At 42.8% G+C, this 267934-nt stretch overlaps 3 protein-coding genes across 4 annotated transcripts; 2 read left to right on the top strand and 1 right to left on the bottom strand.

Annotated features, from left to right (window-relative positions):
• The first annotated feature begins 16324 nt into the window (after positions 1-16324).
• On the top strand, positions 16325-213425 carry TBXAS1 (thromboxane A synthase 1). Of its 2 annotated transcripts, XM_033161799.1 has the most exons (13): positions 16325-16419; positions 48635-48728; positions 68355-68407; positions 92872-92968; positions 126371-126487; positions 142836-142924; positions 144608-144756; positions 148162-148292; positions 161906-162223; positions 208434-208522; positions 210005-210142; positions 211980-212142; positions 212953-213425. In XM_033161799.1, exons 1-13 carry the CDS (start codon positions 16331-16333, stop codon positions 213025-213027), a joined length of 1602 nt encoding a protein of 533 aa, XP_033017690.1. In that variant the 5' UTR covers positions 16325-16330; the 3' UTR covers positions 213028-213425. The 2 variants fall into 2 exon arrangements, with proteins under 2 accessions (XP_033017690.1, XP_033017688.1); XM_033161797.1 differs by lacking the exons at positions 16325-16419; positions 48635-48728 and adding an exon at positions 68252-68272 and having other exon boundaries at positions 212953-213424.
• A 4425-nt stretch (positions 213426-217850) lies between these two features.
• Positions 217851-239108, bottom strand: LOC117054188 (protein mono-ADP-ribosyltransferase PARP12-like). The gene is made up of 12 exons (XM_033162735.1): positions 238695-239108; positions 236860-236995; positions 230873-231140; positions 228999-229100; positions 228184-228307; positions 226834-227029; positions 225994-226114; positions 222040-222136; positions 221010-221091; positions 219870-220000; positions 218642-218793; positions 217851-218237 (listed from the first exon to the last, which is right to left on the bottom strand). The coding sequence occupies exons 1-12, from the start codon at positions 239054-239056 to the stop codon at positions 217978-217980; spliced, it is 2031 nt and encodes a 676-aa protein (XP_033018626.1). The 5' UTR covers positions 239057-239108; the 3' UTR covers positions 217851-217977.
• Positions 239109-248303: 9195 nt separating this feature from the next.
• SPIC (Spi-C transcription factor) lies at positions 248304-255472 on the top strand. The gene is made up of 5 exons (XM_033162378.1): positions 248304-248620; positions 250632-250725; positions 252516-252622; positions 253411-253519; positions 254363-255472. Exons 1-5 carry the CDS (start codon positions 248618-248620, stop codon positions 254815-254817), a joined length of 768 nt encoding a protein of 255 aa, XP_033018269.1. The 5' UTR covers positions 248304-248617; the 3' UTR covers positions 254818-255472.
• Positions 255473-267934: the final 12462 nt, after the last annotated feature.

The raw sequence follows: 267934 nt of genomic DNA on the forward strand, positions 1-267934 counted from the left end.
AAAAGCCTTATTTGAGTAGTTCTCCTATTAATATTTCCCCTTTACGCGCCTGTTCTTTGGTTAGGGTGAAATAACATCTGCCGTCTGCACATAATCAAGATGAAAAGCTTTCATCACAATGTAAAAATATAAATCAATTCCAGTGTGTTATTTCAACCAGTCACTTGGAATTTGCACACTTTCCCAACTCTCAGCCTTTGCATTTAAAGGCATCAACCTCTTACTAGTATTACTGCAAAACCTATTAACATTCTTCATTGGAAAATAAAGATCAGTGAGATCTTGTGTTGCACTATATTCTCTCTCTCTCCTTGTTGCTAATCTTTGCTAACATTTCAGTTTCTCCATAAATCTGTGCAGGCAGACATTCAGTCCAGGCATGTCCAAGAAGTTGTTCAACAAATAGTTGCAAGGATAGTTTAATATATACAGTGCTTTTTTTCCTGGGGGGACGCAGGGGGACGCATACCCTTAAACATTTTGTGAATCTTTGTACTTTTGTGCATTTACTGCATTTATTTTCCCCGACTTGAACTATAAAATGGTGATTTTCTTGAGTCAAAATGAGAGTACCCATAAACATTTTTTAAAGGAAAAAAAAAGCACTGAATATATATAATCACTCCCTGCGCTGAGTTGTTTATAAATCTGTATCCTTTTCCTTTCACCAGAAGGGCAAGCGTAAGCTGCAGTTCAAGAGATATCAGGTGGGTGGTTCTCTTTCCTTGCCCCCCCCCCATCCTCCGCCCCACTAGGATGTTAAAGCACAACATAGTTTACGTTTGAGAAATAAATATTTAAATAGGAATACAACAGAAATTGAAACAAAGAATCTCTCTTTTTCACACGCTCATGAATCAATTAGTCTTCTGTGGTCCTATGCATGCAGATGTCGCCTCGGTTCAAACCCTTTAATATTTTACTCCATTCCATGAGAAAACCTGCCGGCGCTAGTTTTTTAATACTCCATTAAAAAAAACAACTATAAACAATGCCATCACTTATTGTCTACTCAGCAGCTGGGGTTGGGGGGTAATGTCAGGATTTGCAGAGTGTGGGGTGAGTTACAGGCTTTTTCTTAGTTGTTATTCCAGTAATCTGCTGCTAAAACTGTATGTACCGTACATTCATTTTGCAGGCACTTCCTGTTGGTTGTAGATCTTACGTTTAAGGTTGCCCGCCTCACCACCTGCATGAACCAATATGATTTCCGATTTTCCAAATAAAATTGAGTAAAAGGACACCCGAGGAACAGCTAAATCAATATGCAAGGATGGTTAGCTGCGTTTTGTCCTCAGACGCATGGACTATTATGAAGCAAATGAGAGACACTAGTGCAATTTTCCATTTCCATTTCAAAAGCCTTCATTCACCATAACCAGGCCATAACATAGGGCAAGACCTTAATTGAAAATGGTTGAGATCAGAATGGGTAAAACACAAAACAGCTGCTTTTATTTATTCATTTAATTTTAAAGCGGGGAAAGGGGAGGGAAGAGAAAAGCACTATAATTCCCACCGTTAGTGAGTTCATCATGGCACTAAGATTTGTGGCAGGGTAACAATACACATTTATGGGACAGGAAACAAGCTGCAGAGGATCCAATTGTATAAAGGGGTTCCCACCCAAAAGTCATGGTGACAAAGTATGAATATCAAAATAACCATTAATGTGTGCTCCTATATGATGAGCAGCAGGCAGCCAGGTTGGGGAGCCATGTTAATTTCACTGTGGGACACTGTAGAAATTAAAATGGTGTAGAATCTTAAAAGGTGAACAAACTGATTATGCCGTAAGCTTTTTTTTTTTTTTTTTTGGACTTGAGGTCACTTCCTCAGACGCACAAAATGAGATCTTAGTTGGCAGCTGTATAAAAGAGAAAATGGTGAGGTAGGAGTTGAATGGCAATGAGATGTAAGCATTAGTCAGTGATAACTGGAGCTTAAATATATGTGTAATAATGCACTCTGTGTGAGGCTGTCTTTGAAGGTGACTTGGAAACTACAACTAATACAGATTGCGGCATCTAGACTGGAGCACCCACTGAGACCGCATAACCAGTCCTGAAAGACCTACATTGGCTCCCAGTATGTTTCTGAGCACCATTCAAAGTGCTGGTGCTGACCTTAAAAGCCCTAAATGGCCTCAGCCCAGTATACCTGAAGGAGCGTCTCCACCCCCATTGTTCTGCCCGGACACTCAGGTCTAGCTCTGAGGGCCTTCTGGCAGTTCCCTCCCTGCGAGAAGTGAGGTTACAGAGAACCAGGCAGAGGGCCTTCTCGGTAGTGGCACCCACCCTGTGGAACACCCTCCCATCAGATGTCAAGGAGATTAGTAATTACCGGTATATAACCTTTAGGAGGCATCTGAAGGCAGCCCTGTATAAGGAAGCTTTTTAAGGTTTAATGTTTTACTATGTTTTTATATTATGCCGGAAGCTGCCCAGAGTGGCTGGGGCAAACCAGTCAGATGGGTGGGGTACAAATAATAAGCACCCATTTCATCTTTTACAGTAGTAAATCAGTGATCATTGCTGAGATCATTGGTGGGGGCAGGGGACCTTTAAAGACAGTCATAGGTAGCACTGACATCCTGGCATCGATAAGCTGGTTAGCACAAACAATAAAGGCCCTGCCTTCGGGCTTACAATCTATAAAGACAGGACACACACACACACACACAGAGAGAGAGAGAGAGAGAGAGAGAGAGAGAGAGAATGAGAATGGATGGGGAGGGAGGAGAAAACAAGCAAACTTAGGCATATATTAACATAAAACATTTTTTTAAACTTAAGCCAACCAACCTTTATGGGTAGCCCGACAGCCAAGACAATATTAGTAAAAACACTGGAACAATGCATATGTGAAGAGACTCAAATCCCGCTTAATCAATACATTGTGTACTGTGCAGCAGCAATCTTTTCCACAGTGGCTTGTGACTCTGAAGGTCCATTTAGAGTGTTATTCCTGTTGATGCTACTTCGGGGTTAACATTGTGGCTGCAGATCCAGCTTTCTGGCACATTCTGGGAACTGCCTGAAGTTGCCATGGACCTGGCTTTGCTAAATATCTAGTAGGCCTTGAGAACAGCTTTGCGTAGTAACTCATTATTCTCCCGAGTACATATAAAGGAGCAATATATTAATCACAAAAATCAGATTAGAGAGAGTGGGATGGGTGTTAACTATCAGTATTAAATAACTGGAAGATGAAATATCTAATTATGCAGTTATGTCTAAATTGACTGATTATACTAGCACAGAAGACGGGAGGCAAAGCCAAACTACATTCCTGTTTGAATGGAAACCTTACCTTGAGTATTGGCAGAATAAGGTGCCAGCAGAGCAACCCTATGTTGGATGGAGGAGGGGGTAGGGAAGTGATGTGGCAGATTGTCCATGACTTCTACGGCCCTCTTGCCTTGCGTTGGCCAGGCAGGAGGTGAGGGGCTAACACCTGGCATGAGGGAGGAAGGCACAGTATACAGAGTTAGACCATTGATCCACCAAGCTCTGTATTGCTTACACTGACTGGCAGCATCACTCATTTTTTTTTTTTTATTCAGGCAGGGTCTTTCAGGGTCTCTCATCTACCTGAAGATGCTGGGGATTGACCCTGGGACCATTTGCAGGCAAAGCGTGGGCTCTGCCGCTGAGCTACAATTCTTGTCTTTCTCCGTTTTCTAAAAAGCCTGCCAATGCTGGGAATTAAACAGCTAGGTCCAAGATAGTGTAGTTGAGAGGTCTGGTCCTGGGGCATCCTGGAAGAGCAGAGGGGCTTGGGATACAAGGGATGCCCCCATTTCACCATCCCCCCCCCTTCATTGCCCCATTTCAGGATCCAGTACAAGCTACTGCTGGTGCAGATGCTGCCCATGGTAGATCCATGCCTGCAATTTTTTCAACAGGCACGGTCAGGGATTTTGTGGTGGACATACCCCCCTACTCCAAATCAAGTTCCTTTCCACCAATGGAGGGGAGCCTGTGCCCCATCCTCACCACTTCCAGCTAGCAGATCTAGGGAGTGAGGATGCACTCACAACTTGTTTTCATTCTTATATTAGAAAAGCATTTCTTTCTTTTCAGATTTAAGACCTCCGGGAGACCAAGGTTCAAATCCCCACTCAGCTACAAAGCTCACTGTTTCTCAACCTAGCCTACATGACAGGGTTGTTGTGAGGGTTAAATAAGGGAAGAGAACCACCTCAGCCGCCTTGAGCTCCTTGGAGGAAATGATATAAATGGGGTAAACTAAAATAGTTAAAATTAGTTTCATAACAATAAAACACAAATTAAAAATCAATATTTTTTTTTAAAAAATGTAGAAAGGTCCTGAAAGTGAATTGCGCCATCACCAAAGCCGAGAACTGTATTGAAAAGGTACGTCAGTCTTTATAAAACGCCAAAACAATGGAGATATCTTTTCTTACTGTAAAAGAACACGTGAAACAGAAAGACAATCTCCCTTATTCATGCAAGGATGGATTTTTGTATTTACATATCTCCCCACCTTCCCACCCGCCTAGCAAAAGTCCTAGACACAACGTAGAAAATATTAGAACTACAGCTCCCACAATCCATTGTGCCCTGTGGTGGCGGAAGAACAGAATGCTGGGAATAGTAGTTCCAGCGTTTCCTTGCTCCTGGCTTTAAGTTAGGATTTCGAAACACCTGTACCTCATCTGGGGAAGTCCACCCCCCAAAAATAAATACCAGCCCATAGCCTTCGCCCCGCCTTCAAAGCATGCAACTACAGTAATGCATTTCCTACTTGAGAGTCAGCCAGCCAGAAGAAACTTGTAGGCAAAGCATGTTCCAACTGTAAAGGTAAGGAGCTTTTAGCGTTTTTGTTGAATGAATCGTGCATTGGAGAGAGAGGTTGCTGCCTTAGTACCTGAGCTCATTCCATTGGTTATAAAGTTAATGATATTTTAAGGGAGCTGGGCGGTTGAATGCCTGTTTTCTTATGTAAACACGTGGAAGAGGTTCTCTAGAGATTCAGCATTCCTAGGAACTGGGGGAAGTATCTGTTCTCCCCGCAATTTCTAAATGAATCAAGAAACCTCATTTGCGATTTTAGCCTTTTGACCCCGAGAATGAATGAAGCTGACTTCTGGCTGCAGCTGTACGGTATAGTTTTTGTTATGCCTCTAAAATTGCTTTTGCTCCCCTTGCGGTTCATTTGCTGGGCTTCCAAATGAGGAAACCGACGACACGTGTGTGGTACCTGTGTGTTCCTTCCTAGCTGGTTGTTGTATTACTGTCGTTTTAAGAGCAGCATGATGAGAGATATTTGGAAAACGGGCTAAGAAAGGTGCTGTGCCCTTTTCTGTTCCACTGGGTTTAATGTGACCTTGTGCATGCACAGCCTGGTTTTTTTTGGGGGGGGGGCAACTTCTCAAGTTAATTATGGGGGCAGTGAGGAGCAGTGAGAAATCTTTTCCAGTCCACCTTCTGAGGGTGGGGTGGGGGCACATGCCAGTGGTGAGCAGGGTCAAAGGCAAAAGTAGGTAGGGTAATAAATTTTAATTTTTGTCTTCGTACTGTAGGCTAGTTTCTACATGTTTGCACATATCTCTCTGTCCTGCATCCAGGTAAGCAAAAAGCGTTATTCGTTTGTGGCAACATTCCAGCCAGGCAAAAATACTCGAGCTGGGCTTGTGAGGGGTGTAGTCTGGGGGGAGGCTGTGGGCCTGAAAGAGCAGCTTGAGGGGCAGCCTTTGAGGGTTGAACTAGGACCTCAATACCTTGGTCCAAGTCTTCACTCATACACGCATCTTAGGAAGAGCAACCTTGACCTCAGGTCATTTGCTGTCTCTCAGACAAGATGACAGCGCAATTTTTATGAAACTGCGTCAGGCAAAAATAGCTATTTTTTTAATTAATGCTCTTGTTTTCTGGAGGAGTGGTGTTGGCATGAGGATGGGCTCCTGCCAAGCAGTGCTCGACTTTTCCTCAGGCCATCTTTGGCTCTGTGGTGGCTTCCATGCTGGGGTGATAACAAGAGAAGAGCAGCTCACAGGGGTGAGCTGGTGGTCATGAGGTTAAAGCTTTGCTTGCAGGGAAGCTGAAACCGGAAGTTCAGAAGGTCTGCTTCTGGCCTTCAGTTCCTCCTGTGCTTGCATCTCAAGTTGCCTTTCAGGGGAAAGCGGTCCACCACCACCCCACCCCCGGAAGACTGTAAATGTGGCCAGGCCAGCCTCCGCTTCCCGGAATGGAAGAGTCTTTGCTCACTTGTAGAGGTCGTGCTTTGCATCTCCAGGCAGAGCTAGGAAAGATCCCTATCTGAAACCTTGGAGACCCATAGCCAATCATTGTAAACAATACTGAGCTTATAAACCACCAAGGCAGCTGTCTGTTACCTGCATGGGCTGATGGAGGATCAGGTAGGCTATGGCGCGTCATGGATCTCAACTGTTAAGCACTTCCTCCAGGATTAAAAAAATTACCGGTAGCTGTCTGCACAGGTCTGTCTGAGGCTAGCTGATCATTTCGGTTTGTGTCACAGGTATGTTTCCAAACCAAACACGCAAATGAAAGGAAGCCAGGAAGCTGCCTTAGTCCAAACGGAGCCATTTGTCAGTTCAGTATTGCCTAGATTTGACTGGAAGCCTCTTTTCAGGATTTCTGGCAGGAGCATTTGTTAGCAAATTCACTTCAATGATGCACTGAATTCACGTTGCTTTGGAGCAGGGTTCCCCAAGTTTAGAGGGTCTGCAGCTGGTTTGGACCACAACTCCCATCATCCCTAGCTAGCAGGACCAGTGGTCAGGGATGATGAGAACTGTCATCCAAAACCAGATGGAGATCTAAGTTGGGGAAACCCTGCTTTAGAGCATCCTTCCCGTCATAATGCCCTCCACATGTTTTGGACAAGGACTCCTATCAGTCTCAAGCAACATGGCTGTGCCGGCTGTCGCTGATGGGAGTTGAAGTTCTAAACATCTGGAGGGCGCTAGGTTGGGGAAGGTTGTTTTGCAGTAAGGCTGACTGGCCAGTTGACCTACAGGACACAAGTGCAGAGTTAATACATAAATGAGGAAAAATACCAGCTGCAGCAACATAGCAAGCATTCGTCTTGAGGTTAGAGAGCGAGACACGTTTTAAACCGATGTCAGTGAATAATGTGGGATCACTTTTGCTTGTTTGGTGGAAAGCAATCTATGAGATCTGAAACCAAAGCAGCAATGCTTAAAATAATAGGTGTGGTGCTTATGTTAAAAAAATGTGTCTTAATAGATTTGACTGATCTGATAACTTAATTGTAATTGTTAATTAAAACGCCAGAGGGCCATAAAATAATATTTGTGTGGGAAGTTGGCAAAACCGGCCTTAAGTGCCTCAGATATCCTAAAGTATTAGTGCTAAGGCGGCAGCAGCAGTAGCATAATAATAAAAACAAAAACAATAGAATCACAGTTCTGTAGAGTTAGGAGGGAAACCCAAGGGTCATCTAGTCGAACCTCCCACCCCCGCAAGGCAGGAATTACAGCTAAATAATATGGGAAACATTTGCATTTTCAAACATAAACATGTGTTAGTTTGATCCATGTGCGAAAGAAAGAACGAACAGAAAAGAAAAAGGCATACATTGGATGCTAGGCCATTTCTTTGCTGAAAGGAGTCCTGTTAAATACAGTGACCCCACAACTTAGTCACTTTACATACATAATTGCAATCTTATGATGGTGGGGGAATAAATAAGTAAATGGAGAGTGATAGCTACGCGTTGCTCCCTGCTTTCCATTTATTTATCCCCCCCCCCCGCATTTATACACACAACCTACCTGTGCACCCAGTGTGTTTTCCTTGCTTAGCAGGATCTGACAAAGAAGCATGAGGGCTCTGTGACGCTCAGGGGGTTCCTGACTTTGCATGATTTTGCCTTTGCATGCAGACCCCCGGAACTGAACTTTCACGTAAGTGGCAGACCGACCCAGCTGTAATGGCAAAAAGAGGACCAACTGCAGTGAAGTCAAAGTGCACTTTGGTGCCTGAAGAGAACTCTGGCACGCTGCATAATGATTAAGGTGCCGTGCCATAGTGCTCCCCTGCAGTGTTGTTACATGTGGAAATCTGCTTATTAAAGTTATTCCACATATGCCAGATCAGGGTTTCACCAGGCTTTTTGGAGTGGTGTGCACATTTGCGTCATAACTCTCTTTCTAGCTTTTTTATTTTTTTATTTTTTATGAAAGCTAAGATGCTGGTTCACCAATGAAGGCCTTCATGGGTCCCCTGTACCAGCAGTTAGAATTCTGGACACTATCATTTCAGGCTGCAAGTGAAGAGTGTGATATTTTCCGAATGCATTTCCTTCATGTGATAAAACTAGCACTTCAGGGAGACAGGCCTGTTAAACCTCTCTTCTAGAGTACCAAGACAGAAATATATATATGACATAATTAAAGAATAGGACCCAAACTATGGTGGTTAGAATTAGTCTGGAGGGGAGGAAAGCCCAAGTTCAGATCCCCACATGGCCGTGATCATTTCTGGGTGCCCTTGGGCTGATCACTTGCTCTTAGCCTAAACTACCTCAAAGGGTTGTTGTAAGGATAAAATGGGGGCATGGGATGAATCCGGCATGATGCCTTGAGAAAGAGGGGATATAAATGCAATAATTGCATTCTAGACACCATGTGTAAAGTGTAGCTTTCTGAGTCTGCAAAGGTCACCATTTCCATGATACCTCGATGTGTTCAGACTTGGTGCTCCAAGTTTTATGGTGGCAGTAAACCTGCTGATTCACTTTGTCCTCGCTGCCACACCTTTAAATGGACAAAGGCGAACCTACCGTAAACTGTGCGTCAGATGCTGATCCCAGTGCCATTTCCCCCCCCCCCCAGCGGAATTTGCAGGGTTTTTGGATGCAACCGGGGACAGTGACATTTACCGTATACCTGTGAAATAAATGCAGGGTTTGTTCTTTTAAGTCAGTACCCTGGGTAATATCTCCTGCACCTGGTGAATGGATTTGTCACTTCTCCCTGCAGCTTCATTCATGTATGGAACACCCTCCCGGCCCCTTATTGAAAGGGAACATATGGGGGACAAACCCTGATTACCAGCTGGAGCTTGTCCACACTTGCTCTTTTGTTGACTGCAGGGGATTCTCATTGTATACACTTACGGCAGCTCTGTGGCCCTGATCATACCCCTCGAGGTGTGATGGAAACAGTAAATGTTTTATTAGCGAAGAACTACATTGCAATTTAATATCTGAAACATAAAGAGTGCAGCAGCTAGAGTGATGGGGCCTAACTACTTGTTACATTAATTGTGCAGCTTGCGGGAGTTTTAATCTGAGGTGTATGGGGGCAGATTTTCGCTGTCACTGCGGTGAAGCGAGGTTTAACTCCTCCTTTACTAGGGAGGGAACATGTGGAGAGGGGAAGGTCTGGGCACCCTTTCTCTTGTCTTTCTCCTGCCCACTCCCCAAAATACGCCTGGAGCCAGGGGCCTGAAACCTTCCCCCCGCCCACCGCAACCCTCAAACAACCCAGCCTCAATCTTATTTATTTGGGGCACCTCCAAAATGGTAGCTGATGCTGGGAGGGGAGGCCCCGGCTTGTCTCCATGTCACATGTATGATGTTGTATGTGTGTAAACCCCCCCCCCCCCCCGCAATCTGTGGCACAGCTCAGTTAACGTCCTGTATTGGAACCTGGCTGAAGAGAAAGTTCTCCCTATTTTGTGTCATTCATTGCTGGTGTACAATTAATTGGGGTGGTCTTTATTTTGTTGGATTAAAAAAAACCAACGTTTTCAAGCAGCAATTTCGAATAACAAAAATTTGGTGGGCGTGCTCTCTGCAAAATGCTTTTTAATTTTGTCTTGCTGAAGCTTTTGTTGTCAAGATCCGCTTTGACTGACAGTTTGGGGTGTAGGCCGGAGAGTTGGCTTTTGCAACCCTGCCTTGAACTTTAGGGCGTTTTATTGTAAAATGAATAGTTTAAAGTAAACATTTGTCCATGGATCCATGCTGGTAGCATGGGAAGAAGACAACACAGAACTTCTGGCTTTCGGTTGATTGTATAGAAATAGATCATTATAATGCAAACAGTTTTGACATTTACTAGCGCACTGCTGTCTATTTGCCAGGATTGTTATTTCCAGCAACACAAAAACAAGATCTTACTTCTCCCTCTGCCCCTCTCTTTCTCTTTTTGAGCCCTTTCCTTCCGCCTTTGAAACAGGCTGATAAGACTACATTCCTCTGGTGGGAAGGAAAATGTAAGACCTCTGTACGTTGGAAGTGTGGAAGCTGATATATGTCGTTCATGTATTGTAAATGCATATGCTGGGAAAGTGAAGCGGAGTTTATGGCAACATCTTTTCTCCCAGGGCTGCTATAGTTAAAGGTGCGTTGGTGTTTTAGCTCCATTCTAAACCTGTGTTCTCCAAGGTTTACAATCCTCTTTAAGTGTCGGCGTGCTAGTCTTGATTTGTAATATGTTACGGGGGTTTGGTGGGCAATTCACATGCAGGCTTATTCCAATTGATGTCGAGGCAAAGGAGGCGAGTTGGTGCCAGTGTTGCTTTAACAGCGCGGCAGCCAGCGGTGTAATCTCAGCGCACACCTATTTTTCAAACAGATTTAATTGGAGTTATGGAGCTTATCTAGGGGAGCACATTGATGCAGCCATTCCTTTTTACCTTCAGTCCCCTTCTTCAAACTCTTTTGAGCCCAGCACACGAAGGTGGGTGCTGAATGGCTCTGTTCGGTGGGAAGATTGTTTGCTTGAAATAAGTAAACAACTTTATTATTTTCTTGCATGCAAACAGATCCCCTCGTGGATATGAGGGGGTACGGTCTCAGTATGAGGATTTTGCATCCTCAGAAATATGTCGACCAACAGTGGCGTGCGGTGACATTTTTCACAGGGGAACAGTTAAGGCCAGAGGCGCCAGCTTGTGAAGGCGATTGGGGAGGGGGGCACAATGCTCATGCGCGGGACGTTATGCGCATGAACATCACATCACCCTCCCTAAGCTGGGCAGAAGCTTCCCAAGCTTTGGCAGGGAGGTGCTAGGGGAACATTTATGGTATACTAGTCTAGTTCCCCTAGTCCACTGACCGCTTACTACTGTCTGCCAACCAGGCTTTAGTCATGGCTACCCGTGAATGAATGATTATTTCTGAATAATAATAATAATTTTATTATTTATACCTCTCCCATCTGGCTGGGTTTCCCCAGCCACACATCCATATCTTACTGCCTTTCCTCCAAGGCATGCATTGAGCTGCCGTAGGGCCAAACTAGGAAACCCCTGGCTCTTTTGGCAGTGGAAGAAAATCCTACATTGGCTCCACTGAGCTCACCTCCACACCATACATTTAAAGCACTATTATATCACTTTTAACAGTCATGGCTTCCCCCAAAGAATCCTGGGATCTGTAGTTTCCCCATCACAAAGCTACAGTTCCCAGGATTCTTTGCAGGAAGCCATGCACTTTAAAGGTGCTTTAACAGTATGGTGCTGAGGTGACCTAAGTGATTCCCCACACCCTGCACCCCAACAAGTACTGGCTTGCTTATGCATTAATCAGTTTATCCACAAGGATAAAAGCATGGTTTCTGAATACCGCCCCCCCACAAAATACACATTGTACCCTGAGATATTTGAATGCCTTCTGTTACAATTTTTAATGAACATTATTATTATTATTATTATTTTGTATACAGCTTAATGCTGAAATAGGTTTCTAAGTGGTTTACAAAATATAAAAACATCTTATGCAGACATTAAAATACAAAATAAAATTATCCCGTGAACACATAAAAATATAAACATTTATAATTTTAAACAACCAGAGTTAGTGTTCACATGAATGGCTCTGGATCATAAAATGACTACTTCTGCATAGTAAAAAAAGAGGGTTTACAGATTTGCATACACTTTTCACAAGCTAATTCATATGTATAGAAGCAAATTTAGAAATACTTCATAGAATCATAGAGTTGGAAGGGACCATGAGGATCATCTAGTCCAACCCCCTGCAATGCAGGAATATGAACCCTCAACCTTGGCATTATAAGCACCGCACTCTAACCAACTGAGCTATCCATCTTATTCCTACTAAAACACTCCATCTCGCCATAGTGAAGAAGACTGTGACCTGGTGGCCTATGTGCTTGCTCAGTCTGGGGCTCAGATGCTGACTGTTGAGAGCTCAAGGCTCCTGCTCACCTTTCTTAGCAACCGCACATTGCTATGCAAGATCATAGGATGCTGCCATTGGTCCATCTGGCTCTGTGAATGTAAAGACTGAAGGAAAAGGGATAGTCTGCTGTAGTTTCCCTGTCTAAGAGTTTAATGCAGTTGCTTTCTGGACAGTGGCAGAGCATGTATTGATCCAGAGTGACTAGCATCTGGAAGCCCCTGGCATTATTAATACAATAAAGTAAAGCTGGGGAACTGGTTAACCCTTTTAGTAGTCTCTAGAGAACGCTGGGGTGGCATTCACTTGGTGACACAGCTCAGGGAGCATAACATGATTTGGTTATAGCAGGGCCAAAGTCACCTTAGAAATAAACATTGTTAGCAATTTTATTTTTACAATAAGAGTAGAAAATGTCAGATACTAGAGAAGCCTTGAATGTTAAATCAAAGCTGTTCCCTTGGGAGAAACTATATATTCTGTTCTTTTATAGTTCTGGGAATTCAGGCTGTTGAGTGCCCATTTCTCAGAGCTGCTCGAGGAAAACACAGACACCTAATTCTCAAGAAATAGGGCCAAACTGCGAAAAACTTTGTGTTTGTGTGTTTAATTCTTTTTAAAAAGCTAGACTTGGGCTTGTTCCAGAGGCTGGATATCTAGTTTGACGTTCTAGCTTTCAAGCAGCCTGTGACAACTAGTAGGATTTTGCTGAAACTATGTGCTATGTTGGAAGAAGGTTACAGTACTGGTGAATTCGTATGGTGACTAGATGTCTCTCCTCAGATCTGGAATGGGTTGCAGGTATTACTGCAACTAGTTTGTCTTGCACAACAAACCCACTTCTCCCCTTGTCTCATCAGATTTCTTGGCAGAAGCAAAGTGATGGGGAAATGCAGTGGAAAGTGGATGCCACTGTGGATGTAGGGGAAGCAGAATTGAGGCTGTAGAAGGTGGTGGGGTTGCTCAGCCCTGGGGAAAGATCATATCCCCACTCCCCATAGCTGCTGTTTTCCCCTGAGAGAGAATTTTCTGTTGGCACCTAGGGAAGCTTTCCTGTCAAGACGGGTAGCAGTTTGGAGAAGGTGGGAGTGAATTTTATCATGACCATAGCAGCGGAGGGGAAGGGGTTAAGCCTGTTTCCCTATGTGCCACAGTCCTGATTCTGCTCACCTATGCAGCTGCTATTTACATTTCAAAATGGAAATTAAGTTGCTTCCCGACAACGATCAACACTTATAGTTTGGCCCCTGTATTGATTTTTAAATAGTGTTTAAATAATGTTTAAACTGCAGCCCTTCATTTTTAAGATATAGATAGATATCTACCCTATCTATCTATCTTAGGGTGAAGTGCTGGAAAACATCAGAACAAAAATCCATCGAACCCTCAAATTTACAGTACATTCCAAAAATAAGGACGCCGCAAACTCAACCATCCACAGTACAGTACCATAAACAAGTCAGTAAAAACCACCACTCACAATAGCTGAGTAATAAAAGATAAGAAAATGGTTTGGGTGAACAGGTAGGTCTTTCAAAGGAATCAGGAAGGTGTTGCAATGAAGAGGGAATTTCAGCTGGCTGTTACTTTCACCCTGGATGTAAGATACCAGTAACTTGGATCCCCTCCTGCCTGAGGGGGGATAGAGATCAAAAGTGACCGCAGTTGCAGACATAACTAGAACATTTGGGAAAGTTTTATGGAGTTGGGAGTCAGGTGTGGCTCACTACCAGTCCTGATCTGTCTCTCTATCTCACACACACATTCCTTCATACATTCAGGCTGTGTCTGATGGGAGCTATAGTCCAAAACATCCCAAGGGTATCAAGTTGGGGAAAGTCTGGTCTTTACCATCTGTGATTGAAAACTCGATGATTGGAGGGAGTGTCACTTGGTGATAGAGCACAAACTTTGCAGGCCAAAAGTCCTAGGCCTAGTCTCCCGTGAAAAAATTCTTGGGGAGGGCATTTTTGGGGGGGCAGAACTTGGTTAGGGGGGGCATGACTTTTGTTGGGGGAAGAACCGATGTGATTGGTCAGTTAGTTAAGTATTTATATCGTTTTACTTGATCCATGGGGGGCAGATGCCCCCCATCCTCCCTTGGCTACATCCATGGGGGAGGGCCTTGCTGGCAGAGACCTTCTGGCAGTCAAAGTAGGCAGCACTGACTTTGATGGATCAACCGTCTTACAGTGTATACAGGTGAAAGAATATTGTGGAAAAGTTCATTTATTTCAGGAATTCAACTTAGAAGGTGAAACTAACATATGAGATAGACTCATGACATGCAAAGCGAGAGATGTCAAGCCTTTATTTGTCATAATTGTGATGATTGTGGCGTACAGCTGATGAAAACCCCAAATTCACAATCTCAGAAAATTAGAATATTGTGAAAAGGTGCAGTAGCTACTCAATCCATAACACCTGCAAAGGGTTCCTGAGCCTTTAAATGGTCTCCCAGTCTGGGTCAGTAGGAATCACAATCATGGGGAAGCTGCTGACCTGACAGCTGTGCAGAAAACCATAATTGAAACCCTCCATAAGGAGGGAAAGCCTCAAAAGGTAATTGCGGAAGAAGTTGGATGTTCCCAAAGTGCTTTATCAAAGCACATTAATGGAACGTTATGCGGAAGGGGAAAATGTGGAAGAAAAAGGTGCACAAGCAGCAGGGATGACCGGAGCCTGGAGAGGATTGTCCAGGGTCAACGCAGCCATCTACCTGGAGATTTTGGAGCATTTCGTGCTTCCTTCCGCAGATGAGCTTTATGGGGATGCTGACTTCATTTTCCAGCAGGACTTGGCACCCGCCCACACTGCCAAAAGTACCAAAACCTGGTTCAATGCCCATGGGATTACTGTACTTGATTGGCCAGCAAACTCGCCTGACCTGAACCCCATAGAGAATCTATGGGGCATTGTCAAGAGAAGGATGAGAGATATGAGACCGAGCAATGCAGAAGAGCTGAAGGCCGCTATTGAAGCATCCTGGTCTTCCATAACACCTCAGCAGTGCCACAGCCTGATAGCATCCATGCCACGCCGCATTGTGGCAGTAATTGATGCAAAAGGGGCCCAAACCAAGTAATGAGTACATATGCATGCTTCTACTTTTCAGAGGTCCACTGTTGTTCTATTTGCAATCCTTGTTTTGATGATTTCATTTAATAATCTGATTTTATGAGATTGTGAATTTGGAGTTTTCATCAGCTGTACGCCACAATCATCACAATTATGACAAATAAAGGCTTGACATTTCTCGCTTTGCATGTCATGAGTCTATCTCATATGTTAGTTTCACCTTTTAAGTTGAATTCCTGAAATAAATGAACTTTTCCACAATATTCTAATTTTTTTAGTATCACCTGTATTTATAAGAAGAGCCTGCTGGATCAGGCCTAGTCTAGTGCAGCATCCTGTTCTCAGTGGCCAACCAAATGTCTATGGGACTTAATGTAAGGCCCCCTCATATCTTCACTGGGCTCCCAATCAAATGCTAAGGATTGCATTGCCATGGAGACTGATTCTCCCTTTCCTTCCAGAGATGAACCTTACTAACACATATTAGCAGTTCTGCGAAGAAGGAAACTTGCCCTCCCACTGCCTGACTGAGTCTTAATCTTTGAGTAGCACATTTCCAGAGCTGTCTGTCGAACATCATTCCTATTAATCAGCAGAGCCATCCCAAAATCTCCGTATTGTCTAGGATATTTTCTATTAAAAAGTGATAAAGAAGTTTCATCGATTTCCCCCTCCCCACCTACTGCCCCCTGGGCTTTTAAATCTATAGGTCACAAGAGAGGCGAGCTCGTTCTTATCTTTTATTCATCCCTTGCTGCAAAACCTGTGGGCCAGCTCTGATATCTCAGGCAGCAACTATGTAAATATTTATTGATGCTGCAGTCATTAAAAGGGGTGGGGGGAAAGGAGTTGCTTGGGCCTATTGATGCAGGAAACTCTCAATTCTGCATCTGTTAGGCAGCAAGAACAGGAAAAGTTGGCGTTTTTGGTTTGGAGTTAGACTGCGTCAAACTGACGTTCTTGGTTCCTCTTTTGTTGCAGATTACCATCTGTATAAGAGTTGGCCGCCTCTTATCACCTAAACTGAGACTTCCCTTCTTTTGCCTGCTCAACCAGTCTACTGCTGCTGTAGATGAACATGGGACTAATGGCTGTCTCTGGCCTCGGCATTGTGGAAATGAATGGTACAGCACTGTCGGTGACCTTACTGGCAATTCTCTTGATCCTCTTGGGCTGGTAAGTGGGTACATTAAATGCTCAGTGGAAGTCCGGTATGCATACATTTTTAGGCAGTGTGAGTTCAGTATTCAGCCGTTTCTGGATTAAAGTTGCAGTTCTGAAGACCAGTTTTGTTTGGGAGTTTGAACGGTCTTCGGTGGGACTTAGCACATGCATAACTGAGCCAGACCGTAGCCAGAATTTTCCTTTCTTCGAAGATGGCAATTCCTGCAGTAAATGTATGGTTGCAAGAATTAATTGGCAAAATTGATTGATTCCTTGTTTTAAAAATTTACTGTTGCATTTTAACAGGGCTCCCCTTCTGTAATCCCCTGATGTTGTACACCATCTGTATATCTGTTGAGTAAAGTTTCACTAAGAGCATTTCCATAAGGTGTTATGTGTTACTCACTGAAACTGTTAGTGTAATTAAATACCTTGATGTGCTGTAATATTGACATCAATTAATAGATTCATAACAAGAAGCCTAAGCGATTTAAATGTTCAATTAGCTGACAGCTCTAAAAAATGTATTGGAAACACACACTGTAGCTAACACAGAACAAAGCTCCAAATATTTGTTTAAATTGGGTAATTAAAACACCTTTTAATTAAAGGCTATAGATCGGTTTTTCTTCCCCTAAAGAATTTCCATAGAAGTTTATTATATTTTGTTTTGTTCCTGGATAAAATTGTAATGAGACTCTTATAGGTATGGATGTGTTCCCGGACTAGAATCCCCTTGGCAGTAAAGAGTTACCCAGGACAAACTTTCCATAAGGGTGTATGGGAAATAATATGCTGAAACAAAGGCAGACTCTCTGTAGATTTAGCCATGGGGGAGAAATTTGATTTGAGTTTACATTTAAAGGTGAAATTGCCTAATTCTTACTTTCTGAAATAATACCAGAACTGAAACACAGCAGTCCTTTGAAATTTGCCCTTCTCCAAATATTGTTGTTGTTGTTGTTCAGTCGTTCAGTCGTGTCCGACTCTTCGTGACCCCATGGACCAGAGTACGCCAGGCACGCCTATCCTTCACTGCCTCTCGCAGTTTGGCCAAACTCATGTTAGTAGCTTCAAGAACACTGTCCAACCATCTCATCCTCTGTCGTCCCCTTCTCCTTGTGCCCTCCATCTTTCCCAACATCAGGGTCTTTTCTAGGGATTCTTCTCTTCTCATGAGGTGGCCAAAGTACTGGAGCCTCAACTTCAGGATCTGTCCTTCTAGTGAGTACTCAGGGCTGATTTCTTTGAGAATGGATAGGTTTGATCTTCTTGCAGTCCACGGGACTCTCAAGAGTCTCCTCCAGCACCATAATTCAAAAGCATCAATTCTACGGCGATCAGCCTTCTTTATGGTCCAGCTCTCACTTCCGTACATTACTACTGGGAAAACCATAGCTTTAACTATACGGACTTTTGTCGGCAAGGTGATGTCTTTGCTTTTTAAGATGTTGTCTAGGTTTGTCATTGCTTTTCTCCCAAGAAGCAGGCGTCTTCTGATTTCGTGACTGCTGTCACCATCTGCAGTGATCATGGAACCCAAGAAAGTGAAATCTCTCACTGCCTCCATTTCTTCCCCTTCTATTTGCCAGGAGGTGATGGGACCAGTGGCCATGATCTTAGTTTTTTTGATGTTGAGCTTCAGACCATATTTTGCGCTCTCTTCTTTCACCCTCATTAAAAGGTTCTTCAATTCTTCCTCACTTTCTGCCATCAAGGTAGTATCATCAGCATATCTGAGGTTGTTGATATTTTTTCCGGCAATCTTAATTCCAGTTGGGGATTCATCCAGTCCAGCCTTTCGCATGATGTATTCTGCATATAAGTTAAATAAGCAGGGAGACAATATACAGCCTTGTCGTACTCCTTTCCCAATTTTGAACCAATCAGTTGTTCCATATCCAGTTCTAACTGTAGCTTCTTGTCCCACATAGAGATTTCTCAGGAGGCAAATGAGGTGATCCGGCACTCCCATTTCTTTAAGAACTTGCCATAGTTTGCTGTGGTCGACACAGTCAAATGCTTTTGCATAATCAATGAAGCAGAAGTAGATGTTTTTCTGGAACTCTCTGGCTTTCTCCATAATCCAGCGCATGTTTGCAATTTGGTCTCTGGTTCCTCTGCCCCTTCGAAATCCAGCTTGCACTTCTGGGAGTTCTCGGTCCACATACTGCTTAAGCCTGCCTTGTAGAATTTTAAGCATAACCTTGCTAGCGTGTGAAATGAGTGCAATTGTGCGGTAGTTGGAGCATTCTTTGGCACTGCCCTTCTTTGGGATTGGGATGTAGACTGATCTTCTCCAATCCTCTGGCCACTGCTGAGTTTTCCAAACTTGCTGGCATATTGAGTGCAGCACCTTAACAGCATCCTCTTTTAAAATTTTAAATAGTTCAGCTGGAATATCATCACTTCCACTGGCCTTGTTGTTAGCAAGGCTTTCTAAGGCCCATTTGACTTCACTCTCCAGGATGTCTGGCTCAAGGTCAGCAACCACATTTCCTGGGGTGTATGAGACCTCCATATCTTTCTGGTATAATTCCTCTGTGTATTCTTGCCACCTCTTCTTGATGTCTTCTGCTTCTGTTAGGTCCTTTCCACTTTTGTCCTTAATTGTGGTAATCTTTGTACGAAATGTTCCTTTCATATCTCCAATTTTCTTGAATAAATCTCTGGTTTTTCCCATTCTGTTATTTTCCTCTATTTCTTTGCATTGCTCGTTTAGAAAGGCCCTCTTGTCTCTCCTTGCTATTCTTTGGAAATCTGCATTCAATTTCCTGTATCTTTCACGATCTCCTTCGCATTTTGCTTGTCTTCTCTCCCCCGCTATTTGTAAGGCCTCATTGGTCAGCCACTTTGCTTTCTTGCATTTCTTTTTCATTGGGATAGTTTTCGTTGCTGTCTCCTGTATAATGTTACGAGCCTCCATCCACAGTTCTTCAGGTACTCTATCCACCAAATCTAAATCCTTGAACCTGTTCTTCACTTCAACTGTGTATTCATAAGGAATTTGATTTAGATTGAAACTTACTGGCCCAGTGGTTTTTCCTACTTTCTTCAGTTTAAGCTGGAATTTTGCTATAAGAAGCTGATGATCTGAGCCACAGTCAGCTCCAGGTCTTGTTTTTGCTGAGTGTATAGAGCTTCTCCATCTTTGGCTGCAGAGAATATAGTCAATCTGATTTCGATGTTGCCCATCTGGTGATGTCCATGTGTAGAGTCGTCTCTTGTGTTGTTGGAAAAGAGTGTTTGTGATGACCAGCTTGTTCTCTTGACAGAACTCTATTAGCCTTTGCCCTGCTTCATTTTGATCTCCAAGGCCAAACTTGCCAGTTGTTCCTTTTATCTCTTGACTTCCTACTTTAGCATTCCAATCCCCTATAATGAGAAGAACATCCTTCTTTGGTGTCATTTCTATAAGGTGTTGTAAGTCTTCATAGAATTGATCAATTTCGGTTTCTTCAGCACTGGTAGTTGGTGCATAAACTTGGATTACTGTGATGTTAAAAGGACTGCCTTGGATTCGTATCGAGATCATTCTATCATTTTTGAAGTTGCATCCCAGTACAGCTTTCACCACTCTTTTGTTGACTATGAGGGCCACTCCATTTCTTTTACGGGATTCCTGCCCACAGTAGTAGATATGATAGTCATCCGAACTGAATTCGCCCATTCCTGTCCATTTTAGTTCACTGATGCCTAGGATGTCAATGTTTATTCTTGCCATCTCATTTTTTACCACATCCAGCTTACCAAGGTTCATGGTTCTTACATTCCAGGTTCCTATGCAATACTTTTCTTTACAGCATTGGACTTTCCTTTCGCTTCCAAATATAGCAATGCAGTTTTCCGGCCAAGTAACACATATAAAAGCGCATGTGCTGGAGTAAAGTGTTCATAACAATGCATGCATTGGTAATGTAGCGTACAGAAATGCTAGGGAAAATTGCTTTGCAAAAATGTGTGTGTGTGTGTGTGTGTGTGTGTGTATAGATATACAGTATATATATATAGTTAAAATTGTATACATTTGGAGAAACACAACTTAAATTGCTGGTGAATTTTCTGAAGGGCTTTAAAGTAAAATAAAATCTCAAACTGATGTGGAAATATGCAGAACTGAATTTAAGATTAAGAAAGAGAAGAAATTGAAATTGACCGATTTGCCCATCCCTATATATGGGTGTGATCATGGTGCTGCTATGTGCACTGTGTCAGACGCAGTAATCCTTGGTTTATCCTACACAATGTAGTCTCCTTTAATGAGTATTTTCTAGTATGAGATGGTTCACCCTATGGAAGTGTTTATCAAAGGCCTGGTTGCAAATTCAGGATCTGTGATCTGAATCTCCCATGGTTTTTATCGAAGACGAAATTGGATTGTGCCCATGGTAGTAAATTAAAAACTCACACACCCCAGCTGTTATTTATCCTGTAGGTGAAAACATGCAGGTACCATAAGCACATAAGGAGGAGAACGCTGCTTGGTCAGAGCACAGCCTATCTTTTCCACCATTTTGTTTTCCACCATGGCCAACCAGAAGACCACAAGCAAGACATGAACATAGATTCTATATGACCAAAATTGACTTCGCCAGTGTATGATTATGTACTACTTCCAGTATCAAAGGAACTACAGTAGGCTTCTGTATACTGTTTGCTAGGGTTCATGAGTGGAAGAGTGCTATTGCATTCATATCTTATTTCTGGGCATCTGATTGGCCACTGTGAGAATGGAATGCTGGACTAGATGGGCTTTTGGGTCTGATTCATCAGGGCTCTTCTTATGTCTAGTAACCATTGATAGCCTTATTCTCTGTGAATTTGTCCAATACCCTGTCTAGGTTGGTGGCTAACTCAAATCGGTACCTGTGAATAACCACTGTGGAGCAAGTGTCTTTGGTGGAGGGTATATGTAGTGTATTTGGTGGAGGGTATATGTAGCAACCTTGATGGCAGAAAGTGAGGAGGAATTAAAGAACCTTTTAATGAGGGTGAAAGAAGAGAGCGCAAAATATGGTCTGAAGCTCAACATCTAAAAACTAAGATCGTGGCCACTGGTCCCATCACCTCCTGGCAAATAGAAGGGGAAGAAATGGAGGCAGTGAGATATTTTACTTTCTTGGGCTCCATGATCACTGCAGATGGTGACAGCAGTCACGAAATTAGAAGACGCCTGCTTCTTGGGAAAAAAGCAATGACAAACCTAGACAGCATCTTAAAAAGCAGAGACATCACCTTGCCGACAAAGGTCCGTATAGTTAAAGCTATGGTTTTCCCAGTAGTAATGTATGGAAGTGAGAGCTGGACCATAAAGAAGGCTGATCGCTGAAGAATTGATGCTTTTGAATTATGGTGCTGGAGGAGACTCTTGAGAGTCCCATGGACTGCAAAAAGATCAAACATATCCATCCTTAAAGAAATCAGCCCTGAGTGCTCACTGGAAGGGCAGATCCTGAAGTTGAGGCTCCAGTACTTTGGCCACTTCATGAGAAGAGAAGACTCCCTGGAAAAGACCCTGATGTTGGGAAAGATGGAGGGCACAAGGAGAAGGGGACGACAGAGGATGAGATGGTTGGACAGTATTCTCGAAGCTACTAACATGAGTTTGGCCAAACTGCGGGAGGCAGTGGAGGATAGGCGTGCCTGGAGTACTCTGGTCCATGGGGTCACGAAGAGTCGGACACGACTGAACGACTGAGCAACAACAACATATGTAGCAAGGTTAATCTGGGCAGGGGAGAAATAGTATGAAGGAAAGGATTAACCATGTTACTCCACCACCATGGCTGCAAACATGGATTTTGAGGATTTCTTACATTGTGATTCCAAAATCAAAGTGGAATGCAGGAAACTCCCTTATACTAAGTCAGATCCCTCTAGTTTTGCATTGTCTACCCTGATTGGCAGTGGCTCTCCATAGTTTTCAGGTCTTTTCTTAGCTCTACCTGGAAATGCCAGAAATTGAACCTGGGACATTCTGCATGCAGAAGAGATGCTTTTCCATTGGGCTGCAGCCCTTCATCTATTGCTGTTTGAAGAGGGTTGCAAAGAAAGACATGTATACACCCGCATAAAGGAAAGATAGAATGAAATAGGTCTGCACATCACTACCATATGTCAAAAAGAAGGAGGGGAAAAATAATCCAGTGGAATAAAGGACTATGCTTATTGCTAGTGCACAAAAAAATGCAAAAGTACTGGAATGGCTGCTTCAGGTGGTTATCAGGAGAAAACCTGAGGCATTCTAAAATTATTATTCTGGCAATTAAACAATGAACATCATCATGTGTGGGTGTTTTGATATCGTAATGGCCATTGGTTACAAACAATAAAAAATTGACTGAGTATCAATATTGCCACATTTAAGCAAATGTTCCTGAGGACATTTGTATGCTGGGTTTTAAGAAAGGACAATAAAATTGGTCCTTTGCATTCCTGGGTGATCTCCTCACCTTTATTTTGCATTTAGTTTGTTTCGTAACAGATTGGTGTCAGCTGAAGTTACAACCCAGTCATGGCTCTTCTTGGTTTGTAGATATACATCTGCAAAAACTCTGTCCAAGCTCTGGTCATCTCTTGTTTAGACCGCTGCAGTGTTCTCTTGGCTGACTGATTGGTTCAAATTATAAGCCCATCCTTCACGTGTAGACCTAGTAGAATCAAATTAAAACAGCAATAATATAAACAACTTTAAATAACCCATTATTAAAACAAGAGTTCTAGCAATAATATACAAAACAACTCCTCATACGTTCGACTTCAGTAAGGAGGTTGGACCAGATAACTGAGGGTTGCTTCCAACTCTAGAATTCTATCTAAAACAGAATCAGGGTAACTAACCTGTTATGTAACTAGCATATCCTTAACAGAGGTCTTCTGGTCTCAATCTGGGTTCTTTCATGGCTGTCTACCAGTCTGCTGCCAAAGTCATTCACCTCACTATTCCTTAAGTCCCTCCTTCCTGTTCATTCCTGGATCCAGCACAAGCTCCTAGGGCTGGAATTCAAGGCAAATCTCTACTTGGCTGTCAAAGTCACTGGTTGACCTTGAGCCAGTCACCTTCTCTCTCGGCTTAATTTACAGGGTTCTTATGAGGCTAGAACTGGTGCCTGGGTGAGAACAATGTGTGCCACTCTGAGCGCATTGGAGGAAGGGCGATATAATTATTAATTATTAATCAATTCAATAAATATGGTGCTTCAGAGGTACATTTTTAGAACTTGTAATGTTGCAAAGGGTTCTGGAGCATCTTCTCAGCTGCTCCAGCCTCCAGCAACACCAGCCTCCAGCAACACAGCATGGAAGGCAACAGGTTCATCACCCACTCTGATGTTGCAGAGGATTCTGGGATGCATCTGCAGGCTTGCACTTAATTTTGCCACTAGAGAAATGTGACGCCCCACAGATAGTGGTTCACTTCAGGATTAAGGTCACCCAGATGTTGATGTTGCTCAGCAAGGTTTTAATATCTGTTCTTGGATATTATTCAAGGTTAAAACTGCAAAAGAAAACCTCGATATCTTTAAAAGTGCTTGTTGCTTACTTTTTATTCCTCATGATGATTTATAGTCATGAAATCCCACGTGGTTTCAGCTATGGAGTCAGAGGTGGGGGGCGGCTGCAAGACCCTTCTTAAATGGTACTTTTGCCCACAGAACTGCTTGGGAGGTTTTGACTCTGATCTGGGAGTTGCGTAAGAATTTTATTTTATGAGGTATGAGTAGGGATCCTACAACAGTGCTTGAAGATGCATACCTCGCCTTCTGAACCCAAGCAGTGATAGATCAGACAAGTTAAAGTGATTTTAAAGATTTATTAAGTTATATCTATAACACAATAGACCAGATCCTTCTTGCTTCTTTCCTGCACTTAGTTAGGCCTAGAATGGAGGGACTAACATAACCTTCTTTCTATGCTTGTCTTTTTTGACGATAGCTTTTAATCCCCTTCCCCCCTCTCCATCCAACTTGAGGCATCTTTTTCTGATTGGCTCCAAAGATCTTTGTCTGCTCCTTGGCGATAACATCTCGCCCACTTCCTTATCTTGCAGTTCCAGCTGATCAGCAAATTTTGTCCTCTTACACCATCTCCCGTCCTTTGATTCCTTATTTAGATATTTGTCACACTGCCCTTACCCAAAAAACCTTGTGTTCATCAACTTTATCTCTTGCTCAAGCATACTCCATGCATGCACCTTGCTTTGCTTCTAAGTTCCGATCTGCTTTTAGCTATGATAAGCTGCTAGTCTCATGATTCCATGTCCTCATAATGCTGAAGCGTCATACCTGTATGAAATATGTGCATGTTATTTTAGCCCTACTATTATACCCAGCACTAGCACATGTGCCTACTTTAGTGCCCTTGGACAGATGCTTTTCGTCATTGGTTCCCTTTTGCTAAATTCAGATCATGATGATTCTTTATTGAGAAACCTGCCTGCTTGGTGAATTATGGAGAGGGACAAATTGTCTGGCCTTGTTGTGGTTTTAGAGAAATGTGAAGCACCAACTAATACATCTCTACCCATCAAGGAGCAAATGCTTCCAAGTTTCTCAAATTTAGACCAGAGCTGATTTCACTTTTATCCCCTAAAGGGTAAGCTAATTGGAGGTGGTTTGGTGATCCATCTTCCAACTGGAATGCAGGGATAATGGTTGTATCCAGTGAGATGGTTTGTGGCTTTAATGAGGCTTTAAAGAGAGAGTAAGTGTGGGGTTTGCAAAACTTAGTATCTTTGGATGGCAGATGCTGTGGTTCATCATGCAAAGTATTATTATAATAAAAATTTTTTTTATCTCTAGTTGCATATTTTGTCGAGTCTTCCATGCCTGGCTATGGATGTGCATATTCCTTTTGTGGCTTTCCTTTTTGCTGTCTGTGAAAGTGTTGATAAAATGAATGTAGGAACTTAACCATCTTTTAGAAGTTTAATGTACCAGAAGCCTGGCATTATGAAGAAGCTGTCAAGCTTTCAGACATCTTTGCTCAAAGTGGATCTTCACTGCCTTGTCTAAACAAACCTGAGTGTTGGAAATGTGGAAATGGAGGGGTAGGTGTCTGTATATAAATGTGGGGGACACACTTCAAACTGTGTCGTTTCAGAATTCTGAAACAGGCACTTAGAAGCTTGGCTGGAGTTGTTGTTATCTCACAGTCATCTTTGGGGTATAGCTACCCTCATCATTTTCGACCCTTCTTTTAAGTCCACATACTGACTCTGGCCTCATAATTCATGGCAAAGGTAGGATCAGACTCCATTCTCTTATCTGATCCTTTCTTTCCCCACCCCAAAACCTTTATTTGGAGATAATAAGTCCAGAATGTAGACATCACGCAGGGCACTTGACCTAAACTCCCTAAACTTCCCAGTGTTGTTGAAAAACAAACATTGGGCAGTGGTGAGATTTCTCTCCATACTTGTCTTTTTGGGGGGATTAGCACAAATGGAGGGGGGCTTTCAATGGTTCCTTTGTTGGGGAATGACGCAGCTCCCTTGATGTTCCAAGGACTTGCAAAACCAAAAAAAACAAAGTTTACTAGCTTGGGCTAATGCAGGTAACAAAACATTTTGGATCACTGCATAGATAACATTCCACCCTGCACTATGAGCAGCATGCTGTGCTATCATGTCTGAGCTGTTTGCGTACAGAACTGAGGGTTCCCTCCCCCCCCCAACCTCTCCCTTTTATAAAAAGGAAGTTTATAGTCCTCCTGCATGTTGTTGTTCAGTCGTTCAGTCGTGTCCGACTCTTCGTGACCCCATGGACCAGAGCATGCCAGGCACTGCTGTCTTGCACTGCCTCCCGCAGTTTGGCCAAACTCATGTTAGTAGCTTCGAGAACACTGTCCAACCATCTCATCCTCTGTCGTCCCCTTCTCCTTGTGCCCTCCATCTTTCCCAACATCAGGGTCTTTTCCAGGGAGTCTTCTATTCTCATGAGGTGGCCAAAGTACTGGAGCCTCAACTTCAGGATCTGTCCTTCTAGTGAGCACTCAGGGCTGATTTCTTTAAGAATGGATAGGTTTGATCTTCTTGCAGTCCATGGGACTCTCAAGAGTCTCCTCCAGCACCATAATTCAAAAGCATCAATTCTTCGGCATAGAAAGATAGAATATGTGCGGTCAATTGCCAATTTTCATAGGAGCACAGGGCTGGAGGAGAGGGCTGGGGGAAAACAAAAGGGGCTTTTCTCTGTTTTTGCAAAAGGCAATAAACAACACCCACCTTATCACCAGTCTTCTCACAACATTGAATGACTGGAGGGAAGGACCATAGATCAGGGGTAGAGCAAATGCTTTGCAAACAGAATGCCCCAGGTGCAGTCTTTGGAGCCTGTAGTTAAAAGGACCAAAAATCAGAATGTGGGAAACACCTTTGCCTAAGACTCTGGGTTAGATTAGACAAGGGCTGCCCAACCAGGAGTACATTTAGAATTCTGAATCAGTTGATCACCAGCAGTGGCGGAGTAAGCTTGCATGGGCTCCCGGAGCGGGGGGCCATGCAGTACATCGGGGGGGGGCATGATCTGCCACACAGGTGGTGGGACAATCCTTGACGCGCTGTGGTGTGATCCTCCACTCACGACTGCAGCTGTGGCGGCGCGATGGCAGCAGCTTGCGCCACCATGCCTGGGGGTGGCAGCGCGAGCCCCCCCGCAGGGTGCCTTTTTGTCACTCCCCTCAGAGATGGCACCTAGGGCGGACCACCCCCTTCCTCTGCCAGTGATCACCAGGCCTTTCAAAGCCCCGCGCTCAGTGCCTCACAAAGACTCAACTACCAGAGGATTTTTTGATGATTTTTGCAAATTGTGCCTTTCCCCACATGTGGCTTTAAACCATGCCAGCAAAGAAGAAGAAAAGTTGCCTGATGCCAGTTGACTGACAGGTGGGCAGCTCTGCCCACTTGTCAAACTTGGCCCATGATGGATATGGAAGATAATGATCTTACCTACTGGCCAGATCCTCTTCACCACATCTGGCTCTGTTGTATTGTGAGCCCTGGTCAAAACAACGGCTAACCTAGTCCGAGGCTTTACAGATCATTCTGTGGTTTGGATCCCAATCAGCAGTTAGTGCTTGCTATGTAGGGGACAAGCAGCTACTTCAAGCTAGGAATACCTGTTTCATTATACTCCTCTCTTTTGCTTGCATCAAAGCTGTGGATCTGAAGCTGTTACAGAACTATTGGCACTGAAAGAAACTGGACTCCTCCTTTTCAGTGCTTGTTAATAGGTTGCTTTCTTTATAACAGGGGTAGGAAACCTGTTTGCCTTTGATACTGCATTGGGTGGGCATTCAAGGGCTGCGTAGCTGGTGCTGGGCGCAGTGAGGAACACACATCCAGTACAAAGATGTATTTGTTCAAGCACACACACACACACACACACGGGCTGCATCTGGATTGCTGTCTCTCTCTGTGTGTGCCTTAGCCTTCCCTCCCAGCAAATCCCAAGCTGCCAAAGATCGCTGCCCCTTTGCTGCTATCAGCGGTGCGGAGACAGTGATCTGGGATGTATCATTACTGCAGGATGGGGGATGCTTTAATAGCAGCGGCAGAAGAATTATCTTCTGCCGCTGCCCAGCTGATGACTGAACCGATCAGTTGGGGAAGTGGGCAGAGCTCCCCAGGGCACGGTGGGCTCCACATGCCTTGCCCCTCCTGCAATTCATAAAGACCCCTGTTTTCCTAAACCCCACTCGGCCTATCTTTTCACTTTGTGTGTGTCCATGTGCACGAAATAGTCGTCTTCTCTTCCCTTTACACCTTGCTCCTGTCTACCGACTGCTTCTCAGCCTCAGTATCCATAAGCAGAGAGCCCTGCGGCATGGCAACATTTTAATACTTTGAATAGTGGTATCTTTTTGTGATTTTTTTTTTAAATCTTATTCCATCTATAAACAAATCAACAAGCGAGGCCCTTGAGAGCTATTTCTCTGTAGCCATATTCTTCCAGCTGCTTTCTCTTCTATACAGCTTGTACCGCAAGTGTGTTTATATATAAAAAATATAGGCCAGTCTACCTGCTTGGGTGTGCGGAGCATTTGTTTCCCCGAGACAGCAGCACTGTCATAAACACTGTGGTTTTTACAATGTGAGTAATAATAAGATTACTAATAGCACTGGGATGTTTGCTTATTTAATAGACTATCATTTAGCAAGTGGGAAAACGTCTTGCTGTCGCAGCTGCTGACACTTTGCTGGGAATAATCTCTGTTGTTATATGTTGTTTTTTGGGGGGGGGAGTGGGAGGAACACAGGAGGCATGTATTTTAAGGAATAATTATCATATTGCAAAGGCTGGGAGGGAAAGTAAAACGTACCTCTTTGCCCAAAAGCCAGGGGTGAGGGTGGGGGTGGGGATGGCTGGAACTAAGCTTAGCTAAAGTGGTGTTTCAGGTTAAGAACAGTTTCAGGTTAAGTACGGACCTTCGGAACGAATTAAATACGTAACCAGAGGTACCACTGTATTTGTAACCCAGCAAATGTGCAAGCCCTTGTTTCCCTTTGTTGGATCTGGTTGTTTCTCTAGTATCACTTGGGATGCTGTGGGCAACCAAGCCTCTTCCAGCCTTGGTAATGCAGGGATTAGGGACACAGCTCCACCTTGCCTGGCTACTGGCTCTATAATTCTCCAGTTCTCTCCTGGAGGAACATCATTTCAGAAGAAAGCAGCTTGTGTTTCTATTATAAAAAGTAACCCTGGTAGGATCTAGATTTGGGTTTCTTTTAAATGGCAGCCTAGTGATAGGAAGAATTAGCAAGCCGGAATAAAGCAAAGCAAGATAAAATGTTTCTTATTTATAAAAGGGCTCTGTGTGTATTTTGGGTGTTTGAGGCCTTTCCATATCTGGCCTCAGGCATGCAAAATATTTTAAAACCTGACATTCAGAGAGATTTGTCATTGAGGCTTTGCTGGTGTCGGGTGACATATCCACAGGATGGAATAAAACAAGTCCGGCTCTGGTTTAGCTCTCTAAAAGTCATCAGTGGCCAGGTGTTATTTTGGATCAGTGTGTTTAGATGAGAAGTAAGACAAGGGCTGCTTTATGTCTGGGGAGCTTTGAATTTTGTAGTGACCCTAATTTTTTTTTTAATGTCAAACAATCCCCCCCCTCATTCCCCACTCAAAAATGTTGCTAACCATAACGTGTTACTATGATATGAGGCAAGTTAACAATATTTCCTTTTTGGAAAAAAGGAAAGAAAACAGTTTCTTGGAAGCTATTTGCAACAGTTCTATAAAAATCAGAGTCTGCGAACGTCCTTTAACAGATGTGGATAGTTGCAGTATCAACATTCCCCCACATACAATGGCTGAGATTTGGCTTGTATCCTGCTTTCCAAAGACTGGTTAAAATAAAATAAAACGGATCTAGAACTTACTGATGTAGTTCACCATTTGATTCTATATACATGGTATTTTTAAGGTCTCCCCCCCCCAAAAAAAAACAGGGAAAGGAATTTCCGAGGTGAGTTGATGAAGAAGGGTTCTATATTTTGTTTTTACTGAATGCAGCTGCCCTTATTTCTTATTCCTACATTTCATTCAAATAGTACTGATTGTGAAAGAAATTATGTAGCACAGCCAGGTATATGTAGTGCTTTACGGAGTAACTCAAGGGAAAAATGTGGATTCCTGTCCCGAACAGCTTCTAGTTTAAATGTTTAAAACAAGTTTGGTTGCCAGGTCAGAAGCATGCCAGGCCCTGAGATTTCAGGGCCCAAACCTGAGACCCACAGGTAGGGCCTGGTGAAGTCACAGGGGTGGGGCCTGGTGAAATCATTTTGCATTAACCACAGTTGCTGAGAACGTGCCATTGTTTAAAAAGTATACTAAACGAGCGAATATGTTATTGGTAGGAAATTAAGGTAGAAGCCTTCACTAAAGGGGGTATTCCCAGGTCCAGCAGAGGTGAGGGAATTGTTCCTTTTTCACCTGGATGGAACATTTGGGGAGAAAACTTTGGGGACTGTGGAGAATGCCTGGTAGCTTCCGATGGAACTCACTGAGGGGTTTGGAAACGCCTGTAATGTGCCCATTAACATACAGGTGTTGTGTCCTTCTGGCCATATTATGGGGGAAATGGATGCATTTATGTTGCATAGCTTTCTAAATTATGATGGCATCCATCTGGAGGGGAAGGAACTATCTATAAATGCAATACTGCGCTAATTTAAACATTGGCCGACTTGTGAAGAACAGGATGAGTTATTTGTGTCATTTCTCTGAGAATGACCAAAAAAATGACAAGAACTTCTACTAAAAGGGTAATGGGCTGGAATTTTATCTTTCTCCCGTGTGTGTGTGTTTAACTGCACACATATTTTTAAAATGCTATTCTTAAGACAATTGTGAGCAAAAAATAAAATTATAAGACTTCCTTTCTTGGCAGCAAAAAGCTGCTTCTTGTGTGAAAAGTATAAACAGTGAAAAAGGCTATATCTAGTTGCAGAGGCGATCCAAAGGCAACAAAGAACTGAAGGTCAAACAATAATAAAATGAAGGAGGTGAAATTATAGCCTTTCTTCCTTTTTCTGTTTTGTGATGTGCTCCTTGGCAGCTGTGAAGGTTCTGCGCATAAAAGAATTTGTCACATGACTATTTGTGATTTGTACTTTAAGGAAAGCGAGGAAGCATGAAACACATGTATGGTGGTGGCAGCAGCTGACAGAGGCATCTTTGCAGTGGTCTTGGGTTCCTGTTCCAAACAAAGGCCTTTAAGACATAGCCAAATATTGATAATAATTTATTATTTTAATAAATTATTACCTTAAGGTATTATTAAGGTATAATACCTGGAGGAGCACCCCCTCCCCCATCGTTCAGCCTGGACAATTAGGTCCAGCTCTGACATCTCTCTGGTGGTTCCCTCACTGAGAGCTTACAGGGAACTAGGCAGAGGGCCTTTTCGGTAGTGGCACCCTCCCTGTGGAACTCCCTCCCATCAGATGTTAAGAAATAAGCAACTATCTTACTTTTAGAAGACATCTGAAGGCAGCCCTGTTTAGGGAAGATTTTAATGTTCGATCTCTTATTGTGTTTTTAATGTTTTTAATATACTGTTGGGAGCTGCCCAGAGTGGCTGGGGAAGCCCAACCAGATAAATAAATAAATTAATAATAATAATAATAATTAATAAATGTGTGTATGCATGGAGAATACCAGCTGTATTTTTATCACTCCTTCTATTGCTGATTTTCAGGTTGTGCACGCAGCTAAAACAGTACCACCCATGCACAAGAGGGATGTACTGTACAGTGTTTGGAGTTGAAGCAGATCCACAACAGCTTAACTAAGTGTGCTAAGTAGCCAATGAATGCTGGCTGACTGTCGGGTGTGTGTGTGTGTGTGTGTGTGTGGGAGGGGGGTGGAATTGAATGGAGGGGTTGGAATCTTGAATATAAGAAGAGCCCTGCTGGATGGTGTCAAAGGCCCATCTAGTCCATCCTTATGTTCTCACAGTGGTCAGCCAGTGGAAGGAGCTACCTCGGAAGGTGGTGAGCTTTCCTTCACTGGAGGTTTTTATACAGAGGTTGGATAGCCATCTGTCGGAGATTCTCTAGCTATGAATCCTGCATTGTAAGGGGTTGGACTAGGTGATACCTGGGCTCCTGACGTTGGTTCCGGTCCCCGCGCCCACGGGCCATAGTTTGAGGACCCCTCTATTAAAACCTTCTCTACACCATACATATGTGTGATATTTTAATGTATTTGATTTTTGTTGGAAGCCGCCCAGAGTGGCTGGAGAAATCCAGCCAGATGGGCGGGGTACAAATAATAAATATTATTATTATTATTATTACATAATTTTATGCATTTCTATTATGTTCTCACTCGCTCACCGTTTCTCCCAACTAAAAAACTCCAAATTTTGTAAACTTTCCTCAAAGGGGAGTAGCTCCATCCCCTGGATTGTTTTAATTGCTCTTTTTTTCTAAACTTCTCCCAGCTCTACAAAGAGCAGCCTGCGCTGCAGCATTTTGTTGCATTTCTTTCGCCCCAAAATTGCATATGCACAGTTAAATTACAGACCTGCCTTCAAAGGGTGTTGCCAGTTTATGGCTGTGCAAATCTTAAAAACATGAGCATTGCTGTGTTCAGTTCAGGGACAGCCTGTGTCCATCTAGGCACCTTATCTATCTATCTATCTGTCTATCTATCCTCTAACTTAAACCAGCTTGACATTTGCATGGCGCTGTTTTGCAAACAAAGTTGTATTGTTTGAAAATCTGGTTAACCACAGATTACTTCTGCATTGTACTGCAGCTAAAGCCTAGAAGCCTAAGTCACGCAACCGGATGAAATGACAGGGTACATTCCCTCAACTGGGTGGTTTTCTCTCTCTCTCCCAGCTATCACTGTATTTATTGAAATATTTCTGTCCCAGAAATTTCATAGAAATGTAACAAGGCAGTGTATAACATAAGGCATTTCTACACACCAGAATCACCCACCCACAAAGCTTCCCCTTTTCCAGGAGTCAAGCTCACTTGACAATAACCCCCCCCCCCCAGGAACCATAAGCAAAGGTCTGATAATATGCTTTCAAAGGGAGAATTAATCTGAATGCTAGCAAGTTGCTTTTTAAGGCTTGTTGAAGTTGCTGGTTTCCTTTTAATTTGTTTTTAATGAACTTTTATTATGGAGATTGGGGAGAACTGTTTCAGGATTCTGTAGTGCCTAAGAACCCAAAGGGGAATCATACTTCTTTTGTAAAGTGCAGTGACTTTGTCACGAGAAACGACTGGATTCAAAACATCCTGTTTTCTCCCCCTACAAATGTGTTCAGTGATAATAAGGGTGGGGGAAGGGGGGTTGGAAGGAACATTCTAATCTATACCAATTAGGGTGTGTCAGTCAAAGTGGCTTATTTTACACAGTCTTCCTGTAAATGCAGATATATATCTGTGCATGCATGTTTACTCGGAAGAAAGCCCCTCTAAATTCAGGGGCGCTTATTCTCCAGTAAAAAGTTCATAGGACTGTAGCCAGAAGGAAACGGTAGTAGGATGAGAAATTCATCTCCACAATTTCCCCTTGCAATTAATGGGAACATAAAGACTGGAGGCCGTTTTATGGGTTCCCTTTTATTGCAGAAATTTAAAAATGAAGCGAAAAACTACACACAAGTTCCCGCCAATATTGAGATACTGCTGCAGAGGAAATAGAGTACAAAGGCTTTTAAAGAGTGTCAGCCCCCCCTTCTTTTCTTGTTTTTGTGGCGGTGGTAGTGGTATAAAATTGGTGGGGGTGTGATTTGTTCAAAATTAATAAAGATTTTTTTAAAAAAAGAAAAAAGAGCAACAGTGAAACCACCAAGCTTGCCCTGGGAATTTTCCACCTGAGATTTTAATCTGAGATGGAGAATAATTTGGAGCCTTATATAGCTCATGTCTTCTTATGGAAAGTGGTAACTTGGTTGTCAAACATAATCTGTTCCAGGAGTCGATTCGACTCCCGGAACGGTTCGAAAACCAAGACGTGGCTTCCGATTGGCTGCAAGAGCTTCCTGCACTCAATCGGAAGCTTCGTTGGACGTTCGGCTTCCAAAAAACATTCGCAAACCGGAACACTCACTTGCGGCGTTCGGGAGCCAAAACAGAGTACCTAAATAAATAAATAAATAAATAAATAAATAAATAGTAGAACTGAAGTATGCCCACCTCTGGGATAAATAAAAGAAAATCTTAGAAGGACCATAGTCTGAATTTTTGTCTTGGAGCGCAATATCCTCCTCATCAAAATAAGTGCACTGGTGTATTCCACTGATTCTATCACCTTTTGTGAAACATGTTTACATGCCCCAAACAATAGAGCAATCAGTGTTTTGTTACTTGGCTATGCTGCAATGTGGGGCTTCTTTTGCCAGGCAGGAATAAGCAATGGCTTACGTAGTGGATTAAATAATATTACACATGCTTATGCTTCTCTCCGTCACCTCCTGCTCAGAGTTCTACATTGCAAACAACTTTATTCTGGCAAAGTAGCATTGGTAAAACTACCCTTACTTGGCCGTGGGTGGCCTCTACCGGATCACCAAAAAGGAGGCCACTGACATCTCATATGTATCACGGAAGATTGTCACCAGGTGACCTATGGGTATCTTCAGTCTGCTGTCCAGGTACAAATTGCTTGCTTGTCTTAGGGTTCTTTATCTTTAAAATAGACTGAACAGGCCTGTCCTGTGGATAAAAAAGGGATACATGGCCACCCTAATTTGCCATGGCCTGTAGGATGAGTGGGTGTGTAAGGAACATGCATTTTAAAATAGTAGTCATATTCATACTTTAAATTTTAGGAGATTACGTGTTTTAGGTGTGCACACTTTTGAATCTGCGTTGCGTTTTATGTTTATGGTCCTCTATATCTTACACTTTCTTTACTTTAATTGCTGTGTTTTTTCCGTTTTTGTTTAGATTCCTCCATCTAATTTTAATCTTTCTAATTCTTTATGATCATGCATTCATCTTGAGATGAGATGTGCTATAAATGGCACATCAGTATGGATAAATCTTAAAGAACAATTTAAATTACCAAAGACTTGCATTCTTCCGCTTCCCCACCTTAATATTATTTTCTAAACTTTTTTTCAATTTTGTTTTTGCCTTTTTGGGGAAATAGTTAAAACTTGTCATATCAACCAAAATAGCTATTTGGAACCTGCCCTGAATATATGTGTGCTGTTTGCAGCAGTAGCTGGATGTGAAGACATGCTATAGACCACTGGAAGATGTCTTTCATGATGGCCAATTCCGTTGATCCCTGCAGATCCTCTGCCTCGCCCCTCACTTCTCCACCCTCTGCAGATGGTAGTATTGAGGCCACTTTTTCCTTCTTAACTGCTTATTTACAGATCAGATTCCAAGAAGCAAAATACTGGCCAAATGTCCTGTTCTTCTTCATTCTTTTTTTTCTTTCTTAAAAAGTGTTCATTTGCACATTCCTTTACAGCCTAGGAATTGTTGGGCAAATGCTGTACATTGCAGCATAGCCCAGGCTGCTGGATATGAGACCTGCTCTTTTCACTCAAGAAACTACTGTATTTGTCTCTGAGCATCCAGAAGTAAACCCCAATACTAGCATAAGCTGATAGGGTTGTATGTTGGGAAAAGTCAGAAAAGAAAATGAAATGTTCCAGAGATTTACAAATACATGTTGGAAGGGTGGAGAATGAGAACCAGATGAGCACTTTTTGTAATTTTCCTTTAAAGAATTGCATCAAAGGGTGCATCTTCTTCCCTTCCATGGCACGGTGACAGAAGGAACTGCACCTGGTGGAAATTCTCACTTTGACACAACAAATAAGCTTAGCTTTGGTTTTAAAGCCTTCTGTTCTGGAAATTAGCCAGACCCAGGATTACGGAATTTTGGTTGTGTTGGCAACCCTACCAGCTTCTTATAACCACCTGGAAAAACTGAGGTTTGGCTTATTGCCTTGGTAGAGCATGCAATCCCCATCTGCCACTATTCCAGATGCTTTTAAGCAGCCACTAAGCCGTATGTTGACAGCACTTTCTATCCTTTGTCTCAAGTACCTGTTTGTGAGAATATGCCGCGAACTGGTAATTCCCAAGCTGCGTGCCGTATATGGCCTGAGCGTAAGAAAAGCCCAGCTGGTTCATCTGGTCCAACGTCATGTTTACCTCCGTTGCCAAACAAACACCTTCAGTAAGCCCATAAGCAGGGTTGGAAAAGCAATAGCCTGCTCCTGCTGTGGCTCAGCGCTAGGAATTCTGTGATACAGCTGCCTCTGGACACTGATATTTTGTCGGGGTTTGGGTGCTGGAGCTCCTCGTGCACAAACTTGGACTGCTCATGCACGAGGTACCAGTAGCGGGGAAAGCGGCCAGCGTTCCGCGTGCTTTTGAGCACGGGCGCCGGCCAGGTCTCACAATCTGAAGGTTGAGTAAGCCGGGTGATGACTCCGAAGGTGCATGAGTTCTTAATTGCCTTTTAAAGAAGAATGTTGCCTCGAGAAATAGAATATGCCCTGACTCTGAATAGATAGACCAACTTAAGGAAATTAAAATTTTTACTCTAAACCTTTTACTCCCTCTTTTACCCCAAAGAAAGACAGACACCGGTTATATCTTTAGTGGCCTTGGCAGAACCCGCGTAGGCTCGTCCCCTAAGCTAAGTTCTCCTAAGCTCAAAGTCCCTGCGCGCCCAATCTTCCGCGAGGCTAACTAAATAAACTAAAACCGAAATATCTTCCGCAAGCCTAGCCCTAGGCTAAACCTAAAGAAACCTAACTAAAGCTAAACCGAATGATCTTCCGCGATCTAACTCTAACTAAAGGAAAAACCCATCCAACCCATCCAGCCCGCTCCTAATCCCTTAAACTAAACTTGACTTCAACTAAAACCCAACTAAAGCAAAACGGAAAGAACGAACGACTAACCCAAACTGAACGTGCCTAAGCGGGGAGCCTCAGCCTTTTATTTAGGAACAAACGTGACATCATGATCAATGCCTCAACCAATAAAATCACTGTTGCTGCCCTCCAAAAAGGCGGGAAGCAAGTTTAACGCTCATTAATAACTTTGAACATGACCGGAACTATGAAATAAAGGCGGATTAATCTCATTGGTGAACCAAACCATTCATTCTTACTTTCGCTTTCGCTTTTGCGCGTAGTAATACCAAAAGTAGTTCCCGAAAACTATATTAAACAATTAAATAAATGTGGATCCTATAGCGGATCCGTGTAGTGTATTCCGACAATATTTCATGTTGCCATCACAACTAGTTAGTAATTAGCTAGATCCATTATTATGTCCACATAGAGCTTCCCATTCAGAAGCAGCGTACTCCCTGAATGCTAGTTCCTGGTGGGGCAGACAAGGCATCTTGGTTAGCCACAGAAGGAAACAGCATGCTGGACTTGTTGAGATCTCCTGTGGCATGCAGCTTGTGGATTACAGCCTTAAAGCTACTGGCTGTTGCATACTGTGGCAATGACTGAATTGCATGCTGCTATTTGTGTCTGTCATAAATAGGCTGCCAAACAGTTTCACTGGGTGTGCCATGGGGGGTGGGGGAACCAACGAACAGAAAGGCCCTATGAGCCCAGAGTGTCATCCATGGTTGCTGCCTCTCTGTATGATTGACCGTTCTGGACATGCCTCCCTTCCACAAGAGGTCAGCAGTTCTTTTGTGTTTCTGTATTGGGGAGGGCTAAATGCACAGATCCATCCCATCAGAATAGAGTTGCTGTTTGGCCCAAAACTAAAAGCATGGCCTCTTCCTGTATCTTTTAACAGCAGCTTGGTAGGAAGGAGGAATCCTCTCGTGAAGCATTTCACAGCATTCTGAGCTGCTAAGCTAAACTGCTGTTAAAGGTACAGGGAATAAATTGATAATAAAGCAAACCTACCTCCAATCAGGAACTGCTTGTCGCATTTCTGAATGAGTTCGTGTTCGTGGCTTGCCTCATTTCAGTCAAGAGCCATATCCAGAACAGCGACAACTTCAGAAAAGTAGGTGTGTGCATATTGCTCTGAGGGCCAGCAGTTCTTGCTCTCGCACAAGCTACAAGGAAACCTTTTGGCATAAAAGGCTGGAGTATGACTCAAATATTATTAATATGGGGCAGGATTGGGAACACTATCTAACTGCCCATAGTGAAAAGTTCCAGAAGGATAGCGAGTTTGCCTGTTACATCAAACAAAGAATTGTGTAGCATCCTTAAAAGTCTAATAATTGCCCTGCTTTTTTGGCATAAGCTTTTATGGGCTGGAGTCTAGCACCTTGGCCAGCATCTTGTTTTCACAGTGGCCAACCAGATGCCCATGCGAAGGTTACAAACAGAATCTGAGCACAGCAGCACTCTCCCTGAGCACAATATCACAAACACTTATGCCGTAATAATTTTTTTTAAGGTACTACAAGATTATTTGTTGTTTAAACTGTCACAAGTACATGGAATTAAAGATAAATCCATGGGCTTCATAGCAAGTGTGTAGGGAAGCCCTAGGTTTGATCTAGCAGGGAGCTCTTCCTATCTTCTTTCCAAATGCTCTTTTGAACAGGCTTTAAAATGTGTTTTGAACTACAAAAGTTTGGCTTCCCCTCCTCTTTTCTCTCCATCCCTGTTTTGTCACTTGTAGTGGCTTGTAAAAAGTCTGTTTGTGCAACAGGTCTTGCCTTTACAGTTTATGTCGGCAAACTTAGTGCTGAAAACATCCAGAAATGTTTTGAGATAACACTATCTGCTTTTGTTCTCTGTGTGTTGTGTGTTGTATTTTGAATTGTTCGTTTTAATGCTGCGATTTTACTTTTTTATCTTTGGCAAATATGTTATTTTTTTATTTCCAGCTAAAACTCATTGGTTATGTTAGCGTTCATGGTTTTAAAAATAGCCTCCTTGGACTTTTCCTGGTGGTCACTTTTCAAGACATATTGGCTGTGCCTGGAGTGCTGGATCTGTGCCATATTTATTACACATGTACTGTTATACACAGCGGCACCTGTGAGTTACATAAAAGGCCTCATTCATATGGAAGTCTTGTGTTTGTGCTCCTCGTGGAGGCCAAGAACAAGTTCAAACTGTGTAAAGGAGAAAAATATTGAACCAGCAGTAAGGAAGAGAGTGATTTCTGAACACCAGCAAGATTCTGTCTCCCTCAAGTACAAAGTTGTTGCTTTCCTTCTGATACTTGGTGCATGAAACGTTTGGGTGCGTGTTCATTCTTCCTTTTGATTCCTTACTTAGAACCACCAGCACCATACTTTAAAGCACTATTATTTCACTTTGAATAGTCATGGCTTCCCCCGAAGAATCCTGGGTACTTAAGGGTGCCGAATTCTTAAAAAGGTAAAGGGACCCCTAACCATTAGGTCCAGTCGCGGACGACTCTGGGGTTGCAGCGCTCATCTCGCTTTACTGGCTGAGGGAGCCGGTGTACAGCTTCCAGGTCATGTGGCCAGCATGACTAAGCCGCTTCTGGCGAAACCAGAGCAGCGCACAGAAACACCATTTACCTTCCCGCTGGAGCGGTACCTATTTATCTACTTGCACTTTGACGTGCTTTCGAATTGTTAGGTTGGCAGGAGCAGGGACCGAGCAATGGGAGCTCACCCGTTGCTTGGTCCCTGCAATGGGAGCAGGGATTTGAACCGCCGACCTTCTGATTGGCAAGCCCTAGACTCTGTGGTTTAGACCACAGCTCCAAATTCTTAGGAGACCCCTATTTCCCTCACAGAACTAAATTTCCCAGAGTTCCCTGTAAGAAATAACCGATTGATAGCACTCTAGATGATAATTTCATTTCATTTATTGCTTGCATCTTGTTTTTCCTTCCCGAAGAAAGCCCAAAGAGGGTAACTGAAAGCTGAAAGCAATTAATTGAACACAAAAATCCGAATACTATAGCAAAGTGTAGCATATATCAGAATTATAGTGACTAGAGCTGCCTCCCTGTGGAAAGAGCTCATAGCACTAAGGAGTGCATTTGAACATTCCCCTAAAGTCTATAGAGTGGTACCTCGGGTTACGGTTCGCACCCCGAAAAGTCCGTAACCCGAGCGGTGATATCGCACATGTGCGAAAGCGTGATATTGTGCTTCTGAACAGGTGCGAACTGCGCAGAACGCTTCTGCGCATGCTCGCCAGGCGAAACCCGGATGTAAACACATCCGGGTTTGCCATGTTCGGAACCCGAAAAAACGCAACCTGAACCACAAGTAACCCGAGGTATGACTGTACCCTCCTGCATTACCTTGCAGCATTTTGCTGAAAAGAGAGAGGAGATGTATCATCAAAAAGGGCAAAAAGAGACAGTGATCTGCAAATTTATGTGTTGATGCAAACTGAGAAATACAGTACAGCTCACCATAGCATTGAAAGACAGTAGCTAATGACTTGTGTGCCTGTTTTGTGGTTTCACGGCCCATTCTTTATCTTTGAACCAGACTTGGACTGGACAGCCCTTCAGACAGAGGACTCTTTTAAAAGATGACTGTCTATAAAAATAGGATACACAGCCACCCCTTATTTAGTTGTTATAGTTGTTATTACAATGAATTTAGTCACGAAATTAAAAGACGCCTGCTTCTTGGGAAAAAAACAAATGACAAACCTAGACAGCATCTCAAAAAGCAGAGACATCACCTTGCCGACAAAGGTCCGTATAGTTAAAGCTATGGTTTTCCCAGTAGTGATGTATGGAATTGAGAGCTGGACCATAAAGAAGGTTGATCGCCAAAGAATTGATGCTTTTGAATTATGGTGCTGGCGGAGACTCTTGAGAGTCCCATGGACTGCAGGAAGATCAAACCTATCCATTCTTAAGGAAATCAGCCCTGAGTGTTCACTGTAATGACAGGTCCTGAAGCTGAGGCTCCAATACTTTGGCCACCTCATGAGAAGAGAAGACTTCCTGGAAAAGACCCTGATGTTGGGAAAGATGGAGGGCACAAGGAGAAGGGGACGACAGAGGACGAGATGGTTGGACGGTGTTCTCAAGGCTACCAACATGAGTCTGACCAAACTGCGGGAAGCAGTGGAAGACAGGAGTGCCTGCCATGCTTTGGTCCATGGGGTCATGAAGAGTCGGACACAACTAAACGACTAAACAACAACAATTCAAAACATTTTGAAAACACAAAAAGTACATTTAAAGCGAGACTAAAACTAGTCTTGGTAAAAGGGGACACCCCTGGTAAAGACCCATTTTGCCCTTTGTTATGCAGACCTTGAATCCTGACCCCTGTTTATAGACCCCCCCAAAATGTTATGAGCTCTGGGGAGTTTTTAAGGAAGCATGGAAGTTGGCTCTCTGTATACCTACTTTCCAGAAAAAAGGGGCATTTGACTAATTACACAACAGTGAAGGGCCCCAACTGACCACAGCATCCACTTCTATTAATTTGACCCTAGAACTGAACGCTGAGGTATTTCTGTTTATTATTCAAGATCACAAGGATTGTTATAAAAAGAAAACTGCACAAAGGGCGCTGGGACAGCTTTGGAGTAATTTAAATGTACGTGGTATTTAAACTTGAAGAATGGACATTGTTCTAGGGGCACAAGAATGTAAAACGAGAGTGAAGAAAGAAGTAACCCTGGTTACCTGTTGAGATTCCCCTCCATGCACCTGTAATTCTCACTTGAAAAACCTGGACCTTCTCAAATGTCGGGAGGGGCTACTTTTAATCCGAGCATGAAAGCATCAAGTCAGCACTGCATAACCAGGTGCTTGTTTAAACTACGGTACCCTGTGGATCTGAAAGATTTAAGAGGTAGTAGCTGTACTGCTGACTTGTTAGCCTGAAGGGTTTTGTTCTTAACCCTGGATAAATATAGACCGTGCAAATCTTCTCTGGAGATTAGCTGCAACTGCTTTATCTACAGGGTGAAGCTTCTGCACTGTTTTATGTTAAGCAGCCTGTTGCGTTATATGTTGTGACTGTTCTTCAGATTCATGGAGCCTGAGAATAGTCTGCAAAGTTACTGCTCCACAACCCACATGCATAGGTTGGCTCTAAAGAATATGGATTCCAGGTCATCTATGGCGTCTTTACCTCCTTCCCTGGTTTTATAAATTAACCAGTGGTCTTTTGCTGGGTGGCACTCATGCCGCCCTGAGCAGTGGTTGCTTATTAATATTTTGGTTGGTCAGAGCAGAGTTATTTATATGGTCATAAACCCACTGTAAGATGTAACTGGAGTAACAGACCTCAGACAACAGGGAATGTTTACATATCGCATGAAATGTAATGCAGCATGATTGTGTCTTATGCACATTTAAGTAGCACGATTCCAACCATAAACAATTGAAGATAGGCTGGTTCAAATGCACGAGATAAATCTAGGCAAGGTGAGTTACATGTTGGTCTGCTGTAGTCAAAACAAAATTAAAAATTAAAAAAATCCTTCCAGTAGCACCTTAGAGACCAACTAAGTTTGTTCTTGGTATGAGCTTTCGTGTTCATGCACACTTCAAGGTGGAGAGCTTAAAAGCTCTTTTTGCAGCAGGTCTACTTGGGATATAAAGTATGTAAATATAACTAAACTAAATAGTATCTTGGCTTCAGCTAGGGGGTACCATTTTGGATATTCCTGGTGGGCTAGTTTTGTGCCTGCAGGGAGTCTTGTATAGGGAGGGACAAGTTATAAATATAATCAACAGTGGCTGTTAAGAGTAGGAAATCTTGACATTGCAACTGCCCATTATCCTTTGCCAGTTCAGTGGCCTGCCAGAATATATTTTATCTCCCAACACTGGTAATCTAACAGAGCTATACCCAATTACCCTTTTGTCCTGGTTTATCATCGCCAGCTGCAGCCTGCTAAGAAAACAATGGGAACAACAGCAACTTCAGATGACGAATGTGTGTGTTTCATAAGTGCTACTGAGTCATCTCTCCTGTTTGTTGTTCTCTTTCATAAACCAGGTGTGCATAAGTGAGAGATGGCTCACCCTGCACTTGCCAATATGCCAGCAGCCACAACTGAAAACGAAAACCTCTTTTTATCAGCCCTTTAGGAGGAAAGCGCTTCAGTGAACACTATCTTGGATGTTTCCCTCCTCAGTGAAAATTCCTGTTTTCCATTATGAGGAAAAGGTTTGGGATAGTGGGGAAAGGGTAACATTCTGATGTGTGTGTCTTCATTTTTCCTGCTTGGTATCTTTAAAAATAAAAATAAACGTCCCTCTCCCCATACATGAGGCGATAGTGAAGTCATTGACTCTGATAGGGCTTCAGGTGCTGTTTCAAATCCTTTACTTAAATAGACCCTGTGATAAATTCGTATGAATAGCAAAGAACAGAATTGGTTTACAACTGGTCAAAGCAACTTCTCAAATCATGTTTAAATAAACACCATTTTATTTACAGCCTCCAATGTACAACCCCCCCACCCAAATAATTATAACCACAAAAACCATTAACAGTTTCCTGCTTAGCTATTTATGAAGCGCATCCTGTCCTATATTATCCAAAATTGCTCTTCCCTCTGGCATGCGGACCCAGATAATGGTACTATTATGAAACATAGTAAGTCAAAATTGGAATCTTATACAGTACTGTGAAACAGAAGTTTAAAATCTAAGATCTCTACACTTTCTCAATATAGCAGAAGAAATATTGGACAAGATTTTAATCTAGTGTTTTGACCCTGTACACATATACACATAATTAAGTTTTGTGGTGTTCTGTGCATAGGATTGTAACTAATCAACAATTGTTTCTTGCAGTTATGCCACTGTCAAAAGCTCTTTGGATAATATATTTCAGCCTGTTATCATAACTTTTATCTAGGCATAGCTAATGTCTCAGAAGATAGAATCGGGATTCAAAATGACCGTAACAGATTGGAGGACTGAGCCCAAGCTAACAAAATGAATTTCAGTAGGGACAAAAGTTGCACAAATACAAGACAGGGGACAACTGGCTTGCCGGTAGCATATGTGAAAAGGACCTAGGGGTCTTAGTAAACCATAAGCTTAACACGAGTCAAGAGTGTGATGCAGCAGCAAAAAAAGCTATGCTATTCTAGGCTACATCAACAGAAGTATAGTGTCCAGATCAAGGGGAGTGTCTTCTCTCTTGGCCAGACCACACCTGGAGTACAATTCTGGGCGCCACAATTCAAGAAGAGAATGGTTACTGTTTTGTTTAAAGGTGTTTTAGAAATAAGTGTTTTCCCCCCTCGACCCTGCCCCTCCCCCAACATCGTGCCCCTTTCGGCATTGAGTGTGGCTGCCTGGAAAGGGTCAGCTATATCTAATGTGACAGATGTTGGTGCCAGGACTGACTGCATCATGTGGTGGAGTCCGGAGGCACAGCCTCACTCCACCCTCTTTGCATTACCACTACACCTTGAGGGCACACCAGAAGAGGCATGTCGTGCCTTTTTGTTTGTACCCATGCACGCCTGTACACTAGAGTCAACAAGCAGCTGCCCATTGCTCAGATGCTGAACTTCTAGAGACTCAGGGGCAGTCATGGCAAGAATGGCAGTGCCCGTGTGCACTGTACACACTACCAGATTTTTTTTTTTTAAAAAAACCCAAATAAATAAATATAGGGACAGTTGAAGCATGTGGAGGGGTCAGATTTTTAAATCCCAGCAGATTCTCTGATCTTCAGGCCCTGGTGTCCTTCCTGGAAATGCACCACATCTTTCAAAAGCAGCGTGAAAAACAGATTAATGGCGAGAGTGATGGAGGACTAGGCTATCAGCATTCTTTCACTGTCAGGTTGATGTAAAGCATACTGAGCTCTGTGCTCCAAAAATGAGGAAACCAAAAGCAATAGACATTCTCCATCATGTTTTAGATAAAGGGTTCACATGCCTTGTTCTATCAGTTTAGTATGAGAGGGAACAGGGCTGCAGCAGTTTCATTCAAAGTAACACTTTTCTGAGAAGAGGAGAATCTTGCTTGGGGGTACTATGGGTCATACAGCGATGTTGTTATGAGAGAGGATAACGGAGTAAGGCTAATCCAATAACTATTGGGAAAATGGAGGTCCGCTTCCATGATGTTGCATGAGGTTTTTCAAAAAGCTGTAAGATATTTTAAATGAGTAGATGAGTAGTTCCTATGCAAGAGGGGAATAGCGTGAACAGATGTGTAGGGAAGTTTATGCTTGTGTTATATGTTATCAATAGAGTCTGGTTCATCAGGGTAAAAGAGGCATTGCTCTATCAGCTATAGCCTGCACGCAGCCAGTCCTTGTGAACTTGCCTTTCTGCTTACCTCAGGCATAGGAAAACTCCCATCATCCCTAGCTAACAGGACCAGTGGCCAGGGATGATGGAGTTGTAGTCCCAAAACATCGGGAGGGCCGAGTTTGCCTATGCCTGGCTTACCTTCAGTTCAACGGGAGGCAATGCCAGCCAGCTCCCTCTTCCTCAATTTCAGTGTTGCCCTTGTAGAACTCAGTGGGCAGGAGGGTGGGGAAGAAACTAGAATTAGGCTTGAATTTTTGCAAAGGCCTTTGGCTGTGAGCAATGAGAGGAGCCTTCAGTGCAGGAAAGGAGGCTGATAAAGTTTTTAAAGGAGTTAAAGAAGCATAGTATACATGTGTATATATAAAAGCTCTGTTGCGCACGCGTATGCCGACTTGCAAATGCATTAGTGAGTCTGCATGTGTGCCTGAGTTTATGTGTGTGAGCAAGAGGGAACGTATAAATGATATCTTAATATGGCTCCTTGAGCAGTTTAATATTTGCTGTTGGGACTGCACTGAGATCACAACCTGTTCCTTATCCAGGTGTGTGAAGTGGGATATGCCTTTGCCAAGTGTAAGGGATGGAAGAGTGCAGCCCGCTCTAATCATTAAGATGCAAATAATAATAATACTACTGTAGGGGCAGGTGCTTCCTTCCATTTCTATGTGCATCTTTATATATTCAGATCAGAATGTATTCATCCTATTGACATGTAGGAAAATGGCTGAAGATCCATCTATCTGCATTTGCAAAGGGGATCGCAATGTGCGCATATGAACTTGCATAATAATTAGGATGTCTAATTAAGCTGAAACATCATGTCCTTTTAATTATGCAATTAAGATGTCAAATTACATAATTAAGGCATGTAATTACATGATGAAAAAATGTTATGAAATTTTATACTGCTTGGTGAAATTGCATTTTAAGCTTAAAAAAAAAAAGAACCGCACCACCTCTCTCGATACATAACAACTTTCATCTGTTCCTTACTAAAGCAAAGGCATGTGCAGCAAAACAAATAACACACCCAAAAATTATAAGGTGGAAAACGAACATTTAAACGTTTTAGCTATTAAACTGGGATTCTGGGAGGTAGAGGCTATCTGGCTGGTTTTTGCCATAGATTCTTAGTCAGTCACTTAAACTTTATATTTGCATAGCCTACAATGGCTGTGCAAGAGCTGTACTGTGGCCTTAACTCATTGGTGTTACTTCATCTCTGTTTCCCTCCTTCTTCCTCATTATGTCCGGTTTAAACAAATAGCACATGTGACAAACAGCAAAGGCACCATCACCCTGCACGCGCTTCATCTCACTGGGTGTCAGCCACAGGGCAAGACAGTGTATGGCACAATGGCGTCGTGTCACCAGTGGAGGCACAGTGACCTAAATGTTACGTGGAAGAAGGGGCTGAGAGACACATTACAGCAGCATCTGTGTATCTCTCATAACATCTGCTTAAGCTCTTTCTGTACTGGTTATGAGCAGGTATCAGATCTGGCCATATTCACACCGTACATTTAAAGTACTATGATGTCCACTTTGAACATTCTTGGCTTCCCCCAAAGAATCCCGGGAGCTGTAGTTTATTAAGGGTGATGAAAGTTCTTAGGAGAGTCCTATTTCTCTCAGCTACAGTTCTCAGAGTGGTTTAACAGTCGATCCTTCTTCCCAGGGAACTCCAGGAATTGTATCTCTATAAGGGGTCTCCTAACAGCACCCTTAATAAACTGCAGCTCCCAGAATTACTTGGGGGAAGCCACCATTATTGTTTAAAGGGGTATTGTGGTGCTTTAAATGTATGACATGAATGTGGCCCTTGTTTCTAATATGGAAGATTTCCTCTGTAAAGTACAGCAAGAACCAACATCCATTGTGTTTTGGCATCTGTTAAATACCGGTACTTACGCATTTAACCAAGCATTTGCTGATCTTAATAATGAGCTTTTAGTGAAATGATAACTTCTACTGTGGCTTTGTTTGCATTTATTGATTTTGATATATTGTTGTTTTATTATGTTCTGTAAACTGCTCTGGAATACGATAATGAAAGGGCAGTTTTAAATTAAATAAGAAATCGTACTGATTTGCCTGGCACAAGACTGTATAATACTTGAGAACAGAAGCCTCCGACTTTTCTAGTGCACACAACATTTTTAACATTCCTGAAGTTCCTTTGAATATTTGAAGAATAAGATCTGTTTCATTAAAAATAAGCAGAAGTTTAAAAGTCTTAACTTCAGATGTGGTTTCTACATTGTGCAAGTAAGGTGTAGGTAAATGTTAACAGACTGCAAATTCCTGGGCGGGGGGTTGTCACCAGCTCCTTTTGCTTTGCTCACCCACCACACTGCTTATTGCTTCACCGTTCCACTTAATATATACAGCAAGTGCACTGTACCTGTTTTCCTCTGTCAAAGACTGGAAGATGTGCGAAAATCTATTTCTGGACTTTATTATTTAGCACCTAGTACATTTCTGGCGCAATATAAAATGAATAAATAATACTTACATTTTTAACATCCCCTGTCACAAGGGCTCCCGTGGTTGACAATACATTAATTAAAACACACACAAAATAGGTTAGTTTAGAAGAAGGAAGACTTCGTGAATGTTGACCTCCTTGTCTCTGACCTCCTGAAAAGAAGTAATGGTATCAGTAGTGTGTACGTGTGTTGTGTATATCCTTATTTCTGAAGGTTTTGGCATGAGATCTAGCCTACGAATTGCCAAATCACCATTGCTGTCTGGTGGCTATTGGTTTTCTTGAGACAAAAAATTATGGTTTCAGTTTAGGTTTCTACTAGGCCTATAAATCTGAAATAATTGTGGCTAATGCAATGATAAACTTTCTGCTAATTGGAAACTGTGAGGGAGGAAAGGGGGTATTCTTGTTGTAAAATAGGAGAATATTTTCTAACTAGTTTGATTTTCTAAACTCATGATGTCTGAGTATAATCAATAAAATGATGGTTCTGGATTCCGTGCCTATAGGGGACAGTACAGGAGACCATCATTGCTTTCTGATATCTCCCTGCTAGGAATAGACTGACCCTTTGCAGAGCAGTTCTCTTAATAATTACCAGATCCTGCAGTTAAGTTGCAGATGGCTCATGAACACAATCAAAGGCAGTGGAATGATATAATAGAATCAATAATCCTATCCTCCCCTCCCAATTGATCACGGTGTGTAAATCATTAATCAAAGCCACAAACAGGGTCTGAGTGGTCTCTAAGATTGCTAGAGGCGTGGGAATCTGATTTTATCAGGTGTACTGTATCTGCAACCTGAGTGCCTTGCCTGTATTTGGTCACCAGCCGCCTTTTCTTGATATTCCATGACTGGGAATCAGAATCCAGTAAGGTCCCCAAGGGGTGCCTGTCCAGTCTCATACTGCAAATATCCAAGGGAAGGAGATTTTACACTCTGGCTATGCTCCTTAGGTTCTAGGGCTATCTGCCTTTTAGTCATGAGACTTTTCATCCATTAAATCTTAAAACAAGGCTTGGTGCAAACCTCATTACTTTCCTTGTTTTGCAGGTATTCCACCTCCGGCTTCTCCAGGCTGGAGAAAGTGGGCATCCGCCACCCTCCACCTTTGCCTTTCATTGGAAACCTTTTATATTTTCGAGAGGTAAGACACACTCTCTGGATCCAGTGCCTCTTTCTGGATTTCTGTTTCTACCGGCTTCCTGCCATTTTTCTTTTTGCATTTCACAGTTGAATGCAACGTAAATCCATGAGCGTGAGGGGTTCTGTGTTTTTAAGTTCACAGTAACCTTGCTTGTTGAAGCAAAATCTGGTGAAAACCATAAAAATCCCAGAAATTAATTTCCTTTGGAGAATTTAACTATTCTCCACTATAGTTGCACAAAGATGGGTGAGTCTGCAAGCTGTATGTTCCCAGTGTTCCAAATCAAATTGGTTCCCTCTGGACAGGGCTTACAATGGTAAGAAGCCCAATTTCTACAATCCCACACAGGTCATCATTACTACTACTATCTTAGCCTCAAGTAACATGTAAAAGGTAAAGGTAAAGGACCCCTGACAGTTAATTCCACTCGCAGATGACTCTGGGGTTGCGGTGCTCATCTCACTTTACACTGAGGGAGCCGGCGTTTGTCCACAGACAGTTTTCCCGGGTCACGTGGCCAGCATGACTCAGCTGCTTCTGGCGCAGTGGAACACCGAAACCAGAGCAGCGCACGGAAACGCTGTTTACCTTCCCGCCAGAGCAGTACCTATTTATCTACTTGCACTTTTTTGGCATTGCAGGGATTTGAACCGCCGACCTTCTGATTGGCAAGCCATGAGGCTCAGTGGTTTAGACCACAGCGCCACCCGCGTCCTAAGTAATGTGTACACATTACTAATTATTCCACCTCCAGTGCACTTCCATCACTGGTGCTTGAAGGTGAGCATACATGGCGTTAGCAGCAATCTGTATGCATCCATTGTATAAGTCTCCTATGTTCTCTGTAGCTGAGTGGATGAGATGTTGGATTTAAACTGGGGAGGCTTAGGTTCAGTCTTCCACGGGGTAACCAGTTCAACCTACCTCACAGGGCTGTTGCGTTCTTTAGAGCAGGAAGGGCATGTGTATCATCATCATCATCAATAATAATAATAATAATATTTATACCCTGCTCATCTGGCTGGGTATCCCCAGCCACTCTGGGCGGCTTACAGCAGATCTAAAAACATACGGTAATTAAAAACATTAAAAGCCTCCTGATAAAGGGCTGCCTTCAGATGTCTTCTAAAAGTTGTGTACTTCTTTCTCTCCTTGACATCTGAAGGGAGGGCTTTCCATAGGGAGGGCACCACTACTGAGAAGGCCCTCCTGAGCTTCTTAGAGGAGGAGGGGGAAATGCAAACCTTAATGAGAATTGTTTGCATTTGCCCTTTGTTCCTTTTCACTTAAGGAGGAAAACCTTAAAACTGTGAAGTGCCTGGCTCTTGTGGCTCTATCTGCACCTGCACCTTACCCAATGTTTTCCTTCATTCTCCACTGCAAACTTTCCCCCTCCCCCTCGCCTTTTTATTTCATTTTATTAGCTAGGCTGCTGACAGGCTGCGTGCCGCTTCCCTGCCTTGAATTTTAATGGAGACATCACTCTTTCTTCAGCCTCTCTCGGAGTGGACAGGATATTCTTTGTTTGCGCTGTTTATTCTCGTCTGGCCTACTTGTAGCTCCTGGGCTGCTGCCTCCGAGTGGCCCACTTCTGCTGAATGGAAAATGGGGGCTGCGTTGGAGGGAGGGGTGGAAGAGCGGGGAGCTTTGTCTCAATTTAGATTTTGGTCTGGCCGGGTTGAACTGTTCTATAGTCGTTGGGAGGGTGGAGGCGGCAAAGTGGCAGTGGGTGGGTAAGACACAGAAAAGGCGACTCATTCCTCACCCCGCATCTGCCAACCCCACCCCCACCCCCACCCCCCACCCTTTGATAAGCAAGCAAAGGAAAACAAACTGCCAAGTGCATGGAGTGGCTTGAAATCAAGCGTGGTGTAATTTTGGAACTAGAACTCTGATTCTCCCAGGTTTGAGAGACAGGAGCTGTAGAAACTGGAAACCATAAACTGAATAGGTCTGTGAAGAGACAAATGATGAGCTGAAGGTATATTGTCTGCGGCCCTAGTTTTAATTTCGACTTTCAGAGATAGTAAAAATGCTTGCGTTGTGGTGTTGTGTTGCTTTTGGAGAGACTAACAGAATGGAAATTGAGGGGAGAGTACTTAACATGGCCCTCGTCTGGTATTTACACAGACTGAACAAAAGGGAAGCCTAGCTCAGTTAAAAGCAACAAATCCCTTCCCATTGGTTCCCCCATTTGGACAAGGGCCTGTACAAAAGGCTCATACTGAAACCTTTGCAAAATTGTGTGAACCATCAGCTGCACTAGGCAAGCCATTCTCGCCTCGTTGTCATATGTATTCATAATATAAAAAATACTGTTTCTAATTGATGCATAGGGTAGGATAATGTATCTCAGTTCTAACAGTATTCTTGGCCGGCTTGGTTGGAAAACAAGTGTGGAAAATGTGTTTCAAGAGTTAATCTGCTGTCTCTACATTTTAGCAATATGTAGAGAAATCTGAATGCCCCACCACTGGTTTCACAGTGGAGATCCATTTGGATCCATTTGCGAAAACAAATTCAACCAGGGGATGCAACCCTGCAAAAGACCCATTTCTAATTGTCTTGGAAATGAGGGTGCTTCACAATTAAAAACCCCAAATTCTTTGCGGGGGGGGGACGACGACTGTGAGAATGGGAAAACAGGCAACAACTCCTATCAGGCAGTATAATTTCATAAAGTAAAGTGCAATTACCCATATTATGTTTCTTCCCAACTGACTTGTGAGGCTGATACTGTCACATGCAAATCCATTTTCTTATAGAGACACAGATTTCAAAAAAGCTCCATGTATGTGTGTGTGTTCAACATTATGCATTCTCAAGCTAAGATTATGAAATTGTGTCAGAACCATAGCATTGTAGAATTGGAAGGGACCACGAGGATCATCTAGTCCGTCCAACCACCTGCAATGCAGGAATCTTTCTGCCCGATGTGGGGCTCGAACCCACGACCCTAAGAGTAAGAGTCTCATGCTCTACCAACTGAGCTCTTGTTCTCAGCCCATACTTTGAAAGTAATATTTCTCAAAGCCCTCTTCATGCATTGCTCAGTCAAAGAGGGAAGTTGAGGCGGGTTGGGGGAAGAAGAAGAAGAAGAAGAGTTTGGATTTGATACCCCGCTTTTCACTGCCCGAAGGAGTCTCAAAGCGGCTATCATTCTTCTTTCCCTTCCTCCCCCACAACAAACACTCTGTGAGGTGAGTGGGGCTGAGAGACTTCAAAGAAGTGTGACTAGCCCAAGGTCACCCAGCAGCTGCATGTGGAGGAGTGGAGACACGAACCCGGTTCCCCAGATTACAAGTCTACCGCTCTTAACCACTACACCACACTGGCTCTCACCACACTGGGGGGAGGTGGCAGCAATCCTGTGCTTTTAGCCTTGCCCCTTGGCTTCCCCCCAGCCCTACCATATGCTGGTGGGGTTGACTGAGATGGGGAATCCTTCATGCATTTACACATTTACCTCTTTGTGCAGAGGCTTCCCCAGTTCTGAAGCCCCGGTTGTGCAAGGTTCCAGAATCAAAGAAGTCCACAAAAGTTTCTCCACCATCTCCAATGGCCATGCTAACACACTAAGGCATGAACAGTGGGAACAGGGTTGGGGGGCGGAAAGCTGCGTGCAAGGTGGGTGGTGCCCGAAGCGTCTACTCACTTCCTCTCTTTTTGTGCATAATGCACAGAAAGGGCTCTGTACTGTCAGTTTTCATGATGGCCAAACAACAGCAGCACTCGTCATCAGGAGGTTAATGAAGCGTGCACCATAAATGCATTTCCAAAAGATGACTAAACACCTGCACCAAATTGCCCTGACTGTACTTGTGAAACTTGCTAGGTAGGTCAGGAACACATTTTTAAAAAATTGGATACTTAAAAAGAAGAAGAAGCTGCTGCAGCACTAAAATTACTGTCAGTTTTGGTTTGCTGTAGAGAACAGTCTTTATCTGGACGCCAGCAAATTTAGCTGAGACTTAACTTTGTTAGCGATGTCTAACCGCATTAACCATATGCTCCTCGGCATATGGGTAAATACGTATCAATTTATTTTCATTAGGATTTTATTGCAAGAAGTGCTGCTAAGCTGGGTGCTCCCAGTTTTACTCAAGTTGCTGCCACTAGCTTTGAGGGACAGGAGACTGAGCACCACTTCCCACTAGAATAAGAAGACCGTTGTGTGGAAACACGTTGGAACTGCCTCTGTGTGCTGCAGCAAGACATTTTGTGCATACTGGCTAACTGTATGTGTCATAGGGAGCTGCCTTGCGCCATTGTCTATTCTGGCTGGCAGTGGCTTTCTGGGGTCTCTGGTATTAAGTCTTTCCCATCAGCTGCAGCCTTCTCCCTTAAAACATGTGCTCAACTTGCAAAACGCAGAATAATGCGATACATGCAGCTCCCCATTTACTCAGGTACCTGTTATGTTCTGAGGCACTGCGTGTTTAAGTGAAATTGCGTCAGGGATGCCAACTTGAATAAAGTGGGCGGTGGCAGCAGGTAAGCCCCACCATGCATAATTGATCACAAGACGTGGTGCACAGACACCATTTGAATGGCAATGCTCATCAGTCTTGGGAAGGGGCTCAAATATTTTATTCCAGGGGCTGAAGGGACCTGGGCCCCTAGGAGTCAGCTCCTGTGAATCGCATATATTGGGAACACTATTGAAAAAGCCTGCAAACATCCTCTAAACCTCTGGAAACCCTTGAAAACCCCTTAAATAAACCCCAGCAGCACTTACAAGATCTGCCAAACTCCACCAAAATTGCTCCCTCCAAAGCTCCTTGCTTCAAGCTCCCAACTCTCCACAGGACTCAATGGTCTGTGCCAGGGCTCTTAGGATTACACTTGCCAAGGCTTGTGGGATTGCTAGGCGCTGTTTTCATGCCATTTTGCTGCATTTGTGCCACTTCTGGGTTTGCGGTGATATGTGTGTGGGTGTGGTCGCGCATGCCTTGAATGTGCACAAATGGAGAGTTGCCTGCAGGGTCAAGTCTGATCTTGCGTAGTTGTGGTGGAATATCTGCAACCCTCCGCATGTTGCTGGACACCAGCTCCCAGCATCCATGACTTTTGCCACACTGGCTTTGGTTGATGGGAGATGGAGTCCAGCCAGCATATGGGATGCCACTGTTTCCCCATCCTGTTTTATATAACAGGTAAGAAATCCCAAGTCTTAGAAGACCTGTAGCCCACAAATGCATACACTTTTTTGACATATAAATACCAGACTTGCTTTCCTTGCTGTTATACCAATACCAGTCTGTTACCGTATTTTTCCCGTGTATAAGACGCCCCCATGTATAAGACGACCACTATATTTTAAAACCCAAAATTAAGTTGTTTAGCTTTTTTGGGGGGTGGGGGAGGTCACTTCCACCAATCGCTCATCCATCTGCTCGCCACTGCCAATCGCTTGCCACATCCAATGTCGATCTCACACTTCGCTGCAAATGCCAATAGCCTGCCCTATTGTTGCAGCCACAGCCAATCGTCAGCAGGCCTTGCTGTAGCCACCAATCACCCGCCCAATCACTGCTGTCAATCTCTTGCTTGCTGCTCCACATCCCCCCTCTGCATTCACTATCCCTGTGTAAGACAACACCCAATTTTTGTCTAATTTTCTTTTAGCAAAAAACATCGTTTTATACACACAAAAATACGGTAATTGTTTCTCAAATATAGCAGGCACACTAGAGCAGCATGTGTGGCAGTAGGCAAGGGGAGAGCTGCGCAGGAAGAATATCTTTGTAGCAAAGGAAACGGGAGGGTACTTCATAATGGAGGAACTACAGGTAGAGTGACCTTTCTGCCAGAGGCCACCCCTTTAATAAAGAGCTCATGGTCAGAGTAAATTAAGGCATAGCTAGATTCTCGTATTTGGATTTATTTACATTTTTCATCACTCCTCCTTATGCTCCTTGTTTGCACCTTCCTGACCTCTATAAATATGAAGCCTTGCTTTTATGACACTTCATTTCTGGAAGAAGGTATAAAACAGGGAGAGACCAGAATGCCCAATTACACTGACCCTGTGAATGGAGGTGGCAAAATTGGCTTTGCCACAGAGCCACAATCTGGGAAGTACATGTGCTGCTGCTGCAGAGTTAGTGCGTGCTAGCCTAATTAAGAATGCGATGCACTTTGGTCCAAATTATTTGATTAGTGCATGTTTTCCGTTTCCACTTCATTTCTCTTCATGCCCCATTTGCATGCATATCCCTGTCAACCAAGTCCCTAATGTGTCTTCTTGCTGAAGTCTCTAAATGCAGGTCTAATATGTGTCAAGCCACGTTGCCTGTCAAAGGCTGCCCAGAGCCTGTCATGTATATGCATGCTTAGGGGGAAGGACCATAGCTCAGTGGTAGAGCAAACGCTTTGCATGCCGGAGGTCCCAAGTTCAATCCTCGGCATTTCCAGATGGGACTAGAAAAGTCTGAAACCCCGAAGAGCCACTGTCAGTCTGAGCTAAATGAACCAGTGTTTTCCGACTCAGCATAAAGCATCTTCCTGTGTTCCTTTCAGGCATCACAAAATCAGCTGAGATCATCTTGTGGCTGAATTTGTGGTATCTTTTTTTTAATGTGGGGTGGGGAAATTAGGTAGCTGTTCTAAATACTGGTGAGCCTAGCAGGTCTGTAACAGTGTTCAAAACGTCTCATTAACATCTGCGCAGGATCTGCCAGATGAAGAAGAGGGAGGAGAGATGCTAGGAGCAGCTCCATGCTTGCAAGTGTGCAACTTCCATGACAGAGGGAGTGGAAGGAGTGTTGTGTGTTTAGCCGGCTCTACAGCGCAGGCTTTAGGCTGAGCTGATTGCGTGGAGCAGAACAGGTCAAGGGGCACTCACCATTTCAGAAGACCATTTGCTGGTCCAGGCTCTGCTGCTGATTCTGGCATGAACTGGCAACTCATGTGAACAGAGTATGCTCCCAAAATCTTCTGTGAGCAAGGGGGATCATGGGGCAGTTGTTTAATTAACCTGATGCACCTAGAGGCGAAACGTTTTTGATGCTACAAAATGGGCATCTGGGACTTCCATTTTTTTAAATTTTTTAATATGCCCACTCTGTTTATAGCTCAAATAGAGCCCTCTTGAAGGCCCAGGGTGAAGGGAAATATTACCACAACGTTTAGAACACAAATAATTCTCACATATTAATAATAATTGAACCTTGTGTTTTTTTAATTTAAAAAATCATTTATTTGCTTGGTTTTAATTACATTCTCACAACTGGCGTTCTCAAACCATGAGGTAGGAGTTCCTGAACGTTTTGCTAGGAAAGGTATGAGCTCCTCTTGAACTCATCACCCTCAGGCCAGCTGCTCTGTATCACCACTGTTCCACAAGAAAATACGGCAAGCCTTCTCTTCTCTGAACCATCTCTGGGCCAAATGCTAAACACACAGCCTTTTGGCACGATAGCAATGAATTGACCCTCCCAATAGAGCTCTGTCAGAGAGAAGGCTGGAACCTTCACTTGACATGAGTATTGATAAGAAGAGCAGCTGATCTCTCCCATTAATGAGAACCGTATGAAATTAGGCTCATTAGAGGAGGCAACTAACCATTGCTTTGGACAGCAGGTTGAAAAAGCTGACTCTCGCAAGTCTGTAATCAAAATGGATGTGGGAGGTGCAGCAACAGCAGCGATGACAGCTCCATGAAATCCATCATGGTGAAGCTGCCACATGTAGCTGTCTGAAAGATAGTGATAAATCCATTTCAGTGTTTGAAATGCCAGCTCCTTGGAGTCGCCCCTTCCCCTCACCAAAGCAGGCGTGTTCCTATTTGTTTGAAGAAAGACAGTCCCTATTTTCTGGCAAAATTACAGACCCTGGTTCGTCTGCATTTTTGCATTGTTAAAATTGTTAATGGCAGCTGCTAGACTTCCCATTGGGACGCGGGTTTCGCTGTGGGTTAAACCACAGAGCCTAGGGCTTGCCGATCAGAAGGTCGGCAGTTTGAATCCCCGTGACGGGGTGAGCTCCCGTTGCTCGGTCCCTGCTCCTGCCAACCTAGCAGTTGGAAAGCACGTGAAAGTGCAAGTAGATAAATAGGTACCGCTCCGGTGGGAAGGTAAATGGCGTTTCTGTGTGCTGCTCTGGTTCGCCAGAAGTGGCTTAAGTCATGCTGGCCACATCACCTGGAAGCTGTACACCGGCTCCCTTGGCCAGTAAAGCGAGATGAGCACTGCAACCCCAGAGTCATCCGCGACTGGGTCCCTTTACCTTTACCTTTAGACTTCCCATTCTTTCTGGCTCAATTTCCCTCCTACCACCACCCACCTCAGGTCTCTGGAAAGTGGAGGTAAAAGCATCCTTTTTGCTTGGTAGTATAGTGGATGTCTTTAGTCAAAGAACAAGATGGCCTCGCCCAGAAGCTGACTGGACAGGCAGTTCAGTCTTAACTTTCCACAGGCAAGCTTAAGGGCAGGGCAGGGCAGGACACATGCAACACACAGCCCGGTCCTGACTGCCACTCCTCAGCATCTTCTGCCTGAGGAAGCTATCTCACCCTGCCAAATGGTAGGACTGGCTCTGTGCACCACATTGCACCTCTGATTCTTTTCCTGTGATATATGCAAGGTAGCATGTAATATCTGGACTATTCGTTATTTTGGGGACAGTCCTCTCCCAATTTCTCCTCCTGGTTTAAATCATCTGTACAACTGAATATGAGGTATTGTTACATGACGGAAGAATCTAGGTATGTTAATTTTTTGTTTCCCTTTTTAAAAACAACAATACTATTTAAATTTAAAAGATTTCAAATTACAAGAAAGGAGATTCTGACTAAACATCAGAAAGAACTTTCTGGCAGTAAGAGCTGTTTGGCCGCGGAAGAGACACCCATGGGAGGTGGCGGACTCTCCTTCCTTGGAGTATTTTTAAGCAGAGGTTGGATGACCACCTGCCATGTATGACCTAGTTGAGATTCCTGCATTGCAGGGGGCTGGACTGGATGACCCTTGGGGATCCCTTCCAATTCTACAATTCTATGAAAAGAGATAAAAACAAAACAAAGTATTTGACATGATCCCGAAATAACCTGCTAAATTGCCAAAAGACCATTGGCCCTTTAAAGTTATCCTAAAATAGCCTGCTTAAATGTTTTATTGAGAGCGCAATTATCCATAAAGACATGTGCACACACAGTACTGATGCAGTGTTTTTTGATAATTAAAGTCAAGGAAGCAACATTATTGCATCACATGTTGTGGAAAGACCACAGTGTTGGAATTATTCCGAAAGGTTTCCCACAAAGCATAGCTATTTATGCAAACATTATTCCAGTATTGATTGTTACTCTGCAAATGATAGAATCAGTGCATAGTTGCCAAATTGATGCTTGGGGACAGATGGACCCATATCTCTAACAGTATCCAATATAGAGCAAGATTAACCAAAGGCATTAAGAGGTTTTTAGTTGATGCATGGCAAAATCTTGAGGTATTAGGTTACAACCAATTCTGTCTGTTTTTATTTCATCGTGACCCGGCACACAGTGGCGTTGCAGTTGGGGGGCAGTGGGGGCGGTGCACTCCCAGTGGCACATCTCTGGGGTGACAAGGCGGCGCCCCGCCATGGCGGCACGAGCTGCCATCGTGCTGCTGCAGCCGCATGCAGAGGATCCCGCTCTTCCCAGCCTCCCTCCAACCCTGACTCAATGTAAGCGGCTCTTGCTTTGCTGCTTTACATCAAGCCGGGGAGGGAGGGAGGGGGACTGATGGGAGCCATGGCTCCCAAGAGGGCGCAGCTTTGCCAGCGCCCCGGCAAAGCGGCGTGGGGGGTGGTGACAAAAAAAATTCTGCACTGGGTACCACCTGGGCTTGCTGCGCCTCTGCCGGCAAATTAAAATCTTTGCTGCGAAATCAACTTTTAATTGAAGCAAATAATTAAAAATGCCCCGTATTGGGGGGGGGGAGGAATTCTTTTACATAATTGTTTGAGCTTATATGCACTTCTTTAACTTTGGACTTAAGAGAGATGGAGTGTAGTCAGACAGAAATCTATTGTCAGTAGATTAACTAATCTCACTCTAGTTCCTTTTGTGTGTGAATCACAGGAAGGGGAACAGCACCTAGAATGCGGCTGGTTTTGCCCCTGATACCTGTGTGTTAGTTATGGATGTCTATAAGGGAGAAGCCTACATGCATAGAAGGTGGGGCCATAAGAGAAGCCCACTGTATGAATGATTCCTCTTCATGTATGGAGGCACCTGAGAAAGGGTTGTTCAGGCTTCTACCCTGGGACCTGTTTTCATTATAGGAAATTGGACCTTTCCATGTGGCAGAACCTACACTTTGACTCTCCCTGTCTATTGACATCAGGCAGGCACCTTCACTGTACCCAGCTTAAAACATTTTGGTTTACGCAAGCCTATCCAGACACTTGGTGTGCTATTTCCTTTTAGCTGCTGTTGATTTTAATAGTCTTCTGAATATTTTTAGAAACCTACATGTCTTTATAGTGATAAGTCTAATGTTTCGTTTTGTATTTCTGCAAACTGCCTAGAAGTTTTCTTGCAAACAAGTGGCATTTTATTTATTTTCTAAAATAAAATGACGTAACGCCCAAGACTAAGCTAGGAACAAGAGTGGGCTGAACAATTAGCCTGACATTAGGCGGTGCCTTCTGTTTTTTGTGCATTATTTTATTCCATGGATGTTCTTTTTATGAAATTAACTACTGTGGGCAACAGCTTCTCTTGCCAGATGTAATCAGAACGCATGTGTGATCTTGCAGCAAGAGGGTGCATTAATAACTCTCTATTTAACTACGTTTTGCCTCGTAAAATATCACACACATTGATGGTTGAATTCCCATCAAAGGGAAGCCCTCAGGATTTGTTTCTATGAGTAATACTTTTGACCAGTGTTCTCAAACCAAAGCTTAAAGCTAGCGGTTCCCCGCTCTCCCCCGGTGCAGCAACAAAGCAGAAGGCGGCAGATATTTATTGAGTTACTGTTAGATCTCTGAAAAAGAGGAAATTCCTTAATTCCAGGGGAGGCACTGAAATGCTTCACGTTCTTTCCTTTTTCTTGGCTACAATCCTGTGCCACTTAATTGGGGAAAGGCTTGTTGCAATCAATGGGACTTAGTTCTGAGTAGACATGGGTTTATTATGTTTGTTTATATAATTGATACACTGTGGTATCCATGGCCATGGAGCTGGACAAGATCTCCCATCACATTTCAGTCAGAAGCAGTTGTGGGTGTAAGAACCATGGTGTTGGTGAAGTGAATCTGACCCCTTCAATGCACTGTTTCTACTCTCCCCCATCTCCCTGCTTTTTTAACCTTTGGGGAATGCATGTTTGTAACTAATGGGACAAATAGCAGCTGGTGGGGGGCTGGTTTGCTGCAGGAGCATGGCAAAGAGGAATGAGTTAAACCCTAGCCAATTTCTCTCTATGCCCAGCTGTTTTTAAAAGAAAAAAGACTCCAATCAATGGGTGGATATTGTAGGGAAGTGGATCTTGACTAAGCTTCAGAAGAAACTTCTTAATAAGACTAAGAAGAACTGTTTTAGAGTGCAGCAGATGGCCTTGGGAGATAGTAGGGACGGGAGAGAGATTTGTTTCAGTTTGCATTTAAAGGCAAAGTTACGTAATTTGCTATTCCCAAAACAATATGCGTAAAATTCAAACTTCCCCTCGAAATTGACTGTGCTCCAAATTTTGCAATGCAGTTCTTCAGGGATGTGTATAGCAGTATATGAATGAAAACAACCTACAAAAAGTTCTTACATTAGGAGAAATGGCTTGCAAAAGTACATATATTGGGAGAATTTTGCATTAAGATGCTGATGATTTTTTATGATATTTTTTTTAATTGCACAGTGATGTGGAAATCTGGCGGATTCACCTATCCCTAGATGGCTTTCCTTCTCTGGAGTCATTTAAGCAGAGGCTGCAAAGGCCACATCTCAGGGATGGCTGCTGTTGTATCCTGCATTGCAAATCCTTCATTGGGAAGGATATGGCCTCCCAGTTCCCTTCCACATTCTGTAGGATAGACATCTATTCACAGGTCTCCAAGGTGTGCTGGCCCTGGGGGGGCCTGGCCTTGAGGACTCCGGGTGGGATAACCAGAAACTCACCCGGGGCCAAATGGGGCGCGGTCAGCAGTCCAACAGGGGGTCAGGAAGCAGGGCAAGGTACAGGTTGGGATCAGGTACGAGGACACAGGCAGGCACACGGTAGCAACTGTGTTGCTCATGCAACTTGGGGCTGGGGCTGGCTGGCTTTTATCTGCCCCGAGGCATAGGGCAGCCCTGATCCTCTGGTGACTCGCCTCTCCTTCTGGCCTGGAGGCGAGCACTCCTGCAGGAACTTAGTTCCCTTCGCCTCTCTGCCCTGAGCCTCTGCAGCTCAGGAGAGGCTGGTCGGTTACTGGAGCCAGGGGCAACCTCAGCTTCCTCTGACGGGGCTGGGAGTGGAGCACCTGCAGGCAATGGGTCCTCCATCCCATCAGGGGCCAGAGCAGACTCAGCAGATGCCCTGCACCTGAGGACCCAGCACAGGTGAGGACCCTTCAGGCTCACGCCCTAGCCCTGGCTCTGCTGGTTCTGGAGGCGGAGAATCCTGTGCAGGCTGGGATCCCTCAGGTTCAGCATCCGAGTCTGAATCCCAGGCCATCACATCGGGTCTCTTCAGGGCAGGGTATATAACATTACCAAAATATTCCTGGATTTGGGGAATAGGGCTGCAGAAGTGTTCAATGATACGGATGCATACAGTACTCCTGGAGAGTAGTGAGGTGAAACAGTCAGAGATATAAAGCAACTGTTAGTGGCAAGAGATGGGGTCGGATACAGAGGGATACCTGTATTTAAATACCAGGTATTTTAAAGGCTACTCAATTTTGATGTGATCTACTGGGCTACTCTGTTTGATTTTTGGAAGAAATAAAAAGCAACCAACCCTAAGATCTTCCAACCCTTGGGAGTTCCACAGGAGGAAAGATTAAAAGTGTGAAGAGCCTCTTTTCAGCAACGTAATTTGCATTCACCCTCCAGACTATTGAGACAGCACTTCTGCCAGGCTCCTCATAGATCAACCTGCTCCTGGCAGTTCCTTCTCAAACTGCTGCTGAACTACTCTGGCTGATTTTCATTCGCTACCTATGAATCCTCCATTGTTAGGATAGCGGTCTGCATTCATTTCTTCAGAAATCTCTCTCAACAGTGTGGAACCAATCTGTGCCATATGATGTGGCTGGAGAATTTGTTATTTTTTATTTAGTAATTGTCACCCCTTCCTTTCCTTTCCATTGCTATTCTTTCTCTCTCCTGTTTCCCTTTCCCCCAAAGTTATAAGCATTCCGTTGCACTTCTTACGGGGGGGGGGGACTCTCGCCAAGGGAATTAACAAAACCTAGATACTCAACTCCCCTAATTTGTTTGCAGAGGATTTAGTCCTAGTTTATAAACAAGTGCAAAGGATCATCAAAAGAGCACTGCTGGATCAGACTAAGGGCCCATCTTGTTCAGGACCCTGTTTTTAATATTGACGAGGCAGATGCCCTTGTACTTACCTGGGGGCTTCCCAGAAGCAAGAGCCCTCCTCTGTGGTTTGCTCAACAATTGGTATTCTGGTGGCTACTACAGTACCTGTCCTTCAGAAATTTGTCTAATTCTGTTTTTATGTATAGCAGGGAGAGGAAACTCAGGCCCGGGGATCAAATGCAGCCCTCCAGGTCTCTCAGACTGACCCTCTTCCCAGGCCATATTCCCTCTCCCCAGACCACATTCCTCACTGACCATGTTCCATACCCTTGTCCATTTCCTTTGCCTGCCTGTAAATTGTTGTTGAGCTGTTAATAATGCTTGCCTGGCTGGAAAAAAAATGTATGCACAGAAACCACTCACATTTGTGTGGCTGGACAACAGTCTACTGTATAACAGTTGCCCCACCCACCACTGGCCCCCGGAAAGTTCACTCTTGGGGGAATGTGGCCCTCGGGCTGAGAAAGGATCCTCACTTGTAGATTTATAGCACTCCCACAGTGGCCAACCAGATGCAAGAGCACTGGTGGTCAATGGGTGAAGGTGTGGTGTTGTGTAAAAGCTGTGAGAACATACTGCCTGGTTTGTTGAGTTGAGGATGGTGAAGTATCTAGGTAAGCCTTCCCCAGGTTGATGTATTGCAGATGTTTTAGATTACAAAACTTGCTGGCCGGGACTGATGGGAACTGTACTCTAAAACATCTGGAGGATTCTAGATTTGTGAAGGCTGGTCCTAGACCAGGCAATGTAGCCCAGATGTTGTTGGACTACAACTCCCATCATCCATCTCTATTGGCCATGCTGGCTGCAGCTGATGGGACTCGTTGGAGTCCAGCAACATTTGGAGGGTCATAGGTTCCCAATCTCTGTCCTAGACTGTTGATTATTGAAGAATGACTGAAATTTGAAACGTGACCAATATGCTAAAAGAATATTTGGATGTTTCTGCATCTGTCCTGGGATTACTACCTGTACAGTTTGAAGAAATTCTGACTGGTTTTGTTGGTGATTGTTGTTTAGTATTACCCTAAAACTTGCATACATTTACAATGCAATTCTATATGTGCCTGCTCAAAGGTAAGTCCCATTGAATTTAATGGAGCTTACTCCCTGGTAAGTGGGTATATGTTTTGTAGCCTTGGATGAATTAATATAGGAAAAAGCCATTTATTTGCATCGTTGGTTCATGAGATGAGGCAAATGGCTAATCAAGTGTATAAACACAACATTGCATCAAAATATTCCTTTTCCTTTTCTCCCAAAAATTCTTTAAAAGGTACAAAATAATTTACAGTTTGCTGAATTTTAGTCAGGGTAATTTTTTAAAATTGTCTAATGAGAACACATTGTGCTAATTGTCATATGCAGATTCAATTAGCATTTAGTTAATTAGCCTTTACAAATGAGGATTAACTTAATTACATAACACTAACCTCTCAATAACTCTAAAGGGTAGGAAGGCTGCTTTCATTAAATTCAGAAGGCCTGTGTGTGTGTGCGTGTGAGAAAAAATCTGAAATGGCACACACATAAATTAAAGAATATTACCCACGGAGGACAACTATTAGAGATGATGATCAAAGGAAACAAGTTGTGTACATGACTTGGTGTTTTGTTTTTTTAAGGCTTGGATAAAAATTCTGCTGGCTTCTAGAGCAATTTCAGCTTTGTGATAGGTTTACTGAATTGACTCCATGTGTGCACATGTGTACAGTGTGAAGACAGCATGTACTATTTATTGTGTCTGGTACATATTGTTGAGATGCCACATATTTAGGGATGACAGGCCTACAACTGGTCCACTCAACAACATGTTGCATTGTGGAGTCTTCCTGTCCCGTGTTCCAGCCAACCATGAGACAGGAGGGATAGCTCGGTTGGTAGATTATGAGACTATTAATCTCAACATCGTGGGTTCAAGGCCCACATTGGCCAAAAGATTCCTGCATTGCAGAAGGTTGGACAAGATGACCCTCTTGGTTGCTTCCAACTCTATGATTATATGCCCTGCTCTAGGGCATACCATTACGTCCCCCACACCCTGAGACACAGTCTGAGCTGGTTTCTGAGAATGCTTTGGCTACATAGCCACCATAAGTCAGCATCTGAATAGATTTAATATAATAAAATTCTAACAGCCGTTGCATGTGCAGAGACGACAGCTTCCTTGAATAGGAGTTCAGGGGCTGGGCTGCAGTCCTAGGGAACCAAATTAGTTGATGTGCATCAGGTGATGCCCAAATGCTACACTGCATTTTAAACATTTTAATATTTAGACTTCCATTTGCTAGATCCAACTGTTTTGTGTTGCACCCCGTAGATGTGCGGCTAGGGAGCCTTGTTCTGCTGAGTCACTTCCACTGTGACTGCCAGACAGAGAAGGCGGCTTGATGCGTACTTTGCCCATAATGCTGATAACAAGCAACCACTTTTATTGCTAAAAATTTTATGGCCATGATCGCTAAGCTGGTTTCCCTGTACGTGTGTCTTAAAGATGTCAGTGCAGAGGTAGATGAAAAATGGCTGAATATGCAAAGCCTTTGCACTTCTCAAAGGTGGTGCTTAGATATCTTTTGAGCTCCTCTCACACATTATTTATGTGAACGTGTGATCCACCTTGTAGGAGAATGTAAAACAGAAGAGAAGCGCTTGTAACCCGATTGCACATTTTGACCAGTGTAAGTTTCAGGTCAGCCAATTCTGACATTGTGAAAACTCCTGTCCCTTGGCTATTATTCCCCTAGTTCTGAAGTTGCATCTTTAAGGGTGGCATTCCTTTTTAAGTATAGAAACATTTAGGTATAGATACATTTCCCCATTATAGGGGGACGGGTGGCGCTGTGGTCTAAACCACTGAGCCTAGGGCTTGCCAATTAGAAGGTTGGCAGTTCGAATCCCCGCAACGGGGTGAGCTCCCGTTGCTCGGTCCCTGCTCCTGCCCACCTAGCAGTTCAAAAGCATGCCAAAAGTGCAAGTAGATAAATAGGTACTGCTCCGGCGGGAAGGTAAACGGCGTTTCTGTGTGCTGCTCTGGATCGCCAGAAGCGGCTGAGTCATGCTGGCCACATGACCCGGAAGCTGTCTATGGACAAACACTGGCTCCCTCGGCCTATAGAGCAAGATGAGCACTCAAACCCAGAGTCGTCCACAACTGGACCTAATGGTCAGGGGTACATTTACCTTTACCTTTACATTTCCCCATTAAATGGAGAAACTTTATTGCATTAGGCTGCTAGTGGCCGAAGCCTTCTTTTTAGTATATTATTGCAACTTACTATTTTACACTTAATATTAGTGCTGTGCTGAAATCCCACCCTAGCCTCTACCAGTGCCGGATATATGTATAAGCTAAACAAGCTATGGTTTAGGGCCCCACTCTCTTGGGGCCCCCAAATAATTTAAAGGGAAAAAAAACCCTGGATGTACATTTCCAAAATATAAGATAAAAAACAAATAAAATAAAACCTGCATACAGCAACAGTGTTTTGTGTTGTGTATGGATCCATAAATTACCATATAGTATATATTCGACACAAAAAACAGTGACAATTTGTTGTTGACAGAGGACAGCTGGACATATAAAGGGCCCCACTACCTTCAGTAGCTTAGGGACTAATCAAACCTAAATCCAGCCCTGGCCCCAGCTATTCTCCATTAATTAAGAAGAAAAGATATGGCTATTGTTGTTTGCAACTAATTGTCCATTTCAGTGTTATTAGAACTTATTTAGACATTTTTTTTAATCCTGCTTTTCTTGAAGAATCCCAAAGGCTTACAATGAATAATGCACCACACCGCAAGTAAAGCATTCATTTGATTAAAAAAGAAAGTAGAAGAAATGCTTTGAAATCCGTCATTCAGTGAATCTTCCTAGCGCATTATTTTTCCTCATGAAACGCTGCTGCCAGCTTTATTAGCTGCTGTTTCACTGTCTCCAGAGATTCAAATTCTGGCCTTGATAATGTGATCTGAATATCTTGTGTTTTATTGGAAATCACAAATACCACAAGGAACTTCATTGTTTTCAGTATGTGGTTTTTTTTGGGGGGGGGGGGCGCAAGGCAGTAAATGAATGAAATACATTGCTGGTACTAAAGCTTTGTTATAATAAAGGACTCTGCTTGCTCTTTTAGCCATTGCAGTTTCTTACCTCATGAAAGTTGTTGTTGTTGGGGGGGGGGAGGATACTTGAAAGGTCTCTTCCTTGATTGTTTCCCGCTCTGCAGCCTGCTTCTTTCCATTTGGCTCTATTCATCATCCCTGTACTCTTTGACAGTTCCAACACTTCTTTTGCTGAAGGGTCAAGTGACTTTCCAGTTTAGGCTACAACCCTAACCCCATTTACTTGGGCGTAAGTCCCATTGATTTCATCTCTGAGTAGATATGGTTACAATTGCGCTACAAATTCTTAAAATTTATGCAGAAAAGTGGCTTGACTCTTTGGCCTGGAGTCGAAATGCTTTAACATTCTCCAACCTTACTTTGATTATATATAGGGCTGAAACTCAGAAACTGGCCCAAAATGCATCAGCCAGATTTCTGGTTGTATTCCCTTTAGAGACCATATGCCCCCTGTTTTAAAACAGCTGAATTGCTGTTGCCAGTTCATTTCCGGGCTCAATTCAAGGTGCTCACGTTAGAAGACAAAGGCTTAAACAGCCCAGGCTCCAAATATCTTAAAGATTCCTTCTTTACAGACTCTTTCAGTTGTTAAAACCATCAGCGGGGAACCTATTGCTTGTTCCCCTGCCCCCAGAAGAAAAATGTATTGTGGGTGGTTTCACTGGATTATTTAGATCAAACCTTTCAAGGTTTTGGCCCTCTGGTTAGGGCTGACTCCAGAAAAGGCGGCTCAGGACTAAACTGAGAGTTTAAAAGAACACAGGATCCGAAGAGAGGTTATTCTGACATTGCAACTTAAGTCATGACAAGCACATCCAAGAAACTGGCACAAAAGACTGTAATTCAAACACCAATAAATATGATTCTGAAACAGATCATATCTCTGCACCGTAAAAGAAGCCAGATCTTAAAAACCAGCCAAGTTAAAGTAATACTCTATAAAATTCACTCACTGTAAGAATATAGTATAAAAAGAAAAAACAGCTTCGCCTCCAAGCGAAGTGTTTAACCCTTCTTAATTTAACTTTTATCTATGCATTCTCTGCCCCTTCAAAATGGATAGATAGCCCATAACCATTTCGGCATACGCTTATCCATTTATGGCATCCTGACATCTGATATACCGGTATTTGAAGCTGGGTTTCCTAACAATGCAAGAGCATAGCAGGACAAGGCTATGGGTCAGCACAGCCCTACTTACGGAGCAGCTACTGACTGCTTCCATTCTTGCTTGCTAGAGTGCACAGAGAAGGTATGTCCCAGTCCGCTCTGGATTGAAGAAGCTGGATGCCTGCAGATTGTGGTATCATCAATGGACAAACAAGCCTTAAAAACTGCTTGGGACATCTGTATTCTTGGGAGCACAAATGAAGGAGTGTGCTGTCTGTGAGGTGCACCCCACAGTATGCTTTGCAGTGTCTCTGGGGTACAATTGTTAGCGGATCATGCAGTGCAGCTGTTTTTGGGTGGTGCGGTGTCTAAAGGAAAGAGTTGCCTGCAGAGGCCACACAAGGAAGTATATATGAGAGAGATGTTTGGCTATAGAAAGATTCCCATCTTTCTGCTCGGAGCAAACTTTATGAAACTATGCATGGCATGGAGAGAGCAGATTGAGAAATGTTTTTCTCCCTTTCTCATAATGGACATCCAGTGAAGTGGGAATATTCAGGACTTGGGTTGCTTTGAAAGAAGGTTAGACAGAGGATAAAGCTATCTATGGCTGCTAACCATGATGGCTATGTTCTACCACCATAGTTGGAGGCAGTAATTCTTCTGAATCCCAGAGAGGAGAGGAGAGGAGTCCTGCTTGAAGTTTTCCACAGGGATCTGGATGGCCCCTGAGAGAATTGGATGCTTGGCTAGAGGGGCCATTGGCTCTTCTTGCGTTCTCAGATTCGATTTCTGGATGAAGGTTGGTGAAGTAGCAGGAAGTTCAGAAAGAATGGTGCAAAGAATTGGTGATAACACTGCAATGTTTCTTTATGTCCATACAGGGCTTTTGGGAAGAACACAGGAAACTGATAAATGAATATGGACCTGCTTGTGGGTAAGGAGCTCTTGATTTCATTTGCTGTTGTTGTTTCCCTGTTCCCAGCACAATCCTACCCAAGTCTATTCAGAAGTTAAGTCCTATTGAATTCCATGGGGTTTGCTTCCAGATAAGGTAAGTAGGGCTAGGATTGCAGCCTGTGAGTTGGTTTAGCTGTCAATTCTGGCATGTTCTAAGATTTTCAGCAAGATAGAATAACATAGGAACCAGGGATTATTATCAAATGTTGCCCAGAAGTAAGTGGATCTTCCCAGCCCTGGTTCAACACTTGGACCACTACAACTCCGTCTCTAGACTTGACCTTCTACTTCTGGTGGGCTTTCAGTCTTCTTTTACTTAAAAAAAAGAGCACTGTAGGAACATCTTTCTGTTTGTCCACCCAGTTGTTACCATTTTAAAAATGATGGGTTTTTTTTTTACTAGCTCTTAGTACCTGTGTTTCATACTCACATTTCAAAGGTGATGGGGGTTGTGTGACTTTTTTGATAAAACTGAGGAAAAAGCAAATGCAAGAATAATAGGTGAGGTGGCGGGGGAGAGCATATTATTGTCAGCTCCAATATGGCTGGGAAGCAAAGTTGAGGGCTCTTGAGTGCACTCATAATGAACAGTTTACTCATGCCTACGTTTTGTTTTGTTTTCTGGTGTCCTCTATTCTGGGTTAGGGAGGGTACTATGCACAGGAAGGTGATGGCTGGCTGGTGAAGAACCCTGTGTGAGAAGCAGGGAAGGGAAGATACCCCAGGGTGGGAGGCTGGGAGAAGAAAGGGAAGTTCCCAGGTGAGAGCTGGGAGGGTCTATCCGCTTTTGTGTGAGATCTATCTCTGATAGAGGGCTTTGCATTTTTCTTTCTTCCCTCTTCTTTCTCTATTTTGTTTTCTATATTATTTTTATTTAGATTAGTTTTTTTATTGTATTGTATGTTGAAAAGTTTCAGTAATAAATAATAATAATAATAATAATAATAATAATAATAATAATAATAATAATAATATTTTAAAAAAGAGCAGCTGCAGGTTGAGGATGGGGAAAGTTGGCTGCAAGGCAAGTCAGTTATCAAGGATTGAAATTTGCACTTTTTGCTCTGATTCTCATGGCCACTGAATTTGCATGTGGATTTCGGAAAATCGCAGCATATTTTAATTTTGAAGATAATATTTCAATTCTGAATAACTTTTCAATGAGCTTCTGCATGCCAGTGCTAGGTGCAGCTTGCGTTTTTAAGACAGTTTTTTTTTTACAAAATAAAACATTCAAATGTCATATTTCTGTGATGTTAAATACCAAACATCCCCAAGAGGTATATGTGTAATCATTTTAAGCCCTTTCTGATGAAGAAGAGAGACATGTTAATTATTTTAAGTGCTGTTTTCTTGGTACTGCAATATTTTAATTAGCACTGAAATGTTGGGAAGGAAATTCTTACTCAGTTTAATAGGCTGTCTTTCTGTTATCACAGAATATTATAACATTATGATATGATAAGGATATCATAGAAATGTAATAAAAACTATTAACTACTACATTTGTTCAAAATTTAGGAACTTGCCATTCACTTCAGTGTTTTACACATGTTCACGTGATTTTTTTGCAGAACTTTTAAAGAAAAGTTCCCGTTGCCCAAATCCTAAAGATCATGCACCTTTTCTGTTCTCAATCCTTACCTTCTTTCTTTTTCCATTAGAACTTGGATTGTTAGCTCTCATGTGGCTTTTAAACACTCCAGTGGACCATTCCCTCTGTTTTTGAAGTATGGTAGCCAAAATGGACAAGATAGAAATACTAATGGGATTTGAGAAATCCCCAAGTTTGCAGAAGGACAGTCACTCTTCAGAGGGAGCCTTCAAAACAAGCCAGTGAGGATTGAACAGGCTCAGGAGCCACACAATGCTGGCTGACTGTTGCAGGGGGAATAAAAAAACTGGGGGGGGGGGGGGAGAAATGCAGTGGAGTATTTTGAAAAGTTTCAGTATTATTATTAATTATTATTATTATTATATTACTGATCTTATTAACCTATTGCTTCTCTACGCTTGCCAGAGCTACATGGAAGGCTTAACACCTGCTTTGCACCTGTGTTGTTGTTGAATTTATACTGTTACCAATAAAAAATAAATAAAATGATGGAAATCATCAGTTACGAGTGCAAATTGCAATAAAATGTCCCATGTCCAGCTGACTGGAATAGTGAACAAGAACATGTTTTACAACTGCAACATTCTATTGCAAGTTGCACTCGTAACTGATGGTTTTCATCATTTTTTGTTTTTTATTGATAACAGTGTAAATTCAACAACAACACAGGTGCAAAGCAGGTGTTAAGCCTACCATGTAGCTCTGGCAAGCGCGGAGAAACAATACGTTAATAAGATCGGTCAAAATATTAGATAAAGGGGGAAGAGGTGACAATAGAGATGAGAGTGTGGTGGAAGAAAAGCACTGATCAAGGGGCAAACAATATAAATCCCAAAGTTCCTCCGAATAAAATCATATTTAGATGGGTCACCCAATTCGTAAATGTCACAAAAGGCCACCAATCCGCAGCAAAGTCCTTTGGGACAGGAGCACCTCTTGTCACTTTAGGTTTGTGACTCAGCCTTCTCTGAAACAACAATATACAAAGCTCCCACATAGATTATTTTCAACACATTAATGTCACAGCTCTCATTCCGTGAATATTTCCAACATTTGGCTGTGCTTACACAGAAAAGATTCAGAAACTCTTCAGACACCCCGTTTTCAGCTTCTTTTAATTTAAATATGTAAAGTTGGAATAAGAAAAAGAGGAAGAAAGAGGAACCTGCCTTATATTTGTCAATCTCGTTTACCTGTTGTCTACTCTGACTGGCAGCAGCTCTCCAGAGTCTCAGGAAGAGGTCTTGCACGTTGTTTGATCTCCTCTGTTGCCTTTTTACATTATTCACAAAATTGAGTTTGAAAATTTAATATTTCTCAGCAATACAGAAATGTGCTACTTGGTAAAAAGTTCATGCTCCTTTCCAGTACAGTTTCTGTTGGCAGATATTGTCCCTAAAGAAATAATCTCTCTTTACTGTCACTCTTAATTCGCTAGAACACTGAACTTGGATGAGACTGGGAGGGTACTTTCTTTACCGTATATTGCTGCTTTAGTCCATTGAAAACTACAACCCACCAAGTTGCTTTTAAGGTTTGGTTGTTGTTCAGCATGAAACAATGGAATGAGTCTCAAAATGTTGTTTAAAAACAATGGAAGAATTACAAACATGAATTAGGGGACTGTATATGGTCTGAAGCTCAACATCAAAAAAACTAAGATCATGGCCACTGGTCCCCTCACCTCCTGGCAAATAGAAGGGGAAGAAATGGAGGCAGTGAGAGATTTTACTTTCTTGGGCTCCATGATCACTGCAGATGGTGACAGCAGTCACGAAATTAAAAGACGCCTGCTTCTTGGGAGGAAAGCAATGACAACCTAGACAGCATCTTAAAAAGCAGAGACATCACCTTGCTGACAAAGGTCTGTATAGTTAAAGCTATGGTTCTCCCAGTAGTAATGTATGGAATTGAGAGCTGGACCATGAAGAAGACTGATCGCCAAAGAATTGATGCTTTTGAATTATGGTGCTGGAGGAGACTCTTGAGAGTCCCATGGACTGCAAAAACATCAAACTCATCCATCCTTAAAGAAATCAGCCCTGAGTGCTCACTGGAAGGGCAGATCCTGAAGTTGAGGCTCCAGTACTTTGGCCACCTCATGAGAAGAGAAGACTCCCTGGAAAAGACCCTGATGTTGGGAAAGATGGAGGGCACAAGGAGAAGGGGACAACAGAGGATGAGATGGTTGGACAGTGTTCTTGAAGCGACTGGCATGAGTTTGGTCAAACTGCGGGAGGCAGTGGAGGATAGGGGTTCCTGGCGTGGTCTGGTCCATGGGGTCACGAAGAGTCGGACACGACTGAACAACAACAACAACAACATATAGTAAGGACAAAAACAGTGGTTAGAAAATGTTGCTTTCGCCTTGCCTTGCTGACATATATACCCCATTTTGTTGTTGCAGCATTAGACTTGTAATTAGGGCCATACCGTGATTGAAGAAATTTTAATCAAAGCGTTGCAATCTCATGTATGTCTAGCTACTCAGAAGCATATTCCATTCACTTCAGTAGGTCTTACTCCCGTTTCAGTGCTTGTTGGATTGTAGCATAAATGTGCATATCATAAAACTTTACTTCTGAATAAAGGGAAAATAATGTTTTCATGCATAAATGCCACAGCAGGTGCCATGTTAAAAAAGTTATTGTCTCCTGGGTGAAAGTAAAGGGGAAATACCTTTGTCTTGTATTCAGTTTTTGTAAGTATTTTATCTTAAATACATGTTTAAATAACATGTATTTCCTGATTGCTCAGAATGCCTTCTTTGTTAATTTAATAAATTTCAATCAATTATTCTTACTGATTAGTTGATTAAATTTTGCACTCTTGCAATGATTTTGGGGAGGTGTGTTTGCATAGTATTCCAAATGGCACCAGGTTTGATAACCACACTTACTCAAAGTTCTCCTCTATCCCTAATGACAGAGTTCATGCTTTGCTTGCAACAAACTACTATGTTCAATCCCAGCATCTCCATATAAGTCTGGAAAAGACTCCTGGAGAACAGCCGCCTGGGCAGCTTTGAATGCTGGACATACCTGTCCGATTTATTTTAAAGCAGCATCCAATGTTCCTATCCGATTTCGCTCTCCTGTTGTGCAAATGAGGCAGCTACTTGGTGAAGTGCCACTCAGAAAACATTAAAGAACCGCAAACCTTTACATGTGCAACTTTCGAAAGTTGGCCAGTGGTCTTTTACTTTGAGGTGCTGAGTCCATTAAATATCCTGTTCTGACCATCACTAGCAATATCTGCATATTAGTCTGAGCAAGTATGGCAGGCATTCTAGAGAAGTGCTGCTGTCAAAATCTAGACAGATGGACAAGTTCCCATGATGAATATTTGGTGAGGGAAAATTAGTACTTTTAATACGAATTTTAATGCTACCTGTGCATATTCCCCGAAACCATTACTAAAGTTGGCTTTTTAATTTTATAAATGCATTTGCAAAACTATCCTGTGGTCTGGCAAATGCAGAACAGCTTATAAAATCTCCAGCTGTCAATAAGAGTGTAGCAAGGCGTTGCCCTTTTAGCCTGTATCAAAGCCTTCCTCCTTTCCAGGGTTAAGTATTGTCTTCTGGAAGCTGCCCAGGGAATGCCCAAATAGTTCTTTTTGGAAATGGATCAGTGAGTGTATGCTTAGATAGGCCTTGGATTCTATCCATTTTTAAATACCCGATCGTTCACAGCCCTTTGAACATGTGTCTGGCTTGGCAAACTCCTGCAGCCCTGCCTTTGATCCATATGCTCATATGGTCCTGACGCCATGGCAAAATCCAGAGGTCAAGACAAAGAGCAGAGGCACTTTCTGGAAGCATTGGATTGAGAATAATCTGTTGTTCTTGTCCCAGTTGATTGAGGAGGATAACAGCTTCAAACAAACTGAGTTTAACCTTCTGGTCACGGCAAGCTGGCAATATATTCAGTTTGAAATGTTGCTTATTAGCTAAGTTTGGCCTAGAGGCTTGTAAGGCGTCTGAGGCTCCCCCCTCTTTTTCTTTGAAACACTTCTGAGGCATGCTGTCGTAATCTACACTTTTTTTTTTTACAAAAAAAAGAGAAAGAATCAAACCTAATTTAGATAACATTTGCCACTGCTTGAATTAACCACTCTAATTTTAAAACTTCATTGTGACATGCTAGGCCCACATCTTAATAAAAAGGCATTTTCAGTGCCAGGTTAAAGATTCCTCGTTTCCTGGATGTTGGAGTGGGTTATCATGTCATATATATACTGCTGTTGTTTTGACATTGTTGTTGATGTGATTCTTCCAGTTGTTGCTTTGTTAATGTATTAATGTTTTTAACTCTGTTTTTTTATTCTGTTCTGTAAGTAGTGTAGACACATGCCAGCAACAATAGCCATGTGTTTCCATTGGCACCCCACTGCCTTTATCCATCCTGAAATTAGTAAATGTGCCAACTGTTGGTGCTGTTATGATTCCAGTGTTTAATTTTTAGATATATTGTGGGAATACTCCCAGGTGTGGCACAATTTCGGCATGATAAAAGAGCTAGGATTACCGGTAACCTTCCTTTGTCTGCTTTCTTGAAATGTTCAATAGGCATTTTAAACCTAGGCCATACACCTTATTTCATAGCACTATTTGAACATCATGTGTTCAGGATCCACAGAACTGTACTGAAAACTAAAAAGGATGACTACAGCAGAGATGATTGCAATTAAGTGGTACATAAATTGTCAAAATCAATAAATATTAATAATACAGTTGGACGGTGCAAACTCACTATGGGGGTACAGATTCCTGCAGTAGGTATAGCATATATTTCGAAAAGCATCAAAAAATGTCCGGGATGTATGGCAGCCTATATCGGAAGAGTTGAGATTTTGCCCAAAAAAGCTCAACAATTTTTTTGTCTGGATTTTCACTTCTTGCAACATGGCAACCCTAACATACAATGTAACATACTGGTACAATGTAACCTATTGACATGTAAACAAAGGCATTTAAATTTTATTATTGGACTACTGGTGGTGGCTGTTTTTGTAGAGTGCACATACATCTATGTGCGCATGCAGTATATGCCTGAAAAACGGCTGAGCATCATCCGCCATCCTCTCCTACTCTCTTCTCCAGGCTCTCAGTTCTTATGAATGCAAGTATGTGGAGCATTGTATGTATAGTTTGACCTGACAGTCTTGGAGGAGATACAGTGCTTTACACATTCCCGATTGAAAATGACTTCCAAATGAATATGGAGAGCAAATACCCTTATTCCCACCCCCATCCCCAGGATGAATATAGATATTTGAAACTGGAGCCTGTATTATTATTTCCTAAGGTCACTTGAATCATTTGACTGATACAATCACAATTGTTTTCTTTTTGTGTGGACTGGTTTCCTTGACAGCAGGATGTCAAAGCAACTTTTCAGCTTCATTCACGTCAAAACAATATATGCCTTCTATTCTGAAAGCCCTCAGGTCTTGAGAGGATTATTTCAATCACGGTTTTGTAGGTCACAATAGCAGGCCCCCCCTTTTCGGAAATGAACACAGACCCCTTCAGTTCTCAGGGTGTGCTTGAAAATCATATATGGAAGGTCTCAGTAGAAAGTGGGGGGAGATATTCACTGTTCAACTCATGTAATTGCATATGGTGAGGGAACATAGCTCAGTGGTCGAGCACATGCCTTGGGTGCAGGTTCAGTCCCTGGCATCTCCTGTTAAAAGGAGATTAGGAGACAGGTGATGTGATCTGGGTCCTTGGAGTGTGACTGCCAGAGTAGTCAGTACTGATGTACAAATGGTCTAATCTGAGGCATTTTCCTGTGTGTGATACTGTCTGTTTTGTGTGTGTGTTGTTGGATGACTATAAAATATAGCTTGATGGGTCAGAAGCAGTGGTCCAGCTAATGGAAGATTTATCTTCCTCAAAGATCTGCTAGATAACTCCTGGCTGACATTATGCTCTATTTATGTACAGTGGTACCTCGGGTTACAGACGCTTCAGGTTACAGACTCCGCTAACCCAGAAATAGTACCTTGGGTTAAGAACTTTGCTTCAGGATGAGAACAGACATTGTGGCGCGGCAGCAGCGGGAGGCCCCATTAGCTTAAGTGGTACCTCAGGTTAAGAACAGTTTCAGGTTAAGAATGGATCTCCAGAACGAATTAAGTTCTTAACCTGAGGTACTACTGTACCTAATACCCAAACTTTACATTACTGCACTCATTTCAATAAGGTGAAAGTGGTAATAGGTGGTAACTTAAATCTTGTATTTATTATTTTGATAAAAGCAGAACGTCTCACCTACCACACACTCCATGCACGCCACCTTCTTTTAAAACATCCTTCTACAACATTTTACAACACATTTACTTTGATGCTTGCTGCATAGGCAGTCCAGAACTAAGAAACTGTATACATATGTCAGCAAGGAATAAAAATTATGTCAGATTGGATTTATTAATCATAGAATGTCTGATTAATCAGGTTAACAACTTAGAGAATGGTCTTCTTAATATATTGGACAGTGCCTCTTATCACCAGAATACAACGGGGAGTACCACAAATCTAAATCTTAATTGGAAATTAGTCCCCTGGATTATTATTAATATTTTTTTTACTACAGAGAGTCTCCTGATTTTTGTTAAAGATTTATGACGACTTCAGTGGTTTGGAACATGTCTAAAGCTGTGATCTGCAGCATACGTATGAGTGAAAGAAGCAGAATTTTAAAAAAGAGAAACAAAAGGTAAATGCAAGTCTAATTCAGAAATATAATATCTTGAAACTAGACAGAAATGCATGCAAAGAAATTTATGGGAGGCATGGTGGGAGGAGGAGAGAAAATTCTAACGCACGGGCAGAAATCCTTGAGCAAGTGACTTGGCACCATTTTGGATAGAGGCCCAGGTAGCTCCCAGGAGACACAGGGCCTTTTCAGGTGTAAACCTGGCATTGTGGAACACCCTCCTGCCAAAGGTTTCTGGAGTTCCCACTCTGCTATCCTTTTCCGAGCAGGTTAAGACCTCCCTTTTGCTTGCTAATATGCGTGTCTTTGCTGCTATGTTCATGGTGTTGATGGCTTTTGCTTTTTTATTGCATTTCCGTTCTTAATTGTTTTAGGATACTTCTGCTCTCTCATGATTTGATTGTTACGGGGCTTTTTTAATATTGTACACTGCTTCGGAAATTTTGTATTGAAACTGATACAAAAACCTCGTAACAACTCCCTGCCATGTGGGAAATTAAAGTTAAGAGAATAGGATCTAAGAATCCCCCTCCAAATAATCAGCTGCTGACCTTTTGAAAAGAGGATCACTCAGCTTTCGTACTGAAATGAACAGTGCATGTTATCTCCAAAAGGAGATCACCCACAACTAATTACATCTCACAAGGCAACAGGGGCAGTTCTTCATGTTTAATGTTTTCTTGCTATGGGGGGTGGGGAATGGCTCCTTTAACATCTGTTGTGGATTGGGGGTTCATTATTATATTTTTAGAAAGCATATCTTCATTGTAATACCCACATTGTGCTGAGCTGAATACAATAATTTCAACTGACTTTTTAGAAATAACATTCCATTTTTTATGTATGTCAATAAATTCTTCATTACTACTTTATAGGGTTGTTTCCTGCTTATATAGGTTTTAGATTTCACTCCCCCCCCGCCCAAATCTTATTGGTCCCAGAATCAATTTCGTGCAGCTGCATTGTATTAGTTAAACGAAGAAATATCCCTTCACCTTTTCCTCTCTCTTTGCTGGGAGAGGGAGGATTAAATCATCTTTTAGGGTTGTGTAATATTAGCCTGATGCTATGAGCACTGTCCTTTGTGTGTTTGGTAGGTCTGAGCCTTAGCTTTAGCACAGTAGCATCCATTAATGTGCTTTCACTTCGCTTGGCTACAAGTACATTTGAGGTCCAATGATACAGAAAAGGCAACGGACACATGCAGAGAGTTGGGATGTGAAACATGAATGCAGTGGTAATGTATATAGCCCTAAATGGTCTGGGTCCAGCACTGCCTCTGGGAACATAGTAAGATGCTTTATACTGAGTCAGACACCGGTCATCTAGCTCAGTATTGTCTACACTATACTCCCAGCCCTACCTGGGACATGCTGGGCTTTGAACAAGGGACCTTGTCCCACTGAAGCACAACCCTTCCTCAAATCCCCAAGTTTTATTTATTTAGAAGACTTGAAAACTGCTTGATAGAAAAATCTGTACAATAAAATTGAAGGTAATAAACGATGTTAAAATTCACAGTTGAAAGCAAATATATACATAAAACCATATATATATATATATATATATATATATATATATATATATATATTATATATATCTATCCATCCATCATTATTAAAAACAAATCAGTAAACCTTTTAAACAGATAATTCCTGCACCTGCTCTTCAAACAAGCAGGCCTTATGCTATATTTCTGTCTACTTTTGAAAATCCACTAGTTTAAAAACTGGGTTTGCTGTGTATTATTCAGGAAACAAGATGGTCAAAATCACTCATTTGCTTGTAGAACCTAGGACCAAACTAATGTGATCAGCTGTCTTTTATTTAGTTATCCTTCAGAGCAGCTGAATGCCCCCTCCAGATGGAAATTGCCCCCCCCCCCCACACACACTCAGCTGTTCGGGAAAAATAAGATACCTGTTTAACCTGTATTTCTCTCTCTCCCATAGCTATTAAAGCTGCAAAGTTAAATGTGTGTAAGATAAAGGCAAGGATTGACTTTTGGGGAATGAGGGAAAGAATTAACTCCCTCTCCCCCATTGCCAGTGTGAAGGGTCTCCTCAGTGCAACTGTTTTAAGTACGGTATAAGTTGTAACAAACAAACAAAAATCTAATTGGGTCTCTCCTACAATCATGTCAAGGTGGCCAAGAAATCTGCACTTAGTTTGCAGATCTCAGACTTAACCTGTACAGTGCCACAGGTCTCTTAGGTCTTGGAACTACTAACTGAGTTTCAGGCAGAGACTTGTGTACGGTTCCCAGAAGACTGGAGCTGTAATCCCTTCATCTTCTACTTTATGTCCACCCTGCAGATGACCTTAATAACGTAGCTTTAGAGAGGGTTTTTAAATACAGTGGTGCCTCGCAAGACAAAATTAATTCGTTCTGCGAGTGCTGTTGTCTAGGCGAAAATTTCGTCTTGCGAAGCACAGACGGGAAAAAAGCGAAAATTTCTCATCTTGTGAGTCGCGCCCATAGGGAATTTCGTTAGCGAATGCCTTTCGTCTAGCGAGTTTTCGTCTAGCGAGGCATTCGTCTTGCGAGGTACCACTGGTGTGTGTGTGTGTGTGTGTGTGTGTGTATAATATATATATTATATATATGTATTAGTTTTATGGAATCTCTGCACAGAGGCAGCATACTCTGAAATACCAGATGCCAGGGACAAACAGGGGGTTGTTCAACTTTATGGCCTGCCTATGACCTCTCAGAGATGTCTGGCAAGTTGCTGTTGGAAGCAGAATCCTTGACTAGATGGTCTTGGGTTTGAGCCAGCAATTCTTCCATCCTCGATTTTTCTGCTTATTCATTGCCTTGGGTTTTCTTTCTTGATATAGCAGCATTGTTGCACGCACCCCAGTCTCCAAGCAGTGAAAATTGCAGGGATCCAATGCTTAACCTACAGCAGATCCAGGATCTGGGTCCAACAGTTATTCCTGACTTGTGATAACCAGCAACCGATCCTCAAAAGTGCATATAAACAAAACTAACCATAACCCCCTCCCACAAACACACTAAAAACCACAGAATGTTTATCAATAGTAATAATATTGATAGAATGAGAGGGACAATGTCCCACTGTACTTAGCAGGACAGGGAGCTTTGACCAAGTTAGGGCGAACAACTTCTGATTTTCAAACCCACCCACCCTGGCTTCCTTGGATTGTGGGCTGTGAGGGCAGGGACAGGCCAAATGGAACCAGGATGGTCCACGAGGGTTTGGGGTGCCATAGGACAGATTCGGAGCTGGCTGGCTTTAGAGATCCCAGTATCTGCCCCTCAACTCCAGCACAATTTGACCAGTAATATTCAGGCTGGTTTAGCACTTCCGATAACAAGGGGCTGACAGTTGTTTGAAGCAGAAGCGACAAATGTTCAACCAACGTAAGAGAAAACAAATAATCACTTTATGAGAGCAATGGGGAAAAAAACTGAAAATTCATAGAACAGTGGTCTCTTGATCGCTCCCACTCTGGCCTTCTTCATTTGTCTTGGGATCAGATATATAATAGTGTTTTCTTCCAGAAAACAGTAAGAGAGTTTGTATAATTTAGAATTATGTGGTAAACAGGCTAAGCATGAGAGAGACTGTGTCAACTGAGTGAGCACATGCCCTAGGGGATGTGTTGGACACCAGCAGGGTCAATGTAATCTATTTTGCATGGTTTTTTTTTTGCATGTGGCTGGAGATATTCAGGAAGAACACCAAACTCTCGTTAAAGTTCTGACTGCATCAGCAAAACAAAACAAATCTGCAATTGGCTAAGAGATTAAATAAAAGGCCATGCACACAAATGTTAGTTGGCAACCTAATGGACAAGCTATGAGCCCAGCTGGAAGTGGTGCAGGAAGAGAAGCTGTGTAGGGAAAATAGGGGGGGGTGAGGAGAGGAGAGATGGGACAGGAGAAGTAGTTGTCCTCATGTAGCATGGAAGCACAAAAACTGAATGCTGAGAATGTTCATGTTCAGTGTCACTTTTCTAGAAAGAGGTGCCAGAACTCATCATGATTGCCTCCCTTGTTTTCTTATACAGTGGTACCTCTGATTACGTACTTAATTCATTCCGGAGGTCCGTTCTTAACCTGAAACTGTTCTTAACCTGAAGCACCACTTTAGCTAATGGGACCTGCACCACTTTAGCTAATGGGACCTCTAGCTGCTGCTGCGCCGCCAGAGCATGATTTCTGTTCTTATCCTGAAGCAAAGTTCTTAACCTGAGGCATTATTTCTGGTTACAGGTGGGTAGCCGTGTTGGTCTGCCATAGTCGAAACAAAATAGAAAATTCTTTCCAGTAGCACCTTAGAGACCAACTGAGTTTGTTCTTGGTATGAGCTTTCGTGTGTATCTGAAGAAGTGTGCATGCACACGAAATCTCATACCAAGAACAAACTCAGTTGGTCTCTAAGGTGCTACTGGAAAGAATTTTCTATTTTGTTTCTATTATTTCTGGGTTAGCGGAGTATGTAACCTGAAGCGTATGTAACCCGAGGTACCACTGTAATGGCAATGGTGCCCACTCAAGAGGTTTGGCAAGTTCCAGCTGAAAACCCCCCTCTATCTTGATTCTATTCATTGATCATTGTACATGTGTACTGTAGACTGTGTGTGCCCTTACACAAAAGGTGTGAACAGTGTTTCCTTCTGCAGAAATAAAATGTCCAATATTGTCCTGATCCCCTGGCCTACCTGGCAGATAGGTTGCCAAGACGAAGTTCCAAGTCCAGAATCCAATCCATGCGGTCCAAGTAAGCCAAAGTAGTAGTTCAGCAGCCAATCTCAAAACCCAAGGAAAATCCCAGGTGAGGTCCCTCAACATGGGCAATTGAGCAGACATAGTATCTCAGCTCTGCCGCTAATGGGACCTCTGCCGCTGCCTTATAACTGTGACTGCTGATTGCAGCATCTGGGCTTGATGAGGCAGGTGACCCTCACCTGCTCTCAGCTTGCCCCAGCTGAGGAGTCACATGCCTCCTTCCCCACCTGGCCAGCTATTGAACCAGGCTGCAGGCCCTGGCCTGCCTCTGCTTGGGAGTGCTCTGCTCACTGTTCCCTATGCCTTAGGACTTTCCGTGTTCATGGGATGGGGGCCTCTCTGGTGAGGGGTCCCGCTGCTCGGCTTCCTGTGCCCTAGCCCCTGCCCCGTCATCCTCCTCTGTCATCCTGTGAGTATTGTCTACAAAAACCTCTCAGTAATAGAGGGGAGGTTTCATTTTATAAATACTGTGTGTTTTGAGGTTCTACATCCCTAACTCTGAGACAATGAATGCCTTGCTCTGTTTAGCCCCATCATTATCAAATCCTCCGGGGGGAAACTCATTCTTTCAAAGAAATTTCATCCATGCAGAAATGTAAGTTACTGTTATATAGTTGACCCTAGTTAAGTTTTTCTAAGAGTGGAGAATTCACAGAGAAGATTTTGTAACTGTAAAAGGAGATGCATCAGATGAAGTGGACTGTAGCCTAGGAAAGCTTACCCCATGATAAATGTGTTAGTCTTTAAGGTGCCACAGGGCTCTTTGCCATGTTTTCTGCAATAGACAAGGCTGCCCCTCTGGAAATGTTAGAAGGGGAGTGCAGCTTCATAGCAGCTTGAAAAAACATGGCTCTGTATTCCCAGTTCCACTGAGAAGCTGATAATAGTAATGGGCTGAACCACTCAAGGAATGTCAGCCACGACATCACAGAGAGGTCAGTCAGGCATACACTATGTTTTAAAAAATGCAGACAAAACAAACTCCGGTTCAACTGAGTGAAAATGTCACCGCCGAAGCATGGGTAATAAAATGTGGGCAAATACAATAGCAACTTGGTGGGAAAAGCATTTAGAAACCCTCTGCTTGCCAGTGTTTGCCAAGATAAAGTACTGCAGACAGTTTCATTCTCTCCCAAGCAGGGGAGCTGACCTTGTATCTTATTAGGATCACATTCCTGTCCAAATGGAGTAGTAAAGAAGCACAATCCTATTAACAGCTTTCATGGCGTATTAATGAAATGAAATACTGCTTCAGCTAATCATCACCAGCCATATATGACAAATACTCACATGTAATCATGTCAACTTGTTAGGCTGAAAAGAAGCCAATATATATATCCTTGGGATCCTAAGGCCGCACATCCTCTGAACCTGTCATTGATAGCGGTGTATTTCATAGTCTTATCCCAATAAATGTTTTTCAACTGTGTTGTAGAGGTTAGCTCTTTGACAGTCCCCCAGACACAATTCACAAAATCAAACTGGGGTGTTAAAGAATATTGGCCAATTCACACGTGGTTCTGGTACTATGTATATTGTAGAGGAAAGTTCTGGTTTCTCAAAAACTCGCACGTCACGGATAGAAACTTGAATGTGAAAATGGGTGGAAGAGTATGGGCTTTTGCATAGATTTTATGTGCGGAGTGTTTGAGTAATAGGAACACAGGAAAGTGCTGTTGGACTTTTTGTCCAATGTACCTCATATTGGCTACTCTGACTGGCAGTGCCTTTCCAGGCTGCTTGTCAGAGATATGTATTTTGCACCACATGATGCCTTAACTGGAGATATGAGGGATTGAAACTGGGGATTTCTGCATGTGCAGCGTATGCTTTACAAGTAATACACAATTTGCTACTATTAATTCACTACTTGTATACTACTTGATTTATAACTCTTGGCTCAACAACCCAGTATGCACACTGAGGAAAGCTATATATTATTTTGTAATTTAATGTAATAACCTCTATTAATATAGCCCCTATTATTGTTAAATAAATAAAATAACAATAATGGCCTTCTTCAACATGCATGCTGGGTTTGTAAAACCGCTTTGGGGTTATTTAACCACTTTGAGGTTTTTTTTTACAGTCAAGTATATAAATTTCATGAAATAAAAACAAATAACATAAAGGATCCCCAAGTGGCTTGTGGATAAACAACAACAGCAACACAGAGAAAATACAACATAAAATTAGCAGAAAAACAAATTGAAAGCAGCATCATTAAAAGAATTGCATATTTAAAAATAAAATAAAAGCAGCCCCATGGTTCAAAAGATTTTCCTGAGTTTTTTTCCACTGCCTTCCCAAAGGCCAGGCAGGTTTCCCTCTGTTGCTCACCATATTCTGCTTCTAAAAGCATGGAACATGAAGTGGGGGGGGGTATGCATACCCCTAAACATTTTGTGAATCTTAGTTTGGCCTAATTGAGTGGCAGCATTTCAATATGAATACAGTGGTAAAATGAGAGAACCCCTAAACCTTTTGTAAAATTTATTTTTAGAAAAAAAGCACTGGAAGCACTTGTGTTGTGGATGTATGAGTCGAAATGACCAAGTGTAAAACTTACAGCCCAGTGTGGCTTACATAAAATTTTTTTTTAAATATTTACGCAATAGCATTAAAAAAAGCATTCTAGTGCAAATTTTAAAAGTGATTTTACAAACCCAAAACACATTGTTAAAATGGCACGTTTCGGTGCAATTTTGCTTTCGTGCCCACACAGCTACTTGTAACATATGGGATATACACATTAAAAAAAAAAACACTTAACCCACCAAAGAGTGGAAAGTCAGTTGTATTTCTGCATGAAGCTTACAGAGGAGTAACAATTAAAGTCCTCTGTGCATTAGCGTCCTTGAATTACCAGCTCTTACTGACCCTTAAGAGAAGCAGGTGTTGTTGTTTTTTTAAGGCTCTTTTGGGAAAACTGTTTTTGGAGAAACTGTAAATGTAGCATTTATTGAGGATTTGCTTTAGCAATGCCCTGTACTTAAACTCCTTAAACCTCTCTTTTTTTCTCAATGCTTTTTATACAGCTCACGATAAGAATGTTTTTTGTACAGTATGGGAATGTGGGATGGCATAGAGACTTAACTTTTTCCTTTTTTTACAGTAGAGTAGACAGCACTTTCAAGGCTAGGGTTTATGGAGGAAATGATGTAGTGAAAAGTTTGGTGATGCATATAGTGTATGGAACACTTGAGTGTGACATTTACAGCAGAGAGTTAAAAAGAATAGCTGCCTGTGTGCATTCTCATGTAAAACTGTTGTTGCAGCCTTGTCTGATTTCATTACCAGGAAGGAAAAGAACAGGAGAAAGGACTGGATAAATGGGATTATTTTTCCCCAGACTTCCCCCGGTCGTTACTGTTTCTATATAGTATGTCCAAATCTAACATATGAACACTATTAATCCGACATGGTTAAACCTGGGAAGCTCATCTGGTCCTAAATACCCATACATTCAGTTTTATGCATTCTTACTTTGGAGTAAGCCCTCTTGATCTCAGTGGGACTTACGCATGCATAGTATCAAGCTGCATGGGCATCATACTGCAGAAAAAAGGCTTCCATAAGACTGCCACTTTTTGTTCATTACAAAATGAGGGGCAAGGGTATGTATGTCCTAAATAGTTTGCTGCATGCCATTTGCCGTTTCTCAATTTGCAATCTGGCCATTTTAATATGCTTCAAATGCTAAGCTCTGGCTCCCGAGATATCAAATGCATTCAGGATTGCAGCAGCAGCTAACACAACAAATGAGTAGGAAGGTCTGGAGGAGGTACTAAAACCTCTTTAAAAAGTAAATACTCCTGATGCGAAAGAGGGTTCCTGCATCTTTGACAGCTGTATAGAAGAGGCAGGAACTCTGTTCTCCTTTGCATCTGCCAAAGGTTGGCTTCTCTGGACAGGTAAACTGCCCAAGCATACAACGGCCTTGCATGGAAATTCATACTTTAACGTGCTATTACATGGCAGAGCTTTCTTCGGTTGTTGTTTTTCGTAATAGATCTGGCAGACATGGAGCTCATTGGTCCCTGAAATGCCAGAAAGTATGATGACATCATCCAAATAAATGATAACAGATTGATGTAGCAAACCTTGAAATGAATCCCAGAGGAAATGCTGGAAGGTTTATGTAGAGTTTCCAATTCCAAGGAGTATGACGTAAGGCGTGATTAAAACATGGCGCCCCAGTTGTCCATATCTATGTCGCACACAGGTGCTAGGATGCCATCTTGTTGACAAGGTGACAAGCACCTATATTTTCTGGCCGGCTTAGTGTTTCTACACACCAAAGACCAAACTAGATGTGACAGGGCAGCTGTTAATGTGTTGACCCTTTTGTATATAAAGTAGGATTGAAGCGGTGTATTTTTTATGCGCAAAGGGTGTATGGAAGGTGAGGTGTGCCCCCTTCTCTGCCATGTCCTACTGCAATCTGTTCCTTTAAGCCCCCCCCCCCAAAATCTGGCTCTAATACTGGAAGCAAGATGGGGGGAGAAGATTGCTTAAAGCCCTAGAGTCAGGCAAGGCAGGGGTAGGGGGTGACTTGCACTCCCTACCCCCCCCTCAATTCTTACTTTATGTAAAGACTGGATCCCTCTTCATCCCTGTTTTAGATACAAACAAGACAGAAATGTGATAAACCAGGTGAGCTAGACCAACCCACATGTATTTTACACTGAGTTAACTATCATTACGAACAATTGGATGACACTAGGTGTTAGATAGACATACCAAAGATACAATGCACTTCACTTTAAAAAAAGGAAGCGACCAGCTTTTGTTGCTTTATGTTGCTATATTTATTAAGAGCTACTAAAATAATAGCGAGCGCCCTTAAAATACACTTCCCCATGCAGTCTAATTTGAATGTATCCAAGAATGGCCCTTTATCCTTTGCTAAAAGAAAACCTTTCTGCCCCCAACCCCACCTTCTGAATTCTGAAATGGAGTCTTTGTCTATGTAATAATCTTGGAAACCTACTGGAGAATGCAAATACTGTACTGACATAAAAATAAGCATGCAACTGTGCTGTTCTTTTTAAGATGCACACAAACACCTCAGGTTCAGAACCGCTGTTTTTGTAAAAACTGCATCTGGGCTCTGCGTCACACACCACTTTTGTGCCAAAGAGTCAACATTATGCATTGCAAGGGGACCCGGGGCTTTATTTGCAGCAGGTCATTTTGCTGACCCCTGAAATAATTAAGCAAGTGGTGATGGCCTGGTGTCTATTTTTAAATTGAGTAAACATTTGTGCTTTACTTTCTCTGTGTTGTTGTTTTTACCTACCTGCTGTCAATGAACGTATCTAAAAATAGGGAACAGAATGGCTTAGGTTGTTCCTCTGTTTTCTTTAGAAATGAATGACACTTAAGAAAGTAGCATTTTCCTTCGGCATGTTTATATCCCGCAGTCTTTTAATAGACACCCACCCTTGCTTTTCTCAGTGTAGTTTCCTTCTCTCTTAGCCAGATAAAAGATAATATCATTTTCCATTGCATTTGGATTTTCAGATGATCTCTGGTTGGCTTTACCAGGCATCTAGTAAAGAAATAAAGCAAAGCCTTGTTTCCAATCCCCCTCTGCATCCCCCCTCCCATTTTCTTTCCATTATGATCCAAGCAATGTGTTTGAATTCGGCATAGAGCTGATAACAGATAGGCAGATCAAAGCCGTCTGCAAGTTGATGGACCGGCTGTAAATGGAGTGAATGGGGCACAGGTGTTTTCCCACACAGATGCCATATTGAACAAAAACAGCCCTTTATGTAGTACTTGTCCTGTGAAGCAAAGCAAAATCTGAAAGGAGACCATCCTACTGTGTTAATGCACATTGTCTCAAGCTTTGGCCTTTAATGGTGTGTTGATGAATGACAGGAGATGTTAGAAAGGCCATTGCTTGCAAGTTTTGGACCTAGCACAGGTGAGTCACAATCTAATGCAAAAGGGAGATGGTTGTTTAAAAAGTGATTGCTTGCTTGCAAAATGGTCCATGCCCTTTATGCGCACCAGAGGCAGGGAAATATCCAAAACATTACACAATATGCAAAGGAGACTTTGTGTAGTAGTGCAATGAGAGGCTAACCTGTGGATAAGGAAGCACCCAATTCATATTTTACCACATTCCCAATAAGTGGCCTTTGGCAATGCATTGCGTCCCAATGTCTACCCCTCACTTGCTAAAACAATTTGCATATAGCGTTTTAAACACCCTATATACAAATGCTAATTGTTACTATGATTATTATTAGCATAATCAAATCCATTGGATTGTGCAACTGTGGAACAACACAGAAAAAGATAATCCAGAGTAGTCCCTTTGTAGCCCAGACTAGTCTATGCAAGGAAATTATGGTTTGCATTGGAAAATGATGAATGATAACTAGTTGGATGAATGCTTATTTAAACCCTGTGTATTTTGTAAAAGCACAATACATCACTGAGGAGATGGGCAGTGTTTTGGCCCTTGAAGTCTTATTAGATAAATTTACTGGAGAATGACAACTGATTAGCAGACATGTAATCTAAAATATATAACTATTTTCATCAATACGATGGGTGTTGGGCTAGATTTGGTGGGTGTGCTGCCCTTACACTGTGGTGCAATCTGCACTGAAGCCCTTTTCATTTGTGAGTCACAATTGTATGCAATTTCATGGAACACAGCACTGTTATCTCCCCTGTTTATAACACCACTGCATGCTACATGCTACTGCGAAGTGTTATAAAAAGTGGGAGGGTCTTAATGTGTACTGTAACATGCTTCTTTATCGCACAGCATGGGAAGCAGATGGTGCTTGAAGAGTCCATTTCTTTAAAAATCACCTTCATACCGTGCAACTGCACACCTATGTAGACAGTAGATGCAAGTCAATGGAGAGAGCAGTCTCTCCATCATAGCTGTCAACCTTTTCCTTTTTTTGCGGGAAATTCCCTTATTCCAGCCATAGCTGGAATAGGGGGAAGGTTGACAGACTCCCCAGAAGGGAAGGCAAAAAAGAGGGAGGGTTGACAGCTATGCTCTCCATCAGCTTGCAATAAAGGGAGAGAGAGAAAAAGGCAGGAACTCCAGCAGGGGTGGGACATTCGGTTCTGACCCCTGAGGCATCCACCCCCAGCTCCAGCCCACCAAAGCCTCCTAAAAGCGAAGGTTTGGGAAAAGAGCTTTTGAATTGAGCACAAACTGGGAAAGGCCGAACTGTAGCAAATATCACTGCTGCATGAAAACAGCAACTGATTTTCTAGAATAAAAGAACTAAATGGAAAATCTTAATAAAATTTTATTAAAATGAGATTTCCTTACTTATCCAGTGATCCTGTGTAATACGTTGCCTGAAGCCTCTGGGCTACCTTTGAAACATTATTGAAAACATTAAAACATACAATTTTTTTTTTTTGCAATAATAACATTCCCTCTAATATTTCACAGATGATAGTAGGGACATACACTTTAACGTCCTAGTTCTCATACCAAACCTCCCCAACCCCACCCCACCCCTCACGTCACACACATTTCTAAAGATCTTCTGTGTCTTTTGTATCATGTACAACAGCTTTTGCGAGCCTGGTGCTTTCCAGATGTGGTTAGACCACAACTCTTGTCAACCCTAGCCATCGCTGGAGCTGATGGGATTTGTAGTCCAACGACATCTGGGGGGCACCAGGTTGACCTAGGCTGCTGTACTCATGAAGTCTGCTCCTGGCTACCTGCCTCCAATTTTAAAGCATCGGAGGCTGCTTTAACTTTTGTTTAAAGATATATTAGGAAAAACACAATTGCCTTAAAATAGGTTATTTGACTGTTCAAAATATGCCACCTGTGTGAGGCCTGGCAGGCTGTGCCTGGCATTGGAGTGTTCAATCACACGCGCTGGCATCGGAACACAAGGTGTAAGCCCTCCTTATGCGGAGGTTTTAGCTTCAAGGCGACCCTGAGGAGGGAACTTTGGCCTTCAGGAATGACCGCTGGAGCAAGCTGCACTAAATATTGAGAAGGATCGCCAAATGGCAAAAATATGCATAGTGGTCACCCAGGGAGGGACAGGTATAAGGATATGGGGGGGGGGGGAAGGAGCCTCAGAGCACCTGTTTGGTACTCGCCCTGGTAACTAGAGACAGTTGGGAGTTTGTATGATAAAGCTGCATCTATTTGAGGCCCTCGAACAGTTCACCTGCTTTACCCACAAGAAAGCTACTGTATCCCAGCAATCTGGTTTATGGGAACAAAATCTCTTTGGCTCCCTCTAGAGCCGAAGAGAAAGAACTGACGAGCTCATAGGCCCCTCTGGCTTTTTAGGCTTAAAGGTCTGTATAACACTGTTGCTTTTATATATTGCAACAGTTTTGGGCTATTGCCCTAAATTAGAACAATTTCGGCATCCTCCTTGTACCACCATTTAATTTGATGCATGTATACAGGGTGAGTCCTTTAAAAGAGGCCCCGTGGATACAGAGTACACATGTTCCACGGGGCCTCTTTTAAAAGACTCACCCTGTATATGTGTTGTTGTTGTTTTAACTGAATGGTCTTTCAGAGATCTCAGCCACAGCAGTGCAGATCTCAATGGCCTTGCATCTTCTACCACCAAGAATTCCAGGTGTCCAAACCAGCCATTCCCTCCTATGTTTCACACTATACTTTATGTGTTTATACCTCAGATAAATCTCTTCGCTGGCCGATTGGCTGGTTCTGTATGTGGAATGACAATGTGAGATCACTGGGTGCTGAAATAGATGGGCCACTGGCCTGATACTGCAGGCTCTTTCTATGCTTTTATGGTTAGGATGAGCGAGAGAGAGAGAGATATGGAGAGATGGAGGTTCCCGAAATATTCCCTTAGCCGTGAAACATGCTGTGTGTCCTTTTTATTTGTTTGTTTTTGCATTCTTAGATAAGATTTTATTAAGGCCTTTCACAATCAGAGCTGTAGCTAGGTGACCTTGTGCCCCTGGCAGAACTGTCCAGATTGCACCCCCTAGCCACTGACAAATTAGCTCTTCTTTCTGCCTCTCCTCCCACCCCCCAATTCAATTCACCCTCTATTTAAAACCTTTTCTTATGAGGCAATAATCAATATTTTATTTACAGACATATTTATGGACATAATTTTAGCCGATTTTGCGCCCCCCCCTTGCCTGCGCACCTGGCAGGGGCCCACCCCCTGATGATGATGATGATGATGAATAAAAGTCAACCATAGTCTTCTTCCAGTCCAACATCATTAAGAAACATTCTGTCCTTATTCCCTAAGAGCTTCTTCACTGTGATTATGTATTAAGTCATTGATCCAGAATTACTTACTTATTGTATAGTCATTAATTCACACTCAAATCCATATCTTCCAATCCTACAGAAACATGGTGTGTTTCCTAAAGGCAGTACTGGTAGTATAGGTGGGGAGGGGCAGGGGGAGAAAGAATCAGTATATATGAGCTCCTTGAAGAGCAGGATATAAATAAATAAAACTTATTACCGGTAATTGCAGCAGAAGTATGTTGTGCTCTTTTAAAAAAATAATTTCCCCACTTTTTTGGGGGGGGGATTACTAAAGAATAAATAAATTGAATACTACTTTGCAACAAATTGGTTTGGAATGACACTTATTTGAATATATATATATATATATATATATATATATGAGAGAGAGAATGAATGAATGAACACCTGGAGTTGGATCCAGTGGTGTGGCTTAGTTGACAGTAAGGGGAGGGAAGCATTTCCCAGCAATCCCCCCTCTCTTCAGAGGCTCCCTCCCCTTGTCCTACTGCTAAATCTGCAGGAGGGTCCCAGAACCTTCTGAAACAAATTTGGGGGGGGTGGGGAAATGCAGAGGGGAGTGGGGAATCACAAAAAAACACTCTCCAAAAATGTCAAGGTCATGATGACTCTGCCTGGATTCCCCCCCCAAAAAAAAACGCTATCTACATCTCAGGGAAGGGAAAATGTAAATGCACATAACAGAGAAATTGGAGAAGCAGTCATCGTTGGAGGTGAAAAAGAGTGCTTGGTACCTTATGTTTTTGGATTCCCACCAATACATCTTTCCTCAAATGAAGATCAAACCTTGCATGAAAGCAATTTCACTGGTTTTACCTGTATTTTTTTTAATTCATTTGTGCTTCAGTGGGTTTTCTGTTTTCATCCTTATCCCCCCCTCCCTCCCACAAACTCAGCACCTTCCTGTTAAATAACTGAATTCATCATGATGACACTGGAAGATCCTATGACTCAAGTACAACAGAATAGCTTTTAACTTCATTGTAGGCTGTCACCGTCCTCAGAAAGATCTATTACGGGCGATGAGTGGAAATGTGCAACCAATTTGCTAGTTCCAATACATTTTGATCCAAATAAACATAATGTGATTCAGGTTTTCATAAAGAGTTTCATTTTATGTTGTCCGTTAAAGTTAATTTCATCCCTCTGAAATGCTGCTAAGGGAGCATCTGTGGCAGATTAATATTTCCACCCACTGACTACAGTGTGAGAGTGTATTGGGTGCAAATTATTGCTGAATTTCCTCATGTAGCCTTAATTTTAATCTTGCTAGAATTTGGGAGTGGGTGTTGTATTGTGTTGATGCCTTGTTTATTTGGTGTGTTTGTCTATGTCATGAGTTGGTATACTGTTCAATCCTCACTCTGTTGTTTTTGTTTAGTCGTGTCCGACTCTTCGTGACCCCATGGACCAAAGGACGCCAGGCACTCCTGTCTTCCACTGCCTCCTGCAGTTTGGTCAAACTCATGTTGGTAGCCTTGAGAACACTGTCCAACCATCTCGTCCTGCCATCCCCTTCTCCTTGTGCCCTCAATCTTTCCCAACATCAGGGTCTTTTCCAGGGAGTCTTCTCTTCTCATGAGGTGGCCAAAGCATTGGAGCCTCAGCTTCAGGATCAGTCCTTCCAGTGAACACTCAGGGCTGATTTCCTTCAGAATGGATAGGTTTTATCCTCACTCTAAAAACCAGCATCTCTGCATCTCCAGGTAGAACAAGGAGAAAACCCTACTTGAAACCTTGGAGAGCTGCTGCCAGTCAGTGTAGGAAATACTGATATAGATGGACCTGTGGTCTGGCCCAGTAGCTTCCTATGTTCCTAAAAGAGAACCCCTTGTGGATGATTGAAAACAGGACAACTATTGATGAAATAGAGTAATATTTGTATAATTGACTGACTGAGAGCCCTGCAGTTGAGTAAGGCAGATTAAGAATCCATCTGAAAGCCTATGTTACCAGTTAGGAGGGTGGACCTGTCTGAAATGGTAGCTTTTCTAAACAGATAGCCAAGCACAATTCTGTTCATTATTAATGCAATTCTCCATTTCGTGTGCAGGTATTACATGGGTCGTCGTATGTACATTGTGGTATCTGAGCCAGATATGATCAAGCATATCTTGAAGGATGATTTCGAAAACTTTACTAACAGAATGGTAAGTAGCTCTTCTTACAAATGTAAGGTTTGTTGTTCTTCTGGAAAGAACAAGAAAGGCCCCCCCCCCAAGTACATTGGATTGCATTTCAGAGTATGAGGCAGTTCCTATGCAGTACTGTGTGAGGAGGACTGCTCTGCCACTGACCCACTGCTATTTGGGCCAGGGCAGGAGACACTCCACAGCTGGTACCATGCAATGGCTAAGAAGTCAGAGCAATGCTCATGAGCAATGAACATTTGTGCCTCAGCCACAACTGCACTGGGTTGCTTCAGGGCCAAACTAGACAAGACACCATTTATACATTTACGGGGTGGTTTGTGTGTGATACTGATCAAGACCCTGGTGGGGCTTCTACTGAGCCTTGAGGCCCATGGCAGATGCCAAGCCATGCCAACCCATGATACTGGTTCTGATTAGCGTTTGCTTTTTCCCAGTCAATACTAGACATCAGGTTGCATGGCCTCATCCACACTTCCATTTGCCCCTAGTTTAGAAAGCACGAGGCTGAGAGGTTTTCTGTTTGTTCTGTGCTTTCTAGGCCCAGGCCTGTTGGCCATGCTGCTTTCCCCAGGAATTCGTGCTCTTTACTGCTGAATCAGAGTGAACATCAATCTGCGGGAAACCCAATTGATGGGTTTTTTTTATTCAGTGGTAAAGAGCAGGTTTCCTCAGGAGAAAAGAGTGAGACAAGCAGAAGTGTGGGCGAGCCCTCACTTTCAGCAGACTTGGCTTGGAGGGGAGTGGGGTGAATCCTACATTTGTTTCCACCCTCTTTGTTTCTCGAAGATGCAATATAGTTCTGCTCCTGCCATTTAACTTCGATTCAGCTGCCCTGGTATTTTGTCGGGACAGGAACTATGTTGTGTGCCACAGAGTCAGTTTGCCGCATTCTTTGCTCTGAAGGAGTTGTGTGTTTGAAGGGGTGTAGCCTTTTGTTGAGTCAGCAGCAGAAAGTGTCTCTGCCTGTAACTCTTGAGCCTTTGACTGCCTTCCTGCCTGAGCAATAAATAATGTCTAAAACTGCCTTGACATTGACACGGAATCGCTGTCACCGTCACCTAACTCAACCTCCCTCCCTATGGCAATCCAGTCCATACCCAAATGCCCGGAATTTGCCTGGAAATAGCAGTTCTGGTACTGAGAGCTCTCTCTGTGGTTTCTCTATCTCACTCCATTGTGTGCAGTGGAGATGTCCCTTCATCTATGAAGCAGAAAGATGGAGGGAGGGACCAGAATATAGTTTAAATTTAGAAGGGCCTACATGAGAAATAAGTTGCATAATAGCATGCCTGGTCTCTCACATTTAATATTACTGCTTGGCCCAAAATGACAACGTTAGAGAACATCACACCCCCATCCAATTGCTTTGTATAATAAAAGCAAAGTCTACAAATCGTAACTGTGTGTGGCAGAGAATGACATGGAGGGAGAGCAAGCGCACGCTGGCTATTAAGTAGAAGTATTTCTATGTGGCTTTTAATAAATGTGAATCTAAAGCTTTGAAAATTACTCTGAGCAAGCGTTTCTCTGCTTTTATTTAGAAATTCTGGTTGCAAGTGTACAATATACTGTGTGAAAAATTAAAAAACCACTGCTCTATCATGTCCTTCCCCCCCCTCCCGCCACCCCTAATGCTATGCTGATGAAATGGAGAGAATAAAGCGTTCGGCTTTTCAGAATAAATGCTGACCACAAAGCTATGATAATACAGCTCATTCCTGAGCTGGAACATCCCTGCTGCTCTTACGCCAGGACTTTTTCTAAAAGAGATTGAGGGCAGCTGCTGTTTTTACAATTAAAGCAGCAGTCACAAAATTGTCGATCTGATGTTTAGCTCATGCTTCCATAAATGAACTTCAGGGGGGCATTCTTAGGGGTGCAGTGACAGTAGGAATTTAGGGGGAACATATTTAGGGGTGCATTGGCAGCAGCTTCCAACTCTGGAAGGAACTATTGCTGGCCATAAGAGGAGTGGGATAGAAAACTTTCCACTACATTTATACTTATACTTATACTTATACTTACTTTACTTATACTATTACTTATACTTATACTTATTATGTTATTATTAATTATTATTATTATACCGCCCTGTACCTGGAAGTCTCAGGGCAGTTCACAGAATAAAAAATATATATATAAACCGCAAAATACATGGTTTTCATTTAGAAATATACCGTTTCATAGAATTTATTTATTAATTTGTTTGTTGTTTGTTTGTTTGTTGTTGTTGTTATATTTTCTTAAACTTATTCATTGCTCTCCCCCCTGAAAATGTAAGTCAAAGCAACTTATGATGTAACAAAAGTTGGCCTCTCTGCCAAGCTGTAGCTAGATTCCAGGAGGGTCCAGGTGCTCTCCCAGGGTCTGTGATCCTTTGGAGAATTGACGACATGGCAGAAGTTATATTTTCTTCTTTTTTAAAAAAGCCTGTCAATAATTTTAACTAAGGTATAGTAAAACACCTCTATCCCAGGTGAGGCACTGGCTTGGAAAGGAAGCTTAGCCTGTATTTTTCCACTGGCTTGCAATCTTCCTTTCAGTACTACAAACAAGTCCTATCATTTATTAATTTATAGGGTTTAGGGGGGGGTCCTCCCCCAATCTATAGCAATAACACATACTTTAAAACCAGCATAAAACTAAAACAGAATAAAATCTAAAACTCAGGACTTTTTTTTGAAGAGGCAGGTCTAAAACATCCCAGCCACCGAACCAAGTTCTAGAAAACCTGTTACTTATTGCTCAAGGCTCCACTCTGCTAGTGCTGCAGTCAGGCCAGGCCTTTGGGGCAGAAGTCCTGGGCCCCACATAACAGGGGGGTCCCCCACAGGAGGTATGCAGACCTAGCATACCACATTTCAAAGTAAAATTGCTTAGCTGCATCACAGTACTCTGCCTGTTGTATCCATTCATTCCTGAATAGCCCTGCCTCCCACTACTTTACAGTGATATGCTAAGGTAAAGGTAAAGGGACCCCTGATCATCAGGTCCAGTCGTGTCCGACTCTGGGGTTGTGGCGCTCACCTCACTCTATAGCTCAAGGGAGCCGCGTTTGTCCGCAGACAGCTTCTGGGTCATGTGGCCAGCATGACATAGCCGCTTCTGGCAAACCAGAGCAGCGCACGGAAACGCCGTTTACCTTCCCACCGGAGCGGTACCTATTTATCTACTTGCACTTTGACGTGCTTTCGAACTGCTAGGTGGGCAGGAGCTGGGACCGAGCAACGGGAGCTCACCCCGTGGCAGGGATTCAAACCGCCGACCTTCTGATCAGCAAGCCCTAGGCTCTGTGGTTTAACCCACAGCGCCACCTGGGTCCCAGTGATATGCTAGAAAAATATAATTGTCCTAAAATAGGCTTGCAAAAGCTCAAAACATGCCTCAGCAGCTGCAGCCTGTGAAATGACTGGCTGTGCACTGTGTTGTTGTTGTTGTTGTTGTTGTTGTTGTTGTGCACTGTTTGTTGTTGTTGTTGTTGTTACTATTTATTCGCTTTACTCATTGAAGTAAAAGCGACTTACAAACCTCATTGACGTAATAAGACCAATTGCAATAAACACAATTGATGAAAACCTAAAAAACAAACACTCATCCATGTAAATAAATGACAGGTCTAACAGATCCTGACCCACCAAAGAAGAGGCCACAAATACTTAAAAACCTGTCATACTAAGGACAAAAACCATGGAGCTTTAGTGCTCACATATGTGCATATAGACCAGGTGCATTAGTGTGTACATGCCACACAACACACACACACAGACAGACACACACACACACAACACACACACACACACACACACAAACCCCCTTGACTTCTAGAGACCCTGGGGGAAATGAGTATACTAAGCACTAAGACAACACTAACAAGGTATCTCCAAAAGGCAAAATAAGGATAGGACCCATCTTTGCTTATGGGGACAGTTGGAGGTGATTTGTGTGTGAGGGTGAGGGGATCTAGGATGTGCTGGGTGAAGGGATATGGGATTGGGGTGGCTCAAAGGAGCCAGGATATTAAAAGTAAAGAATACCCTTAATGGAACTCTTTGACCCTTTCCTTGCTTAGAAAAATTCCATGGCATTTAGCAAATATATTTTGAACAAAGATATTTGGTTGTTGTTTGTTTTTAAAGTTCTTTTCTATGAGATTTCTGCTTACTAGTCAGTTCATAGATACAGTGAACCTCTCTAAAATGTTTGTTTTAAATTATTATTTTTTATCAAAGCTGTTTGTAATTGGGAGTCAGGCCTTGGTGTGTTCATGAGAAGAATGACCTTAATCTGATAAAATGTGCACTCGCCAGAATACCTTGTTTGCTGGAAGGTTATTCAGAAGAAATCAGTTTAGTTTAATCGGATGGTCGAGTTCTCGGAAGACTCTGATTGGTTTACTACCTAAAAGAGCAATTTGGTGGTTAGGAAGGAAAAGGGAAGAGCAGATTCCATGTGGAGCAAAGTTGTGGAGCTTAGCCAGGATTTGCCAGGAAGAACTTTCTATTTCTTGGCAACAAAGGAGGGCTGCAGCTCAGTGGTGGAACATCTCAGTTGCAGAGCAAGTTCAATCCCTGGCATCTCTAGGTAAGACTGGGAGAGAGCTCTGCCTGTCATTGCAGACAATCGTGAAGAATTAAATACAATGCAGTTTCCTATGTTCCTATGAATAACAAAGATTTTTATTTTTAAAACACCTTATAGAGCATTTAAATGTTTGAATAGTCAGCCAAGGAGAGCTAGGAATGATAGCAAGAGTCACTGGGTTTTATTTATAGCTGTCAACTTTCCCCCTTTTAAAGGGAAATTCCCTTATTCTGAATAGGATTCCTTGCAAGAAAATGGAAAAGTTGACAGCTATGTTTATTTGCCATGATGGCTATGCTCTGACTCCATGGTCAAAGGCAGTAATGCTTCTAAATACCTGTTACCGGAAACTGCAGGAGAGGAGAGTGCTTTTTGTGCTCGAATCCTGCCTGTGGGCTTCCCATAGGCACCTGTGAGGACAGGATGCTAGACTGGATGAACCATTGGCCTGCCAGCAGGCTCATCTTGCGTTCTTATTTATGCATTTAAAAAAATAAAGTTATACAGTTAAAATATAATTATAAAATAATAGTAGAGAGTAGGAGATAGAAAGAAGACCAAACTAATCAGACGAACTTAAAAATGTGCTCTGGAACAAGGAAGCACTGAACATATGTCAGAGAGCATGGGATCCAATCTCCCCAGTGCAGGATTCCACAAATTGGACGTTACGACAGAGAAGGCGCCTTCCTGCATTCCTGTGAAGGTAAAGGTGGCATACAGAGGAGGGCCTCCTTAGCCTGTCCTCGGTGATGGACAGTTTTACAAAAGTATATATGGTCCTTCAGGAATCTTTGGCACAAGCCATTTGGGGCTGATGCATAATGTCGTAGGGGAATCGGCAACTTCTACAAGCAATAGGTGGATGAGGTAGGTTCAGTTCTAGGGCAGTAGATCGAAGGAATGGGCTTGCCCAGTTTGTCACTCACGTGACTAAGAATACTGCAGCATTCCGTATGAGAATTTTCCCTGAATGTCATACTTCCTACAGGCAACGTTATCTTTGCTGTTTTTGCTGTCTGTTGTAGTGAACTCTAATGCAGATTTGTAGTGGTAAATTTCATACTTTTCTGCTTTCTGGAAATCTACCAAAAGTGTGGTGCTCATTTCCATGTTGAAATACCTTTGCGATCCCGTTAACCTGGAACATGGATCAGGCCATGTGATGAAATCTGGGGTGGTATTTTGCGATACAGTTGTTTCCTAGGTGAATAGTGGTTTTTTTTGGGGGGGGGACAAAAGCACAAATGAGCATAAAGGTTGGCAACATGTCCAATGAAACTTGCTGGTGTCCACTGGTGTGAACGAAATTTAGCTTGACATGGTGGTATATTGACGAAAAAGCCACAGTTCCATTATCCAACAGGCCATGATGTATACAAGGAACATTGGAAATGAGGAGCATTATAACCAGGAAATCTAATGCAGCAATCCCCAGCTCTGAATAAACCCTTAGACTAGCCTCCCACCCACATATAAACGTGTGTGTGTGTGTGTGTTTTTATTTGGTGGGGGCTACTGTAATATATATACTCTGTATACAATTTGAGTGGGAAGGCAGTCTAGTGTGGTAAGAGTTAAGCTTTAAGTTGCACCCATCTCCCCTCCCTCCTTCATCGGGAATGAACGAAACTGTCTAGTTGTGCTTTGACTATGCCAGATTTTCAAGGAAATCTCTTTTGAACGTTCTTCAAAAGAGTGTTTTAGGCTTTCCTCCCACTCTAATGATTTTTTGGAGCCGCTTATTAATAATTCTTTGTGCTGTGTTTGCAGCAAGAATGTGAGGTGGTTTTGGATCCAAACTGCAATGAGGTTCCCTGCTGGCGTATCCACTTTATAAAGGCGAACAAATATAGCAAAACCAGTGTTAATTTCCTGCAGGGCTAAATATATTTCATTTTTACCCATGTAATCACTAGGTAGGCAGTAATGACCTCATATTTTTCCACTTAATATACACTTGGCTAAACTGAATGCTGGACCCATATTTTTATTTTATGTTAATTAATGTAGAGTTGAACCTTGAAACACATCCAGTTCTTGGGGACAAAGTAAGAATTAGTGCATAGACCTCATTCCAACAAAGCAAGGCATTGATTTTAATTTAGATTAACACAAACATTTGCTGTGAATCATAGCTGTCTATTCAAGCCTCGGTCACCTGTTAGTAGTTTGTGTTCTGTGTGGCTCGGAGCGTTTTAGTTGCTTAGTGCATTGAATTTCCTGTGTGTGTTGTGTGTGTGTGTGTGTTTAGTTACCAGAGACTGTTTCATTTATAACTCCTGCTCCTTTCAAGAATCCATATGATTAGGTTGAACACTTAGGCAGCTCTAAAAAAGGGGTGCAGATTTGCACATTTTCCCCATATATGTATTGATGCTATTGCTATATATAATACATCTCACCATCATGGGGAAGACTGTGGCCAGGTGGCCTAAATGCCTGCTCAGTATCCAGAAACTCACTGTTGACAGGCAACTTCAAGACCTCTTCTGCTCTTTCACCTTATGGCTCTTTAAGATTAAACTGGACCTGGACCGGACAGCCCTTCAAATAAAGGACTGTCCCCTGTAAAGCAGCACACATGACCACATTATGTATTGTGTGAAAGATGACAACACTAAACAGTTAGCACTGCTTCCCCCTTTAGTTCTCCCTTCCAAGTCATGAACTATTCCAAACCAGTTTTCTAAAGGCCAGGTATAGTTATCATAGCCACTGTTAGCTTCTGGAGCTCTTGAAGATAATGGTACCGATAACTAAATAACTCAAGCAGAGGTGGATTTAGAGCAGTGCGACTGGTTTCCCTGCACTGGGCATCAAACCCAGGGGGCATTAAAGCCTTCCTAGAAATCGGTAAAGGAACGTGTCAGAAAGATAACATAAACTTGTTTCCCAAAGCTCCCTCCACCCCTGGCAGGCTGCTGAGATTTCCCAAGGGCAACTGGGCTCCAAGAGTTGCAACCACATCAGCCTTTGGCCTCAAATCGTGGCCCTGCCTATTTCTGCCGCCTCTGGTTCAGAGATGGATCTGCAGTGCTTCTCTCTCTCTCTCTCTCTCTCTTCCTCCACTGCCATCCCATTCTGCTCCACTTGCACCAGCCTGGCCTGGCAGTGCCAGCGGCTGCTTCAACTGCTCCTCCTCCTCCTCCTCCTCCTTCTCTGCACATCTCTCTCTCTATGTGTGACTGTCAAATTTTGTTGGAACTGTAATGTTGGAGGGAGAGGATTTACCCTTTCGCCTAAACTGCTTCATCCTTTATTTCCCCATGTGCAATTTTCCACATGGGGTCAAACTTTTATATCTGACTGGCAGACTGTGTGTGTTGTAACTGGGGAAACGTGTTCCCTCAGCACCATAGTCCTATTTTGTGCATATTCTCTCTCATTCACACACATACACACTGCTGCTACTAAATTACCGGTAACACCAAAAAATGATGGTAGATCCTCGTCATAGAACGCCTCCCCTCACATCTAATTTGGCCATCAGAAATACATCCATTGTTTGTGGAAGCGGGGATGCTTTAAGCTTGTGCTTAGGTCTCCTGTCGAAATCATCAAGCACAATCTAACGAAAATCATTATCATCATAATTTTATTTGTATGCCACCTTTTCATAGTTAAAACAATGCTCAAGGCGGCTCACAACATGACAAGATTTACATAATTAAATGGAAGGAGGCAGGCAAGGCCCTTCAGGCCCTCAGCAGCAGGTGCGTCCCTTGCCTGTTGGACTCCAAGATCCTGTTAGACTCCAAGTCCCATCTGTCCCAGGCAGTATGTTCAATGGTGAGGGATGATGGGACATCCAGATAATACAGTGGAACCTCTAGTTACAAACTTAATTCGTTCCGGAAGTCCGTTCTTCACCTGAAACTGTTCTTAACTAGAGGCGTGCTTTCGCTAATGGGGCCTCTTGCTGCCGCTGTGCCGCCAGCACACAATTTCCGTTCTCCTCCTGGGGAAAAGTTCTCAATTCGAGGTAACTCTTCCAGGTTAGCGAAGTTTGTAACCTGAAATGTTTGTAACCTGAGGCGTTTGTAACTCGAGGTACCACTGTCCCTGTTGGCCACCCCCTCTCCTATGTGGGGCTTCTCGTTGAGCCACCTGCTAGGAAAGCATCATACAATGATTCTGTTTATTCAGAAATCTTCATTAACATATTGGGAGATTCCTAGGTCACCTGAGGGGCCTGTGCCCCTAGTTTTCACCACCAAGAACAGTACATGTTATCAAATCCCCCTACACAATGAGTTGTGACTAAGTCTGACTGAAAACAATGGGATGAGCTACACCTCCCAATCCTGTGTACCGGTATGTTTCCTTGGATGCAAGTCTCACAGTGGGTCTTACTCCAAGATTGTTACCATACTGTTTCACTATGAATCCTGTTGCTTTCGGTTGGGCCTAGTCATTGCTCAGTTTTGCCCAATGGTGCTCCCTTAACGCTGGCTGGATCATGCCCCCTGTTACGCGCAAAGTTACACTACGCTTTTAGGACAACATGTAAATGCCACTGAGCAAGGCAAAACTGAGCAACTCTTGTCCTAATTGCAAGCATCCTTAACTCTATGGGGTGGCAGGAGGTCGTAAAGAGAACATTCCCATAAACTATTCATTAATTGGACACCATCATTAAATTTCAGAAATGATTAAATCATAGTTTTACAGTACCTGATATATCTTCAGCCCTGCTGTCCCCAGAATATTAATTGGACGGATGTTAAGCAGAATAAAAATACATCTTTACAACCAAATAGTGATTCAAGGCATATAGTATAAAACAAATCTTTTTAAGAAAGCAAACCAGCCTTTACAGGTTTCGAGGTTTTCCCCTCTAAGGCTCAAGCTTCCCAGACATTTTTGAGAAGTTTTTGCCGTCATCTTCGCCCTGCACCCCTGCCGCTTAAGATTAATTTTCTGATTAGACTTTAGAATATGAGAAGGTCTGTGGCTGAGTGAGAGAATGCATGTTTTAGCATGCAGAAGCTCCCTGGTTCAACCTGCCATTTCCCATTTAAATAGGATCAGATAGCTGGCGATGGGAAAGGGTTCTTTTTTGGACCCTGGAGAGCAGCCGCCAGTCAAAGCAGACAGTGCTGGGTTAAGGGGTGTTGCACAATCACAATATGAGTGCAGGAATTGCAGCCGACTTGGAAACTTTGAGGAGAAGTGCCCTGAACACAAATGCTATGAATAATCAATAGACCACATGGTATATGGAATGTATTGAATGGGTGCCCTCCAAATGCTTGCTGCTGTTTTTTCTGCTCTCTGTGAGGGGGCAGGAAAAAAGGGTGCCTCTTTTGCAGGGAGGCAAGACCTCTGCAAAAGTGGATAGCAGGATTCAACATTGTACTAATTCGAAGGGTCTTAGGAGCCCCATGTTGGGTAAAAGATTCCTGTGCTGCAGGGGGTTGGACTAGATGATCCTCAGGGTCCCTTACAACTCTACAATTCTGTGATTTTGAGTGGCTGTTACAGAGGCACACCCAGAGATGAGTCCCTGAAGCAAGATACCAGTACAGGCTGCTATGAGTGCAGGTGTTCCATCAGGTACCCTGTTGGGTTTTAAATATTTACAAAAGTAATACTTCTTTTAAAAAAATACAATACATTAAAATAATTATGCGTTTCCTGGAATTTGAGCATATGGAACTGGGTATGAATTAAAGGATATACATTAAGGTGGCAGGGGGGAATATGGAATATTGTTTCAATATGTGACCATAGTGGAGAAATGTAGGATGGAAGAACCTACTGTTAACCAATGCAGAGGAATGCTGATGGGAACTAACAGAGGTAAAGCTAATGATTAATAATAACAACAATTTGGCATTCCCCCTTGGACTTCTCGTGGGAAGAAGAAATGAATGACACAGTGACTAAAAAGAAAATAGTTTAACAGAAAGTAGAGAACATGGGTTGAATGATGTAAATAATCATTTTGTAATGTAATTGGCAGATGGAAAATCAGACCCCTCCCGTTTATCTTTAATATTTCTTATCACTCTGTTTTCTCTTTCTTTCTTCTTTCTTTCTTCTTTCTTTCTTTCTTTCTTTCTTGTTCCCTTTCTCTCCTTCCTTTTTCTTGTCTTTTTATTTCACTGCGAGAGGCAGTGAAAGATAGGCGTGCTCTGGTCCATGGGGTCACGAAGAGTTGGACGACGACTGAACAACAACAGATATTATTTTACTATATTATGAAAATCATTAAAAAAAAATTGAATACACATTTCCCTATTTCCTGTGGCATTAGAAATCCACCTCCACCCATTTGAGATATCATATTTTTCCTGCCCCATGCAGGGTTGTGTCAGGGAAATGGATCCAGCAGATCCAAAATCTTCCTGGATCCACACAGAATCTGTCCCTTTTACCCTCCTACCACCATAGGACCACCAGCGTCAGAAGTGGGACAGCTGCTGAGCTTTCTGCAGCTGCAGCCAGTAAGCCTCCATGGACAGACTTCCCTTCTTGTCCATGGATCTCTCTGTCTGTCTGCAAAGGGGGGAATTTCAGAATCCTATCACCCTGGGACGCCCTCCCAGAGACTATAGGATTGTGCTGATACGGATTTATTGTGACAGCTACTTTTGTGTACCAGGAGCTCATTCTTCAGATGCATCTAGTCCACAAAAGCATTTGGCACAATAAATCTGTTGGGTATTCTAAGTGCCACAAGACTTTTGTTTAAAGAATCTGGCTGTCTAATTGAGCATAAATTTAAATGTATTAAGAATAGGCAAAAGATCTATATGGTGGTTAGGTAGAATGCAATTCAAATTGTAAATTGAGCCCAATGTTCTGCCATCTAAACTAATCAGAAGGAACACAGATCGGTGAGTTGATGCCCTCAGGCAAGGGTAAATACTATTTAATCTATGTTAATCTGACCACTGGAATGAAGTTTCAGAAAGGATTACTTGTGTAAGCAAATAGCCACACTGTAGACAGAGCTCCATCCAGAACCTCAGGTTGGAATCTGTCCAAAAGTGGAGGAGAAGAATTAAATTCATGAACTCAAGAGATATGTTCACAAATGCTTTAGTCCTGGGTTACAGCTATAAAGCTTTGTTAATAACTTGAGAAATAGCTTGAAAAACAAAAACAACTCTTTGTCTACTCATTTTCAGCCCAGAGTTTGCTTGCTTGAACAGCGAACAGCGATTCAGCCAACCTGTACGTGGTTGTGTTCAGAGGTTCATATGAACCAGCAGGTGATCCCAACCACAGTTTATTTATTTAAATAATCTACACACTGTCCACAGTTAAAAATACCGTATATCCAGATGTGTACAAAGCAGAAATGAAAACAAAAGAACAAGGCTAAAACAACAAAATTAAATTAAATCCGTCTGAAAAACCAACAGGAACAACATCCAACAATGCTATCCTGAAATGACCTGGTTGAATGAAAACGTCTTAAGGTGTTGCCTAAAAAACTGTGTTCCAAAAATGCAGGCTGAGATTCTTCCTTGCCCTCTGTTATCTATTATATTTGGGGTTATGACTACAGAGATATTGGGGGTGAGATCCTACCACCCACACAAACCCAGCAAAAAAAAAACAGTAACAATAAATTGAAAGCAAACTAAGATATTAACTAAAAATAGCATTTAAAACAGCAACATCAAGCAGCAGCAAGATCTCAAATTACACATTAAAACCCTGTAAAAATAAAATAAAAATATTTTGAGTTGCTAATGCAAAAGAGAGGGCCTGGTGAATCTTGATCGAGAAATATTCCAGAGCCATGGCACCACCACAGGAAAGGCCCCGATTCTATAGAATCATAGAATTGTAGAGTTGGAAGGGACCCTGAGGATCATCTAGCCCAACCCCCTGCAACCTTGGCATTATCAGCACCATGCCCTAACCAAACAAAGCGATAGGATATGCCTCTGCTTCTTTGCTTGCACTTTTTATTTTATTTATTGAGCTTGACCTTTGTCACTGGGCTGAGAGTGGGGGCCAGCTTCCCCTGTGAGTCATCGGCATCCAGATCTGGCTCATACAGCCAGACTCATACATTCCCAGGGAGCTGCTGTTGCAACAGCGTAAAGTATCCCTTCCTTGAACAACCAGTGACTTGGAGCTGTATGTGAGAAAACGGACACACACCAGATGGCAGGGTTTTTGAAACAGTAGTCCAAAGCAGGTAATCTATATTGAAAAGCAGGGTAATCTAATATTTGAAATATGATTCAGATGAGTAAACCTCTACAGTTAAGAGCGAAACAAAATTGTTGCCCAGGTTGCTTAGGAATCCTCTTGCTTTTGCAGAAACCCTCTTACAGGTGAGGTGCTTGGGTGAAGTCAAGTAACAATAGCGTTACCTAAGCTGTTTTGCTGGAAACACTCTTAACATTTCACCGTCTTTAAGGGGGAGCCAAGGGGATGTGAATGACATTCGTAAATGGTTTGTAGCAGGGCCGGATTTATGGTAGGTTTGATGAGGCCCTAAGTTACTGAAGGTAATGGGCCCCTTTATATGTCCAGCTGTCCTTTGTCAACAACAAATCGTCGCTGGTTTTTTGTGTTGAATATATGCTATATGGTAATTTATGGACCTAATGGGTATCTAAAGCCATTTGCACAAGTTGCCATGCAACCAATCCATGCAGAATGTAGGCACCTTATACAGTATAGAAATGAGCAAACCAGTGATATTTTAGGAGCAGACTAGCAGGCGGGGCCCATTACTTACATCACAGGAGCCTACACAACACAAAACACTGTTGTGGTGTGTAGGTTTTATTTTATTTGTTTTTTATCTTATATTTTGGAAATGTACATCAAGGTTTTTTTCCTTTAAATTTTTTTGGGCCCAAGAGAGTAGGGCCCTAACCTATAGCTTATTTAGCTTATACATAAATCCGGCACTGGTTTGTAGTCACCTTGAGGTGCTTGAGGAGAAAACGCAGCTCCCCATTTGCTATAGGGGCTGCTTTTGTTCCTCGTGCACATCGTTTCCTCGAGCAAGCTGGGTAGCTCTTACATCTCAGATGCAGGCAGCAGTACTATGTTGATTATCTGGAATTATTGCAGTTCGCAAACACTGTTGCAAACATGGCTACTAGCCATTGTGGCTATGTTCTGCCTCCACGGCTGGAGGCGGTAATGCTTCTGAAAGCCAGTTGCTGGAAATTACAGGAGGGGAGAGTGCTCTTGCGTGGTGTAGTGGTTAAGAGCGGTGGACTTGTAATCTGGTGAACCAGGTTCACTTCCTCGCTCCTCCACATGCAGCTGCTGGGTGACCTTGGGCTAGTCACACTTCTCTGAAGTCTCTCAGCCTCACTCGCCTCACAGAGTGTTTGTTGTGGGGGAGGAAGGGAAAGGAGATTGTTAGCTGCTTTGAGACTCCTTAAGGGGAGTGAAAGGTGGGAATCAAGTCCAAACTCCTCCTCCTCCTCCCCCCCTCCCCCTCTTTGGTCCTGCTTGAGGGTTTTCCCCAGGCATCCTAGGAACAGGATGTTGTTCTAGATGGGCCATTGGCCTGGTCCAGCAGCCTCTTCTTAGGTGCTTACTGTTGCAGATGTTAGGAAGGGGTGCTGCTCCAATCCATGGCGGAGCATCTATCTTGCATGCGGAAGGTCCTAGGTTCAAACTTTGGTAGGTAGGACTGGGAACATTCCCTGTCTGAAACTGGAGACCTGCCGCCAATCAGACGATACTGATCTGGAGAGACCAATGGCCTGACTCAATCTAAGGCAGCTTCCTGTGTCCACTTGTGCCATAAGCATGTACTGAAAGGGTGGGTAGGAATCATAGAATCATAGAGTTGGAAGAGACCACAAGGGCCATCCAGTCCAACCCCCTGCCAAGCAGGAAACACCATCAAAGCATTCCTGACAGATGGCTGTCAAGCCTCCGCTTAAAGACCTCCAAAGGAGACTCCACCACATTCCTTGGCAGCAAATTCCACTGTCAAACAGCTCTTACTGTCAGGAAGTTCTTCCTGATGTTTAGGTGGAATCTTCTTTCTTGTAGTTTGAATCCATTGCCCCGTGTCCGCTTCTCTGGAGCAGCAGAAAACAACCTTTCACCCTCCTCTATATGACATCCTTTTATATATTTGAACATGGCTAACATACCACCCCTTAACCTTCTCTTCTCCAGGCTAATCATACCCAGCTCCCTAAGCCGTTCCTCATAAGGCATCATTTCCAGGCCTGTGACCATTTTGGTTGCCCTCCTCTGGACACGTTCCAGCTTGTCAGTATCCTTCTTGAATTGTGGTGCCCAGAACTGGACACAGTATTCCAGGGTAGGAATCCAGCCCTTGAACCGTTCTTTAACCACTTAGATTGTGAGTACCTCTGGGTATACAAAAAGGGCTTAATAACTCCACAGAGGCCACACTGCTGATGCAACTCATAAGCATACCTCAAACAAATATGACCTTTCTTCCTGCAAAATCCTCCTCGACTCCCATTTTTGAATGCAATGGGACTGAGTTCTGAGTAAGCATGCATAGGAGTGCAGCCAATGCATTAGTAGCAGAAAGCCCTGTGCTCAGTGGGATTCACTCCTAAGTAAGTAGGCATAGGATTCTAGCCTTAACTTACCCTACCCTACTGTAATTGAGTCTAAACAAGCGTGGCTGAAATCAAGGCATATTTTTCCATTATTTCCATTTCCTTCTCCTTCCTCTCTTGTCTTCCCCATGTCAAATTCCATAGATGCAAAGTTAGAAATAATTACTTTAATAATATGCATCTCTCCTTAATGGGGAAGACTGTAAGCAGGTGACCTGTGTGCCTGCTCCACCATCTACCGTTCAGGTGCTCCCTGTTGATGGGCAGCTTCAGAGCCCTCATCTGATCTCCCCTTTTATAGTTCTTTGAATTGGACTTGGACCAGTCAAGCCTCTGCAAAGCAGGACACATGGCCACCCTAAGCAATGCACAATACAAGCAGTAATCAAAACAGTACATCTGTTAAAACAAGAACAGTGTTTACACTCAGTAATAAAATGCCTGTTTGAGATAGAGCTCGACTCAGATACCCATCTGCACTATTTTCAACATGGATCAGAGTGGTCTGTGTGTCCTTCGCAGGATAGTGGGCTCCGGGGGGGTGGGGGCACAATCCAGCAAGTCCTACTATTTGCCCTCAAAGTCCTAATTTCAGCAAACGTGCTACTGATCCGAAGGCATAATTAGGGATGGCATGCTATTTCTGTCAACCTTCCTAACCCGTCATGTGTTCACAATAACACCCGGAATATTTCCTGTACAATGCTGAATGTTATTTTTTGAGTGATTAAAAATACTTGGCTATAATATTTGGCTGTAGTTTGGGATTGCATTATATGAAAGTTGTGGCAGAAGAAGCAGTATCATCATGGAGCAGGCATATCCTGGGAGCCAGCTGGCCTCCCCGCTCTCAAGAAGAGAAAGAAATGCCTTGATGTTAAATTTTTTTGGCTGCACCACACTCTTTACTAGGAGAATGTCAGCAAGTTATTCAAACAAAGGCTTATAAGCAGACTTCTGAGGGGAAGCCCTCGTTAGAAAAGCACTTTAATTATGTGCTTAAGTTCCATTAGTTTCAGTAGGGCATGGAGATTTGTTTAAAGCGAAGCATGTACAGTTCAACTTCATTTGCCTGAATGGCCTGGAGGACACCCAAAACATCTGGGTAATCAGAGGTATGGGAGTGATGTTTACATTGCCTTATGGTCTCAAGAGAGACATCTAGTGAACTTGAACAAGAACTTTCCGGTTTGGATTTTGGAGTTTCTACGCATTGCTTATATGGCTGTATTTACTTCTGTTAGTAAATTAGGATTTCATATTTATCTAGTGCCGTCAGTGTTCTGGGTACTGTCCAGGCGTTGGGACATGGTCCATACCCAGAGAACAACAACTATTATTAGGTGGACAAAGCAAAGATTCACATATTCATTGTGCTGAAAAATTCATACATGTCCAATTTCAAATTAGAACCAAAAGCGTTTTGCTAGCCTTGGAAGGAACAGCAATAATTTGTCTCCCTTAGACTTTGGTTAATGGAAATATGATCCATATAAGTCAAGGGAACATACAGCTAGTCTATTTCAGAGGTGGACACAAAGTAGACTGATAGATTCCTGGGTGATGTGGAATAGATTAGCAAGGGTTTCTAAATCCCCCCAAAATTCACATTTTATTTGGGTTGTGATATGTCCTCTTTTTCCAGGATACATCCTGTTTTTCATGGGTAGAGTCATCATAATGATCCATAGTTAAAAGTAGAAGTCAGCAATTGCGCCCTCTTATTTATTTTATTCCTTAAATAGGGCTGCTGAAACAAAGGAAACTTAGGGTAACCAGGAGACTTTTATCCCAGCTAGTCTTCATGTACATTGGACCAAAAACAACAATTTGCCCATCTGACATGGGTTGCCCCAGCTACTCTGGCTGGCTTCCAACAAATTATAAAACCACAGTAAAACATCAAATATTAAAAACTTCCATATAGGGGGCTGCCTATCTGTCTTCTAAAAGTCAGATACTTGTTTATCTTTGACATCTGATGGGAGGGCGTTCCACAGGGTGGGTGCGACTTCCGAGGAGGCCCTCTGCCTGGCTTCCTGTAACTTTACTTCGTGCAATGAGGGAACTGCCAGAAGACCCTAGATCTCAGTGTCTCAGCTGAACGATAGGGGTGGAGATGCTTCTTTAGGTATACAGGGCCAAAACGCTCCCCCCTCCCTCCCCTTCCCTGTATTATATCTCTCTCTGGTGTTGTCATTGTTAATCGTTTCAATATGTTTCATGGGAAACTGTTATGTATTGAAGTTCTCACCCTGGCCACCAGGGGTTTTGTGTATATAGTTTTCACTCAGGTCCACATGAGTTAATTTAGGTGGGAAACCCTGGGCTGTTGTTGTGTTACAATGTTGGCAGCCGGCTGCCTATAAAAACAGGCCAGCTGAGCTGTTTGTTGTTCAGTTCCAGCTTACTTATAAAGAGCTACTTGGAGAAATCTCTGTGTCGTCCACCCACTACTTAATAGAAACGATAAACGATACTAATTTAAAAGTACATTCATCCATTTATTTTACTGCATTTTCCTCTCCCCTTCCTCCAAGGCGTTTAGGGCTGCATGCCTGGATATCCTGCCCAACCCCATTTTATCCTTTCAACCAGCCTGGGTGCAGATAGTGAGTGACCTCACTATCTACATGCCTAAGTGAGGTTCTCAGCTTGGTCCTCTGTTTTCCTAGTCTGACAAATTCAGCCACTCTACCACTCTGGTATATATGAATCCACTAACATTCGCCCCTTTTAAAAAATAAGGTTTGTTTTAGAATCAATAATATCATTGTATTCTTTTACAATATATGCTACTGGCGCCATTTAAAATCAATGCTACTGATTTCACTTTCTAGCCTTACTTGGCTGTTTACAGTGGATAGACTCATTAATCCTTCCTTTCAAGGCAAATAGAGATTGGCCAAATACAAAAAGTTGGCTGGATGCAGTTAGAAATCTGTTGGTATTTTTCTGCATGAGAAAATAGCCTAGTCAGTGGGGGAGCGTTGGAAGGGTTCCCCGATTCAAAGCGGAAACCTTTATCTGACATTTAGCTTCTATTGTGTGTTGGCTGTTTGCCTTGCTTTCTCAAAAGTGTTTGCTCTGCAGGTGGGTTGAGATCTTTAAAGTCTCATCTGGGGTGCATTAACTGAAGAGGCCACCCGATAAGTTTATTGATTGTTATGGCAGCTAAGAGCTATGGAGCGGGCTGTTTGAGAACAACATCCGGATAGCCTCTGCAAAGGTCCACAACTTACAAAACCTACTCTGTTGAAAGCAGTTTGCCCGTTGAGCTGGCAGGTTGGGGGGGATTGCAGGAATGCTAAAGATTCTCGGAGCTTAAGCCTATGGGGTGCCCTGTTGTTGTTGTTGTTGTTTAACAAAAACACATATACCGCAGTTTCGTTAAAAACAACAACAATCAAACCAGTGTACAACAAATAATATAGAAAACGAAAACCACATAAAATCGGAAATCACAGATTACTGTAACAGGGTTCCCCCCCCCTTGAATTGTCTCTGTAAGCCTGGCAACATAGAAAAGTTTAAAAATTAATACTGAAGATGCCTACTGAATCTCTGTTGGAGAAGCATTCCACAAAAGTGGACTGATAACCACTGAAGGCTTGGTTTTGTGTCAAGTGAGCCAATGTGTTTACCTGCCTTTCACCCCAAGGTCCCAGGGAGGGTTACAAAAAATAAAACACAATTGTAGAACAGTTTAAAGCAACTTAACAATCACAGAAATAAGATGGGTCCCAAAAAATATATCTTTTAAGTGTCACAAGCCAGGGTACAGAGGTGTGTCTTCAGCATTTGCTTAAAGCTATACAATGAGGGTGCCAGATACAACTCTGTGAGGAGGGAGTACCACAACTTTCAGGGATGTGGGTGACGCTGTGGTCTAAACCACTGAGCCTCTTGGGCTTGCCAATCAGAAGGTTAGGGGTTCGAATCCCCGCGACGGGGTGAGCTCCTGTTGCTCTGTCCCAGCTCCTGCCAACCTAGCAGTTCAAAAGCATGCCAGTGCAAGTAGATGAATAGGTACCACTGCAGCGGGAAGGTAAACAGCATTTCCATGCGCTCTGGCTTCCATCATGGTGTCCTGTTGCACCAGAAGTGGTTTAGTCATGCTGGTCCCATGACCTGGAAAAATGTCTGTGGACAAATCTCCACACCATAGTCACCATCTGGGGTCCTTTACCTTTTTTTACCACAACTTGGAGCCTGCTTCAAAGAATGCAACCTTGTGGGCCACTACCCAAGAAGGGAATGAGGAGCTATTTCAGGTATTTGGGGCATGAGTTGTTTAAAGCCCTAAGCAACCCTAACATGAGCATCTTAAATTGGGTCTGGAAACGAACTGTGAAGTAGTGCAGCTGTTTTAAAACAGGGATTATGTGAGATACAAATGGAACCCCAGCCAATGTTGGACTAAGTAAAGCAAAACTGAGAACTCAATAAAGAATGTAAAAAATAGCATTGAGATTTTCCTCGCTGAGGTAAATCACCTTTTCTGTCCTAACCACAAGCAGTGTGAGGTTGATGCCTGCTAATAACTGGACCTAAGAACATCAGATGGATTAGATACTGAATGGTGCTAATAATAGTGGCTGGCAGTGTGTGCAAAGCTCCCTTTCAGTGGCAAGTCAGATCAAGTACAAGTTAGATCAGAAATACTTGGGATGCAGCTGCACAAAATTATACTGCCTTTTGAAACTGAGCAAGCCTGTGAAACATCAGCTCCTAGGAAGTGATCAAAATTAGTCAGTGACAAAACAAAGCAAAGCAGATTTGTTTGGAGAGGAGGGTTGAATTGCAAATACGACACTGGCTGGCATAGTCCAGCCTCAAGGCCGTCAGACAAAACATACCCCAGAAACAAGAACAGTCTGAATATAGAGTGCACAATCAATGTTCAAAGTCTTTTCGCCACTGGACCCACAACATCCTTTTAGGGTGGGTTGGAAGGAGTTTGGTTAGGAGCAGGAATTCAGAACAGTCCGTACTGAAGTCTAGGACAGTGTTTTTCAACCACTGTTCCGCGGCACACTAGTGTGCCGCGAGATGTTGCCTGGTGTGCCATGGGAAAAATTGAAAAATTACTTTATATATAGTCAATATAGGCACAGAGTTAATTTTTAAACATGTTCTAATGGTGGTGTGCCTCGTGATTTTTTTTCATGAAACAAGTGTGCCTTTGCCCAAAAAAGGTTGAAAAACACTGGTCTAGGAACCCAGAACAAGTTGATGGCACATCCACGCTGGGGCATTCCACAAAGTGTTGCCGTTCGGCTTCTCCTCCCAGGAGCAGGGAAGACGCCTCCCTCTTGCCGGCACCAGCGGAAACAGTGGGATGGGCAGAGCACCACCTCATGAACTTCTACTGCCTGAGGTGGGCTCTTCATCTCATAAATGAGCCAGCTCTGATTCAAACACATTCTGCTGAGCATATGAGGACCTTTTTTCATCATGTATAAGCCTGGAGTAAGGTCATATCCAAACCATATTTTTAAAGCACATTTAATGTGCATGGCTTCCTTCAAAGAATCCTAGGAACTGCAGTTCATCCTCACAGAGCTACAATGCCCATCACCCTTTACAAACTACAGTTCCCAGGATTCCTTGAGGAAAGTCATGTGCTTTAGATGTGCATTGAATTTACTCTAATAGTATGGTGTGGATGTGAGTTAAGTTGCTGCATAAAAGCTCTAGAACAGCCTGCTACCCTCATATGATCACCGCTGTTTCAGGGGAGAGAGGAATCTGTAAGGAAAAGGTGGAGAGACATGCTTATGATAGGATTCTTTTTTTGTGCTCCTTCAGGGGAAGTGGATGGCAGATATTTTAGAGAAAGACACTGAGCAACTGCCTAGTCAATAAATCACCCTGACATACTAAGCCATTACTCTTTGAAGCAGGATTGTTACTTTCCTTCTGTGGTAGCTCATGCAGTTTCCTCTTCAGTGTGACATTTCTACAGTACATATCCCCCTCCCGACCCTCGTAAATATTACACAAAAGTGTGCACTGTTATTATTGTCTAGCATCAGCTGGTGTTGACCATTAGAAAGGATCGGGAGACTGCTTGATGGACAAGTGCAAGGCTTGGCAATGTGTTTTGGGCCTGCAGGCAAATTTGCAAATGGGACCAACAGTTGTGGGCACCATGCATGGACTACAAACAAACACACACACACACACACACACACACACACACACACACACACACACACTTCTCTTAACCCTCTCCCAGCAATTAGGCTTGGGTGAGCTTTCTGGAGAATACAGCTAGGAAGACCAATAGAAGCCTTTTTTCAAGCCTAATTGCAGCAGGAGTGGGACAGTTTTGGAGGGTTTGCAGCTTGGCAGGGGGAAGCCTAGAACAGTAGGAGGCTTCTTTCAAACCTCATTTCAGCAGCAGAACGGGCAGGAAGATGGGGCCGTGCAGGTGCCAGGCAGCATCTCTGCTGGTGTGCCTGAGGGCACCATACTGGCATCCCATGCACTAGTGTAACATTGGCACCACTAAAAAAACATCCTTTGACAAGGAGACGGGGCATAAATCTTTCCAGCATTTGCAGCCTGGATTATAATGATGAGAAACAATGCATTTCACTGAAGCACTGTGAATTACTTCTTCCTGTCGGGGAAGGAATATGGAAGAAGGAACACTGTCTCTATTTATAAAACTTCCAAGCTTGGGATCTGGAGTGTCAGGTTGATGTATTTCAGAATAGATGAAGACCTGAGAGTTGAGTGACTGAGAATATTTGCAAGACAAGCTGCTGATCATGAGCTGCACAAAGTTAACATCATTACTGCAGCATTACAGGGGAACGTGCTGGCTGACAAACTAGGCTGCCTGAATGAGGCCAAGTGTACTTTTTATAGGCACAGGAACAGTGCTGATGAGCATTGCAAATGCTGTGTGTAGGCCTTCTGGGCAGCAACATATACTTATGAAACATTGAAACTCCAGTGGAAGTACTTGGGAAGGTTACCCCACTCCATTTATCAGTTGTTGGAGGCCCTGTTGTAACTCTCGTCTCTTAAAGGCAGAGACCAGGTTTTCAGTGCCCTGCCTAGCATATTTGAGTATATGCCATCAATGAAAAGGAGTTTATTTTTATATTGAATACATGAGGAGGACTAGCCACAAGTAATGGGCTGCCATGTTTGTTAGCTATCATGGCATGGGCCTAGTCATCAAGAATGACCAGACCTCTAGGCATTTTCCATGGTGACACCAACACAATGGAATATATTGCAATCAGAAGTTTGCCTGGACATTTGGTGCTTTACTTTAACTTTTACTTAAAAGCCATAGTCATGTGTCATGGTGTGCTTACCCTAACTCCAGACAAAACTCCTCTAAGCTGAGGTAGTGAATATTTAGGTTTTGTCTTATCTGTAATGACTGTTGACTTGTACCATACAGAAGGTTACAACAGGCCTTATTGACTTGCCTTAGATGCTTATATCCTTTTCACACCTGTTGAGGAGGGAGCTGGAAGGTCTTCATTGAACTTCATTTTAAACCAAAACTTTTTTGAATCATTAGACTTTGCTAATTAAGTACTGTGACTCCCATTAAATTTAATTCATCTGAAACATGGACACCTTTTGTGAATTCCTAAGTATGAATTAAAAAGGTTAGGTGCTCTTCTTTGAAAATCTTGACATTAATGTATAATTCTCTACTCAGCTTTTCTACTCTATTAGTATCCGTATTTTACACAGCCTGGCATAGCTCCTTTAATTTTTCAGTTATTTTTTAGAATTACTTCATATATTTTATGAAACTTGCAACCGTTATTAGCAACCTGCAAGTTCAATGAAACAAGTTTTACAGTCCTCAAAAAAATACATCTTTGTGTCAAAACTAAGTCTATCGTAAGCAGGAAAATGTGATAATCTTTTGACCTGGTTAAATCTATCCATTACAATAATACCAGTTATTTTTAAGCTTTGTTTGATGATTTGCTTTCATAGGGATTATCACATTATTTTGTTTTGGGCTCGACCATTTAATTATTCTATTTTTGTAGTTCTGTAGCATAGGTCTTCACATACTGTGAGACTTCAAGAAAGGTTTTGTTGTGAAATACTTAATGCAGTGCACTGCATATAAATAATGTTAATATAAATATTAATTATAATACACTGCTTTTGATTCTGCTAGCTAAAGGGCAGTAATGGACACCAGTTCCGACACCCCAAAATGATGTGTTCTGTGGAAAATAAAATAGAAAATCCCAAAAACCTATAGAAGAAGAAGAAAAAAACCAGATTAACTAAAATATTTCTTTTTGTATTTTGTTCTTCCATCCATATGTTCTGGGAATACACTCCGTGGGTGTCTTTGCACCCGCGATTATTTGTATCTGGTTAATGTCAATAATATGCACTACTTAACGTATTCTTCCGAGTAAAAGCGAAAGTGAAAGCAGGACTCAGTAGGCGTCTTGCCACTGAGATCCCTCCGCTTAGACTTTTTGGCTCCAAAGGTTTAAACTTGTTAATGGTCAGTTAATCTGCTTCCCGCCCTTTTCAAGGGCAGCAACAGTGTTCTGATTGGTAAAAGTATTGATCATGACGTTGCTTGTTCGTTGTCAATAAAAGGCTGCGGCTCCCCGTTTTGGATAGATAGTCAGGATTCATCAGGGACTTCCGGCGGCGACGCCATTCCGGGTGGTCGTGGGCTGCTTCAGCTGCGAAGCGCCCAGTCCATCCCGGGGGTTGGAGCCCCGCTACCGCAAAGCGGGGCTCTGATGGGGTGCGGGAAGAGCGTCCCGCACCCTGGGCTCCCCGGCTGTGCCCGTTGTGGCTCCGAACCCTTCCCTCGCTTCCCCTGTAAAGGGGGAGTGGGGGTGAAGGGACTACGGAGCCGGGCTATAGGGGACATGCCCCAACCGGGATGTAAATGCGGCGACAAATCCCGAAATGAGCGTTGAAGTTCTACCTGTGATGCATGGATTTGAAGAACCCGGTGGTTGTGAGTACTGATTGGACTAGTTATTATGCTTTTTAGACGACCCGGGGTAAGGAGAAAGGCAGCCTGCCTCTCTTCGGATGAAAAAAGCTAACCAGTCTGAGTGACTGCTGCTACAGAACTGGTTATAAAGTATCTGAACTTTGATGAGTGAGACTGTTACAATTTCCCTTTGGGGAGTAAATTTGCGAAAGATATCTCCGTTTGAAGTGTCGGTCTTTGCACTCTGGCCTCAAGAAAAATGGCGATGAAAAGTTTAAACCGAGGCGAAAAACAACTCTCACAAAAGGAAGAACATAGAGACAGGAACTGCAATTTGACACCCCTCCCTCCCCCTCCTCCACTATGTTGAACTTTGTCTTCGAACTTGTCTGAATTCTGGATTAATGGATGAACAAAGGCTCACTGAGCTGAGACTGGAACTTCTTTATCAGAAAGTGAAAGTCTTGTGTGGGGATTTGAAAAGAAATATACTACCCACAGAGGAGGCTTTTAAAAGTTTTGACATTTGGAAGGAAACCTTGGCAAGGAGCTGAGAGGGTTGCTTGAAGGATGGAGAGAAATGACAGGGCGACTCCGGGAAAGGATTTCGTTTTTTGGGGGTGGCAGCCCCAAGACGATGACAAGATTTGTTATATCCAGACCCCGAGGTGTGAGCTCGGGGGCAAGGGACAAAGAATTAAGATATGTACAAGAAGAAGAAGAAGAATGGTTCAAAGAAACGGAGCAGCCGAAAGAAGATGAGTTGGATACCCTGAAGCTCGTGCAGAGAGTGTTCTGAACTGTGCCTGGATCTGTGGTTATTTGGGAAAAGACGGTATGGGAATCTGGCTCTGGGGTCACTAGGAGAAAGACAATGGACAGAGGGGGAGTGGGGTGAAGTATTAAGTAAAATTTAAATGGTTTGCTATGGTATTCTGAATCAGAGGGTGAAGACCGTTAGTTCTATTTAGCTTTTTTGTTTTTTAAATAAGAAAGGAGATATTTAAAGTTTTATGTTATTAGCAGCAGGTTAAAGGATAGAGGAGTAAGTATAGAATTTGATAAGAATAATTCATGAAGATTTATGATGATGTATTATGATGATGATGTATTACTAGCAAAACTAGTATAAGATGAAATATAGACTAAGTTGAGTAAGATGATTGCTGTATTTATATATATAACTGTGTTAACTTTTAGAAGAAGTGGTTAAAAAATAGATTAAGGATATAAAACCGAAGGTGAAAAGGCAGGGGAAGTCAATGGTCAAGATTTAGAAATAGAAATTTTTTTATAGGAAAGATTTAAATAAGAAAACTTGGCAATGTTTGTATTTGTTTTATGAGTGTATTGTTTTGTATTTGTATAAATGTAGGTGTGGGTGTGGGTATATGTGTTATAAGAAAAACGTCAATAAATTCTTATTAAAAAAAAAAGGATTCATCAGTCGTTCAGGTAGTCGGGGTTTTGGGGGAACGGGTTGGTTGGGGTGGTTGGCTTGGAAGCGCGTGCAGGAGGTAGAGAGGTTAGCTTGCGGAAGAATTGGCGGTAAAGGTTTAGCTAGCTTTAGCATTAGCATAGGTTAGTATTGCGGAAGAATTGGCGGTAAAGATTTAGCTAGCTTAGAGATTGCGGAAGAATTGGCGGGTTACACGGTCGGCTAGTTTAGGTAAGCTTAGAACAGTCGAGGCATAGAGAAAAGTAGAAGCCCACACGGGTTAGCCAAAGCCATCAAAGAAACAATGGTTGTCTGTCTTTATTTCGTCTTAATTTACATTTTTCATAGCTTACTAGCTCTCTTGCTTGCCGTAGTTTTGGCCACCTTTTATTTGGGTATGTTACTCAAGGGAACAACTTAGGAGGTCGCAAGTGCTTGCAGGTACATTTATGAGGCAACTTTTCATCTGAACTACTCATGCACCCTTCAGATTCAGCCTGGCGGACAACGGCGCGGTGTGAGTCAAACTCCGGAATTACTGGCCGTTCCCGTTCGCAGGCTTGGCCGGCGCCCGTGCAAGGACGCACGTGAGGCGCTGGCCGCAGATCCCCAGCAACTGGTATCCCGTGTGCCAGTTGACCTTATCCTGCACACGGGAGGCTCCAGCAAAGAATCCCCGCAATAGGTACCATATTTGTTTCTTTGTTACCAAATTACATTTTATGGAGTAAGGCTGCAAAACATGTTCCTGGAGTAAGTCCCACTGAGCTCAATGGGGCTTACCTCTGAGTAGTAGGGGATTGTACTGACAAGCCTGAATCCGAGTTACTTATAACACTCTAAGGCAGCATTCTCCGGCTTTGATGGCCTCCATATGTTTTATACCATAATATCTATCACTGACGATTCACCCTGCTGGTGGGACCCATTGACCTTGTAGTTCAAAACATCTGGAAGACACTAGGTTTGGAAAGACTTCAGGGATGCTTCCGCCCAATTATACTGCAGTTACTCCAGAGTAACTCCAGGACTGTGTTCTTGCCCCAACTCTCTTTGGCATATTCTTTTCTCTGTTGCCATTATATGCCTTCAGCTCGATTGAAGACGGTGTGTACATCCATTCAAGGAGCGACGAGGGTCTGTCAACCTAGCACATTTCCACACCAAGACAAAAGTGTGGTGGGTCCTTATCTGAGAGACGTTGTTTGCAGATGATACAGCCTTGACAGCACACTCCAAGGAACTCTACAGAGACTCATCCGTACTGCCCAAGCTTGCAGGGAGTTTAGCTTTACCACCAGCCTGATGAAGACCAACTTCTTGGGTCAGGACATTGCCAGCACTCCACAATATGTCTCCCTGGGCTCCACCATAACCAACAACCTTTCCATTGATGCTGAGCTGGACAAGCATATTGCCAAGGCAGCTATGACGATGGCTTATCTGTCTGAAATGGTATAGGAGAATGTGATGCTAATGACCAATACCAAGATGAAGGTCTACCAGGCTCATGTGTTGAGCACACTGCTTTATGGTAGTGAGACATAGGCAGCTTACACCTACCAGGAGTAACACCTCAATGGGCATCACATGAAAGGACAGAGTCTCAAACCAAGATGTGCCCTCCCACCCCACGCCCACATTCCAAGCATGTTTGCACTCCTGTCTCAGTGTGCATGCCCTGTCTCAGTGATGTCTGTGTTGGTTTAGCCATGTCCATGGAATGAAAGATGGCAGGATCCCCAAGGACGTGCTCAACAGGGGGCTGGCTTCTTGCATCTGGCCCATTGGTAGGCCAACTCTACATTACAAATATGTCTGCCAACATGACATGAAGGCTGGCAACATTACCCTGCCATGTGGGAATCCCTTGAGATGACCGCAGCACCTAGAGACAGTCAGTCAAGTTGTGTGTCCATAGCAGTGACCAGAGAGGAATGACTGCTGGGAGGAGTGTAGAAAGAAGAAACGCCATGGTACATCTGCATCAGCACAACCAGACACCTTCATCTACCCCAGCTGCAACAAAGCATGTCTCCCCAGTATAGTTTATACAGCCACATCAGGCGTTGTAATTCTCCAATAGTTTGACTTTACCCCAAAGGTGCGCTCTTCCAGTGTCTCCCAAGACAGATGGATGGCAACCAACCAGTACTCCAGCGTCATATCCTACTTTTCAGTTTATGTCTGCGTTGAATAGCTAACTGTAGGGATGGGTGGATAGTTATGTGTTTGGTGTACTACTTATAGGTAGCTCTTTTAGAGCTATATCATCTTTATAATTTAATATTCAGAGTCTTAAGCAACACACCCTTCCCCTCCAAGAAACTTTGATGGGGTGTGTTGTGAAGATTTAGCTGCTGATGGAATTCAACAGAAATTAGTGAGGCAAGGGTTAGTATTACCTTTTTTTGCCTCAGCTAATACAAAGTTCTATCCTTGTTGGAAATGAATAAACTTTTTTTTGTAAATCGGGTATCTTCTATTATGTTGGTTGGTATTACTTTGGGAAGGAAAGAGGAAAGAAACTTCAGCTGCTTGAAGAAAGATTTATTTCAGGCTGGATGTGTTTTGAAATAATTCTTCTTTGGGGGCACATTTTGTATAGCAATTTCTATCAAGTAAATAAACCGCGATAGCAACGCCAATTGATTATTCCAAATTGCCTAGGGCCTGATATAAATCTTTGTTCAAGCACCTGATTTTTTTTTATCTGCTTCCCCTGTGTTTCCACAGTTTTGTGATGATTCTTTGTGTGTATGTGTATTACTTTGGACATCTGTCCTAAATGTATATGTAAACTATTTCAGCTAAAACATTAACTGAACCAAGCACACCTCCATTCCATCTCTTTATCACAAACACCACTGTATCCTAGCTGTTGAGCTCCAGCCCCGCTTTGCTCCAGTGACAGTATATACATACCTTCCAAACGTTTTCAGACCCCAAACCAGGATGCACCTCTTCTGGTCTCCACTCCCAGGTGAGTCATGTGATCCAACGCCTCGCTCTCGGGCCCCCCCCCAACAGTTTCTTTGGGGGGGGGAGATCTCACGCAGCACTGAAGATTGTGGCCCTGGAAGAAGCAGCGTGAGAGCACAGCAGCCAAAATGGCCGGCACGATTTTGTGCAAAGAAAGGGATGTCACATTTTTTCTAGGGTGGGAGGACTACACTCTTCATCCACAATCAATGAGTGGCAACTGAAGAGGATAGGATGGGATTGATTGCATATCAAGGATTGCTGTTTGATGGCAGGTGTGGTTGGAGGTTGAACTGGACTGTCTAATGCACCTGTCTCATGGTGCACCTGCAGTGTGTTCATTGGCAACTAAGACTGGCACAAACTGACGACATAATGGGTTTATGTGAGCTTCAGGGATCACTGAGCAATTAGACCACAATGTCTGCCCTTTGGGTCTGGCCTTACCCTGCCTTATGGTTGTTAAGTAGTGGTGTCAGCATATGGGATGTGGGTGGCACTGTGGTCTAAACCACTGAGCCTAGGGCTTGCCAATCGGAAGGTCAGCGGTTCGAATCCCCGTGACGGGGCGAGCTCCCATTGCTCGGTCCCAGCTCCTGCCCACCTAGCAATTCGAAAGCATGTCAAAGTGCAAGTAGATAAATAGGTACCGCTCCGGCAGGAAGGTAAACGGCGTTTCCGCGCACTGCTCTGGTTTGCCAGAAGCAGCTTAGTAATGCTGGCCACATGACCTGGAAGCTGTACGCCGGCTCCCTTGGCCAGTAAAGCGAGATGAGTGTCGCAACCCCAGAGTCGTCCGTGACTGGCCTCCAGGGATGGTGGAGAAATCTGTTTCGGATCACAAATTATATCTAGCAAATTCCCAGTCTTCGAATTGATGACATCCTTTGAAATTGGCCAAATTTTGCAATGCAGTTCTCCAAAAAACCAGTGTTTACAAAAATATCATTATTATTAGGTTAAAATATGCATGAAAATAAGTACATTGTAGTGAAGATAGCATTACTACTGGGAAAACCATAGCTTTTCCCAGTATTAATGTACAGAAGTGAGAGCTGGACCATCAAGAAGGCTAATCGCTGAAGAATTGACTCCCTAGAAAAGACCCTGATGTTGGGAAAGATGGAGGGCACAAGGAGAAGGGGACGACAGAGGATGAGATGGTTGGACAGTGTTCTCGAAGCGACTGGCATGAGTTTGGCCAAACTGCGAGAGGCAGTGAAGGATAGGCGTGCCTGGCGTGCTCTGGTCCATGGGGTCACGAAGAGTCGGACACGACTGAACAACAACAACAGTGAAGATAGCATACAAAAGGAGATACTGCTTGCAAAAATATGTGCATTAGTCAGAACTGCATACCAAATTGTGCTTATTAGGATAAATTCACATTGAAATGCTAAAGAGCTTTCATGAGGATTTAAAACAAGCCTCAAATTGCTGTAGAAATGTGGAAAACTGACCTGACCTGGTGGTCTCATGTGCCCTGAGATGACTTCTTTCCCCCCCAGAGCAGCGGTTTTAGGTTTCTCTGGCTCATGTCCAACAATACCCACCACTCAATTGATGAAGTATGCTATTGTATTTTGTAAAACTTGGTTTGCGTCTTTGGTTTTGCAAAACTAGTGTGGGGAACAAATACAGATAATGAACTCTTGCATTCTGTCCAGCCCTCTGGTTCATTGTAGTAGCAAATGCTCTTAATTCTTCTTTTCAACGGTCTCTTATAAACCTTATTTACTGCTGGACTCTTGCCTCTTGTAGCATTATTATATTGTATAGACATAAGGGCTCATTTTGGTGGGACATGAAAATAACTTAATTATCACTCCCTTGGTAATGATGGGACATTGAATGCTGGTTGGAAAAGAAAAATGGAAAATTAGGGGAATGCAATAGAGGGCACCCTAGAAAAGGGTGTGGCTGACTGGAACCCTGAAAAGGTTCACTCCTGTTAGGAAGGAGCATTTTGTTAGACGTTTCACTTATTAATTTTTTGTTGTTACTGCTATAGCACCTTTAGTCTTTCTTTCAAGGAACTCACAATCTTACATTTGACAGAGGGGAGGCAACAGTGGAAGGGGAACGAGATGGAGACAGAGATAAACAGGAGAAAAATATGTGTTTATTTTCAATAAACATCCTTTGAATTACTTACAGTAGGATATGGAGACTTAGGACTTTTTCCTAAAGCCTTCACAGAAAAGATGGGCTTTGATGAGGGATTTGATGGGAATGAGCAGTTATAGAATATTCAGCTGATAAATCAGAATAATCACCTGACTGCAGGTGACTTGAAAGAAGTGGGGAGAGAAAGAAGTGGCGGAGCACCGAGACCGATAATTTGTAGTTGCTTTCATGTGTTCAGAAATGCTCACTTAAAGCATTTTATATTTCTCTCTCTCCTCTGTGGAAGAGAAGACACTGCAATTCATCCTGCACTGAGGCACTTATCCCTGCACTGAGCTCAGTTTTGTCCTGGCCTGTGTGAAGCAATAACACACATTATGCAATGAACAGCAAAAGTGTTTGTGGTGAGATAAGGAAAGCTTGACAAATGCAGTATTCAGTGTGGTATCAGGTCTATGGGCTCTTCAAAGAAGCCTGGTTCAGGGCTAGCCTGGCTAAGATGTCAAGTTATTTGAGGGGTGGCACTGCAACCACTGGGTGGTATAAAAGGCACATCCCAGGATCCATTACAATCCAGGCATCTTACTCCCCCCCCACTCTTATGTGTGTTCTACTTGCACATGACTGGACATGGTGCTGGGAAATTTATAAACAAATAGAATCATACCAGGAAATGGTGGGAGAGAGCTGGAGGTGTTGGGTTGTCCAGGGGCAAGAACGACCCCCAGGCATAATGCTGGAACGATTCCAGCCCGTCTCTCCCATCAGTGTCCAGCATGCAGCTCTAGTGAGTTCTGACAGCCCTTCCTGACGTGTAATAATGTCTTATGTCTTGGAGACACTGAGCACATAATTCACAGTCCAGCAAAGATAAAACGCAGATGGACTAAGGCTGAGGCTGTGTGCACTAAAACTACTTTATTAAGCATAAGGCAGAACAAAGGAAAACATGTCTCCTCTCGCTGAGAGAAGTCCGAAGAAGAAGTGAACAACAAACGGAAACTGAATACGGTAAATTGTTAGGATATTGGTACAGACCGAGCTGCAAAAGCAGCAGCGAGGCTGGTATGACTTGTGTTTTTTCCCATGAGAAAGACAGGTGTTTTGTCTTTCTCAACCATGTGATGTTATTGTATATCTTTACTTTCACTTTCAGTTCTGGCTCAAGAGAGAGAGAGATGCTAGATGCATTATGCACAGCTCTGACTTACTGAGCTGGCAAGCAGAGACAAACTCTGCATCTTATCTACAATAAAATAGTTTAGCCTTAATGGCTTGTGTGTGTTGTTCTTCACGCTGGGGAACAATTGCATATCAATGTGCCACTGGACTTGAGTAGCCAGGAGTGCACCCAGGCTTCATCCCTACCTGGGGGGTCAGTCTCACAACTTGCCCCAGCGGGACGTTTGCTAACATAAACATCCGCTCCTGTGATTCCAACAATCTTTTCTGGAATGCATAACACAGACCTGTGATCTGCACAGTGAGAGGAATAGAAAACCCAACAGGAGGGACCTCGTGGCTCACGAGGAGACCCTCTCCAGAGCCCGAAGAGAAGGGCAGTGAGGGCAGAGGAAACCCCGAAGAGACTTGAGGCACAGTGGGGCTTTGTTTAGGCTATTAACAGCTGATGCGCAGGGTAGAGCTGCCACTTTCTCACGTGTCCTCCAGCCTGCAGCCAGTTTTGGTTTGGATTGAAGAAAGAGCAGGAGAGCAGGGGGAAATAGGCATTTAGAAACGTTTTATAGGGTGCTCCCAACTTCACACAATTTCACTTACACACACAGGGGCTGGAATGTGCCTCCCATGTAAGTACTCCTATAGTGCAAAGGATGCTCAGGTGAAGCTACTGGATCACATGTGGGCATGACTTGAGATCGGTACCCTAGCATTCTCTCTATAGCATTGCAAAGGATTCTGGGTGGACCTCTTAGATCGGGATGGGGATTCTCAGGCTGTGGGTCAGATGTGGCCCTTTGGGCCCCCCTCTATCTGGGCCCTTCTCCAAGCTGCACCCTTCCCCAGCCACACATTCTCACCTAGCCGGCCCAGTTGTGCTGCCACACACTGCCCTTCCCCCTGGGCTGCTGCACTGTCAGCAGGTGAGCAGCTGTGCAACTTTTGAATGGGAGAAGAAATACTGTGTGGCCACATTAGGAGTTGACAAGTGTGATTTCGGAGGACATCCATGCCACTGTTCCGGTGGCTCCCTGAAGTGTTACACCAGTTGGTTGTAGAGCGCACTTTTGTTCCACAGGCACTTGGAGCGTTCTTGGATGTTCACCCAATGTGCACCAGACCTCTGCAGATACAATGAGTCTAATCTGAGCTAATTTCTTGACCAGCTGCATGTAGCTCATTTGTTACAGCACGAGACTCTTAATCTCAGGGTTGTGGGTTCAAGCTCCACAAAAGATTCCTGCATTGCAGAGGGTTGGACCAGATGGCCCTCGTGGTCACTTCCAACCCTATGGTGAGGGGTGGAAACTTCCTGGCTGGCTTTCAGGTGTACTGGAGTGTCCCTGGGAAAGATACACCTGTCTTTCTGTGGTGCCTTTTCCAGCAACATGCAACATACTGAACTGAGAGTTTTGCAGAGAATGCCATGTTGACACTCTCTTAAGAGTGCTGGAATATGAACGTTATCTTAGTTTTTCACTATTTAACTGCTTTTGTCTTTTCCAGTGATAATTAGTTCAATTTCTATTAAAAAGAGATGGATTTTTTGTTTTTAAATGTACTTTTCTGTCTCTTCCTTCAATTAGACTCCAGTCTTGGCTTCTAAGCCTGTTGCAGACAGCCTTCTCATGCTGCGTGACAAGAGGTGGAAAGATGTCCGAAGCCTGTTGACCCCAGCCTTTGGTGCTGCAAAGACGAAAGAGGTAAGATGCAGGAGGCAGGTGCTGTGATTCCATGCACAAGAAGCTTTTCTTTTTCTTCTTGCTGGATGTTTCCCAAGTGTGTGATGTTTAGATGACTGCGTAATTAATGGCTGTCAGTCATCCACTGACAAACTGTTTAACGCCTCGCTGCTTTGCCTGTGTAAAGTCATTGCTCCTTTTGGGCTGAAGGGTTTTTGTTTTGTTTTGTTTATCAGGCTGTTTATCAGAGAACCAAGTGTGAGTTTTCTTTTGTGAATTCTTTGTCCCATTTGTCTATGCTCTTCGAGAACCCAGCAAACTTTGGCTCCTGACATCTCTACAGATTGCAAAGGAGCAAATTCTGTGACATCGGAAACTCCCGAGGGTACAAGAGCTAGAAAGCTAGGACAGTTTGCAACCAGAGAGCAAGTTACGTAAAATAAAATTACCCTGCATGGTTGGGATAGCAATATTTGGTTAGTATTCTCGGATTGTTTTGGTTAGAACTTGATGGAGAGATGTCTCTCATTGCCTGCATTTTTGTGGGTCTGTCGTTTGTTTTTATATGACCGTTCAAGAATGCAATTGTGTGAGAGCAGGCAGCGGTGACTGGTTTGGGAGGTACTTCATTTAATGTAGTTTAGCATACCACGTCAATAGCATGTGTGGGAGGTCAAAGAACAATTATTTGGCATTATGAATGAAAGTCCATCTCCTCCAGATTGGTCTACTTTAGATTGACAGCTGCTTTAGGGCCTCAGGCAGAGGGGGTTCTTTCCAGTAGTGGGTGGGGCAGGGGTGCTTACCTGTTGTTGTACACCATCCCTATCTCTGAACAGTGCAAGATTCCAGGGGTTCCAGCTGTGTTTCCTCTTGGAAATGAGGCACAACAGAGACAGTGGAGGAGGAGGGAGGGGTCCTATCCATTTGCTGTATCACACAGAGTTCCTTTGATCCATTGGCTTTCCTAACGGCTCATCACCCCAGGCTATATCCTAGACATAGGAAATTTTGCCTAGCTTGGTTAGCTCTTCACACATGTTTTTCCCAGAGGATTTAGAAGTGTCTAGTACACAACCTAATGCACAGGGTCTGGCTTAACAACATACTTGTCTGTCAACCCAGTTTTCATACTCCAAGCATTGATTAAATTCTAACACATGCTGGACCCAGAAGTTTAGGGTGACTCGCACCCACAAACTCGTTACACTAATATTACTATTATAACCATGATATATTATAGAAGTTGTTTATTTTAAAGTCATTGTGATTTTTTTAAAAAATATTGGATCAGATTGTTTAATGTTTGATGTTTTATTATGTATTGGAAGCCACCCAGAATGACTGGGGAAACTCAGCCAGATGGGTGGGGTATAAATAAATAAATATATTATTATTATTTTATTATTATTATTATTAAACACTAATATTACTACAGGCTTGTTGTAAGGATGGCAACTAGACAGCCCCTATATTATTGTGCTCCTCATGCTACTTTTAAAACTAATATGTGCACTTTCTCATTAATTGTCTTGTGTCTCATCATGTATGCCAGTGTGTACTTCTATCTCATGAGTGCAGTACTCATGAGATATCAGGGTATACTGGTAGACCTCTGGGTGATTTTTGGTAGATGGGCAACAGTTCTGGGATTCTAGTTGTTTAACAATAGCAGCAGCAATAGGACCTTTCACACCTAAATTAAGTTGCTGAAATGAAGAAAGTAAACCAGGAGTCGATTTTCATTTGAAAGGACTGTGAGCTCAGTTAAATCCTGGGACTGAAAACAAGTTCATCCAAAGAAACCCTGTTCTTTAATTTGAACTGTATGTCTTTTGCACAAGACTCTGGTTGACAGATCTTGTTCTTGTAAGAAAGCAAAACCAAAATAGATCTGAGAGGCATGAAGTCTACCCACCCATCGTCTAGCACATGACCAGTCCCGACAGTGTAGCAGTTTCATGCATGCCAGCTGAGCTTTCTCTTTTTCAGGTGTGGCAGAGTGACTGTTTCCCCATACGATTGTGGGGCTCCATCTGGTGCATGCAGAGGGCTCTAGATTGCAACTTGCAGCTTCAAACTAACACAGTAGCCATGGTTATAGCTTGCATGTACTGTGTACACAGTTCCATTGGCTCAATACCTATTTTACTCATACCAACCCAGGAGTGCTAATAGGAAATACACCTTTCTGGCAAAAGTGGAGTCCTGCGCAGTGCTGGTGATTTATTTTAGCTTTCATGAGTAACCTGACCTTAACCATTGCCTGCCACAGAAAAATAAAGTCTTTGTTGTCTCCCTTACTGATCATTGGATAGTTACAAGCTCTCTTTCATGTATAATGCATGCAACACTGAAACAAAGTGCATGTTTGTGTTTGATAGTTGTTATTTTTTTATTCTGATAGCAATAAGTTGCTAGACTATAACAGAGCTGCAAGGCAAATTCTTCAGACTGGACAGGAGTTATCTTAGTATTCCAGCGCGGCTGATTTCTCCGTACATTTTTCAAGCAGTGGGAGACTCAATTTAGACTGCGACAAACTTCCAGTGACTTTTGATTAAAATCCAGAGAAATGCCTCAAAATTCATCCCTGAAAGGAAGGTGGAATTCTCTTCTTATATAATTTTAGACTCAAAAAGTAAACATGTTCCTCACTCCAGTGCCTGTTCTTTGGTTCTAAAAATTTTCCACTGGTCAGGAGCCTGTGTTGTTTTGACATGCTGCTGTCGAAATCCACAGTAGCATCTAAATGTGTCTGGCTCCTTTAGCTCTATAGACAGCTGTTGCTTAGCAACACCAGCTGTCACCTCCTTATTATGGTAAATTCTAATTGGCCATAAGCCTGGCACGGACTCCTGATTAATCAGAACTGACAATATCATTGGTTATGCACCTAGACAACTGACTCTGCCCCCCCCCCACGTTTGATAGCAAATTTAATAAATCCTTAGGATTTTAAGGGTGTGTGAATGTGTTTGTTTGTGTGTGTGAACAATAAATTCAAAGGCCTCTTCAGTAAATGAGGGTGGGGGAGCCGAAAAAGATAGTTTTGCATTGCCTTGGCAGAAATTAATCTCCCTTACAGTGGGTCATCATTGGCACAGGGAAAATCCTTGCCTCCAGTTTTACTTCTGTTTTTATACCTAACAAAAGATAAGGCCCCTGGTATGTGCAGAGCAACCCCTGCCGGCATGAGTCAGACATACTTTAGCTGCACAAATGGTTCCTTGGACATTGTGCTTTGCAGGGATGGATGTCTGTGTTTACTGAGTTAATTATTTAAAGGAGAGAAGGGAACACACACTGTTGTGTCTCATGCTGTATGGCTGTTAAGGGGCAGTACCAACTGCTATCAAGGGAAAGAGAGCAGAGACTCGTACATGGCAATTGCAAACTGCCAAAACGAAAAAAAGCAGCAGCGACAACAGCAGAGTCTTGCGGCACTTCAATATTTATTATGGCATAAGCCTTGGTCCACTGCATCAGATGCAGCAGGAGTTCTAGTTCATGAAACCTTATCCCACAATTAATGTGTTAGCCTTCTAGGTGCCACAGGACTCTTTCTCAGTGTTGCTGCCACAAGCTAACACAACTCCCTCTCTTTAAACAGTTTGGTTTTTTTGTGGTGGTGGTGGTGGTTTTGTTACAGTAACAGTTCTATTCTTAGCTCCTTGTTTTAAATCAGGAATAGAGGAAGCTGCTTTATACTCATTCAGACTCTGGATTCATCTAGCTCTGTATTGCCTGCACTGACTGGCAGTGGCTCTCCAGGGTTTCAGGCAGGGGTCTACACCTACCTGGCCTACCTGGAGATGTTGGGGATTGTAGCTGGAATCTCTTGCATGCAAAGTAGATACTCTGCCATTGAGCTACCGGTAATTCCCCATTCTCCAATTCTGAATATTTTTCCTGTCGACAGGATATTCTAGTTTGTAGCAAATGGGGGCCTCCCCTCCCTTTTGCTGTAAATACTGGCAACAGAGACTGGAGAAGCCAAAACAGTGATTCAAGCACACATCAAAGTATATCTGATGTGCCTTTTTCTTCTTTTCAGAAGCATTCAATTTCCCGTGCAGAAAGTCCCCACAAGAACCACTACCGGGTACTTTCATTCTTTTTAATGCCAACATGAGTGGGCTGCCTCCTGAAGCGGCCCTAAAAATGATTTCCCCTCCTTTTTGTATCCCCCCCACCCAATTTTTCTGTTTTCTAAAATGCATTTTCATTTTATTTTACATTTGCAGGTTTAAGGAACTTTTTAATAGTGCTAATGCCTCATGAGGGAAACAGCCTTTGCCTTTTAAATTCAGGTGATATTATTGCCTGTTCCTGAAAAGAGCCCTGTGTCTAAAAACACTGTCCCGTATAGCTGTAGTGATTATCTGAGTGACAAGAACATTAGACGTAAGAAGCAGGGGCACCAAGCCAAAGGGGGCATTGTTGAGGGGAGGAGAAGGGAGGCACCGCTGGGGTAGGGGGGAAATTTTGTCCTTGCACAGGGTGCCATATTGCCTAAGTCCATCCCTGTGGGAAGAGCCCTGCTGAGTTAGGTCAAAGGCCCATCTAGGCCCTCACCCTAGATGGTGCCAGTGGGAAGCTCAAAAGCAAGACATGGCTGAAATAACCCACTATCCTTTCCCAGCAACTGGTATTCAGAATCAAACATAGACTGCCTCAGATCCTGGAGGTAGAATATAGCCGTCATGACCTTGAGCCACGGATAGCCTTATCTCTGTTAATTTCCCTTTTAAGGCCTTATAAGTTGGTGCCCATCACCACATAATGATCATCACCTTGCTGAAGTGATGGCAGTATCCACACATGTAAGAGGGTGGCATCAACAGACTCAGGGATACTCTGAACTTTACACTCCCACCCTACCCCCCAAATCTGTAGGGCAAAAATATCCTTCAAAAAGCACCCCTACGAGGACCGAGCATCCTCAGAAGCCACTAAATGCTGCATCTGTTGGTGAAGGGGCTAAAGGAAGGCATGTCTGGCTGGCTTGAGCACTGCATAGCAGCACTCCACACTGCCACAATTTGTTGATAGTCCCACCTGTCTAAAACTATTTCCCATGAAAGCCAGGAAAAGATTTTTGGTTGACAAGGATAAGGTCCCTTTTTTGTCTCCATAATCTGTCTGTATTGTACCTTTTTTTATCTGATGAAGCCATTGTTAAGGCTACACGTAATATATTTTAACATTATTATGTAGATATATGTGTAAAGGCTTAGTCCTCACAATAAACTTTATTCGTATTCCTAAAACTATTTCTAAATTAATCTTTTTTATTTAAAAAAATGCATGAAGATTAAATATGGACTGATTTATCACAGGGTATGAGTATTTTCCTGTTCATATGAACCAAGAATCTCAGCTCTTATGATCTGCATTTATACATATACACATTTTTGACAACATGAAACACCACAACATGTCCTAAAGCATAAGTATAGCTGAGGGTTGTGGTTTGAGGAGTTTTAACTCCTCTCATTTTGCCTGGCTACTACTTGGTTTAGAAGCCAACCCAAAATTTCTCCCCCAAAATCAATATTTGTCCATTTCTATAATTCCTCCCCTCTCTTTTATCCTCTTGCTGTCAACGCTACACTCAGAGCATCTCCAGCGATAGAAATACTAAACTTTCTTTTTAGCATCGCTCCCGCTGTAGCTAAACTAAGTTCTACAAAACTGATTAAGTGCATGGGTCTATCTCTCTCTCACACACATGCTTAAAAACTGGTGTTTTTGTTCTCAGTGCTCGTACTTATGAATTGGTGGAATCAGCTTTTACCCCTTCCTACCTATCTTGGTCAAAAGAACTCAAGTGACGTGAGGTAGCGGTTTCTTTGGCGCATGGTGTGAAAGTGTTAAATGCTTGGCTTAGTACGTTCCATGGCTTGGGTTCAATACAGTACATTCTGTGGTTCAGGGGGGCAGGCTGTTACTTATGCCAGCTCTTGAAATTGCACAAGGCAGTTAAACAGCGCCATAAAGCCCTTTTCTCACATACCAATTCTTGCTTTTGTACTGTATAGAACAACTGGGGGAGAGAGGGGCAGCATTCTGCCCTGCTTTTCAGTGCTTCATGCACCACTTCTTTTCACCATTTTGTGTTGTGGCAACATGCAGCACAACACTAAACTGTTGCACCTTCAGACCAAACAGACTGAACAAATCCCAGTCGAAGCATGATTAAATGCTACATGGAGTTTAGAGTTCGGGGTGCAAACAAACAAACACACACAAAATTCTGCAAACCAAATGTACTTATGAGTTCTATTTATGCTGCCCAATCTTTCTTTTTTCAGCCTTGCCAGCTGACTTAAGAAGCCAGAAGCCCGTCTGACATACTAATTGATGTGTTTTTTTCAGAACAGGCTCATGTGTGCAATGATTTTGACATGAACAAAGGAAATTTGAGGGGGGTACGCTGTTTCTTGAGCATCCAGCCTATGCAACCAACACATACCCTGGCGATATGGTTTATAACTATCCTTCTTGAAACTCATTTTCTTTTCCCTTTTTCCTTGACAGGGTAGGGGTGAGGCAGTAAAGCAGCTTGCTTGGTTTAAAACATGGAAACATTTTCTCACTACTCTGAACCAGCCAGTCATTACTCTTGCACAAATGTAGCTTTCTATGATAGAAATCAACTGAAGCGGTGTTGCCAAGCAGGTAGAATCTTCTGTGGGTGTAGGAGATATTTTGTTTAGAGCCTCAAGTTGGCAGATCCTAAAGGCCCCCATCTTGCTTCTCCCCACACACCCTGCCACAGCCTCCGTAAGGGCATGCTGTTACTAGGAAATCCACAAAACATGCTTGTGGAATTTTACTTCCTTTGCTGTTGGGTTAAAAACAAGTACTGGCAGAAGCCAAGCATGGAAAGTTTCAACCAGAAAGGTTAAAGTTTGACAATAACATGGGGGAACAGAAAACAGCGAATTGTGTATGTGAAAAGTTGAGCAACCTTCGTAACAGGAACGCTTAGGCATGTTGGCTTTGCAAAGCAAATAATATTTATCTTCCAAACTTTCCCAAGGATTCCAAAGCATTAGAAGGAAGATAAGCTTATGAAGAGATAGAGGAGCATTTATTTGTCGGATCTATATTCATATGAAGGGCGGGGAACCTGTGTCCCCCCCCCCCAGATGTTGTTGGATTCCAGTTTCCTTCAGCCCTAGCCAGCATGTTCAGCAATGATGGGAGGTGTAGTCCAACTCTTCCCTACCCTTAATTTATTCACTACTTTATCAGTAATTCCTCCCCATCAAGGTTCACGCAATAAAATACCCAGCATTAGAAACACAAATATATGAGCTGCTTGAAAATGACCGTTCCCCACATCAGATGGGGTGCACATTTTGTGTGGTTGCGCGCAGCCCCCTTAGATCCCACAGCAGCACCTGGCAGTTCGGACTGGCACCACCTTCCCAGGCAAGATACCTGTGGTCTCCGCCTACCCCAGTCAGCCGCCAATCCCACCTGGGGAGGTATTGCCAGGGGGATTGGCCAGGTGGGAGGAGGGACCACACAGTACACAATAGAGGGTGTAGCTTACCTGAGAAGCAGCAGTTGGCTCCAGAGCTTCTCCCACCCTCCACTCCCTCAATTAACTCTTAATTTTGCAGGTTAACCTCTTCTCCACAGGCACGCAGGCGCTGCTATGTCAAGGCCGCTGTTGAAGTGCCAGAAAGGAATTTCCCTGCATTGGCAGGTTTCGCCTTTCCCTGTAGCAATTTGTCACAACTTTGGCGGTTTCAGGCCTTGGGCGGAATCTTTTAGTCATCTTCCTAAATGGGGGGCGTGGGGCGGTGACTCCACGCCCCCAGTGCGGTGGCGATAACAGGGTTCCCGTTAAAGGGGCTTGGGGGGAGACATTGGCCATACACCCAGAGATTGTCATTGCCCTCCCACTCCAGCGGCGGCAAAAGGGGGCGGGCTATCTGCTTGAACACATGTTCTCCAAACTTAACCCAAGCCCCACGCATGTTGGATAACCCTGAAGTTACCCAGACCCCCGGCTGGGGGGCTGGGAAGGATAAACGCCCAATGCCTGAGCCAAGGTCTTCCTACATCTGAATCTTAATAAAGTTGTGGCCAGTTTTAATCCCATAGCACATTGTCTTGTGTCATTATTCCGCTCAGGGGCTGCATGGGGTTTGGGGGACTCTGCCTGGCCGTGCAAATAATTAAAAAGGAATCATGAATGCAATCCTAAAAGCAGCAGGCAGATACAAATAACACAGATTCTGAGTTTAAATCCCTAGGGAAATAAAATGTTGTTTTACCTGGCACCTAAGACTTCAGAGTGCATGTCTGCGTGGGGTTGCCATATGTCCTCTTTTTCCAGGACACGTCCACTTTTTCATGGGTAGAGTCATCATAACAATCCATAGTTAAAAGTAGAAGTCAGCAAATGTGTCCTCTTTTTTGCTCTTCAAAATATGGCAACCCTATGCAGTCCCAGGCATTGCAAAGAGAGGGGCATTGCAAAGCCAGGACACCAGTGTGAAGAAGGCCTACTTCCTGGTCCCCACTGAAGCAGCATCATCAGCATCAGTCATAAGTCCTCAGAGCACTTTAAATTTTTTTTATATCCTGCCCTTCCTGTTAAAGGAGCCCAGGATGGCAAACATATCAGTGCTAAAGTAATGCAATTTAAAATGTCTAAAATCAATTCCATATATGTAAATATGTGTATGTAAAAAGGGGGGAACAATTCCAGTAGACATGCAGACTGGGATAGAGACCTCTACTTAAAAGACTTATTGAAAAAGGAAGGTCTTTATGAGGTTTCAGAAAGACAGTAGAGACTCTGCCTGTCTAATATTTAATGGGAAGGCATTCCTAAGGGCAGGTGCCACTACACTTTACATACAGTATCGCAATAACCCTTACATCTGCTGGGTGAGTTAAGTCACATGATTATCCCCGTGTCACAATTTTTTTATGGGGTCTAAGACAGAAAGGTAGTGGCTTTCCTAAGGCCACAAAACACATATGCTGCTACCACCCCCTATTTATTAGAATAAAACTGTATGTTAATGATTAGATTAATATCTAACTGCAACCTACTAACTGCAACCTATTACTAAAATATTGCAATGTTAGAAATGGAAGGAGATACTGTTGATAATATATTCATAAATTCAGCCAGTACAGCTGCAGAAAATTAAGTCACGCCGGACACATTTCAGTACACATAAACTTGAGCAGCAGTACTGTTGACAGTTCAGTGCATAATATAGTTATGGCGCAAAAATATTTGGAGCAGACCGATGGGTAAATGTATGTCTTCTGTGGCCTCAATATTTGGCTTTCCACAAATGAGTTGTAGGCATGAGGTGTGCCTGGAACTGTCTCTTCTCTCCCCTCTCCCTCATTTTTGCACCTGGTAAAAACCTAGGCATTTGAAGGATACTAGTCTTGGAGATAGGTACCCCGCTGTGCAATTTTTAAGGATTTGTAGTCCTGAGGATCTGTGGTTTTATATACTATATGTGATCCCCCCCCCCGCGCCCTGCATTTGTGATACGAGTTTTTAATTGTGATTGTTGGAACTTTATCCAAGGTGGGTTTTTGTTTTGTTCTTTGTTTTTATTTTACCATGTCCAGTCATGGTGAAGATGAATAAATAAAATAAACTGAATCTGTGACAGAATGTAGTAGGCATTGGGGCAGGGGGAACAACGACAGGTTCCCTGTCAGAGCTAGTGAAATTTCACTGTCTGAGGAGGAGAAGCAGTCATAGCTGTCAACTTTCCCTTTTTTTGCGGGAAATTCCCTTATCCCAGCGCCGTTTCCCAATGCAAAATAAAAAAAGGAAGGTTGACAGCCCTGGAAGCAGTAGATGGTAACCCCTCCTGCTCCCAGTCAGGGTTCATAGTCCCAAGGCTGACCAAGATACTTTGGCACCTGAGGCAGAAAACCCCCTCACCAAATCTCCGAATTAAAGTTAGGCTCTCAGGCGTATATAAGCATACAGTGGTGCCTCGCAAGACGAAATTAATTCGTTCGCGAATCGTTTCGTATTGCGAAAAATTCGTCTTGCGAAGCACGGTTTCCCATAGGAATGCATTGAAATTTAATTCCCATAGGAATGCATTTAAATTTTCGTCTTGTGAAGCACGACCATAGAAAAATTCGTCTTGCGAGTCACCTAAAAAATCACAAAACCCTTTCGTCTAGCGAGTTTTTCGTTGCACAAGGCATTCGTCTTGCGAGGTATCACTGTATTTGAAAATGTTAACCTGTTGGGTTTCCAGTACAGATAGCAGTGCCCACCCCTACCCCCTGAAAGGTTTCTGGGAGTGAAGTTACTTTGAGATGTTCTGATAAAATGTACTTGCATATTCCACAGAGTCCTCATGTAAGTGTTTGCCAACATACTTCAAACCCTGCAAGAAAGTGTGTTTTAAGAATGAATGTTTGATTACATTGTACCAAGCTACAGGGTTGCTCTGTTTAGCGTTGTGAATCAGAAGAGAAAAAATACAACAGGGAAGATTCTGTAGCTCTAGAACCCTTGTCAGGTTTGATAAATAACTTTGTTCCCCTTTTCAGCTGACACCATCCAAAGACTATTGATTTTTATTTCTCCTGATAGTGCTGCTGTGCTCTTGTCACCTCTTATCTCTCTCCCTCCCTCTCTCTCTGTGTGGAGTTCCCTGCTACTCTCTTTTGAAAGCATATTAAGAAAAAAAATGTACAGTGAACTTTGCACAATCCTAAGCAGTTGGTGCAAATGGCTGTTTTTGTTCTTCTACTTGAAGGGGGTGAGGGAGCTCAATGTGTAATGTATTAACTAAAGAGAAAACCCCCTTTAAGGAAAGGGGGGGGGGAGATCAACACATTTGCTTCATTCATTTGCATTTACCGGAACAAATAAAAATTTAGAAGATGCTCAGGAATGGCTCTTAAGTTAGGAAAGAGGTGAGAAATTTGTTTTGCATGGTGGAGCGGAGGGCCCATTTGGAAATGCATTATCCTTAGTCGGAGGACTGCAGATAATTTGAATGCTGTAGCACCACATAATTCAAATTATTTCACAGATGATGTAGTTACGGTCACTCTTCCCCCCCCCCCCGGTGGTTGGACGTTCCAGGGGTGCAGTGCTGCTTATCCAGGGTTGGTTTATTTTAGAAGAAGGTCATGGAAGTTGACGAATGGCATTTTGTAGTATTGGTGTTTATTTTCAAGTATGCAGGTTTAACATACTTTGAGGTAGACAGCTTAAAACACTCAAGCAGTTTTACTGCATGCCAAATCTTCTGAGAGGCACTGCTGCATTCCTAGATGCTTTTAGCTTACAGAGCCCCCTAAACTCAGTTTAAGCTCCCGTTGTTCGGTCCCAGCTCCTGCTCACCTAGCAGTTCGAAAGCACATCAAAGTGCAAGTAGATAGGTACCGCTTTGGCGGGAAGGTAAACTGTGTTTCCGTGCGCCACTCTGGTTCACCAAGAAGCAGCCTAGTCATGCTGGCCACATGACCCGGAAGCTGTCTGCGGACAAACGCTAGCTCCCTCGGCCTATAGAGCGAGATGAGCGCTGCAACCCCAGAGTCGTCTGTGACTGGACCTAATGGTCAGGGGTACCTTTACCTTTACCCCGCCCATCTAGCCACTACATGAAACAGTGAGCTGCTGCTGCAGGGCTGTCAAGGGGAAGGGAGGAATTTCCACCTTTACCTATAAGTTCCAGGGGGCCTTGCACTGCACTGTGCAAATGCAAGCTCATTGGCTGGATTTCTACCACTGGCGCGGATGCAGGTCGCTGACATCAGTAAGGGTGGCTACCTGGCCAGCCACTGTACCTCCTGCCACCCCTGTTGCTTCTTGACGTTTAATAGGGTGGGGATTCCTTTCTTCCCTTGATCACACAACATCAACTATTCCTGCCAAGAACAAGTGCAATGTATTGCTGTGAGTTTGGTCAGCTTGGATGAAACTTTGGGTCCACTCAGTGGCGTAGTGGGACGGGGGCAGCCCACAGGGCAGTTAGCCCAGGCATAAAATTGTTAGGGGCACAAAATTTCAACACCCAGTGCTGCCTCAATATAGCTATGCGCTTCCATCACTGGGCTCTGCTGAAAACGGTTTCTCCATGCAAACCAGGAAGTGACCTCTCCAGACAACGGAATGACTCTTCTTATATTTGCGGCTGTGATCTTCTAGGTGACGCAGACTCTGTTAGGCAATTGAATGTGCATATGTTCTCCTTCTGTTACTCTCCCTCCTACCCACCCTCCATGCAGTCCCGGGTGCTGGCAGCCCATGCTACACCACTGGGTCCACTTCCAGAACCTGTGATCCCATACCTGTGATGGTAGAAGGTATAAGTGGAAGCCTGTCAAGGTAGTGGCTTTGGTCAGCAACTAAGTACCATGATTTAGCATGTGCAAAGAATTTGCTCTGTGCTATAGAAGCAAATGGGTGTAAATAAAACCTTACATCCCAAATACATCTCTCTGCAATGACCTTCGTTACAAGGATATTGAGTCCTAAGCCCAGAACCCCTGGAGTCTCTCACATCTCAGAGATTGGGCTGACATGTAACAGTATCATCAGCTGAAAGTCTAGGGGACACATGGAGACCCTAAGGAGTATCAGCTACCCATGCAAATGCAAAAGAGGGGTGGGCGTAACTGTGGAAATAGAACTTGCTGGAAATTAACTTTGTTAATATTTTCCCTCTTCTCCATACTTACCGTGTCCCTCAACCATTCCTCATAAGGCTTTGTTTCCAGACTGTTGTTTTATTGGTTGCCCTCCTCTGCACATGTTCCAGCTTTTCAATATCCTTCTTAAACCGTGGTGCCCAAAACTGGGCACAGCACTCCAGGTTGGGTCTGACCATGGTAGAATAAAATGGTACTATTACTTCCCTTGATCTGGGCATTATATCCAAAGGTAGCAATTTTATTCTGTTATTAATAATCATATTGGCAGCACAGTTTTGTAGATAACCATTTCTAGAATTAAAACAACATTTGATTAGACTATCACGGTGCTGACATTAGAGTGGCATAATCAAGCACTCCTGTAAAATGCCCATATGAGGAATGAAGTGCCAAGGCATGTACTGGCAGGATGATGCCACAATGTTTTTGACACCAACAGACTCCTGCAGTCTCGTTTGGCACAACTTTGGTGCCGAGACAGCAGTGACATTAGATAATTGGCAGATCAAATATTTGCAGTGGGCATATTGCTTATGTTTTATTTTGTTATGTCATAAACAGCCAATCCAAATGCCCAGAAGTTGATATCATTTTCCCTCCATGGACAGGTTATTTGACTCATGCATGCTGTTTGGCAAAACCCAACATCTAAAACGGGAAGTGCACAATAGGTAACAATGACATCATTTTTGGACTGTCGTGGTCCTGTTAGTGACAGCATGTGAGCTTTCCGTCTGTTGAAGTGTTTGTCAAGCAAGATGATTCTTGTGAAATTTGATATCCTACCATCTTTCTCCCCCCCCTTTTCTTCTTAAAAAGTAAATTATGATTGTTTCCTGTTCTGGAAACGAGATTGACTGCGAGTAATTCTTGAGCTGTCAGGGAGCACTGTAGGATAGGCATCTGTGCCAGGAAGACATGACTGGCAGATGAAAAGGGATGATTATGGAAACGTTTAAAGGGGGTCAACTGGAAGAGAGCCAGGGCAAGGATAACTAAAACAAAAGAAAAACAGTAAGCTAGCAGCATGCTACTGTGGGTGGCAGGCAAATTAAAATGATAGGGAAAGAGCAGAATCATTTGAGGCAGTGGGGTATTTCAAGGTCCACAAGGAAGAGGCGCAAAGAAACTGAAAGCGTGTAGAAGAATAAGTGGCTGCGCATTGACTAAACCAACAAAGCAAGGAGCAGATTAATACATGGCACTACTCCTTCATCCCACAACCCATTGGTCTGTGTGCACAAACTCTACACACTTATAACCCAGGCCTTTGTTTTATACTATTGCACCAAGTTACCACCCGCTGGATCATTATTGTGAAACGTAAATTTGTGATTTTGATGTTTTAGGTTTTTTATAAATTGTAATAATGGCGTTTTGTATTTTATAATTTTATTATGGATTGTTCACTGCCCTACCCTAGGGTTATTTGATGAAGATGGTCTATACGTGAAAATGACACTTATATTAATGGTATATTGTATGTGCCTAGGCTCCTCAGCATGATTGGGAGACCCTGCTTTTTGCAGGGTTCTCAAATATGTATCTATGGGAAAGGCCCATAGCTTACTGGGAGAGCATTGACTGTGCATGCAGAAGTTCTGAGGTTCAGCTCCTGGCTGGGATTGGTAGGGCTGGCAGAGGCCACTGTCTGAAATTCTGGAGAGATGCAGTCAGTGTAGACAATACAGAGATACATGGACCAATGACCTGACTTGGTATAATGCATGTTCCTTTGTACGCAAATAACTGAATCAAAGTGCAGAAGATGGAGCAGTGAGTGTGATCCTTCTCCTCTCCGTGTTAAGAACTCCATAAGAGCCTGATGGAACAGACCAAACGCCTATTTAGCAGAGCGTTTTGTTTTCTAGCTGCTACCAGTCAGATGCCTCTGTGAAGGTCACAAACGGGAGATGAGGGTGAAAGACTTCTCTCACCGCGGTTCCCTATTAGCTGGTGATTCAGAGGCATGCTGACTCTGAACTGTCATGATTTGTATCCACTGATAGCCTTAAACACCATGGGATTTTTGTTTTGTTTTGTTTTGTTTTGTTTAAGACCTGTTTCCCCTAATTCCCTTTTTAAAGCCATCTAAGATACTCAACCACCACCTTTCCCAATGGTGCCATTTTATTGCTGTCTGGAGGGGCTATGGCAAAACAAAGGCAGGACGGAGGGGAAACCCCAGAACATTTGTGGTATAAAAAGTTGCCCAGGAAAGGTTATTGAGGTTGATAGATAACGGAGCAGCCTTGTAGAAAAATTCCCTCCCTTTATCTGGTGGCAGCAAGTTGTTTATATGTGTATGTGGGGGGGCGGGGGGTGTTGAGCAGGTGAGTACACTCTGTGTTAGCAGGGAAATCCTTTCCCTCAGGTGGTTGGACGGAGGGGGCTGTCATTGGCCTTATATAAGCTTCTAGAAGGTCTTAACAGGGCGTATTAAATATAAGAAAACCTGCTTGGCTGAGCTGAGGAGGGAGCCTGCAGTTCCTCCTTTTGAAAGTCAGAATTTGAGCTATGCAAATGAAGCTTTGGGGGATATCCATTTCAGTTTCCAGATGTTCTAAGTCAGGCATGTCCAACAGGTAGATCGTGATCTACCGGTAGATCACTGGACATCTGTGGTAGATCACTGGTAGATCAGTGGCTCCCCCCAAAGAAGCTAAAAAACTTTGGCTCCCCTAAAAAGAAGTTCAACATCCTTGCCCTGCATCCCTAAAATGACCGGAACCACCCAAAATAGGGCTTTCCTTCCTAAAAAAAAAAAAGCTCAATGTCGCTTTCCTCTTCCCTAAAGAAGCTCAACAACTTTTACGTGAAACCCACAAAACAGGGCTTTCCTTTCTAAAAAAAAGCTCAACAACTTTGACCTGAATCCCCCAAAAGGGGGTAGATCACTGCCAGTTTTTAACTCTGTGAGTAGATCGCAGTCTCTTGGAAGTTGGCCACCCCTGTTCTAAGTGATGGTGCCACAGGCTAGCTAAAGGCAACTTAGCACTGGTCGCTGGTAACCTAGTAGATAAATTAGCAGTGTTCTGACCATAGGAGTTTTGGTGCAGGCTTAGCAACGGCCAGTCAGCTGCTTGCTTAGTATAAGCAATTGATCTTAGCTGAGAACACAAGCGGCAGAGCCTGCTCTTGCTTTCATGCAAAGGGATCTCTTCCTCCCTCCCTCTTCAAAGGTGGCAGAAGATGAGCTTGGGCATGCACTAGTGTTTGTGCTGATCAACACATTGCAGAGCTGTGCCAAACATCTCCATGCCACATAACAAACTCTGGCAATATTGCAGCCACTGCACACATGCACACACACACACACACACACACACACACACACACTCCTACTCCTAGAGGCTTCTCATTTCCCATGGCAGTTGCCGCCATGTACAACACTACAGTTACAGGTTCCATTTGCCTATTCTCCCATCTAAGAGCAGTGAGCAGCCACAACAGAAACAAGAAAGCAGGGAAACCACCTCCTGTGGCCATCAGTCTCGGACAGAGAGCATGTTATCACTGGAACGTGTTTGTGTGTGTGTGTGTGTAAAACCTCCCTAAGAAAATGACTTTATCCACTGATTCAGGAGCTCTTGAGAGCACTTACCTCCTGCAGTATGCAATTAATGTAGAGAAATGTATTGTGTGTTTTTTAATTACACTGTGTGCATGTGCTCCTTTTTAGATGGTGCCGCTAATCAACCAGGCATGTGACATCCTGCTGAGTAACTTAAAGGTCTATGCAGATTCTGGCACAGCTTTTGACATCCAAAGGTACTTTAATAAATTAGAAGCGAGGGAAGTTTTTACAGGTACTTGATTTGCCAAGCTATTCTGAGTATGCAATTATTTTACAAATGGAGTTTTTAATTTTTCTGTCTTGATGTGGACGCTGTCACTTTCAAATGAGTATATCTGCACCCCCCCTTGTTTTACTATAGAACAATATTTTAACAGTAGCAATTACAAGCAAAAGTAATTATAGTGGAGTATCTAATCTGTAGCTGGCTGTAACATCCGAGGGGAGCAGGGGGAGAATGTTCTTAGTGGCTGCATCCAGCCATCGTGATAAACCATAGTTTATCCTGATAGGAGTAAGTCTAGGCAAGACACTCCCCTCCCTCTTTCCTCTCCTTTTCATGACACAGTTACAAGGAAATTAGAATTTATATATTTTTTTAATTAATCACAGTTTAGCACCACATCTGAACCCTAAACCGCAGTCCATCTTTAACTATGATTTCTCGAAGCAATCCATCTTCATAACTCAGACCCGTTTGACAAAGATCCTTTCCAGTGTTAATTGAAAGCTTCCTTTTGCAGATTCTGCCTCTTTTATTGCTGCTTGTTGATTGTGGTTGAGCGAGGAAAGATTTTATGATATTCTTTCAGTTTGCAGACACAGCTCCTGATAAGCTAGTATATAACAGAGCAGTCCTAAGAGTGGCAGGGGAGCCATGGAATAGGTGATCCTCTGTCACAACTGAGCCCTGCCAGCTTCTGCTGCCCAGGGCAGAAAGTAGGACATTCCCATTTTGCTGTGCTAGCTCCAGGCTGGCGCAGCAGAGAAACGCCAATCAAGCCGAAGCATCCAGACTAAGATCCAGCACCACCAGTAACACAGCAAGCATAGCTTCTTGCTTGCTCTCACTTTTGGTGGATGCAGCAAGGGTCTCCATAGCAGCAGAGTCCAGCAGAGAAACACTTCTGCTGATACCCCTGCCAGCTCTACTACTCAGGTAGTTAGGATTGTGCTCTGACTTAGCATAAAACTGACTTCCGCTTTCCTATGTCAGCACTGACATGATGCTACATGATGGGAGTGAAGAGTGAAAATGCAACCAAGTAAATTCTGTTAAGTGTGTGTGTGTGTGTTACATATGTATTTATATATTTTTATTTCTCTGCACTCAGTACTGTATGCCTGATGACTGGCAGCTTAATATGTAGACTGATTACATCATAATGTGTACCATTTTAGGTCCTGTGTAAGATCTGCCTCTGGCAATATTTACGTTGGCCCATTCACAAATGCAATTATCACTTGATGTTTCAGTCATCATCAGATAAACTCCTATGTGTGAACCAGCCCCAGAACTTTTGCAAAACTCAGATTCAGAAAATGGGCAGTTTGTTGTGTTTAGAATAATTAGCAAGTATACATTCAATTTTGTAGTTTAAAACTACAGCTTCTTTACCATTTGTAAAAATGAAAGGTATAAATATTATTCACAATCAACTTCAGAAGATAATGTGCTTAGTTTTTCATTTTATAAATATCTCCTGACATCCTGAAATGAATCTTTAAAAGGCTTGGCACATATAAAAACTCAAAAATTGTCTTAAATAGACTCAGAAAAATATACCCTAGGAGACAGTTTTGCAACAAAGGCAGAAACAGAAATGTGGGATGACAAACACTGCAGTTTAACTGCAACCTTCTTAAATCTTTTACAGGAATTACAGTTGCTTTACCCTGGATGTTGTTGCTAGTGTGGCTTTTGGTACCCATGTGGACTCCCAGAAGAACCCTGAGGATACTTTTGTTAAGAACACCAAAAGATTCTTTGAACTTTCATCATTTAAACCCATCTTAATCCTAGCCAGTAAGTATAACATCACAGTGCTCTGTACATGGTCCAACTGTTCCTATTTTTTTCTTAAACAATTGTTTGTTACAAACCAAAAGTTGTCCATGACAGTGGTTTAGAATGCAACAGGGAAGAAGAAAGATTTTCAAGGGCCTCAAACATGTGTAAAAGGAGAAGTTAAATTAAGGGTCACACACCTTTTTTTGGACTAGTGGGCACTGTGCAAATGTTGAGAGAGCATGTGGGTGCCATAAATTTCCAACTAGAAAATGCTTAACCTGTCCCCCCCAATGCCAACCATAAACCAAAGATTAGGCTGTGAACCCATACCCATTTACTAGGGAGTAAAGGAAAAGACAGTTAAGTCCAGTCGTGGACGACTCTAGGTTTGCGGTGCTCATCTCGCTTTACTGGCCGAGGGAGCCGGCGTTTGTCTGCAGACAGTTTTTCCAGGTCATGTGGCCAGCATGACAAAGCCACTTCTGGCGAACCAGAGCAGCGCATGGAAACACTGTTTATCTTCCCGCCAGAGCAGTACCTATTTATCTACTTGCACTTGACGTGCTTTCGAACTGCTAGGTGGGCAGGAGCTGGGACCGATCAACAGGAGCTCACCCTGTCACGGGGATTCAAACCGCCAACCTTCTGATCTGCAAGCCCTAGGCTCTGTGGTTTAGACCACAGCGCCACCCGCGTCCCATTACTAGGGAGTAAGCCCCTTTAAATACAAAGAGGCTTCTGAATAGATGTGTGTACTGTAACTACACAGTGAATTTTTAATTAGTGCCTGGCTTTAGGTCATGTAGAGCAAGAGACATGCCCAAACCTCTTTGCAAAGTTTTCACATCTGCTTTTTTCAGGGGAGGGGAGGGAGAAGATTCTTTAACACCCACCAACACTTATAGATTAGTAGTATTTGCAGAAATAACTTCTGGGGACCCTTTTATTTCAGACAAACCTTCCACATGAAAGATGTATCTTGGTTGCTAGGGAAAAGAAAGTGCAAACTACAGGGGTCCCACAGACTAGAAAATACATCAGAAGTAGGAAAAGTGCACCAAAAGGATAAGTAAGTCCCATTGAATTCAGTAAGTCCCATTCCTAGGTTAGTGGGTACAGGATTGCAGCCTAAGTAGATTAAAAAATGAGCTTGTTTATTTGTGTGTGGTATTTGTGTGTCACCTCATATCATCAAGTTTTCTGGGCAGTTTACAATAAGTAAGCAAAAATAATTTAAATACAGAATAATCACAAATCCGTCAGATTAAAAGTTACATAAGTACCACAAGAAAACAAAAACTCACTGCACCCCCAAATTGAACACAGATTGAAAAATGGAGGCCAAAATGACATAGTTATTTAAGAGGCCTGTGTGAACAAAAAGGTATTCACTAGGCACCAGAAACACAAGAAGGATCGCCGCAGGCAAGCTTGCTTGGGAAGCCTGCTCCATAACTGAGGTGCTGGGATTGAAAAGGTCCTTTCTCTGGTGGTTATCCAGGGTGGCAATCATTCAGTACTGTAGCAGGGCTCCAGAAGAGGATCTTGACGTTCAGGTAGGCACGTGAAGCATAGCATTGACTGGGAAAATGGTTAAAAACAGACAATGAATTCATGTTATCATTTATTTGTTACTCCTTAAGACATTTATGGTGGTGATCCTCCCCCCCCCTCCAAATTGTAAAGAGCAGTAGAGTTCAAGAAGATTAGTTGCAATTATTTTTGTTTTTGATGTAACTAACCATAACAGTGATATCAACAATAGGCAAGGGCTACAATCCTATGCACTCTTACCACCAGCAGTATAGTGTGGCCAGGTTTGGGTTGTTTTAAAAACTTAGGTGCTCCCTGTCAGTAACACTTGAGAGGGCTGAAATTCTCTTTATGTCATAGCATTTACTAAAATGTGAAAGCAAAACCTGTGACTGCTTATCCCTTAACAACATCAAAGTAATGATGAGGCACGTTGGAAACAAAACAATAATTTTATTTATATGCAGTCTATGAGGGTTAAAACTTAATTGATACTTGGATAAGGCAGAATACTTTGTTTCAGTCACAGTCACTTTACAGAATTAAATCAGTAACTTTACTTGAGACTTCTACTTTAAACCTGTTTCTGATTAAACTGATTCCTCCTAAAATGGGTATTTGTTCTACTAAACCAGTAAAATGCTTCCAGCCCCTTGTAGGATCTTTTCTTTTCCCTCAAGGAAATAAACTGAATTGCCCTGCCTAGCAAACCCCTAACCACCCAGGTAATCCCTTGGTAAACCATTTCTAAATCTAATCCTGACTCTTACCAAGCACTACTTGACAGGTTAACTACTGGGTTCTAATTTTTAACTCCACCCAGCCCTGCTTGGCTTCTGGGTATCCAGAAATATGAACCCAAGGTCCGTCCAATAACACATTCATAGAATTGTGCTGCACTCCACCTTTCTGTGTAGGTGGAGTTTCTCTCTCTCCATTTGACATACCTATCTAGTATGTTAGTCTGTTTAATTGTTTATAATAATAGCCACTCAGTGTGTAGAACTGGAATTTATTGTTCTCCAGTTTAAGGCAGTAACCGGTTTACTATAGGAATCAATTGATCAAGTCTCAGATTTGTGCCATGCACACAACTCAAGCTTTATGAATATTATGCAGCAAGGTAGTTCCTATGAAGGGAAAAATACTCCGGGGCAAATTCCTCATTTGGAAGGGGAAAAAACACACTCCAGAAACATTTAGTGACCTTCTATTTAATGGTTCACTTAGTTAAAGGGTACATTTACACAAAACTTTCCTGCAGCCCCAAGACAAACCTTGTGATTGTCTCAAGAGTCTGTAAATACAGTTTGCTGCAGTTAGTCTCTTTGGAGAAGTATATATAAGCTTTAATAGGGCATTAAATGAGGCACCCTGCTTTCCAGAATGAAAAGGGATGATGGAAATTGAATTAATGTAACCTTCCAGTCACATTCTCAGAGCTGTCTTACCTTGCAGGTTGGTTTGTAAAGTGTGTGTGTGTGTGTGTGTGTGTGTGTTTAAAGGCCTCATAATGAATTAAGTGTGCTATGGCATACATTGCAATGTTGCAGAACCCTGAACACACATTGAATCCTATTTCTTTGTAGAACAGCCTTCCCCAACCTAATGCCCTCCAAATGATTTTGGACTTCAACTCCCATTGCCCAGCTCTAATATTGTAAATTAGAGAAACGTATGAGATGCATCCTACAACCATGTGCTCATCTCAGTAATTGAAGTAATCTGAGAAAGCACATGTGACCCTCTAGTCAAGAATGACAAAATAAGAAAGCAGTAGTATTTTTATTTTTAAAAAAACTCTGAAAGGAAAGGAAATCCATATACTTAGGGGTAGTGGATATTTGCATTACTAGCTAATGATGTTTTTTTGAAACTCTCTTAAAGTTGCGTTTCCGTTCGTAATGGTCCCCCTGCTCCAGATTTTGCCAAATAAGAAACGAGATGAGGTGAATGGATTTTTTATCAATGCCATTAAGAATATGATTGCTTTGAGAGACCAGCAAGACCCAAATGAGGTAAGACTTCTTTATGGTAGGAAGAGCCATGCATGACCCAACCAAATTGTGTGCATTTAGTCCACTGCTTGTGGCTTTCATGTTGTTGTTGTTCAGTCGTTCAGTCGTGTCTGACTCTTCGTGACCCCATGGACCAGAGCAAGCTCACCAACTCTGGGCAGTCCTCCCCCCAAAAGGCTCAACCATCCAATGACAATGGGTAGATCACTGCCAGTTGTTTTTTTTATACTGGGAATAGATTGCAGTCTCTTGGGAGTTGGACATGCCTGCTCTAGAAAGCCCATAAGTAAGGCACAACAGCAGTAGCCTTTGCCTAATTTTTCACTCCCAGCATCCAGCATACTTCAGAATTATAGTGTCTCTGCTAACTGTAGAGATGATACGTAGCAAACACCTCAGTCCAAATTGCAAACTCTGCCTGCTGTAATGTGTTCAACAATTTGGCTGATTATTTTGCTCTTGACTTCTACATGTTTTTGCACTTCTTGATGTACATTGCAACTGGAGCTGTGAAAAGGGTACAGAAAGTTCACTTTTCTGGTGACTCATATGCTCTTATTAAAACTAGTGTTGAAAATTGCACTTAGAACTTGCAAAAATTTCCAACCCAGTAATTTTATCCATTTAAAAGCATGACATTTCTTCTAGTCTGGGTTTTTAAAAAACCATTTGTGTTTTTTTTCCTTTTCTTTTTTGGCTCTCTTTCTTTTTCCTTTTGCCTCTTCTCTCTATGTGCTCCCTTATTATAGATATCTCTTTCCCTTTTGTCACTTTCATCCTTGATCATACCTTTGGTGCTTGGAACACTGTCCCTGAATTTCTGCATGGCGTCACATCCTTCAGGCCACAGCTCAAACGTCATTTCTTCCATGAAGCCTTTAGCTTAATCTCCTTCATCTTCATCCCCAGCTGAAATGAACCATAAATACATACAACACCATTAGTGAGTATTAAGGGTTCAAATAGTCTTGCTGTCCTTGCTATTGTGAGAGGGAAGCCAAGCTCTGGAAAGTGAAAAAAGTCTAAGGCTGAAGCTACACACTGAATCAAATCTACATGACTTTGCATCCTCTCCTCAGCTTGGAAATGGAGACATGAGACAGGGCTATGGGCTTTCCTCTGTGCCCAAGGGGCACTCTGGGATTGGCAGTTCCCATTAGGTTTGCACCTCCAGCTCTGAGATTGTTTTCTGCTACTCCCCACCCCCACCCCACCCCTGGTCCAAGCTTAGAGCTGGAAAGAGGAACAGATTTTCCAGTTACCTCATGCTGTGTTTTGAGACTTAGCACAAGCTCAAGGCCAACACCCTTCCCCTTGCAGGAGGAGGCCCTGGTGACAACAAATTTTTGGTTGACCAGTTAGTTCTAGGTTTCATTTTTAATTTCTCACTGCTTTCCTTCTGGAAAAAAAACCCTGTTTACTTCTGAATTGCAACAAACGTTAGTTGGTTTTTCTGCGGATTGACATTTGTTCCGGTTCAGCGGTAAACAGTGAGTTTTCCTGGATAAAACTGGGGCAAATGAAAAACTGCTCAAACCTGTGCCTTCTAGCAGAAAACCTCTAGGACGTGTGCTTTCTTGGCAAAAGTGTGGATAAGGTCTTAGTCTCTGATTATAATAGCACTTGTGAAAGTATCCTTGTAGACCACATTGTATTTCCTGTTTCATAAATTAGCAAATGAAAGAAAACGAGCCCTTCAAATCTGCTAACTAAATTTGTATGTAAGTGCTCCGATTACCCATCAAATTCCAATGCAGGCTTCATAGAAACATGCTTAATTGATTCATTTCAGTTCTTACTGCTGCCCTTTCATGATCTGATGCAAGCTTCCAAGTTCCAGACCTGCAGAAATAAAGAAAATTAATTAATGTATGGGACGCGGGTGGCGCTGTGGTCTAAACCACTGAGCCTAGGGCTTGCCAATCAGAAGGTTGGCAGTTCGAATCCCTGTGACGGGGTAAGCTCCTGTTGCTTGGTACCAGCTCCTGCCCACCTAGCAGTTCGAAACCACGTCAAAGTGCAAATAGATAAATAGGTACTGCTCTGGCAGGAAGGTAAACGGCGTTTCCGTGCGCTGCTCTGGTTTGCCAGAATCAGCTTAGTCATGCTGGCCACATGACCCGGAAGCTGTACGCCAGCTCCTTCGGCTAGTAAAGCAGATGAGCGCCGCAACCCCAGAGTCGTTTGCGACTGGACGTAATGGTCAGGGGTCCCTTTGCCTTAATTAACGAATATCTTACAAACTGAGCACATACTAAATATAATCTTGCCTGATGTCAGTAGACAGGGAGATCCAAAATGTAGGTGCCATCACACTAAAATATTGATTTCTTACAACTGTTGATATTTTTGTAATTTAGATTGAGTACTCTGAGGTCATATGCTCTTATCCCATTCCATTTGCTCTCAATTGTGTATGGTCTTTCTGCCATCATTTAAATGTAGGTAACTTTCTGACACCAGCAAAACTACGAATATCTTCCTGCTGGGATGTTTTAGTTTCACGCTGCAGAAATACCTCATCAGAATTGTACAAGGAGATGGGCAACATGGAGAGCCTCCTTTTTGTGTTTCAAAGCTCTTTGCACTAATGCAGATGGCTTTTGAGCCCATAGGGTTCAAGATAGTCATACCTCTAGATACGAACGCTGCGTGTTGCGTTCGTCATGGGTTACGAACGTGCCGAACCCAGAAGTACCGAATTGCGTCGCGCACATGCGCAGCGCTTCAGGTTGCGCGCTGCTCATGTTGTGAACGGGGCTCCGGAACGGATCCCGTTCGCAACCAGAGGTATGACTGTAAGTGCTTTGTATTTCTGCTGTTGTTTTTGTTTACCTCAGTGCTCTGTTGAGTTTCACCTTGAACAAAGCAAAATTCTAAATGCATTCTTACTGATTGTTTAGATGAGTGGGTGGCTGTTTTAATACGTAGTTTTCCACTTTGTGTTCAGATGTGTGGCACCCTGATTTATTTCTTTATAAGAATCCTTATCTACCCATTGCCATAAGATTGTTCCAGTGATTTAAAAAAAGAAAATAATTCAAGCAGAAATGGTATTCCACAACAACAGCAATAATAGTACAAAGCACTTTGGGCTTCATTTTAAAGGTGGGTGGTTTTTTGTGTGTGGTTTTTTACACGTTTGGTTAATCCTGAAGGCAGATAAATAAAAAGGATTGTCAGATGTGGGTTGTAATAAATTTTAAATGAGTTTCATAAAAGCTACAACTAAACGTAAACCTGCCCAAACAGGGAATTTCTAAAACACACAATTCCTCCTCAGTTTTTTCCGCTGCTTCCTATCATGAAAACTGTCGTGTGGATTAATAATTCATTGTTCTTGAATCAGCCCTCGAGGAAAATTGACCGCAATGTCATTTCCATCTGAGTGGGGTTGTTTTTTTTAAGGGGGCTAAAATGGAGGTATGAATCTTCTTCCTTTGCAGAATCACCAAAACACATAGGCCAGAACTTGGATTAATTGGCTGTTTTGCTGTGATTCTCCATCAGCGGAAGAAGACTTAAGGGGATCTAAAAAAAAAACCTGCAAAGACCCCCTCAAAATTTCAGCAGCTTATTGTAACATAAGCTTTTGCAGGAAGCAAGACACCTACAAATCACATAATGGAATGTGCCTTACACTTAACTACACTTTGGGCTTGGGACTTATGAAGTGGCTTTTCCTTGACCCTTGTTTATGCATCTCCTCTCCTGCCCTACTGTGTGGCTCACATTTAGTCTTCCTTTTTACAGCAGGCAGGGAAACGGCATGGATGATGCGACCCGTTCAGGAACGTGAGGCAAAATGGCAGCTGCCTTGCCTCATGCTGTAGTAAAAAGTATATAAGGGAAGAATGGACAAGTTTCAGTCTTCATAAGTTCTCTCCCCCCCCCCCAATCCTGTTCCCACATTAATCTGCCATTAGAAAAAAGCAGCACAAACATATATAGCTCAGCATATGAAATTCTAAACATGTTTTGACTGAAAAGAGGGGTGAGGAATCTGAGGGCCGAATGCCGCCTCTATCTGGCTCCCAGAATTCTCCTCACACCACACCCTGTCAGTGCCCCTGCTTCTCAGCCTGGGTGTTTGGCTTCTTAGGCCTGTGCCTCTTTGGTTGTTTGGCTAGAGGATAGAGAGAGGTGTGTGAATGGGCGAAACCACTAGCCTACTGCACAAAAGTAACATTTATATAGTTGCTCTGCCCATCTCTGCCTCTGGGCCAGCTCATCAACGGCAAGGAAATATATGGTAACGTGTAGGCTGATAATGGATTCCCCCTCCTGTCCTAAATAGGCATTTCAAAATACATTTTGCCATATTTTTGAGGCAAAAACTATTGCAAAATTTGGAGAAGTGCAGCCTGTAGCATAATTTTATTCCTGTCTGCACTTTAGAGCCATGGATCAAGTCCTTTCACATTGGACTTGCACATAAGTCAGATTCCTCAAGCACTGCTCATTTAAAAGGCATGTGCTTGGGCTGCAATCCTAAATATTTCAGCTACTTTTTAAATCCAGACAGGGAAGCTGTGCTCCACCCCCACCCCCCATTATTATTGGATTTAAAAGACTAATAATTTATGTATCCTTTTATTTTTCCTCGCAAAGTGCTCCCTTGGAAAGTGTGTCACCTGAATGAAAAATGTGTCAATTAGAAGCAAACCTCCACAAGTCTATTAAAGAGACAGAGTCCAGAGAATGTTCTGTGATTTTAATTAAAATAGAAATGTGAGTAATTGGTTTTGTGCTGCAAACCTTTATTAATATCTTAATGAATACTGCAGTGTTTATAAGCCTCTTTCGAAAGCCCTGTTTGTGCTATGTTTTGTGTCAGTTTCCAGCCCAGGTTTTGGAGACTTCTCAGTCCTTCTCCACAGGTTCAACTTTTCCTTCCACAGCAACATACCCTCCAACATTTCTCCAATGAAAACAGGGATGTCCTATTCCATACTACTACTACTAATACCAATAATACTAATAATAATTTCATTTTTTATACCATGCCCATCTAATTGGGTTTCCCCAGTCACTCTGGGCAGTTTCCAAAACATAAAATAATTAAAAAATTAAACATTTTTAAAAAAACTTCCCTATACAGTGATGTCTCTAAAGGTTGTGCAGTTACTAATCTCCTTGGTTTAGGGGTTGTGTTTTTGTTTTGTTTATTTATTTTCAGATTTATTTAAGAGTTTTGCAACAAAAAGTTATGAAAACACCAAGCGGTGCACAGTTAAATAAAATAAGCGTATAAAATGCAACAGATTACAAACTGTGTTAACTGAAAAAACAATGAAACCATTTCAGAGCATCAGAAGTAGATATCAAAAGTCACAGAGAGACAGAGGAGAAGGCCTCACTCTTTTGTCGCTCTTGAGAAAAAGTTATCCATCTAGGTAACCAAGACCCAGGTCTGAATTTGGACAGAGGTGCAACTGATCATCAGTTAATCCAAGAATGTCTGTAGCTGCTCTGCCACAAGCCACTAAATCATTTTCCCCCAATAAAAGGTGTACAGTGGTACTTTGGTTCTCAAATATATCCGTTCTGGAAGTCCGTTAGAAAAGCATTCAAAAACCAAGGTGCGCTGTCCCATAGAAAGTAGCCTAATGCAAAACGGATTAATCCGTTCCAGACTTTTAAAAACAACCCCTAAAACAGCAATTTAACATGAATTTTACTATCTAATGAGACCATTGATCCATAAAATGAAAGCAATAATCAATGTACTGTACTATAAAATAAATAAGACAGAATTGTAGGTGATAAAAATAAAAATTAATTTTTTTAATTACCTGCACTGATAGTCATTGTTTGGATGGGGGGCTTTTATCCATTTCCACAGTCACACCATCAATCATTCAGTAGCTGAACTGGGTTCCATGCAGTCACAAAAACAAATTAACCGAAAAAGTCTCAAAAACAAAAACGCAAAATAAATAGCAAAAACAAAAGTGCCCAACTTAATCTGTTCTGGAAGTCCGTTTGACTTCTGAAATGTTCAAAACCAAGGTGCAGCTTCTGATTGGTGCAGATGTGCTGGAAACAATAGCCAAGAGCCGCATCAGATGTTTGGCTTCCAAAAAATGTTTGAAAACAGAAACACTTACTTCCGGGCTTTTGGTGTTTGGGAACCAAGATGTTTGAGTATACCAAGGTGTTTGAGAACCAAGGTACCACTGTCGTAGCAAATTATCAGTCACTATCACCGGCCTGTTGGTCCAGGGTGGGATTTTTTTAGGAGCAGTCATACCATCTAAAGCAGTGGTGTCCAAACTTTTTTCAAAGAGGGCCAGATTTGATGAAGTGAAGGGCTGTGGGGGCCGACCGAAGGGCCAACCAAAATTGTTGACCTTCTTTTAGAATTGAAGTTGTTGAGGGTTTTTTAGGGTTTTACCCCAAGAAATAAACTCCCACAGGGGCCAGATTAAACCGACCAGCGAGCTGGATTAGGCCCCCCAAATGGACTTTGACATGCCTGACCTAAAGAGCATGTTTCTCCATGCATACATTGTTGTTGCTTAGTCGTTTAGTCATGTCCGACTCTTCATGACCCCATGGACCAGAGCACGACAGGCACTCCTTTCTTTCACTGCCTCCCGCAGTTTGGTCAAACTCAAGTTAGTAGCTTCGAGAGCACTGTCCAACTATCTCGTCCTCTGTTGTCCCCTTCTCCTTGTGCCCTCAATCAGGATCTGTCCTTCCAATGAGCACTCAGGGCTGATTTCCTTCAGAATGGATAGGTTGTAGTGGTTAAGAGTGGTAGACTCGTAATCTGGGGAACCGGGTTCGCGTCCCCACTCTTCCACATGCAGCTGCTGGGTGACCTTGGGCTAGTCACACTTCTCTGAAGTCTCTCAGCCCCACTCACCTCACAGAGTGTTTGTTGTGGGGGAGGAAGGGAAAGGAGAATGTTAGCCGCTTTGAGACTCCTTCGGGTAGTGATAAAGCGGGATATCAAATCCAAACTCTTCTTCTTCTTCTTCTTCTTGCAGTCCCTGGGACTCTTCAAGAGTCTCCTCCAGCACCATAATTCAAAAGCACCAATTATTCTATATTTTAAATGTTTTCGGTGCATGCCCATGCACCTTTGTCTAATGTCCCCCACTCCAGTGTATCCCCCCACCACCACAATGCAGCTGATGAGATAATAGGTGTCACAAGATTCCTTTGATTTAACAAATGAACCTGCTCAGAGTTTTCTGCATCAAAGTACTGCAAATAATAGGCTGCTTTGTTTGTTTGTTTATTTATTTATTTAATAAGTAAGCTATAATTGGAGCCTCATCCTGTTTTCAATATATACTGTGTATAACCCCACCACCACCAAACATCAGCCAGCTGTTGGTGTTAGCAAACAATGCAACTTGAATGCCAAGCCAAATCCCCAAACAAGCATTTCAGAAAGAGCCTGGGCTAACACAAGACACTGAAACATGGCCTGGAGTTTAATAAACTTGAAGTCTAGGGAGTAAATTCCGGAGCTGAGAAAATGCTGCCCTCAACCTCAGTTATGTGCAATTCTAGAGTCTGTCAGCTCAAGCACAGTAGAAGCTTTCAGTGTCTGTACTTGAAAGAGGCAGAGAGGAAGATTAAATGCTTGAAAGACAGAATTAGGGTGCATGCAGATGTACATGAGAACAAGAGTGCGTGTAGATATTTTGGTTATGAAGTGAGCATTGTTTTCTCAGCCTTCTGTGAAAACATATGTGCAGTCTTTGGATCAGATCCTGATTTCCTATTCTGGTTTGTCCCCCTGCCATTCCCCACTTCAAGCACTGTTTGTATATATCCTTCTGATTTTTAAATATTTTTATATTTATATTTTATATGTATAACCCCAGCCCTTCTGCTAAGATGCTCAGTGCACAACTATATCTTTACAGTGAAATGGATTAGGCTGAGGGAATAGTGATAGCGACTTATCGAGTGAGCCTCGCCTCACAATTGAACCAGTATTTGAACCTGACTTTCCCTTGTCCAAAGCAAAAGGAAAAAATAAAATCTAACCACTTAAATTATATTCACAGCTGTGAATGCTTAAATTGCATTGCAACCACTAAGAAATGAGCAAGACACTTAACCCTTGTTGAATTCAATGATTGTTCTTTGTCCTGGTTTGTTGCTTCAAGCAACAACAAAAAAGGAACCTTTTATTCTGAATAATTTAATCATTGTGACCTGCCACAGATACATTTTCAGTATAGTCCCAGCAGTGATGTCTCATTAATCATATATTTCTCAGTCATTTTTCTGAATGCTTCAGCTGATACTATACCAAAAACGGACACTAGGGCCTGGAAGTTGGGGATTCATTTGTTAAAAGTGTGTTCAGTACTTTCAATTAAAGATAGATATCAGAATTCAGTTTCAGGAAAGAAATTGAGACTGACACTCAATATGTTTGACCTTGGAGAGAAGAATTGGGTTGCATTACGTGCTCAGGTTTCATATTCGTACACTGTATTGGATGGTTGTGAAGCTTAGAAATGAGGATTTAAAGAAGGATTATTAATGTAGTTGAATATGTCTTGCGCTGTATGGCTTGTATTCATTTTTCCAATGTGTGACACAAAGCTTGCTACTTCCATGCAAAATTGCTTCCCTGAATGACCAGGCAGTGTTTAAGAAGGCTTAACGAACTGGAAAAGGCATGGCTCACAGCATCCGTGTCACAACCTATAATGGAAGGCGTCTGTCTTGGACAGACTAGAAGAGACTCTTACCTACAGCATCCACAAAGTTAGGCTTCTATCCTTTTGAAAACTTCATCAGGCAAGGAGTCTTTCACACAGCTACTCTGACAGCATCACCATTTGTTTTTCTGATAGATGCTTTGTTGTGCAAAAAATAAAAATACATTAAAAAATGGAAAAAAGAATATATAATATAAAGCAAGTGTCCATCTTGCTGATGCGTCTTTCAGTTTGCTGCTGGTGTAGCATTTTCCTGCAACTCAATTATTCTGCAGCTAAGCAAAGCTGAGCGGAGTATGAAGTGCAGGTGTCTGTTTGCAATGTGGGAAACATTTGGGAAGGCTGAGTCAGGTGCCACATATGATGTCTCCCTGCCTGACTGTCTGTCTCATTTGCATCCCACCTTTTCTGCAAAGTACTCAAAATGCCTTATGTGAGGAGTTATCCATTTCATCCTAGTGCAACCTTTTGAGCCTGAGAGACAGTTGAATCTGATTGCTTGATACACTTAATGAATTGTTTTTTTGTAGGTTTTTACACATGCCAATAATCCATCTTCATTCCTCTCACACCAATATTTCTTTACTGTATTACTCAGACTTCATTGTAAAATGTCTCCCAGTGCTGGAAAAAAAGAGAAACATCTCTTTAAGCCACCTCACATGTAATAGTGCTTCTTCTCTTTCCTTTTCTTCTTTCACAGTCACATAATATGGTCATTTATGAGCTTACAGATGATGTGCTAACTCTGAGATTGTGTAATGTGGGTAGCAGACCACAGCAGGGGTCTGCTGTTGGTTTTGGGTGCTGCTAACATAGCCTGATCATTATCGTCCTTTTCATTTAAGAAGATATTGCTCCCTGTTCTGTGCTGTCCTCTCCTGTTGTTTGAACTTTTGGAAGGTTTTAAAACCTGAAGCATTGCTCATGAGAATTAAACCAGGAAGTATCCCCCCCCCGCATAATTACCCTACAAAAATGTAGGTCTTCCTTCCTTCCACTGACACACTTCCCAAGTCTTCAGGGATTTATTCCAAGGGCTTCAAACAGCTTCTGAACAAACTATTAAAAGCAGGGTTCAGAGAAAGCTAAGTGCACTTAAGCCCTATTGAAATCAATGGAACATTAGCACACCAGTTAGAGTGCTTATATCCAATTGATTTCATTTAATTTTGTCTGAATTGTGCCCTAAGGCTAGAATGATAGTTTTAAAGAACATGGTATTGTTTCCCATGGTGCATTTCTTTTGCCCCACTGTCACCTCTGTTTAAACAGGTTTGGCATGTTTTTAAGGCATTACAAGAACCTGGTTAACAATAATAACAGTGAGATGAAAGTTCATATGTGAGCAATCATGCCTCTGTCAATCCACATTCAGTGCTCTGAAAGAAGTGATTCTCTGTCTCTAGCCTTAGAAAGGTATTCTAATAACATGCACTTTACAGCCCAGTCTTAAGAGAAGCCAAAATGTTTGGACATTTCAGTCTTTGAGTTAGTAAGGATGAGTTTACATGATTACAGGGCTATATACCTGTAAATATGAATTTGTATAATTCAGATTTTAATGTCCAAGTGATGCATGTCTAATATGTGAAGTGCCTCCTCACACATTTAGCTGCCTGGGTACTAAGATCAGTAATTGAGACCCTGCTGGCAGTGATACCACCTTCTGTGGTTTGAAGGACAGTGGTACATGAGAGAGCCTCCTCTGTGGTGGCTCCCAGGCTGTGGAATAACCTCTCTGAGGTGCATCTTGGGCAACCATATACTTTTTGACAATTTGCCAGGACAAAAGGGGGTGTGTGCATTGGAAATATACCTTATCTAGTCCTATGCTTGTGTTCATTGAAGACAATCTTCAATTGGCTGCAAGTGATCACCAAAGAAGAAGAAGCTAGTCTTTGCCCTCTGGTCAACAGATTATAAAGTTATTTGATATTCAGCTCATTCAGACAATCATATCTTGTCTTCATAATCTAAGATATGAACAAACCTTCCATCTATGCATGCATCACCTTCTATTTTTTCCCTTTTGGCAAGCCACAATTAAACCCACAAGTCTTCAACTAACATAGTTTTCCATTTTGTTCAAACCAGGAAACGATGGCTACCAATTCAGAATAAGCCAGGATCTTCAGTCACAGTTCTGGTTCAGATGTTATGGGGAACTATGGTAAATTAAAGGCTCCCAATTTTTAATCACAGTGAGAAGAGAAGAGGGAAGGGGCTTCCTAGGCAGATACAAAGTTGATATATCTACTGAACTAAGCCATTTACAGTTGTTGCCACATAACCCTACCTGTAGTGGTTTTGTACACTGCAATGGAGATTAAGCAGAATATCTAATTAGTTGATCACCTTCTCTCTCTCTCTCTCTCTTAAAAAAAAGAGAAACAGTTACAGAAATGTAAAACTCAATATTGCTCCTACAGTCACAGAACATTCTCCAGCCAGTGCAGTACAGTAAAATGTCATTGGCTTACTTTATCAAATGAAATACCCACACAGGACGCTTGTAGAGAATGTAGTTCATTTGGTGAAAGATTTTACAGGGCTCGGGAATGGCCAAGCCAATTAATTCCCCACAATTTAGATTTAAAGCCCACAGTTCGTTTTGTTGAACCTCAGTACACTTTTTGGATGTCCTTTTCTTCTTACTGGGTCATAGCACTTAGCTGACTGCAAAAGCCAAAGCACAGTATGTTAAATATTTCTGCTTCTTTGTTTCACACCATTCCCATGTCAGTGATCTGATAAAAGTCCTTTGACATATATAATGAATGATTCCTTTTGTGCCCTTATCTCATTTGCCCTTTTCCTGTGCCTTCTCCTCTCCCTCAATTTTATTTCCCATCATGGCTCCAAGAATATAATTTAAAAGCTCTCCCTTGATCTTAAAAAAAAAAGTAAAGCAGATTAAATTATTTTTGAAAAGCATTCCAGCCTTGCTTTTCCTTCCCAGTCTGCGGCATCTCAAAAGTCAAGCTCTGCAACCGCTTCTGCATCTCCCCCCTTTTTCCCCTCTCTGACAGATTATGCTGGTGTTTGAGGAACTGAAAATAAATGCAATGCCATAATGCATTTAACAATGGATTGCAAAATAGACAGCATGCCCAAACCAGCTTTAATGGAGTGGTGTTAAGTAGACCCCTGCCAAAAGTCACTATTTTCAAGGGCTTATTCTTCATTCTTTGAGGAACTTTACAGTAGGAGAGAACAATAGTGTGTTGCGCTTCCACTCTGGTGGTGAAAATATGAGGTGACAAATTCTCAGTAAGCATAGGATGTAGGCGGAATGTGACATATTTGAAGCAATGACCTGGATCAAAGGACCTGTGGAACTTAGTTCCATGTGCCCAGGTGGGGTTTAGACAGCCCCCTGCCCCAAATTCCAGATGGCAAACCTCTTTTGAAACCGAGAGGACATTCAAAAGTAGCTTGTGACATGGCACAGGAATCTTAAAAGCACCCAAGGGGAATACCCAAGCTGTTTGGATTAGAGCCAACATTTTAGGCAATGTTACACTAGGAATGTGCCCAGGATTGTCTTTGCACATAGGCTAAAAACCTCTATAATGAGTCAAGGGTGTCACTTTTTGTCCTGTCCCATCCACTAATATTGGCACAATGCGTAATATGCCTACCTAGTAAAACAAAAACAAAAAACCAGGTCACTTTTAAAATTATAATTTCATGTTCCCTTAAGTCAGCTCTTCTAGGGCTATAAAAAGGCATTGATTTCCATTCTGACCTGTGTTAGTCATATGCAGCACTGTTCCATAATTATTTATTATTCCACACCATTCATTTTAGTTCAAAGGTAATTCATTTCAATACAAAGGAAACACAATGCAAATTTGGGAAGGGGGTGGGGGAATCACCACTTATCATTTGTGGACTGACAGCAACAACAGCAGCAGCAGCAACATACTGATAGTATTTTCTGGATTGATTTCCGTTCTAGACTTGGGGTGAATGTTGGTAGTTCTTGTTCTCAACCGGGCCCTAGGGCTTCACAGCAAAAAGAGCTAACAAAGGGTTACCTCTGCACCCTTCAGTGTGCTTTTTCTCCTCGTGTTCTAATCTGCTTTGCACTTACTGCAATTCAGATCAGGACTGGTTTTTTTTTTAAAAAAAAATGAAGTTAAGCTGATCGAACGGAATAAATTGTTTAAAATTGATTGATTAAATTTGATTTTCAAGTAATTAATTTGATTGTAAGTGGCTACCCCAAATCAACTGATGCAGTGATTATTTGGCAGTGACCGTGATTGCTCCTTAATGCAGTTACACAAAATCTGAATTTACTGACATCCCTAGCTCTATTCTCTCCCCCCCCAAAAAATCTACCGCAACACCCCCTTTATTGTTCCCTGTCATCAATGCAAAGCAAAGACTCCACTGAACGCCAAGCTGCACGTCAGGCAGTTACGTGATTCTTTCCTCTGGCTTTTTTTCAAGGAGCAGTTGCCACTGAAGACTGAAATTGGGTAGAGAGCCACTGAGGAGAGGGGCTGCCTAATCCTTTCCCTTCCTTCCATGTATCTGCTTAAAACCACCCCACTCCGCTACTTTTCTTTTTTCCTGTGGGAGAAAAGATCCGAGGTCCCAGCAGGTGGGAAAGAACTGGGGAGAGGGTGATGTGATAGGACAAGAAGAAGAAGGAAGGAGAAGAATTAAGCAGCCCCTCTCCTAATTCATCCTTTGTTCCCAATTTCAGGATACTTTAAAAAAGAAGTTAAAAGAGAAAAAAAATCACACCATCCAGCCTTTACAATACGGTGTGAGTAATTGTTAGGCAATGCCAAAAACAAGGCTCGCCCCTTGGAGGAAAGAGATATCATATAGCTGTATTAGCCTGAATGTACGTCCACATGCTTGTTCGCTGACTTAATGTTTTCACTGTGCATTTTGCAGAGACGCAGGGATTTCCTCCAGCTGATGCTTGATGCCCGAAACTCTGCTAATGACATCACCGTGGAACATTTTGACACAGTCAGCCAAGCCGATGTTTGCATTCAGGAAAATGAGACCTCTGCCAGCAAAGCCCTGCCTCAGAAGCAAAATCCAAAAAGGTTGAGTGATGATGAAGTAGCTGGCCAGGCCTCCTTATTCCTGATCGCTGGCTATGAAACCACCAACAGCGCCCTCTCCTTTGCCACTTACCTGTTGGCCACCCATCCTGAGTGCCAGGAAAAGCTGCTCCGAGAGGTGGATGAATTCTTTTCAAAACATGTAAGTAGGCCCCTTGCTTGATTTTTCTGCTTTCATATACAAGGGGTGAGGGTAGGGATCTCTTCAGCCAAAGAGAGCAGAATGTACTTGACAGAGTCAACTGAAGCAGGTTATCTAAAACAGGAATTACGCACCAGTGTGACATTTAATATAATGCAAAGATTCACGTCAAAAATCAAACGCTGCTCAAAGCCACCTGTCAGACCAGGGCTGGTATATTCCTATTTCTTTGCATTTTTTGTTTTGTTTTACATACCTCCCCACTTCAGTGGATCAGTTACTAAGTTATATCCAGGGGAAGAAGGGCCTGTGCCCACCATCTCCCTGCTGGGGGAAGTTTTTTTGTTTTCTGTTTAGAATTCCATAGGCCAGTGACAATCGTCTGCTTGTTGAGTACATGTATTCTGCTATAGGAATGCTGTTGGCATCTGTCTGTCTTGAAATATAATGGAGTGCGCCTCCAGGGATGAAGTCAAACCACTATGTTAGCAGCACCAAAGTGACCTCCCCGGGGTGCAAGCTTGGGCAGCATGTATGGATGTCCTGGGCTGGCCAGATGACAAGACCCCCCCCCCCAGAAATATTTACAAGTAGTAGCATTCATTGTCATTAGGGAAGACTGTAGCATCCACCTTGCATTGGATCTGGGAAGAGCTGGGAAGGACGCCTGTCTGAAACTCAAGAGGGATGTACAGTGGTATCTCTGGTTAATAACTTAATTCGTTCCGGAGGTCCGTTCTTAACCTGAAACCATTCTTAACCTGAGGTACCACTTTAGCTAATGGGGCCTTCCGCTACCACTGCGCCGCTGGCACACGATTTCTGTTCTCATCCTGAGGTAAAGTTCTTAACCTGAGGTACTACTTCCGGGTTAGCGGAGTCTGTAACCAGAGCCGTCTTATCCATAGAGGCCGGTGGCGCGGCGCGCCAGAGCGCCGGGCACCCCAGGGGCGCCCCCGCGAGCCCGCCGGCATACCGGGCTTCCCCTCCCCAACCCGCCCCCGCCCCCACGGGCAGGCGGGCTGTAAGCTGCCTGCCCTCGCCTCCCGGAGCCCCAGCTGGAGCGCTGAAGCGGTGCGGGGCTTTGCGCGACCTTCCAGCCCGCTCGCCCGCCCGCCCCTCATCCTCCGCCCGCCGGCGCGCGAGCGCCTGCTCCAACGCCACGCCCCTCATCCCCCGCTCGCCCACCCCCCCTCCCGAGGGGCGGCCAGCGCGGGAGGGAGGCGGGTGGAGAGGCGGCAGGCTGGGGGCGCCGAGGGATCGCTGCGCCAGGGCGGCCGATCCCTCTAAGACGGGCCTGTCTGTAACCCAAAGTGTAACCCGAGGTGTTTGTAACCCGAGGTACCACTGTACTAATATTCTCAGTCTCAGTCAGCTTCCTATGTTCCTATTGTTCTGGCAATCACTAAAGCAGGGATCTGGTACTCCATGCTTGTTTCTCTCTAGATTGTCAGTAACTGTATAGGAATTTCTCCATTATCTCAGTATGGAATTCTGTATTACAATTAATGGAATTTGAGTAAATATGTAATCAGTGATAGCCAAGGAACCCTCAGAACTCTCCCACTTCTGTTGTGTTCCTCATCAGCTTTGAGTGTGTCTTGTTAGACCTGTTCTGGTCTCTCCCCTTCACCTATAATCCCCGCCGTCTCCCATCTTTTCTCCTTTGCATCTTCCCCACTGCAATGTGGATCTGTTTGTAATAAATATGAGCCCCTTGGTTCTGAAGATTCAGATATGGCATGAATAATTAAAACGGTAAATCAGTGATATTGGAGACAGTGGTCAGATTTGCAAAGGTTTACTGATTCTTATTGAAGATATCAAAGTGCCGAAACTCAAATAGCACTTGAATGAAGTGCAACGCAATATGCACGGGGAAGGTAGCAGTTACCTGCAAGACGTATCAGTAAGTTGGTCATATTAACTAGTCCAGTGTTTTTCAACCTTTTTTGGGCAAAGGCACACTTGTTTCATGAAAAAAATCACGAGGCACACCACCATTAGAAAATGTTAAAAAAATTAACTCTGTGCCTATATTGACTATATATAAAGTAATTCTCTTGAATTTTTCAATTTTTCCCACGGCACACCAGGCAACATCTCGCGGCACACTAGTGTGCCGCGGAACAGTGGTTGAAAAACACTGAACTAGTCTACTGGTTTTTTATAAGCCTTTCAAGAGTGTGCAGTCTAGAATAGGGATGGGGCATCTCTTCTGGCAGCCTTCAGGGAGCCACATACAGGTACCGATGATGGGCAGGGCCAGGAGAAAACATGTGAATTTTACCTTTATGCAGTAGTCTATTTTTTCTTCTTCATATGTACAGACACTTCTCTGTCCTTCATCCAAGCAAGCAAGAAGCATTATCAGTATTCAAGAAGACATTACATCCAGGCAACCCCCCCCCAAAAAAAACCCACAAAGAGAGTGCAAAACAACAGCAGCAGAGCGTATGCTCCTGTGCACAGGGGCAGGTGGGAGGGAGCCTGCTGCACTCCCGGGACAGGCCTGACTTGGGAGTGGAGCTGTGGCCGGGCACAAGAAAGCTGCCTCCTTGTGCGCTGCAGCCCAGCTAAGTACAGTGGGTGTCAAGGTTGCTGCTGACTCTCTTCTCTCTGCCCCGTGTCAGGCTCTTACTTTGACATCCTGGTACTAAAATGGTAGCTTTCACAACACCTGAGGGCCACAAACTATCTTAATGTTGCACAAACCAGGCTGTGTGGCTCACACAGCTCTGTCGTCTGAGAGAAAGGATTGGCTGGGTGGCTCATGAGGAATGACAGGTAGGTAGCCGTGTTGGTCTGCCGTAGTCGAAACAAAATAAAAAAATAAAAAAAATTCCTTCCAGTAGCACCTTAGAGACCAACTAAGTTTGTTCTTGGTATGAGCTTTCGTGTGCATGCACACTTCTTCAGATCTGAAAGCTCATAGCAAGAACAAACTTAGTTGGTCTCTAAGGTGCTACTGGAAGGAATTTTTGTTTAATTTTTTATTTTATGAGGAATGACAGGGAGGGTCTGCCACCCACCATATGCCCAGCATCTGCGGTCTCATTCTTCCTGAGGGTGGGGCCAGTCCTGAGTACAACACAGGTATTGATTTCCAGAGTAAACGCCTTAAAAAAGAATTCTTTCCCATCCACAGAGTTTCCAGACAACTTGCGAGAGGCAGTAAAATTTATTTTGGTGCATCTGCTCACATAATCAAATACTTTATATTTTAAACTGTTTTTATGGAATGAATCCCCTTAGCCCCAGAAGCTGCTTTCTCTGAGCATTAGAGAAAATGGAAGTGATAGTTGCAGAGACACTGCTGTCAAGGAACTACCCACAACAATTTGCATGTATTTGGTGCCTTTCATGCAGTCTCTCAAGGCACTTTACACTCAGAAGCTGGCAACTACAGATGCTAAGCTTTGCCAAGCAAATATGCTGACGGAGAAAGCTTGCATTTATCAAGAGAGACTGCAGCGTAAATAGACTTTGGAAGAATAATTCCACAGGTGAAAGATGCTTTTGCACATGAATCCTATGTGCCCCCACACACATACTGAAAACAAGCACTGCCAGTGGAAATCATTTTGCTGTCAATGCTGTCAAAAAGCAAAACAAAGACTAAGACACTTTGATTTCTCTATTTGTGCAGAGGAAGTACACTTCAGAGCCGCTGGTATCAGTAAGAAGTTCTGTGACTTGAAAACAAAATAATCCTTTAACAGGGTAAATAAATGCTGGTCTCTCCTTTCCTAGTGAGATCACTGGATAGCAGCATTTAAATATTTGTCTGCATCACTTGGAAAGTTTACATTTCAAGGTGAAGACAGCTGGAACAGGAGAAGAAAAATATCTATCCCTAGTAACCCTCTAGTCTTATCGGCAGCAGGGAAGTATATTCTGTCTGTTGAGATGAATAGAAGCCTCTAAAGATCATTTTTGACCGACAGATATTCCTAATATCACCTTCTCTTCACCTTGCACAGTTGTACACTTGCTGTAGTATTTTCTCTTTCCAGTACTATCCAAACACATTCCCTCCCGTTCCTCAGAGATAGAAAACAAGAGGCGCCTGTGAAATTGGTAATGCTGCTTTCAATAAAAGGTATGCTCATTATCAAAGAAATTGAGACAGGAAGAGTATTGCTACATACACATTAGTAGATTGATTCTATGCATATTTCTGCAGAAGTATATCTCACTGTTTTCAATGGTACTTAGTTTTCTTCAATATCAGTACAATTATCTCAGGTGTACTGGGATATTGTATTCCCTCCTTTTTGAAGTGAGAAAATGTCTTTTTCCCCCAGACGTGTTTGGTTGTCAAGGGAATTTTTGGAGTACACGAATTAAAATTTTAAACTTTCCTGATGGTACAGAACAACTTTTGAGTCACCCATTTTAGTATGATAAATACTAATGCCCTGTTTTCAGATTTTTGTAGTAGTCATGGTTCTTCAGCTTTCCAAGTCATGCAGATGTAGTGTGACATTGTTGATACCCAAATGAGTTAGTGAGCAAATTAATCTGCCAGCCATAACCAAGCATTTTTACTTAAATGGTATAAAATTTTAAAAAACCCAATCATTCTCTGGCAAGAGAATTCAGTAGGATTGTGCAATACTAACTGGCTTATAAACATTGGAAAGCAAGGAGCACTTTGTACAAGGTGTCTGCTTAGTTTGAATATTATTCATGTAAGAGAAAGTCCCTCTAATTCCCACCCCATCACCACCACAGCCCCATTAATCATCCAGTTCCTTGGGGAGGAAGAGTGCTCTTCAGCTGTGGCAGTGCAGTCTGTTTTCTGTATTACCATCAATTCCTCTTATTTTAAGATGTCATCTTATAGGTATCAGGAAAAGATGGAGTAAGAAATTGTTGCAAGTAGCTCCTTTCCTGGCAAACATACTTGTGGGCATTTGAGACTTAAGAAAAACAGGTGTCTTCTCTTGAGTTGACTCTTTTTTTAAAACGAAGGGATGATAACACATTCCTCCATTCATGTGTGTGAGAGAGAATATGCAAGAGTAAGAAAAGAAAAGAAAGTTACTCTATAACCTAAAAAAACAACTGCTAAATTATGCACGTTCTACTTCTAAGATCTGAATGCTGATGAGTTAAGAATGCTTGTCTAATTTATTAAGAAATATTAAATCCCCAGGAGCGATCGGTGATGGAATTAAACTCCTATTTAATATTGTTGTAGCTTAAAAAATGATCTGAGTTGTTATGAGTGTTGGGTCAGAATGGAATTTTACCTCCAGGAATGTACATAAATTAGGGGAGCATTAATGGAAATCAACCAATCCCATTTATTTGTCCATAATTGTGCAGAATGAAAACTGAATGACCAGATGCCAGAAAGCTTGAAAGCTCATTTACATTTGATGGTTATGTAAAGCATAACTTCACCTTTAGTGAAGTGAATTTCTTTTTCTTTCCATTTTCTTCTGTGCCCCATCCACTCTGGCTGATGATGCTTACATCCTTGAATTGTGAGTGTGCGTCTTAATAGTTTTATCCATCCAATAATACAAAGCAGCAGGAAGCATTTGTAATGCATGTTCCATCTAAAACACTGCACACAGAAAAGAATTATGGTTCAATGTTGGGGGTTTCTTTTTATTTGGGAAGGATGTAATTTGCATGTGGATACCTCAGATCCAAAAGGATCACGAATCATTAGGAAAGGGATTGAAAATAAAACTGCCAATGCCATTATGCCCATCGTGACATTCTACAAGTCTGTAATATAACACCTATTGTGACTTAACAGAAATCTGTGGTGTGACTACACTTGGCACATTGTGTGTAGGTATAGTTGTGCAACATCAAAAAGGCTATTGTAGAGCTGTGAAAAGTGCAGAGAAGGGAAATCAAAATTATCATATGGGCTAGGTTGGAAACCCCCGTATGAGTTTCACTTTTGAAGAAAGGCAAGAAACGTTTATACGCCATGATAGAACTGTATAAAATTATGTGCTTTGTGGGGGGAAATAGATGGATAAGTTTTTTCTCTCATTCTCATAATACTGGAACCTGGGGTCATCCAAAGGAAGTACTTTAGGACGGACAAAACGAAGTATTTAGTTACACAGTACATAGTAAAAACTATGGAATTTGCTCCCACAAGGTTTAGAGTTGGGCATCAATATAACAGAGGTGCCAACTTGAATAAAATATGGAGAACAGGTAAGCACCACCCCACAGAATCACAAGATGTGGCATACACACATCATTTGAATGGCAATGCCCATCAACTTAAGGGAGCAGCCCCCTCAAACATTTTATTGTGGGGCCAAAGGGACCTCAGTCCCCTAGGAGTTGACTACTATGAACATGGATGACTAAGAGGCGTTTATACAGATTTATGGAGGAAAAGACTGCTAGTCATGGTAATTGTCTACTACTTCCAGGATTCGAGACAGTATACTCTTGACTACTAGTTGCTGGGGAACAACACAGGTCTCAATACTGATCCTTGGGAGATTCCACTATTTACAGACCTTCAGTGTGAGAACTGTTCACTTATGCCTACTGTCTGCTTCCCATTCTTTTGATAGTTAACTGATCCCAAGACGGCTAAGTTTACTTATGAATCGTTAGTGAGGGAACTGTTTGAAAGTCTAAGTGCACAATGTCTGCTGGATCATCCTACCTGTATCTCAGGCCCTACGATTGGCAGATGAGGGCTTGGTGGTGTTGCTGCCACTAGGTTGGCAGGACCTGTGAGAGGACCTTCTCAGTCGTGGTTCCCTGTTTGTGGTATGCCCTCCTTGGTAAGGTGCATCAGTCTCTCTGATTGACCTTCAGGATGAATTAAAAAAAAATTCCTGTTCACACAGGCATTTAATGACTGAAAGATACTGTCCCTGGCAAACCTGAAACCATTGGCTGACACATGTGACTGTTTTTAACACTTTTAAGAAAGTTTTTAACTGCCCTGGGCTGCTTTGGGAGCAAGTGTCGGATATTTCATATTGTATCACAGTGTGATATGCTGGCCTGACAGCTACAGACAGAAAGTCTCTACAGAGGGTGGTGAATACAGCACACGATATCATGGGCTGTCCCTTGAGTCCGCTAGATGACATCGCAAGGGATCGTTGCCTTAGGAGAGCAAGAAAAATTCTCAGGGATGACTCACACCCCGGCCATCACCTCTTTAATCTTCTACCCTCGGGCAGGAGATATAGAAGTATAATCAGCCGTACCAACAGGCTAAAAAATAACTTCTATCCGTGGGCTGTTAGGCTGCTGAACGAAAAATAACATAGTGAATTTGACTTGCAAGGTGGTGTGTTGTTTGATAAGAGATTGAGTTTTGGGGGAGAGGAAGGCTTGTTTAATTTCATTGTACACAGGTTGTACAATGACAATAAATGTATTATTATTATTATTATTATTATTATTATTATTATTATTATTAAATAAAACAACAACATCATCTATTCATATGCTTATTGACACTCTCAAAGAATTCTAAAAACAACACCTACCCTTGCAGAAGCCATATTGGTTCTCCTTCATCAAAACTTGTCCTTTAAAGATATATTCATACATAGCTACCTGTTTACATGGTGACTATACAAAAAATGTTGCAGATAAACCCTTGCACAGGATCTTTCTGTGGTCATCACACCCTCAGATAGTGATGAGTGCCTAAGTTCTTGATGTGCCTATTAGCAGTACATTTCCTTGATTCCATAGTCCTGCTCAATCCACTTCCTGCTCCTCTCTTCACACTTGTCATACCCATCTGTACTGTCTCTGGCTTTGCCCTGCGACTCAGACCAGCCATTTTGCCTTGTGCTTCAGTTAGATGACTTGTCCCAATGCTTTGTAAAGTGCAGGAGACATTAGGTGTGAATGATGTATATGTAAATCTGGGGGTGGCTAACCTGTGGCCCTCCAGATGTTGCTGAACCACAGCTCCCATCATCCTGACCAGTGGCCATGCTGGTTGGGGCTGATAGCATCTGGAAACCAACAACATCTGGGTTGGCATAAGTTAGCCACCCCAATCCATTTGCTATAGAAGCGAAGTTAATTTTTCCAGTTGGATCCTTCTGTATAAATGATCTGCTGTGTGATAAAGATGGTCTGCAAGCAGGAGGCATGCTTCTAATAGCTTGATTTAAGTAAATGGTGTAGTTAATCTTAGGGTGTTATTCTAACTCAGTGGGGATTTAGTCCTATGGTTACTCCAGAGCAATGTAAAAGCATGTGTTGAAATATGTTAACATTATGGTGGGTTCCAAGGAGAATGTTTCTTTTTTTAGAAGAGCTACTGCTGAATAAAAGATTAATTTTGTTTTCCCCTCCTTGATGTGAGAGAATAACTATATAAGATGGATTTGGTAAACATACTTCTTTTGACTCGATACTTTTCTTGTCTCTAATTAGCAAACTCAAGCTTGCTTCTTTGGCAGATCGTAGCTGTGTGGAAAAGGGGGGGGGGAAGAATGTTAAAAACAAAAACCTGTAGAGCTGGAATAATTAGGCAATTGATCATGGGGGTAATTGGACTTCTACAAAGCAACATTGTTTTCCACATGTTTTTATTTCTCCTCAATGGGAGTGGAAAACACAGCTGCATTGATCAGGAGGAACCTCTGGTGTTTTCTACAATATCCAGTAGCCCTGTTCCAGGTGAATAGATTGTGAATAGAGTCAGCATCACCTTTCCTTTCCTTTCTTTTCTGTGCAGTCCGCTAGTTTATAGGCTCTGTGCCTGCGCAGATCAACATTTGGATCTTCACATAGCACATACTATAGAACTTGCCCTCACAAAAGCAGTGACAGTCACCAACTTGGATGGCTTTAAAAGAGGCGTAGACAAATTCTTGGAAGACGAGGATTTCAGCTGGCTACTAACCACAATGGCGATGTTCTACCTCCACTGTCAGAAGCACCATGCTTCTGAATGCCAGTTGCTGGGAACTGCAGAAGGGGAGAGTGCTGCTGTGCTCATGTCTAGCTTGCTGGCTTTCCATAGGCACCTGGCTGGCCACTGTGAGTGAGAACAGGATGCTGGACTAGATGAGCCTGATTCAGCTTAGGCTCATCTTTATTTTCTAGAGCTGGGCTGGGTAACCAGTGCCCTTCTAGATCTTGTAGGACTCTGCTCCTATCAGCCCAACCCCAACGCCATTGATGATGGAAGTTGTAGACCAGCAGTATCTGGAGGGCCACAGGATCCCCCATCACTGTTCTAGATACTTAATTCGTTCTTAACCTGAAACTATTCTTAACCTGAAGCACCACTTTAGCTAATGGGACCTCCCGCTGCCGCTGCACCAGCAGAGCACAATTTATGTTCTTATCCTGAAGCAAAGTTCTTAAACGTTATTTCTGGGTTAGCGGAGTATGTAACCTGGAGTGTATGTAATCTGAAGTGTATGTAACCTGAGGTACCACTGTATAGGAAATGGGGGGGGGGGATTGTTGGGAGTCCTGTTCCGAGACCTCAGGGCATACACTAAAATACAGTGGTGCCTCGCAAGACGAAATTAATTTGTTCCGTGAGTGCTATCGTATAGCGGAAATTTCGTCTTGCGAAGCACAGTTGGAGGAAGTGCGGCTTTACGGGGGGGACCCACAAAATGTTTTCGTTTTGCGAGTCGCGGCCATAGGAAACTTTGTCTTGCGAAGCACCCTTTTGCTAGCGAATGCCTTTCGTCTAGTGAGTTTTTTGTCTAGCGAGGCATTCGTCTAGCAAGGTAACACTGTAAGTTTATCATCCTGCCCACAGCAATTTACAATAAAGCAGTAAAAATGCAATAATTTACAAAATCTATTTAAAATATACCCCGTATTTTTCGCTCCATAAGACGCACTTCTTTCCTCCTGAAAAGTAAGGGGAATAATCCGGCCCCTCACAAGTCTGAGGGACAGTAAACCCGCCCCCTGCTGAAAAAGTTTGCTGACCCCTGGTTTAGGGTGTGTGTGTCAGCATCACATGGGTAGGTCCTTTGTTTGTTTGTTTGTTTGTTTATATTGATGTTGCGAGAGGTTAGGGCTTCCCGAGCTTGGTTGGTTGTGTTCAGTTGATTGCAGTGTGACTTATTTGTGTGAGAGGGAGCGAGCTAGGATTTTGGGTCAGGTTATTTGTAGAGATTTGTATGCTGTTGGAGAGGATAGGTCTGCGTATGTAATAAAGGGGAACCACACTGGGGTGAAGGCATCCTATATACAGCATGCCCCCGGTGCTAGTTTGAGTTTGTTGGTTAACTTTTGGGGGGCAAGTTCATTTAGAAGTAGGCAGTCCAGATTTTTATTCACCACTATAAATATGCCGCTGTGTTCCAAAAGAATGATTGCTAGCAGGTAGTACACAACTAGCTGAGATTCTTACGTTAATTTCTTAAACTTCAGAGGTGGGAGCCAAGAGGCCCAGAGCACTGCCCTTCTGAAAGATTAAAAGCCAAAAAGAATTAATAATCATCTTAGTTTTCCATGCTGCACCAATTTTTGTTAAGGATAAGAGTGAGCACTTGCTAGTAGGTGAGACCCAAGCTAATCTAAAGTCTGTTGGCTGATATGTGACTTCTTTATATCCATGTGAGCAGATTGCCTACATAAATGTTTCCACAAATAAATATTTCCATTGATTTGAAATGCTGAACATGGGGCAGCATTCCCTTTTCGTCTTGTCAAAGTTCCAGTGATCTTACTATTTTCTGCAGAAAATATGTTTTCCTTGATTTAGCTAGCCTCACTTTGAAAGGTTTGTGTGGAGGGGAGCCCTACTTTATTATGGAAACAATATATTTTTTTTTATCACACTTCTTCATCTTCTCCTTTCTCCAAAATGAATAGCTTACTAATGTGTGATGATAATTGTGCAGAAAGCCTGTTACAGTCACACTACAGTGTCACTACAAACTGACTGGGAAATTGGTGCCTTGAGTCTGAAATTACATGTTGCATTTACTAGGCATCATTTCAGATTAGTTCTACCTGTATCATGGGCAGCTTACAAGGTGCTACATTAGGGAGTCAGGGAATGGAGCCTTCCACACCTTAGAAGCTGAGGCAGAAAATACAATTAAGGAACAAGTTAAAAATAATAATGATGAAACAACCAAGAAGCAGTCTTTGAGCTTTGAATTTAGATGTGTAAACTGATGCTAGTGTCACTGTGGCATAGGGCTTATGTGCATTTTATAGTACAGTGTATAATTTTCAGGATGTGTGGGAAGATGATGTAAGGGATCTAAATAACCCAGACACTGTATATGGCTCCATATCTATGGGAGAAGCCCAGATCTGTTTGTTGGACTGCTTAGATGTGCAGCGCCTGCAGCTGATAGAGTGGGTTCCCAACCAATCTCTTTAGTCTCCAGTGACTGTGGTCCACATTGCGTAACACACTATGCCAAACCACGGCTTAGTAGGCTCCCAGAGAGGAGTTCCTGGCTGCTTCTCTCCTCCTCGCTTGTTTTGCTGATGTGTCATGCTGACCTAAGCCAAGCCATAGCTTTAGTGTGTTGTCTGAATCATTTCTCTTGGAAGTACTGTCAGGGCAGTTTACATTTTAAAAAAACTACCCTGGTTAAATCACCAACTACTTTGCAACAGAGTCACTGGAAACTTAAGATAAAGATGGGATGGGTTTGAGAGTTTCCCTGAAAAAGAGCCTCATATGAAATGCATTGATCCTAATAAAGTACACTTCTGTGCATCTAAAGGTTCTCTCTCCTCTTTTTTCCAGAGAAAAGAAGGTACTTTTCCTCCTACAGGTGATAGGAATTACATTTTCACCTCTTTTCTTAAATCCTGCCATTTTGATTGGATTCTAATTGCATGTTTCCGACCTTTAAGTATCAGTTCTAAACTGTAAGGCATTTCCCACACACTTTTCTAATGCTTAGCATGTTTTTCCATGAATAGTAAGTTGGATGTAGTTCAAGAGCAGATGATGGGGTCCTGGCTGTTTTCACAGAGGTTGCCTTCAGAGAAAGACATTTAGTTTTTGGCAAAGCAGCAATTACCCCTTCATGGTCCACAGACAGGACCTGATTATTCATGATGATTTGTTTATCTGTTGCTTCAATCTGATGATAACATTGTCAAGGTCTCCCCCTCCCTCAATGAGTAAACTGTAAGGCTGCTGCCCTAGGCACTTTTAATGAGCAGGAAGCACCATTGAACATAGTGGAATTTACTTCCAGGTAAAGGTGCATAGGATTACACTGTATGTATGATAAATACGTGTCCAAAAACACACACAAAAGAGAAGAAATTGATAAACAGATAAAAGCCATGGGCTATCAAATAATATATACCGGTATATATAAAACAGAATATGAAATCAATGTATTTGATTATATCTTATAGAAAGTACAATATATAAAATAAGTCGGCTTTTTAGAATTACCAGTATAACATTAAATACTGCAGGAGTCCTTAGTTTATAATTTAGAAGACTTGCTCCAAGCCTAGTGGCTGCTTATTCTATGTACTCTCAGCTGAGCTTATGGTGGTTTATTTTCTTTCCAACTCATGCTTACTCATAAGTTTCTGCATTCACTGCAATGTTCTCATCAGTCTCCAGTGCAATGTCTTATGGTAATACGGTCCAATGTGGTCCGCTGCTTTGAAAGGGGCTTCTTAATCATCCTTAATATCACTAACGGTAGAAGGACACCTGAATAATGCAACTAATGAAATATTAACCTTAAGTAACTTCCAAGCTTAAAAGTGCTTCACCAATTAATGCAGATTGTATTCAGTGTAACATATATTGTTACTTTAAACTGCGGGTGTATAAACACTAACAGTTTAATTTTGTGTGCGCACATATGTATCTAAAACACACATGTGACTTTAATCTGTATGTGTTTGTATATGTGCATAACCCTTTTTCGAAAAGAAAAGCAAAAACACAGAAAAGCAAAGTATTTCCACATGGTGCCCCTTGCAAATATTAATATTAATGAAATCCTGTAAACTGCCCTGAGTCCACAAGATAGGGAAAATATAAAATAGACCAGCATATGTCTGGTGCTATTGACAGCCTTATCCACCAAGATCTTGTCCAATCCTTTTTAAAAAGACATCCACGTTGGTGGCCATCACTGCAAGTCAATGAACAGTTGTAATGGTGGCAAGAAGAAGGTGGACCCACTCAAGTAAAGGTCCCCCTGTGGGCTTCTTACCCAAGGACCCCTTGAAACCTGGAACCAGCACTGCATTGATCATAGTCATTAGATTTACCTTATATAAACTGCTGATTCCACCAATTCAGGGCCTTCTCATGTTATCATTTTTTAATGCTGTAAATGGATAGTTACCCATTTTTTTAATTAGAAAATTTTCCCTCAAGGTCAGTCAGTTGGTCAGTAACTCAGCCCAGGAGGCTGATAGGAACCACTTAGCATCTTGGTAGTGGGATTAAAATCTACTGAAAGATATTGTACAGATGGTATTCAGTTCTTTGTTGGAAGAGACACATAAATTCTTGTCTAGTATCCTGGCAGTTGTCCTCCAAGCTGCCTATGACACAAAGCCCCACAAAGAAGAAGTAATATTAGGGCAGCTATGTTGAACTGGCTCCACTGGCTTTGTCAAGATTATTCAACTGGAAGTTAAGCTTTGAATTTGTTTCTTCCTTTCACCTATCAATTGGAGGAGGCAACAGATTTTGCTCATGTACAGTCCCTTTGATGGTCTTAGTTGATAATTATATTTGCAAAGCACCTTTAAAATCATAACTTGTAGGGCAACTGAAGGAAAGAAGAATCACCATCCTTACCAGGAATCCTGGGGATGAGACAATAGGGGCACTTCAACTGGCACTGTGGAAAGGTTTGTTTGCTGATGGGCTAGATGCCCTCACTCACCTGGCATGTTTGTGTGGTGTTGACTGTGATCCCCTGTGCCTCCATCTCTGTCTTCTGCTGGCAGGTACCATGAGGATTTCCCTCCCCACTCAATTGCTCCACAGCAAACCCAGTATTTTATATCGTCTTTGACTCTCATGCCCTACCCCCAATCCTGTGAATTATATGGTTTGTTGAGAGTGCTGAGAATTCTGTTAGACATCCTTGGCAATCCAAGTTCTGTGAGTTCATGTGAAGAGGAAATGGCTATAAAACCAGTATATGTCAGCAAGTATATATTATATATCTTTACTTAAGCAAGGTTTATATAAGGACAACAGCTGGCTAAGGGCTGTGTTTTAATAGCTGCAGGGCAGAGAGGAACTAGTCAGGTATTGCTTCCACAGCAGTTTCACAGGAGAAGTGGATGTGCTTCCATCGTATTAAAAGGACAGAAACACTCTTGGGAGTGTAGTGGCTATGAGGTGACGAAGCTGTGATGGTAGTCCCACTTCAGTCTATGAATCTAGAACAGACTTTTGAATGCTCCTCACCATCCCCCGTCAAAGGGAAGCCAGGTGCCAAGAAACCAGGAGTTAAGCCAAGGAGTGCAAAGGAACACACTGGAACACAGCACAACCAGGAAGACCATTTTTGATTGGGCAAAGTCCCAGCCCAAATAGGATGTCTTTTAGGCCCTTCCTGTGTAGGCCTACCCAACGATCGGTCTGGGTAGGTGAGCTCAGTCCAGAAACGGAAAACTTTTCAATGCCAGAAAGGTGCCCTAACCATACAGGGCAGCAGCATAGAGAGCCGACATTCAGTGGTTGTACCCCTGGTGGCTCTTGACATAATCCAAATCTTTTCCTGTTAGGAACATAGGAAGCTGCTTTACACTGAGTCAGGCCATTAGTCCATCCAACTTAGTACTGGCTATGCTTATTGTCTGCATGGGACATACCCAGCCCAACCTTGAGATGGTGGGGATTGAACCTGAGACTTCCTGCATGCAAAGCAGAGGTTCTACCACTGAGCTGCAGACCAGGTGCTACTTTGCTGCTTCCAAGGAGTTTTGTTTCGCTTTCCTGTTCAAAAATAATATCTCACTGTCAGTAGACTAGTTCTGTAGTAGTAGCAAGCCTATAGGATCAGCCCTTAACATCTCTGCCAACTGTCTCTTTCCTAGCTCCAGTTATTCCCACACCCAAGTTATTTATGTGCCTATGTATCTGTGCTAGGTAGGATATCCTGTGGGTAAAAAGCTTTGTGAATAAAATAACAGGTGTTATTAGCATTATTATAAATCCTGGATGCCTGATGGCAGGTGTGGAAACAGAACATTTTGTCATCTCTGCGGATAGTCCCAAGACATTTAACAAATTGTAATAACAATTTTCCCTTCTGTGAATATTTCAGATTGTTAAATATTTAAACATCCATTTAATAGGAAGACTGTATCCGTGGCAAAGTGGGAAGTAGAGTTGAGCAAGAGAAAAATGCAATTCTTTCCTGTCAAAAATGCCATTCCAGGAAAAAGAAGCCATTCTCTCCACACTTTCTCTAATGTTACGCACATTCAAACTCCCCAAACATGCAAAAGGTTACAGATGGCCAAGTTAGATGGTGCATAGCCAATGACTATGTAAGTTTTATTTATGTTTTAAATGAAAATCAGCAGTTGGAAGCCAGCGGGGAGGTGTGTGGGGAGAGGGAGGGTGGCTTAACCCTCCAGTTTTTTATCTGCTCAAAATCCTTCCCCAGATGCTTTTCCACTTATGGGAGAAATTATATGGATGCATAGCTGCTTTTAAGAAAAATACACTCACCGCGTCTAAATGTATATATGCAGATCTCTGCCCTTTTTTCTGTGTGACAAAGTTCCTCTTTTTTTTAAAGCAATGCATTGGAGTCAGAAAGTGCTGGGCCTCAACTGCATTTTTATCATAAAGCAAACGGTTTAAGTTCTTTGATAAGAAGCTATGTCTGTTCTTTGTGGAAGATGGATAGCACCTCTAAATCTCTATTATAGCACACAGCTACATGGCTATGTAGCTTTGTCTCAGGAATGTGGTGTTAATGTTCCGTCTTCTGCCCCGTCACTGCACCTCTGTGGATGGAAAAAAATCCACATCTATAGGACTGTTAAAGGAGCTGTTACAGAAGGAGTATTAGTATAATCAGAAAGAGCACTCTTTGGATCCCTGTGCCACCCTTTGGGTAGGAGGGTGACTTGTCAAAGGGAGAGGAAAGCTCCAAGTTCAGTCCCTGGCATCTCCATTAAAAAGAATAAGCAGGTGATGGGAAAACCTCTCTCTTCCTGCCAGAATACTAGGCTAGAAGATGGACAGTTACTCTCACCTGTTAGCTTTGCACGGGATACCTGCTGAAGTGTATAAACTGCATAAACTGATGTGGCAGTGACAAGGTGACTGCCGCAGTGGATTCCTATGTCCTATCTGGACTCCTGACGGTCTCCTTGTTCTTGTCCTAAGTATGCAGAGTTCTGCATTTTCTCTACTGCTCAAATCACTCAGGCTCATCAGATAAGTGACCGACATATTGCTACATAGCCGGTGAAGCCATGCACTGATTCTGCTAGAATGTAGAGCCCAATGGATTTACAATGAATCCTCAGGACTTAAACAGTTGCCCTTTTACGTTTCAATGATGGGTCTTATTTCTGGCAGATACAGTTTTTTTAAAACAACAACAACAACATGCCTATGCTCTTCAGTCATGGCACATCCATCCCTCACTCATATTTAACTTCAACATACGTGTTAGAGGGAGGTGTAAACCGTAGAGTACATATAAATTATCACATGCAAATTTTATGCAGTATGCAAATAATTGCCCTCCTTTCCTTATTTACATTCTGGTATTACCGAAAGAAATCTACCCTTTCTCCATTTTGCAAATAGGTTCCAGAAAGTTGTTAATTAACCACATAAATATACATATGTTTTAGAAGTTGGGGGCAGGGGAAGAGTATCTGACTGCCATCTCTGCTTGAGTTGCACACATATTGGAAAGCCACCTTTCACAGTGGAGCAGCTGTCATTAATAAGTGAAATAAAAATTGCCTTTCCCCCCCTCCCTTTTAACACCCAAAAGTTAGAGCTCTAATGATAGATAGCCCTGGAGATTTAAGGCTTCCCATCCCTTCCCCCTTCGGAGGGAAATCAGTGGAGCATTAATTTCTTCCATGATGTCAGGAATGACAGCTTAGAAGCGTTTTTTCTAGGATTGAAACAGAGGGTGAATTTATATTCAGGCAGCAGTGTGCATGGGATTGCTGCATGGGACATCCAGAAAGTACTACTTGTGCAGAATTCATAAGCCAGATAGCCAACTGGGGCTGGGTGCTGCAAGCATAGTGTACCTGCATTGGCTTCCAAGGAAGGAGGTGATAATGAGGCTTTCAAGTTTACTTTTTGTTATGTACTGGTTTAATATGTATACAAGAGTTTCACTGCTGGTTCTGTAACTACCTTTCCCGCTCCAGGGTGATTCAAACGGGTGCGGTGACAGTTGCTATTGGTTAACTTGTTGTCACAATTTGGATCCTTACTCTGATTGGGTCCCGCCAAAATCTAAATGTATCCTTTCCCCAACTCCCTGTTCCTGAGAGTATAAAAGGAGCTCACCCTTTCCCTCCAGTCAGTCAAGTTCCTAGTGCAATAAAGGATAATGTTCTTGTTAGACTTGACTCCTAGCATATCCTTGCTAGCATGCTGAATCACTACCCAGAGCTGATTACACGAAGAGCTGAAATCGTATAGACACTGCACTCGCGACATAACACTTTTTGTTTGTGACATATTAGCATAGAGGAAGCCAGAGGATAAGGTCATTTTATTATTCCATGACCTGTCAGCTGAGCCTCATAATTCAGGTGTTATGCTATATACTACTGTTCTGTGGGTGTGGATTTGGGTGTAATGAATGGCTCAGAACAGTTGACTGCAGTTTTGGACTCTACAGTATAGCTATAGGGACTGTTGTGCAAAATTTACCACTACACTATTGCAAAGCCTCAAGATCCTCAATCTTGTGGCATATAATTCATCATAGTGATAGTCTATTTCCTGCCCTCTCTATAAGGAGCTCACATTAGCAATTTAACCCCACACACTAACCTTCATAGGGTTATTGTGAGGCTAACATGAGGGAGGGTGTTTGTTTTTTATCAGCAAAAACTAAAATGGGGTCAAGAGAGCTGTTTAAAACTGGGTGCCTGTGCCAAAAGCAGTAACCAACAAATTCATTTTTCCAGAGTTACATTCTGATAGTTCACCACTACAGCACAAATTCCTGGGAGCTTCACTAACCTGCAAAGCCAAGCTTCCATGATCACAGGAATGAGTTGCTTGCTCTTCTGCGTAGCCAAAGATAAATGGACACATGTGACACTGAATAGAAAATTCTTTCCAGTAGCACCTTAGAGACCAACTGAGTTTGTTCTTGGTATGAGCTTTCGTGTGCATGCACACTTCTTCAGATACACTGAAACAGATGTCACCAGATCCTTAAATATAGTGAGGGAGTGGGGAGGGGTATTACTCAGAAGGGTGGTGGGAATGGGTGATCAGCTGATAGGTGTGGAAAACCTGTTGACAACTCTTAACGGCTGTAAGGCAAGGGGTGAGATGGCTAAAGATAGCTTAGTTATGTATAATGAGATAAGAATCCAATGTCTTTGTTCAGACCAGATTTCTCCATGGTTTTAAGTTTGGTGATTAGTTGCAATTCAGCCACTTCTCTTTCCAGTCTATTTCTGAAATTTCTTTGTATTAAAACAGCTACTTTGAGATCTTTTATAGAATGTCCTGGGAGATTGAAGTGTTCTCCTACTGGTTTCTCTGTCTTGTGATTCCTGATATCAGATTTATGTCCATTTATCCTTTGGCGTAGGGTTTGGCCTGTTTGTCCAATATAGAGAGCTGAAGGGCACTGTTGGCATTTGATTGCATACACAATGTTGGAAGATGAGCAATTAAATAGTCCTGAGATGGTATGTTTGATGTTGTTGGGACCAGTAATGGTGTTGTCCGGGTTTATGTGGCAGCAAAGTTGGCATCTGGGTTTATTGCAGGCTCTGGTACCAGTGTCCATGTTGAGTCCTGTTGTTGTATTATTGTGGGTGAGGAGCTGTTTGAGATTGGGTGGCTGTCTGTAGGCGATGAAGGGTCTTCCTCCCAGAGCTTGAGAAAGCAATTGGGACCAACTCAGAGGAGCGTAGAAAGGAGCACAGCAAGCTTTGGCTGGCTAGAACAGAATAGTTAACTCTGTTGTAGAGAAAGCAGGGCGGGGGTGGGGAGCCATACTTTTAGGAAACATGCTTAAGATTCCAGGATATACCACCCAGGAAGCAAGCTGATGTCAATTCACTCTGATGCTCTGTTTCCACTGGAGCTACAGAATAAACGACTGTGCTTTTAAGTTGCACACATTTGGAGCACTAAAATGGTGAGCAACCTGTAAATTTATCTCACTTTGAATCCTACTTCCTATAGTTGTAATGCTAGCATTGAACTGAGGTGTGAGGTGGGTTAGGCAGGAAGGTGTGTGTGGCGGGGGAAGTGTTTGGCAAAAGGGGAATTTAATTTAGAAAAAGGGAGAAAAAGTACAGTAGGCCCTTTCAGGTGCTGCTGTTTGATGCTATTTAGAACAGTCACTCATGTCTCTCCGAATAAATAGTAATGACTGTTTCTTGCAACTCCACTGTGAACCATATTCACTCCATGCAGGGAAGCACAAAATAAAGCCACATGCAACTCACACAAGATGATGGCTCTTGTAATATTCAGCAGTCAGGCCTGGTTAGAAGCATTTCATTATCTCAGAATTACGAGGGAGCTTCCTGCAGTTGCCAAGGCTTGTTTATCCCTCTGCTCCTTTCTTTTTTTTTTCTTTTCCTTTCTGTGAAATGCCACACTTATTGATTCTGAACAGAGCTGCAAGGTCAGATTGCGGACATCTGCCCCTAAAAACTATTGTTACAATTATTATTTTATTAGAACCCCGTTTGATTTAAGGCAAACATGCCTGGGAATTTTGTTTAAAATCTTTGCTTCTCCACTCCCTGCTCCCCCACCTGCATTCCCTTAGTTTTTAGTGGGGAAAAAACTGGCAGTTGAGGTATGCCTTTGAACAGCAAGGCTGTGTGTTCAGTTTTGCCCTGGGCCTGACATATAAATCCGTGGGAGACAACACAGTGTAACTATTGACTTAGGGCCCTTCCGGACCATCAGTATTCTTAGGTGGGATTCAGCAAATTCAGTTTGAGCAGGGTAAAGTTGATTTTGCACTTTTGCACACACCCACCCCATTTATACCTTTTGCAAGAAGGAAAGTGATGAGAAAACACCCTGGAAAGTGTGTGGTAAGCAGGGCCGGATTTAGGTTTGATGAGGCCCTAAGCTACTGAAGGTAATGGGGCCCTTTATACATATATGTCCAGCTGTCCTTTGTCAGCAACATTTGAGACTCACTCTCTCTCTCTCTCTCTCTCTCTCTCTCTCTTTCTCTTTCTCTTTCTCTTTCTCTCCCTCCCTCCCTCCTATATATAGCCCTATATATATAGGCACCCTATATATAGAAATGAGCAAACCAGTGATATTTTAGGGAGCAGGCGAGCATGCAGGGCCCATTACTTATATCATAGGAGCCTACACAACACAAAACACTGTTGCTCTATGTAGGTTTTATTTTATTTCTTTTTTATCTTATATATTGGATATGTACACCAAGGTACAAATGGAAGCCCTATTCAGCTTTCAATTATAAACCTTCTCCAAAAATTTCAGTTGTTTCTCTGAAAGTTCTCTTGCTACAAAATTCCATTTGAGATACTAGATTCCATGTTTAGCCCATGGAGTGCTGCAAACTGTCCAAGATGTTTGGGTAAATTTGAATTAATAAGTATCTCAATGAAGTAATATATTGCAGAACACTCTAGGAGGGTGAGCACAACTCATTTAGATAATAGAACTTGAAATTTGGATAAAGGGGTTTCTACTGTATTAACATCAGGAAAGCAAAAACTTGCTGTCAGAAAAAAAAGACTGATCATAAATCCATAACTGAATGCCTGGCTGTGTCGGGTTTATTGCTCAGAGCTGCTGTAAAGAAATCTTGTTTGGCTTCTCAAGGTTTCTGTGCTAGGTAAACAGTTGAGAGATTTCACCCTACGGAGGAGTACACCTTTATCCGCACTGTTTTTCAGGTGGAAATAAAAACACACCATCTCCCGAGTTTGCTTTCCTGAAGGAGATTCTATTGTGCCCCTTTCTGAGAATGGATTGCACTTGATTTGCAAAAAAGCAGGAGAATTAAATGAAAAGAGATGTTGCTGTTTCCTAAGGAAAAAATGACACACACATACTTAACTGGATTTGTGCTTTATTTTAGTTCTGCAATTCTTCCCCATCCTTGATGCAGTTGCCTGCTTTTTCTTTTTTCTTTTCCTTTCTTTTTTTTTTTTAAATGATATTTGTGTTCCCGAGGTGACTGCAAGCTGGTTTATAGTTTCCTGTGCCTCAACTTTACACAGCAACAGAAGTGATACATGTATATATGCAGCGCTTTAGGCAGAGCCTTTTAAGTTGGAAAGGAGAGTGTTTTCTGCTTTAAAAATGTCAAGGTTAATACACAGATGCAAAAAAAGCAGGACTTCCATTAACTCCCCTCGCCAGTCCCAGCCTCCCCACTTCCCTCCATTAATTCTTTATTGGGGTTCCCCCCACATAAGGAATTGCTTATAATGTATTACTTTCACCTTGTAAATTTCATTTTGTCCTTGCTTTTAAAAAATATTTTTGTACCCCTTAAAACCAAATTGAAATCTACAGCAACATAAGTGGAAGGATTCTACCCTTCCCTTCTCCACAGTATTCTAGTAAGTTTTTTGTGTTCGTGGATAATGGTTTATTGGGGAGGTTTTTTGGGGTTTTTTATTAAACTTGGGGAGTATTAAGACATGTAGTCCTCTAAGCTGATAGAGTCCAACTCAGGACTGCAGCACCACGTGCCCAGTTTGCATGTCATGTTAAAACATAGTTAACCATAGGTTTACCATGCATGAGCCTGCTGTATCTTCCCACTTGCACTGTGGGGAAACAAACCACAATCCCTGGTTTGTTTAGCTCAGACAAACTACAAATTGTAAGTACGAAGCTCAGCTTATCATTATGATTTGTTTAGCGTGAAACTCAGCCCAGGGATTGTGCTTTATTTCTCCCAAGTCCTAGCAGGGAGGAGCAAAACGAATGCAGTAGACTCGCACACAGAAAGCCATGGTTTACAGCTTACTGCACTGTTTGAACATAGTCTCTGGATGTGTGCTTTGGTTTTAAATTTGAACCCAAACCTCCAGTGAGGTACTGCACGCACACAAAAGTCTACTCTTGACTTTCTTTGAGCAGATCGTTGCTCCACTCCAGTAGAAATTATAGTGGGCTCCACACTTAATAAGACAATTGCTGTATTTATGCTGGTGTTTCCTGGTATCCCTGTCCCAGTCAACGTCCCTCAATACATGCACATTCACGGCTATTTAAAAATGTGTCTGTTGTCCACAACTTACATGCCCAAAACACTGGTGTACACACAATTGTGTGCTGCATGCAGCATGGATCTGCCTTTACACCTTGTATGTCAGAACACGTGTGAATTCTGTGATATTTATGACTATCTTCAGATGTTTAAAACAAAACCAACCAGGCCACACAGCTGTATGTGTGTGTTGTGTCAGTGTATTGTGTTATAGCTGCTGGATGACCATTTCTTTGTCATAGGCTGGAGTGGTTGCTTGATGCTCCCTCAACAAGATACAACAACAGGAGATGGTCTCCTGATAGCTGGAGGTCTCTCCTGAGTGTTTTTGAAGGAGATAGCCACCAGAGCTTGGAGTGCAGCTTCCAGTGTAGAGAGGTGTATGTATGCACACATGAAAACACACAGCCATGTGAAAACAGGACTTTTTGGATAACAGTATTAGAGAATGCCTGAAGGAGTCCCTCTTTGCCTCCATGTATGTTCCATTAATATATTTGTAAATGAAAAAATATTAGAACTCCATAAAGTTAGAGCCTTTGCAGAATGAAAGCACACTAATTTTGTGATTGTGCTACGGTTTTTTGTTTATAGGTATTTATGTGTGTTAATTTTGGGTGTCATTTTGTTGTGTTAAAATTCTATTGTGCATCACTCTGGGCTGCTTTTTGGAGGAAGAGCAATAAAAATAAAATTGCCTTCAGTGCTCTCTTATAGAATTGTAGAGTTGGAAGAAAACCAAGGGTCATCTTCCCCAACCCCCTGCAAAGCAGGAATATTTGGGTTGTGCTACATCTGAAACTTTCAAATCCTGGCGATGTAGGAAACACATTAACAATTTGTGCATATACTGAAAACACACTCTCTGAAAAATAAATGATCAATGGTATACACAATTTCAGATATTAGAAGTATAATTCATGCCTTCAAATATCCAATTATAAACTTCTATATGATCTTTTTTTAAAAAAAAATGCACTACAACTGGCCAAATGTGCACACCCTGGCAAGGCTATTAATACTTGATGTGGCCTAAAGGAGTCCCAGTGACCCTGACTTCAGGATTAAGTGGTCACAGTCCCAAATTGAGGTCAGAGGAAGGCACCTTTAGAAAAAACAAGAGGAGAAATGGGAGGGAGGTGGAAGGAAAAGCCACTGGCACCACAGAGTACTAGTCTCAGCAACGTAGACAAGCAGTCAGTCTCCTGTTCAAAGACTGGTGGCAGTGACCTTTTAATTCCTTTGTGAAATGAAAGCAGACATTCCAGCAAGCTCTGTGCCTTGCTGCCTCAGCAGAGAGAGGCTGCTTATATTATCAGAGGATGGACTTTTTCCCCTTTTGCTTTTACACAAACAAAATGCTCCCCATAGTTTTCTGCCTGCCTTCATTCTTCAGCCATTTCATCACCTCACTCCCATCTAGAGTGTTGGAAACAGTCTTGATTTTATCATGTATCAAGCAGCAGCACTCCCCCCCCCCATAATGCCTCTAGTTCCTGAAGCGATAAGGCAGGTACAAATAGAAACCTGAAGTGTTTTTAGAAACAAAAGGGGGAAAGCTATCTTGGTTTGCAAATTCCCAGAAACGTTGCAACGGTAGGATCCCCCATGTCCAGGTCTATGACCTCTGGGCAGCCTAATCCTGTGATCTTCTTGAGAGATCTGCTACTATTCCTCTACTTCCTTCCCTCCCTACAGACCCCCTCAGGTGTGGCCTGCTTGGGAGTTCCATTGCTATCAGAAGTAGCAGCTGGTGAGACACCATTCTCTGTGGTAGCATCTAAGCTATGGAATTCTCACACCACAGAGGTGTGTCTGGTGCCTGCGCAGTACAGCTTTTGGCAAACACTCTGGCCCTTGACACCTGAGAAGTGTGTTTTCAGGACCCACCCTGTTCCTGTTCCTGTAATTTGCTTTAGCTGTTTTGAATGCTGAATTTTAAATTGTTGTAGCCTGCCCTGGCACCTGCTGGTGAACAACAACAGTAATAGTAATAAATAGTAATTTATTAAATAGTATTATTTATTAAATAGTAATAAATAATAGTAAAATACTTACCCGAGTGAAAGATACGGTAATCAGGATCCTATACTTACCCAGCAGTGATATAATAATTATAATATTTATTTATACATACATACATACATACATACATACATACATACATACATACATACATACCCCACCCATCTAGCTGGGCTTCCTCAGCTACAGCATATATTGAAACATAATAAAGCATCAAACATTAAAAACTTCCCAATACAGGACTGCTTTCAGATGTCTTCTAAAAGTTATGTACTGTCGTTCTTTAGCTCCTTGACATCTGAAGGGAGGGTGTTTCACAGGGAGGGTGCCACTACCGAGAAGGCCCTCTGCCTGGTTCCCTGTAACTTCACTTCTCACAGTGAGGGAACCAGCAGAACACCCTCAGCGGAGGACCTCAGTGTCCGGGATGAACAATGGGGGTGGAGACGCTCCTTCAGGTATACTGGGCCAAGGCCGTTTAGGGCTTTAAAGGTCAGCACCAACACTTTGAATTGTGCTCGGAAACGTACTGGGAGCCAATGAAGATTCTTTAGGGTTGGTGTTATATGGTCCTGGCAGCCATTCCCAGTCACCAGTCTACCTGCTGCATTCTGGATTAGTTGTAGTTTCCGAGTTACTTTCAGAGGTAGCCCACGTAGAGTGCATTTTTGTCATATTCCTCCAAGGAGCTCAAGGCAGTGTACATGACTTTGCCCATCCCACATTTTATCCTCATTCTGTGAGGTAGGTTAGGCTGAGAAAGAGAGGGGGAGACTGGCAGGCACAACCTCACCTTAATGGCTGAGTAGGGATTTGAACTTGGGTCTTTCTTTTCCTTGTCTAGCACAATAACCATTATATCACTCTAGCTCAGTGGGCTTTTTTGGGTGATTTGGCTATGATTGCTTCCTTTTGCATGGTGGGAAGTGAGAATGTGCTCTCATTCTGACTTCCTACCATGCAAAGGGAAGCAATCATAGCCAAATCACCCAAGACATAAAAAGCACAGAAAATATACACCATCACCAGCAAACCAATAGTAATTGTGCAATTCCTCTACTAATCATCTTCTCATACCAGAAAAACAGAGAAAACACCAATGGTAGTATAGTAATCCCACTTCTGTGTTGATGGTAAGACTTAACAAGGCACTCCTATAAATCCCACTAAATCCAACAGAGACTATATCCAAGTGAATGTAGCCTATATTCCCCCTTCCCTGCTAGCTCCAGACTGTGGCCAGTGGTAGTTTCAAGGATGAGGAATAGCAACCCTTCTCCTCAGTGACCTGAGCTGAGACAGTATAGGCCAGCAGTCAAGAGTGTATAAAGATGAAGGAGAGATTCAAGGGTTGTTTCAAGACAGCTGGCATGACATGGAGGTGTAGGGGATGACTCGGTCCCATGGACAGTTTTGGAGTTAGAATCATGTACATGGCATGAAGGAGACATCAAGTTGTCCATTGCCTCAGGCAGCATAATATATTGAGCTGGGAGACTGAGTGGTTTTGCTCCTCCAGACAATGGGGCTTAGCTGCATTCTTCTCTGCACCAACAATAGCTTTTGAGTTTTTCATGGTTGAGGCACAAGCAAGGTATTTGCTTTCTGCTCTCATTGGTGCTCCTTTTTTGTAATATATCTTAAAGGGGGTTATTTCTAGGGAAAGCTAGGATTGAGCCAACTCTGTTTTCTGGAATATAATGAGTGCTAAAAATGAACTTTATTATTATTATTTTTAGCAGTTCTAGCCTTCATTATTGCAAAGGCATTGTTGGCAAAATGACCATACTGCACTGGTAAAGATTCCAAATTAAAGAATCCAGTAATCTCATTTCCCCCTCTTTTAGAACACACACGCACACGGTAAAGAAATAAATGATGGAAGGGGAGACTCAACATAGGGTTTTTGCGAGAGAGCTGTCAATAGTGGGATTTTTTTATACTGGCATTGTATGTCAGGTACCAAAAGGATTTCCTATATTAACCAGGCCTAACATCATACAGCTTGATTTTTTTTTAATCAGAAGAGAATTAAGAAGTAACTGAATTCATAATCTCAGTAACAATGCACTATTAAATAAATGAACAGTTTGTCTGGAAGAGACGTACACAGCTGTAGCTGAAAAATGAAATATAGCCAAAGGTTTGTGCTCAGGATCCAAAGCCTAAGAAAAGTCAGGAGAGGAGATACCCCAAAGTATTCGAGACTTCATAGCAAAAATAAATAAAAATATACAGAGAGGGGACACGATAGAGCTGGCATTTTTGGGCAGCTGCCAGGACCGCAGCAGAGCCCCACTGCTGTTGATGTTCCTGGGATCCCCATGCTGGGGCTGCAAACCAGCCAACATTTTAATTACCAACAATACCCATGCTGTCTGGGGCTGATAGCAGTTGTAATCCAAAACATCTGCAGGCAGTGGTGCCAACTTTAATAAAATATTGGGGGGGGGGGCGGCGGCAGGTAAGCCCCACCCCACATAATCAATCACATGACACAGTACATGCACACTATTTGAATTACAAGGCCCATCAACTTTGGGGGGTGGCCCCCTGAAATATTTGTTTGGGGGGAAGCGAAGGAACCTCACCCACTAGGAGTTGGCTCCTGTACCTGCAGGTTGTCAGATTGGGAAGACTATACTGCTTGCTGGGCTTTCTACACTGGCTGAGAAGTTAAAGGCTCTGTCTGTGGGTTCAAATAATCTAGTTTCTGGACCACCAGGATCCATGTTTCCTTTGTGATGCCATTTGGGTAATTTTTACTTAGGGACTTGGGGCTAATTTGTGTGAAATGTGGTATGCACAGTTTCGCATGGTGAATACATTGCACCAAATGTGCAAATCCACATGGCGACTATGTTGTTCAAATGTATCCTCTGGCAAAAGTGCATTGCTGGGGTGGCACCATATTGGACGCAGTGTGGCTAAGGGCCCAGAAGTTGTATATTTTGGACAAGATTTTAATTACCAAATAAATAAATAAAAAGAAAGGATGCTGTCCAAGCATATAAACATCCTGCTCAGATTCACTTCCTTCATTTAGCTGAACAGCATTCAGCTAAAGTGTGAACCATTTTGTCTAAAACATACTGTCCCAAAATATGTTACACCCAAATTTGTCCTTGATCTTAGAACGCAACACAGTTCATTTCTATGCCCATGGAAAATCAGGTTGTCAAGTAAGAACCATGTGTTTCTGAGTTGTTTTAGGGTTAAGTTACAGCTGTTCTATTTGCTGAACATAAATTCTTCCCTTGACATCCTGTTTGAGGTACTCCTAAATTTTTAATTATGTCTGCTTTCTGTGCCATCAGTTTTCTGAGCAATAAACCACTAGATACAACTGATCACAGCTATTATTATTACTACTACTACTACTACTACTACTACTACTAATTCACACATTTCACCTTTTCCCCCTTTCATGATTTAGCTTAGTAGTTTAGTTGAATGAAAGAAGTGCCTTTGAGCAGGAAGTTTAAATAAGCTCAGACAGTTGTCATTTTCTTTTCTTTCCTTGGTAATCAAAATTGGCTTCCTGCCAAGGGAACATAATTAAAATTATTCTTCATGGCAAGAAAAAAAAAGATGTAAAGGGGAGGGTTCCTGTCCCAAAGTACATAAACAGCTATAACTCATCTCTTTGCATACATGTTTTAATGGCATGCTTTTTGTGACATTCTAAAAGTGGATAATGATTGCAACCTTGGATAACTATTTTATGGAAGTGGGTTTAATTTTTTTTTAATAGGGTCTTTTTGTTGTTCTTGCTTGTTTTAAAATTAAACCAGCATTGAAAAAAATTAGGCAAATGTGTCCCATTCCCAGCTGTAGTCCCTAAATTATAGGGTTTTTAAAATTGTATATGGTTACTCATACACCATTACGTTAATCCACCAGGATGTAAAGATATTTTTAAAAGTCCTTGCCTGAAATGAAATTAATCTTCCACTGTTCTGAATGCCTACAACTCCCACTGAAAGCAAATGGAAACTATGTGTGCTCAGTAACCTTTTCAAGATGAGGATTTCAACTGGAAAGGAGGAAGTGTTGTGGGCTTCTCTGCACAAGTGTCCTCCTGGCTGGTTGGGACGAGGATGAGAAAAGTTGGTAATTTCCAACAATTTTAACATGCATTTGTTTTGCATTCCAAAGGAGGCAACTGTAGGGTTTCTCTTTAGGACATTTTCCACAACCAGCACAGACTAAGAACACTCTGGCTCAGAACGGATGTAACGCTAAGCCATAGCAAACATGTGAGAGTGTGTATGGAGGCAACTTCACTTCTTCCTCAGTCTTGCTGGTGTCTAAGCCATGGTTTGACTTAGCATTACAGCCAAACCCCTGGTTTGTGGTTTGTCTCCTCCAGACAAACAGTGAGCCAAGATCAAACAGGCTATACAGAAACAAAATAGAAAATTCTTTTCAGTAGCACCTTAGAGACCAACTGTGTTTGTTCTTGGTATGAGCTTTCGTGTGCATGCACACTTCTTCAGATACACAGATCATGGTATCTATACCATGTATCTATACAGGCTATACAGATCATGGTTTGTCTGGAGTGAGACAAACCATGAGGATGGGTTTGGGCATAACACTAAACCAAACCAAAGTTTCAGTGGGCCAGTTTTGAATCAGATCCTCATTGCAGACAGTGTAGTCACTTAGAGTTACTTCAAAGTACAGATGTTTATAATGATCGCTTTGAACCTTACACATGAAAACTGCTTTAAAAAACGGATAGCCCAGCCCTGTGCATATTTACTCAAGAAATAAGTCTTACTGAGCTCAGTCGGTGGGTGTACGTAATGGGCTGGTTTGTATGTCATATTAAACCATGATTTAGTGCTAACTCAGCCCAATCAAAACACTGCACTTGTACAGTATGCTTTCTCCCTCCTCTCTTCTTCCATATGTCCAGTAGGGGGACTTCTAATGAGTCTACTTTCAGTTTCAAATAAACTTGGCTTAGTGTCATTTTCCAGAAAGCAAAAATGTCCAGTTCTCACAAAAGGCAAGCAAATATTGGGCCAGCTCAATAGGATGGCAGGTAAGGTAAACATTCAATATATGCTACCAGCAAGTGAGTATTATTGTAAGGAAGCAGGGACAGAGTAGGAGGATTTCATACCTTTGTGAGCAAAGAATGTGGCAGGGAGAAGGTTTTGTAGTGTTTCTTAATGAGATGAAGTAATATTTTATACCATGCGAGTTTCATAGAAAGCTTATGAATAAGAAACAGTTGTCCCATTGCTTTTCAATCCCAGGAAATTATTTAGACTTAAATATCCCATTGTTCAGAGCACTTATCTTTGTCTATCAGCTCTCCAAGGACGCTTGCTCTGTTCTGTAGTTTCCTGTGAAACCAACAACCAGAGACAAGCAGGAAATTCTGGCTTCTATTGAGCTGGTGGGTCAGGTCTTTAAAAAAAAGAAAAAAGACTGTCATTTTAGTTGCAATTTTTGGTTTTTACTGTAGCTCCTTTATTCCCTTCTGTCCTCTTGCTTCAGTACCCTGGATAACTTGACACTAAATCCTTTGTGTGGGGATCCTGTGCCTCTAATTTGTTGACCTTATGATATTTAAACATTATTAAGAGTTGACAAAAGGGCCCATGTGCCCTTTCATTTCCCATCAAGTAGAGGCTGCCGCATGGTATCGACATCTTGACTTGTGCATGGTTGGCGTCCCACCCCCACCCCCGCCAAATATGAGCCATCTTTCAATCTGAGTTCAGCTCTTGATGCTGATAAAGAATACTGGGCTCCTGTTGTTATTGTGGCAGCAGCATCTTCATTGAGCACCGAACCAGCGGTTGTGGCAGCACTTTGTCCGGTTTAATAAAATTAAAAATGCATCATGGGGATTATAGTGTAGAGCTGGAGAGTGCAGGAATGATTTGGGGCGGGGGGCGGTAGTAGGCTCAGGTGCAATTGGAGGTCATTGAATAAAAAGGAGGTTCCCGTGGAAACATGGAGAAGAGAGTTTTGAAAAACCGTTCGTACATGTTTCATGTGGAAGACAGGAGTGCCTGGCGTGCTCTGGTCCATGGGGTCATGGAGAGTCAGACACGACTGAACGACTAAACAACAACATGTTTCATCTGTTGTGTAATGACGCTTACCGCCAGGTCTGGTGCTGTTGTGGATCTGGCAGTCATGCTGGAGGTGAAAGGTTTTCCTGGGCTTGGCCTCGGCTTCACCCAGGCCTGGGAAGTGGATTGCAGCTTGCCTGCCTATTTGGCCAATGGCCGATTGTCTAGGACATAGGTAGAAATATAGATACATAAAAGAATAGAAATTTATCACTGCATCTTAATGTTTTTTTTACTTAAAGAAGGTAGATTTCCAAGGGGATGCAGAGTATTATTACTATTTTTTTTCTGAAAAGGGGCCAGTAGGTCAAATAAGTTTGGGAACCTCTGATGTAGAGCATCAGCAGCAGAGCATCTGCATTGCAGGCTGAAGGTTCCAGGTTCAATCCTCGGTGTCTCCAGGTAGGGCTAGGAATGCCCCTTGTCTGGATTGCCACTGCCTGTAAGTGTAGACACCACTGAGTTAGATGGACCAATAACTATTGACTCTATATAAGGCAACTTTCTGTGTTCCTTCCTATGCCATCCAGAGTGGTGGCAAGGCTTGCTAGTAACAGCGGCTTTTGCAAAAGGAGAGAGTGGAATTAGTCTTTTGTTTAGGTGACGGTCTCCTGTCTCTTGATAATTGACAGTAGTGACAGCACTAGGAGTTTGGGGTGTGTGTGCTCTTGGACAATATGACCTCAGGTGAGGTATCAAGGCTTCCTGAATGTGTCCAGATACAGTGGTACCTCAGTTTAAGAACAGTCCTGTTTACGAACGATTCGGTTTACAAACTCTACAAAACTGCAAGTAGTGTCCCGGTTTGAGAACTTTACCTCAGTCTAAGAATGGAATCCAAACGGTGGAAGGGCACCAGCAGCGGGAGGCCTCATTAGGGAAAGCGCGCCTCGGTTTAAGAATGGTTTCAGTTTAAGAACGGACTTTCAGAACGGATTAAGATCATAAACCAAGATGGCCTCCTGCACTAAGTAAGCCTTCAGTGCCACTGCTGATGAGGTCTGAAATTCCATGTCCTTTGGAAGCTGCTTCTTTTTTTGGGGGGGGGAAGCAGGACACCACCAATCCATAGCCCCTTATGTTCCATGTAAAGGTTCGTTGCAAATGACTGTCCTGCAGTGCCACCTGTCCAACACTGCAGTGGTTTTTGCATTTGGCAAAATAATCTTGCAAGACAGATTTAGGATTTCCGGTGAGCAGGGGTGCCAACTAAAGGGGGCAGAAGGGGCTTTGGCCCCCTCAGTATTTGTGGGCAGGGGGCCAAGCCCTCCAATATTGAGGGAACCCCAAACAGATTGGCCTCCTATCTGCAAACACTCCCTCCATACTCCCTATGTCCTGCCGCCGCCAGGTGAGCGCTTGTATGCTGGGGAGTGGAGGGTGATCTTTATTCTCTGTGCTGTCCAGCCCCTGCTGCTGGCAGAGCACAATGGGGATCTTTGTAGGGCATGCCTGGTTCGCACCCCCCCCCCCCAGATTGTGCATGGCGTGCATATGATAGCATGTGATGCTGGGCCCTCTCAATGTGGGGGGCAAGTTGGCACCCATGCTGGTGAGCAGCTGGCAAGGCTGCAGTAGTGTGCCTTGGTGCAAGTTTCTGCTGATGTTACAATGAGGAAATTTGCTGTATATTCTGTACTTGCACATCCTTTCAGAGATGACAATAATGGGTTGGACCCAGACTAACTTAAAGTCAATGGCACAAGATAATCACGACTTACATTCAATTGCTTTCAGCGGTAACTCAGTTCAGCTAACTTAGTCTGGCTCCGTTTTTGTGTAATTGCAGCAACCCATGCACACAATTACACTTTTCTGAAGACCCTTGCATACTTGGTGTGTTCTATATTTACTTGCTTACTTATTTACAGTATTTTAGACTTCCTCATCTCCAGGCATGAAATAATAAAAAGTGGGGGCTGAAAAAGCTAACATTGATTAGTGATTCAGGAGGCAATGGAACAATAAACAAATTAAAGTACCAAGCAGGCCCTTTTAAAATTCCAATTACACCTAAGCCCCTCATCTATTCATCTCTGGGGATTTCTCCCTCTCTCCCTCCCTCCCTCCCAGAGATCATAACAACTCATTCTGTGTCCTCCCATTATTTATTTTCTTCCCAGCAACTGCTCATCATGAAACAAGCCTCAAGGGATTATGGGTGGGGGGAAACTCTTCTTTAAGAAAGAGCGTGAAATGTGTGTGTGTGTTTGGTATGAGCAGCTGATACAGTAATGCACACACACACACACACACACACGGTTATATATATATCTGGGGTGGGGAATGATAGAAAAATGACAGGGAAATGGAACAAAATGCATCATATCAAGTGCTGGCAAAAATACAAAGTGTGTGATTACTGTTCATATTATATTAACAGAGGGTCGTCCCCCCCGCTCACTCTGCTTGCCAACCTACCTCTCCCCTCTCCCCTCTCCATGCCTGTTTCTCTTCCAGACCAGACCACCCTTTTTCTCAACCACACCTTTCCATTGAGAGGATGATACATCTCACTACCCCTTCCCTGATTCCACCCTGCCTTCCAGCTACAGATTCCCTCCAAAATAATAATATCCCTCCTACACTATTTTCCTATGTTTCTTTCTCTTTTCCCTTCATCTGGTAGAAAAAGCCTCCCTTGGTCTCAGGGGGAGAGGGAATGGGATCCCCCACGCTCTGGGCAGGCCATGGCAGTGCCTCCCATCCTACTCCTTCCAAGATGACCCAGGTGGATTCCTGCAATGGCCAGTTTCCAAGTCGGTTCGGAAGCTTCAGCTGGTCCTGAAGTCAGTGACCAGGTTGCACACCTGGGCAAGATGGTTTGAGCATATAATGCCAAGCCTGGCTTGGCTACACTGGCTGCACTCAAGGACTGCCTCTCCCCATATGAACTGATTCAGACCTTGCAATCATTCTCTGAGGCCTTTCTTTGTGTGCCTCCTCCACGAAAGGCCTAGATGGTGGCAACACAACAAAGGCCTTTTCTGCGGTGGCTCCCCTCTTGAGGAATGCTCTTCCCAAGGAAGCTCACCAGGTGCCTTCATTACATATCTTTAGGTGCCAGTTGAAAACATTCCTCTTCTCCCAGGCCTTTGGCCATAGCTGTCAACTTTCCCTTTCTTTGCAATGGGAAACGGCGCTGGAATAAGGGAATTTCCCGCAAAAAAGGGAAAGTTGACAGCTATGCCTTTGGCTAATTAAGCAATCTATGGCCTTCAAAACTGTGTTTTTGTTTTTGTGTTATTATGGTATGTATTTTTATATTGAAAGCCTCCCTGTGATCTTTGAATGAAAGGTGGTGTAGAAATTTAATTATTATTATTATTAATAATAATAGGGGTTTTTTGGAAGGGGGGAAACAAATCACAAGCCCAATTTTGGATCTAATGCTAAGCTTAGCTATGGTTAGCATAGCAGCAGCAGGACAGGGGAGGAGCAAACCAGCTGCAATTTTCTAAGTGCACCAACATATTTGGTCATCTGCATTAATTCATGGTTTGACTTAGCATTGCATGTGAACTGCAGGCAGCTCCATTACTGGAACTCAAGGACTGTCCCCAGGATTTGGAGAATATATTCCATGTGCTTAGTTGAGACAAGGGCAAATCAAGGGCTTGTACAGGCAGTAATTTTTTTATGGTCACTGCAAATTGCTTCCTCCTTAGTACTAGCATTAGCCATCTTCTTGCAATAATAATGTGATGACTGGACAAAGGTAACGGACAAGGGTAATAGCTGTGCTGTGGAGGAAGAAGCCAGTTTGCTCCATTAAAAATAAAAGAAAAAAGTTCCCCAAAAGGAATATGTATGCTGTAGTTCAGGAGCAGGAGAGCACTCATATTTCATAGAACAGTTGATTGATTTTTTAGGAAAAAATCTTGAGATGATGAAACATAGCTGTAGGAGTGAGAAGCTTTGTCTTTTTTCATCCAGGGATATGTGAGCGCTCATCCCTCCTACTGAAATGAGAATTAGTAAATCATAAGCTAATAGTGAGAATAGTAAGAAAGAGAAAGCAAAAACTTTACGATTGCAATGTACTTTTTGTCTCCATGCCCTCGTTCCTTTGATAGTATTGAGCAGAACCAATTTAAAGCAACCAACAGGCTTCCCATTTTTTGGTCTTCCTGTGGCACTTTGAATTTAAAAAATGGTCATTGTGGTTTCAAAGCCAAACCTTGGAACAAATCAAAATGTTAGGGTTAATTAGGTAAAGGGAAAGGTAAAGGGACCCCTGACTGTTAAGTCCAGTCACGGATGACTCTGGGGTTGCGGCGCTCATCTCGCTTTACTGGCCGAGAGAGCCAGCGTTTGTCTGCAGATAGCTTCCAGGTCATGTGGCCACCATGACTAAGCCGCTTCTGGTGAACCAGAGCAGCGCACGGAAACACTGTTTACCTTCCCACCGGAGCGGTACCTATTTATCTACTTGCACTTTGACGTGCTTTCAAACTGCTAGGTGGGCAGCAGGGACCAAATAACGGGAGCTCACCCCGTCGCCGGGATTCAAACCACTGACCTTTTGATCGACAAGCCCTAGGCTCTGTGGTTTAGACCACAGCGCCACCCGTGTCCCAGGGTTACTTAGAGTACACTACATTTAAGGGCACCTTCAGACATCCTTTTTAAGTACATAAGCAGAGCCCTGCTGGATGGGGCCAATGGCCCCTCTAGTCCAGCATCCTGTTCTCACAGTGGCCAACCAGATGTCCATGGGAACTTCGCAAGTGGGACCTGAACACAAGTACTCTCCCTTCCTGTGGTTTCCAGCTGCTAGCATTCAGAAGCCTCTAACGGTGGGGGGCAGAGTGTTATGCATTATATTGTGCATTCACTATTTGCAGTCATGATGGTACCAGGGTGATTCTGTGTCATCCCTGCAAACGTTTTGGGATGGTGACGCAGCTTTCGTTTCCATTTCCCGTAACTTCTTGCTGAAATCCTGTAATTTTTTATATATCCCAAATGTTCCAGTTTTATTGTTTTGTCTCACTTTCGTTGCGTTATAGTACAAAAAAGTCTTCCAAATGAAAATACTATAACACTGGGTAAGACTTGCAGAATACCTAATAAAGTAGAATGATGTGTGCTTTAAATTCCACCCCCCCCCATGCACCGCTGTTGCTGTAGTGAGGTGTTCCAGAATACACCTGAAAATACTCTAGTCTAGAGGAGCCCTAAATGTATAAGTGAACGTCTGCCTCTCCTGTCTTAGGTTTGTCTATCCCCCCCTCTACCCAGCCATCAAACTGGAACAGTAAGCAGCTTTCTGTGTTACAGAGTCATAGACATTTCTCCACCAGCCCACAAATCCACCCTAAATAAACTTAAAAATGCTGTTCAACTTTCTACAGTAGAATCCCACACAAGCAGCGAGTGATTATGCTGTGTGCTCTCTAGAGAAAAACCCTTTGGGTTTTTTCCCTTTCGTGCTCACGACACTAAAAGAAATAATAAGCACCCTTCATCAGTCTGATGGGCTCTATTTATATACCAAGTCAGGAAGGAGGGGAGAGGTTGGAGAGCCCCCCCCTCAGATTTTGACTTTTTAATTAGATTTCCTCTCTCACAATCACCCAGCTGTCTGGGTTTGAGCCACAGATAAGTGGAGCTAGAGCTGATAGCAAGAGCAGCAGGATTGGGGGGGGGGGTGAAGTAATTATTATTAGAAGAATACAATGCATTCATATGTTTATATGCATATGTACAATTTTCTCAAATTAGGGGGGTTTCTGGTTAAAGCCCATGTTGGATTAAAGGTGACTAATGCTAAGCAATATTTTTGATCCTCATGTTTGACCCTCTGCTTATCTTGTATACAGAAAGGGGAAGGGTCATGGCTCAGTGGTAGAGCATATGCTTTGCATGCAGAATGTCCCGCTAGCATCTTCTGGTAGGACCTCTGCCTATGGCTTAGATCTGTGTAGTGCACAGCAGCAGGGCAAGGGGAGGAGTGAAGTGATTTCTGATCCATGAATTCACATGCTTGCTTATTCACAAGTTCCCCATGCCATCCAAAACGAGACACGCCTGAAGCCCAGGAGAGCCACTGTCAATCACTGTAGACAGTACTGAGCTGGATGGGCCTATGATCTGGCTCCATATAAGGCAGCTTCCTATGTTCCTAAGCTCAAGACACAGTCAAGGCCAGACATTCTCAGGGCCTGAGGCACTTCCCAAGTCATGGTGAAGGCTATCCGAGTTATTTTGCACGTGAGGCAGAAATCCCGCAAGCACCTCCTTCCACGCCTAGGAGTAAAGATACAACAGTAAGCCAAATTACCGTAGTCACAATTTGCCACCCTTTTACAACACCCTACATCAGCTGTCTGAGGCAGCTCCCTTACTCCACCTAATAGTATTTAATTCAATTTATTTACCTATTTAAAATACGTCTAACCTGCCCTAGCTCTCAAGGTGGGGTGCATATTTAATTTAAAACAGCAGGCTGACACTCTATCTATCTATCTATCTATCTATCTATCTATCTATCTATCTACAGTATCTATTTACATTAATAGTTACTGAATTTCTATACCACCCATCATCTGACGATCACAGGGCAGTTTGCAGTATAAAAACACAAAAATGCATAACATAATAACAAACAAAAAATAGCCCCCTCACACAGTTGTTATCATTTATTAAATTTCACACAGTAAACAAAACAACAAAAAAGATCTGTCACACCCAAATGCCACACGAAACAACCAGATTTTAACAAGGCCACAGGTGGTACCAGGTGATTCTCAGAGGAGAGTATGTTCCATAGCCATAACAGGTAACCCTGGTGTTCTGCTGGGGTGATGGGAGAGGAAGTGACTTGTGCTTCCTCTTTCTGTGGGCTGCAGCCAGTGTTCTCTGGCTACTAGTGCAAAGGCAAGTTTTAAAGTTACATAACAGAGAAATCCTACGTAACAGCTGCGCTAGCAGAAACTTGCTGCTGAATTGCATCTTGCTGTTGGGTGTGCAACAAAATTTCTAGCAACCTGCTTATGCATTCTCTTTATGCAACAACACTCTGCTAGCTCAAAATATGTGTAACACTTACGCTACCAAGTGACTTTGACTTAGTGCTACATTGGATCCAATGCAAAAGAAAAGGGAAGATGCAGATATTCCCAGTACATCTTTCTGCACTTCAGAATCTGTAGGATATATACACATCTTTTCGCTTTAGATAGAACTCAGAAGTGTGAGGAAATGCAACACAAGCCATAACTACTACTTCCTCTGGTTCCGCTTCTGGAGAACATGCAAAGAGATTTGTCTTTTCCTATTCCACACACCCTACACCTGTAATCTGCCGTGAGATTTCGCAATTCTGTTCCTTTTGCTTTCTAAATGCTATATCCAGGATCAGAGGTACCTCTGAATATGTGTTGCTGTGGAACATGAGTGGAAGCTCTGCTACCCTCCTTCTGGGTTTCCCATGGGTTGGCCATTGTGGAAAACAGGTTACTGGATTTTATAGTCCTTCAGTGAGAGGCAGCAAGACTCTACTTATGTTCCTAAGCTGCAAGTTAGTTACTTTCTCCATAACTACATATGCAGGGTGTTGCCATGTGTTCATTACTTTACTAGTCTGTCCAGTAAAATCATGTGCAGGCTGATAAAACAGTGTTAGGATCTCACACAAGACAGCAAACCTTAGAACTCGACTGATAAAAAAGACTTTGTTTGTTTCATGTGTATCCTGCCTGTCTCCCATCATGGAATACAAAGAGGTTATCAAAGGTCTTGAAGAGCACCAGTTTTCTCTTGGGAATCAGCCATTCTGGGAAGGTCCCTGAACCATGATGAAATTGTGAGAAAACACACACACGGTTTCTGCCAAAATATTTTGACCCCAGACTAAATATATTGATGGCTGAAATCTCTCGCCTGCTTTTTCACTTTTTTATTTTTGCAAGCTCTGAAAAGATGCCATTTTCAGCTTTTTCTCCCCTGGTATCTGGGATTATGAAATTTTAATTATTATGTTTTCATTCTGTCCAAAAGTGCTTTCTTGTGACCAGCAGGATTAAAGGCCAGAAGACAGGTTTGCTCTAGGAGGGTAAACAAAATCAGGATAATGTTTCCTGCATAGCTCTTTTTCAGACACCTCTTTTCTTCTCCTAGGGTGGTAAAGGTTTCCTTGGTTCTGATGTAGTTACAGTGTAATTAGAGCTAACCAGCTGCCTGTGAAATAACCAAGTGTGTTTATCTATGCAATCGGAAACAAGGCATTGTAACTGGTAAATCATAAACAGATGGGCATGCTGCCCTGTGGGGTTTGAAAAGGGGAGAGGATGATGTGGGAGGAGGAAACTCTTGCAGGATGGGCACAAAGCATGGATCTTACGATCTCACTTGGAGTCAAATCCCAGTGTGATGTTTTGCACCATGGATGTATGAAACTGTTCTGCATGAATGGTCACCCATACAGCTCAACTACAAACAACCTTCTAAACCACAATGGGCAGAATGTGGTAACAATCCTCATGAAAGGATGTGAAAGCAGATTCATACAGGAAAGGGGATGTGCAGTTTAGCTTCCTTGAAGGGAGAGTTTTGACAATACACTTGCCTTCTATCAAATCTTTTTGGAAGAAAGTTCTATTGAAGATAAAGGCCCAGTTCGGATGAACACTTAAGCAAACCTTCCCCAACCTGGGGCCCTCCAAATATTTTGGATGACACTTCCACCAGCCCATCCAGCATTGTCAATGTTCAGAGATGATTAGAGTTGTAGTCTAAATTGTAGAATGCTGATCTAAATCACAGTGAAGCCTTGGACTTGGTCTGATGCTCTTTCCATTCCCCCCCCTTTCTCTTTGGTGCATGAGACAAGCATACTGACAGATTCTGTTTTCACTTTAGAACAAATCAGAGTTTCAGGTTACACCCAACTTAGGGAACTTTGGTTTGTCCTAACCAAAGCCCTGGTTTCAGTTCCTGTTCACTTTAAGTAACGTCAGGTTAAACAAATCACAGTTCTTCAAATTCAGATGTACTCCAAAAATAGGGGTTCTTCTAGTGAAAGCAGAAGTTTTCACAGTCGTCCTGTGCAGAAATGGTGATGGAGATGGGAAAGGCCATGGCTCAATGTACTTCATTCCCAATCATGCCAATGAATACATGCATTCAGGAGTAGCTACTTCATCTTGTATGCCTAAAGCATGGTTCCTGAAACTATCTAGGCTGTACTGAAGTCAGCAGTTTCAAATTCACAACCTAACTTCCAGCCTTTCATGGACTAAAGCTTAAATCATACAACCTGAGGGAATCCCGTTCTTACAAACTCAGGGTCTGAAGTCAATCTCCAATGTTTTAAGCACTTGATGTAGGCAATTCTGCTTTTCGCCTTGTGTAAGACAGAGATAATGTGTACTTTATAGTTCCTAACGACATGAGCATGGAGAAGACTATTAATTATATTCATCTCTATCAAATGCTTCTAAGCACCTCAGACAAAAGGTGCTATACAAAAGTGAAGAGGCATTATAAAATGCTGTAAAAACTATAAGTTGCCACAGAAATGCTTGATACAGCATTATGAAAATGAAGTTTCCCCTTGTCAATGTAAATAATAATTATTCTCTGTGGTGGAGAGTTCTTGATTTTATTTCTGTTATTATGATTACTTGCCTTAATTCCCAGGAAATCTAATCTGGATGTATTGACATACTTGCCCAATGGAAGTGAAAAATTACTATGCTTGTTGTAGATAACTATGGGAGGGCCCCACAGCTCAGCCTTGGAAGGCATGCATACTTTGCATGTGTTGGGTCCTAGGCTCAATCCCAGGCTGCTTTTCTCTGTTACAGTCCCATTTTATGATCCTTCCTATGGTGAACCTAATGATGAAGTAACCTGCTACAGTGTCACAGCTCAGCAAAAACCTTTTGAGGTTATTGTTGAAATGCACATTTTCCTGTAGTCTGTAAAAATATTTTGGCACTAAGACTGTGACTTGCATATGTTTTCACTGCCACACTACATTTTCCTTCAAAAGTAACAAAAGGTTTTCAAAATTCAGCACATGCTAGTAGTGAGATCCAGTTATGAAACATGACAGCTTGGTGTCAGGTTGAGAGGCACAAACTGCAGTTCCTTCAATTGCATTCGGTACTCATCAGCATTTGGTACACGTGGTTGTGTGGAACAGCATGTCCCCCAGTGGCAGGGGTGTCTCTGTGCCCCACATCTCACTACTGAAGCTGATGGGGGAAGCCTGGGCACATGAGAATTATCACAGTGCCTTAGGTCCAGAATGGAATTGGATGTCCTGATCTGGCCATAATGACAAATGGGCAGTCAGGGCCTGGGGATGGCCCAAACCATGTCTAAATGAAGAAGACCCCTGCTGGATTAGGCCAAAGACCCACCTGGTCCAGCATCCTGTTCTTATATTGACCAACCAGGTGCTTTTGAGAAGCCTCCCAGCAGGACCGGAGTGCAACAGCACTCTCCCTTCTTGTGGTTGCCAGCAGCTGGTATTCAGAAGCATTTTCTATCTACATCTATGGAGACAAAGCATAGCTGGCAGCCACTGACAGCCTTCTCCTCCATGAATTTCGTCCAGTCCTCTTTTATAGCCATCCATTACAAATTCTCCTGTGGAAGGTCAGTGTGGCTTAGCAGGTGGAAACAACCACCCACTTAGGACCCCTTCCCTCTCCTGTTGCCCCTTTGAAGCCAGACTTCCAAGCAAGGGTGCGCATTCCCACATTGTGCATGCGTGATGGGCATTTTCTCTTCCTTCTGCCTCCAGCATCACAAACAAAGGCTTGCAGATGAGAAAGAAAACACACACACAGACAGAGAGAGAGTGTGTGTGTGTGCAAAAAACAACAACAAAACAAAACACTTGAAAGGGAACCCTGTTCAGAATTCACATGACAGTCTCTGTAGTGTGTGGAGTGGGGGGAGAGATGAAAATTCACACCAGTGCTGATGCCTTTTAATATAAACATAAACTTGAGGAAATGAACATTTGATTAAACTAAACACATGGGCCTTTTATATCCACAGACCTTAATTTAAAGCGTTGTCACCTCCACGCTGCCAATGCCAGCTGGAGGAGAAATGATTTAAATTTATCGTCTGACTTCTAAGTGATTCCACAAAAGTCTGCTGAGAGGGCAACAGGGGAGGGGGGTGGGTTGGATATTCCTTATTTCAATACATCTGCAGTAACTACTAGAGAATGCTCATATATGGAAGGAAAGTTCCAAGTCTCAACTTAAACTACAATGCAAAAACGGCGAGATCCTCAGCTGTTTGGGGGCTTTTGGGATGTAGCTTTTAAAAATAAATAAATAAATAAATACCTTCCTTCCTTCATTAGGTTTCTGTGCTGCTTGCAGTTCTAGTTTTATTGTTGTCCTTCCCCTTCCTTCCGAGATCCTTTGCCATTCAGAATTTTTCTGCCACCCAAGTTTACATTTTGTACATGCCAATCAAAGGTAAAGAGAGATTTTTCTTTAAAACTGTACCTCCTTGAGTATATGGAGAGAATGGAAATGACTTTTGGGTACGAGTGTGTGCTTTTAAAGGTGAAAAATGAAACCTTGTTTGTTACATTGTAAGGATATTTCGGATTGTAGGATCCAGTTTAAGGCAAAGAATTGCAGCTTCCCTTGTAGGAAAGACAATGCTGGAAAAGTCAAATCATTTTATCACATGCTTTCTGATGGAATAGGGTGGCTGAATATGTCAGCCCATTCCAATAGAATTCCCATCAACCCTGATAATTGACCAAGCTGCTTATGTTGATGGGAATTGTATTAACTTGGGCCCATGATATCTTTGCAGATGACCTCCCACCAAGTCGATCTTTACGATCCTCTGGGCATGGGACAACAAGTGATTCTTCTGAGCTAAACTCATTTTCATAGTTGGAATACTTTCAGAGTGAATTGCACCCCAACACAGAGGGATGTGCTTCACTCCCCAGTGAATTGACAGACTTAGATTTGTCATGACTAACTTGTTCCATTCATTTTAATTTACATTAATTTATGTGGGGCAATCATGGAAAGTATTTCACGAGCCATATAATTGACTTATGTTACAATTTGTTTTCATGAATTTGAAGGGTGTAAATCCAAAGCCAACATAGATGCGGGAAATTTTCTTCTAGATGAGGGTAGAGCAGACTTTAGGCTGGTCCGGTTCACTTTGCTTTGTACCAGAATGCCAAGATCTACCAACCAGAGCCAGGTATAATAGTTAGAATTGATGCACAGAGTGCAGCTAGCCCACAGGTTTGTTTTCAGACCTCAACTGATCACACAGACGTTTCTTTTCCCGGTTAGCCTTCTTCATTCCAGCAGGCTACCTTAGATAGGAAAAGTTGTTTTGTTATTGAGATTGTCTGGAGTCAGAAACTCTTCCAGATGACCCAAACACCACATTTTACCTTTTGCCCACTCCTCTTCCAGACAGTTAAGTATGTCTTTTTTCCATGGATCTCAGCTGAATCCTCTACATCAGACCATTAGCTTACAAATAAAAAGATATGGCAAGTAAAACAAGGAATTCAGTTGGTTTTGCTAGGTTTTTAAACATTTCATTCATTGAGCAACGGTGAAATGGTGGAAATACACAAAACTAGCTTTACAGATGGGGAGAATTCTCTGAAAGTGGTGTTAGTGGAGGAGCAATAGGACAAAAGCCAGTATTAAGTAAATCAGATGTTTCCTTCCTTCCTTTTACAGAGTCCTTCCTTCTTGCAAACTGTAGGATTTTAGATAATTTATTCTCAGGTTTATGGATGATTTACATACCCATGCTTGTCTTCTTGTGATTGTAATGCTTCAGAATGTTGTTTGGAGCAGTGGGTGCTTGTATGTCTCCTTGGGGAACCCTCCATTCATAAAGGGGGGAAAGTAGCACATCAATGAGAACTATAGGCCCATCTGCAGTACTGTATCACCTTAAACAGCCATGGTTCCCCCACCAAAGAATCATGGGAACTGTAGTTTGCAAGGGTTTCCGTTAGGAGACCCTTATTTCCCTCACAGAGCCACAGTGCTCAGTGTGGTTTAACAATCAATTCCTCTTCCCAAATGACTCCAGAGTTCCCTGTGTGAAGGGATTGCTAACCCTCTCTGGGAATTATAACTGTGTAGGGAAAGGGATTCTTCTGACAACTCTCAGCACCCTTAACAAACTGCAGTTCCCATGATGCTTTGAGTGAAGCCATGACCATCTAAAGTGTTGTGAATCTGCTTTAAACTGGAGGGGGCCTTTAACTGGAAACCTTCCCCCCACACACACACTATTTTTTTAAAGTAATGAGCTTTAGAAATGGGAGGGAATTCAAATGTTCCAAAAGGCACCTGTGCTCTGAAGTGGTACAGTCTCAGGAGGAGCGAAGTGTGTGCTTTTTCTGAATAGGTACATGTTTTTAGAACATAGAAACGTGCCTTATATTGAATCAGCTCCTTGGCCCCACCTAGCAGGGTTCCCAACAGGACTGTTGCAGCCTTGCTGGAGATTCTGTGCATTGAATCCGGAACATTGGCATGCAAAGCATGGTCTCCACCATTGAGCTGCAGCCCTTCCCCTTCACAATCAGGCATCATCTTCCTTCCCCACGATTCTCACAGCTTCCATACTTCTAAAAGACCAACCGGTGCATTTTAGGTGGAATTTAAAAATCCTTTATTGCAGTCTCTCTGCAGTCTCTTTAAACACAAGACCTGGTTAAGGGCAAAGCCCTGCTGCAAAAAATACTGCATGTGTGAGAATTCTGCTCGGCCTGTAACCCCTCGCATCTATCAAGGTTACTGCAAAAGTTTGCACTGAAGCACCTCTAATGTTGCCTAACATTATCAGGTTTCCTTGACCTCCGCTGGCCTGAGTATGAAATAGAGATGGATCTAGTTTTGTTGGTAGATTATCCTGCTCCTAGAAGCTGGCAAAGGTCAGCTGTCCAGGCTGCATTCTTTGATCTTTCAGTAGACTTTGATCCATGTGATCAAGAAATATTGCTGGCATTTTTGCTGACCCTGGCTGAAGTTAACAGGAATGCATTTCAGGGAGGACGACAATGAGGTCAACGTTGATCCTAAATATTCTTTTACAGTGCTGGATTCTTTGGATGAGAGATTGTATCAAATTTAGAGTTGATTTACGCACACCCTCACTCACACACTTGCTACCACACTTGATTTGCAAATTTGTGATAAAGTCGGTAAGAGTCTTGGACTGTGTTAGGCGAGACCCAGGCTCAAATCCACTCTGTTGTGAAGCTCAAGCAGTGACTCTCAGCCTCATGGGGATTTGGATGGGCTGGGAGGGAATTGTGTACTGAGCAGTGGGGAGGGTGTGTGTGTGTGTTAAAAATGCAGTTACAAAAAATGAGGAAGCAGAAGCAGAAAGTGTACAGATTATTTGCACATTCTCCCTCTATGCTTTTCCTGCATGTCATGTGGATGTGTCATTTATGGCTCCCCCTGTCAAAGTGAAGACGAGTGTACTTACTGTTGTGGTGGCAGCACAACACCTAGAAGCATAGGTGGAAAACACATGTGCAATCTTGATTTATGCATTGCTTCCTTTTAACATGTGAAGCAGATAGGAATGGGCCCATATTTTTCCGTAAGTTTAGTTCTCCACATCAGTTTGGAGAAGTGTGAATTCTGAAGGATGGCTGTTTCAGTTTTCACAATCATTTCAAAAAGTGCAGAACGATAGATTTGTCCTTAAATGTGAACCCCACTGAATTCCTCCCCCATTCCCAGGTCCATATTCAGAAATCATGGCTAAAGGATAAATTCCCCAAGGGGCCTGTCTTCACCCTTAGCCATTCCTGCTCCTGGTGGTGAAAAAGCCACACAAGTCACTCTTTGCTTTGCTGCCTCATTCCTCTCTCTTAGCGTTAGGACTGCTTCTCCTTTGTACTTTTAATAATGTGTGAGAAGAGATCAATAAAGTATGCAACAACGCCAAATGCACAACTGAAGGAACAACGGACTGTCTTGGATCCCATGATTAAGCCCATATGGGCTCCCTCAAATCTTCATAGAACGTTTGGCTTATCTGAGCATAAGGTGTTTTGTAGCAGTTTATCCTACGTGAATTTTTAGGAGAGCCTGCTAGAATTCCAAGTACTCTCTGCTTGATTCATCAATGTCTTGCGTATAGTTTTGCTGCCCTCGCCTGGCAAGACAGAGCAGTAATTTGTGCTGTTGCAGCAATTTCCCTAGAGGAGGAGGAGGAGGAGGAAAGGGAAATTACTCATATGCCTCTGGGCCTTTCCCAGCGGCAAAAGTGGGCAGGAATAAATCAGGATGAAATACTAGAAAAAATGTGGAGTCCGGGGGGGGGGGGAATATGCCACCCACATTCTGCAATAACTTTTTTTTTTAGCACGAGTGTATTCATCGTGGGAGTTCGGACTACGGAATGCATAAAATATGGGAATGTAGGAAGCTGCCTTTGACAGACCAATTGGCTCAGCAATGCTCCAGGGTTATGAGCAGCCCTGCTGGAAGATGCCAGGGATTGAACCTGAGAGCTTCTACATGCAAAGCAGATGCTCTGGGCCTTCCCTTGTGTGGGTGGGGTAAGCAGTCAAGTCTAGCTGGCTCAGAGACTTCTTCTGCATCTTTTATTATTGAAGGGGTCCCATCAGAGAAAGTAAGGTGGAGATAAATATCTTAATAAAACATAGTAAAAAATAATTACCCTCACAACCACCTTTTACAGGGTGTTCCTGACTACGAAAACATACACGAACTCCTCTACTTGGATATGGTGATAGCAGAGACTCTGCGCATGTATCCACCAGCGTTCAGGTTAGTAGAAATCCCTCTTCCAGAATCTGTCATGCACGCTTTCTCAGGCCAGGACTGCGTATTCAGAATCTGGCAGTGGCTGGATTGCTGCTGCTGTGCTTTATTTGATTTCAGTCCTGCCATTTGATCCAGAAGGATTGCCAAAGCAAGATTGTATAACATAATACAATATAAAAAAAAACACTGGGGCTGTTTTAGCCCCTTCCAAAGGCTTGGTGTTGCTCTGGGATTGGCTGAACAGGTGTCGCTGCAGAGAAAAGGGACGAGATGTCTGGTGTGTAATTCCCTCAAAACAAGCACTTTCTGAGCCCTGCAGGGCTGTGATATTGTGACTGTGTGGCCTGTGCCGAGGCCAACATTTATTCTTTTTCTTTTTCTTAAAAATGTCTACCCTACCTTTTTACCAGCCAGGTTGGCTACGTTGCTGATACTTGATTTTGAAACAATGAAAGGATGAACTTTCAAAACAGACAAACAAAACAACCTAAAAATATTAACAGTTCAAACGGCAGCAACTAAAAATAGAAAGAGGCAGGTTCATCTTATCTGATATTAAAAGCTTGAGAAAAAGAGGACAGCTGTAACCTGGTGCCTAAAGGATAACAAATGCCCGTGTCAGATAAATATGGTTGGGAAGAGACCACAGAGGTGGCTGGTCCTTGGTGAGGAAGGGGAAGCAAAGGTAGCGGGACCTGAACAAAGCCTCCTCTGAGGATCTTGGCATATGGGACATGGCAATACTTAAAGATGCCCTTGCCCCCAAGCCGCTTATAGAGATTTTAAAGCAGAAATACAGCTAAGCCAAAAGGGCACCCAAATTCTGCTGCCATATTCAGATGTGCAAAACTGGGGGGCAGGGTTTTCAGGGGTATGGTGGGCAGAATGAAAGGAGGATCTCACATTAAAAAGTCTTGCTGGATCAGGCCAGTGGTCCTTCCTAGTCTAGCATTCTGTTCTCAGAGTGGCCAGTCAGATACGGTACCTGTGGGAAGCAGGACTTGAGCTCAACAGTTACTTTCCCATCCTGCAGTTTCCAGCAGCTGGTATTCAGGATACTGCCAGGAAGAACTGCCCACCCACTGGAATTGACAAGGGGGTGTTCCTCCCACTTGCTGCTGCTCTAAACACACACACACACACACACACACACACACACAATTTCAAGGGGAAATGTATTTTTGTTTCCTAACTACTCTTTGAAGTGTGCTAGAAAACAAACCGGAAGCCAATGGCAGTCCTTTTTAGTGTCAAAATATGCTCCCTGCAAGCAGGTTGCCAAACTAAGTGATCTGGACAGCCATATTATCTAAGCAGCCTGCTCTCTCCCCACTTGAGGAGTTTGCTTTTCAGTGATCCTAGCCATGCTTCCCTCACTCAAAGCAGCCCATCCTTGAAAGGTTTACATGCGGAGGCTTCTCCAAGTACGTCTTCCCTGTGCATTTGTCTTTGCATTCTTGAAACGTACCATCTTTGCTCTTGTAGGTTCACCCGGGAAGCAGCAAAAGACTGCATAGTTTTGAAGCAACGTATACCTGCTGGTGCTATAATGGAATTTGCTGTTGGACACCTCCATTACAATCCAAAGATTTGGCCGGAACCTGAGAAGTTTATTCCCGAGAGGTATGTGGTCTGTTGTTCTCCCTTTGATCAGACCCAGTAAAAGAAAATCCTGTTTCTTACACAGCTGATAATGGAAGGGCATTGATTTGTGAGATAGAGATAGAAATAGCTCACTTGGTGGGCCTTGATTTCTCCGTTACTACTTATGCAGGACCAAGGATTATGGTGCCCTCTTACTTTTGCAGGCTTTGGCCAGGCTCACGTGAGCAGTTATTTTAACCATAGTTTCTTACAGTGCCATCATATAGACCAAGCCCAGGTGTCAAATGCTGCCCTGCAGACCTCTCTCTGGCCCTCGAGATTCTCCCCAGGCCAGATCCCCACCAGCCTTGCTTCACACCCTTCTTGAGACTTGTGTCCTTGAATTCTGATCCGTACCATTGCTGGCTTGGAGGGCGGATTGACAGGGGTGTTTATAGTAGAGGTAAACTTTATGTTCATTGATACACCCAGCTTAGCTTCTGGCTCTGCCCACCCCGGGCCTAATGCACTTTTACTGCCACCAAGATCTAGCCTGCATGTTGCTGTTGGAACACAAACACCCAGACAGTGATGTCTGTAATGTAGCCAGCTGGGATAGCTCAATTGGTAGAGCACAAAGACTGTTAATTTCAAGGTGATGGGTTTGAGACCAACAATGCTGGGCCAAATATTCCTGCATTGCAGGAGGTTGGATTGGATGACCCTCATGGTCCCTTTCCAACTCTATAGTTCTATATAGAGGGAGGAATGTTGTTTTCTGCTGCTCCAGAGAAGCAGACACGGGGCAATGGATTCAAACTACAAGAAGATTCCACCTAAACATTAGGAAGAACTTCCTGACAGTAAGAGCTGTTCAACAGTGGAATTTGCTGCCAAGGTGTGGTGGAGTCTCCTTCTTTGGAGGTCTTTAAGCGGAGGCTTGACAGCCATCTGTCAGGAATGCTTTGATGGTGTTTCCTGCTTGGCAGGGGGCTGGACTGGATGGCCCTTGTGGTCCCTTTCCAACTCTATAGTGCTGAGTGCTGCTCTGTACTTTGCCATTAGGTACAGGATGGAAATGCTGGTGCAAAGAAGTGTGCATGCACACGAAAGCTCATACCAGGAACAAACTCAGTTGGTCTCTAAGGTGCTACTAGAAAGAATTTTCGATTTTGTTTTGACTTCTTTCCACAGTACTACTTTCACCCTCAGCGGCTGCTGTACGGGGTCCTGAATCGACTATCTCCTGTGCTAGCCTAATGCTGTACATATTCCCATAGTAATTCTGGCCACCACAGAATAGTTTCTCTTGGTACGCATCCTTCTAGGTGAGAGATAGGTAATGTCTGAGGCCCGCCACATGCTGTTGGGCTCCAACTTCCCCCAGGCCAGCATGGCCAATGTTTAGGGATGATGAGAGCTGTCATTCCACATCTGGAGGAGCTAAGCTGTTCCCTTCCCCTGCTGTAGACTTCTCACTTTGTTGAAACTGGCAGGAGTGATGACACGGTGTCCTTTCCCCATTAGGTACAACTACCATTGTCTCCAGAACCTGCTAAACTGGGAAGATGCATGCATGAAAGGGGCGTGGCTAGCTACTTAAGACTTCGGGAACAGACCCCCAATTTTGTACCTGCTAATTTATATGTAGAGATGCAAATTTAAGCTGTTGGGGTGGGTTGCACTGTGCCCCACCCTTAATTTGTTGGCAAGAGGAGCTGCTTATGTGTTTATTAAAAATGAAGAACAAACGGGCAGATTAATGTGGTTACACTGGCATTCCATTTTGCTTACAAGATGATCGGGCACACTACAAAGTGAAAATACGACAGTTTTAAGGTTTTGTTTTTTATCAATTGGTTTTCTTGCCTCACAGGTTTACAGCAGAGGCCAAGCTGCAGCGTCCCCCACTTTCTTACCTCCCCTTTGGGGCTGGCCCTCGTGGATGCATTGGCACCCAGCTGGCTTTGATGGAAATAAAGGTGACATTTCTGAGAATCTTGCAGAAGTTTGAATTCAAAGCCTGCTCCAAGACAGAGGTTTGTAGCGATTCCCGGAGCTATGTCTCTTTGCACAGCGGAATATTATAGAGGGGAACTGTGTGTTGGAATTGGAGTTGTTTTTAAGTTTTTGTTTGACTGTCTTCAGCACTGTTGTGTGGATCTCTACCCAATCTTTTAAAAGCAGATTTGGCACCCCCATCTATGATCATAAGTGGAGTACTGCAGGATGGGACCAAAGATCTACCTAGTAGAGCATCCAGTTCCCCAGAGTACCCAACCAGAAATCAGTGGGAATCCAATGTGAAGCCCACAAATAGGAAATGAGCACATATTCACTGCATCTATATTCCACCTTTCCTCTAAAGAGGTCAGGGTAAAGGATTCTCCCCACACAAAGCTTATACCAAGAACAAACTTAGTTGGTCTCTAAGGTGCTACTGGACAGTTTTTTTATATATTCTGACTGTGTCAGACCAACACAGCTACCTACCTGAATCTCACCATGAAGTTGTTAAAGTGCCACACCTCTTAACAACAACAAGAAGAAGAGGTGCTGGTATTGCATTACCCTTGAGTACCCCCTGGGGGGAAAGCACTGGTTCTGCCATTTCTGGTCTTCTGATTGGGAAAACCTTCCAGATGCTGCAAAACTACAGCTTCCATCAGCCCCAACAAACATGACCCATGTCTGGGGTGGTGAGAGGTGTAGCTCAGCAACATCTGGAGGGCCAAGATATTCCTCACACCTGTTCTAAGGAGACCTGTCTGGCATTTAGTGAGCAATGGGCTTAGGGGAAGTTTACCTCTTAACTTGCTTTTTGTGTTCCGTTTCTGCACCCAATCCAGATTCCTTTGAAGGTGAAATCTCACATGACACTCGGACCACAAAATGGAGTCTACATCAAGGTGGTTCCTCGATAGAGCAAAACGGCCAGCAATCCTGATGTGCCTTCCAAGGAGATGCCAGCTTGCTGTGTGATGTATTACTGCTGCAAACTATGTGCTGGAAGAGCCCTTCCCCTTTTACCTTCCTTGAAAATAACAGGTGCCTATTGGATTCTGCCGTATCTTAGCTGAGCCAGAAAAGATTTGTACGACAGCCTTGTATTTAAGAACTCGCTGAAAAGCCATAGCCAATCAGGAATTCCATGTGGGCAAGTGAACTGAGGGAGAGGGTGATTTGCCCTCCTTACACCAGCCCATTTGGTGAAAGGCACTTTGAAAAACTAGGCTGCTAAGAGGCTGGTATCCTGCATTTCTGTGTTGGGTGCAGAGCAGGCTAACTTTCTCAGAAATGCAGATTACTGTATTTTCCGGCGTATAAGACGACCCCCAACTTTTCCAGTTACAATATAGAGTTTGAGATATACTCGACCACAGATTCTCCACCCGGCATGTAAGACGACCCCCGACTTTTGAGAAGATTTTCCTGGATTAAAAAGTAGTCTTATACGCCAGAATATACAGTACTAATTTGGGGGGGGGGGTTTACAAGGTTGCCTTAAGAACTAATGGGAAAGTTAGGAATACGGGTAGGCTAATGAGCTAGCACTCCCTTCCAAACCCTGCCACGGAAAGCTAGTCCATACATGCAACAAAACAGAAGCAGCAGTGCAAGAGATCTGCAATTCTTGCTCCACTTCTGCTGCAACATGGATGTGGATGCTTGAGATCCACTTAGCTCCCATGATGACTTGTGCCTATTCTTTGAGTGTAAATAACTATTGACTTGTGCTGGCATGTTGATCAGGCAAATTCTCGTAATGGTTGTCTACAAGCAACAGCCAAATCAGTTTCCCTTGTCCTCAGTTGATTAGAAATTGGTGATGGTAATGTGCAGGTTCGATCCCCGCAAGGAACAGATGCATATTCCTGCATTGCACGGGTTTGGATTAGGCGATCCTCAGGGTCCGTTCCAACTCTACAATTCCTTTACATAATTAGCAGTTTATGATCTTCAAAAGGAAAACTTCCTTACATTTTCTTAGAAGAAATCTTAGGAGGCCAAATTACCTATCCAGACCAATTCCTGCAATTCTACAGGGGAATCTCATAACAAAAAGAGAAGCAGAATTTCTGATGGGAGCTCAGAAAGCAACATAACATATGATGCAGAAGGTCAACTTCTGCGGAAAGTCCCTTGGGATGTAATCATAAACCCACTTACTAGGAGCAAGTGCCATTGAATTCAATCATGTTGGGGAAATATTGCAGTTAAAACCCAATACTTTGGGTGCTGCCTGGAACAGCCAATAGAATCCAGACACCAATTACCAGTAAAACAGGGGGGGGGAGAGAAGGTGTTACATGGCCAGTACCACCAGCAGGTACTATGGAGTAGTACACCAAATATGAAAACAGCACAAACATTTATACACTTACAAGCAAAAGGGGAGTTATGGCCATATCCAACATCTGCTTCTACTGGTTTAATCATGAGGCACAGCAACGTTATCTTTCTCTCCTGCCTTTGTATCTGAAGAAGTGTGCATGCACACGAAAGCTCATACCAATCACAAACTTAGTTGGTCTCTAAGGAATTTTTAAATTTTATTTTGTAATAGCAATAGTTCCTGCATACATGCTGTTCTGTTGTTCTCTCATTGTTTTCTTGCAAGCACAAGCTTCACAATCCAACCAAGCCCTTCTCTCACACATTTCAGTTTTCATTGTATAATCACAGAATCAAGAGTTGGAAGGGACCGCAAGGGTCATCCAGTCCAACCCCCTGCATTGCAGGAATCTCTTGCAAAACATGGGGCTAGGAGTCTCATGCTCTTACCAACTGAGCTATCCCCAAAAATAAATAATTTCTCCAACAATAGGATGTGTACATCTGAGTGACATGGGTAGCCATGGCAAGAACAGAGGACATTTTCCAACTAGAACTGTTTTACCTCTAGGTGTCTATTAACTATTAACAATGAAACAGGTACATAAGTGAGGGGAGCAGAGATCTCTCAGAAATAAACCACTATTCCATTGCTTTATGCTATTTTCTCCCAAGGCTGTCTCACTTCTGGGATCAGAGCCAACTATGAAGGATGGGTGCGGGGAGGTAATTCTGTTAACCAAGTGCAGGGAGACAAAACAGGTGAAACTTGCATCATCTGCATACCCCTTTTTTATATTTGCATCAGGCATCTCCTCCCAGCCCTCTTCTGATGCCTGAACAAGGCAGACATATATGATTAAAGATCTTGGCTCAGCTCCCACTTGCTCAGCCACAAGGTAGTTGGCAATGAGAAAGTCAACACATCACATTAATTTGTTCGCTGGATAATTACAGCATGCGCAGTAAGCACTATAGACGTGGCAAACGGCAACACAACTTCTGAAAGCTCAAAGTGTCATCAGTTTCAGGGTGGCAGAACTCTACTATGAAACTTTCACATTAAGATCTCAGGGAAGAGGAGAAGGGGGCCAAAATATAGATTGGGGGGGGTGTTGTTTTGGCTGAAGTCTGCTCCATACAAGATGCTTTTCACATGGATCTGTGGCTAATTGCCAGAAAGAAAAGCAGAAAACCTGTTGCTGTGACAGATTATTTTAGTTGCTCTGATTATTACAATGAAGCATCTTCAAGGAATTCTTTTCTCTGTGCTTTAAACTGCACATTTAAAAACAATTGGGGAAAGGAACTGTGCTTCTTCATAGATGACTGTAACAATACTTTTCTGAGTAAACAAACATTTAAACTGCTATTATTGATTACTAAATGTGAAGCATTTGTATATTTGCTTTTACTGTCTAATTGACAATTGTTTTTTACATTACAAAATAAAGGTACTTTGAAAGAGTTTGTGTATACTTACTGTTTTTCCTGTGTTTCTTTGTGGTGCTTCTTTTTTGGCAGAGGTCGCCCCAAACTCGCAGGGCTATCTTTTTATTATAGCCCTACAGAGCACCTCTGACCTATGGCAGTTCTTTCTCCCACTGGAAACATCTTCTGTGCCCCCAATCCAACTCTAGCAGCATAAAGTTATATGTAACTAGTTGCAACGGAATGAACACCCAAGTGAAAACAATGAAGTATGAATGAGTGACCTTTACATTAGGATGTGCATCTACTGTTACTTCCAACACCCACTAATCCAGAGACATCAACATGCCAAAAGCAGCTTCTGTATATGGCTATCTGGATTGGAGCATGTATATCATTCTCCCTTTCTAAGCGAGGCCCTAGTTTCTCTTTCCAGTCCCCCAAAATAACATCTTTTCAAGAAAAGTTATTTACTGGATTGCCCATAAACAAATGGCTTGCATACTTTATCCTGGTTAACACCAACCAACCACCACTCTGCTACTCCTCTTTCTTCAAATATTATTTTCTCTCTACAGCCCTATTTGCAGCACTCTAATTCGCATCCTGTATGCAGCATATCTATTGATGCCAATTGAACATTAAGTGGTGTCTGCTGTTGGGCAACTTGCGGAACACAGAAACAGAGATCTTAAAAACAGCAACAGAAGCCTTTCTAACTCTGGTCCTTTAATTCACTTAAAAGACAGATGCAGTGCGGTAAAAGGATCAACCCAAATGATACCCGACAGTATCCACTCAAATCTCACACTATTGAAATGTTTTACAGCTATAGCTAGGAGGACGTCAACTACAGAGTTTCCACAGAAAGTCTTGAGGAACTCAACACAAGACCAGCAAAACACATTCACTGCTTAAAAACTGAGTCGTTTAAAAAGCCCATCCCAGTATTAATCATTTATTCAACCAGTTAGGCCCCTCAATGGGCTTAAGTTAAATGATGCACCCAGCCAGCTAAACTTCAGGAGTGCGTTAGGAAAGGGCAGGGTTTCAGAGAAACAGCCAGGAGTTTGTAGTTATCTCCCGATTGTTCTTTAGCTTCTGCATGCCCAAATTATTGTAGTTGATACAAGCACATGTATATGCAATGGCGAGTTTCCAAAACTTTTCCAACACTGATTTCCCCAGGTTGTTTATTATGAAGGCTGTCGTGCAGATAAACTAAGAGGGCACAGTTTCAGGAAAGGGAAATCCTAGTGAGTACATTTTGTTATAGCATAGAGTTGGAAGGTACCCCAAGGGTCATCGAGTCCAACCCCCTGCAATGCAGGAATCTCAGCTAAGTACCCATGACAGATGACCATCCAATCTCTGCTTAAAAGGCTCCAAGGAAGGAGAAACTACAACGTCCCAAGGGAGAACTAGAATCAACACTTCTAAAATAAAAGGGCAAAAAAGTCATAGGAGAAAAAGCTGGGGCATTTGGCTTGCTGATGGAAAACAGCAGTTGTTGCCTAGAGTCAAAGTACCACTAACCAAAGCCACACAAAATATTCCACTGTTGGGAATGAAAATAAATGACACTCACAAGCTGCACTGATATTCGTGCTTTCGAACTGCTAGGTTGGCAGGAGCAGGGAGCGAGCAACAGGAGCTCATCCCATCGCAGGGATTTGAACCGCCAACCTTTTGATCGGCAAGCCCTAACCCACAGTGCCACCCGTGTCCCTCTCACTAACATAGTCTTGGTCAATTAAAGCTTGTATGATTAATCAATCAAATCTTATGCTCACAAACAGAGTAACAGCCGTGTTGAAGGAAGAATTGCTTTGAGACCATCTCAAATAAGTCATTCCCTCCTGTGAAAAGAGAATGTAGGTCTTTTCTAATGAGGTGCTTACCACCCACAGGTTTGTCAGGAACTTACATTAAAACAATTATGGTTTGGTGTTTTGTTTTTTTAAAAAAGGCTGCCCAAATTAACCAGAACGCTTTAAAAATATCTGTATCTCAAGGAGTAAAACGCCACAGCCCTAATATAAAATGTCTTCTGAAAGCAGCCCACAAGACAGATAAGCAATGTTATACACTCCAAAGTAAAGCTCCTCCTAATTTCTGTATTCTATGAGGTATTCAGGATAGATCTGGTGCTTCTCAAAAATGACAAAGATGGATGGATTCTGGGTGCTATTCACACAGCTGTCATAGAAGACCGAGTTCTGGCTGTCTTTGGCAGGAGGGCGGAGATAGGAAGACACGCCATTCGTAAATTCCCCAACCAACACACTGGCCAGAAACATGGTCTTGAGAGAAGAATTGCTATTGGTGTATTTATCAGAATATGAAGCATCTCTTGCAAAGTAACTTCCTGTAAAGGGGAGAGGGAGTGGAGAGAGACAAAAAAAGAAGCAGCACAGAGTAAGGCTACTGACTGTTCAAGGTGGAACAGTAGATGTAACATTAGCAAATCATCCGATAGAAGCTTTACTGTAAGGCCAAAAAGTAGAATGTTATTCAAGTTTTCTCACATCAGCTGCCCATCTAGGCTGCTCACTGTCCTGCCTCTAAGGCTGCAATCTAAAGCATACTTCCTTATAAGTCTCACCGTTTGGAAACCACCCTTAATTTATAAACAATCCATTTGGATTTCCGAGGTAACATCTGGACAAAACAAATGCCTTCAGAAACAGAGGAAGCGTGTCAACTTCAGGCTGTGGTTTATGCAGATAACACTTTTCCTTCTGCATGATAGTTTTACCAGAATGAAGTTACCTTTGCCATAGGCTGTGCCGTGGACGCCGCAGATCCTCCAGTCAAAGTTCTGCTGGCAGATAGCATCAATGTGGTCTTTTTTGGTCCCGTGAAATAACTGTCTTTCATCCACATCCTTTCCCCCATTTGCCTTCTTCATTTGTTCTTTCTGCCTACAAAGAAGCAAATATCTCAAAGTTCCCTAATGCAGAAACACCACCCAGGATCTGACAACAGAGAGCAGTGCTTTAGCATAAGCTTCACCCATCCAGGGCTCAAGATTTTCCAATGAAGCCCTGCTCCAGATAGCATCAATGATGCATCTTTTCTGTAGTGCCCCCATCTGTTCAGAACTCCATCTTCTCAATGAATGAAAACTTGTATTTTCTACTTTGCGTCTTCAGCAGTTAAGATTAAGAAAGGTATTTTGCTCTGATGTTTTGCACTGCCTTGCTTTTGCCTACTGGCCCTTAGATTTTACACATTACAGTGGTACCCCGCTAGACGAATGCCTTGCAAGACGAAAAACTCGCTAGACGAAGGCATTCGTCTAGCGGAAGGCTGCCCCGCAAGACGAAAAAGTCTATGGGGCTGCCTCGCAAGACGAAAAATTTTCGTCTTTTTTTTTTTTCGTTTTGCGGAGCGCGGCTGTCATTGCCGCTCCGCAAGACGAAAAACCCGCTAGACGAAAATTTTCGCAGAACGAATTATTTTCGTCTAGCGGGGCACCACTGTACTACTACTACTACAAACCACTATAGAATCCTTTGTAGATCCAAGCAGTCTATACATACAGTAAGGCTGCAACCCTGGCACCAACCACTAACTTCATTCAACAGGAGTAAGCCCCACTGAATTCAACAGGACTTACTTCTGAGGATGCATGGTTAGGACTGCACTGTAAATAAGCAAGTAAATCACACATTTCTTAAGTGATCATCAGATGTTTTGGTGCAAGAGGCCAAACATTCATACCTAATACAGAAGCTTTGTATAAGGCTGCCTGTTCCCTTCCAACTGCCTAACCCAGCCACACGAATGTGATTTTACACAATTCAACAGTGTTTTGCGCTCAAATCCATTAACTAAATGCATGCAGGAGGTTGTACTACACTGAGGAACACAACAGAAATTCAATCCAGCACTTGGGAATGTTTTCGGACCTCTGCTATGCGGCAGTAAATCTGGGCTTTGGAAAAGTAAAGAGAAACCCAGTTACATAACACCAGAGCAATGAATTTGCACTTACCACCGATATACTTCCCACAGAGCCAAATTCTGGATTCTTTTGACACTTGTAATGAATGCTTTTGGCATTGTGCGCTGAAAATTAACCTGGACATTTCTGTACTCCTTGGAAGATGGGAGAAGGGTGATCAGCTGCAAGGCAAAAGGTACAACGATGCTTTATGAAAATGGCGGCAAGAGTATCCCATGCAACAAAGGCAATTGCAAATGTGCATAAAGAAGATTTGGAGTAGCAGGCCAGAGATGCAGGGGCCCCTCAGTATTGATGGCGGGGGAGAAGCAGAGATAGGTTTTTGACCAGAAACTTAAAGGACAGTATCTTGGATGATCCTTATCTCTGGGGCAAAGTATAAGACTACTGATGCTGAAGTGTTCTTAAAATATGACCTATTTTGTTATTCTTTAATCTTTATCTGGTGATTCAGGAGTATAGAAGGTATCAGGCTTGAGAGAAGTGCTCCTTGTAAACACAGTTGTTCAGCAACAGGATGTTACTAGATATGGAACACAGATATAAGCCCTGCTATCGCACAGTAGGCTTTTAGCTACCTTTCTGAATGGCAAGGCACAGAGTTCTCATCTACACTCACCCTAATTCTTTTGGTGCAGTGGCTTCCTGAATGGGAGAAGTCAGGGAACCCTTATCAAGTCAGGGGGCCCTTCAAATATTGTATTTAATGGTGTCCTCATACATCCCTTGCATCTGCACAAACCATTTGGCTAATGCATCTCGCCTTTCTCCTGATTTTTGGGAGGCTGGCAAAACATTTATATTCTTTGAAGGGGTAAATAACTGCTAACATTAGATATCACTTTATGGAAGCCAAAAGGGATGAAAAAAAAAGCTACGGAGGAGGGAAATAGATAATGGTGCACATCTCTCATCCTATCAACTTGCCAAAACACAAATTATGGTTCTGCAATAATCAGACTAAACTACTCTGAAAAGATGTGAGTAAAAGCAAATAGTTCTGGAGCACAGAATCTGCCAAGGAGAGTGCTAAAGCTGCCCTATCCCTTTGGCAGAAGCTAATCATCATCTTGCACAGTGCCTGGACACAATGTCAGTAGGGAAGATGTCATATTGGGTATTGAGACATTGCAGGGACAGCCTGAGCCCACACACTTCAGAGTATCCTACCTTATATCCAAGTTCTGGCAAGGCTGACTGGTCCCAGTGAGCTGGAATGTGCGTATTGTCTCCTGTCGACTGCTTGGCCCCACTTTGCAACGGAAAGAGATCAGGCAATTAAGAATTAATGCTTACGTATAATATTAAGCTGCTGGGGAAACACACACCTGTTGAATATGCGGCAAAGTGAACGCATTCAAGTTTTGAATATTGTCTTAAAACAAAGTGTAAAGACACCAATTAAATTAAGGAGGAATTAAAGCTCCTGTTCAGCAAAACACCCATGTCAGAATCATAACCTCTCCGGCTACAGTACTAATCAGGTGGTTAAAACCCTGATCACCAACTCAAGTTTCCTAGGAAATCGGTTTGAGAAGCAAGTGACGAGAGCTGGGCCAGCCCTAAAGGCACATTCCTGCCGTGGATACGAATTTCTCCCCACCTCTTTTCCTTCCAGAATCCTTTATTTATGTTTACATCCCACCTTTCCTCAAAGGAGCTCAATGTGGCTTACAGAGTTCCCCTCCTCCCCATTTTGTGCTCAGAGCTACCCTGTGAATTAGGGTAGGCGGAGAGTGAGTGACTGGCCCAAGGTCACTTGGTGAGCATCATTACAGTGTAGGGATTTGAACCCTGGTCTCGCAGATTCTAGCCAGACACTACACTGGCTCATTTTAGAGGACAGGCTCTCTCCCAGGAGCCTCCAGTTGCAGACCTCGCTTAAAATAAAGGTTCACAACAGGGGGGAAAAACCTAGAAGACAAAATACTGAAATTGGTTGGTTCCTTTAACTATTGCAAAACGCTCTTTAGGTGTTTTAGGATTTCCTTTAATTCAAAGGTTCTGTCCCTGTGCACTTTGTTCTCTATTGTTGAACTCAAAACTCTGGAACACCCACAGTGGCCAGGCCTTCTTACAGGTTGTGGTGACAATGGGAAAGGCAGACAGCAAGCATTAAATGCTTCCTTCTTTCCTGAAATCCTCACTGATGTCCTTTGTAGTGCATAATCTCTATACAGTACAGACTTTGGTCACCAACCTTTTCTTCTTCTTCTCTACTTCCTTTACAGACACAAACTTCGGTCGTCTTCGAACACTTCGTTCTGTCAGGTAACGCAAGTTTTTCTGCTTCATGGCTGGGGAGGAGGGGTAAACCACAGAAACATTTAACAGTGCTTACATACAGAAGAACATTTATGCAATTTGAAAACGTATTCTGCTGCCAAAGTCATTTATACTCCCTCTTAAAAAGAGATCTGAATACCACTGGTTCCAATTTATAACTTAAAACCGAGAAGAGCCAGAAAACCTCTTGAGAACATTTCTTCCTTCAAATTTTTTTAGAATATATTCTGCAGGAAACTTCATCTCTGGCTGATGAAGCAGAGGTGAAACCAATTAATATGGGGCAAAATGGAAACAATGCCTATTTGGTTTCTGAAGCAGAGATGCTCTACTCCTGATTTAGGAGATAGATCTTCATGCAAGGTCCATTCTATACCTGTATCACAGAAGGCATCTAAGCACCTAGAAAAGACCACCGCCATCTCATGAAAACAAAAAACCCTCTGCCCAACAGGAGGGATTATTCTATCTTGGCTTAACAAAATATGAATTACTCTTCTGGCTATGCATGCAGCCCCTTCTCCTCTCTCTTTGAAATGAACCGAGGAACAAGTGACTATAGTCCAAACTAAGAAATGATGATTACCAACTTCAGAACAAGCCAGGATAACAAGCCATGGTGCAAAGCTGGCTTGGAAGAAGTCCACCTGATTTTGTTTGCTCACCTATGTAAAGGGCTGCATGCAGAGACACAAGGCTCATTCATACCTGAAAGTGGCCATTGTGTGACCTTAGTTCAATGGTAAGAGCATATGCTTTGCATGCAGAAGGTTCCAGCATCTACAGTCAAAAAACATACTAGATAGCATGGCTAGAAAGCAATGACAAACCTAGACAGCATCTTAAAAAGCAAAGACATCACCTTGCCGACAAAGGTCCGTATAGTTAAAGCTATGGTTTTCCCAGTAGTAATGTACGGAAGTGAGAGCTGGACCATAAAGAAGGCTGATCGCCGAAGAATTGATGCTTTTGAATTATGGTGCTGGAGGAGTCCCATGGACTGCAAGAAGATCAAACCTATCCATTCTTAAAGAAATCAGCCCTGAGTGCTCACTAGAAGGACAGATCCTGAAGTTGAGGCTCCAGTACTTTGGCCACCTCATGAGAAGAGAAGACTCCCTAGAAAAGACCCTGATGTTGGGAAAGATGGAGGGCACAAGGAGAAGGGGACGACAGAGGATGAGATGGTTGGACAGTGTTCTCGAAGCTACTAACATGAGTTTGGCCAAACTGCGAGAGGCAGTGAAGGATAGGCGTGCCTGGCGTGCTCTGGTCCATGGGGTCACGAAGAGTCGGACACGACTGAACGACTGAACAACAACAAAGCATGGCTAGGAAGGAACTCTGCTATAGAGAGCCTTTTAATTATACATTACCAGGCTAGAGGGATCAATGGTCTAGCTCACTATACAGCAGCACCATGTGGACTTCTGGCGCAGGGGTGGAAAACCTGATTTTGCCAGATCCTTATCTCCCCTACCTCTCATGGGCCAAATACGACAAGAGGTTACCCATCTGTCAATCACCTGATGTCACAATGACATAATGCGATGCTTCATGGGATTTGGGACTTGCCAAGAGCCCTGTGCAGGGCTGATCAGCAGACTTGAAGTCATCACCTATCAACTAACCTATCAACTAGCAAGAATTCTTCAACATCAACTTTGTTGGACTGGTCATGTTGTGCGGATGCCTGATTATCATCTTCCAAGGCAACTACACTATTCCAAACTTAAAAATGGAAAGCGTAATGCTGGTGGTCAACAACAAGAGGTTTAAAGACTCGCTCAAGGAAAATCTAAAATGTAGTATAAACACCGACAACTGGGAAACACTGGCCTGCAAGAGCTCCAATTGCAGAAAAGCCTTTACCAAAGGTGTCATGGACTTTGAAGACACTCAAACTCAGGACGCAAAGGAGAAACGTGCTAAGAGGGTGGCATGTTTGGCAAATCCACACTCAATCAACTCCCACCTGGAAACCAATGTCCCCACTGTGGAAGGACGTGTGGATTCAGAATTGGCCTCCACAGTCACTTACGGACTCATTGTGAAAACTATGTTTATGGAAGACAATCTTACTCGGCTATGAAGAAGAAAGGTGATTTCTTTTTTTTTATAAGAATTTATTGGCATTTTTCTATAACAACATATACCCACACCCACACCTACAATTAAACAAATGCAAAACACATAGAACAAATACAAACAGTGTCAAGTTTTCTTATTGCATCTTTCTAGGAAAAAAAAAAATTTCTATTTCCGTATCTTGACTATTGACTTCCCCTGTCTTTTCACCTTCGAGTTTATATCCTAAGTCTATTTTATAACCATTTCTCCTAACAAAAAAAAAGAAGTTAAATTCAGTTGTATAATTACAATCAATTATATCTTCAACATTTTACTAAAAATACATCACTACATCTTGATCTCAATCCTCTTATTCCATAAACATAATCCACTTAGATTTACTTTACTTATACTCCACCTCACTGATCTTCACAGCTTATTCAATCAAATCTATCTCTTCTATCCTTAAGATTGCTGCTAATAACATGATAACTTGAAATATCTCCTTTCATGTTCAAATAAAAAATATAACAAAAAATTGTTGACAGTATTCACCCTCCGATTTCAGTTTACCATATCAGGCTACCTTAAGTATTACTTAATGCTTCACCCCACACCCCCTCTGTCCATTATTCTTCTCCTGGTGGTTTCAACACTAAACTTCCATGTAGCTTCCCTCTCCAAACGTCCACAGATCCAGGCACAGTCCAAACCTCTCCTTGCCACGAGTTCAGAGGTATCCATCTCATCATCTCTCAGCTTCTTCGGTTCTTTGTAACATTCCTTTTCTTCTTGTAAATACCTTAATTCTCTGTCCCTGGCCCCCGAGCTCACACCTCGGGGACTGGATATAAAAAATCTTGACGTCGCCTTGGGGCTGCCACCCCCAGAAAGCGAATTTCTTCTCCGAAGTAGCTCACTCATCAGCCCTCTCAGCTCCTTGGCAAGGGATTCTTCCAAAGTGTCAAAAGTTTTAAAAGCCTCCTCTGTGGGCAATTGGTTCCATTTCAGACCCCCACACAAGACTTTGACTTTTCTACAAAGCAATTCCACCTTCAAGGCGGTGAGTCTCTGTTCATCCGTTAATCCAGAGTTCAATACCAGTTCAAGGACGAAACCCAGCATACTGGCAGAGGAGGAGGAAGTGGGTGTCATATTTCTACTCCCCTCTTTGTTCGTCGCCATTTTCCTGAGCTGGAGCGCAAATACCGCAACTTTAAATGGAGATATTTTCCTCTAATTAGCTTCCCGAAAGAAAAGTTTGCCAGTCTCATGTGTCAATTTTAAATACATTATAGCCAGTTCTGTAGCAGCAATCACTCAGATTGGTTAGATTCTTGAGCTCGAAGGGAGGGAGGCAGGCTGCCCTTCTCCTTCCCCCCGGATCGTCCCAAAAGCACGATTTCACTCAAATTCTTTACTCACGACCACCGGGTTCCTTTAGCTCCATTCTTCACAGGTAGGACTTAGACGCGAAGAAAGGTGATTTCAAGCCTGTTTTCTTCATGGTTGGAGCCTCTCCCAGCAGCAGGGAAGAGAATTCTGTCGACGTCAGGGTTTAAAGAGAGGGTTTGGAACGCACTTCAAAGCCTTCCAAAGAACTAGACATCTGCATGGATACGATGCATGACTTGGATCCAGCTGTGTCTCTACCTGCTGCACACCTGATATCACATTTGACAGGTGGGCAAAATTGGGACCCCTGCCAAGCCAAATCTGGCCCACAGACAATGTGTTCCCTGCCCCTGTTTCAGCAGATTGTATTTAAGCATACCTCAGTTGATTCAATGAGACCTACCTTTGAAATCAAGCTCGTATTTGTGTTTTCCAGCTGAAAACGTGAATGTTGGAGACGCTTCAGACTGATAGGCTTTTTCCAAGTCAAAGCTGGACACTGTGGCAGCAGAGTGATCAACATCCTAGCAGCAGAGAAGAAATCACATCCCTTTTTAAAAATAGCCAAGAACCTTACAATCTACAGGGGTCTAAAGCGTGAGATATACTGGACTGTACAAAAAAAAAAAAATCGCCCTTTATAAGCAAGCATGCATGGGATGGATTTGAAACAACTGCTCAGAATGTTAGAGAGGCAAGGAATGACTAGAAAGCAAGACAGTGTTTCTCCATTAAGTGAAATAGATTTTCAAAGTTCGGCAAAATCAGATAGTCAAAAGGCACAAACTCCACAGTCAGAAGTTGTTATTTAAAAGCCCAAGAAGCTAAAAATATCTTCAATCAGCACCAAGAAGATTGCAAAGGCAGCACCAGGTGGGCCTCCTTGGGGGAAAACATTCTGTAACAGTGGCAATACCAGCAATAAGGCTCTTGCTTATTTTTGTTTCTGTTTAGTACTGTTCGTGCTTTATTTGTTGCGCTTAGTTTTTAAAATGGTTCCTATACTGATGGACCGGGCAGAAATATTCCAAATAAATAAGACGTGTGGTCTTAAACAGAGTTCTGATCTACTTCAAGGAAGACTACACAGAAAAATGTTCCAGCAGGTTGTGAAGCATGACCATTGCTGAGAGAGGGATGCCAATTAGATTTCAAGCTTGTCTATCTGCACCAGTTTACAATGTTCAAAAAGGGTCGCCACAATATTACTTGCTTCAGTGCAGCATGATCCCATGTTACTTACTTCCTTTCCATATTCATTCCACACCCCATATTCATCCTTCCAATACCAGATCCAATCAGTTGTGAGAATATAGTGAGGCGCCATGGTCACAGAAGATGCAGTGGAGAGCCGTCTAATTTTGGCAGTGCCAAAAGTCATACTGGAAAAAACGATGTCTGCAGGGCTGAGGCCACATCCAGCGCTGTTGTAGTCAATTCTGTGCACAATTGGGTTTCGAGCGGGGGTTTAGAGTGCACTTGAAAGATTTTCAAAGAACTAAATATTCTTTACTACTAATGTCAATATCTGCTACTTTCTGCAAGCCAGGATGATTTTTTTTTATTCCACTCTTAACCAAGAGTAATTCCATTGTTAAAGTTACAGGCAGGTAGCCGTGGGGTTAGTCTGCCATAGTCTAAACAAAATTAAAAAAATTCCTTCCAGTAGCACCTTAGAGACCAACGAAGTTTGTTGCTGCTAATGGAAGGAATTTTTCCATTGTTAAAAGCATTTAAAGCAGTAAAGTCAGTGGCGAATGCTCCCCTTTTCAGGAAGAAGTTTCCAGGAGGCTGGTGTGATTTCCCCCCAAACTCCCCAAAGCTTAGATTGTTTCTCACAGATGCATTGCCCCAGTTGTCTACTGCTGCAGCACGATTCCTTTTTTCTCCACACTAGCTTTTCTTCCTAACAATAGTGACTGTCAATTTTGACTAGCTCCATGAAGTTCTGTAATGATGTTGCCATGAGAATCCTGGGAACTGTAGTTTATTAAGGGTGCTGGGAATTGTAGCTCTGTGCAGATGAATATACAGTTCCTAGGATTCTTTGGGGGAAGGGCATGTGCTTCAGATGTGTGTTGAATGTGTTTTAAATGTATGGTGTGGATCTGCCCTCACTTTCAGTGGGATATTATTTACAGTTAAAGTCAGGTAATATCCTAAGTCTTAAAAAAAGCATGCAGCTGCCATTCTGCCATCTTGAGACCTAGAACCCTCCCTTTCAACGAAAAAACCAAAAACTTCCATGAATCTAAGATGACTTCTAAGACTGCAAAAATATGCCTTTAAAAGAGGCCAAACACACACACACACACACACACACACACACACACACACACACACACAATGCATTTTGGTTCTTTTCTCCACATGAAGTCTAAGCCGATTTCAAATGTTTTCCCACCAGCTTTAATCAAGGCTGTGCACTACAGAAGCAGTTAAGCCATTAAAAAGACAAAATACGACATTCAAGTACTAATCCACCAGCAGAGTTAATTACTAAAGAAAATATAAAGGCATAAACAAACAGCAAAGAGACCTGTACCACTAAAATTCAGAACCAAACAAGAACGTATTATTAATGTATCTATACCTGTCAATAACTGGGTCACAGTAGGCCTTTTCAATTTTCTCCATATCCTTCAGATCTTTCCACTGGGTCCCATTAAGTATTTGCCATCTGTATGGCAAATGGAAGTGATCTCGAATACACTTATCTAGACCAATAAAACCAAGTTGTGTTAAAACCCTTGGCCATCCACCCATGGGCTTCACAGAAGAAGCACTGAAGGGCTGGTGCTAAATACACAGGATGTGAAGCGAACGACAAATGCTTGCAGGGAGAAAGCTGGGACAAGGCGTTCAGAAATTTCCATTTAATCAGTTGTCTCCATCCAGTTGAGGAGAGGGAAGCCTGCAAATCCAAGGCCCACTCAGGATTGATTTATCTACGTTGATACTAAACATGCAAATACAATCAGGACATTTGTCATTTAAAGTTACTACGTTCATATGGTGTACTCAAGCACGCAAGGTGGTTTGCAATTTAAAATAATGGATTGCACACCAAGAGACATGACACAAAAGGAAAAAGGAACCGCAAGGGAAGAGGAAGGTAGGCACCTATCATCTAGACAACCTTGTTCATGGCATGGAATGTAGGACAGCACCCGAAACTGGCCTACAGGTTATATTATGCACAGGTAAAAGCATTTGGATTTTAGGACCATCAGGAACATGCCGGAGGGGAGGGCAGGTTTACATTCCCCCACTGCTACACAAGAGTCAGATCAGGCTGAAGATATTGTCTAAACCAGTTGAAAAAAAGCATTGGTGGGACAGTGATACATACACACACATGCAAAAGAAAAGCTTGACAGAACCCAACACAGGTTTTATTTCACTTACCTTGAAAGCTACAACTTTTCCTAATGTGGTATAAGCATATAAAATCTGAATCTTCGCTGCTGTTTGTGGTTGATGGTACCTGACCGCTGCTCAATTTTCTTTCTGAAAAAGCAGGAAAACACAGACTCCAGCTCAGTGTTTCGCAACCTGCGGGTTGCACCCAGTAATTTGATTGCAAAGCCGATGCAAGTGGGTTGCAGGCTTTATAAGTAAACTCAAAATTATTGCATGTAATCTTCAACTGGTATGATGAATACTTCTTCCAACATTTCATTTCACTAGCATATTCTTAGCATCATTACATCTATTTTTAGGCGCCAGATGAAAACATTTCTGTATATCCTTTGGCTGATGAACATTGTATGGCTTTATAAATGTGTTCGTGGGAGGAGAGTTATTGGTTTGTTTTTATTTTATTATGTATTTTGGGTTCTCTTTTTGTATTTTTATGTTTTGAACCACCTTGGGATTTTCAGATGAAGAGAGGTATACAAATTTAATAAATAAACGTACTGACTGCTCTGGGCTCCTGAGTACTTTGAGATCTGAATACCCAGTTAGAGTTGTCTTCCTCAAGTCAGTGCTTGAATAATAGTCATTACTACTAGACGTTTTAAATGTGGCAGTTGTTCATATTGTGCACAACCATTACAACTTAAACAATGCATTCAATTCTGTAGATGGCAGGTTTGTATCGAAAAGTTCCACTATTGGCCAATCAGTTAATGTTATACATCTTATTATGTCCTTGTCCTTTAACATATATAGGACAAACCGGAAGAGACTAGAATGTTTGCTTGGTGAGCATCAAAGCAAAATCTCTGCACACATCATGGAAGCCCAATTAATGCAAGCTTACTCCTCAGGAGTTAAAAATATTTTTTTTGTTACAGAACAAGTACACGGGTCTTTGTACAAAGGGCAAGATCCCCATGTAACATTAAGTAAATGTGAGGCATACTGGGTTTCTACTTTTGAGCTCTGTAAATCCTAATGGACTCAACAGTAAATCTGACCAATCTGCATTCTTGTAACACCTGTTTCCAATTACTAATAATTAGTCACAGGAGGTAGCAGGTTCACAGCTATTACAAATTATGTTTCATGAAAGTAGTGGTTATGGCTGTTTTAGCCCTGGGAAGAGTGGAAGAATGTAATGGGTGAAATTTCCTATTTGCGTCCTTTATAAGGGTATTTCTTGCATGTTTTGAAAAAGTATATGATATATAACATTAGGTCATGTTCACAATGAAGAACTCATGAAGAAAGCAGCTGCTCTGGTTAATGAGCTTTTATCAGTCAGAGATGCATTTAAAGAAACTGGTTACAGCCCACAAAGAAGATTTGTTGTTAAAACTCTTCCCAAGGACTCTAGATTACTTGGATGTGAAAAAGACCAATTAGTTGAAACAGACCAGTGTTCTGTCTCCAACTGTTATGTCATATTTGTTTTACTCAATGTATTGTTTATTCTTCCTGTACAAGTCAGCTTCCTATGTTCACAAGTCCAAACTGCTGGCAAACTTGATAATTGACCACATGGTCCCACTATTTTATCTGAAAGGTTCTCTTCCCCTTTCTTAGAAGGCAAGCCAAGATAGCTCTTAAAACTCGCAGTGCAGTAGCTACAGACCCTGCCTCCCCATCTCCTTCATTGGGCAAAAGATTATCAATATATTTACAGTATTGCTATACAGTATTGATCTGGCTGGGGAAACCCAGTCAGATGGGCAGGGTATAAATAATAAAATTATTATAATTATATTAATTATTACCCTTCTGTTCCTGACGTTCACAGTAAGTAGCAGCTACTGTATTAGCTATACTGTACTGGGGATTTCTATAGTGTTATAAAAGAGAATGAAGCACTCTACCATTGCTAGTTGATGTTGTTGAGCTATTTTTGATGTCATATGCATTCCTGTAGATCAAGGGAATTTTGGTGATTGTGGCGTGGCTCATTCCTCGCTTCTCCAGCTTCTCGTAACACTCCGAGTTAGCAATGTCATGTGAGCGCTTGCAGGTGCTACCAAACCTGCATTCTCCTTGGAGGTAGTACTGACAAATGTGGAGTTTGACACAGATCTTCTTAAAGGTGCAAGATCCATAGGGTCCGCCCCCTTTGTTATAGTACGGACATATCTAAGAACAAAAAGGAGAAGAAGAAAAAAAATCAAGATACACAAATTCATTTAAAGCAAATAGACTAGAGTAAGATGTAAACACAGGACTAGCAATGCCTGAATGTTTTCAAGCAGCGAGAGCAATGCGAATGTGGCTGCGTAACAACACTGCTGCGGTGTGGGGTGACTTTGTTCAGAGCTCCAGCACTCCATTCTATTCGTACCTGTTTTCTGTCTTGTCACAACGCTCACTGAACATGCTCAGTCCTTATTGGCCTGCTTTGGAATGTTCTCCTCCCTTTCCTGTCTCCTCATTCTATACTCCCTCCCCACTTGGTTGTCAGTCTCCACAACCCAACTTAGGTCAGCTGACATTCCATGCCAATGAGTTATAATGGGCTGTCTGCCCCCCCAAAAAAGTTTTTTGCATACTGTATCTGGAAACCTTGGGGATAACCTCAAGTCTACTCATATCTTTTTCATGTGCATGGGTGGTGCTGTTTGGCTACATGAGTTCAGGCGTTAGAAGCCATTGACTTAGTATTAGGAATGACGAATTCTAGAAATCTGAGGAGAAAAGCTTTTAAGCAATAAGTAACTTGGCTTTCTTGGACTCTAGAATCAGCAGTCACGGGAGCTGCCATGTGTGTCATTACCAACCTATTGTACTGGCTCAGTACGTTAAGAATTACAAATGTAGATGGAGATTTTTATCATATTTGGTGGACATGCGAAAAGATAAAATCATTTTGGGAATTGATTTATAATGAATTGAAAAAGATGTTTAAGTATACCTTTCCCCAAAAGTCGGAAGCTTTTTTTGCTGGGCTTGATGGGAGAGGAAATTAAAGGTAGACCAAAGATTATTTATGTATGCAACAACTGCGACGAGAACATTAATAGCCCAAAAGTGGAAATTACAGGAATTAACAACGATGGAGGAGTGGCAGACGAAGATGATGGACTATGTGGAACTGGCAAAACTGACCTGCAGGATCCAAAACCAAGATGAAGCAAAATTCCAAAGAGATTGGAGTAAATTTATTGACTATATGAATAATAACTGTAGCGGTTTGAAGACACTAGCAGGATTGAAATAAATCCTATGACATGGACTGCATAAATAAGATGAAACTGCGAGATGTAGATTGGAAAAGGGAAAACCTGATGTTGGGATGGAGGGAAGTCATAAGCTCGGCAGAGCAGTGGGGAAAGAGATGTGTTGATGAATGTTGGATTTCATCTTTTTTTGTTTAAAGTGAAAATTTAATAAAAAAATATTTCCAAAAGAAAAAAGGGGGGAAAGAATTACAAATCTAGTTGCCAACATGGTGACTTTTCAGTTGTGTCAGTATTATTCAGTCATACACATGCGCCCAGTGTTCCAAAATTCCCGCAGGCGCCACGTGGAGATCTCTGGATGCCAGGTTGGCAAAGGACATTTCCATCTGGCTAGCCTCTCCAGCTTTCTGAAGCAGGTAAGCAGAAGAGCTTATTTATTGCATTTATTTCCCACTTTTTTCTCCAAGGAGCACATGGTTCACCCCTCTCCTCAGTTAATCCCTACAACAACCCTGGTAAAGAGGCAGTGACTGGCCCAAAGTCACCCAGTGAGCCTCAGGGCTGAGTGGGGATTTGAACCCTGATCTCCCAGATCCTAGTCCAACACTCTAACCACTACACCACACTGGCTTCCTAGGGTACTTCTGCTATGGGGCAGCTCTATAAATTAAGTAGGTAAATAGATACGGGGAAGGCAAAATGTCACCTAGAGAAGGATCTGAAATATTTTCCTGGAAGCTTAATCATGAAAATGATGTATCATTGGTATATTACCCCGACTAAATTAGTGAAAATATATAGAATGAGAAATAAGAAATGCTGGAAATGCAATACAAAAGATGGAGATTTTTGTCACATGTGGTGGGGTTGTGAGAAGGTTAAAATATTTTGGGAGTTGATATATAATGAATTTTTAAAAATGTTACAATATACATTCCCGAAATTACCAGAAGCTTTTTTGTTGGGGTTAGTGGGAAAGGAGATCATGAGAAATGATCAGAGATTATTTTTATTTGCTACCACCGCAGCCAGAATATTATTAGCACAGAAATGGAAAACACCAGATTTACCAACAATTGAAAAATGGAGAATAAAATTACTGGAATATTTAGAATTAGCAAAATTGACTGGGAGAATAAGGAATCAAAGCGACCAAATGTTTCAATCAGATTGGAGTAAATTTATTGAGTATTTTTTTAAAAATCATTGTATAAATATGAAAACACTGACAGGTTTTGATGCAATACTTGCAATGTAACAGTGGAATTCAAAATAGACAATAATTTAATTATAAAAAGTTAAATATGGATTTAGGAAAGCAGAAGAATGAGAAGGTATAAAACCAGGGAGGAAAAGGAGGGAAGTCACAATACACGGTGGAGTATATGTACTTGTATTTGATTTTTCGATGTATTTCTTAAGTGTGTTTCTTTATGCTATGTTAAAAGCAAAATAAAAACATATTCAAAAAAGAAAGAAAGAAAGAAAGAAAGAAAGAAAGAAAGAAAGATTTTCCTGGAAGCTTCAATCAGTTTTGTTTCATGTTTTAATGGTGCTGGAGGAGACTCTTGAGAGTCCCATGGACTGCAAGAATATCAAACCAAACCTATCCATTCTGAAGGAAATCAGCCCTGAGTGCTCACTGGAATGACAGATCCTGAAGCTGAGGCTCCAATACTTTGGCCACCTCATGAGAAGAGAAGACTCCCTGGAAAAGACCCTGATGCTGGGAAAGATTGAGGGCACAAGGAGAAGGGGACGACAGAAGACAAGATGGTTGGACGGTGTTCTCGAGGCTACCAACATGAGTCTGACCAAACTGCGGGAGGCAGTGAAAGACAGGATTGCCTGGCATGCTCTGGTCCATGGGGTCACGAAGAGTCAGACACGACTAAACAAACAAAACTGCTTTGATAATAAATAACAAATTTCATGGTAAAAAAAGGTGCCTAGATGTTCCATTGCGATGATCATAACCTAGGTTTAAGGCGCCATTTGGCAATTAGCTCATATATCTGTTTCTAACACTGCCTACGCCCTAAGAGGAAGCAAGCTGCAATTTTATTCCCTTGCTGCCAGGCAAAATTAGATTAATTTCATTACTAACTCACTTGAATAAACAGATAATATCCAAACACAACAGATGTTCTGTAACAGAATACTTGTTACTAGAAATGTGAAGTCTTGGAGAGGGTGGATTATTTTTTTCTCCAACCCAGGGTTTTTTTTTGGGGGGAGGGGGGAGGTGGCTGGAGGCTTCACATCTCTATTACCAGGACTTTTTTTTTCAGCCAGAACTCAGTTGTGACACATCTCAGGTGAGTTCCAGCACCTCTCAGGTGGGCACCATTGCCATTCTAAGAGAACAAGGGAGGTGTTCATGGTGAGTTCCACCACCACTTTTTCTAGAAAAATAGCACTGTATTACTAAAATGAAACAAGGGCCCTCTGGTTTAACCCTCAAGATTATTTTTCCTCTACTTTTGAGCAAATGTGAAGCAGAGATGACATGCCACAGGTGCCAATCTTTGCCATCCATTCCAACTTACTTGTTTTATTTCCCCATCAGAACAATGACAACACAACTGACAACACTGCAGTTTGCACCAAAAACTTTAGAATCTACATCCACAGTACATAAAATCATTAAAACACATGGAAGTAATTGGATTACAAGAGCAGCACATTTCAGCCAGCACCCTGTCTTGGACTAAATAGAAGAAGAAGAAGAAGAAGAAGAAGAAGAAGAAGAAGAAGAAGAAGTGGAGGAGGAGGAGGAGTTTGGATTTGATATCCCGCTTTATCACTACCCGTAGGAGTCTCAAAGCGGCTAACATTCTCCTTTCCCTTCCTCCCCCACAACAAACACTCTGTGAGGTGAGTGGGGCTGAGAGACTTCAGAGAAGTGTGACTAGCCCAAGGTCACCCAGCAGCTGCATGTGGAGGAGTGGAGATGCAAACCCGGTTACCAGATTACGAGTCTACCACTCTTAACCACTACAACACACTGGCTCTCAATAGCCAGTGAGATTTCAAGAAGGTTCACAAGGCAACATGGCAACTGACATCAGCTCCAGGTACACACTGCCTCCAGTCATGGCCATTTCATTCCCAGCTATTGCTGCTAAGTAGCAAGCACTTACAGACCCATTTCCTCCAAATATTCATGGCAAAGCCCATCATAGTGTCCTGTGGCAAATAATACACTGGAAACTATCTTATATGGAGTCTGACCATTGGTCCTTCTCACAAAGTACTGCCTAGCAACTCTCCAGGATTTCAGACAGGAAACATTCCCAGACCTACCTGAAGCTGCTGGGGATCAAACATGGGACCTTCTGCATTAAATGAAGATGCTCTACCACTGAGCGACGGCTGTTCCCCTTCCATCGTTTCATTATTAAACATACATGTCCAATGACTCTTAACTACTTCTCATTATAAGAAACCCAGCTACACCAAGGCCCTTGAGCCATAAACTTTTTTATTTATGTAAATATTAATTTCCCACTCATTATTTCAATGTGGTTTTTCAAGGCAACCCAGCAATCGCCTTTACTACTGGTGCTCGAACTCAAGGTATTATAATCTTAAAGCTGCCCTAATTTTTCATCTTCTTGTACATTTCCTTGATACTTGCTATTGGGCAGAAATAAAAAACAAACAGCTTAAAAAATGAACAAAAAGAGAACCAGCCATAATAGCAGATATAAACTAAATTCAATTTATGGTCACTGAATGCCCTAATGATCAAAAGTGTTTTCAACTAGCACAGAAAGAGGACCAAGCCTGTGGCCCATCTAAGCCAGCATCCTGTTCTCACAGTGGCCAACCAGATGCCATTGAAGTGCCAAACAGGTGCAAGGAAACAATTCTGAAGACTTCTCCACTGTATTCCACCACTCTGAAGTGGAGAACATCTCCAGCACACCAGAAATATCATAAGCTGCAGAACTAACTTAAGTAACAACAAAGCCTTGCAAACAGCCAATTGCCTATAGCAAGTAAGAATCCCTTCTGGCAATCAAAACAAAATAGGAAATTCTTTCCAGTAGCACCTTAGAGACCAACTGAGTTTGTTCTTGGTATGAGCTTTCGTGTGCATGCACACTTCTTCAGATAATCAGGCAGTGAATATATACCAAACATTCTCCTTCCATTTGGAACCAAAAATAGCCAACAAAGAGGCATGCATTTGGGCTAGTAATTTCTGAAGGACTTACTTGCAAGGCTGTAGTAACACAGAAACAACTGACATATCCTTTTCAAGAATGTGGGGGGTGCATATACGGTACATACAAATCATTAAAGAGAGGTTTCATCGCATTCTTGCAACCTTTTAGGTAGGGCATAATGTAACCTTTTCCTTATTTCTCAGTCTAAGCCAAGCAAAGAGCACATTCCTTGCACCAGGAAAGAAACACATTGAGCTCCAATCATAACATGCTGGCCGGTTTTGCTCACACATTATAATGGCAATCTCAAGTTTACAATACCTGCTAGAACACTGCAGCTACATGGTTTAATAACTTTCATTTAAAATAAATTAACAGAAGTACAAGCTGGAGTTCTCTAATCAAGTTCCTGAAGGGTCCAAAGGTCCAGACATCTGGTATGCTCACTGGTTGTTTAGAGATTCATTAAAAGTACCATCATTCATGAGTGAAAGTCCTCACCTCAGGTAAGAGTGAAGAATCATTCTGAAGCAGAAGCTGACACAATTCATCATCCTTTAAGCTTTCAAGCCCATGCTCTTTTAGGACAGGGAGGTTATGGGATGAATGAAAGTCATGGATGAACTTGCATGGCTTCCTGTAAATTTTGAAAACATTAAACATGCTTGTAATTCTGCTTTTACCATCAAAGATGAACTAAAGCTGCATGTTGTTCATAGCCAAAGGTAATCATGCAACCCAATTCTATGCAGGTTTACTTCAAATAAATATCAATGTGTTTATTGGGGCTTACTCCCAGGTAAGTACAGTTTCAGCAATCTTTGTCCAACAGCATTTTGGATTTTATAATTGCTGAAACCTCTAAATGGGTTTCCATAGAACATAAAATATACATCAAAATGATAAAAGTCATAAGTTAAAAACAGGTTGAAGGTAAAACTATGGGTTCTGTTTTGTAAAGCCCAATTTATTAAGTTTCATCATCTTGCAATTACCCTAAATTCAAGAGATGCCTGAAAAAGGAGAAGTGCATGATTAGGCCAGGACAAATGAATGGAGAAAGCAAGCAATGTCAAACGAAGTGGACTGTATCACAAAGGCTTATATAATTTTAAAAAGCTATTTTTTAAGACATTGCAAGGCTGTTGTTTTTGCTGCAACCGACTAGCATGGAAAATGAGTTCACAGTATGTTTTAAGATCTCCTGAGCAAGGAGGTAAAAACATAGTGAGAAATAAAGATAGATGGTGGTAGTTTTAGCAGCCACAAACAACACTCATGAACTCCAAAGTTACAATTTCCTTTACTATGTATTAGTACTGTACTTGTATACAGCTTAGGTCCAAACTATCTGAAAGACTGCATTCCTTTATAGGAACCTGCTAGGTTTTTTTCTTCGTTTTCAGTAGTTCTCATTTTTATCTATGAGTTGCCTTGAGTCCCGTCTAGAGAAAAAGATTAATAGTATGCAAACACAATGTACTGTAAAATAAATGGCAGCAAGAATCACAAATTGTCCTTTGATTGGTCGTTTAAGTCTTTGGGAATTGGGCATAACAAAAGCAAACTAAATACTTCCATTTAAAATTAAATTAAAATGACAAAGACACCCTACCAAAGACCACCAAATTTAATTTTTATAGTGAAAAACCTGAATGAAAAAAGAAGTGTTTTTGGTTAAAATATGTTCACATATGGGTTGCCCTATGTCCTCTTTTTACTGGACACATACTCCTTTTTATGGTGTTCAATAGTTCAAAGTAGAAGTCGGCAAACGTGTCCTCTTTTTGGCTCTTCAAAATTATGCAACCCTCTACAGAAGGCAAATTCAACTTATTTCCATTGCACATACTAACATTTAAAACCGTACGTATTTCCTTACACGTCCACATAAACTATAGATTAGAACTTTGAACAATGGTAGCAAGAGAGGCTCCGCCCCACACTTAAAAGTCGGGGAAGATGGACGGAGGAGTATCAACCCCCACAGCTCAAACATTCACTGTTAAACAACAACTCGGTTCCTAGGCTCGGGATCTACAAACCGGTTCAGCTTCTCCCGTCCACGCACCGCAATTCTTTGTCTACTCTTACAGTCCCGACCCTGGGCGCAAAAATTTACCCGGAAGCAAGTCCAAACAGAGCTCATTCAATAGCAACCCTAGTTTTTGCGGGCGTGGGGTCGTTGCCACGCTTGCACGACCCCCTTCCTCGGTTTGGCAAGCGACGGCAATCCTAGACGGCACTCCCTAACTCGAGGGGTGCATATTCCGAACAAACACGCCGGCGATGAACCAAGGGGGGGGTGGGATGAGGGGGGTCTCCGCCGGCCTTACCTGCCGTCCTGGTTACGGCACCCGCCGCCCACGAAGTAGCGGCAGACGTGCAGCCGCCGGCACCCGCCCTGGCACTTCCCGCTCCCGTGCTCCGGGCACAGCCGCGCCCCGGTGGTGGCCACCACGACCTGGACATCTCCATCTTCTCCTCCTCCTCCTCCTCCTCCTTCCGCCGCCGAAGGGGCCTCCTCCCGAGTTACCACCGTGAATTTGCGCGCGTCCTGGAACAGCGCATCCAGGAACTCCGCGCTAACCCCGAGGGCCACGCGCCGGTACAGCTCACCCTGGCGCAGGCAGCCCCCCGACGTGCACAGCTCCCGCAGGGCCAGGGCGGCCAGCCTCTGCGAAGTGAAGCAGTCCATGCTGGCTCGGGGTCAGCTTTTGCAGAAGCCCGGCGCTCCCGGCGAAGCTGCTCCTCCTCCGCCACTTCCAGGAGGAGACCCACCCGATTCCCGCCTTGGCCAGAAGACGACGACGACCACCGTGCCTTCCTCCACTTCCGCTCCTGCGATCTCTCTCCGGCCTGAGGGGGAAACGAAACCGAAAGCGGGCGACGGAGCGAAGGAAGAGGCGCGGCTTGCTGAGGCATCTAGCTCGGTATTGTTTACACAGGACTGGCAGCCGCTGGCCACGGTTTTCAAGCAAGGGGCGCGCTCATACAGGATTGAACCCGGGACTTTCTGCTGTCATATGTGCTCTCTGTGTAGAATCATAGGACTAAAAAGTTGGAAGGAGTCCCCAAGGGTCAGCTGGTCCAAACCCCCGCAATTTAGTAATCTCAACTAAAGCTTCCATGACAGATGGCCATCCAACCTCTGCTTAAAAACCTCCAATATTGCGAGTCTGTTCCACTGGTGAATACCTCTTAGGCCCTACTGTCAGAAAGTTTCTCCTGATGTTTCTTCCTGCTTCTAAGCTGTACAGACTTAATTGGGGAATATCCCATTGGATTCATCTGGGCTTTGTTTTATTCATTTCTCAAGGCAGCACACAGCCTCCATTTTGTCCTCACAACAACCATGTGAAGTAGATTAGGCTGACAGGCCAGGGACTAGCTCAGGTGAGCTTGGCCTTGGTGGCTGAATGGAGATTTGAATCAGTCTCCCTGGTCCTTGTCTAGCACTCAAACCACTACACCATAGTGGCTTACTTTTGAGTAGACAAGTTATATAGTGAGTCCAGCCAGTGGTAGTATAGTAACATATTTATTCATGGCTGCAAGCAAGTAAAAAGACACACAAAACTCCCAGCCCTGCACTTGGGCTAGCCTACCCAACCCAACCCAACCCAGGTGAAGCTAATTAAAAGCAATCACTACCTCCCTTAACTAATTCCTGGCTGCTTTGCTACTGTGCTGTGCCTGGAAATTTAATACACAATAAACACCATTAATAATTTGTTTTTCCTCTTGAGTTTTTGTGCTCAGGCAAATGTGTACTTTTTTGGAAAATGCCAGGGCTTGCAGTTTTGTGCTCCGTATTTAGAACTCCTTGGAACTCACTTCTGAGTAAGTCTGCATTGCACCACATTGAACGCTGTATACCTTTTACACAAGTGAGTTGGACAATTAGGGAATCAATCTACAATCAACACAGAACCAATTACACAGATTAATCAATTACATCTAGCCAGTGGCGGAGCTTCATGCTCCGGCACCGGGGGGGGGGGGGTGGAGGGCAGGCGGGGCGGGGCTGGTGCATGTCCCAGGGGCAGGATGTGCTGCCCAAAGGGGCATGGCACGTGTCCTGGGGGCGCCGCCTGTGGGGGCAGGGCGCCCACAAGGGTCGCGCTGCTGGGGGCAGTGCGCTGCCACCGCCCCCTCTTCCTCCACCAGTGCATCTAGCAGCCCCAAGAAGAAGTTATAAGACCAATGGCCAGCCACGTGCTTCAGTATATGAGACCAAAACATGAGGGAGATGCATGGAAAGCATTTCAGCAGCAGAAACCTACTTTTAATGGATTGTTAAGAAATACTTTTAAAGAACTGATTCCTTCTCACAACTTACACTTGGTCAGACATCAGTGCGAGCAAAGATCCTATGCATCAGATAGAATGCTTAAACGTTTGGCTTAGAATAACACAGCATTTGATAAGAATATAGGTACCGCTCCGGCGGGAAAGTAAACGGCATTTCTGTGTGCTGGTCTGGTTTGTCAGAAGTGGCTTAGTCATGCTGGCCACAAGACCCAGAAAAACTGTCTGCGGACAAACGTTGGCTCCCTCGGCCAGTAAAGTGAGATGAGTGCCCCAACCCCAGAGTCGTCCACAACTGGACCTAACAGTCAGGGGTACCATTACCTTTTTATAATTACAATTACAGAAAAGGCCAAAGGATCGTTATCCTTGCAACAAAAGCTATCCAGTGGAAGTCTGCTGCAAACACTCCACTTTAGCATGATTGGGCCCCATTTTCTCATCCCTGCCCTAATTTTTGGCTGTTGAAAACATCTGGCTAACATTTTGTTAGTGTGGGTTTCTAGTGTTGTCATCTCCCAGGCTGAGTGCCCTCAGAAAAATTAAATGTCTGAATAGCAAAAAGATGCTGCATTCACATGATATCATAGGTAATCAAAATCGCTCCCCTCCCAATTTAATCCAGGTTTACGCTTTTTAGGGGAAACTTGATAAATTAAAACTGTTGCCAATGAAGCAAAAAGGTATTTCTGTCACTGTGGTGACTGACTTTCCTTCTAGCCACAAACCCTCTAGAACGACCCTTTGTGATATCAGAATGACCCATCTGTAATATTAACCCCTTTCTAGAAGCACCCTTCATTTCTAGGGAATTTATCAGTAAATGCAAATCACCTATGCAACAGATCAGTAAATGCAAATCACCTATGCAACAGATCAGTAAATGCAAATCACCTATGCAACAGATGACTGCGAATCAAATAGTGCAAGAGAGACACACTCAGAGAAATTCAGGTGTGACAGGGAGTGGGGTTCTTCAATACCTGTACAGTATATGCTTACGTCACATCAGTAAAATATATGATGTGTGTGTACCACACACAAAATCAGATGCAGTGCTACAAAAAGGCCACATTGTGGAGCTAGTGTCTTTCCTTCGTACATCACAGCAATTCAAGAAATTGATTGATGGAATGTTTGCTGCTTACAAAAGCAATACAGTAAATGTGTCTTCTTGCTTACATTTCCCAGACATTCACTGAAAAAGATACACAGAGAAAATATAGCAACCCTGTTCTCAAACAAAGTTTTGTTTGGATTAGCTGCTTCTTTAAAAACCAGCATTGTGAATACTGCTCTCCTGTCATGCAAAATTCACTCACCCATTAAGCTTTAACACAGCCCAGCAACTGATGAGGTCAATTAATACTATTTATTTACTTACATTTATACCTATTATGAAATCCAAAGCAGCACACATTCCCAGATGGTCTCCCATTCAGGTAGCGAGAAAACCCACCACCCACGGCCTCGGTCCTGTATACCTGAAGGAGCGTCTCCATCCCCATCGTTCAGCCCGGACCCTGAGATCCAGCGCCAAGGGCCTTCTGGCGGTTCCCTCACTGCAAGAAGCAAAGCTACAGGGAACCAGGCAGAGGGCCTTCTCAGTGGTGGTGCCCGCCCTGTGGAACGCCCTCCCATCAGAGGTCAAAGAGATAAACAACTACCTGACATTTAGAAAATACCTGAAGGCAGCCCTGTTTAGGGAAGTTTTTAATCTGTGATATTCTAATGTATTTTAATATTTGTTGGAAGCCGCCCAGAGTGACCGGGAAGACCCAGCCAGATGGGCAGGGTACAAATACATTATTATTATTATTATTATTATTATTATTATTATTATTATTATTATTATACTTAGCTACAGCAAAGTGATATCCAGGGACCATTAGCTAACAGGCAATTGTTCACAGGCATATGGAATATACCTTGAGGCATATCCAGCTATTATTAACAATTGTCTCCAACCTTTTCATACCTGAGCCTTTGGCCAAAACATGTAGTTGGGGACCCACTTCTTAATATTTTCATTTTATTTATTTATTGTTTATGTATTAAATCTGTACACCGCCCTTCATCAGAAGATTCCAGGGCAGTTCACAAGAGAAAAATACAAAATGAGAATACAACTGCTCTCCACTGTTTTTTATTTTTCAAGCAGACTTGGACCACACAGCCCTACAAGCAGAAGGCTCCTTCAAATAAAGAACTGTGTTCTGTAAAGTAGGTCACATGACCACCCTAAAGGGCCTATTCAGTGGTGGCTCCTTGACTGTGCAATGTTCTCCCAGTGATGCTTGCCTTAATGTCATTTTAGCTCCAGCTATAGTCTTTTTATTAATTCTTGTAGGCTTTTAAGTCCTCTGGATGTTGCTTTTATGCTGTTTTGTGTCTTGGAAATTCATTTAACTGCTTTTATTCCGCTTTTTTAAATCTTGGGGCATTTAAATGTTCTTGGTTTGATTTATTTTATGGTGATTTAAACTTTTTTTTTTTGCAAGCCCCCCTGAGATGCTAACAATGTAGAAACAAAACAAAACAAATGCTTTTGTGAGCTAGCTCTGTGTTGCAAGTAAATAAGCATAGTAAAGCTATTTTCTAAAAAATAATAATAATGGTGGGACACATGACCAGAGTGAGACTAACAACCAGTGCTTTTTTCTGGGGGGACGCAGGGGGACGCATATCCCTAAACATTTTGTGAATCTTTGTACTTTTGTCCATTTACTGTATTTTTTTTTCCCCAATTTGCACTATAAAATGGTGGGGGGTTTTTGAGTCAAAGTGAGAGTACCCCTAAACATTTTTTAGAGGAAAAAAAGCACTGCTAACAACGGAATCTATACATGTCTATTCAGAAGTAAATTCCATTAATTTCAGTAGATTTTACTTCCAAGTATGAAGGTATGAAATTACACCTGAAGTTTACAATCCTATGCACAACCTTCCTGGCCATAAATCTGTTGCACACAGTAGGGATTCTGTGTAAAGCTGCTTTGTCCTCTTGGTAAAGCTGCTTTGTCCTCTTGGTGTAATAAATGTATATCAGGACTGGGGAGCCTATGACCTTCCTCCAGGTGTTTTGGGACCCCAATTCCTATCACCTCCAGCCAGCTGCCAGGGAAGATGGGCGCTGTGGTCCTCAACAACACCTGGAAGGCCACATTTGATATACATTTTAGGGGAATACGCCCCACTCATGACTTCCTTGTGGATTTAAGTGCATTTTAGATGAGCATCCTCTTTGCTTGGAGCAAAATATAATATTAAATGTGGCACTTCAACCAAGTGCAAAGCAGTGGGACACTTTTTAAAAAACTGATTGATGATTAATCCAAATATGCTTGGCTAGGTGTATTTTTGGGGTGGCGGCGGCTAGGAAATGAACAGAAGAAATGATGCTCTCAGCATCTTTGAAGAAAAGTAAAGCATTAAAAAAATTGGTATGTTCAGATCTGTTCCTCGTTGTTGCGGTTTTCAATTGTTCCCTTCTCAATGGGACTTCCCAACAGAGGGCACTGCCTTGGGTTATATGGTGCCAAGGAAGCATTTGCCAGAGAAGTACTGCTGAGTAGGAGTTATCCTTGAAAAAGGCTACCTTGTGGCATTGGGGAGATGTATATGATGTGTGTGCATGAACATGCATTGTGTGTGCTGCAGACATCCCGTCCATGTGCTGATGCAGCCCCTCCAAGTTCCTTCTGGAACTTGACCCTTGCACTAATATAATAAAATGGGAGAGTGTGGTCAATGTGAAACTAGGACCAGCTCTACCATTAGGTAGAATGAGGTGAATGCCTCAGGCAGCAAATTCTGGGGGCAACCAATATATAAACTTATCAAATAACGTATGCTTCCTGGGTAAGTCACAAGAAATAGAATAATTAGAAGGCAATATTACATTACAGGAACAAAACAAATAAAACTTTTTTAACCAGCAGAGAAAATGGGGGGGGGGGGAGTTTAGCACCAGAACTATACAATCAGTTATATATCATACAAGAGTCCAGCCACAAAGGTGCCCCCCTCCCTGCCTCCATGGCTACCAGATAGTCATATGAGAAGGCCCTCTGTTTCTTCAGCCCTTGCAAGGCTTCCAAAAGACTGCCCGTAATCCGGCCAAAGATGAAGCCATTTAAATCCCCATTGATTTCCATAGAGATTTCCATAGACAGCTCAAACATGTGTTTCGTTGGGTGTAGAATTCAACAAGAATTAAAAGCACTTCATTTGGTCTTAAGCATGCTTCTTACACTAGACAGAACCTGCTTGGTAAGTTCGGTTGAGCAACTTACAAAGGAGAATGGCAGATTGATAGGAAATTTACTGCTCAGTCAGCTTTGGTTCCAGATTCCATGCTGAGTCATCATGGCTCACATTTTCAAAACTCCTTCCGTTTAACTATTTTTGGTGCTTGAAGTATGTGGGCTCACACAGGCCTAGGCTTTGAGGGTGGGAAACAGGAAAGTGCATTCTCTTCCCACCCACCCCTCTCTATTGCCTATTAGGGTTTTCACAATAAAACAGGACCTTCTCTTATTCCCTCTCCCTTCTCTCTGTTCTCTCTCTCTCTCCCCCCCCCCCCCCGCCCTATTTAGTTATAGAGTTTTCATTTCTGACGTTCAGCCGTTTGGTACATGGCTCAGTGCTCAAGTGCACATGCTCAAATAAAGACATGTGCTTCCAAGAACAGCTTGCTAAACTGCTCTGAGAAGCGCCTTTGACCCCGTTCCTGCCTAGGCCGCCTGGCACCACCGCTGTTCCCCGCTCTCATCATACTGGAGTTGCCATGGCTGCAACTACAGAGCATGACAACAGTCTTACATTTATATGTATATAGGGAGATGTGTGTTTGTGTGTACATATAGACAGAAAAAATGACAAGGGATGCATTCTCTCAACACAACATTAAAAACAGTTTCAAAGAAATTGCAGTCTCTCTCTCTCTCTCTCTCTCACTCTCTCTCTCTCTCTCTCTCTCACACACACACACACACACATATCAAGTGTCCAAGACTTAAAGAGGTGCACCTTCAAGCATTCACAGAAAACTGTATAGTGAAGGTGCCAGATGAAGCTCTGTGTGGAGGGAATTCCGCAACTGGGGAGCTGCCACAGATAGTGCTTTCTCCTGGGCCAGTACCACCCAGAACTTCTCAGGGTGGTGGAACTACCAACTGTTAAAGCTGTCCTCTTTTGTATTTAGCCCTCCAATTCAAAAGCTCTGTCTCTCTTTGCAGTTGGTTGGTTGTAAGCAAGGTGGCAGGAATTTGGGGGTTGGTTGAGGGCAGATGGAGCTTGGTGGGGCAATGCCCCAGTTGTCCTAATGAACCAGCCTCTACTGCCTAAATCCTCTTCAGTTGCAAAGCATTGATTCAATTTCTTTCCAACAGAACAGCTAACCCCAGGTCCACCTTCATGCTTGCCCTTTCCCTCTAGCATTAAAGAAACTTTCTTCTTCTTTCTGCCTTTTCCCTTTGTTCATGAAAAGGCGGCAAAACCTCTTTTTTTAAAAGCTAAGGCTGCAGTGTGCTGCATCTTCTGTTTTAAAGAGAAATCCCCAATTACAGTACTTCCCCAAAATGGGTTATTTAAACGCAGCCCCTCTGTGGAGTTAATGTTCTCCTATGTTGCCTATCAGGCAGTTCCTGTGCACTTCAAGTCAGTGCCATTTCCCAGGTAAGTGTTTCCAGAATAATTGCTGAAAGATTTTAGCTGTTTTATCCCCTACTGTCACTTGGCTCCCATTCAAAAGTACTGCTATTGAGTGAGGACATCTGGGGGTGGGGAGGGTGCGATGTGTGTGGCAAGCAGCCAGAATGTGGTTGGGTGGGCCAAGATCACTTGGGGATAGCTCAGTTGGTAGAGCATGGAAACTCTTAAGCTCAAGGTCGTGCATTCAAGCCCCACATTGGGCAAAAGATTCCTGCATTGCAGGGGGTTGGGCAGGGTGGTCCTTGTGGGCTCTTCCAACTCTACAATTCTATGATTCTATTATTCTAAGTGGCAGCTACTGGCAGCAGCACCTCTGCTGTTATTATTTTCTTAATGCCAAGCAAGGGGTCCCATGGCAGCAAGGATGGGTGGAAGTCGGGTATATGCTCCAGTGCATCCTACAGGGCTGTGTGGACACCAGCAGCTTCCCACATATAACTGATGCCCAGGATGATGAGCGGCAACTGCAGACCCTCCAAATGTCCCTATTTTCTAGGGACATCCCTGATTTAGACAAGCCGTTCTGATTTCTGATTTGATCCCGGAATGTCCCGCTTTTTCTTAGGATGTCCCTATTTTCATTGGAGAAATGTTGGAGGGTATGGAGTTATCCAACCCCTGAGCCGTCCGAAGGCAATCCTATGTAGGAAAGTTTGCTTAATGTTTAATGTTTTACAGTATTGTGTTTTTATATATATTGGAAGCTGCTCAGAGTAGCTGGGGCAACTCAGTATAAGATGTGTGGGGTATAAATAGTAAAATTATCATTATGGAATGGGACGTCCCTATTTTCATTGGAGAAATGTTGGAGGGCATGCAACTCTTCTTCCAAACCACCACCAGCTCTCTGAAAAATTAATGCCTTTCTCAAGCCAGTGACTTCAGCTGATTGCAATGTGGCCAAGGTGCAAAGTGGGAAGGGGCTCCTGTGCCCTAAAGTTTTCTAACATCCCCCCCCCACACACACTGAACATATTTATTTAGGTTTGCTAACATTTTAACCATCACCTTTAACAGCAGCTTGATCTGCAGATCATATACATTGAGCTGCAAGCCATACAAAGCTTCACTTGCTCATTCCTGTTCATAAAATTACTATTAAAGGCACAGGAGGAGGCTGGCACATTTCTTCCCCTTTTTTGATGGACAGTCAGTGAGAAAAGAATTTTGACAAATGATCAGCTTGTTGTCCAGCAAGGAGAATAACAGTTTTTGGCAAATTCGCCATCCCATGCACTGAGCAGAAGCCAAGGCTTTCTTTGTATCTAGTCCAGGGTCGTCTATGTGACACAGCTGGATGTGTCACAAACTGTTTTTAAATTTTCCCGTGTTTTCATTTTTTTGCTGTGCGTGGCAAATTGCAGAGTCACAATAATTGTGGCTAGTGAAATCTAAATTCACTAGTAATGTTAAACTTACTTATTTTCTTACTTTCTTTTTTTCTTTCCATTGTCTTTTGGGTGTGATTAGGTACAGTACACTCCGGTAAAACATCATTATTTGTTTTATTTTTAAAAAAATGTATATCCCTCCCATCACTAGAGATGAGCAAATATGTGAATTTTGGTTTTTCTCAGTTTCTCATTTTTCCAATCTTAAATTCAGTTCGCCACATTTCTATATCAGTTTTTTTTTTTAAACCCAATTAAGTCTTCATGAAAATTTGTAAGCTTTTTTGTGTGTATTTCTCCTAGTACTGTAAACACATTTGTATATGGATTTTGGCCTAATATTTACATTTTTGCAAAAGAGTTTTCTCTAATATAATTCAGGAAATACATAAAGCATTTACACAGTTCGCTGATATCATACTTGCAATGAAGTGGGATTAGTTTTTTCAATAAAGTAAAACTCTCTTTTTGAATTTATATCACTTTAACAGTCATGGTTTCCCCCCCCCTCCAAAGAATCCTGGGAACTGTAGCTTGTTAAGAGTACTGGAAATTGTTAGGAGACACCTAGCACTCTCACAGAACTACAATTCCCAGACCTCTCTGGGAAGAGGAACTGATCATTAAAGCAGTTTAAGTCTGTGCTGTAAATAAATGGGAGAAAGTGCATGAGTAAATACTAAACTAAATTGGTAATAGGAGTGGAATCTGCCATCAATTATGGAAGAGAAATTACACCTCAATGTCATTTTTGGATTTTGAACAGTAACTCCAGCTCTAAATAAAGCTGTTTTGCTTTCACACAGGCTTGAAGATCTGATATTTGCTTTTTTAAAACAGAAATGGTAAGTTTGCAAGCCATTGGTTTCTTTCTTTGAGAAAAGCTTTCCAATTTTTCCAAGGAATTCTTTATGAAGTCACTTTAATGGCTATCAATGCTTAGTCATTCTTCAGCTGGAGAAATGTCAGATGCAGAGCAGCATACGCTTACGAAAATTACCAAAATGTAGTGAAGATATAAACTTTGTCTGCCATTCTGTAGTTTAATAGGCAGTCGGCTGGCTTCATGATTTTTCTCTTATTATGATTTTTGCCAGCGCCTGCTCTTGTGATTCACTGCCCCCGAAGGAGGTAGGGGCAGGGGCGTCTCGGGGGGGGCGGTAGGGGGGGTACGCCCCGGGTAACAGGGGAGGGTGGGGGTGACAAGCGGCGAGTGGGGGTGACAAGCAGCAGCCCCTCCCGCCACTCCCACGTGCCGCCACTCCCTCCGTCACCCCGGGAGCAGCAGTGCACGGCCGAGCGAGCACCCTGTCCCTGCAGCGCTGCTGCTCGCGGGGTGACCGGAGGTGTGTGGGGAGTGGCAGGAGGGGCCGCCGCTTGTCACCCCCACGCGCCGCTGCTCGCTCCGACGCCCCGGGAGCAGCAGCGCACGGTGTGTGCGGTGCTGCTGCTCCCGGCGCGACGGAACGAACGGCGGCACGTGGGGGTGACAAGCGGCGGACCCTCCCACCACTCCCACGCGCCGCCGTTCCCTCCGTCACCCCGGGAGCAGCAGCGCACAGCCCTACGACGGAGTGTGCTTGCGCGACATTTCGCGCAGGCGCACTCCGTCATCGGACCGCCGCTTCCGCGGCTTCCTTTTGAGCCGCAGAGGGAAAAGGCGGGTGGTGGGGCTACCGTGCGCGATCGGCGGGGAGCCGCCAATAGCGCTCAGCAGCCCTACGAGCCGCCTTTTCACTCTGCGGCTTAAAAGGGGGCTGCAGAAGCAGCAGCGGCCCGGCGATCATGACGTCACGACGCCCTGCCCCGGGGGCATGTTTTTTCGCGTTCCTTCCTCCGCCACTGGGCAGGGGAGAGATGGGCTGGCAGAGTTAAGGGGGGGGGGCTGCAGGAATCAAGAGAAGCATTGGCTGGATTCATGGTTTTCCCCACATTGTGAGTTTTGCATAGCACACATAGACGCATCATGATTTGCGATATATTACCAGGTCAAAAATTATGAAAGCACTATCACGATACGGACTTCAAGCCGGTTTTGTATGATACCAATATATCACCCAGCCCTAATCAAATCTTCTCTCAGAAACTCATCACAGTTAATTGCAACGGTTGCATGCCTCTAGATCAAGGGTTCAGCAAACTTTTTCAGCAGGGGGCCGGTCCACTGTCCCTCAGACCTTGTGGTGCCCCGCTAGACGAAAATAATTCGTTCTACAAGTGTCTTCGTAGAGCGAATTTTTCGTCTAGCGAAGCAGCAATGCAGCGTGGAGGTTTTCGCGCCAAAAAAATTTGTCTTGCGAGGCAGCCCCATTGACTTTTTCGTCTTGTGGGGCAGCCTTCCGCTAGTGAATGCCGTGCGTCTAGCGAGGCATTCGTCTAGCGGGGCACCACTGTATTTTGAAAAAAAAATATGAACGAATTCCTATGCCCCACAAATAACCCAGAGATGCATTTTAAATAAAAGCACACATTCTACTCATGTAAAAACACCAAGCAGGCCCCACAAATAACCCAGAGATGCATTTTAAATTAAAGGACACATTCTGCTCATGTAAAAACACGCTGATTCCCAGACCGTCCGTGGGCCGCATTTAGAAGGCGATTGGGCCGCATCCGGCCCCCGGGCCTTAGTTTGGGGACCCCTGCTCTAGATAGCTGTGCCTGGTGAACTGCAAATTATCCTGCCGACTGTTCTCCTAGTTTGGGCAGCAGGCCTTTGTCATCCTGTTAAATGCCCCCCTCCTCAAATTCAGAGCAAGTCTGGCAACTCCCAAATAGATATTTTGGAAATATATATAATGAAGTAGTATATACAAAGCTGCATCTTGCACATTTTCAGTTATATGTTTGTCACAGAGTTTTACAGACCAAGACTTGCTAGGACAAGCCCTTGAAGACGCCTTGGAGGTGTTACAGCAACATTCCCATGGCGACTGTAATTATACGCCAGGTAAAAAAGCAATACTAGTTATATTCCAGCTTTATTTTATTTTATTTGTTACATCTTTATCCTGCTCTTCCCCCCCCCCCCCAAAGGAGCCCAGAGTCCCGGGTTTTGATTATGTGTAAGTTCCAATTATTTATGAATGTCAGAATATACATGAAAAAGATGCACTGTCTGTTTCCCCACCTGTCCCCCAAATCTGATGTGTTCAACATAAAAAACTTATGGTAAATGGCTTTGACATTATGGGCAAAGAATCCAGCAAACAATTGCTGGTGTTTAATGTGTATTAAATCTAATTGTTTATAGTTTCATTCTCTCCCCCCCCCCCCAGCCATTCCTTGAAAGACCTTAATCTGCACAACAGCCCTGTGTGGTTTGTTTGGCTGGGGAATTATGGTTGGTGCAGCACCATCTTCTTTTCGGCTTTGTGGCTGAGTGAGAATCTGAACCTAGGCCTTCCTAGTCCAATACAGTAAGCCATACCCATCAACTGACCTGGAAAAACTGTTGACATCCCGTTTCCTCCCACGAGAGTATGGTGGCCATTTTGGGTGCCTCGCTCTTGCGTGACTTTGGGCCAAGATCTTAACCCAGAAAAACAAAAAAGATCAGGAACTGTGCCCCCCAAAAACGCTCTTTCTGGGTCCATGATCTTGCATGGGTCATGCAACTTGCATGGGATATTGGACTCGGAAAATGGTGTCCTGGATTTGGGCTGCGTTGTGTAAAATGAGACACATCTCAGATTGAGCTCTCTAATAGGGCCACTTCCGCATCAGCAGGAGGTGGATTTGCGGGCGTCACAACTCGATCACGCACGTAGGGGCTGAGCCCAGCCCCTGTGCAATTAGTAGATTATTCCCGTGCCTCCCACAGACTGACCAATCTGGTTGGACTGGGGGGGGGCGTGTCTTAGTCCCTTTAAACTAGCAACGGGCGGGAAGCTCGCCCTGTTCGTCCCACTTCCCCCAGCTGGTTAGGTTCACCTGCCCACCCACCCTTAGATTTAGCTTCGACCTTCCTATGGACTTCAGTTGGTCGCCTTGGTTGGCTGGGGGGCCTGGTAGGACTTTTTCCCAATTGGACTAGCCAAATGGGTTTTTTCATCTACTTTGTAGCAATCGTCACAACTCTTGGTTTGGCGGTTAGGCATTGGAAAATTTACATATGAAGTGGGGAGGGGAGGTAGCATCATCAACTGCCCCTCAATAGAAGGGTATTCCGTTAAAGGATTCCGGGGGCGTGGCCCTGTCCGGAGCCCGGGGAGCTGAGGGCCTAAGGCACGCCCCTAACGGTGATCACAGGGGGAATTCCGGGCGATGTTCATCACTGGGGTTCCTTACTGGTTGTTAACCCTTCACTGACTTCCAACACACGGGTTGGGGGTCGGATATAGCTGATAGGGTCCATTGCCTAAGCCAATACCGCTCAACATCCGTAACCAATAAAGTTGTGGCCTTTACACACATTATAATTCGCATAATGTGTCTGTGTCATTAATTCCTCGGGGGAGGGAAGGGACATTGCTATGCAAAGTAGAATTTTGGACAGCCCTATTCAGGCATTATCCTCCATGTGGAGATTTTTTTCTTTTATACTCTTAGTTTTAAACTGTTTGTATTCTCTTCTTAGCACTTTATTGCTTATAGTTGTGATTTAGCATTTAACTGTAAGCCTCCCAGCATATTGCTATTGGGCAACAAATAAATATTTTAAATGAATGAATGAATGCCCTGGAGCATTTACACTTCTTCTTTACCTCTTGCTGACATATTCTGTTTATTTTCCCCAAGAAGACTTTAAAAACTGTCTGACTTACCATCACCATTCTCTCCAAGCAAATCCAAGTTACCTATCAGATAAACCAATATATAGTTGGAGTGAAACACCGACTTTACTAGTAAGTAAAACTCAGTCTTTAAGGGCAGGGGTGGCGGCGGAGAAATGAAAAATGCATTCTATACTATTGCATTCTTGACATCAGAGATGGGAAGCCTGTTTCAGCCCGAGGGCCATATTTCCCTTCTGGGGGCCACATGCTTATAGTGAGTGGAGCCAGAGGTAACAAGCAATGCCTATGACCCCACCTTTGTTCAGTAGGCTATATTCCAGTCACACAAAACCAAAAGTTTCTACATGTACACAACCCACATCTCTCTATCCAGGCAAGCAAGAGGCATCATCAGAGTTCCAGGATGCTTTCCAGCTAAGTGAAAGCAGGAGGAGAGTGCAGAACAGGACCAGTGATGGGTGGGACCCAGGGAGGGTGTGTGGCTTTGAGAGTCTCAAGTCTCATCCCTGACTAGTTTCCCCTGCCCTGCTCCTACTATCCTCACTTTAGCATGAAAATCTGAGGTGGGGAAGACTTTGCATGTAGACCTCTACGTGTGTAGACTTTCCTAGAGCCTGGGGCCCTGCATGATCAGGGTTTCAGAGCTTTGGGAAGGTTGTGTGCATAGAAGTCTATGTGTTAAGTCCTCCCTGCCCCCTGGCTACGCCCATGACAGATAGCCACTGTGGGATCAGCCAAAGCCTTTCATCATCACAGGCAAGGCCAAAGGCATAACTCCACAGACCTTTGCTCCTTCTCTTGAAGAAGGCTTGGGTGACTGTGGAATTCTAGAGATTAGGTAAATAACTTCACTCCATTTCATGTCTCCTCACACTATTATTGTCCATTTCTTTAAGAATACAGAGGCCGGTTTTTATCTGGGTGCAGCTGAGTACCATACTCTGCAGACTGTTCCAGAAAATCCAGAGATGTGTGCCATACCTTTGCAGCAAAAAGGCAGGAAAGGTTTGTGAACATTCTGGCAATTACATGTGTGCATTGTTTTGATTCTAGATCAGGGTTCATCAACTTTTGGGGGCGAGTGGGCACATCTGACATTTGGACTAAGCACCATGGGCACCTGTCACAAAATGGCAGCTGTGGGAGCATGACTTAACACAAAATGGCTGCCATGGGAATGTGGCATAACATAAAATGGTTGCCGAAGAGGCATGGCATTGTGTCTGCCACATCTCAATGGGTATCTAAAATAGCAGAAAGAGAGGACCACAAAATTATATGGGCATGCCCCATCAATTTTATGGGTAGCAGATATACTGTTTGCACCTCTCCTCTGTTCAGAATGGAAGGAAAGGTAGGTGTCAAATCCTGACATCCAATGAGATGTGGGGTGAGGGTATTTTACAATTTGGCCATCGTGAGGAGAATTTAGACCACTCAATGGACCACTGTGAACAATTAGTTCTGCACTTCACTGACAAAATCACTTGGATCCATTCTGACTTGGATGCTATAGTTGATACAGATCTGGTGGATGTAATTGGCCTCTGGTGTTAATGGATACATTTCAGTTTGTATAGCCCAAGGATCCTAGATCCTTGTCCTTCCTGGCTCATCCAAAGGGCCAGCGGGGGACAGGCTATGTGGGTGAAGGGAGTGGTCAGTGCCTTCTTACAGCAAGGCATGGTCCCAGCATGCCTGAAGGAGCTCTATTGAAGAGCTCTGTTGAAAAAGCCTCCCTTGAATCCCACCATATTGGATAATTATCAGCCAGTCTCCAATATCCCATTTTGGGGCAAGGTATTGGAGCTGTTTAATTTTTTTATTTTATTTTTAACTTCTTGATAGGCAGGAAGAAGCTACGCCTGTTTGAATATCTTCACGAATCTCTCCATAATCCAGACCTGGCAAACTGCATCCAGTGGTTAGATAAGCCCAATGGTGTCTTCCAGTTTGTTTCCAAACACAAGGAGAAATTGGCAGAACTGTGGGGGGAACGCAAGGGAAACCGGAAGATCATGACCTACCAGAAAATGGCCAGAGCTCTGAGGAATTACGGAAGAACAGGAGAAATAATTAAAATCCGAAGGAAACTGACCTATCAGTTTGGTGCCATGGCTTTGCAAAGGCTTTCTCTGGCTTACTTTCCCGGGAAAGAGGGAGATTTTGATCTCTATCACCAAGGTGATCAAAAGTGCCAGTATGCAGACAGCTGGCTTTCTTATCATTATTACATGTATAACAAGGATCATGAACTACAGCAGCTTTATAGCAATACAAATCCATTTTGTTATGAATCTTAGAGAAACTTTGAAGGACAGCAACTCCTCTCCAGTGTACATTCCCCCAGACTCTTGAGATATCACATTATGCATCTGCACATTTTTTTTTCTTTTTTATGCTCCCTAAACTATTAACTCACTAGAAACCTGAAAACATATGCAAGCTTTCAGATTCACGTAAACCATTCTTCAGTCTTAGCTGGGATGGTCGTAGGAGATGTTTAAGGCTATACTCCACGTGTGTCTGGGAGTAAGTCCCACAGAAACTTAGCAAGGCTTACTTCTACACAGACATGCACAGAATTGTGCTGCAAAGCTCCTAAAAGAAGGAGAGAGGGGAGATCAATAACATAGGGAACAGACTATTGTAAGAACATCTAAATTTTAACAATATTGATTTAGAGGATCTATTTATTTCAACAGATCTTTCTTCCAATTAACTGCACCCTCTTAAGCATGTTTACTCCGAAGTAAAGTCCACTGAACTGTATCCCCAGTAAGTGTGTACAGGTCTGTTGCCTTAATGGTAGGGTTTAATGACATATTATAATCACAAACCCAAATGTTAAGATCTCAGAGCATCCTAATAATATAACACATCAAGAATTACTGTGGCTTGTGTGTCTACAATGGTTTGTGCATTTAATTTGTTTCTTACTGTATGTATCTCATTAAATATCAGGCATTATTATATGGGAGCTTTTTGTTATTAATATTCAGCAACAGCCAGCATGTACTACAATCCCCATAGGCACAAGTAAGTCATTAACTATGACAGTTCAAAAATCTTCAGAAATGTTGCTTTCATAAAAGTAAAAATAATTAGCCCCTCCAAATAATTATGGTTTATTTTACACATATTTACATCTAAAGCCTTCAACACAGAAATGCCCTATAATACTCTCTTGTCCACCTTTTGCACTTGAAATAAATAGATCCAAGGGCAGGGCTTTGATCCTTGCTGCAAATCCTTCCCCCCCCCCCTACTGAAATCCCTTTGCCCTGCTCCTGCAGAAACCTAAGACAGTGCCTCTGATCTAAAGGCTTGTTTAAATATTTTAGCGGTTGTCTAAACTCAGTCATCACAAGTTATGATCATTTAGAGGGACTTGAGGCTAGCAAATGATGATTGGCACCAAATTAGAAAGAGGATTTGCAAGTAAAGTAATATCACACTGTATATGGGCGAAATTACTGTGCGTTGCTATCAGATGACTCCCACAGTAACTTGTGGGAGATGTAGCAACCAGATTCATAACATAATACAGTCTGTCTCAAGAGGTTTAGGTTTTTTTAAGTCTCTAGGATTATGCCACATGAGAAGATAGCAAGCACAGTAATTGGAGAACAGGCAGTTCAACTCACACCAAACTTTCCTCAAGTTTGTTCTTCTTAGTGTACCCATGAAACCCATTTAAGGATGTATCTAACTTCCCATATCAGCGATCACTGAATTTAAACATAAGCAAGCATTATGAAAGTTTTCCCCACTCCATACTAAATCAACTGAAATCTATAATAGGTATCCCATACCTCTGCTTTGATTGCAGTACTGCAACAAAAGTTTTCACATGTAAGGTATAAATCAACTGTGCACATCTTTTGTGCAATTTACACCATTAAGCTGCTCAATGTACATTTTCCGTTTATTTATTGTATGATTATTCCACCCTTGCTCAAAGGTTCTTACGGGGTTCTTCTTTTTCTGTTGTCCTCACCACAACCTTGTAGAGTAGATTAGCATGCACAACAATGATTGGCACAAGGTTACCCATTGAGCTTCATGGCTGTGTGGGCATTTGAACCTGGGTGGTTCTTGGACTTGCCAATCAGAAGGTTGGCAGTTTGAATCCCTGTGATGGAGTGAGCTCCTATTGCTCTGTTCCAGCTCCTGCCAACCTAGGAGTTCAAAAGCACGCCAGTGCAAGTAGATAAATAGGTGACAGGAAGAAAAACAGCATTTCTATGCGCTCTGGTTTCCGTCATGGTGTTCCATTGCTCCAGAAGCAGTTTGGTCATGCTGGCCACATGACCTGGAAAGCTGCCTGTGGACAAACGCTGACTCCCTCAGCCTGAAAGTAGATGACTGCTGCAACCCCATAGTCGCCTTTGACTGAACTTAACCGTCCAGGGGTCCTTTACCTTTTTTTTTTTTTAACTCTCTGGACCAAGCCCAACCCTCTAACCAACACCAGAGCAGACAAGCCCTTCTTTGCATTGCTAGCAAGTCAGGCAAATAGCACTTTAAACTCTCCGTATAACCACTCCCACCCTCTTAAACACTCTTTTACAGCAACTAAGAGGAGTTTTGGACATAAGAGGTCAGTGACAGGAGCATGCAGCTTCTTTGTAACATGCAAAGGGGGAACCTGCTTCAGGAAGGATCTGCATCCACATCTGAACCTTGCACATATCCTTATAGGAATTTCCCTTTTGACGATGGAAAGAAATGCTGCCAAATAGAAGTCTGGGGGAGGGGAGAGGCATAGCTCTGTGATAGAGCACCACCTTCCCTGCTGCAGAAGGCCCCAGGTTCAATCCTGGCATCTCCTGGCTGGGAATAACCCCTACATGAACCCTTAAGGGACACTTCCTGTCAGTATAGACCAGGGCTGGGTACACACAATACTTTCAACACATATTCAAGACACATTTCCCCTCTCATTTCTGGACCCTGTAGTTTGTAAGTAAGAAGGCTGGTGGGCTTGTGACTCATTTGCCTTAATGGACATCATAGGTCATTGCGAGAACATGGTGCTGGCTGAGATGAGCCTTTGGCCTGATCCAATGGGGCTTTTCTTATGTTACTTCTTAGGCAAGAAGAGAGATATCAGCCTTGTCAGCAGGAGCCCTTATGCTGGATAGGTATGCTTTGATAGGAACAGGTTGTGTGTATGCTGGAGTAGCAATGATCATAGAATCATAGAATTAAAGAGTTGGAAGGAACTCTGAGGATTATCTAGTTCAACCCCCTGCAATTCTGGAATCTCAACACGTGGTCCTCCATCCAATTCGAAACCATACCGGACCCTGCTTAGCTTTGCAAATGTACTAGCCATTTTATTGCTGCACCATTGAGGATGTGAGGATACTACTTGTGTGGCTTTTGCTTCAGCATCTTGACCTTTAGGGCTGATGTTACAGTATATAACCAGCTATGGCGCTGTGGATTAAACCACAGAGCCTAGAGCTTGCCAATCAGAAGGTCGGTGGTTCAAATCCCCGTGACGGGGTGAGCTCCCGTTGCTCAGTCCCTGCTCCTGCCAACCATCAGTTCAAAAGCACGATAGATAAATAGGTACTGCTCCAGTGGGAAGGTAAACAGCATTTCCGTGTGCTGCTCTGGTTCGCCAGAAGCGGCTTAATCATGCTGGCCACATGACTCAGAAGCTGTATGCCGGCTCCCTCAGCCAATAAAGTGAGATGAGAGCCACAACCCCAGAGTCGTCCACGACTGGACCTAATGGTCAGGGGTCCCTTTACCTTTTTATGCCAACACAGTAGGCTGTGTGAACACCACCTTATATTATTGCTTTAATGTTGTCAGATGCCACATGGTGGTGCTATATGTCAACCTTGTTTTCAAGCTAAACTTGTTTCATTTGGCTCTATAAGGACCAAACTAGACTTGAAAACATGCTGGATTTTACAAAACGCAGATTGCAACAGCTTGGAGGCAACTGATAATTAACAGGGCCAGAGTATGCATGGACCACTTCCTCCTGTGCATCAATCCTGAAGAATTTCCTTCTGAAGCTGGTATTTACCTTGGAAGGTAATCCCCAATTGGTGGCAATGGGGGAGTTCCTTGCAATGCAACTACCCCCTTCGAAGAGAGAATTTTCTCAAGACCAGGGGTCAGCGAGGTTTACTTTGCCTGGGCCAGTTCACTCAAGCAGAGATCCCTCTGTGGGCCAGATTTTGTGCGCACATGAGTGCGTGTGGCTGCAATTTCTGGTGTCTGCACCTGTGCAGACGTGATTTCCGGTGTCTGAGCATGTGCAGACCCGATTTCCGGCACCGCAGAAGCGAGTCCCCGCACCACACTGTGCCAATTTAGCACAGCGCGTGGGGACTCGCCAAGCAGGCAGCTCGGTTCGAGGGCGGCTTGTGGGCCAGTTAAATGACCTCCATGGGCCGCTTGTGGCCCATGGGCCTTAGGTTGCTTACTCCGCTCAAGACCGTAGCAGGGAGAAGGAATGCCTGCCCTGATCTCCTTAATTATCACTTTCTGCTAGCTGATGTGATTTGCATTAACAACAACAACAACAACAACAACAAAAAGACACATTAAATGCAAGGCCCCCTTTAACATCTGGTTTGGCCCTGAATCTTGCTTCCCTGTCTTCCTCCTTATCTTTCAGCATTATTTCAACTACAGTACTGTACATCCGCACAGGGCTGTCAGCTTTTGAACCAGACCCCTCTGCAGCTTTTAACAGCAGTTTCACCTTCGGCAATTAACAGGTGGTAACATTTTTTAAGGAACAAAGAGTCTTGTGACACCTTAAAGAGTAACACATTTATTATGACTTAGGTGCCGTGCACTCATTATATTAAATGTTTAATATTGAAATGCCCTCCTTTCATGGATATTTTTAAAGCACTAGTTGGTGGATTCTGCATACCTCTTAAAAGAACTGATGAAGGTGAGGCCACACACCCTCCCTGCCCCACCAGTTGGCACCCCCTTATCCAGCTAGCTCGTTCCTGTATAGGTCCAAAGTCCACATTCTAAAAGGAAGACACTCCAATTTTATAGACTCATAAAGTTGAGCTAGCTAACACAGGATTTGGAAAGTCTTTGGTCCTCCAGATGCTGCTGCACTACAACTCCCATCAGCCCAAGCATGTGTGGCCAATGGTCAGAGTTGATGGGAATTGTAGTTAAACAACATCTGGAGGACTAAACCCACACCTGAGCTAATGAATCTGTATAATGGGAGGACTTCAGACAGATGAACAGATCCTGTACTTAGCGATATACCTTTGGCTGGAGATGGGTAATGGTTCACAGGCTGCACATTCACACCATGCATTCGAAGCATGGCAACCACAGTTCACCCCTCACAAAGCTACAATTTCTTGCACCTTTAACAAAACTGAAGCTCCCAGGATTCTTTGGGGGGAAGCCATGTATTTTAAATGTATGGTGTAGATGTGACTGAATCATCAGTCACATGACAACCTCCTTTGAGTTGTTACCTCCTAGATTTCATTGGGACTTTAGCATGCAGGGACGGTAGGTTTAGTTTTTCCTTTCCCAAATGGATTCCCACTGAAATTTTCCATACACGATGCAGTTAAGACTTTAAGGGGGAAAGCTCCCATTGGCACCAATGGGAGCTTTTCACTAACAGCAACTGTAGCATATGCTGGATGTGGTGCTTTTCCTTTAAATCACAACAGGAGAGGGGTGAATACGACCTCCCTTCATGTGCTGTGGTCTTAATAACACCCACCCACACGCCTATGCTTAATTATTATTTTTATTTAATCCACACTATTAACATATAGGCTGACTCTGAAGGAAGAAGAGGAAAGATGCCCATTTTCACTATGAACAACATGGGGCCAATATTTCTCATGAGAGGAAAGAGCTACCTTATTAAGAATGTGTGCATGGAACAACTTCTGTTAATACTGTGGATTAGAAGATGAACCTCAGTGCGACTGGACTGTATTAGCAAGATGCCATCGGCACGCAGACAGAGTGTAAATTGGTGGGTGGAAAAACAGATCCCTTTGGACATTCCAAAGTCACATAATACAAGCCAAGGGCCGAAAACCAATGGAGAAGTAAGAGAAAAAGCAGCTGGCCACAAGTCCCAGAAGGATTGCTGGGAAGAAAAGAATCCCTGGAAACCAGTAGAATTGTTACTTTATTAATCACCAACCCCTCAGTTTTTGATGTTCCGTGGTGAGTGTGGACCAATAGGTAGCAAAAATGGAACCACACACACAGGCATTGGCAGGCATGGGAAAACCCCACAATTTGCTGAAGTGGAACAAATCTTTAGAGGGGGAAAACTGAAGTGGGAGAAGACATAATTCCTACCGTAATCCCTATGATGACTAGGGATGTAAGAAGGTACTGTTTTCCATTGTGCCGTGTATTCCTCACATACAACACCGTTTCTGTCCTGCTGCAATTCATCTTCCACCAAAGACTACACTATTTGTCTTGCTGTCTGCTGTGTTGAAACTATGTAATTTGTGTAACTAATTACCTTGTCATGATGTTGTTCCACCCTGTTCATTTCAATGCAAAGGAAACACCACACAAATGGGTGTGTGTGTAATCAATTATGTATTGTGTGCAGACTGAAAGCAGCAACAATTTCAGCTCCCTTTCCCACTTTTGTTGGAATTCTGTGGCATCCCTAATGGGAACTGAGCATGTTGAATTGCCACAGGATACTGATGAGGGCAGGCAGGATAAAAGGGGAATGGATTGGAGTGGCTCGAAACCTGAACAGAAACACACACTGCATTGCAACAATTTGTTGCAGGTCCCACTGAATATTCTTTTCAAAGGAATTACAAGGTCTTCATAGCATAAATCCCTGAACACAATTTAATGGACTATCCTGGAAAATCAACTTAGCATTGTAATAATCCAAACTATACAGGTATGTGTTTCTTCACCATCCATTAGCAATCTTGAAACTATGAGACTTCCAATATCCCTAAAGTTGGCTACCATATAATTGTTATATATTGTGAGGATTTGATATTTGACTTCAAGTCCTTAATTCCGCTTCTATAATACACTACTAATCATTATCATTAAGAAAATGTATTTCAGTTCATTTTGTGACCTATTAAATCCTGGGATTGTCGCTTAGAATGATTAGGCTTTATAACAGCTGAGGTCTGGGTCGTATAATGATACAAAACTTATGAGTAGGGCTGCCACATACCTGCTGTCTGTCTGTTGTGCCCTCCAGATCTTGTTGGGACCCCAAAATGTCTCACTGCTTCAAGATTGGAGTGCACTGGGCAAAGTTACTAAATGCATTCTAGAATATTCCCTCTACCAGTGGTAGTAGGGTTGGTGGCAGGGAGACCAGCAGTAGATGGAGACAGAACCATTGATAGGCAGACAACCAATGACTCCTTGATTGGCTGTAAGGAAGGGATATATAGGTCACCATAATCAGTTCAACACATTATCACTGTATGCATGAATGTAGCTGATTTCCATTATTCCTGTTGGGGTGTTGGAAACGTGAATATTAGCTGAACTTACCGGTACACAGTAAGAGAGTGCCTATAGGGCTAATTTACCTCAGTGGCCTGCAAATGATGCACAGAGGCACACAGAGTCCCATAGGTACTAACTAGCACCTTGTAGGTATGAATGCTATGCCAAATCTGGAATGTATGATCAAGTATTTAGTTCAGGAGGAATAAAAACAAATAATCTCCACTAGTTCCATGCATTCATTATTGCACAGTGGTTTATTTTCAAAGATTTTGCTCTATACATTGACGTTTGCTCAGTTTCTAAGGTGTTTTCTTCAAACCCTGAACAGTAATTCACCTCATGGCTGTCCTGAAGACTGGTGAGAAAAGCAACACCTAATTAATCAGTGGCAGATGCTGTTATTACGGGAAGTCGGCAAACACCCAACAGTTAAGGTAAACTGTAGTGTAACATTAAGCTTAGCTGACAAATTTCCAAGTCTTCTGATGGTAGGAGCTGAGGAGTGAAGCTACATCAGAGGTAATGTGAAACACTTCTATATGCCTATGACAGAAGGGAATGCTGCTTGATTCAGAACTGGAATGAGATGCATTCTAGAATATTCCCTCTCTCCTCTCCCACTCACAAAACTTCCAGTCCAACCAGAAACAAATCATGACTGCTTTGGCTCTGGTGGCAATGGCATCGAAAAAGCTGTTGTTCTCCACCATCATTGTCTGCCGAATGTCACTGCAGAGCTTTTCTGAGTGGTCTGTGGTCTTTTAAAATATGACACAGTAGGAAATAGCATTTGTATCTGTCACAATTTGGACTCCATATTTAATGCCAATCAGTGGAGGTGTCAGTGATATTGTCTAGTTTTTGTTTGTTGGGTGATTTTCAGTTCTTAGGACCTGAGGATGTGGAAAAGGTGTTTGTAGAAGCCCAACTATCCACATGTATGCTTGGACCCTTGCCCCTCCACCCCCACCCCCTGGCTGATTGCATCTAGCAAGGAAAGGATAGCTTGGTTGGTCCAGGAAGAGGGAAATACCTCATTAAAAGATGCTATGGTCCTATGCTCCTTAAAGGAGGTGGTAGTGTGATCACTCCAGAAAAAAAACTTCATTGGATCCAGAAGATCTTAACAAATATAGGCTGGGAACTAATAGGCCTTTCCTGGAAAAGGTACACAATACTTCTGCTACTGCATTGAAAGAGGCTGGGCATTATAGGTATTATAAGCCACCAATACTGGATCCTGGTTCTAATTAAGTGTTGACATTTATCTTTAAAGCCTTTCACAGTTTGAGTTCTTGAAGCATTGCCCCTTCTCACATGTGCCTACCTATCTACGTCTTGAAGCCATTCTCCGAGTGCCCCTTGAGCAGAAGGTGACCAGATGTGAAGAGGCAATGGCCTCATGGCTGTGAAATGCAGTCCCTTCACCTGGCACCTACACTGATGGATTTCTGGCACAAGGAAAATATCTTTTCTATTTACCCAGACCTTTAAACGTATGCAGTAGTTTACCACAACTTTCCCTTTGTTAAGTTGTATTCTTTTGCTTAGTGTTTTTAACTTACTTAATCTGTGGTGACTCTCCTGTTTTTTAGTCTTTCTGATGCTATAGTTGTGTTTTTGCTTGCATTTTATTGTATCTTTATTGTAATTGTGTTTATTTTAACTCATTCTTATCTTTGTAAGCCTATCCAGAAAAACTCCATTAAAGGCTGATCTATAAATAGTAGCTTATGCATGAATGCAAAAATAAATACACAAGTCATACTGGCCTTTCAGCTTCTCGTCCACAGAGATAAATGTTTTTGTCACACAGCATTGTCCCAGGCAGGCCACAGTTATTTGGCTTGTAGCTAGAGAGAACTTTTTATAAAGGATTAGACAAATTCATGGAGGGTAAGGCTATCAGTGGCTACTAGCCGTGATGGCTATGTTTACCCTACAAGGTCAAAGGTGGTGTGTTTCTGAATACCAGTCGCTGGGCACTGCAAGTGAGGAGAGTGCTGTTGTACTTATGGCCTTCTGAGAGGCATGTCACTGGCCACTGAGAAAGGGAGGCTGGTCTAGATGGGCTTTTAGCCTGAACTATCAGGCCTCTTCTTGTATTTTACCCCAGACCCTAATTACAGGGAAAACTAAACAGGCAGGATTCACCATACTTATTAGCCACGCGTTGTGGCTGTATTTGGGACAATGCTGTAGCAGCAGGAGGACATGCCATTATTTGGATCACCACTGTTAATTCTGCATTACAGGAGAACGCTGCAAAGTTAAAATATAAAGCCACCGCTTGCGTTGCAACAAGCTCTTGCCCTCCGCTGCTGGATCGTGCTTGGTGTTAGCAGCACTCCTGGCTCTCCTCCTCACCCTCATCTGAGGGTTACATACTTCCCTAATGGAGGCAGCTTGTCCCGTCCCAAGTATCTGGTGCCAACATAGCTACAATTCCGGATGAGCTCCGTCTCTCTGGGACACCTGCTGCCGGAGCTCAAAGTGATGACGTCAACGGCTTATTGGTGGGAGCTCAAGCTCTAAAACCCATGTAGCTCTGCTTGGGGAAGAACTATGATTTGGTATTATAAGGAGGGAATCTCTCCAACTTTGGAATGAGAATGCTCGGATTTTGCAATTTGAAGGTCACAATGGATGTGACGTGTATAATTAGAGAAGGGTGATCATTAAGACAATGTTTGTATATTCTGCATATATTGAGGTGGAGCTGGAAGACAAAATATCCAACTGATTTGCCAGTTAAAACTTTTAGCTTCTTGGGGTGGTAATGCAAATGAGAGCATAGATGCAATGCATTAGAAAAGATGATCTTGTGTGAACCTTATGAGCAAGCTTTGAGAATGCATTGATTTATAGATCTATCAGAAATAAATTGATATCTCCTTGGTAGAAAATATGACAAATTATCTGTTAGACAGAGGGATAACATTTCCCCTGATAATAAAGGATATGACCAGGGGTGTACTCATAATGCCTCTGTAGCAAACATTGTCACATCAGCAGAGCTTGTTTACCAACCTGGCACCCTCCAGATGTTTTTAGACAACTACAGTTACAACTCCCTGCTGTACTGGCTGGGGTTGATGGGAATTGTAGTCACCAGGGCACCAGGTTAAGGAAAGCTTGTTTAGAGCCACTTCATATAGGTTAAAAAAACAAAAAAAATACTGTGAATACAACATCTTCTAAACATAGAGCTAAAAATTTAAACCTCCAGTCTAGTAGAGTGTATTTGGGACTATGCATGTATAGACCATTTTAAAAAAAGCTGAAATATCATTAATCAGCTGTTTGAGAGTGAAGGGGAGGGAGAGGGACTGAAACCCAAATAGCTGATCACCCAGATTTTAGCCACTGTGGTGTAGTGGTTAGAGTCTCAGACTAGGCCTTGGGAGACCAGGGTTCAAATTTCCACACAGTTATGAAGCTGGGCCAACCACTCCCTCTCAGCCTAACTTGTGGGAATTAAATGGGGAGGGGGGAAACCATGTATACCACTTTGAGCTCCTTGGAGAAAAAGGTGGGATATAAACCCAATCATTCAATCAATCGATAGATAGGTCGGGGATATGCATGTGGCTGTCTACTTATATGAGTGCATAGTCACTAGATGGATTAAGTGCATGGGCATATGTATGCTGTAGCTGCACTCATAAAAAGGGAATTGCTTAAAAGAAAACTAAGGGTGCAGTTGTCTCTCCATCTACCTGGGAGTGAAACCCATATTGAACTGTTATGTACTGAGCTGAATCCTAGAACAATAGGATCCAGAATGCAGCAGTCTGATTGGTCCGCAGGAGCCACCCAATCCAGCTCCAAGTGGAAGTGAATCAGCGACCTGATTGGCCTGCAAGAGCAGCCAATCAGGCTCCTGGAGGAAGTGAATTCGCAACCTGATTGGTCTACAGGAGTAGCCTGGAATTAGCCAATCACGTGGGGCCCATTGTGTAAATAATGTATATATAACAGATGTTTTGGAGGGGAAATCCATTCATTGCTACTATGAGCTGAATAAAGAGCATGAAATTCACATTTGACTCCAGTATATTTCATGAACTCAATGGGACTTTCTTCTGAATAGCCATGTATAGGATTGGGGGGCATGTATAGGATTAGCCATGTATAGGATTGGGGGTTAAATAACTTTCCACAATTCGTCAAACCTGAGTGAAATCCATTTTCTTTAGGGCAGTACATCATGAATGATTAGGAATGAGTATTTTTAAATGGGCTGTAAATCAAGCTATAAGAACCAAGCTCTTTGAGCAGTGGAACGTGAGACCAGCAATACTTTCTGAAGGCAAAGCTGCCCCCCATTTGTCCAGCCACTTGTGGATCCACATGAGTGATGATAACTTAGGAAAGTTCCTCACATTTCAAAACTCACACAGTGACTATCATGTTCTTCCTGTCGCTATCCTAGCCCCCACCCTTTCTCTCATACTGTGTACATGTGTTTGGAACCTTCAGCGAATGCTGACAGTGAAGGCTTGTTTTTTGTTTTTTGTTTAAAATATCACAATGCAAAACATAGGCCACATCCACACCATACATTTAAAGCACTATTATACCACTTTAACAGTTGTAGCTTCTCCCAAAGAATCCTGGGAACTATGTTAAGGATGCTGAGAGTTGTGAGAAGACCCCAATTCCCCTCACAGAACTACAACTACAATTCCCAGAATCCCCTAAGAAGATGGATTGATTGGGGGCCTCCTAACAATTCTCAGCATGCTGTAGTTCCCACAGGGGTGGACTTTGGTGATCTTTCTTAATATGGTGCCCTGTGCAAGACCTGAATGGGCTGAGTCAGTTCAGAGTCAGGGGGTTATTCATCAAGAAGGCTGCTTAGTGAATCAATACACCTGCATGCAGATCCAGCATCTCTGGAAAATCAATTTATTTAAGTGCCCTTAACAGTCTTGCTCTCTTTAAGCCCTTTTCATCTTACGCTGTCATTGATATTAGAATCCTTTAAATATACAGTATTCACTAGGCTAGGTTAGATGCAGGGTTGGCCCCTTTTGGGGCTTCTTTTGGAACCATCCCCTCTAGTAGTCTCTTCAATAGCAATTTGATCTGCAGCAATTTGACCAGGTTTAGCTCCATGTTGTGAAAAACATTACCTGCTAATTCCTCCGTTCTCTGCTAAAAGAAGAGCGTAACTTGGAAGAGTGTTGATAGCTACGCATCCTGCTTATTGTCTTCCCAGAGGCATTTGGTTGGCTACAGTGGGCATAGGATGCTGGATTAGATGGGCCTTTGGTCTGATCCATCAGAGCTCTACTCATGTTCCAAGGGACAGGAATAGGCCAGGCTGGTCTCCCTGTTGTCGTCCCCCCGCCCCCATCAGTGTAATTACATACTGTAAAACAGAAACAATTTGTGCAATTGCTTGCCTAGTCAGGTAATCAAAGAGTCCTGCACTGTATGTTCCAGCTTTCCGTGTTCCATTTATGCTTGCGCTTGTTTCCAGTTGCTTATTTGGGGGTGTTAAAGAGACTATGGACTGGATCCATGGACATATATTGCCTCTGAACTGAAAATTCCATATAGCCATATTGTGTATTTAAAAAGAGGAGCTGTGTTAAGATTTTTACTGAGGACACCAGAGCCTATATTCTTCAAATATACAGTAATCTGCTCTTTCTGTTCTTCCTTAGACAGGTATTTGCCACAATGTCACCTTCACCACCCTGCGCTAGCAATTACTTTAGCTGTTCCTTCTTCATAGCCAAGAGTATGTTTGTGTGTGTCAAGTGCAATGCTTTTATGATCCAAACTGCCCACATGCTGGAGAAGGAACAAAACCACCCACAAAATGTCAGATTACATATTGGCTGGGTCTCCTTAAATCATTGTGCATGAAAGCCCTTTGAAGCTTTTTTGTTGTTAATCTGCCAGCTATATTCCCAT

Source organism: Lacerta agilis, chromosome 10, assembly GCF_009819535.1.
Source record: "Lacerta agilis isolate rLacAgi1 chromosome 10, rLacAgi1.pri, whole genome shotgun sequence".
Classification (NCBI taxonomy): domain Eukaryota; kingdom Metazoa; phylum Chordata; class Lepidosauria; order Squamata; family Lacertidae; genus Lacerta; species Lacerta agilis.

Coding starts and splice junctions, on each gene's coding strand:
- TBXAS1 (XM_033161799.1), top strand. CDS start 16,331: ATGGCTGTCTCTGGCCTCGGCATTGTGGAAATGAATGGTACAGCACTG. Junction 92,969..126,370: donor AAAACTTTACTAACAGAATG/GTAAGTAGCTCT, acceptor TCCTTCAATTAG/ACTCCAGTCTTGGCTTCTAA. Junction 144,757..148,161: donor ACCCATCTTAATCCTAGCCA/GTAAGTATAACA, acceptor ACTCTCTTAAAG/TTGCGTTTCCGTTCGTAATG.
- LOC117054188 (XM_033162735.1), bottom strand. CDS start 239,056: ATGGACTGCTTCACTTCGCAGAGGCTGGCCGCCCTGGCCCTGCGGGAG. Junction 229,101..230,872: donor AACAACATCAACTAGCAATG/GTAGAGTGCTTC, acceptor CTGCTTTTTCAG/AAAGAAAATTGAGCAGCGGT. Junction 218,794..219,869: donor CTGTGGGAAGTATATCGGTG/GTAAGTGCAAAT, acceptor GCTTCTTTGTAG/GCAGAAAGAACAAATGAAGA.
- SPIC (XM_033162378.1), top strand. Junction 250,726..252,515: donor CGACTGTAATTATACGCCAG/GTAAAAAAGCAA, acceptor ATTTTCCCCAAG/AAGACTTTAAAAACTGTCTG. Junction 253,520..254,362: donor GCAGCAAAAAGGCAGGAAAG/GTTTGTGAACAT, acceptor ACTTCTTGATAG/GCAGGAAGAAGCTACGCCTG.